The sequence below is a fragment of the Papio anubis genome, chromosome 20, assembly GCF_008728515.1.
Source record: "Papio anubis isolate 15944 chromosome 20, Panubis1.0, whole genome shotgun sequence".
NCBI classification, from domain to species: domain Eukaryota; kingdom Metazoa; phylum Chordata; class Mammalia; order Primates; family Cercopithecidae; genus Papio; species Papio anubis.
This window is the reverse complement of record NC_044995.1, coordinates 17,063,235-17,340,575: the sequence shown is the minus strand read 5'-3', so window position 1 is coordinate 17,340,575 and position 277,341 is coordinate 17,063,235. Positions and strand designations below refer to the sequence as shown.

At 51.0% G+C, this 277,341-nt stretch overlaps 13 protein-coding genes, 1 non-coding gene and 2 pseudogenes across 33 annotated transcripts in view; 8 read left to right on the top strand and 8 right to left on the bottom strand.

Annotated features, from left to right (window-relative positions):
• Positions 1-28,518: 28,518 nt before the first annotated feature.
• On the bottom strand, positions 28,519-30,076 carry LOC110741858 (annotated as a pseudogene).
• Positions 30,077-31,005: 929 nt separating this feature from the next.
• On the bottom strand, positions 31,006-35,107 carry LOC101003492 (interferon lambda-4). Its single transcript, XM_021931090.2, has 4 exons — positions 33,522-35,107; positions 32,802-33,089; positions 32,484-32,558; positions 31,006-32,331 (listed from the first exon to the last, which is right to left on the bottom strand). Exons 1-4 carry the CDS (start codon positions 33,669-33,671, stop codon positions 32,233-32,235), a joined length of 612 nt encoding a protein of 203 aa, XP_021786782.1. The 5' UTR covers positions 33,672-35,107; the 3' UTR covers positions 31,006-32,232.
• A 4,063-nt stretch (positions 35,108-39,170) lies between these two features.
• On the bottom strand, positions 39,171-40,722 carry LOC110741867 (annotated as a pseudogene).
• A 12,378-nt stretch (positions 40,723-53,100) lies between these two features.
• Positions 53,101-55,182, top strand: LOC101003144 (interferon lambda-2). Its single transcript, XM_031659037.1, has 4 exons — positions 53,101-53,952; positions 54,511-54,621; positions 54,727-54,810; positions 54,904-55,182. Exons 1-4 carry the CDS (start codon positions 53,710-53,712, stop codon positions 55,000-55,002), a joined length of 537 nt encoding a protein of 178 aa, XP_031514897.1. The 5' UTR covers positions 53,101-53,709; the 3' UTR covers positions 55,003-55,182.
• Positions 55,183-80,408: 25,226 nt separating this feature from the next.
• IFNL1 (interferon lambda 1) lies at positions 80,409-83,381 on the top strand. Its single transcript, XM_003915503.4, has 5 exons — positions 80,409-80,970; positions 81,186-81,263; positions 82,337-82,486; positions 82,592-82,675; positions 82,770-83,381. Exons 1-5 carry the CDS (start codon positions 80,800-80,802, stop codon positions 82,893-82,895), a joined length of 609 nt encoding a protein of 202 aa, XP_003915552.3. The 5' UTR covers positions 80,409-80,799; the 3' UTR covers positions 82,896-83,381.
• Positions 83,382-92,024: 8,643 nt separating this feature from the next.
• LRFN1 (leucine rich repeat and fibronectin type III domain containing 1) lies at positions 92,025-106,479 on the bottom strand. Of its 3 annotated transcripts, none has more exons than XM_017952426.1 (5): positions 106,414-106,479; positions 103,952-103,984; positions 101,721-101,775; positions 99,571-101,013; positions 92,025-93,973 (listed from the first exon to the last, which is right to left on the bottom strand). In XM_017952426.1, the coding sequence occupies exons 4-5, from the start codon at positions 100,974-100,976 to the stop codon at positions 93,076-93,078; spliced, it is 2,304 nt and encodes a 767-aa protein (XP_017807915.1). In that variant the 5' UTR covers positions 100,977-101,013; positions 101,721-101,775; positions 103,952-103,984; positions 106,414-106,479; the 3' UTR covers positions 92,025-93,075. The 3 variants fall into 3 exon arrangements, with proteins under 3 accessions (XP_017807915.1, XP_009192692.1, XP_017807916.1); XM_009194428.4 differs by lacking the exon at positions 106,414-106,479 and adding an exon at positions 106,111-106,341; XM_017952427.2 differs by lacking the exon at positions 106,414-106,479 and having other exon boundaries at positions 103,952-106,103.
• Positions 106,480-113,858: 7,379 nt separating this feature from the next.
• GMFG (glia maturation factor gamma) lies at positions 113,859-127,539 on the bottom strand. 2 transcript variants are annotated; one of them, XM_009194429.4, is made up of 7 exons: positions 127,317-127,539; positions 121,202-121,298; positions 121,029-121,078; positions 118,979-119,028; positions 115,076-115,158; positions 114,503-114,576; positions 113,859-114,053 (listed from the first exon to the last, which is right to left on the bottom strand). In XM_009194429.4, exons 1-7 carry the CDS (start codon positions 127,317-127,319, stop codon positions 113,982-113,984), a joined length of 429 nt encoding a protein of 142 aa, XP_009192693.1. In that variant the 5' UTR covers positions 127,320-127,539; the 3' UTR covers positions 113,859-113,981. The 2 variants fall into 2 exon arrangements, with proteins under 2 accessions (XP_009192693.1, XP_003915554.1); XM_003915505.2 differs by lacking the exon at positions 127,317-127,539 and adding an exon at positions 121,730-121,937.
• A 662-nt stretch (positions 127,540-128,201) lies between these two features.
• On the top strand, positions 128,202-170,245 carry SAMD4B (sterile alpha motif domain containing 4B). Of its 3 annotated transcripts, none has more exons than XM_017952428.2 (14): positions 128,202-128,382; positions 139,751-139,812; positions 142,772-143,172; positions 155,641-156,111; positions 159,837-160,076; positions 160,623-160,732; positions 160,891-160,977; positions 161,685-162,024; positions 162,700-162,785; positions 164,183-164,301; positions 164,805-165,003; positions 165,207-165,330; positions 167,756-167,839; positions 168,047-170,245. In XM_017952428.2, the coding sequence occupies exons 3-14, from the start codon at positions 142,977-142,979 to the stop codon at positions 168,073-168,075; spliced, it is 2,085 nt and encodes a 694-aa protein (XP_017807917.2). In that variant the 5' UTR covers positions 128,202-128,382; positions 139,751-139,812; positions 142,772-142,976; the 3' UTR covers positions 168,076-170,245. The 3 variants fall into 3 exon arrangements, with proteins under 3 accessions (XP_017807917.2, XP_009192699.2, XP_031515339.1); XM_031659479.1 differs by lacking the exon at positions 128,202-128,382 and adding an exon at positions 136,935-138,126; XM_009194435.2 differs by lacking the exon at positions 139,751-139,812 and having other exon boundaries at positions 128,229-128,382.
• A 145-nt stretch (positions 170,246-170,390) lies between these two features.
• PAF1 (PAF1 homolog, Paf1/RNA polymerase II complex component) lies at positions 170,391-176,512 on the bottom strand. The gene is made up of 14 exons (XM_003915507.5): positions 176,140-176,512; positions 175,589-175,618; positions 175,398-175,490; positions 174,963-175,084; positions 174,796-174,862; positions 174,598-174,699; positions 174,409-174,514; positions 174,263-174,331; positions 174,078-174,181; positions 173,876-173,992; positions 173,643-173,771; positions 171,230-171,335; positions 171,018-171,108; positions 170,391-170,939 (listed from the first exon to the last, which is right to left on the bottom strand). The coding sequence occupies exons 1-14, from the start codon at positions 176,184-176,186 to the stop codon at positions 170,530-170,532; spliced, it is 1,593 nt and encodes a 530-aa protein (XP_003915556.3). The 5' UTR covers positions 176,187-176,512; the 3' UTR covers positions 170,391-170,529.
• On the top strand, positions 175,618-186,118 carry MED29 (mediator complex subunit 29). 3 transcript variants are annotated; one of them, XM_021931091.2, is made up of 4 exons: positions 175,618-176,031; positions 177,775-177,833; positions 178,820-178,927; positions 183,014-186,118. In XM_021931091.2, the coding sequence occupies exons 2-4, from the start codon at positions 177,781-177,783 to the stop codon at positions 183,465-183,467; spliced, it is 615 nt and encodes a 204-aa protein (XP_021786783.1). In that variant the 5' UTR covers positions 175,618-176,031; positions 177,775-177,780; the 3' UTR covers positions 183,468-186,118. The 3 variants fall into 3 exon arrangements, with proteins under 3 accessions (XP_021786783.1, XP_003915559.1, XP_031515340.1); XM_003915510.5 differs by lacking the exon at positions 175,618-176,031 and adding an exon at positions 176,554-176,958 and having other exon boundaries at positions 178,820-178,904; XM_031659480.1 differs by lacking the exons at positions 175,618-176,031; positions 177,775-177,833 and adding an exon at positions 177,840-178,116.
• A 5,866-nt stretch (positions 186,119-191,984) lies between these two features.
• On the top strand, positions 191,985-194,609 carry ZFP36 (ZFP36 ring finger protein). The gene is made up of 2 exons (XM_009194430.3): positions 191,985-192,117; positions 192,929-194,609. Exons 1-2 carry the CDS (start codon positions 192,076-192,078, stop codon positions 193,883-193,885), a joined length of 999 nt encoding a protein of 332 aa, XP_009192694.1. The 5' UTR covers positions 191,985-192,075; the 3' UTR covers positions 193,886-194,609.
• A 3,102-nt stretch (positions 194,610-197,711) lies between these two features.
• On the bottom strand, positions 197,712-197,804 carry TRNAI-UAU. Its single transcript is given in 2 exon segments — positions 197,712-197,747; positions 197,767-197,804. It is a non-coding gene; the product is annotated as a tRNA-Ile (tRNA).
• A 210-nt stretch (positions 197,805-198,014) lies between these two features.
• PLEKHG2 (pleckstrin homology and RhoGEF domain containing G2) lies at positions 198,015-212,491 on the top strand. Of its 9 annotated transcripts, none has more exons than XM_009194441.4 (19): positions 198,015-198,953; positions 199,606-199,736; positions 200,533-200,801; positions 200,880-200,980; positions 201,785-201,851; positions 201,988-202,034; positions 202,282-202,432; positions 203,694-203,831; positions 204,042-204,242; positions 204,869-204,961; positions 205,052-205,138; positions 206,735-206,768; positions 206,859-206,960; positions 207,058-207,105; positions 207,184-207,222; positions 207,391-207,407; positions 208,958-209,131; positions 209,570-210,494; positions 210,574-212,491. In XM_009194441.4, exons 2-19 carry the CDS (start codon positions 199,628-199,630, stop codon positions 212,136-212,138), a joined length of 4,167 nt encoding a protein of 1,388 aa, XP_009192705.1. In that variant the 5' UTR covers positions 198,015-198,953; positions 199,606-199,627; the 3' UTR covers positions 212,139-212,491. The 9 variants fall into 9 exon arrangements, with proteins under 9 accessions (XP_009192705.1, XP_009192701.1, XP_031515333.1 ...); XM_009194437.4 differs by having other exon boundaries at positions 198,016-198,953; positions 200,530-200,801; XM_031659473.1 differs by lacking the exon at positions 198,015-198,953 and adding an exon at positions 199,132-199,432.
• An 8,572-nt stretch (positions 212,492-221,063) lies between these two features.
• Positions 221,064-223,943, bottom strand: RPS16 (ribosomal protein S16). Its single transcript, XM_003915511.4, has 5 exons — positions 223,776-223,943; positions 223,537-223,638; positions 221,517-221,613; positions 221,374-221,421; positions 221,064-221,274 (listed from the first exon to the last, which is right to left on the bottom strand). Exons 1-5 carry the CDS (start codon positions 223,821-223,823, stop codon positions 221,129-221,131), a joined length of 441 nt encoding a protein of 146 aa, XP_003915560.2. The 5' UTR covers positions 223,824-223,943; the 3' UTR covers positions 221,064-221,128.
• A 10,796-nt stretch (positions 223,944-234,739) lies between these two features.
• On the top strand, positions 234,740-268,331 carry SUPT5H (SPT5 homolog, DSIF elongation factor subunit). Of its 3 annotated transcripts, XM_009194452.3 has the most exons (30): positions 234,769-234,850; positions 235,105-235,188; positions 243,200-243,365; positions 248,571-248,636; positions 249,179-249,190; positions 249,705-249,774; positions 249,892-249,960; positions 250,074-250,139; positions 250,449-250,479; positions 250,781-250,849; positions 256,243-256,494; positions 257,897-257,986; positions 258,087-258,157; positions 260,180-260,285; positions 260,494-260,587; positions 260,677-260,813; positions 261,543-261,698; positions 261,801-261,947; positions 262,789-262,935; positions 263,037-263,162; positions 264,073-264,157; positions 264,467-264,586; positions 264,669-264,771; positions 264,860-264,987; positions 265,077-265,182; positions 265,620-265,778; positions 265,891-266,059; positions 266,172-266,375; positions 267,743-267,838; positions 267,917-268,331. In XM_009194452.3, exons 2-30 carry the CDS (start codon positions 235,114-235,116, stop codon positions 268,058-268,060), a joined length of 3,264 nt encoding a protein of 1,087 aa, XP_009192716.1. In that variant the 5' UTR covers positions 234,769-234,850; positions 235,105-235,113; the 3' UTR covers positions 268,061-268,331. The 3 variants fall into 3 exon arrangements, with proteins under 3 accessions (XP_009192717.1, XP_009192716.1, XP_009192718.1); XM_009194453.2 differs by lacking the exon at positions 249,179-249,190 and having other exon boundaries at positions 234,740-234,850; positions 235,027-235,188; XM_009194454.3 differs by lacking the exon at positions 249,179-249,190.
• A 3,042-nt stretch (positions 268,332-271,373) lies between these two features.
• TIMM50 (translocase of inner mitochondrial membrane 50) overlaps positions 271,374-277,341 on the top strand; it is a 9,830-nt gene continuing 3,862 nt past the window's right edge. Inside the window, exons 1-7 of one of the 3 annotated variants that reach the window (XM_003915515.5) lie at positions 271,374-271,891; positions 272,821-272,971; positions 273,511-273,542; positions 273,761-273,782; positions 276,521-276,579; positions 276,664-276,783; positions 277,165-277,269. In XM_003915515.5, coding sequence (XP_003915564.3) covers positions 271,622-271,891; positions 272,821-272,971; positions 273,511-273,542; positions 273,761-273,782; positions 276,521-276,579; positions 276,664-276,783; positions 277,165-277,269 — 759 coding nt within the window. In that variant the 5' untranslated portion in view covers positions 271,374-271,621. The other 2 variants (XM_017952432.3, XM_017952433.3) reach the window with 2 other exon arrangements.

The window sequence follows — 277,341 nt, the reverse complement described above, 5'->3', positions numbered from 1 at the left end:
TACATTTTGCTGCCAGAACTTAGCTAGAGATGGGCACTCAGTGCCTCAAAAAGATGAATCTGGGCCGGGCACAGTGGCTCACGCCTGTAATCCCAGCACTTTGGGAGGCCGAGACAGGCGGATCACGAGGTCAGGAGATCGAGACCATCCTGGCCAACATGGTGAAACCCCGTCTCTACTAAAAATACAAAAAATTAGCGGGGCGTGGTGGCAGGTGCCTGTAATCCCAGCTATTCAGGTGGCTGAGGCAAGAGAATTGCTTGAACCCGGGAGGCAGAAGTTGCAGTGAGCTGAGATCACGCCACTGCACTCCAGCCCGGGTGACAGGGCGAGACTCCATCTCAAAAAAAAAAAGATTTATCTGGTCTCGGGTTAACTGTATGCCTGGTCACAAATCAAATTTCCTGTTACTGAAGTAAAAACAGATATTGAGGCCATGTCACAGACTGAAGGAATAAGAGGCACATTGAATGGATGACAGATGACAGAGTCAGTCAGGACATAGATGTCCAGGAAAAAGTGGAATCCAGCCTTTCTACAGTCTGGGTACAGTAGAAAGAAGGGGGATGTGGTCACTGATAATGGCTTTCAAGATATCCCAGAATCTGTGGGTGACCTTATTTGGCAAAAGAAACTTCCCAGATGTGGTTGAGCTCAGGATCGTTCATTGAGAGGTTGTCCTGGAATATCTGGGTGGACCCTAAATGGAATCACTAGGCTCCCTAGAAGAGGGAGGCAGAGGAAGATTTAGCTACAGAGGAGGAGGCAAGGTGAGGATGGAAGCAGAGGTTGGAGAGATGTTATTTGAAGATAGAGGAGGAGGCCACAAGCCAAGGAATGCAGGCCAACACTGGAAGCTGAAAAGGTTGGCTGAGCAGGGTGGTTCACACCTGTAATCCCAGCACTTTGGGAAACCAAGGCAGGCAGATCACTTGAGGCCAGGAGTTCAAGACCAGCCTGTCCAACATGGCGAAACCCCATCTCTATTAAAAAATACAAAAATTAGCCGGGCATGGTGGCGCATGCCTGTAATCCCCTCTGCTCTGGAGGCTGAGGCAGGAGAATTGCTTGAACCCAGGAGGTAGAGGTTTCAGTGAGCTGAGATCATACCACTGCTCTCCAGCCTGGGCAACAGAACAAGACTCCATCTCAAAAAGAAAGAAAGAAAAAAAAAGAAACTGAAAAGGTCAAGAGTATGGATTCTCCCCTGGGGCCTCCATAAGGAACCAATCCTGCTGACATCTTAATTTTAGTCTTGTAAGACCCGAGTCAGACATCTGACCTCCACAACTGAAAGAACACATTTGTGGTGTTGTAAGTCACTAAGTGCACAGCCATTGGTTACCGCAGGCATAGGAAATGAAAACAGTGATTCTGCCCTAAAATCTCCCTTATTCCCTAACAGATATAACTGGGGGAGGAGATCCCCTGGGAAGATGGGTGTTGACTGAAGTCCTCCAGGGAATCAAAATGATTCTGGGGGGCTGGGAGAGAGGACTTCCAGTAGGCAAGGGGCAGATTTGAGTGACTGGTGTCACTTTGTTCAAAAGTAGTAGGAGGCTGGGTGTGGTGGTTCACACATATAATTCCAGCCAGGAGGATTGCTTGAGCCCAGGAATTTGAAACCAGCCTGGGCAACATAGTGAGACCCCATCTCTACTAAAAATTTAAAAAGTAGTCGGGCATGGTTGCTGTAGAAAGGGAACAGCCCCTGCTAATGGGGAGACTGAGGTGGGAGCGTCACTTGAGCCCAGGCAATCCAGGCTGCAGTGAGCTATAATTGCACCATTGCATTCCAGCCTGGGCAACAGAGCAAGACCCTGTCTCAAAAAAAAAAAAAGAAAAAAGAAGTAGTAGTAATAAAAAGAATGATAAAATAGCAGTAATAAAAAGCATACCAATAACAGCTACCGGCTTGTGCGTCTTTATTGCGTGCCGGACTCTCCGCTAATAGCCTTACACACGTTCTTTTATCTTCCTAGCTACCCAGCGGGACAATGAGTCCATCAAAATGGGCTGCATTTTCCTGCAGTAACAAATGACCTCAAGTCTCAGTGGCTTACGCCTGTGAAGGCTGACTTCCTGCTCACACCATGTGCTCATCCTAGGCCAGTTTGGGGCTGTGCCTGTCATTGTCCTCACCCAGGCTGAGAGAGCAGCTAATCCCTGGCTCATTGCCAGTCTCTGATCCCAGGGAAAAGCAGATGGGATAGGCACTGGCATTTAGTACTTAAAGCTTCATTCTCAGATGACACAGGTCACACCATTCTTTTTATTTTATTTTTTTCTTTCTGAGACAGAGTCTCGCTCTTTTACCCAGGCTGGAGTGCAGTGGTGCGATCTCGGCTCACTGCAACCTCCGCCTCCTGGGTCCAACCGATTCTCCTGCCTCAGCCTCCCAAGTTGCTGGGATCACAGGCACACGCCACCATGCCCTGCTTATTTTTGTATTTTTTTAGTAGAGACGGAGTTTCACCGTGTTGGCAAGGCTGGTCTCAAACTCCTGACCTTGTGATCCGCCTGCCTCAGCCTCCCAAAGTGCTGGGATTACAGGCGTGAGCCACCGCTCCTGGCCACATTTTAAAATTTTACAAGTGACTTCACAAAGTAGACAAAAACATTGCCCTTGTGGAGATTACACTCCAGTAGAGGGAGACAGGCAATAAACAATGTAAGATAAATGCAGTTGCCAGGCACAGTGGCTCACACCTGTAATCCTAGAAACTTGGGAGGCTGAGGCAGGCAGATTGCATGAGGCCAGGAGTTTAAGACCAGCCTGGTCAATATGGTGAAACCTCATCTCTACTAAAAGTACCAAAAATATTAGCTGGGTGTGGTGGTGTGTGCCTGTAGCCCCAGCTACGCAGGACACTGAGGCATGAGAATTGCTTGAACCCAGGAGGCGGAGGCTGCAGTGAGCCGAGAATGTGCCACTGCACTGTAGCCTGTGCAACAAGTAAGACCCTGTCTCATAATAATTAATAATAATAATAATAATTGCAGTGATTGAATGCCGTGCCCAGTAGGTGCTATGCAGACAAGTACAGCTGGGAGGGAGGATGGAGTGAGGCGGGTGCCCTTTTGAATAGCGTGATCAGGGGACCCTCATGCAGAAGCATTTGGTCGAAGACTCGAGGAGGGGAAGGAGGGAGCCATGGTGATACTGGGGGAAGAGCATTCGAGGTAGAGGGAACGGCCAGTGCAAAGGAATATTTGAGGAATAGCAAGGAGTTCGGGTGGCCGGAGTGGAAAGAGGTAGGCAGAGAAAGGGAGGAGATGAGGTCAGAGTAGTCACGGGGGCAGGTCATGGGGCCTCACGTAAGGTCTTTGTCACTAAATATATAAAGTGAATGATTCAGGTAACTAACTCCCTTTACCCTGAGTGACATGGAGCCATGGGCAGATTCTGAGCAGGGGAGGGACATGACCTGCCTCAGGTGTTCACCGGGTCCCTCTGGCTGCGTGTGGGGGACAGACTGTGGTAGTCAGGCAGTAGCAGGGCCCCTGCTGAGGAGGCTGCTGTGATGACCCGGCGGGAATGGGTGGGCAGGACCAGGATGGGGGCAGCGGAAGAATTTCTGACACGTGGTCAGATTCAGCGATACTTAAAAGCAGCATCCACTGGGCTTACTAACTGGATGTGGGAGGTGACAGAAAAGGGAGGAGTCAAGGATGACCCCAGGCCTGGGGTCTAACAGCTGGAGCTGCCCTTTATGGGACGAGAAAGGTCACAGAAAGAGCAGGTTCAGGCAGGTAAGAGGAGTTACTTGTTGGACATGGTAAGTTTGAGAAGCCCATTAGACATCTGCATTTGTCTGTTCTCACAGTGCTAATCAAGACATACCTGAGACTGGGTCATTTATAAAGGAAAGAAGTTTAATGGACTCACAGCTCCACATGGCTGGGGAGGCCTCACAATCATGGCGGAGGGACGACCAAAGGGGCGTCTTACATGGCAGCAGGCAAACAGAACTTATGATGGAGAACTACCATTTATAAAACCATCAGATCTCATGAGACTTACTCACCACCATGAGAACAGCAAAGACCCGCCCCCATGATTCAATCACCTTCCACTGGGTCCCTCTCACGACATGTGGGAATTACGGGAGCTACAATTCAAATGAGATTTGGGTGGGGACACAGCCAAACCATATTAACATCCACACGAAGGTGTTCGGCAGTCAGTTTGACATGTAGGCCTGAAGTTCAGGGGTGAGGGCTGAAGGTCTAAGTTCTGGATTTGTATCACTCAGCTTTTGCTGTGCAATAAACATTCACAAAAATCTCAAAAACAGAGCAATAGGCCAGGCTCAGGGGCTCACACCTGTAATCTCAGCACTTTGGGAGGCCAAGGCGGGTGGATCACTTGAGCCCAGGAGTTCCAGACCAGCCTAGGCAACATAGTGAGATCCCATCTCCACAAAAAAATTTGAAAATTAGCCAGGTGTGGTGGCATACACCTGTGATTCCAGCTACTCAAGAGGCTGAGATGGGAGGATCACCTGAGCCTGGGAGGTCGAGGCTGCCGTGAGTTGTGATGGCATCACTGTACTCCAGCCTGGGTGACAGAGCGAGGCCCTGCCTCTAAAAAAACAAAACAAAGCAAAGCAAAATTTTATTTTATTTATTTCACCCAGGCTGGAGTGCAATGGCACAATCTTGGCTCACTGCAACCTCCGCCTCCCGGCTTCAAGCAATTCTCCTGCCTCAGCCTCCTGAATAGCTGGGATTACAGGCGTGCACCACCATACCCAGCTGATTTTTGTATTTTTAGTAGAGACGGCATTTCACCATATGGCAGCAAGCAAACAGAACTTATGATGGAGAACTACCATTTATAAAACCATCAGATCTCGTGAGACTTATTCACCACCACGAGAACAGCACGGGAAAGATCTGCCCCCATGATTCAATTACCTTCCACTGGGTCCCTCTCACGACATGTGGGAATTATGGGAGCTACAATTCAAATGAGATTTGGGTGGGGACACAGCCTCTAAAAAAACAAACAAAACAAAACAAAGCAAAATTTTATTTTATTTATTTCACCCAGGCTGGAGTGCAATGTTGGCCAGGCTGGTATCGAACTCCTGACCTGAAATGATCCACCCGTCTTGGCCTCCCAAAGTGCTGGGATTACAGGGGTGAACCACCATGCCTGGCCCAAAACAAAATTTTAAAGCCATAATAAGCACTTAGTTGTCTCAGGCATCTGTGGGTCAGCTGACGGAGCTGAGATGGTCCTGCTGTCCCTGTGAGTGGCCGATTCAGGTTGGTTCAGCCGGCTGGCTCTGCATTACGTGGTAGGTCTGGCTGGCTCGGGTCTGAGGCCAGGCTGGAAGGGCAGGGTAGGGCAGGGAAGGGCAGCTCTTCTGATGACAATGGCAAAGGCACAGGAGGGCAAGTGGAAACCCAGGAGGCCACTTAAGGCCTAGACTGAGAACTGGCACATTGTCACTTCTGGACATCAGTGTCGTGGGCTTTAAACAGTCACATGGCCAGATCCAACATCAAAGGGCAGAGAAGTACACTCTGCCTGCGACAAGTCCGTGGCGAGGGTATAGATGGAGGGAGGGGTGAAGAATTTGCGTCAATTATTGGATCTTCCCCAGGAGTCATCACTGTAGCAGTGGGGTTGGCTTTAAACCATGACAATAGATAATTGCATCACAGACAGATGCGGGAGAAGGCAGGGGCTGGGCCCTGGAGTAGTCCAATGTTTTCGATTTTTTGTTCTTGTTTCTGTTTTTGAGATGGAGTCCCCCTCTGTCATCCAGGCTGGAGGGCAGTGGCACGATCTCGGCCCACTGCAACCTCTGCCTCCCAGGTTCAAGCAATTCTCCCTGTCTCAGCCTCCTGAGAAGCTGGGATTACAGGCACCTGTCACCGTGTCCAACTAATTTTTGAATGTTTTAGTAGAGATGGGGTTTTGCCAGGTTGGCCAGGCTGGTCTTGAACTCCTGGCCTCAGGTGATCCACCTGCCCCAGCCTCCCAAAGTGCTGGGATTACAGGCATGAGCCACCACTCCTGGCCTTTGTTTTTGTTTGTTAAAATAGGGTCTTGCTCTGTCATCCAGGCTGGAGTGCAGTGGTGCCATATCATAGTTCACTGCAGCCTCCGCCTCCTGGGCTCAAGAGACCCTCCCACTTCAGCCTCCCAAAGTGCTGGGATTACAGGTGTGAGCCACCGTGCCTGGCAGATGCTGATGTTTAGAAATGAGGAAGGAGAGGAAGAAAAAGCGAAGGAGGCCAAGGAGGAGCCGACAGAGAGGCAGGAGGGGACCTAGACAGCGGAAGGATGTGAAGAATGTGTCTCAGGAGCAGAGGGTCATCACCCATGTCGCCACTGCTGATGCATCTGGAAAGATGGGACTGAGAAGTGACTCCTGGATTTAGCAACATGGAGGTCATTGGTGGTCTTGACAAGAGCTGAATCTGTGCAGTGGTTGGGGCAAAAGCCTCATTGGGGCAAAAGCCTCATTGGAATGTGTGGAAAAGAGATACAGGGGAAGAGGAAGTAGAGACCCTGATGGAGACAATGCTTGATAATTGTTACTGATAAGACAAGCAGAGGAATGGAGTAGAAACTGGAGGGGGTAGAGGTGGAGATATAATTTATTTCCTTCCTTCCTTCCTTCCTTCTTTCCTCCCTCCCTCCCTCTTTCTTTCTCTTTCCTTCCTTCCTTTCCTTCTTTCCTTCTTTCCTTCTTTCCTTCTTTCCTTCTTTCCTTCTTTCTTTCTTTCTTTCTTTCTTTCTTTCTTTCTTTCTTTCTTTCTTTCTTTCTCACCCCTTTCCTGCCTTCCTTCTTTCTTCCCTCCCTCCCTCCTTTCTATCTTTTCCTTCCTTACTTACTCTTCTTCCCCTTCTTCTTCTCCTCCTCCGCCCCCTTCTTCTTTTCTTTTCTTTCTTTCCTTCTCCTTCCTTTCTTTCTCCTTCCTTCCTTCCTTCCTTCTTTCTTCTCTCCCTCCCTCCTTTCTCTCTCTCTTTCTTTTGTTCTTTCTTTCTTTCTTAATTACTTAATTTCTTAATTTTTTTCTTTCTTGAGTCTTGCTCTGCCACCCAGGCTGGAATGCATGATCATAGCTCACTGCAGCGTCCGAACTCCTGGGCTTAGGTGATCTTCCCACTTCAGCCTCCCAAAGTGCTGGGATTACAAGCATGAGCCACTGATCCTGTCCAGAATTTCATTAAATAAGGTGCAACTGGTGATGCAGGAATGTGGGGAGAACTGTGGAGTGTGTTCTTGAGAGAGAGGGTGGGACGCAGAGGCCGAGTGGAGAAGTTGGGCTTGGAAAGGAGGCTGGGGATCATATCCAGTTGGAACAGGAGGACACAGAGTATCTAAGCCCAGACGCTGGGAAGTAAGTAGAGGTACTGGTGGGAGCACAGGGGATGCCTCTTCTACGGCTTCTGTGTTTTCAGTGGAAGAAACAAAGTCATCCGTGAGCTTGGACATGTGGGCGGAAGAGTTGGAGGTTTATGAAGAGAGGACACAGCTGCGAGCAGTTGCCCACACCTGTAATCCTAGCACTCTGGGACGCCAAGGTGGGCAGATCACTTGAGGTCAGGAGTTCAAGACCAGCCTGACCAACATAGTATTTTTGTACTAAAAATATAAAAATTAGCTGAGTGTGGTGGTGCACACCTGTAATACCAGCTCCTCAGGAGGCTGAGGCCAGAGGATCGCTTGAGTCCAGGAGGCAGAGGTTGCAGTGAGCCAAGATTACACCACTGCACTCCAGACTGGGGGACACAGTGAAATTCCATCTCAAAAAAAAAAAAAGAAAAAAGAAAATCGGGCTGGGAGGACAAGGCGGGAATATTGCTTGAGCTCAGGAGTTCGAGACTATCCTGGGCAACATGGCAAGACCCCGTCTCTACTAAAAATAGGAAAAAATAGCCTGGCTTGGTGGTGGCTGCAGGTGCAAGCCACCATACCCAGCTAATTTTTTGTATTTTTTGTAGAGATGGGATCTCACTATGTTGCCCAGGCTGGCCTCAATCTCCTGAGCTCCAGGAACCCTCCCACTTTGGCCTCCCAAAGTGCTGGGATTTCAGGAATGAGCCACTGTGCTCGACCAAGTATGTATCATTTCTGAACAGAAACTCCAAGAACCAGTGCATTGTCCACCACAGGCTCTACCGTAAGACCAGCAATAAGATACTTAAGATGCTTTTGGCTGCAAGTAACAGGGCAAGACCCTGTTTTTTAAAAAAGGAAAGAAACAAAGAAAAGGAAGGAAGTTTTGAAAAATAAAGGAAAAGGGAGGGGCAATTTATGGAGGAATGAGACAGGAGGGGCCAGGACCAGATACCGGCCCAAGTTAGGAAGAAAGAGCACTCATCCCTCATGACAGGGAGCAGGCAAGTGTGGGGCCAGGTAGGAGATGAGGAAGGTCCACCCAGCAGCTTCTGTGAAGTAGATGGCAAAGTAATGCATTTGGAGAGGGGCGGGGTGACAGGTAGTGGATATGAGGAAGCAGAGAAGGGTTGAAAAAGTCAGAGTGAAACTTTGAAGAGACAAGTGTTTGAAAAAGTAGTGATGCCACAGAGAGGGGGCAGTTGAAAGATCCTGGTGCCCCAGATGATTCATCCCTTCCCCACCACCATGGATACCAAACACAAGAACGTTGACAGCTTCATACGATGGTAGCTTTGGGGAATGGTGATGGCAGAGCAGGCCCATGGAGCCAGAGTTCTTCAACTTCGAGGGAAACTCATCTTTCCTTTCCATGGGTTTCATCAAGGATGCTTTTGGCTGCAAGTAATAGAAAACCCTAACTCCTTTGGGAGGCCAATGCGGGAGGATCACGAGGTCTGGAGTTTTGAATCCAAAAACTTAGCCGGGTATGGTGGCGGATGCCTGTAGTCCCAGCTATTCAGGAGGCTGAAGCAGGAGAATGGCGTGAACCCAGGAGGTGGAGCTTGCAGTGAGCTGAGATCACGCCACTGCACTCCAGCCTGGGCGACAGAGCGAGATTCTGTCTCAAAAAAAAAAAAAAAAGAAAAGAAAAAGAAAACTCTAACACAATTGGCTTTTAAATTTGTATATATATATATATCCCAAGTAGCTGGGATTACACCACGAAGCCCAGCTAATTTTTTTTATTTTTAGTAGAGATGGGGTTTCTCCATGTTGGCCAGGCTGGTTTCGAACTCCTGACCTCAGGTGTTTTGCCTGCCTCGATCTCCCAAAGTGTTGAGATTACAGGCGTGAGCCACCGCACCTGACCGACACAGAAACTCTTAACAAAATATTTGCACATATAATTCATCAATATATCAAAAGAATTATGCACCATGACCCAGTGGGGCTCATTTCAGAGATGCAAGCCTGCTTCAATATTTGAAAATAATCAATATAATCCACCAAAACAGGTGGAAGAAGAAAAATCACATGATCATATCAAAGAATGCAGAAAACCATTTGCCATACTTCTTCACCCATCCACGATTAAAAAGAAAAACCCTCAGAAAAAGTGGAATGGAGGGGAACTGCCTCAACTTGATAAAGAACATCTATAAAAAGCCTACAGCTGTGGGGCCAGGCATGGCGGCTCATGCCTGTAATCTCAGCACTTTGGGAGGCCGAGATACGCAGATTGTTTGAGCTCATGAGTTCAACGCCAGCCTGTGCAACACAGTGAAACCCCATCTCTACAAAAAATGCATAACTTAACTGGGTGTGGTGGCAGGTGCCTGTAGTCCCAGCTACTCAGGAGGCTGAGGCGGGAGGATCACTTGAGCCCAGGAGGCGGAGGTTACAGTGAGCTGAGATCACGCCACTACACTCCAGCCTGGGCAACAGAGTGAGACCCTGTCTCAAAAAAAAAAAAGTAAAATAAAATAAAATAAGCCTACAGCTAAAATCATACTTAATGATGAAAGATTGAGTGCTTTCTCCCTAAGATGAGGAATAAGGCAAAGATGTCCTCTATCACCATTCTTATTCAACCACCGTACTGAAAGTTCCATCCAGTGCAATCAGGCAACAGAAGTAAATAAAAGACAACTGGGTCAAAAAAGAAGAAATAAAACTGTTTGCAGGCCAGGCACAGTGGCTCACACCTGTAATCCCAGCACTTTGGGAGGCCGAGGCGGGTGGATCACGAAGCCAAGAATTCGAGACCAGCCTGACCAACATGGTAGACCCATCTCTACTAAAAATATAAAATTTGGCCAGGCGGGGTAGCTCACGCCTGTAGTCCCAGCTACTCAGGAGGTGGAGGCAGGAGAATTGCGTGAACGCAGGAGGCAGAGGTTGCAGTGAGCCAAGATCGTGCCACTGCACTCCAACCTGGGCGACAGAGCGAGACTCCACCTCAAACACACACACACACACACAATCTGTTTGCAGATGACATAATTGTCAACATAGAAAATCCAAGTAATCTACAAAAATTCTCATAGCACTAATGAGTCCAGCAAGATGACAGTATATAAGAGAAATATACAAAGATCAACTGTATATATTAGCAACAAATGCACTCATTCTATCAACAAATACACCTACAGTGTGCCAGGCACTGTTCTGTGTGCTGGGGACATAAAAGTGAACAAAACAGACAGAAATCTCTTTTGATTGTTGGTTGTGTGGGGGTTTTTCGTTTGTTTTTGTTTTGTTTTGTTTTTTGGTGTTCTTTTGTTTTTGTTTGTTTGTTTGTTTGTTTGTTTTTGAGACTGAGTCTCTCTCTATTGCCCAGGCTGGAGTGCAGTAGCACAATCTCTGCTCACTGCAATCTCCGTCTCCTGGGTTCAAGCAATTCTCATGCCTCGGCCTCCCATGTAGCTGGGATTACAGATGCCTGCCACCACACCCGGCTAATTTTTTTGTATCTTTAGTAGAGACGGGGTTTCACCATGTTGGCCAGGCTGGTCTCAGACTCCTGACTTCAAGTGATCCTCCTGCCTCAGCCTCCCAAAGGACTGGGATTACAGGCGTGAGCCACTTGCCTAGCCCAGAAATCTCCTTTGAACACCAAAACAAAAAATACAGCTAGCCTCAGTGGTTCATGCCTGTAATCCCAGCACTTTGGGAGACTGAGGCAGGCTGATGGTTTGAGGGCAGGAGTTTGAGACCAGCCTGGGCAACATGGCAAAACCCCATTTTTATTAAAAAAAAAAAAACAACAACAAAACAAAAAACCTAGGCATGGTTGCACGTGCCTGAAGTCTCAGCAGCTTGGGAGGCTGAGGTGAGAGGATCGCCTGAGCCCAGGAGGCGGAGGCTGCACTGAGCTGTGATTCTACCACTGCACTCCAGCCTGGGCAACAGAGCAAGACTCTGTCCTCACCAACGCCCCCAAAATACCATTTATAATAACTTTTAAAATATGAATCGCTTAGGTGAAATCTTTAAGAAATGTGCAGGACTCATAGTGAAAGCTGTAAAACCCTGATGAAAGACATTAAAGGAGACCTAATTAAAAGGAGAGACACACTGTGTTTGTGGATTGGAAGACTGGACGGAGTAAAGACCTCAGTTCTCTTCATATTGATATGTAGACTTAATGCAATTCCTATTCAAAACTCCAGCAAGACTTGTCAGATATTGACAAGATTATTCTACAATTTACGTGGAACACTAAAGGAACTAGAATACGTAAACCAATTTTTAAAAGAATAGGCTGGGCGCAATAGCTCACGCCTGTAATCTCAGCACTTTGGGAGACCGAGGCGGGTGGATCACCTGAGGTCAGGAGTTTGAGACCAGCCTGGCCAACATAGTGAAACCCCACCTCTACTAAAAATATAAAAATCAGCCAGACGTGGTGGTGGGTTCCTGTAGTCCCAGCTACTCAGGAGGCTGAGGCAGGAGAATTGCTTGAACTCAGGAGGCAGAGGTTGCAGTGAGCCGAGATCGCGCCATTGCGCTCCGGCCTGGGTGACAGAGTGAGATTCTGTCTCCAAAAAAAAAAAATTAAAATTAGCAAGAGAATCTCTTGAACCCAGGGGGCAGAGGTTGTAGTGAGCCAAGATCGTGCCACTGCACTCCAGCCTGGGCAACAGAACGACACACCATCTCAAAATAAATAAATAAAATAAAATAATTTTAAAAATTAAAAGAAGAATAAAATAAGATGAATTAGCCTGCTGATTTCAAGACTTAGGATTCACTACAGTAGTTGACTGTTGTTTTGGTAGAAGGAGAGATACATAGACCAATGCAACACAATAGAAAACCCAGAAATAGACCCGCACAAATACGCCCAACTGATTTTTGGCAGAAGTGCAAAGCCAACTCAATTGAGGAAGAATAGCCTTTTCAACAAATGGTGTTTGGACAAATTGGACATCTATAGGCAGAAAAGTGGATCATAATATAAACCTCAGATCTTATGCTCAAAATGGATCAAAAATTTAAATTTAAAGTGTAAAACTAGGCCGGGCACATTGGCTCACGCCTGTAATTCCAACACTTTGGGAGGCCAAGGTGGGCGGACAACCCAAGCTCACAAGTTCGAGACCAGACTGGCCAGTATGGTGAAATACAAAAATTAGCCGGGCGCAGTGACATTTACCTGTAATCTCAGCTACTCGGGAGGCTGAGGCAGAAGAATCACTTGAGCCCAGGAGGCGGAGGTTGCAGTGAGCCAAGATCACACCACTGCACTCCAGCCTGGGCAACGGGAGTGAAACCCTGTCTCAAAAAAAAAAAAAAAGTAAAACTAGAATACATTTTTAAAAGAACATACGGGAAAATCTTTGGGATCTGGGGCTAGGGAAAGAGTTCTTACACTTGACACTCAAAGCACGATTCATAAAATGAAAAGTTGGTAAGTTGGACTTCATCAAACTTTAAATTTTAATCTGTGAAAGACCCCATTAAGAAGATAGAAAGAGTTGGCCGGTGCGGTGGCTCACACCTGTCATCCCAGCACTTTGGGAGGCCGAGGCAGGTGATCACTTGAGGTCAGGAGTTCGAGACCAGCCTGGGCAACATGGCAAGACTCCATTTCTACACAAAGTACAAAAATTAACCAGGCATGGTGGTGCATGCCTATGGTCCCAACTACTCAGGAGGCGGAGGTGAAAGGATCACTTGAGCCCAGGAAGTTGAGGCTACAGTGAGCCAAGATCATGCCACTGCACTCCAGCCTGGGCAACAAAGCAAGACCCAATCTTTAAAAAAAAAAAAAAAAAAAAAAAGAAGAAGAAGAAGAAGAAAGAAAGAAGATAGAAAGACAAGCTACAGACTTGGAGAAAATATTTGAAAACCACATATCTGACAAAAGACTAGTATCTAGAATATATATATTGTTTAAAGCCTCTCAAAACTAAAAAGTAAAAGAAAAACAGTAACTTAATTAGAAAATAGGCAAAAGGCCAGGCATGGTGGCTCACGCCTATAATCCCAGCCCTTTGGGAGGTCAAGGTGGGCAAATCACTTGAGCCCAGGAGTTTGAGACCAGCCTGGACAATATAGTGAGACTCCTGTCTTTACAAAAAATAAAGAATAAAAAAATTAGTTGGGCATGGTGGCACACACCTGTAGTCCCAGCTACCCAGGAGGCTGAGGTGGGAGAATCGCTTAAGCCAAGGAGGCTGAGGCTGCAGTGAGCAGTGATCCCACCACTGCACTGCAGCCTGGGCAACAGAGCAAGACTCTGTCTCAAATAAAAAAAATGAAAGGAAAGGAAAGGAAAGGAGATGAGAGGGGAGGGGAGGGGAGGGAGGAGAGGGGAGGAAAAGGTGGGAAGGGAAAGGGGGGAAGGGAAAGGGTGAAGGGAAACGGGGGAAGGGAAACGGGGGAAGGGAAAGGGGGGAAGGGGAAGGGGATGGGGGAGGGGAGAGGAGGGGAGGGGAGGGAAGGGGAGGGAAGGGGAGGGGAGGGGAGGGGAGGGAAAAGTTAAGTCTGGAGTTGGGGGATGCCAGACACAGAATGTTCATAATGAATTACGTCATCCTAACTCAGTCCCAAGCCCCTTCCAGCTCTCTCTCTCTGTGTGTGTGTGTGTGTGTGAGAGAGAGAGAGAGAGAGAGCAAGAGAGAGAGAAGACAGGGTTTCACTGTGTTGCCCAGGCTGGTCTTTAACTCTTGGCCTCAAATGATCCTCCCACCTTGGCTTTCCAAAGTGCTGGGATGACAGGCATGAGCCACTGTGCCCAGCCCCTTCCAGCTTTGTTCTGTCATTTCAGTATTTCAGTTTGTCAGCCTGAGCCACAGCCTGTCTCCCCTCATAGGCACAAGGTGGCTGCCACAGTTCCAGGCATCACAGGCAAAGAGGACAACACTAACAAGAGGAAACTACGTTCCCTTTGTCTTTCTTCAGAGCTGAGCTCTAAACCCAATGGGTTTTATTTCACAGCCTGTGCCCTCCGACATTTTGCTGTCCTGAAGAAAGGACAAGAGGCAGCACTCTAATCACCATTCCATTCCAGTCGCTTGTTCCAGGCCCTTCCTTGTGTCTTTGGGTATCTCCTTTTCTTTCCCTTCCTTTTTTTTTTTTTTTTTTTTATAAAGAGACAGAGTCGGCCGGGCGCGGTGGCTCAAGCCTGTAATCCCAGCACTTTGGGAGGCTGAGACGGGCGGATCACGAAGTCAGGAGATCGAGACCATCCTGGCTAACCCGGTGAAACCCCGTCTCTACTAAAAAATACAAAAAACTAGCCGGGCGAGGTGGAGGGCGCCTGTAGTCCCAGCTACTCAGGAGGCTGAGGCAGGAGAATGGCGTAAACCTGGGAGGCGGAGCTTGAAGTGAGCTGAGATCCGGCCACTGCACTCCAGCCTGGGTGACAGAGCGAGACTCCGTCTCAAAAAAATATTAATAATAAAAAAATAAATAAAGAGACAGAGTCTCACTCTGTCACTCAAGCTGGAGCACAGTGGCATGATCATAGCTCACTGCAGCCTCAAACTCCTGAGTTCAATAAATCGAGCCTCCCACCTCAGCCTCCTGAGTAGCTAGGACTACAGGTGTGTGCCATCGCACTTGGCTAATTTTTGAAGTTTTTCTGTAGAGGTGGGGTCATGCCATGTTGCCCAGACTGGTCTGAAACTCCTGGGCTTAAGCAATCCTCCTGCCTTGGCCCCCACAAAGTGCTGGGATTGCAGACATGAGCCTCTGCACCTGGCCTACCTTTGGGTGTTTTTATTTTCATTTTTAGTTTTGAATATAAAATATTTGAGACCCACAAAAGAATATTTGAAATGCACAAGTCATGCATCTTAATGATCAATGAATATTTATAAACCCATCACTCAACTTAAAACCCAGAACATCGTAATACTACTTCGGAGGCCGGGCGGGTGGCTCAAGCCTGTAATCCCAGCACTTGGGAGGCCGAGGCGGTGATCACAAGGTCAGAGATCGAGACAGGAAACTGCCTCTACTGTAACACAAAAACTAGCCGGGCCAGTCCCAGTACTTGGGATATGCAGAATTGGAAGTGAGCAGAGTAGCCTGAGACGCTACCACTGCACTCCAGCCTGCAGACACAGTGAGACTCCGCCTCAAAAATACTCACTGGAGAGCTACTTCTTATGTTTCCTTCCTGACTTTTTTTTTTTTTTTCTTTCTTTCTTTTTTTTTTTTTTTTTTTGAGATGGAATTTCACTCTTGTTGCCCGGGCTGGAATGCAATGGTGTGATCTCGGCTCACTGCAACCTCCACCTCCTGGGTTCAAGTGATTCTCCTGCTTCAGCCTCCATAGTAGCTGGGATTACAGGTATGCACCACCATGGCTGGCTAATTTTGTATTTTTAGTAGAGGCGGGGTTTCTCGATGTTGGTCGGGCTGGTTTCGAACTCCTGACCTCAGGTGATCCGCCTGCCTCAGCGTCCCGAAGTTCTGGGATTAGCCACCCCGCCCAGCCTCTGATTTTTTGTTTTGTGTTGTGTTATCCTTCCATCAATTTTTCCTTCTGTTTAACCACACTAGAGTGGGTCGTTTGGTTGTTGTTGAGCCTTACAAAAATGTTATCTCATTATATGTAGTCTTCTATAGGTTAGTGTTTGGACTCAACATTGTACGCCTGCGTCTGTTAGCATTAGATGCTGAGACAGAGCCAGGGGTGTGAGGTTTTTTGGTAGGTGATGTCTGAAGAAATACAAGGGGGAGGAAATAGAATCTGGCAGGAGGAGCCTGAGATGATGATGTTGATCTGATTCATCTGGGAGAGGAAAAAGGTGAGGTGGGATTGGGCAGGGAAAGGCTCAGAATGTGATGCTATTTTTTTCCCTGTAGACATGGGGTCTTGCTCTGTTATCCAGGCTGGTCTCAAACTCCTGGCCTCAAGTGATCCTCCCACCTGGGCCTCCCAAAGTGCAGGGATTACAGGTGTGAGCCACCATGTCCGGCCTGAATAAGAGGCATTTCTGGCAGTCTTGACTAATGCCATAGGGAGCTCAGAGAACAGGTCATTGATTAGAGGAGCCTCCCATTGGGTAGACATGGCCTGATCTGAGAAGCCGTGCTCAATAATCACTGCTGGTTTCTCAGGTCTTGGCTCAAAAGCTGACGCAGATCCTGAAGGCACCGCCCTGCTTGCAACAGAATGGCATAGTCTTTTTGGAAGGGATGGCTGGGCTCAGTGGCTCATACCTGTAATCAATCCCAGCACTTTGGGAGGCTGAGGGAGGCTGATCACTTGAGGTCAGGAGTTCGAGACCAGCCTGTCCAACATGAGGAAACCCCAACTCTATTAAAAATACACACATGACCAGGTGCGGTGGCTAATTCCTGTAATCCCAGCACTTTGGGAGGCCGAGGCGGGAGGATCACCTGAGGTCAGGAGTTCGAGACCAGCCTGGCTAACATGGTGAAACCCTGTTTCTACTAAAAATACAATAAATTTGCTGGGTGTGGTGGTGCATGCCTGTAATCCCAGCTACTTGGGAGGCTGAGGTAGGAGAATCGCTTGAACCCAGGAGGTGGAGGTTGCGGTGAGCCGAGATCATGCCATTGCACTCCACCCTGGATGACAGAGTGAGACTCTGTCTCAGAAAAGAAGAGATGGCTCACACCTGTAATCCCAGTACTTTGGAAGGCCAAGGTGGGAGGATCATTTGAGGCCAGCAGTTCAAGCCTGGCCAACATGGCAAGACCCCATCTCTATAAAAAAAAATATATATATACACATATATATAAACACACACACACAAAAATTAGCTGGGTGGGGTGGCACATGCCTGTAGTCCCAGGTACTCAGGAGGCTGATGTGGGAGGATCGCTTGGGCCCTGGGAGGTGGAGGTTACAGTAAGTCATCATCAAGCCACTGCACTCCAGCATGGATGACAGAGCAAGATCCTGTCTCAAAAGAAAGAATATTCTTTGCAGTGCTTGTTGTAATAGCAAAAAATTAGAAACAACCCAAATAGCTACTAACAAATGAATCACTGAAATGAGGGGTGTGGAATACCATGCAGCAGGAACATGAACTACCACACATTTCCACATGGGTAAATCTTAGCACTGTGGCAACCAAAGAGGAGTGCCACCAAGATGTCCCTTCTTTTTTTTTTTTTTTTTTTTTTTTTTGAGACGGAGTCTCGCTCTGTCTCCCAGGCTGGAATACAGTGGCCCGATCTTGGCTCACTACAACCTCCGCCTCCCAGGTTCAAGCAATTCTCCTGCCTCAGCCTCCCGAGTAGCTGGGACTACAGGCGTCTGCCACCACTCCTGGCTAATTTTTGTATTTTTAGTAGAGACGAGGTTTCACCATATTGGCCAGGCTGGTCTCGAACTCCTGACCTTGTGATCTGCCCACCTTGGCCTCCCAAAGTGCTGGGATTACAGGCTTGAGCCACCGCACCTGGCCTCTTTTTTTTTTTTTTTTTGAGACAGAGTCTCTCACTCCGTCACCCAGGCTGCAGTGCATTGGCATGATCTTGGCTCACTACAACCTTCACCTTCCGGGTTCAAGCGATTCTCGTGCCTCAGCCTCCCAAGTAGCTGGGATTACAGGCGTACGTATTTCTTTTTTGAGATGGAGTTTTGCTCTCGTTGCCCAAACTGGAGTTCAAGCGATTCTCCTGCCTCAGCCTCCCGAGTAGCTGGGATGAGAGGTGTGAGCCACCACGCCCGGCCAAGCCACCTTTGTCCTCAAAGAACATTCTTGTACCACATACGTCTCTATTGCAGGTGTACAAGAGTTTCTCTTGATATATCTTAGACTTGGAATTTCTGGCTCATACAATCTGCCTATATTCAACAAGATAATGCCAAAATGTTTCTATTCGATTCTTTAACACAGCCTTTAACCTTATACTACATCCCTCTTTTCATTTAAGCTAGCTTGAGTGGGTTTCTTTTTTTTTTTTTTTTTGAGACGGAGTCTTGCTCTGTGCCCCAGGCTGGAGTGCAGTGGCGCGATCTCGGCTCACTGCAAGCTCCGCCCCCCCGGGTTCATGCCATTCTCCTGCCTCAGCCTCCTGAGTAGCTGGGACTACAGGCGCCCACCACCTCGCCCGGCTAATTTTCTTGTATTTTTAGTAGAGACGGGGTTTCACCGTGTTAGCCAGGATGGTCTCGATCTCCTGACCTCATGATCCGCCCGTCTCGGCCTCCCAAAGTGCTGGGATTACAGGCTTGAGCCACCGCGCCCGGCCGAGTGGGTTTCTATTGCTTGCAATTCTAACCTACCTAACTCATCAAAAATGACTTTTTGATGACAACTCTGTGACATTCCTCCCAAGAGGTCCCCACCCTGACAATAGTCACCTCAGGATTAGAACTACAGGAGGTTATGGGTGAATGAGGCACAAACACAACATGTCATTAGTAATACGACACGTCGTTAGTAATACACTCACACTGGCTGGACACAGTGGCTCACGCCTGTAATTTCAGCACTCTGGGAGGCTGAGGCAGGAGGATCACTCGTGCAAAGGAATTCAAGACCAGCCTGGGCAACGTAAAAGTGTAAAACAATGTAAAAAAAATGTAAATGTAAAAAATAAAATGTAAAAAATAAATAGTCGGCCAGGCACAGTGACTCACACCTGTAATCCCAGCACTTTGGGAGGCCGAGATGGGCGGATCACAAGGTCAGGAGTTCAAGACCAGCCCAGCCAACATGGCAAAACCCTGTCTTCTCCACCAAAAATATAAAAATCAGCCTGGTGTGGTGGTGGGAGCCAGTCATCCCAGCTACTCAGGAGGCTGAGGCAGGAAAATTGCTTGAACCCGGGAGGCGGAGGTTGCAGTGAGCCAAGATCATGCCATTGCACTCCAGCCTGGGCGACAGAGTGAGATTCTGTCTCAAAAAAAAAAAAAAAGTAATAAAAAGACTTTTTTAAAACTAAGGTAAGACATACACTCACACGTGCAGATCCTCGGTCCATGATGATGCCATTTTCCTGCTGCTCTGACCCAGCCATAGCCTCCCTCTAGACATCTTATTAGTTGGCCTAATGACTGCTCGTGATGTTTAAGTCATTTGCAATTAGATATTCCACAACTTGTAACTGAAAGCATCCTTAGTGATTTTTTCACTCTTCATTCATTCTTTCATATTCTTACTCTCTCTCCCTCCCTCTTTCTCTCTCCCTTTTTTCTTTTTCTTTTCTTTTCTTTTCTTTTTTTTTAAAGAAGGGGTCAGCTGGATGTGGTGACTCACGCCTGTAATTCCAGCACCTTAGGAGGCCGAGGTGGGTGGATCACTTGAGGCCAGGAGTTCAAGACCAGCCTGAGCAACATGGCAAAACCCCATCTCTACCAAAAATACAAAAATTAGCCAGCATGGTGGCACACACCTGTAGTCCCAGCAACTCAGGAGGCTGAGGCAGGAGAATCGCTTGAACCCAGGAGGTGGAGTTTGCAGTGAGCTGAGATGGCACCACTACACTCCAGCCTGGGGGACAGAGTGAGACCCTGTCTCAAAAAAAAATAAAAATAAAAATAAAAATGACAAAAAGACAGGGTCTCACTCTGTCCCCCAGGCTGGAGCGCAGTAGTGGGATCATGGTCACCGCAGCCCTGACCTCCCTGGCTCAAGAGATCCCCCTGCCTCAGCCTCCTGAGTTGCTGGGACTACAAGTGCACACCACCATGCCAGGCTAAATTTTTTTATTCTTTATTTTTTGTAGAGATGGGAATCTTGCTATGTTGCTCAGGCTGCTCTCAAACTCCTGTGCTCAAGCAATCCTCCCAGGACGGCCTCCGAAAGTGCTGGGATTATAGGCATAAGCCATCATGCGCAGCTTTCTCCCTCCTTCTCTGTCTCTCTCTCACACACACAAACACACACAGCTACAGTCACATATGCAGACAGGAGACGTTCAGTCATTAATGAAGTCACGTATACAAGCAAGGTCAATGTCACAGACAAATTGTTTTTCTCATTGTTTGTTGTCACAAATTATATAAAAAGCACAAGAACCAACATTTTTGGCAGGCTTCACAAACAAATACGGATCTGGAGGTGGTGATCTAGGCAAGGTAGTTGGTGCATAAATACCTAAGGTAATGGATGGTGCCGTGGTTTGAATATTCATCTCCTCCAAAGCTCATGTGGGAACCAAATCCCCAGTTGGCAGAATTGAGAAGTGGGGCCTCTAAGAGGTGATTGGATTGTGGATTAGTGGACTAAGGGATTAGTAGGTTGATGTGTTACTATGAGGGTGGGACTGGTGGCTCTATTTATTTATTTATTTATTTAGACAGGGTCTCGCTCTGTCACCCAGGCTAGAGTGCAGTGGCATGATCTTGACTCGCTGCAACCTCCACCTCCATGGTTCAAACGATTCTCCTGCCTCAGCCTCCCGAGTAGCTGGGATTACAGACTCGAGCCACCACGCTCAGCTAATTTGTTTGTACTTTCAGTAGAGACGGGGTTTCACTCTGTTGGCCAAGCTGGTCTCAAACTCCTGACCTGAAGCAATCCACCCACCTCGGCCTCCCAAAATGCTGGGATTACAGGCATGAGCCAACTGGTGGCTTTATAAGAAGAGGAAGACAGACCTGAGTTGGCATGCTCGGTGTCCTCGCCCTGTGATGCTTTGCACCACCTTGGGACCCTGTAGAGTCCCCACCAGCAAGAAGGTCCTCAGCAGACGAAGCCCCTCAACCGTGGACTTCTCAGCCTCCAGAACTGTAAGGAATAAATTCCTTTTCTTGATCAATTATCCAGTTTCAGGTATTCTGTTGTAAGCAATAGAAAACAGACTGAAACAGACAGGTGGCATGTGGGTCTCAGGGGCAGACACACGGGTCTCCACTGACCACACATTTCAAGTCCCAAATAGAGAGGCAGAAAAGGCCAGCTGTGGTGGCTCCTGCCTGTAATTCCAGCGATGTGGGAGGGCAAGGAGGGAAGATTGTTTGAGCCTAGGAATTCCAGGCTGCGGTGAGCTGGGACCACACCACGGCACTCCAGCCTGGGTGACAGTGTGAGATCCTGTCTCTCTAAAACAAAAATAAAAAAAGGAGAAGGGAAGGGGAAAGGGAAGGTTCAAGATGGCAGAGGCACAAGCAGCCCCAGAACTCCTGTTGGGGAGATACTAACTCGTGCACCTGCCATTCTCCCCCAGGACCCAAATGACCCAGTCCCCCTCCCGGGTCTCTCATCTTCCTCACCCTGGGAGCCGTGCAGCCAGTTGGATGTGGTCTCAGTCTGGGTCTCCTGCCATCAGCTGGAGGCTGGACTAGGGCAGAGGAGGGAGGTAGGTTTGAAGAATTAGGGGAAGGGACAAGAGCCCATAGATTTGAAATGGAGGACGGGAGTGAAGGATATCTGGCTGGACAGGACAGAATGGAATGGAATGGAGGGGAATGGAATGGTGGAAGGGTGGGGAGCAGAGGAAGGTGTGAGCAGGTGGGGAGGAGCGAGACAAGGGAGGAGAAGGTGAAGGGGCCACTACAGAGCCAGGTGAGCGGGGTCAGGAGGGCAGGCGTGGGCCTGACTCCTCTTTCCCACCTGCAGCTGCCTGTGTCCTGTGTCCTGGGAAGAGGCGGGAGCGGCACTTGCAGTCCTTCAGCAGAAGCGACTCTTCCTAGACAGCAAAGGCACAGGTTAGCCCCAGCAGGAGGGTTGGAGGTTAGACCACTCTGGTGGGATTGGAAGATGGCTGACAACAGGATGTGGAGGTTACCTGCTGGGAGGATGGTAGAGGACCCTCTTCCACAGGAAAACGTAAGTCAGTCCCTGTAGTAGGAGCATGAGATAGCCCACTGCAGGGAGGGTGGAGGCTAGCCCAGTGAAGAAAGCTGGAGGTCTTCTTTCAACAGTCAGCATGGTGACCCATAGAGGGTGATGGAGGCTAGCCCATGGCAAGAGGGGCAGGAGGAGACTCACACAGGCCTTGTTCTGTCTATTAAAGCCTGAGCCACTCTCGCTGCCTGGTTCTGGGCGCCTTTTTCACTCAGGAGGATGCAGTGCCCTTGGCTCCACAGTGCTTGGGGCTCTCATTCACCTTTTGGCAGAGTCTCGGGCTCTGTCGCCAGGCTGGAGCAGTGGGATCTCAGCTCACTGCAAGCCCGGGCCCTGGTTCACGTACTTATTCTCCTGCCCTCAGCTCCCTCCCGAGTAGCTGGGACTACAGGCGTCACTTCACCTCAGCCTGGCTAGGATTTTTTTTTTTTTTTGTATTTTTTAGTAGAGATCTGTTTCACTTGTTAGCCAGGATGGTCTTGATCTCCTGATCTCAGATCCCGCCCCATCTCTCGGGCTCTCCCAAGTGCTGGAATTACAGGCTTGAGCCACCGCGCCCGGCCCATTCAGTCTTATTCAAAGTCTCTGGCTTCGGGCTCGACTCTTCCTCTGGATCTCCACCTGCAGCTCTGGGCTCAGCTGTTTCTGATTTCCAGCTCCATCTGGAATATCACTCCCGCCTGAGCTCCAGGTCACACTGTTTAGCCGGGACAGAGGCCAGTCCCACGGGTGCAGAGCGGCGTGAGGTACCGGAGGGGGCGGGGAGGCCCAGGCTGGAGAAGTCCAGAGCAGGGCGGGGCCAGGTGACGCAGCTGCCCCGGGGGAAAGAGAAAGTGACAGGAGCTCGCGCCGCGGGGATCTGCGTTTTCCTACAGGAAGGTGACTTCCTGAACCGCACATGCCTGGGGCTGTAGCAGCTTCAGTTCAGGAGGAGGATCCACAGGTGCTCCCAGTGCAGGAGTAGGGTTTCCGGGGGGGTGGGCAGGTGGGGGCTTGTGTGTCTGCAGACTGCTCAGATGTGGAGGGGGGTGGCTGAGGGGAACCCAGAAAGTATTTCCATGAGGGGTGCAAGGGGGGATTCTATAAGGAGGCTGCTTAGGAGAGGGGAGACCACCCAGGGAAAGGGACACTGTAGGGATGGGAGGACGGAATCAGTGAGGCCAAGATCACAGAGTATAAAGAAAAGGACAGGCCACTTTGGTACCCAAGGCGGGAGGATCTCTTGAAGTCAGGAGTTCGAGACCAGCCTGGGCAACATAGCAGGATCCCCGTCACTACCAAAAAAAATTTTTTTTTCAACTAGCCAGGCATGGTGATATGCCCCTATAGTCCCAGCTACTCAGGAAGCTGAGGCAGGAGGATCACTTGAGCCCAGGAGTTCAAGGTTGCAGTGAGCCATGATTGCACCACTGCACTACAGTCTAGGTGACAGAGCTAGACCTCGTCTCAAGGAAAAAAAGAAAAAAAAGGAGATCCCTCCCTGCACTCCCAACTCTACCCAACCTGCCATCCGCGGGGCGGGTGGGGGGCAGGAACAGGGGAATGCCAGTGTCTACTCAGGAATTCAGGTACAGCTGAGGGCTTCAAAGGAAGCAGGTTGATTGTAACCGACCAATTCCTTTATTCATTCATTGAATCTGTCATTGATTCGAAAAGTATTTATTGAGCAGGAACCATAGGCCAACACTGTCCTGAGCACTGAGGGCCCAGCAGATAACAAAATACACAAAATTCCCTGTCCCTCGAGGAGCTGACATACCCGCGTCTCTCCCAGGACCACAGCCCCCCAGTGCCCGCTCAGCACTTCTGTGGCTTTGGCGGCAGAGCCCGCGGCTCCCTGTCACTCTCCCAGCTGGCTGAAGGCACAGACCCTCAGCTTCCACAACCCACAACTCCAGGAGGGGATAATAAGTTAAAATAAGTTAAATATGTACAAAATAAGTTAAATATGTAACAAAATAAGTTAAATAAGCTAAATATGTACAATGTCACTGCAAGAAGTGCTTTTGAGAAAAATTATGCATCAGATGGAGTCGGCTGAACACAGAAGTTGCCTGCTCTAAGGCAGCCAGAGAAGGGGACATCTAGTTGAAAACCTAAAGGAGGAGGGAGGGAACAGCATTCTAGGCAACGGGAACAACCAGTGCAAAGTGAGAACAACAGCAAGTTCCTCTCACGGATGCCACCCTGTCCCGGAGGCTTTACACATGCAAGAGCAGTGAATCCTCCCAACACCTCTGAGGAAGGCACCATGCTTTCTTCTACCTTGAAAATGAAGAAGCGGCTGGGCGCGGTGGCTCACGCCTGTAATCCCAGCACTTTGGGAGGCCGAGGCAGGCGGATCACAAGGTCAGGAGTTCGAGACCAGCCTGGCCAATATGGTGAAACCCTGTCTCTACTAACCCCGAGTAGCTGAAAACCATGTGTATTCCTGGGCCTGTGGATTTGGAAGGACAGGGAAAACCATGTGTATTTTCATACAGGCATCTGCCACCACGCCTGGCTAATTTTTGTAGTTTTAGTAGAGATGTATTTTCCTGTAGGCAAACACAGAGCCCGGGCACGGACGCGTGTCACTTTCTCCTTCCCTGGGGGCAGCTGCGTCACCTGGCCCTGCCCTGCTCTGGACTTCAATTTACCATGTTGGCCATGCTGGTCTCAAACTCCTGACCTCAGGTGATCCTCCCACCTCAGCCTCACAAAGTGCTGGGATTACAGGCGTGAGCTACCGTGCTGATCAGAGGTATTGAGTTCCTTGAAGATACTTTTCTGAGTCCTTAGTCACCTGACTTCTGCCCATCCAAGAAGTCCCTTGAGGAAACCTGGGGCCGACCTTGCTGTGTGCATGTGTGCTCCGAAACTGTCTTGCCCGTCCATCCTCAGCATTATTAGACATGGAGACTAGTATTGGCACCAAACCCAAGACTACATTCTCTAGCATCCTGCGTGCTATGGGTGACCATGTGACTAACCCCTCACCAGGATCTAGGCCTTAAAACACAGGGTGAGTGGTCCCTGCTCTGTGTCCTATTGTCACCACTGGAAAACTGGACATGTCTGAGAGCCGAATCCTGCTGTGCAGGTGAGAACGATCTCCAGGGCAGGTCTTCTAACCTGTCAGAAGAATTCCTGGGCCTGTGGATTTGGAAGGGCAGAAAAACCATGTGTATTCTCACTAACCTCTGTCTGAAATTTGGTATTTCCTGAATGTATTAGTTTCTTACACCTGCTGTAACAAATGACCCCGAACTTAGTGGTGTAAAATAACTCACACTTTCCAGGGATGGATAAATGGATGCACAAAATATAGTTTACACATATGATGGATTATGATTCAGCCTTCAAAAGGAAGAAAATTCTGGCCGGGTGCGGTGGCTCCCACCTGTAATTCCAGCACTTTGCGAAGCTGGAGCAGGAGGATCGCTTGAATCCGGGAGTTCCAGATCAGCCTGGGCAGCATACTGAGGCCTCGTCTCTAAAAAAATTAAAAAATTAGCCAGACATGGTGGCACGCACTTGTAGTGCCGGCTACTCAGGAGGCTGAGGCAGCAGGATCACTTGAGCCAAGGAATTTGAGGCTGCAGTGAGCCGATTGCACGACAGTACCCTGGCCTGGGGGCAGAGCAGGACCCTGTCTCTAAACTTAAAGACAGAGAGATTGAGTCTGGGCACGGTGGCTCACGCCTATAATCCCAGCACTTTGGGAGGCCAAGGCCAGCGGATCACCTGAGATCAGGAGTTCGAGACCAGCCTGGCTAACATGGTGAAACCCTGTTTCTACTAAAAATACAAAAAATTAGCTGGGCATGGTGGTGGGCGCCTGTAATCCCAGGTACTTGGGAGGCTGAGGCGGGAGAATCACTTGAACCCCAGAGGTGGAGGTTGCAGCGAGTCGAGATCGCACCACTACACTCCAGCTTGGGCAACAAGAGCGAAACTCCGTCTCAAAAAAAAAAGAGAGAGAGTGAGAGGAAGGAAGGAAGTTTGAAAACATTATGTCAGTGAAATAAGCCAGTCTCAAAAGAACAAATGCTGTATGATTCCCCCTACATGAGGTACCAAGAGGAGTCAAATTCATAGAAACAGACGTGTCTAAATATTTGCCAGGGTAGCGGGAGGGGTTAATAGAGAGTTGTTGTTTAATGGGTATAGAGATTCAGTTTTGTAAGATGAAGAGAGTTCTGGAGATTGCTTGCAGAACAATATAGCAAACACTACTAGGGCCAGGTGAGGTGGCTCACACCTGTAATCCTAGTGCTTTGCGAGGCCAAGGTGGGGACAGATCACTTGAGGTCAGGAGTTTGAGACCAACCTGGCCAACATGGCAAAACCCCATCTCTACTAAAAATCGTACAATAATTTAGCCAGGCGTCTGGCTGGCTAATGGCACGCACCTATAGTCTCAGCTACTCAGGAGGCTGAGGTGGGAGGATCACTTGAGCCCAGGAGGTCGAGGCTGCAAAGAGCTATGATCATGCCAGTGCCCTCCAGCCTGGGTGACAGGGCAAGACCCTGTCTCAAAAAAATAATAAAAATAAAAATAGAATAAATAAATAATAAAATTACACTACTGAACAATGTTTTTTAAAAGGGATAAGATGGCACATTTTATGTGTTTCCCACTATTTAAAAAAATATTTAAATTCCCTGAACAAAAAGAACAAAACAAAACATAGGCACATTTCTATTTCTACAGTTCTGACGGTCAAGGTGAGAGCAGGGCTGGTTCCTTCTGGAAGCTGCAGGGGAGATCTCTTTCCTTGCCTTTCTCAGCTTCTGGGGGTGTCTGGCATCCCTTGACCCCGGTTCCCTTCCTGACATCACTCCAACCTTCTGCTTCTGTGGTCACATCTCCTGCTAATGATGCTGACCCCCTGGCTCCATCTTAGAAAGACTTTTGTGACGATATTGGGTCCAGGAGGTCAACCCAGGATAACATCGCCATCCAAAACTCTTAACTTACATCTGCAGAGGCCCTCGTGCCGTGGAACGTAACATATTCCCAGCTCCAGGGATCAGGAACACTCTGGGGACAGGCTTCCGTCTAGCACAAATCCATTACAAATGCAGGCAACACACCACAACAGTGTTAGCAGAACTTGTGACTTTGTCACCAAAAGAAATCACAGACATTTCCTATCACGTTATCTTCCAGCAGGCACCTTGAAATATCATTCATGCTCATCTCTGCTTCCAAGTCACAGTGGTTATTAAAGCTGCCACGGGTGATTTTTGACTTAATGCATTAATGAAGAAGCACATGAATTGCTATGTCACAGTGTGAAAAAATATTTTGATCACTGTATTACAATCAGAGTTGGATTCCTTTGTCCTGCGCGTGTTCTTTGATTCTGAGAAGGGTCCGTAGGCTTTTCAAGGCTGCTGTCAGGTCCGGTGGGTGAAGATGGTGAGGGAGCCCTGCCCCGGGGACTGTGGAGCACAGAACTGCCAGGAACCAGGGCCCCTGGATGACTGGGTGGGGCCATCCTACCAGGGGGAGCGCTCACCTTAGGAGGAGGAGCTCTTGGAGAATGACACTCTTTGGTTTGTAATCCACGGTCACTGTATTTGGGGGACTCTTTGTTCCAGCAGTTCAGCCAACTGTACTCAGCAGGGATCCCTGATCCAAGTTGTCCTCCTCATTTGTGGGGGCCAATCCAGGGTTAGTGAGACCTCATGTTTGCTTATACAATTCAGGGGCTTCTTGGAAAGAGAATGGGCTGGACCCAGTGGCTCAAGCCTGTAATCCCAGTTCCAGGAGGGGCTGGGGTGGGTGGAGGATGGTGCTGAAGAGAGAGAATCACTCGAGCCCAGGAGTTTGAGGCTGCAGTGAGATGTGATCACACAAGAGACAGAATCTTGCTATGTTGCTCAGGCTGGTCGGGAACTCCTGACCTCAAGCAATCCTCCCATCTCAGCTTCTGCAAGTAGCTGGGATTATGGACTTGCACCACCATGCCCAGCCAATTCTTTAATTTTTTGCACAGACAGAATCTTGCTATGTTGCCCAGGCTGGTCTGGGCTCAAGTAATCGTCCTACCTCAGCCACCCAAAGTGCTGCGATTACAGGCTTGAGCAACCGCATCCGGGCTCTAAATTAATTTTAAAGATGCTTAATTTCACCCAATACATCCAAAGTGCTATCATTTCAACATCTAATGAATATACAAATTATAATTAAGCTGTTTTACATTTTTTTCCCACAGTAAATCTTCAAATTCTGGGGTATGTATTACACTCACTGACAAAATGAGGTTGCACCACTTGCATTCCAGGTACTCGATGGTGACATGGGGCCTGGGGACCCCAGTGGCCAGCACAGCCTCAACGAACCTGCTGTTCTAGATGCTACTTTTAGGGTAATTTGTTATGGCAGCAACACAAAGGAAATACACACCAACACACACACAGTCCCACGTCATGGGTGTCTTTTCCTCATTGTTTATTTCAACAAGGGTTATAAAAAGTAGAAAAATAAACATTTGCCTGGAGGTGAGTTGGGTTTATACCCACAAATACATAAATAGCGATTGGGTGGCAATAAATTAAGACAAGCGGTTAATTTATAAATAAAATCTCAGATTGCATGACTGGTGGGAGAGTCAAACACACAGGTCCCCGCTGGCGACACATTTCAGGTCCCGCGTGAGGAGGCGGAAGAGGTTGAAGGTGACAGAGGCCTCGAGGCAGCCAGGAGACTCCTGTAGGGAGAAGGGGATGGGTCAGGGGCTGTCCAGGGTCTGGGCTCCTAGTGGCTCCCCAGACCTTAGTCCCTCTCTTCCCGGCTCACTCACCTTTTTTGGGGCCTCCTGGAGCCGGTGCAGCCAGTGGTGGAGGCGGCCCTGGGGCCTGGGCCCTGCCGTCGGCTGAGGCTGGATCTGTGGGCAGAGGAGAGCCGTGTGTGAGGTGGGGCCTGGGCCACCACAGGGGAAGGACGCTGCTCAGAGCCCACAGACCTGGGTGCCTGGGCCCCGAGGACTCACACAGGCCCGGAGCTGGGAGAGGATGTGGTGCAGGGTGTGAAGGGGCTGGTCCAAGATCCACCAGGACACGAGTCCCAGGCGTCAGCTGGCGGCCTCAGAACCTTAAAATCCAGAACCCAGCTCAGCCTCCCGAAGCCACCGAGGCTCCCCTCACCTGAGGAGAGGTGAGAAAGAACAGGTGAGGGGGCAGGTGAGGGAACAGGTGGGGGAGGAGGAGGGAAGGATAGAGGGGCTGGGAAGAGGTGGTAGGCAGGGGAGAGGGCACAGCCAGTGTGATGGGTGGGGAGCAGAGGAAGGGAACAGGTGTGGGGAGGGCGAGACCAGGGAGAAGGAGGGTGAGGAGCCAGGCCAGGTGGGGCGGGGTCGGGGAGGGGCGGGGCGTGGGCCGGCTGCCTCGGGTCAGGTCCGCAGGGGAGAGGCGGGGCTGTCAGCCGGCGGCGGCTGGGAACAAAGCCTGGGTGCGTGGAAGGGGTGGGCTCCGGTGGGATGGAAGGATGTGGACCGAGGGGATTGCTGGGACGATGGTAGAGGGGCCCTGCTTCTACAGGGAAAACATGAGGTCAGTCCCTGTAGTAGGAGCATGAGATAGCCCACTGCAGGGAGGGTGGAGGCTAGCCCAGTGAAGGAAGCTGGGACTAGGAAGCATGGTGACCCCTTGGAGTGGAGGTGGAGGCTAGCCCATGGCAGGAGGGCAGGGGGAGACTCACTAAGGCATCTTTGGCCCTCTTAAAGGCCTGCAGCTCCTGTGGAGACAGGGACTTGAACTGGGCTATGTGGCAACCCCTTGCATCTGGGAGAGCCCTGCGGAGCCTGGCGACAGGAACTGCTCCAGTCACGGTCAGCACTGCGGCCATCAGCACCAGCACTGGCATGCAGCCCCCGGTCATGTCTGTGTCACAGAGAGAAAGGGAGCTGAGGGGATGGCGAGGCTGCCCCCTGAGGGCAGGGGCTGCAGGAGCTGAGCACGGACAGAGATGTGGGACTCACCTAGTTTCATTCCTGATCTCTGGTCTTTGTCAGCAGAAGAAACACTCTGAGGCTGTCACCCGGGGTCCGTTTGGGTCTTGTTTGGAGTCTCTGTTCTTTTCTGTCCCCTCTTCTGGATCTCAGACTGTGTCCTGGCCTCGACTCTTTCTGTCAGTTTTGAGCTCTGTCTGAGATGTAACTCCTGCCTGAGCTCCATGGGGCGGCTTTTATCCCTGACAGAAGGGCAGTCCCAGCTGATGTGGGAAAAGTGAAAACACCACCTCAGGTAAGACACCGGCCACCAGGGGAGCCCCAGGCTGGGAAAGCCCAGAGCAGGGCAGGGCCAGTGAGCCAGGTGAGCAGCTGGAGGGAAAGAGAAACTGATGGAGACTCAGGGATGACCTACAGGAAGGTGTGTTCCCAAGAGGATTCCACCTGCTCTGCTTTTGTTGTTGTTGTTGTAGTTTAAGATAGGGTCTCACTCTGTCACTGGAGTGCAATGGCGTGATCATAGCTCACTGCAGCCTCAAACTCCTGGGCTCAAGCAATCCTCCTCATTCAGCCTATTAAAGTGCTGAGATTACAGGCCTGAGCCACCACTCCTGGCATTGGGTGCGTGCGCGTGTGTGTGTGTGTGTGTGTATGTGTGTATGTATGTGTGTGTATATATGTATTTATATATATTTGTGTATATATATATTTATATTTTAATATATTTATATATTTATTTATATATACATATATATATATATATTTTTTTATTTTAAACAGGATGTTGTTTGATCACCCAGGCTGTAGTGCAGTGCAAAATCTTGGCTAACTGCAACCTCCACCTCCTGGGTTCAAGCGATTCTCCTGCCTCAGCCTCCCAAGTAGCTGAGATTACAGATTTGTGCCAACATTTCCAGCTAATTTTTATATGTTTAGTAGAGATGGCGTTTCACCATGTTGGCAAGGCTGGTCTCGAATTCCTGATGTCAAGTGATCTCTCTGTCTATGCCTCCCAAATTGCTGGGATTTCAGTGGTAAGCCACCACACCCAGACGCCAATATTTCTTAATTGCCAGGCAAGGAAGTGATGAAGGACTTGAAGGACACCACATGGGTGCTGTTTTTCTTAGGGACGTTCAGGCAGTGGTCAAGAGCATGGGTCTTGGAGCTGAAGGGTCGGGGGTTCAAACCTGGTTCTGACCCTCACTAGCCGTGTGACCTTGGCAAGGAGGGGTGCTTTCAGCAACACAGAGTGCTAATGCACAGATTTGGAGAAAAAATTAACAACACAACTGCTTGTGTATTTATACGAGTGATTATTTAATGGAATCCACTCATTAAGGCCATACCAGGACTTCAGCTGGAGAGTTTAAAACGTGATCTCAATGTACACTACTCCTCCACAAGGCAAGTATACTAACCCATCCTACAGGTGAGGAAATACAGGCTCAGAAAAGTAATTTGCCCTGAATTACACTGTAATTAACTGGCAGGGTCAGAACTGAAACTCAGGCCACCTGAGTCCCTGGCTCAGCCTCTTTTTTTGCAGTAAGGCGCACCTCACAATCATCACACGGAAAACAACCAATGCAATCAAAACGCTCTTTAATAACTGCCAATAAATTTAAACCAGGAGACAGAAAAGCAAATACACAGGAATTTCACAAATACAAACAACACACGTTAGGGAATCCAAAGAACCACAGTCAGTTAAGGACTCTTGGGCCTTTCACTACCAAATCCCTCATGGATTGGTGTCCCTTAGATGCCTGATCCAAGAGTCACAGATTCACAGAATCTCAAAGCTGGCTGTGGGGCTACAAATCCGGGGTTAGGACCTGGTGTTGGGGGTGTCCTGGTAACCACACAAGGAGGAACTGGTCCCTGTTGCTTGGGGGTCAGCGACGGTTTCCAGAGCTCAAGTCTCTTTCTGTCATAGCAACCCTTGGAGGGTCGTACAATATACTCCGAGGAAATATCGCTGCTTCCTGGAGAACTGCACTCTCTTCCCTGTAGAAGGACCCACTCATCTTGTATCTGAGACAGTGGATCCAAGTCAGGCCCAAAGCTGCAAAGAAGTTCTCGTGCCTCAGCACCCATTGGCTGAGAGCCTTGTCTGGTCACTCCAATGGGCGAAAGGAGCCGCTTTCGGCAGCCAATGGCGTGGAGGTTTAGGTGTTGCCGGAGGGGGCGGGGTCAGAGGCAAGGCCCGGAGTGCGCAACCAGTCGGAGCTCCCACGTGAGCAGGCGCAGGAGGTTGAAGACCACGCTGACTTCGCGACACCGAGGCGAGTCCTAGAGCCCAGGAGGGAGCGCAGCGGGGCTAAGCCTGGCTCTTCCCTCCCGAGAAGCCCCCACCAGTCCCGCTCTCCCAGCCTCAGTCCCGTCCTTGTCAGCCTCGCCCGGTCCTCCCTGCAGGCTAACCCTGTATTGCCTGCTACACTCACAGCTCTCCGCGGTTTGTGACGCCTCCTCGGGGCCCCGGGGACCTTCCTGGAGGAGCCTGGTCGTGACAGCTCGAGCTGGAGGTGGGACATGAGGCAAATGGAGAAGGCGAAGGACGAAGCCCCCCTCTGCATCTGCCCGTGACCCTCCCAGCCGCAGACCCGAGCCCGGATTTGAGGACACCCAGAGGACCCGAATCGGGTCTGGATCGGTTTTTCCGCTAAGCGGGACAGATTCGCAAAGCGCTGGGGCACGCCGTGGGCCTGAGGATGCAGAGAAGCTGGCGAGGGCGAGGGGCGGCGGGCGCGGTCGTCACTCACGCAGGCCGCCACGTCCTTCCCCGCGGCCGCCAGCAGCTCCAGGATCGGGCCGGCGCCGGGGAGCAGCTCCGGGCGGTGCAGGCCGCTGAGCACGGCCTGGGCGTCCGCGATGCCCCGGGCCACGTGGCGGAGCTGAGCGCAGGACTGCGGGGACCAGAGGGCGTTAGAGGGGGCCGCGCCCGGTCCATGCCTTCCCCGCCCGCTCCCGGGCCTCACCGACGGCCGCGGAGGATCCCTCCTGGGGCGGAAGGAGCAGTTGCGCGGCTCCCATCTCAGCGCCTCTTCCTCCTGCGGGATAAGCGGCGCTTTTCGCGTATGCTGGGCCCCCTCGCCAGGGCCCCTAACCTCTGCACAGTCTGGGATTCCTGGACGTGGATGGGTACTGGCAGCGTACGGTCGTGCCTGTCGTATACTGAACCAGGGAGCTCCCCGAAGGCGTGAACCCGGGTTGAATTGCACCCCGCGCTCCTCCAGGAAAGCCCTGCGCTCTGACCTGAAGCCGAGTCCGCCCGTCAGGGCGCCCTTCTGTGACTGACCCTAAGCCTGCGTTCGCGCTGACGACGGGGACTGCGGGGGTCTCGTGGTGGGAATTGCGGTCGCTGGCATACGAGAGGCGCCTGCTGGGCGCTAGGACGCAGGACCCCTGGGGACAGGGACGGGTGTATGGGAACCCGGTGGGGCCAGAGTCCCAGGGGGCGCAGGGGCTGGGCGGTGACTTACGTAGCGGTCCCTCAGCGCCTTGGCCGCCGCCAGCGTCCGGGGCTCCAGCGAGCGGTAGTGCGAGAGCAGGCAGCGCCGGGGGGCCGCTGTGACCACCGCGCACAGGACCCACAGCCCGGCGGCCACCACGGCCCAGACACTCGGCCGCATCTCTGCTTCTGCAGCAGGCGAGAGACGTCAGGGAAGCCAAAGAGAGGGTCCCGCGCGTCCAGACCCCCGCCTTAGGTTAGGCTCGCAGGGGAGGCGATGCTCGGAGCCTGAAGGCGCAGCACACACAGGGGGAGAGAGCGGGAGCTGGCCCCCTCCTCGCCTTGGCCTCTGCCCTCACTCCTCTCTGCAGTGCACCCTCTGCGCCTCGTGCTGCAGCAGGTGCTGCCGTCCACTGTCCCCTGGGAGGTGTCCAGAGCAGTCTCCACTTGGGCAACAGTGCCTCGATGGTCCATGCTGGCTTTTATGTGCAGGGCTAAGAATGGGGTTTGCAGCCGGACTTTCCTGTCCAGGGCAAGCTTTCCCAACATCAGAGCTGGCCCCAGGCCTCTGGGATCCCAGTCGGGTGTGAGGACTTCAACCCAAGGTTGGCCTGTGCCCGGGATGGCTACCCTCCAACACTCGGTTTCCAAATTGTCTCTGTCCCTGTTTCTACTATCTGTTTCCTTTTTCTTTGCTTCACCCTGGTTGTCCTTATCTTCGTTCTGCAATCACAACCAGCCCTTGTGTAGTGTTGACTATACATCAGGCTCTCTTCTATGTAATTGACACAGACATATCATCTCATTTTTGTACCAGGGCAGCCCTGGAGGTGTAGCTGAGAAAGAACGCCTATTTTATTTATTTTATTTTAGAGATAGGGTCTTGCTTTGTTGCCCAGGCTGTAGTAGTGGTGCAGTCACAGCTCACTGCAGCCTCAACCTCCCAGGCTGGAGCAATCCTCCACCTCATTCTCCAAAGTAGCTAGGACTACCGGTGGGCGCCACCACCATTTTTTGTAGAAACCTGGTTTCACCATGTTGCCCAGGCTGGTCTCTAACTCCTGAGCTCAAGCCATCTGCCTGCCTCAGCCTCCCAAAATGCTTGGATTGCACCTGGCCTGCAGGTGTAATCCTGGATTGCACCTGGCCTCATTATTTTCTTAAACCGTTTTTTTTCTAGTCTCTTTATCTATAGGTGCATTGCTTAAAAGAACTGCAGATGGCCAAAAAGGCCACAGGATCTTCAGAATGCTTCCTTTGCTTATTACTGGAGGAAGATAAGGCTGAGGCAAAACAAGTGCAAACCACACACAGTGACCCATGGTTACCTTTAGATCATTAATATATAATTATCATGCTAAACTCCCTACCCATGGAGGAAAATATGCTCACCATTTGCTGAACATACATCATATGAAGAGGCATGCTTATGATCCGACCTGCGTCTGGAGTTGCTTCCTGCACAAGCTTACATACCATCCCACCCCATAGCTAACTCCTTAAAATTTCCCAGCTCCCTACCGCTGGGCGATCAGGTGTTTGTTTGTTTGTTTGTTTGTTTTGAGATGGAGTTTTACTCTTGTTGCCCAAGCTGGAGGGCAGTGGCACAATCTCGGTTCACTGCAACCTCCACCTCCCGGGTTCAAGGGATTCTCCTGTCTCAGCCCCCTGTGTAGCTGGGATTACAGGCACATGCCACCACGCCTTGTTAGTTTTTTGTAGTTTTAGCAGAGATGGGGTTTCACCATGTTGGCCAGGCTGGCCTCAAACTCCTGACTTCAGGTGATCCGCCCACCTTGACCTCCCAAAGTGATGTGAGTACAGGCATGAGCGCACCCAGGGATAAGGTGTCTTTAGAGCAAGAGTTCTCTCCTTCCCCATCCTAGCCAGGAATAAAATCTATTTGCCTTTTTGTTTCCAACTGGGTGTTCTTTCTTTGCAACCAATGCAGAGCAAGGAAACAATTCCGTTTACAGGTGACAGTTTCATTGTCAAAAATGACACAAAACTGGGCACAGTGGCTCAGGCCTGTAATCCCAGTAGTTTGGGAGGCTAAGGAAGGAGGATTGCTTGAGCCCAGGAGTTTGAGACCGGCCTGGGCAACATAGTGAGACCCTGTCTCTAAAAAAGGGATTAAAAAATTCACTGGGCATGGTGGTGTTACTGGAAAAGGGTCCCAATCCAGACCCCAAGAGAGGGTTCTTAGATCTTGTGCAAGAAAGAATTTGGGGCGAGTCCACAGTGCAAAGCAAAAGCAAGTTTACTTTAAAAAGTAAAGTGGTGCCTGGGTGCAGTGGCTCACACCTGTAATCCCAGCACTTTGGGAGGTCGACGCAGGTGAATCACTTGAGGTCAGGAGTTCAATACCAGCCTGACCAACATGGCAAAACTCTGTCTCTACTAGAAATTCAAAAAAATTAGCCAGGTGTGGTGGTGCACACCTGTAGTTCCAGCTACTCGGAAGGCTGAGGCAGGAGAATTGCTTGAACCCAGGAGGCGGAGGTTGCAGTGAGCCAAGATTGCAATGCCACTGCACTCCAGCCTGGGCAACAGAGTGAGGGAAAAAAAAGCAAAGTGGTGAAGGAATAGTTACTCCATAGACAAAGTAGGGTGTTCCTGAAAGTAAGAGGAATGGGCCCACCCTAGGTACAATGCTTGTTTATATGTTGAATAACAAAAAATATCATGGGGCGATGTGCTCTGCTGCAAGGGTTGGTGATAAGGGATTAAATTTCTTAATTACCATATTTTGCAAGAACCGATATTACTATCTTTAAAGCAAAATGAGGAATGCTTCTGTTCTCAAGATAACGGGATTTCAGGACATTCCTGAGTCTGGGTCTGTTAGTAAACGTTATCAATCTGTTCCCTTAACAGTAAACATCTAGAGGCTAGGAATGCCTAACTTCCTGGAAATGCAGCTCAGCAGGTCCCAGCCTCATTTTTCCTAGCCCTCACTCAAGATGGAGTCGCTCTGGTTCAAATGCCTCTGACAGTGGCATGCACCTGTAGTCCCAGCTACTCATGCAGCTGAGATGAAAGGATCTCTTGAGTCTGGGAGGTTGAGGCTGCAGTGAGCTATGACTGTGCCACCGCACTCCAGCCTGGGCAACAGAGTGAGAGACTGTCTCAAAAAAAAAAAAAAAGACACAAGCCAGGCACGGTTGCTCATGCCTGTAATCCCAGCACTTTGGGAGGCCGAGGCGGGCAGATCACCTGAGCTCGGGAGTTCAAGACCAGCCTGACCAACATGGAGAAATCCCATCTCTATTAAAAATACAAAATTAGCCGGGCATGATGGTGCATGCCTGTAATCCCAGCTACTCGGGAGGCTGAGGCAGGAGACTCACTTGAACCTGGGAGGCAGAGGTTGCAGTGAGCCGAGATCGTACCATCGCACTCCAGCCTGGGCAACAAGAGTGAAACGCCATCTCAAAAAATAAAAAAGACACAAAAGGGAGGTTCTATTACCTTATTTTACAGCTGGAACACTGAGGCCCAGTAAAGTAAAGGAACTGTTCCAAGATACACAGCTAATAAATGGCAGAGGTGGGGTTTGAACCCACACACTGCCCAGTTTCAAAGCTTATTCTCTATGCCATAACTGCCCTTACTTATCTTCTTCAGCGTATCCTCCTATGTCTTCCTCTCTCTCTCTCTCTCTCTCTCTCTCTCTCTCTCTCTCTCTCTCTCTCTCTTCCTGTCCCTGGCTTTGTGTGACTCCATCTTTCTTATTCATTTTTTCCAACAAGCATCCTGACCCGGGTCTCTCTGTCTGTCTCAATCAATCTCTTTTTGTTAGTTTAAACATAAAATCTACTTTTTCTGATAAAATTAGCCATGCATGTTCAGTGGATAAAGCTTGAAAAATACACAAAAGCATAAAAGAGAAAAAGCATCACCTATAACTTCACCATCCTCCTCTTATCCCTCATCCCACTTCTGGAACAATTCGTCCCAATACATAGGAATTTTCCATGTGTTTATTTGTGCATATGTTTTCTGACTGTCAAAGTAACACTTGTTCCTTGTAAAAAGATTCCATCAATACAAAACATACAACTTGGAGAGTTAAAGTAAGTCTTATATTTCACCTCCTGGAGGTAAATATTTTTTAACAATTTGTCACTGTTCCTCCTTTTGTTTTCCTTTCTGTGAGCAATTTCACCCAAATTGGAACCATGCTGTATACAGTTTGGTAGCTGGCTTTTTATGTCTTACCATTATCTCTCATTTGCATTCTCCCACATCTTTAATTATAGTGTATCAGTTAGGGCCCAGCAGGAAACAGATGGGCCCGTCAATTTAGGATAATTTGAGGTGGGGTTGATACCAGAAGCCTTTATAAAGCGATTGGATAGTAAAGGCAAATGACGAGAGCTAGTGCAAGCTCCTGGGGCCAGCACGGGTGAGGGGCCTCATTCACAGGCCTGAAGGAAGGGGAGAGGGTTGAGGGTGTGCATGTGGTTGCCTGACTTGGGGAGGAGAGAGTAACTTAGATTGACGGAGGAAACAGACGAATAGTGGTGGCCCAGCGCAGGGAGGAACCCTGGTGAACAAACACCTGACCTCCTCTCCCCTCTACCTGGGGCCCAGAGTAAGGTGGAGAAGCAGGGACAGTAGATAAGGAGGGGCAAATGGAAGACATCCCCCACCCCCACACCACTATTAGAGCTTCCATTCCAGCAGGACCATTTAATAACCAGTCCCCGATTGGTAGGGTGGTAGGTTTTTCATTCCCTCAACAGTGTCTTTTGCAGAACAGAGGTTGCGTTTTGTTTTTGTTTTTTTGGACATGGTCTCACTCTGTAGCCCAAGCTGGAGCATAGTAGTGGCACAATTGCCGCTCACTGCAGCCCCCATCTCCCAGGCTCAAGCCATCCTCCCACCCCAGCCTCCCAAGTAGCTGGGACACCAGCTACCTGTAGTAGGCGCGTGCCACCAGGCCCAGCTAATTTTCTTTTTCTCACCAGAGATGCAGTCTCACTTTGTTGGCCAGGCTGGTATGTTTCCATTCCAACATGCTTGAAATGACAAAATTAGAGAAATGGAGAGTGGATTAGTGGTTGCCAGAGGTTAAGGAAGGGGTCAGATGGGAGAAGAGTGGACGTGGCTATTGAAAGGGCAACACAAGGGATCTTGGAGTATGGAGTGTTTTGTATCTTGTCTGTATCAATGTGATATGGTTAGGCTTTGGGTGCCTACCTAAATCTCTCTTGAATTGTAATCCCCAGGTGTTGAGGGAGAGACCTGGTGGGAAGTGATTGGATCTGATCGTGCGGGTGGTTCCCCCATGCTGTTCTTGTGATAGTGAGTGAGTTCTCACAAGATCTGATGGTGTTTTAAGTATTTGGAAGTTCCTCCTTCTTTCACTGTCTCTCTCTCCTGCCACAATGTAAGAGGTGCCTGCTTTCCCTTCCATCATCATTGTAAATTTCCTGAGGCCTCCCCAACCATGCAGAACTTCGAGTCAATTAAACCTCTTTCCTTTACAAATTACGCAGTCTCATGTAGCATCTTTATAGCAGTATGAGAAAGGACTAATACACAATGTCAATATTCTGTATGTGATATAGTACCATGGTTTTTGCAAGATGTTACCATTAGGGGAAACTGGGTAAAGGGTACATAGTATCTCTTTGCATTTTTTTTTTTTTTTTTTTTTTTTTGCACATTTCATTTGTTTATTGATTTTCCCCGGATTACTCTAGAAAGTAATTACTTAAGATGGGCAGGGGGTTGATTTCAGCATTGCCCACCTTCCTCTATGGGAAGACCTCCAAATATGTACAGTAAGACACAGTTACATCTTGGGGACCTCTCTGCAGGTGAACTGCAGGCCCCCACCCCTATGCTGGGTAAAGTAATGAGGCGACTGTCACTTTCCTAAGCTCGAGTGAGCCAAGCTACTTCTGCACAGGTTGTGAAACAGGGTTAGGTTTCTCCCCTCTTGGACAAGAGGGTCTGTCCCATCAGCCTGCTTTCCTGGTGGGTCACGACCATCATCACCTGGCTGGCTTGGACACAGCGGATCATGTGGCGACCAGAGCCGGGGCAGCTGTCAGGGGCAGCCTCCATTTCCATTCTGTCTCGTAAGCAGCCTGGGAGATGTGGGCCTAAGCTTTGGTGAGGATGAGAGTCTGTCTTGGAATTGGGCCCCACAGGGGTGAGTCCAGAGGCAGGACCAGGAAGAAAAGGTCGAAGGTTGGGGCGTAACATCATTCAAAGACCAACTGCACCCAGACCACACCCCTGAGATGCCTTACCGAGTGAGCAGGAGGCTGAGTCAGCTGACAGTGTGGCCGCACAGCCCAGGAACCAGAAGGCAGAAACCATCAGCAAAGAAGTGACTTTTCCAAGAAACAAGATCTTGTTCAGAGCTGGGGCCTTGGGAGCCTTCTCGATGTTTCAGCCATGGTGCCCTGCCTTCCTGTCTCAATGTCCAGGGCTCTGATTCCGTGGTAGAATGGCCAGCGTGTCGCCTTAGTGCCGTGGCCATCTGGGGTGGATGTGGGCTGCCCGCCTAGTGCCCCTTGGAAGCAGAAGTTTCTTTGCCTTTAGGGACAAACTTCAGCGAGCTGCTGAATATTCATTCAGAATCGGCACTGCTACAGCTTGGGGCCACGGTTCAGGGACTCGTGGCTCAATGCATTGCCACACTTGCCACAGGACACCTTCAAGACTTCAGGACGATTACGCTCTGGGCGCTTGGCCATGCTGTGAGAGTGGATGGTCTTGGTGAACGCCAGTCAGGGGAATGAGTATGCGCACTTTGAGCAGCCGGGGAACAGCTCATAGCCACGCTTGGCACAGATATAGACGCCTGGCTCAAAGTGATTCTGGAAAACCTCGCCCCTGAAGAAGCTGCAGAACGACATGGCACTGCCAGGACCACCGTGCACTTGCCCCTCCAACAGACCCAAGGCCGCCGACCCCATGACCGCTGGGACCCGCGCCCACCTCCCCACGCCTCCCAAGAACCAATCTCTTTGTATTATTTCTTACAATTGCATGTGAATCCACAATTATGTCAAAGTAAAAACTCTAATTAAAACAATCACACAGACATATTTCCTAGGGAGCTATACATGCATTATGCAAATATATAAAATATGGATAATATATAAAATGTTTAAAAATGTATAAAAAAGTGTGCAAGGATATGTCCCAAACTGATTAATAGTGAGTTATTTTTCACTGGAGAGTGCATGGGAACTGAGGAGATGATCATTGAAATATTTAAATTTATCAATAATATTTTAATTTCTTTTTTTTTTTTGAGACGGAGTATCGCTCTGTTGCTCAGGCTGCTTTGCAGTGGCACGATCTTCACTCATTGTAACCTCTGCCTCCCAGGTTCAAGTGATTCTCCTGCCTCAGTCTCCCAAGTAGCTGGGATTACAGGTGTGCGCCACCACGCCTGGCTAATTTTTGTATTTTTAGTCCAGATGGGGTTTCGCCATGTTGGCCAGGCTGGTCTCGAACTCCTGACCTCAGGCAATCTGCTCACCTCAGCCTCCCAAAGTGCTGAGATTACAGGCATGAGTCACTGTGCCTGGCCATATTTTAATTTCTTACAAGGAGAATGAATTCTACGTAACTAAACAGTAAAACAAAACAAACTCACTGGATATGAAGGAAATGGGAGCTCACTGCTTCTTCAGTTGCTGGTTGGGTAGATCATTTGTGAGACTTTCTTAAGAAGTACATTAATCCAACCTCTAGAGCTTCTCTTTTTGTTTGTTTTTTTGAGACAGAGTCTCGCTGTGTCACCCAGGATGGAACTCAGTGGCGAAATCTCGGCTTACTGCATCCCGGGTACAAGCAATCCTGCTACCTCAGCCTCCCAAGTAGCTAGGATTACAGGCACCCACCATCACACCTAGCTAATTTTTGTGTTTTTAGTAGAGATGGGGTTTCGCCATGTTGGCCAGGCTGGTCTGGCACTCCTGACCTCAAGTGATCCACCCGCCTTGGCCTCCCAAAGTGCTGGGATTACAGGTGTGAGAGTCCCTGCACCGGGAGAAACTGTTCTCTAGAGCTTCTGATAATGGCTTTGTAAAACATTGTCCTTACCCTCTGCCACTTTGCTGCTGTGCTGGTGTTCACTGACCCCTCCAGATCTGTACCTCTGAGGCTTGCCTGCCCTCTGGCTTATGGTTGTGTGTAGCCAGTGGAGGTGCTGACAGGAGATTGAGGGAGGGCAGGGAGCAAGGTGGGGGTATTTATTCTTCTATTTGCTGGCTGCCCCCTGCAAGTCTGGAGTTTGACAGTGGCTGTGATCCTCTATCGACAGCCACAGTCTTTGTCCTGTCATGCCTAGGAGTGCTAACAGCTCCCCCTGATACTGGCCTCTGGGTGCACCGCTACCTCTTGTGTCTTCCTTAACCCTGCCCACTTTTCCCCTGCTTAAACGTTCAAGTAGGTCATCTGCTTCCTGAAGATTTCTATTTTTTCCCCCTGAGTTTTCTTAACAGAAATGTTTGAGACTGAGGTCATTAAAGACTCACATGCTGTTATAAGCAAAAATTCAGGCTAGGCTCAGTGGCTCATGCCGATGATCCCAACACTTTGGGAGGCCAAGGCAGGAGGATTGAGTCCAGGAGTTCAAGACCAGCCTGGGCAACATAGCAAGAGCCCATCTCCACACACAAGATACAAAAATTAGCTGGGTGTGGTGGCACCCACCTGTAGTTCCAACTACTTAGGGGGCTGAAGTGGGAGGATCACTTGAGCCTGGGAGGTGGAGGCTGCAGTGGGCTGTGATGGTGCCACTGCACTCCAGCATGGTGACAGAGCGAGACCCTGTTTCAAAAGGAAAAAGAAAGAAAGAAATAATAAAGAGAGATTCTGTGCACCCTTTATCCAGTTTCCGCCAGTGGTAATATCTTACAAAATGCTAGTCCAATACTACAACCAGATATTGACGTTAATACAGTCTACCCATCTTATTCAAATATCCCCAGCTTTATTTGCATTGAGTGTGTTTGTGTATTCTTGCATGTGTATTTAGTCATACAGTTCACTATATGCAATTTAGTTATATAATTTCATCACATGCATAGGTTTATGTATGCATCACCACAGCAAAGACAGAAGAGTTCCATCACTAAGAACGCCCTTGGGGCCATCTTTTTTTTTTTTTTTTTGCTCTGTCACCAGGCTGGAGTGCAGTGGCGCAATCTCAGCTCACTGCAAGCTCTGCCTTCCAGGTTCACACCATTCTTCTGCCTCAGCCTCCCAAGTAGCTGGGACTACAGATGCCCGCCACCACACCTGGCTAATTGTTTGCATTTTTTTTTTTTAAGTAGAGATGGGGTTTCACCATGTTAGCCAGGATGGTCTCAATCTCCTGACCTCGGGATCTGCCCGCCTTGGCCTCCCAAAGTGCTGGGATTACAGGTGTGAGCCACGTGCCTGACCCTTTTTTATAACCACACCCACCTTCCTCCCTCCACCATCTTTCCCTAACTCCTTGCAACAACTAATTTATCCTCCACTTTCAAATTTTTCTCATTTGAAAAATGTTATATAGCCCAGGTGCAGTGACTCATACCTGTCGTCCCAGCACTTTGGAAGGCTGAGGTGGGAGGATCACTTAGAGCTCAGGAATTCAAGACCAGCCTGGACAATATAGGGAGACCCTGTCTCTACAAAAAAATATAAAAATTAGCCAGGCACGGTGGCATGTTGTAGGGTCCAGCCCTACTGGGCCTGTGGGTTTTTTCTTTGTGTGCAGAGGCGAGAGATCATAGGAAAATAAAGACACGAGACAAAGAAATAGAAGGAAAGACAACTGGGCCCAGGGGACCACTGCCACCAATGAGCGGAGTCTGGTAGTGGCCTCAAATGCCTGGACACACTGCTATTTATTGTATACAAGGTAAGGGGGCAGGGTAAGGAGTATGAGTCATCTCAAGTGATTGATAAGGTCACGTGAGTCACATGTCCACGTGACAGGATGCCTTTTCCTTTTTGGTAGCCAAGGTGGAGAGGGAGGACAGCATACGTCAGCATTTTTTCTATGCACTTATCAGAAAGATCAAAGACTTTAATACTTTCACTAATTCTGTTACTGCCATCTTCTAAGAACTTAAAAAGAGGAGCCAGGTGTACAGGCGGAACATGAAAATGGACAAGGAGCATGACCACTGAAGCACAGCACCACAGGGAAACATTTAAGCCTCCAGATGACCGCAGGCAGGCCTGGCTAATGTCAGGCCCCCCACAAAAGCTGGCGGAGCAGAGTGTTCTCTAACTCCCCCAGGGAAAGGGAGACTCCCTCTCCTGGTCTGCTAAGTAACGGGTGCCTTCCCAGGCACTGGCGCTACTGCTAGACCAAGGAGCCCTCAAGTGGCCCTTATCCAGGTGTGACAGAGGGCTCACACTTGTCTTTTGGTCACCTCTCACAGTGTCCCTTTAGCTCCTGACTCTGTATGGTCTGGTTGCTCTTCGGTTATAATTATAAAACAAATTATTATAATAATAAAACGGAAATTATTATAACAATAAAACAGAGTAATACTACAAACTAATGATTGATAATATTCATATATAATCGTATCTATATCCTATTTCTAATATAACTTTTCTTATTGTAATTATCTCCTTTATTATACTGGAACAGCTTGTGCCTTCAGCCTCTTGCCTCGGCACCTGGCTGGCTTGCCGCTCACAGCATGTGCCTGTGGTCTCAGCTACTCTGGAGGCTGAAGTGAGAGGATTGCTTGAGTCCAGGAGGTCAAGACTGCAGTGAGCCATGATTTTGCAACTGTACTCCAGCCTAGGTGACAGGGTGAGACTCTCAATTAAAAAACATATATATATATATATAATTTTTGTATTATATATATAATTTTTGTATTATATATATTATATATAATTTTTTGTATTATATATACAATATATATGTAGTATGTAACCTTCTGGGATGGGCTTTTTTTTTTTTTTTTGAGACGGAGTCTTGCTCCGTCACCCAGGCTGGACTGCAGTGGCCAGATCTCGGCTCACTGCAAGCTCCGCCTCCCGGGTTCACGCCATTCTCCTGCCTCAGCCTCCCGAGTAGCTGGGACTACAGGCACCCGCCACCTCGCCCGGCTAGTTTTTTGTAATTTTTAGCAGAGACGGGGTTTCACCGTGTTAGCCAGGATGGTCTCGATCTCCTGACCTCGTGATCCGCCCGTCTCGGCCTCCCAAAGTGCTGGGATTACAGGCTTGAGCCACCGCGCCCGGCCGGGATGGGCTTTTTTCACTCAGCGTAATTCTCTGGATACTCATCCAACTTGTTGCATATATCAATAGTTCATTCCTATTTGATGATATATATTTACCAGAATCTGTGTAACCACACACCTTTTGGAGGACAACTGGGCTTTCTAGTTTGGGCTATTACAAATAAAGTTGCTATGAACATTTGCAAAGCAAATAACTATATTATTGCATGGACATAAGTTTCCATTTCTCTGGAATAAAAGTCCAGGCATACCGTTCTGGGCTGACTAGGAGTTGCATATTTACTTTTACAGGAAACTGCCGAACTGTTTCAGAATGGCTACACCAGTTTTCCATTCCCACCAGCAATGTATGAGTGATCCAGTTCCTAGATCATTTTTGAGTTATACTCACACATAAGTGTTCTCTAAAGCTTTTTGTTATTTCTTAAATTCCCGAAGTAGTGTTTGTAACAGAATAGGGGTCTCAAACAGTGGATCACAAGACACCTTTCTACTGGGACAGCATTAAATTTAATTTTTTATTGCAAATAACCTGCACTGTGGCGCTCAGAGCTGGATCACTGATTGCCAATACTTTGCACCTGGTACTTTCCTCCAGCCAATCCATGGCCCTCCATTCTTCCTGCCATTACTAATTTTCCTTCTAGTTCTTCAGTCTTTGGAGACATATATAATTTTATTACGGCCTCATGGTATCTATCCGTTAGGACACTTTGGGTGGTAAATAACCAAAAACTCAACTCATGCTGGCTTGAACAATGGAGAATTTATGAGCTTACAAAACTGAGAAGCCTAGGGTTAGTGGTGAGGCTTCAGGTTAAGTTTGATCTAGCAGCTTAAGACATCAGTAACCTCCCAGTTGGTTTTTTGTTTGTTTGAGATGGAGTCTCACTCTGTCACACAGGCTGGAGTGCAGTGACATGATCTCGGCTCACTGCAACCTCTGCTTCTAGGGTTCAAGCAACTCTCCTGTCTCAGCCCCCTGAGTGGCTGGGATTACAGGTGCCTATCACCGTGCCTGGCTAATTTTTGTATTTTTAGTAGAGATGGGGTTTCACCATGTTGGCCAGGCTGGTCTCGAACTCCTAACCTCAGGTGATCTGCCTGCCTCAGCCTCCCAAAGTGCTGGGATTACAGGTGTGAGCCACCGTGCCCAGCCTCAGTTTGTTTGCTTTTAAATATTTCAGGTCTCCCTTATGCTGATGAGAAGCCTGTTTACTCTTGTAAATCCAAGATGGGTCTAGCAGCCTCCCAGGCTTCAGGCTTCAGGTTTTATTTTTCTTCAGTAGATTAGAAAAAAAAAAAAAAAGCAGCATCTTTTTCCCAAGATGTTCAGAACTGAGGATCATTGTGATTGAACTGGATTAGGTCACAAGCCCACCACAAACTTAATCACTGCGGCCAGGAAGACAAACTGATATAAATGGCTATAGCCAGATCACATACCCCATCCCAGGGATGGGGAGGGGGTTAAATAATCTTCCCTAAACTATTTAGCTCCCCAACTGAAATGGGGGATCCCAGGAAAGATTGGGGAGAGGTGATAGAAGCTTGGAAAGTATACTCCATGGACACTTTGTGATTTTTTTTTTTTTTTTTTTTTTTTTTGAGACAGGGTCTCGCTCTGTCACCCAGGCTGGAGTGCAGTGGCACCATCTCAACTCACTGAAACCTCCCCCTCCCTGGTCCAGGCAGTTCTCCTGCCTCAGCTTCCTGAGTAGCTGGGATTACAGGCACGTGCCACCTGACTGGCTAATTTTTGTATTTTTAGTAGAGACGGGCTTTCACCACGTTGGCCAGGTTTTGCTGGCTCTTAAAACCTCTATGCCTTTGAATAGGAAAATACGCACTGGCAAACCATAAAACGCTTTTCTCATACCCATGCTGAGGAAGACATATAACCATGAGAAAGTCACTAGTTACCCTTCATTATCAATATTTATAAATAAACCTAATTAGAATTAATTAAAAGTGGTCTCAAGTAGGAAGCGTGCCTGACTTACTCAAAACATACCTAGGGCTGGGTGCAGTGGCTCACACCTGTAATCCCAACACTTTGGGAGGCTAAGGCAGGAGGATCGCTTGAGGCCAAGAGTTTGGACCAGCCTGGGCAACATACTGAGATCCCGTCTCTACAAAAAATTTAAAAACTAGCTGATGTGGTGGTGCACACCTGTAGTCCCAGCTACATGGGAGGATCGCTTGAGCCCAGGAGGTTGAGGGTGCAGCGAGCTGTGATCATACCACAGGCACTCCAGCCTGGGGACAGAGCAAGACTGTATCTCAAAACAAACAAAAAACATATGCAGGCTATTCTGTATGGGATACATCAGTCATACAGATGAGAGATGTCAGAGCATTGCCAACAATAACCCAGGGAGCCTGGGATCAAATCCCCATTTCACGCCTACAAGCTGTGTGAGCTCGTGTTTCATTCATAACCTCTCTGTGCCACATTCTTTCACTTATAAAATGTCAGCCAGTAACCAGTCAACTACCTAACAGTTGCTGGGGAAGGGAAAAAAACTAGATATTTACATGAGAAGAGCTTAGAATGGAACCAGGAAGTGCTGAGTATATATTAGCTATAAATTATATATATATATATATATTTATTTATTATTAACAGTAGTTGAGAAAAACATGTCTGTAATTCCGATTTTCAACGGCAAACTAACGATGCTTTATTAAGTCACAAATGAATAAATATTATATTCATATAATAATATGAAAGCCAAAGACAGCTCGTCTGAGACACAGATGAACAAAAATCAGAGAGAGGGGGCCAGGTGCAGTAGCCCACGCCTGTAATCCCAGTGCTTTGAGAGGCCAAGGTGGGATGACAGCTTGAGGCCAGGAATTTAAGACCAGACTGGGCAACACAGTGAGACCCCAATCTCTACAAAATAAAAAATAAAAAAGAGGAATTATCCGGGCATGGTGGTGGGTGCCAGCAGCCCCAGCTACTTAGGGACTACTCAAAGCTGAAGTAGGAAGGCCTTGGAGCCCACAGGATTGATGTAACAGTGAACGGTCATCTCACCACTACACTCCAGCCTGGGCCTGGAGACAGTGAGGCCCTGTCTCTAAAAAAGAAGAAAGAAAAGAAACAAAACAGAAAAGAAGGGGGAGTATTCAGGGTGTAAACCAAAAATAAAATTCTAAGGCCCCCTGCAACCATCTGAATGGACGCTGTCCTCTCCGCCAAGGGCATTCCAAAGTTAACCTGAAAAACCAGTTCGGGCCATAATTGTAAGGGGGTGTGGGACGTGCCTCATCATAGCCTCCTTCCTTTTGGAATTGCCAATAGAAGAGACCTTTAAGTCTGATTTTTTAGAAATTACAATCTATTTTCTCTGAAGCCTGCTATCTGGAGGCTTCATCTGAACACACACTCAATGCAAGTAAAACAGGATATCTGAATAAGATAGGTGGATTGTATCAATATCAGTATCCTGGTTGTGGTATTGGACTGGAGGTTTCTTACCATTGGGGGAAACTGGGTAAAGAGCTCACAAGATCTCTGCATTTTCTTCCCTTCCTTCCTTCCTTGGTCTCCACAACCCATTATGGTAATCCAGACATTCCTTTCTATTGATAATAACTCAACCAATTGCCCATCAGAAACTCTTTGAATCCCCCTATACTTAGAAGCACACCCCGGTTTCCACTTGTCCTGCCTTTCTGGATGGAACTAATGTACATCTTACGTGTATTGATTGATGCCTTATGTCTCCCTAAAGTGTATAAAACCAAGTTGTGGGCCAGGCGCGGTGGCTCACGCCTGCAATCCCAGCACTTTGTGAGGCCGAGGTGGGCAGATCACCTGAGGTCAGGAGCTTGACACCTGCCTGGCCAACATGGTGAAACCCCGTCTGTACTAAAAAGGCAAAAGTTAGCATGGTGGCACGTGCCTGTAGTTCCAACTACGCAGGAGGCTGAGGCAGGAGAATCACTTGAACCTGGGAGGTTGTGGTTGCGGTGAGCCAAGTTCGTGCCAATGCGCTCCAGCCTCCGCGATAGAGCCAGACTCCCTGTCAAGAAAAAAAAGAAAAAAAAAAAAAAGTTGTGGCCTGACAACTTTGGGCACATGGTTCTCAGAATCTCCTGGGGGCTGTGTCACAGGCCATTGGTCACTCATATTTGGCTCAGAATAAATCTCTTCAAGTGTTTTTTTACAGAGTGTGACTCTTCTCATTCATTGACAAGGAAAAGAAAGTTACAAAGACAGGGACAGACAAACAGAAATGTAATGAGAAAGCAGAGAAAGAGGAAGCAGACAGCAGTGGAAAGCCAGGTGTGAACACCTGAGGGCAGCCATTTAAATGATTTGGTAGCTCTGCCAAGCCTGTAGCTTCAAAGAGAAGGAAGAAGTGTCTCGGTTCATTCCCAGAGTACAGAAGAGAGATAAGACAGAGGCAAAGAAAGACAAACAGATGTCCAGAAAACAGACACAAGCAGTTGGCTCAGGATAGAGAGTTGGAGGCCAGCCATCCCTGGCATAGGCCCAACGCGGGTTAAAGTCCTCACACCCCGACTGAGATCCCAGAGGCCTGGGGCCAGCAATGAGGTCCCGAAATCTTGTCCAGGACAGGAACCGGCTGCAAACCCTTTCTCAGCCCTGCACATAAAAGCCACCATGAGATGGGCGGATCACGAGGTCAGGAGATCAAGACCATCCTGGCTAACACGGTGAAACCCCATCTCTACTAAAAAATACAAAAAAATAGCCGGGCGAGGTGGCGGGCGCCTGTAGTCCCAGCTACTCGGGAGGCTGAGGCAGGAGAATGGCATAAACCCGGGAGGCGGAGCTTGCAGTGAGCCGAGATTCGGTCACTGCACTGCAGTCTGGGCGACAGAGCGAGACTCCGTCTCAAAAAAAAAAAAAAAAAAAAAGCCACCATGGACCATCGAGGCACTGTTGCCCAGGTGGAGACTGCTCTGGACGCCTCCCAGGGGACAGTGGACGGCAGCACCTGCTGCAGCACGAGACACAGAGGGTGCACTGCAGGGAGGCGTGAGGGCAGAGGCCAAGCCGAGGAGGCGGCCGGCTCCCATTCTCTCGCTCCCCCTGTGTGTGCTGCGCCTTCCCTGTGAGCTTAACCCAAGGCGGGACACTGGACACGCGGGACCCTCTCTTTGGCTTCCCTGACATCCCTCAGGAGCAGAGATGCGGCCTGGAGCAGAGAGCAGAGAGTGTCTGGGCTGCAGTGGCCGCGGGACTGTGGGTCCTGTGCACGGTGGGCACGGCGACCCCCCCACCCCCACCGCTGCCTGCTCTCGCGCTACCGCTCGCTGGAGCCCTGGACCCTGGCGGCGGTCAAGGGGCTAAGGGTCTGCTACGTGAGTGACCGCCCAGCCTCTGCGCCCCCGGTACACTGGCCCCGCCGGGTTCCCACAAACCCGTCCCTGTCCGGAGGGGTCCTGCGTCCTAGCGCCCAGCAGGCGCCTCTCGCATGTCAGCGCCCACAATTCCCACCATGAGACCCCCCGCAGTCCCAGTCGTCAGCGCGAACGCAGGCTCAGGGTCAGTCACAGAAGGGCGCCCTGGTGGGCAGACTCAGCTCCAGGTCGGGGGCGCAGGGCTTTGCCAGGGGAGCGCGGGGTGCAATTCGGCCTCCGTTCACGCACTCGGGGAGCTCCCCGGTTCAGTATACGTCAGACATGACCTTACGCGGCCAGTCCCCAACCACGTCCAGGAATCCCAGACTGTGCAGGAGACTGTGCTCCTCCTAACCAGGAGCCCTGGCAAGGGGGCCCAGCCATACGCGATCAGCGCCGCTTGTTCCGCAGGAGGAAGAGGCGCTGAGCTGGGGGCCGCGCACCTGTTCCTTCCGCCCCTGGAGGGATCCTCCGCGGCCGTCGGTGAGGCCCGGAAGCGGGCGGGGGAGGCACGGCCCGGGAGCGACCCCTCTAACGCCCGCTCGGCTCCGCCATGTGGCCAGGAGCATCGCGGACACCCAGGCAGCGCCCCGCCGCCCCCCCCCCCTCGCCAGCTTCTCTGCATCCTCAGGCCCACGGCGAGTCCCAGCGCTGTGCGAATCTGTCCCGCTTAGCGGAAAAACCGATCCAGACCCGATTCGGGTCCTCTGGGTGTCCACAAATCCGGGCTCGGGTCTGCGGCTGGGAGGGCCACGGGCAGATGCAGAGGAGGGGCTCCGTTCTTCGCCTTCTCCATTTGCCTCGTGTCCCACCTCCAGCTCGAGCTGGCACGGCCAGGCTCGTCCAGGAAGGTCCCCGGGGCCCCGAGGAGGCGTCATAAACCGCGGAGAGCTGTGAGTGCAGCAGGCAATACAGGGTTAGCCTGCAGGGAGGATCGGGCGAGGTTGACACTGAGGCTGGGAGCAGCGGGACTGGATGGGTCTTCTTGGGAGGGAAGAGCCAGGCTTAGCCCCGCTGCGCTCCCTCCTGGGCTCCAGGACTCACCTCGGTGTCGCGAAGTCAGCGTGGTCTTCAACCTCCTGCGCTTGCTCACGTGGGAGCTTAGGCAGGCTGGGAGCTGGGGGACTTGCCTCTGACCCCGCCCCCTCCGGCAACACCTAAACCTCCACGCCATTGGCTGCCGAAAGCGGCTCCTGTCGCCCATTGGAGTGGCCAGACAAGGCTCTCAGCCAATGGGTGCTGAGGCACGAGAACTTCTTTGCGGCTTTAGGCCTGACTTGGGTCCACTGTCTCAGATACAAGATGAGTGGGTCCTTCTACAGGGTCAAGAAAGTGCAGTTCTCCAGGAAGCAGCGATATTTCCTCGGGGTATATTGTACGGCCCTCCAAGGATTGCTGGGACTGAAAGGGCAGGCTCTGGAAGCATTAAGCTGACCCCCAAGCAACAGGGACCAGTTCCTCCTTGTGTGGTTACCAGGACACCCCCAACACCAGGTCCTAACCCCGGATTTGTAGCCCCACAGCCAGCTTTGAGATGCTGTGAATCCGTGACTGTTGAATCAGGCATCTAAGGGACACCAATCCATGAGGGATTTGGTAGTGAAAGGCCCAAGAGTCCTTAACTGACTGTGGTTCTTTGGATTCCCTAACGTGTGTTGTTTGTATTTGTGAAATTCCTGTGTATTTGCTTTTCTTGTCTCCTGGTTTAAATTTATTGCCAATTATTAAAGAGCGTTTTGATTGCATTGGTTGTTTTCCGTGTGATGATTGTGAGGTGCGCCTTACTGCAAAAAAAAAGAGGCTCAGCCAGGGACTCAGGTGGCCTGAGTTTCAGTTCTGACCCTGCCAGTTAATTACAGTGTAATTCAGGGCAAATTACTTTTCTAAGCCTGTATTTCCTCACCTGTAGGATGGGTTAGTATACTTGCCTTGTGGAGGAGTAGTGTACATTGAGATCACGTTTTAAACTCTCCAGCTGAAGTCCTGGTATGGCCTTAATGAGTGGATTCCATTAAATAATCACTCGTATAAATATACAAGCAGTTGGTTGTTTTTTCTCCAAATCTGTGCATTAGCACTCTGTGTTGCTGAATGCACCCCTCCTTGCCAAGGTCACACGGCTAGTGAGGGTCAGAACCAGGTTTGAACCCCCGACCCTTCAGCTCCAAGACCCATGCTCTTGACCACTGCCTGAACGTCCCTAAGTAAAACAGCACCCATGTGGTGTCCTTCAAGTCCTTCATCACACCTCAATTCTTGAGCAGCGCCTCATATTCCTGAGTCCTTCCTTGCCTGGGCAATTAAGAAATATTGGCCTTGGCCGGGCTCGGTGGCTCATGCCTGTAATTCCAGCACTTTGGGAGGCCAAAGAAGGTGGATCATGAGGTCAGGAGTTCGAGACCAGCCTGGCCAGCATGGTGAAACCTTGTCTCTACTAAAAATGCAGAAATTAGCTAGGCAAGGTGGCACACGCTTGTAATGCCAGCTACTCAGGAGGCTGAGGCAGGAGAATCTCTTGAACCCAGGAGGTAGAGGTTGCAGTGAGCCGAGATGGTGCCATTGTACTCCAGCCTGGGCGACAGAGCAAGACTCCGTCTCAAAAAAGAAAGAAAGGCCACTGGGCACAGTGGCTCATGCCTGCAGCCCCAGCAATTTGGGAGGCCGAGACAGATCACTTGATGTCAGGAGTTCGAGACTAGCCTGGCCAGTTGGTGAGCTGCCATCTCTACTAAAAATATAAAATTAGCTCAGAATGGTGGCACGTGCCTGTAATCCCGGCTACTTGGGAGACTGAGGCAAGAGAATTGCTTGAACCAACGAGGTGGAGGTTGGAGTGAGCCTAGATTGCACCAGTGGACTCCAGCCTGGGTGACCGAACATGACCCTGTCTCAAAAAATATGTATGTATATATATTGACCAGGAGCGGTGGCTCAGGCCTGTAATCTCAGCACTTTAATAGGCTGAATGAGGAGGATTGCTTGAGCCCAGGAGTTTGAGGCTGCAGTGAGCTATGATCACGCCATTGCACTCCAGTGACAGAGTGAGACCCTATCTTAAACTACAACAACAACAACAAAAGCAGAGCAGGTGGAATCCTCTTGGGAACACACCTTCCTATAGGTAATCCCTGAGTCTCCATCAGTTTCTCTTTCCCTCCAGCTGCTCACCTGGCTCACTGGCCCTGCCCTGCTCTGGGCTTTCCCAGCCTGGGGCTCCCCTGGTGGCCGGTGTCTTACCTGAGGTGGTGTTTTCACTTTTCCCACATCAGCTGGGACTGCCCCTTCTGTCAGGGATAAAAGCCGCCCCATGGAGCTCAGGCAGGAGTTACATCTCAGACAGAGCTCAAAACTGACAGAAAGAGTCGAGGCCAGGACACAGTCTGAGATCCAGAAGAGGGGACGGAAAAGAACAGAGACTCCAAACAAGACCCAAACGGACCCCGGGTGACAGCCTCAGAGTGTTTCTTCTGCTGACAAAGACCAGAGATCAGGAATGAAACTAGGTGAGTCCCACATCTCTGTCCGTGCTCAGCTCCTGCAGCCCCTGCCCTCAGGGGGCAGCCTCTCCATCCCCTCAGCTCCCTTTCTCTCTGTGACACAGACATGACCGGGGGCTGCATGCCAGTGCTGGTGCTGATGGCCGCAGTGCTGACCGTGACTGGAGCAGTTCCTGTCGCCAGGCTCCGCAGGGCTCTCCCAGATGCAAGGGGCTGCCACATAGCCCAGTTCAAGTCCCTGTCTCCACAGGAGCTGCAGGCCTTTAAAAGGGCCAAAGATGCCTTAGTGAGTCTCCCCCTGCCCTCCTGCCATGGGCTAGCCTCCACCCCCACTCCAAGGGTCACCATGCTTTCCTAGTCCCAGCTTCCTTCACTGGGCTAGCCTCCACCCTCCCTGCAGTGGGCTATCTCATGCTCCTACTACAGGGACTGACTCATGTTTTCCTGTAGAAGAGGGTCCTCTACCATCGTCCCAGCAGTTAACCTCCCCTATCCTGTTGTCAGCCATCCTCCAATCCCATCAGAGTGGTCTAGCCTCCAACCCTCCTGCTGGGGCTAACCTGTGCCTTTGCTGTCTAGGAAGGGAGTAAAGCTTCTGCTGAAGGGACCTTAGGAGTGCCGCTCCGCCTCTTCCCAGGACCTGGGATGACTCAAGCAGAGGCAGCTGGGGTGAGAGGGAATTTTGCCTGCCCTCCTGACCCCGCTCACTGTGACTCTGTCCACTCCTTCTCCTGGTCTCCGCTCCTCTCCCCCTCCACCACAACCACTGCTTCCTTCTCCCCTATTACCTATCACCTTCCACCCATTCCTCTCCTCCCCCCAACCTATTTCCCCCTCCACTACCTACCCCCCTCACCTGTTCTTTCTCACCTCTCCTCAGGTGACCGGGCCCATTAACTTTGGGTAGTGGCCTGACACTGAAGGTGGAGTACACGCTGACCTTGACTCGGCCCTGGTGGATGTCTTGGACCAGCCCCTTCACACCCTGCACCACATCCTCTCCCAGCTCCGGGCCTGTGTGAGTCCTCGGGGCCCAGGCACCCAGGTCTCTGGGCTCTGAGCAGCATCCTTCCCCTGTGGTGGCCCAGGCCCCACCTCACACACGGCTCTCCTCTGCCCACAGATCCAGCCTCAGCCGACGGCAGGGCCCAGGCCCCAGGGCCGCCTCCACCACTGGCTGCACCGGCTCCAGGAGGCCCCAAAAAAGGTGAGTGAGCCGGGAAGAGAGGGACTAAGGTCTGGGGAGCCACTAGGAGCCCAGACCCTGGACAGCCCCTGACCCATCCCCTTCTCCCTACAGGAGTCTCCTGGCTGCCTCGAGGCCTCTGTCACCTTCAACCTCTTCCGCCTCCTCACGCGGGACCTGAAATGTGTCGCCAGCGGGGACCTGTGTGTTTGACTCTCCCACCAGTCATGCAATCTGAGATTTTATTTATAAATTAACCGCTTGTCTTAATTTATTGCCACCCAATCGCTATTTATGTATTTGTGGGTATAAACCCAACTCACCTCCAGGCAAATGTTTATTTTTCTACTTTTTATAACCCTTGTTGAAATAAACAATGAGGAAAAGACACCCATGACGTGGGACTGTGTGTGTGTTGGTGTGTATTTCCTTTGTGTTGCTGCCATAACAAATTACCCTAAAAGTAGCATCTAGAACAGCAGGTTCGTTGAGGCTGTGCTGGCCACTGGGGTCCCCAGGCCCCATGTCACCATCGAGTACCTGGAATGCAAGTGGTGCAACCTCATTTTGTCAGTGAGTGTAATACATACCCCAGAATTTGAAGATTTACTGTGGGAAAAAAATGTAAAACAGCTTAATTATAATTTGTATATTCATTAGATGTTGAAATGATAGCACTTTGGATGTATTGGGTGAAATTAAGCATCTTTAAAATTAATTTAGAGCCCGGATGCGGTTGCTCAAGCCTGTAATCGCAGCACTTTGGGTGGCTGAGGTAGGACGATTACTTGAGCCCAGACCAGCCTGGGCAACATAGCAAGATTCTGTCTGTGCAAAAAATTAAAGAATTGGCTGGGCATGGTGGTGCAAGTCCATAATCCCAGCTACTTGCAGAAGCTGAGATGGGAGGATTGCTTGAGGTCAGGAGTTCCCGACCAGCCTGAGCAACATAGCAAGATTCTGTCTCTTGTGTGATCACATCTCACTGCAGCCTCAAACTCCTTGGCTCGAGTGATTCTCTCTCTTCAGCACCATCCTCCACCCACCCCAGCCCCTCCTGGAACTGGGATTACAGGCTTGAGCCACTGGGTCCAGCCCATTCTCTTTCCAAGAAGCCCCTGAATTGTATAAGCAAACATGAGGTCTCAGTAACCCTGGATCGGCCCCCACAAATGAGGAGGACAACTTGGATCAGGGATCCCTGCTGAGTACAGTTGGCTGAACTGCTGGAACAAAGAGTCCCCCAAATACAGTGACCGTGGATTACAAACCAAAGAGTGTCATTCTCCAAGAGCTCCTCCTCCCAAGGTGAGCGCTCCCCCTGGTAGGATGGCCCCACCCAGTCATCCAGGGGCCCTGGTTCCTGGCAGTTCTGTGCTCCACAGTCCCCGGGGCAGGGCTCCCTCACCATCTTCACCCACCGGACCCGACGGCAGCCTTGAAAAGCCTACGGACCCTTCTCAGAATGAAAGAACACGCGCAGGACAAAGGAATCCAACTCTGATTGTAATACAGTGATCAAAATATTTTTTCACACTGTGACATAGCAATTCATGTGCTTCTTCATTAATGCATTAAGTAAAAAATCACCCGTGGCAGCTTTAATAACCACTGTGACTTGGAAGCAGAGATGAGCATGAATGATATTTCAAGGTGCCTGCTGGAAGATAACGTGATAGGAAATGTCTGTGATTTCTTTTGGTGACAAAGTCACAAGTTCTGCTAACACTGTGGTGGTGTGTTGCCTGCATTTGTAATGGATTTGTGCTAGACGGAAGCCTGTCCCCAGAGTGTTCCTGATCCCTGGACCTGGGAATATGTTATGTTCCACGGCACGAGGGCCTCTGCAGATGTAAGTTAAGAGTTTTGGATGGGGATGTTATCCTGGGTTGACCTCCTGGACCCAATATCGTCACAAAAGTCCTTCTAAGAAGGAGCCAGGGGGTCAGCATCATTAGCAGGAGATGTAATCGCAGAAGCAGGAGGCTGGAGAGATGTCAGGAAGGCAACAGGGGCCAATGGATGCCGGACACCTCCAGAAACTGAAAAAGGCAAGGAAAGAGATCTCCCCTGCAGCTTCCAGAAAGAACCAGGTCTGCTGACGCCTTAAGCCTCGTGAGTGGGATAGAAAACACCAGTGGAAGAACCACCTGGCCACCTGAGAATCTTGAGAAATTACAAATCACTGGCAATTGTGGGGTGGGGGGGCTGTTTTGTTCTTTTTGGGGTTTCTTTTGCTTTTTTTGAAACAAGGTCTCACTTCCATGTGCAGCTTGGGCCAAAGCAGCTCCAGGACAGGTATACGGGACAAAGCGTGGGTCATCGGTTCAATAAATAGACAGCCCAGCCAGGTGCGGTGGTTCAAACCTATAATCCTAGCACTTTGGGAGGCCAAGGCAGGCAGGCAAGGAGTTCAAGACCAGCCTGGTCAACATGGTGAAACCCCGTATCTACTAAAAATACAAAAATTAGCTTGGCGTGGTGGCAAGCACCTGTAATCCCGGCTACTTGGGAGGCTGAGGCAGGAGAATCACTTGAACCTGAGAAGCAGAGGTTGTAGTGAGCCAAGATAGTGCCACTGCATTCCAGCCTGGGTGACAGAGAGAGACTCTATCTAAAATAAAATAATAAAAATAAATAAATAAAACTTGTACAAGGCCAGGCACAGTGGCTCACACCTGTAATCTCAGCTATTTCCAAGGCTGAGGTGGGAGGATCACTTGAGTCCAAGAGTTCGAGACCAGCCTGTGCAACATAGTGAGACTCTGTCTCTACCAAAAATAAAAATTAGCCAGAGGTGGTGGTGCATGCCTGTCCCAGCTGCTCAAGAGACTGAAGCAAGAGGATCATTTGAGACCAGGAGTTCCGGGCCACAGTGAGCTATGATCGTGCCACTGACTCCAGCCTGGGTGACGGAATGAATCCCTGACTCCAAAATAAACAAAATACTAATGCATGCTACAACATAGGTGGACCTTGAAAACTCTATGCCTGACATCTGATTTGGGAGGAGAAAAAAAGAGCAAGAAAGGCTAGGTGCGGTGACTCACGCCTATAATAGCAGCACTTTGGGAGGCCGAGGCGGGAGGATCTCCTGAGGTCAGGAGTTCGAGACCAGCCTAGCCAACGTGGTGAAACCCCATCTCTACTAAAAATACAAAAATTAGCCAGATATGGTGACTCGTGCCTGCAATCTCAGCTACTCAGGAGGCTGAGGCAGGAGAATCACTGGAACCCAGGCGGCAGAGGCTGCAGTGAACTGAGATTGCAGCACTGCACTCCAGACTGGGTGACAGGGCAAGATTCCATCTCAAAAAAAAAAAAAAAAAAAGCAATGAAATAAGTCAATAAATAAAAGAAAAATAAAACACTATCCCAAATGAAAGAAGTCAGGCACAAAAGACCACACATTATGATTCAATTTTTATGAACTATTCAGAATAGGCAAATTTGTAGAAGAAATTCACAGAAAGCTGGCCAGGCAGTGGCTCACACCTATAATCCCAACACTTTGGGAGGCTGAGGCTGGCAGATCCCTTGAGGCCAGAAGTTCAAGACCAGCCTGGCTAACATGGTAAAACCCCATCTCTACTAAAAATACAAAAACTAGCCGGACGTGGTGGCGGGTGCCTGTAATCCCAAATGCTCGGGAGGCTGAGGCAGGAGAATCTCTTGTACCTGGGAGGTGGAGGCTGCAGTGAGCCAAGATTGTGCCACTAAACTCCAGCCTGGGTGACAGAGCAAGGCTCCATCTCAAATAATAATAATAATTAAAAAATAAAGAAAAAGTTCAGCCGAATTAAATTTAAAGAAGTTCAGGGCCGGGTGCAGTGGCTCAAGCCTGTAATCCCAGCACTTTGGGAGGCCGAGACGGGCGGATCACGAGGTTAGGAGATCGAGACCATCCTGGCTAACACGGTGAAACCCCGTCTCTACTAAAAACACAAGAAAATTAGCCGGGCGTGGTGGCAGGCGCCTGTAATCCCAGCTACTTGGGAGGCTGAGGCAGGAGAATGGCGTGAACCCGGGAGGCGGAGCTTGCAGTGAGCTGAGATAGCGCCACCGCACTCCAGCCTGGGGCACAGAACAAGACTCCGTCTCAAAAAAAAAAAAAAAAAAAAAAAAAGAAGTTCAATTGAGCAATGAATGATTTGTGAATTGGGCAGCCCCCAGAATCACAGAAGATTCAGACTCCAGCGCTGCCTCGTGATCAGAACAAATTCATAGACAGAAAAAGAGAAGTGATGTACAGAAATTGGAAGTTTGGTACAGAAACAGCTGGATTGGCTGCAGGTTGGCGTTTGCCTTATTTGAAAACAGTTCGAACACTTAACAATCTATGAGTGGTTGAAGTATGGCCGCTGGGATTGGCGAACCCTCAGCTATTGTTACAGGCACATATTCCTAAATTAGGTTTTCAATCTTGTCTGCCTATTAAGCTAGGTTACAGTTCATCCACAAGGACTCAGATATAGAAGTACGGAGTCTCCTTCTCAGGCCATGTTTAGTTTGCTTTAACAGCTTCATAATCTGCCTCTCTGCCCTCACTGATCACCTGTGAACTTCCCAATGCCCCTGACTGCTCAAATTAGCCAGTGTGGACTCTGCGCTAAGAGCCCTGACCTATGCAGCCAGGAATGGGTTCTTCATTCATGAAACAGCAATGCAGGTTAAGCACAGTGGCTCACACCTGCAGTCCCAGCACTTTGGGAGACAGAGGCAGGAGGATCACTTGAGCTCAGGAGTTTGACAGCAGCCTGGGCAACATACTGAGACCTCATCTCTATAAAAAATATAAATAAAAGTTTTTTAAAAATTAGCCAGGCATGGTGGCACCCACCTGTCATCCTAAGTACTCAGGATGCTGAAGTGTGGAGTCTCGCTTGAGCCCAGGAGATAAGGCTGCAGTGAGCCATGATCATGCCTCTACACTCCAGCCTTGGCAACAGAACGAGACTCTGTCTCAGAAAAAGAAAGAAAGGAACAGCAATGAGGCCAGTGTGGTGGAGCTGTGAGGGGGCGGGTCCAGACCTCCAAGAGCTTTGTAAGGGAAGGCAGGGGATTGGATATTTTTTTCGAAGCAGAATAGGAGCCACAAGAGGGTTTTGAATAGAGTGGGGATGTAATCTCTGACTGTAGGTGGGAAAGAGGGTGTGGGAGTGGGGGGTGACCAGGAGGAAGCTATTGTGATCATCCAGGCAGGAGGTGACAGTAGACAGGTAGACAAGATGTATGGGGAGGGTGAGAAGTGGGTGAATTTGGAAACGCTTTGAAAGTACAGCCAGCGGGACCTACTGATGAATTGAAAATGAAGTGGTATTGTGTATGCGTGTGTGCACATGTGCCTGCAGGCGTGAGAGAGAGAGAAGGATGGCCTGATGGTTACAATGAAGCCTCAATTTCATCAATGGAAAAGGAGAACAATACTCACTGCTGAGATTTGTTGTGGGGAATCTATATAATTGTGGGTATAAAGCACTTAGCACATTTCATGAAATATAGTCACTGTCAACATTATTCATTATGAGATGTGTTCTAAGGTGAGCAGGTCTGTGCAAACCTACCCCTAAAGACCAAGGGAGAAAGAGGCTGACAAATCCAGTTCCTTTTTTTTTCTTCTTCTTCATCTTTTTTGAGACAGAATCTCCTATTACCCAGGCTGGAGGGCAGTGGCGCGATCTCGGCTCACTCCGCCTCCCGGGTTCAAGCAATTCTCCTGCCTCAGCCTCCCGAGTAGCTGGGATTACAGGCGCCCACCACAACGCCCCACTAATTTTTGTATTTTTAGTAGGGATGGGGTTTTACCATGTTGGCCAGTCTGGTCTCAAACTCCTGACCTCAGGTGATCCGCCCGCCTTGGCCTCCCTAAGTGCCAGGATTAGAGGCATCGGCCACCACACCCGGCTGACAAATCCAATTTCTTAGAAGGAAACGTTTAAGAGGAATTCACAAAACGAAGCCCTGTCTCAGGTGGCCCTAGGAAGAGAGAGTGGAAACCCCACACTGTTACCCCACAAATGTAGGGCTCATACAATATAGGAAATTTGCCTTAAGGCAGGACTTATGGTAAGTATGTGTTTATGATAACATAAAGGTTATCTTGACCTAAGGGCAGGATTTTTGGTAAGTACATGAAAGTAGAAATCTTAGAGGCATTCCCAGAACTGGAGTTAATCAAAAGTCAACATGGGCCTGAATCTCAGCACTTTGAGAGACCGAGAATGGAGGATCGCTTGACCCCACAAGTACAAGACCAGTCTGGGCAACATAGTGAGACCCTGTCTCTACAAAAAAAATTTTAAATTAGCTGGGTGTGGTGGTGCATGCCTGTAGTCCCAGTTACTCAGGAGGCTAAGGTGGGAGGATTGCTGGACCTTGGGAGGTCAAGATGCAGTGAGCCACGATCGTGCCACTGCAACCCAACCTGGGCGACAGAGCAAGACCCTGTTGCAAAATAATAATAATAATAAGTTAAGATGGCAGATTAGCATCCAAGACGGAGTTATTTTAGTCTCCTCTGGGTGTGTTTGTTGTTATTGTCGTTGTTGTTGTTTTTGTTGTTGTTGTTGTTTAAGACGGAGTCTTGCTCTGTTGCCCAGGCTGGAGTGCAGTGGTACGATCTCAGCTCACTGCAACTTCCACCTCCTGGGTTCAAGCAATCTCCTGCCTCAGCTTCCTGAGTAGCTGGGATTACAGGCACGCGCCACCATGCCCAGCTAATTTTTGTATTTTTGGTAGAGACAGGGTTTCACCACGTTGGCCAGGCTGGTCTCGAACTCGTGGGCTCAAATGATCCACCTGCCTCGGCCATTCAAAGTGCTAGGATTGCAGGTGTGAGCCACCATGCCCAGCCCACTGGGTGTGTTTGAGACAAGTCAGCCAAACCCATCATCTTTCTTCTGGCAGCCCCTGCAAAACTGTACATGTGTCCCCTAAGATTCCAAGAAAGGCCCCTGCCATGCCCCAGTTGCTTCAGAAACATCTGCCCCTAACTCATTTGTGCTTTCACCACTGCTGGGAAATTGGGGTGACTCGGGGTGATGTCCTTTCCTTTCACCACTCTATGGGTTCTGAGGGTTTTCCAGGCAGGGATCTCTTTCTAGAAGAATCCCAAGCTCTCTGCTGTCTAGCCTCCTTTCTGTTTCTCTTTCGAGTTCAGTCTGTCATCTGTCATCTCCTGACCACAGCCTATCTGAGCTTCCCCAGCCCTGCCCTGGCGGCACATTCCAATTTCAGGAGGTGCGTTTGCTTTTCTTTCATCAGCTGGGATTGGCCAATCCAGTGGTTCATGACCCTTGCTTGCTTCATAATCACCTGGGGAACTCAAAAGATGTCTGGCCTGTAATCCCAGAGATGTGATTGGTCTTAATCATTACATTCTATCAGTGATTCCTAAACTTTAAAGCACATCGGTATCAGCTAGGGTCTTGCTAAACCATAGAACCAACCGCACTGGCGTGACCTTGGCAGAGTGTTGGAAATGCTGAATCCCAGGCCCTAGCCCAGACCCACTAAATCAGAAATGTGCAGGTTAGGCTGGCACAGTGGCTCACACCCGTAATCCCAGCACTTTGGGAGGTGGGGGCAGGGAGATTGCTTGAGCCCAGGAGTTTGAGACCAACCTGGGCAACATGGTAAAGCCCCATCTCAATAAATAAATAAACAAACAAACAAACAAACAAACCGTATGTGGTGGTGTGCACCTATGATCCTAGTTACTCGGGAGGCTGAGGTAGGAGGATCACCTGAGCCCAGGGAGGTCTAGTCTGCAGCAAGCAGTGATTGTGCCACTGCACTCCACCCTGGGTGACATAGTGAAACCCTGTCTCAAAAACAAAAAGAAAAAAGAAAAGAAATGTACACTTTAACAATATTTCCAGCCGGGCGTGGTGGCTCAAGCCTGTAATCCCAGCACTTTGGGAGGCCGAGACGGGTGGATCATGAGGTCAGGAGATCGAGACCATCCTGGCTAACAAGGTGAAACCCCATCTCTACTAAAAATACAAAAAATTAGCCAGGCGTGGTGGCAGGCGCCTGTAGTCCCAGCTACTCGGGAGGCTGAGGCAGGAGAATGGCGTGAACCTGGGAGCTGGAGCTTGCAGTGAGCTGAGATCGCGTCACTGCACTCCAGCCTGGGCCACAGAGCCAGACTCGGTCTCAAAAAAAAAAAAAAAACAATATTTCCAGGTAATTCTACACATGTGAAAGTTGAAGAAGCACTGGGTTCAACCCCTGATGCTGTGCAGCTGGGGGTAGGCCAGGTGGAGTGGGCCTGCCAGCTTGCCCTGCAAAACCTCAGATCCCACAGCCAGATCCCAACCCCACTGTAACCTCCATTTCCTACACAGCCTTCTCGACACGCCCCTCCCACGTCTGCCTATGGAGCATCATCATAATAATAAATAATATTATAATAACAAAATGGCAAAAGTTTATTTGGTGCATCTCCTATGCAAGGAATTAAATGAATTAAGTTAATCCATCTAATTCTTACTACCACCTTATGATGTAGGTCTCACAGTTAGTCCCACTTTACAGATGAGGACCCAGAGCATCAAGAAGATGCATCTGGCCAGGAGTGGTGGCTCATGCCTGTAATCCCAGCACTTTGGGAGGCCAAGGCGGGCAGATCACAGGATCAGGAGTTCAAGACCAGCCTGGCCAATATAGTGAAACCCCATCTCTACTAAAAATACAAAAATTAGCCAGGCATGGTGGCGTGCACCTGTAGTCCCAGCTACTCAGGAGACTGAGGCGGAAGAATTGCTTAAACCCAGGAGGCGGAGGTTGCAGTGAGCCTAGATGGTGTCACTGCACTCTAGTCTGGGCAACAGAGTGAGGCTCCATCTCAAAAAAAAAAAAAAAGAAGAAGAAGATGCAGCCAGCTGGGCTCAGTGGCTCATAGGCAACATAGCCAGACCCCTGTCTCTACAAAAATAATAATAATAATACTAGCCAGGCACACCTGTAGTCCCAACTACCTGAGAGGCTGAGGCAGGAGAATCACTTGAGCCCAGGAAGTGGAGGCTGCAGTGAGCTGTCATACCACTGCACTCCAGCCTGGGCAACAGAGCAAGACCCTGTCTCAAAAAAATAAATAAAATATTACAGACTTACAAGAAGTTGCAAAAATACCACAGAAGTGTTTCCCATATCCCTCACGAAGCTTTTCTTAATAGTAACATCTTGCATAACTATAGTAATTCTCAAAAGTAGGAAACTGACATTGTCACAATACTATTCACTCGACTACAGACTTTACTGGGATTTCACCAGTTTTTGCATGCACTCATTTCTTTCTGCATGTCTTTGTGTATAATTCAGTGACAGTTTATCACAGGTATAAATCCCACAATCAAAATACAGAACTGCTTCCTTACTACAAAGAAATGCACACGTCACACCTTTACAGTCATATCCTCCCTCTCCTTCTCTTACCCTTGACAACCACTAATCTGTTCTCCAGCTTTGTAATTTTGTCATTTCAAGGATGTTACATAAATGGAATCATATAGCATGTCACTTTTTTTTTTTTTTTGAGACCGAGCCTTGCTCTGTCGCCCAGGCTGGAGTGCAGTGGTGCAATCTTGGCTCACTGCAACCTCAGCCTCCTTCAGTTCAGCGATTCTCCTCCCCAGCCTCTCGAGGCCTGGAGTACAGGCATGCCACCACACGTTTTGTGTTTTTAGTAGAGACAGAGTTCCCACCATGTTGGCCAGGCTGATCTTGAACTACTGACCTCGTGATCTCCCTGCCTTAGCCTCCCAAAGTGTTGGGATTACAAGCGTGAGCCACCCTTGTTGGCTCCAACCTGTCACTTTTTACAGGATTGACATTTTTTTTTTTTTTTTCCTACTCAGCAAAAACAGCAGTTTGAAATCCATCAAGGTTGTGTGTATCAATAGTTGAATCCTATTAATTGCTGAAAGTAATTGTGGTTTTTGCATTGTCGAAATATGTCATTTGATATTGGAATACATTCTTAAATAAATGTGGTTATGGTATACATCATTTTAATGTCCATTTCTTGTTTTATGTTTTTTTTTTTGTTTTTTTTTTTGCTAATGACTTGTTATTTGCTGTTTATTTTATTTACTTTGGGCTATAGAGTGATATTAGGCAAAAAGCAAATTCGAGCACCTTCTTTTTTTTTTTTTTTTTTTTTTTTGAGACGGAGTCTTGCTCTGTCCCCTAGGCTGGAGTGCAGTGGCGGGATCTCCAATGCTGCAAACTCCGCCTCCTGGGTTCATGGCTCTCCTGCCTCAGCCTCCCGAGTAGCTGGGACTACAGGCCCGCTTCGCCGGCTACTTTTTGTGTTTTGAGGCGGACTCACCCCGTGTCCAACTTCAATGAAATCTCTCTCTGTTCTCTACCATACTCGGCCTCCCATCAGGATAGTGAGCTCCCTTCAATATTCTATTTAGTTCAAAATGGGTTGTAAAGCAGCGGAGACAAATCGCAATATCAACAACACATTTGGCTCAGGAACATGCTAATGAACGTAGAGTGCAGTGGTGGTTCAAGAAGTTTTGGAAAGGAGAAGTTTTGCCTTGAAGATGAGGAGGGTAGTGGCCAGCCATAGGAAACTGACAACAACCGAGAACAATCATCAAAGCTGATCCTCTTACAACTACACAAGAAGTTGCTGAAGAACTCAACGTCGACCATTCTATGGTTTTTCGGCATTTGAAGCAAATCGGAAAGGTGAAAAAGCTCCCTAATGGCCGGGCGCAGTGGCTCACACCTGTAATCCCAGCACTTTGGGAGGCCAAGGCGGGTGGATCACCCGAGGTCAGGAGTCCCAGACCAGCCTGGCCAACATGGCGAAACCCCGTCTCTACTAAAAATACAAAAATTAGCTGAGCGTTGTGGTGGGCGCCTGTAATCCCGGCTACTCCGGAGGCTGAGGCAGGAGAATCACTTCAACCTGGGAGGTGTAGGTTGAAGAACCTACACCTTGAACCTGGGAGGCGTAGGCAGGAGAATCGCTTGAACCTGGGGGACCAGCCTGGCCAACATGGTGAAACCCTGCCTCTACTAAAAATACAAAAATCAGCTGGCTGTGGTGGCAGGTGCCTGTAATCCCAGCTGCTCAGGAGACTGAGGCACAAGAGAATCACTTGAACCTGGGAGGTTGTAGTGAGCCAAGATGGCATCACTGCACCCCAGCCTGGGTGACAGAGTGAAACTCCATCTAAAAAAAAAAAAAAAAATCATGCTTTTGGTATCAAGTCTAGAAACTCTTTGCCTAACCCTAAGTTATAAAGATTTTCTCGGCCGGGCGCGGTGGCTCAAGCCTGTAATCCCAGCACTTTGGGAGGCCGAGACGGGCGGATCACGAGGTCGGGAGATCGAGACCATCCTGGCTAACACGGTGAAACCCCGTCTCTACTAAAAAAATACAAAAAACTAGCCGGGCGAGGTGGCGGGCGCCTGTAGTCCCAGCTACTCGGGAGGCTGAGGCAGGAGAATGGCGTAAACCCGGGAGGCGGAGCTTGCAGTGAGCTGAGATCCGGCCACTGCACTCCAGCCTGGGCGACAGAGCAAAAAAAAAAAGATTTTCTCCTATGTTCTGTTTTTAAAGTTTACAGTCTTACATTTTACATTAAGATCTATGATATATTCTGCGTTAATTTTTAAATTTTTTTAATTTAATTTAATTTAATTTTTGAGACAGAATATCACTCTGTTGCCCAGGCTGGAATGAAGTGGCACAATCTTGGCTCACTGCAACCTCTGCCTCTCAGGTTCAAGTGATTCTCATGCTTCAGCCTCCCAAGTAACTGGGACTGTAGACCTCTGCCACCATGCCAGGCTAATTTTTGTGTTTTTATTACAGATGGGGTTTCACCATGTTGGGCAGGCTGGTCTCAAACTCCTGACCTCAGGTGATCCACCTGCCTTGGCCTCCTCCCAAAGTACTGGGATTACAGGCATGAGCCACTGTGCCAGGCCCTGAGTTAATTCTTATATAAGATATGAGATTTAGGCTGACATTCATAGTTTTCACTATTGATGTCTCATTGTCCATTTGTTGAAAAGACTATCTTTTCTATATTGAGTTGCTTTTGTACCTTGGTCAAAATTCATTTGGGCATACTTATGTGGTTCAATTTCCGGGTTCTCTTCTGTTTCATTGACCAATGTGTCTGTGCTTCCACCAATATCATACTATCTTGATTATCACGGTTATATAATAATCTCAAAATTATCAAGTGTGATTCCTCCTACATTCTTCCTTTTAAATATTGTTTCAGCTATTCTAGTTCCTTTGCTTTTCCATATAAATTTTAAGATAAGCTTGTCTATACAAACCAAAACAACTTGGAATTTTTATGGGAATTGCATTGAATTATAGATTACTTTGAAGAGAATTGACATCTTTACTATGTTGAGCGTTCCAATCCATGAACATGGTATGTCTGTCCCTTAATTTAGATATGTTTGTATATCTTTCATCCAGGTGTTACAGTTTTTAGCATAGGAATCCTATTCATGTTTTGTTGGATTTATACCTAAGTATTTTTTAGTAATTGTAAATGGAATTGTATTTTTCATTTTAGTTTCCAAATATTTATTGCTGGTATAAATAAATATAATTGATTTGTGTATTCATGTTGTATCCTGTGGCTTTGATCAACTCACTTATTAGTTCTAGGAGTTTTTGTAGTTTCCTGGAGGTTTATATAATCATGCCATCTACCACTAAGGAGATTTTTATTTATTCCCTTCCAATCGCTGTGTATTTTTTTTTTATTTTTGCCTTATTGCACTGCCTGGGACTTGACACTATGCTAAATAAGAGTGATGAGACATCACACCTATTAGGATGGCTACAACAAAAACAGAAAATAACAAATGCTGACAAGGACATGGAGAAATTGGAACCCTTGTGCACTGTTGGTGAGATGTAAAATGATGAAGCCATTATGGAAAACAGTATGGCTTCCCCAAAAAATTAAAAACAGGATTACTATATGATCCAGCAATTCCACTTCTGTGTATATACCCAAAAGAATTGAAAGCAGGGACTCAAAGAGGTAATTGTACACCCATGTTCATAGCAGCATTATTTGCTATAACTAAAAGGTGAAAACAATCCCAGTGCCTATTGACTGATAAATGAATAAGACAAAAGTGATATATACATGCAACAGAACATTATTCAGCCTTAAAAAAAAAGAAAGAATTCTGACCCATGCTACAATATGAATGAACCTTAAGGCCATTGTGCTAAGTGAAATAAGCCAGTCACAAAAGGACAAATATATGATTCTGCCTATATGAGGCACGTAGAGTAGTGAAATTCTAGAGAGTGGAAATAGTAATATAGCAGTTACCAGGGGCTTGGAGGAGAGGGGAATGGGAGTTATTGTTTGATAAGTAAAGACTTCCAGTTTTGCAAGATGAAAAGAGTTCTGGAAATGGATGGTACTGATGGTAGCACAACAATGCGAATGTACTCTCACGCTACCGGAATTGTATACTTTAAAATGGTTGGCGATAGGTCGTGGGCACAGTGGCCTCTGGCTGCCTGTAAAATCCCAGCACTTTCTCGGAGGCCAAGGTGGGCAACTCACCTGAGGTCAGGGAGTTCTCGAGGCCAGGCCTCGGACCAAATCCTAGTAAAACCCAGTCTCAATAAAACTACAAAATCCAATAAGCATGCAGGCATCGCAGCCTGTAATCCCAGCTACTCAGGAGGCTGGAGACAGGAGAATCACTTGAACCCAGGAGGAGAGGCTGGTGAGTGAGCTGAGATCGCCATTGCACTCCAGCCCAGGGCAACAAGAGCAAAACTCTGTCTCAAAAAAAGGCCGGGCGCCGTGGCCAAGCCTGTAATCTCAGCAATTCCCTTTGGGAGGCCGACGGGCGGATCAATGGCGGTCAGGAGATCGAGACCATCCTGGCTTAACACGGTGAAACCCCTGCCTCTTTACTAAAAAATACAAAAAAACTAGCCGGGCGCAGGGGTGGCGGCGCCCTGTAGTCCCAGCTTACTCCGGAGGCTGGAGGCAGGAGGAATGGCGGGAACCCGGGAGGGCGGAGCTTGCAGTGAGCTTCGAGATCCCCGCCACCGGCACCCAGCCTGGCAGGATATGAGCAGACTATTCTCAAAAAAAAAAGGTTACGATAGTAAATTTTATAGTATGTGTATTTCATCCCTAAATGAAAAATAATGAAATAATGAGGGGTGAGAATGAATATCCTTGCCATGCTTGTGATTATGGAAAACTGCCATACTGTTTTCCATAATGGCTATATCATTTTACATCTCACCAACAGTGCACAAGGGTTCCAATTTCTCCAGGTCCCTTTGGTGCTCAGCATTTGTTATTTTCTGTTTTGGTTGTAGCCATCTTAATGGGTGTGATGTCTCATCACTCTTATTTAGCATAGTGTCAGAAGTCCTAGGCAGTGCAATAAGGCAAAAATAAAAAAAAATACACAGAGATTGGAAGGGAATAAACAAAACTCTCCTTATTGGTAGATGGCATGATTATATATGTAAAGCTCCGTGGAAAACTTATAAAACTCTATGAACTATTAAGAGTTGATCAGTTATTGATACAAATATGAATGCCACAAAATTTATTAAATTCGGTGCCAATAAATATTTGGAAACTAAAATTTTAGGAGGAAAAGCAACAAGTACTTCACCACTTTGAGACTAGCTGAAGGTTTTTCATAAATTGTGTTATCAGGCTGAGAAAGTTTCCTTCAATTTCTAGTTTTCTGAAAGTTTTTTTTTATCAGGAGTGGATGTTATGGTTTGTCAAATGCTTTTTATGCATGATTTTTCTTTTCTAGCCTGTTAATATGATGAATCCCATTGAGAAGTTTCAAAATATTTGGCTAACCTTGCATTCCTGGAATAAATCCCACTTAGTCATGATGTATAATTTTTCTTTGATGTGAAACATCTTTATTTACTTTGGACAGCCATTCGTCCAGTGAGATTGACTTTTCCACCTTTAAATGCAGTAAAATATGTAATAAGGTGGTGCAAAAGTAATTGCAGTTTTGCCATTACTTTTAATGACAAAATCCACAATTACTTTTGCATCAACCTAATATAACATAAAATTTGCCATTTTAACCATGTTTAAGTGTACAGTTTAGTGGTATTAATTACATTCACAATAGTGTGCAGCCATCACCACTATGTGTTTTCAAAATTTTTTCAACACCCCAAACAGAAAACCTGTATGTGTAAAGCAATAATATCCCTTCCTCACCCAGCCCTAAGTAATTTCTAATTTCCTTTCTGCCTCTGTGAATTTCCCGATTCTTGATATTTCCTATAAGTAGAATCATAAAATATTTGTCTTTTGTGTGTCTGGCTTACTTCATTTAGCCATAATGGTTTCAAGGACCATCCATATAGTAGCATGTATCAGAATTTCATTCTTTTTTACATGAATAATATTTCATTGTATGTACATACCACATTTTGTTTTTTCACTTATCTGTTCATGAACACGTGGGTTGTTTCCATCTTTGTGAATAATAGTGTTGTGAATATAGGTCTACAAGTGTCTGCATGAGTCCTTGTTCAGTTCTTTTTTTTTTTTTTTTTGAGATGGAGTCTCGCTCTGTTGCCCAGGCTGGAGTACAGTGACACAATCTTGACTCACTGCAGCCTCTGCTTCCCGGGTTCCAGCCATTCTCCTGCCTCAGCCTCCCGAGTAGCTGGGATTACAGGCATGAGCCACCACACCCAGCTAATTTTTGTATTTTTAGTAGAGATGGGATTTCTCCATGTTGGCCAGGCTGGTCTTGAACTTCTGACCTCAAATGATCTGCCCACCTTGGCCTCCTGAAGTCCTTGTTCAATTTTTATGGTAACATACTTATTTTTATGTATTTTTTATTGCTGTATAAGATCTGCTTTTTTCTGTATGTACATTCATAAAAAATATTGGTCTAAGCTGGACACAGTGGCTCACGCCTGTAACCCTAGCACTTTAGGAGGCCAAGGCGGGAGGATCGCTTGAGCCCAGGTGTTTAAGACTAGCCTGGGCAACATGGCGAAATTTCGTCTCTACAAAAAATCCAAAAATTATCTAGGCATGGTGGTGGGCACCTGTAGTCCCAGCTACTCAGGATGCTGAGGTGGGAGGACCACCTGAGCCCAGGAGGTTGAGGCTGCAGAGAGCTGTGATTATGCCACTGCACCCAGCCTGGGTAACAGAGTGAAACCTTGTCTCAGAAAAAAAAAAAAAAGAAAAGAAAAGGAAAATACTAGTCTATAGCTTCCTTTTTTCCTTATTTGTTTTCATTCTGTCTTTGTCTGGTTTTGGAATCAGGATAATGCTGACTTTATAAAATGAAATGAAAAGTATTGCTTCCTCTTCTGTTTTCTGGAATCGATACTAAAGAATTGGTATCAATTCTTCTTTAAATGTTTGCTAGATTTCTATAATGAAACCATCTGGACACAAAGATTTCATTCTTGGGAGCCTTTTAATTAGAGATCAAGTTTTTAAAATAGTTATAAGACTACTCATAATATCTATTTCATCTTAGGTGAGCTTCGGTAGTTTGTGGTTTTTGAGCAATTTGCCCATATTGTCTAAGTTGAGTTTATATGCATAGACTCATTCACAGTATTTCCTTATTATTCTTTTAATGTCCATGAGGTCTGTAGTAATAGTGGTCATTTGTGTCTTCTCTCTTTTCTCTTCTTCCATCTTGCTAAAAGTTTATCAATTTTATTCATCTTTTCAAAGAACCAGCTTTGATTTTGTCTTTATTGTTTTCTGTTTTCTGTGTAATTGATTTCTCCACCTCTTTATGATTTCTTTCCCTCTGCTTGACTTGAGTTTATTTAGCTTTTTCTAGTTTCTTGAGGAGAATGCTTAGTTTAGTAATTTGAGACTTTTCCTTCTTTTCTTTTTCTTTTTTTTTTTTTTTTTGAGACAGAATCTCGCTCTGTCATCCAGGCTAGAGTGGAGTGGCGCCATCTCGGCTCACTGCAACCTCTGTCTTCCAGGTTCAAACAATTTTCGTGCCTCAGTCTCCTGGGTAGCTAGGGTTACAAGTGTGCACTGCCACACCCGGCTAATGTTTGTATTTTTAGTAGAGACAAGGTTTCACCATGTTGGCCAGGCTGGTCTTGAAATCCTGGCCTCAAGTGGTTCACCCACCTCAGCTCCCTAAAAGTGCTGGGATTACAGGCGTGAGCCACCACATCCATCCAGCCCTTTCTTCATTTTTAATATAAGCATTTAGTGCTATAAACTTCTCTCTAAGACTGCTTTAGTTATATCCCACAAGTTTTGGGGGTTTTTTCTTCCTGTTTTTTTGTTTTTTTGGTTTTTTGGTTTTTTTCTTTTGAGACAGTGTCTCATTCTGTCACCCAGGTCAGAGTGCAGTGGTGCTATCACTGCTCACTGCAGCCTTGACCTCCTGGGCTCAAGTGATTCTCCCTCCTCAGCCTCCCAAGTAGCTGGGATTACAGACTCCTGCCACCACACCCAGCTAATTTTTTGTGCTTTTAGTAGAGATAGGGTTTTACCATGTTGGCCTGGGTGGTCTGGAACCCCTGACCTCAGGTGATCAGCCCTCCCCAGGCCTCCCAAAGTGCTGGGATTACAGGCATGAGCCACCCTGCACAGTCTAATTTTTGTATTTTTGATAGAAATGGGGTTTCGCCATGTTGGCCAGGCTGGTCTTGAACTCCTAACCTCGAGTAAGCCACCCACCTCAGCCTCCCAAGTGCTGGGATTACAGATGTGACCCACCATGCCTGGCTTCCATCATTGCTTTTAACCTACCTATGTCATTATATTTGAAATGAGTTTCCTGTAGACAGTATACAGTTTTTAAAAATATATTCTGCTAATCTCTGTATATAAACCATTTGCATTCAATTACAGATTTATTAGAACTTAAGTCTCCCATCTTATTTTTCTTCAGTTCCTTTTGTTTTTTATTCTTGTTTCCTTTTCCTTGCCCTCCTGTGGATTACTAAGCATTTTTTTAGTGTTTCATTTACCTTTATCTGTAGTTTTTTTTTTTTTTTTTTAGCATATCTCTTTACATAGTTTTTTAGTGGTTGCTCTGGAATTACAATATATATATATAACATCACCATACAATAGTATTAATATTTTATCACTTCAAATAAAATGAAGGAAACATTACAATTTAGGTCCCTTTATCCTCCCTGATTTATAAAAATATAGCTATCTTTATTTTGTGAGGGGGAATAGAGTCTCGCTCCATCACGCCAGCTGTAGTGCAGTCATGGCTCACCGCAGCCTCACCTCCCTAGCTCAGGTGATCCTCCCACCTCAGCCTCCCAAGTAGCTGGCACCATGAGACCACAGGCACGTGCCACCATGCCTGGCTAATTTTTGTAGTTTTGGTAGAGATGGGGTTTCGCCATGTTGCCCAGACTGGTCTCAAATTCCTGAGCTCAAGTAATACACCCACCTTGGCCTCCCCAAGTGCTGGAATTACAGGCGTGAGCCACCATGCCCATCCCCACCTTCCTTCTGTTCTTCTGGAACTTCAGTGATGTGAGTGTTAAAACCTAATGTGCCAAAGGTCCCTGGAGCTCTTTTCTTTTCTCTTTTTTTAGAGACAGGGTCTCACATTGTCCCCCAGGCTGGAGTGCGGTGGCATGATCTCGGCTCGCTGCAACCTCCACCTCCCTGGAGCTCTTTTCATTTTTAAAAATCTACTTTCTATCTTTTGTTCATACTTCAATCTATTTACTACTTACTCTCTGTTGTTCAGAATGAGTAATTGCTATCAACCTATCTTCAAGTTTACCGATTCTTTCTTCTGTCATCTCCATTCTGCTCTTTGGCCCTTTCAGTGAGTTTTACTTCAGTTCTTATATTTTTCAGTCCTTATATTTTTCTCTTCTAAAATTTCCACCCAATTCTTAATATCTACTATTTATTTGATGAAACTTTCCATTAAAAATTTTTGTGTCAGCCGGGTGCAGTGGTTTATGCCTGTAATCCCAGCACTTTGGGAAGCCGAGGTGGGCAGATCACGAGGTCAGGAGATTGAGACCATCCTGGCTAACACAGTGAAACCCCATCCCTACTCAAAGTATAAAAAATTAGCCGGGCATGATGGCGGGCGCCTGTAGCCCCAGCTGCTCGGGAGGCTGAGGCAGGGGAATGACATGAACCCGGGAGGTGGAGCTTGCAGTGAGCTGAGATCGTGCCACTGTACTCCAGCCTGGGCAACAGAGCAAGACTCCGTCTCAAAAAAAAAAAAAAAAAAAAAAAGATTGTGTCAAAAGTATTCATGTTTGTTTGTTGAAGCATTTTTATGACAATTACTTTAAAATTATTATCAGAGAGCCAGGCATGGTGGCTCACACCTGTAATCCCAGCTACTCAGAAAGCCAGAGAGGGAAGATTAGTTGAGGCCAGGAGTTTGAGGCCAGCCTGAGCAACAGAGTGAGATTTCACCCATATCTTAAAAAGCCAATAAGTAATTTTTTAAAATATATATTGTCCAATAATTTCAATATTTGTATCATTTTAGTGTTGGCATCTATTGATTGGCTTTTCCCATTCCATTTGAGATTTTCCTGGTTCTTGAGATGAGGAGTATAACAAGTTATTTTCTCTTGTATCCTGGACATTTGAGACATTGCATTATGAAATGCTGGTTTCTTTTTTAATCTTGTCATTGCTGAGGCAATAATCAGAGCTCTGTTCATACATTTCTGGTGCTAATCACCTTACACAGTGACCAAATCATAAGTTTTGGGTAATTTGTTACATAGTAATTGTAACGAGACACACACACACACACACACACACAAAGCCCATTTGTACATAAAAGAAGAAATTATCTACGTGTGCAGGTATAATTCCTTTGCTCCTTAGGCCCTAGGACAGAAGCAGAGTAAAAATGGCTGTGTAGGGTCCTTGGTGGGGTGTGAATCAGAGGTGATAGAGCCCCCACCATAGTTTAGGTGACCTGGAAGCTGGGCTGTGTATCTGTTTTAGGGCATTTGTGTTGCTATAAAGGAATACCTGAGGCTTATAATGAAAAGAGACTTATTTGACTCACAGTTCTGCAGGTTGTACAAGATGCATGGCACGGGCATCTGCTCCTGGTGAGGGCATCAGTCTCCTTCCACTCAGGATGGAAGGCAAAGGGGAGCTGCATACGTGGAGACCGTGTGGCAAGATAGGAAGCAAGAGAGATGAGAGGTGCCAGGCTCTTTTGAACAAGCAGCTCTTGAGAAATCTAATAAAGTGAGGACTCACACATTACCTCAAGGATGGCACCAAACCATTCACAAGGGATCTGCCGCCATGACCCAGACACCTCCGACTAAGCTCCACCTCCCAACATTGCCATACTGGGGATTAAACTTTTTTTTTTTTAAAACAGAGTCTCATTCTGTTACCCAGGCTGGAGTGCAGTGGCATGATCCCAGCTCATTGCAGCTTCCACCTCCCGGGTTCAAGTGATTGTCTGCCTCAGCTTCCCAAGTAGCTTGGACTACAGGCATGTGCCACCACGCCTGGCTAATTTTTTTGTATTTTTAGTAGAGACAGGATTTCACCATGTTGACCAGGCTGGTCTTGAACTCCTGATCTCAAGTGATCTGTCCGCCTTGGTCTCCCAAAGTGCTGGGATTACAGGCGTGAGTCACTGCACCCGGCCAGGATTAAACTTCAACATGAGATTTGGAGGGGACAAACATCCAAAGTTTAGTAACATCCAAGAAGGCTAAGTCACATGGTTGGCAGTTGATGCCAAGTGAAAGTGGAAGCATAGTTTTCTCAGAGCCCTCTAGCATGGTCCCCAGCCTTCCCAGAATGATAGTCTCAAAAGAACCAAGCGAAAGATTCTTACCCTTTTCTAACTTCACCTTGGAGGTCATGCAGCACCTATGGTTACACATGAGCCACTAGGGCCAGCCCAGACTCAAGGGAAGGGGTCAAACTCACTTCTCAATGGGGAAAGGGCCAAAGACTTTGAAAACATATTTTTTTTGGTTTGGGTTTTTTTTTTGTTGCTCTGTCACCCAGGCTGAGTGCATGATCTCAGCTCACTGCAACCTCCACCTCCCGGGTTCAAGCGATTCTCATGTCTCAGCCTCCCAAGTAGCCTCACCATGCCTGGCTAATTTTTTGTATTTTTAGTAGAGACAGGGTTTCACCCTGTTGGCCAGGCTGGTCTTGAACTCCTGACCTCAGGTGATCCACCCGCCTCAGCCTCCCAAAGTGCTGGGATTACAGGTGTGAGCCACCACGCCCAGCCCCTTTTTTTTTTTTTTAATTTGTAGAGATGAGGTCTTGCTGTGTTGCCCAGGCTGGGCTCAAACTCCCGGGCTCAAGCAATCCTCCCTTCTCGGCCTCTCAGAGTGCTGGGATTATAGGCACAAACAGTCATGCCAGGCCAAAGACATGTTTTAACAGTCGGCCAGCTGGCCACAAATTATTTATATTCCTTCCACATGCAAAATAGACTCATGTCTTTCCTCAGCCTCAAAAATCTCATCTACTATGGCAGGCTCAGATGCAAGCCCCAGGATCTCATCATCTAAATCAGACCCAAGTGTTGGGGAGGCTACAGTATTGCCAGGATATAGGACCCTCGAGTACTTCTGGAGAGAGGAATGCAGGTGCAGCTATTTGGGATAGCCAAGGATGAATATGTAGAGCTGTGCTGCCCATCATGATAGCTACTAGCCACACAGAGTAATTCAATTTAAATAAAATGACATAAAATGAAAATTCAGTTCCTGCATTGCACTTGCCAAATGTTAAATACCCAACAGCCACATTGGACAGTAAAGATGCAGAATATTTCTGTCATTGCAGAAAGTTCTAATGAACAGTACTGATTAGACCATACAAGCACAGGTATGCCCTGTGACCCAGCAATCCTCAGTTTGGGTTCTCCCAAAAGCATACCCTGAGGCCAAAGGTGCAGGTGGCTTATTTGGGAGCTGTTTCCCAGAAGCACAAGCGAGTGGGGAAACAGAGCCAGGAAGAGCAAAAAGCCAACAAATGGTGCAGAGTCTGGAGTACAGGGAGGCACCTAAAGCACTTCCCTGACTCAGAATGAGCACCTCCTTAATGTTTGTTTGTTTGTTTGTTTGTTTGTTTGTTTGTTTGTTGAGACAGAGTCTCGCTCTGTCACGTAGGCTGGAGTGCAGTGGCACGATCTCGGCTCACTGCAGCCTCCCAGGCTCAAGTGATTCCTGTGCCTCAGCCTCCTGAATAGCTGGGATTACAGGCACGTGCCACCACGCCCAGTTAATTTTTGTATTTTTAGTAGATACAAAAATACATGTTGGCCAGGTTGGTCTCGAACTCCTGGGCTCAGGTGATCTGTCCACCTCGGCCTCCCAAAGTGCTGGGATTACAGGTGCGAGCCACCACGCCTGACCCTCTGCTTAAATTTTGACTCTGGTTCCCTAATTTGACCCACCGTACTTCCAACCCCCAAAAAGGCTACTCCTATGAGCAGCTAGAGGTCATTTGTTCTGGGGACCCTCAGAAGATCAAGGAATCACGTAGAAGTCACCTGAGAATGGACCCTCCGAGGAAAAGGGAAGCCGCAGTATTTATTCCATTGTTTTCAGCCCTCACTGTTTGAGGATTGCTACTGGAGGACTCAATCCTGCTACTTCCAGTCCATTCTGCATGCAGACAGTAGAAAGGCCTCAGTCTCCAGCAGAGAAGCAGAAAGATCCAAGCACGTGAGCAGGAAACTGTCAGCCTGTGTGGAAACTGACCACTGTATCCACAAGCCGAGGGGATACAGTAGAGGACATCAGCTGGTGTGCTACTGTATATTCCAGAAAGCCTCCCATCCAGAGGACAGGTGTGAGCCTATGGTAATGGGGAGCTAGAGGCAATCTAAGTGTCCATCACTGGGAGAATAGATAAGTAAAAGTGCTGTGGTTGTGTACACCATGAAACACAGTGCACAGGAAACTTGATGTACACAGCTTGTGAAGAGATCTCAGAACCAGTGTTAGGGTTAAAGAAAGAAAGAAAGAAAGAAGTAGAAGATTTATAGCACAATTCCACTTATGTAAATTGGAAACACATACTCACACAAAATCACAAATTATAAAGATACATCTTTGCAGCTATTTATCAAGTGCATTGTAGTAGGTGTCTGTGGGGGTGCGGTGGGAATGGGAATTGGCAATGGAGGAGTAAAAGCCTTGGAGGGTCTTTCGTGGGCCAATTGTGATCTTGTGTTAAGATCTGAAGAGTATGATTAATAACTTTCTGCACCAAAGGGCTAAGAAAAAAAAAAAAAAGGAGTGGAAAATAGGAAACATCTGCACATCAGAGCAGTTTCTTACCCGCTACACAATTATTATTACTGCAGGGATGATGATAGCAAGGCAACCAGACACACCGCCCACCTTCTCTCCAGGGAGCCCCTCCAGTCCCCAGGAAATGCGCTTGCCCCCAGCGAATAAGGAGTTCCTTACCCCTTCCATGCGCCCCAGAGGGACAGAAAGGAGAAGTGGGCCTGCTACCCCCAGAGGTTCTCATCTTCTACCTGGACTGCATATGGAATAGGGAGCAAGCGCATAGGACTCTGATCATACCCCTTCTCTGCCTCTAACCCTCTGTGGGACCTTAGGCAAGTCACTTTGCCTTCCTATGCCTCAGTTGTCTCCCCAGTAAAATGGGCATGATTATTGTATTAGGGTTCTCCAGAGAGACAGAACAAATAGGATGGTTGGATAAATAGATGATAGACAGATAAATAGACAGATAGATAGATAGATAGAGACTAGATAGATGATAGAGATAGAGAGTTACATACATACATACATACATACATACATACATAGAGAGAGAGAGAGAGATAAATAGATAGATAGAGACTAGATAGATGAGAGAGAGAAAGAGAGAGGAGGCGATTTATTAGGGGAATTGGCTCAGACAATTAGGAAGGCTAATACGTTCCATGACAAGCCATCTGCAAGCTGGAGAACCAGGGAAGCTTGTAGTTCAGCTCAGTTCAAGAACAAAAGCCTCAGGACTTGGGGGGCAGCTAGTGTAAGTCCCAGCAACTTTTTTCTGAGATAGAATCTCGCTCTGTTGCCCAGGCTGGAGTGCAATGGCATGAACTCAGCTCACTGCAGCCTCCGCTTCCAGAGTTCAAGCAATTCTCCTGCCTCAGCCTCCCGAGTAGCTGGGACTACAGGCCTGTGCCACCACACCTGGCTAATTTTTGTATTTTTAGTAGACATGGGGCTTCACCATGTTGGCCAGGCTGGTCTCGAACTCCTGACCTTAAGTGATCCACCTGCCTCAGCCTCCCAAACTGCTGGGATTACTGGCGTGAGCCACCATGCCCAACTGCACATCCCAGCGTTCAAAGGCCAAAGAGCCTGGAATTCTGATGTTTAAGGGCAGATGCAGGGTGTCCCAGCTCATAAGAGAGAGCAAATTCACCTTTCCTCTGCCTTTTTGTTCTACTCAGGCCCTCGGCCAATTGGATGGTGCCCACCACATTGGGTAACAACGGGTCTTCCTTACTCAGTCCATTGATTCAAATGCTAATCTCTTCTGGAAATACCCCAGAGTCATGCCCAGAATTAACGCATCACCAGCTATCTGGTAAACTTTACCAGTCAAGGTGACACCTAAAATTAATCATCACAATTATAAAAATAACTACTGAGAGAAACATTAGGAGCATGAACTGAGTTAGTTAATAGAACATTCTCTTTTTTTTTTTTTTGAGACGGAGTCTCGCTCTGTCGCCCAGGCTGGAGTGCAGTGGCCAGATCTCAACTCACTACAAGCTCCGCCTCCCGGGTTTATGCCATTCTCCTGCCTCAGCCTCCCGAGTAGCTGGGACTACAGGCGCCTGCCACCTCGCCTGGCTAGTTTTTTTTTTTATTTTTTAGTAGAGACGGTGTTTCACCATGTTAGCCAGGATGGTCTCGATCTCCTGACCTCGTGATCCGCCCTCCTCGGCCTCCCAAAGTGCTGGGATTACAGGCTTGAGCCACCGTGCCCGGCTGTTAATGGGACACTCTTAAATCAATGGCAGAAGCTCCTTCTTGGCCGGGAGCAGTGGCTTATGCCTATAATCCTAGCACTTTGGGAGGCTGAAGCAGAAGGATGGCTTAAGGCCAGGAGTTCAAGACTGGCCTGGGCAAAATAGTGAGATCCCTATCTCTACAAATATAAATAAATAATAAAATAAGGCGGTGGCTCATGCCTATAATCCCAGCACTTTGGGAGGCCAAGGTAGGCAGATCACCTGAGGTCAGAGGTTCGAGGCCAGCCTGACCAACACGGTAAAACCCAGTCTCTACTAAAAATACAAAAATTAGCCAGGCGTGATGGTGCGCACCTGTATTCCCAGCTACTTAGGAGGCTGAGGCAGGAGAATCGCTTGAACCTGGGAGGCAGAAGTTGCAGTGAGCCAAGGTTGCACCATTGCACTCCAGCCTGGGCAACAAGAGCAAAACTCCATCTCAAAAAAAAATAATAATAATAAAATAAAAAACTAGTTTTTTTTGGTTTTTTTGGAAACAGAATCTCACTCTGTCGCCTAGGCTGGAGTGCAGTGGCATGATCTTTGCTCACTGCAACCTCGCCTCCCAGATTCAAGCGATTCTCATGCCTCGGCCTCCTGAGTAGCTGAGACCACAGGTGCCTGCCCCCACTCCTGGCTAATTTAGAATAAAAAAGAAGCTTTCTCCCTGCCATTCAGGTAGCCTTCTCCCTAATCTCAGCCTCCATCAGGGACTTCTCGAGGCCATTTGACTGAAAGCTGCCCAGAGATTTCTAAGGATTTCAGTTTCTCTTTCCTTCTTGATGCAGCTCCCAGCTCACTTGGCCCCGCCCACACCTGTTCCCTCACCAGGCTCCCAGGCTGGCCCCACCCACTCATGCCTCTGAAGTCAAAGTGGAAATTCTCATTTCCAATTACCTTTTCACTTTACACACATCATCGTGGATTGCTCATTTTGCCCGGCTAAAAAGCAGAGAGCCATGCCGCTGGGGAAGCAGTTGCGATTTAGCCATGGCTGCAGCTTGGATCGTGGTGCTGGTGACTTTGGTGCTAGGCTTGGCCGTGGCAGGCCCTGTCCCCACTTCCAAGCCCACCACAACTGGGAAGGGCTGCGACATTGGCAGGTTCAAATCTCTGTCACCGCAGGAGTTGGCAAGCTTCAAGAAGGCCAGGGACGCCTTGGTGAGTTCCTGTTGCTAGGGGCTAACTTCCACTTCTACAGGTGTCCCAGTTACTGCCCTGCTACCGTGGGCTAGCCTCTAGCCTTCCAACTATGGCGAACCTCTATCCTTTCTGCACTGGGTTAAACCTATGCTGTCAGGCTAACTTCATCCTTGCTGCTAGAAGCTAGCTTCCAGCCATCCTGCTGTGGGCTAACCCCTGCCCTTACTCTCTAGGAAGAGTCACTCAAGTTGAAAAACTGGAGTTGCAGCTCTCCTGTCTTCCCCGGGAATTGGGACCTAAGGCTTCTCCAGGTGAGTTGGAAGTCAGGCCCCCTTCACCCTTCCCTTGACCCTTTCCCCTCTCTCCTTAAGTGGCCCCTTAGCTTTCTTTGTCTCCCTTGTCCTTCACTGTCTTGGACCTCTCCTCACCTGTCCTGTGCCCTTGCCACTTCTCAACAGCTCTCTTGACTCTGTCCTTCCCCTGGGTCCCTTCTATCATCTCCCGTTGGCCCCACTGCCCTAGCTCACTCACCTGTCCCTGTCACTTCCACTCTCACTCTTCATTTCTCTCCCAAATGTCCCCAGTCTGTCCCCCGCCTGTGCCATTCATCCTGCTCCACTTCCCCCTGTCTGTTCCCAACACTGACTCCCTCTCCCTCTCACCCGCCCCTGTCACCTGTTCCTCATCATCTTTCACTGACATTCATCCAGCTCATGCTCCCCTCCATCCACCCTTCTTTTTTTTTTTTTTTTTTTTTTTGAGACAGAGTCTTGCTCTGTCGCCCAGGCTGGAGTGCAGTGGCATGATCTTGGCTCACTGCAACCTCCTCCTTCCGGGTTCAAGCGATTCTCCTGCCTCAGCCTCCTGAGTAGCTGCGATTATAGGCATGTGCCATGATGCCCAGCTAATTTTTGTATTTTTAGTAGAAACAGGGTTTCACCATGTTGGCCAGGCTGGTCTCGAACTCCTGACCTCAGGTGACCCACCTGCCTCGGCCTCCCAAAGTGCTGGGATTACAGGTGTGAGCCACCACACCTGTCCGCACCCTTCTTCTCTGTGCATGCAACTGTCCCTCTCTCACTGCGCCCCAACCTGCTTTCTCCTCACCCGTCCCCACCCTGTCCCAGGGAACCTCTGTGACCCCCGTAAGTCCCCTTTCATTTGTCTCCATTTCACTTATCCCCTCACCTGCCTCCTTGACCATCCTGCCTCCCCTGTATCCTTCCTCAAGTCTTCCCCCTCCTGCCTCCTTCTCCCCAGACCCCTCACCTGTCCCCACCACATGCACTGTGTCACCGTCCTTCCCCAGGATTGCCTACCTGTCCCCACTAACTGGGTCTTCTTGCCTGTTCTCCCTCACATGCTCTTTTTCACCTCTCCTCAGGTGAGGGAGCGCCCCGGGGCCTTGGAGGCTGAGCTGGCCCTGACGCTGAAAGTCCTGGAGGCTGCCGCTGACACTGACTCGGCCCTAGAGGTCGTCCTAGACCAGCCCCTTCACACCCTGCAGCACATCCTTTCCCAGCTCCAGGCCTGTGTGAGTCATCGGGGCCTGGGCACTCAGGTCTGTGAGTTCTGAGCAGCATCCTTCCCCTGTGGTGGCTCAGGCTCCGCCTCACACACCGCCCTCCTCTGCCCACAGATCCAGGCTCAGCCCACAGCAGGGCCCAGGACCCGGGGCCGCCTCCACCACTGGCTACACCGGCTCCAGGAGGCCCCCGAAAAGGTGAGCAACCCAGGAAGAGAAGGACCAGGGTCTGAGGAGCCAATAGGAGCCCAGACCCTGGACAGCCCGTGACCCATCCCCTCCTCCCCTACAGGAGTCCCCTGGCTGCCTTGAGGCGTCTGTCACCTTCAACCTCTTCCGCCTACTCATACGGGACCTGACATGTGTCGCCAATGGGGACCTGTGTCTGAGAACGTCAACCCACCCCGAATCCACCTGACACCCCACACCTTATTTATGCACTGAGCCCTACTCCTTCCTTAAATTATTTCCTCTCACCCTTTATTTATGAAGCTACAGCCCTGACTGAGACATAGGACTGAGTTTATTGTTTTACTTTTATACATTATGCACAAATAAACAACAAGGAATTGGAACCTTCTGTGATAGGTGAATCCTTGAGTGTGTGTGGGATTGTGGGTCTGTGACTGGGTGTGGATGTCTGTGTGATGCAGGCAAAATTTGTGACTGATTGTGTATATTTGTGTGTGCCTGACTTCTGTGACTGTGTGTATATTTGTATGTAAATGAGTGTCTACCCAAACTTGAATCTAACCAAAGATGCGTAACTGTGCATGTTCATGCCCACATGTGTGCAAGTATGTGTGTGCACTGCCAGGCATGGTGGCTCACACCTGTAATCCCAGCACTTTGGGAGGCTGAGGCAGGCAGATCACTTGAAGTCAGGAGTTTGAGACCAGCTTAGCTAACATGGTGAAATCCTGTTTCTACTAAAAATACAAAAATTAGCCAGGAGTTGTGGCATGCCCCTGTAATCCCAGCTACTTGGGAGGCTGAGGCAGGAGAAATGCTTGAACCCGGGAGGTGGAGGCTGTGGTGAGCTGAGATCACACCACTGCATTCCAGCCTGACTGACAAGAGCGAAACTCCGTCTCAAAAAAAAAAAAAGGCCAGGCGCAGTGGCTCAGGCCTGTAATCCCAGCGCTTTGGGAGCCCAAGGCGGGAGGATCACTTGAGGTCGGGAGTTTGAGACCAGCCTGACCAACATGGAGAAACCTCATCTCTACCAAAAATACAAAAATTAGCCAGGCGTGGTGGCACATACCTGTAATCCCAGCTACTTGGGAAGCTGAGTCAGGAGAATCACTTAAACCTGGGAGGTGGAGGTTGCGGTGAGCCAAGATCACACCATTGCCTTCCAGCCTGGGCAACAAGAGTGAAACTCCGTCTCAAGAAAGAAAAAAAAAGAAAGAAAGAAAGAAAGGAAAGGAAAGGAAAAGCTCTCAGGGTGCTACATCCTGGAACCTAACAGCAATGCTGTGGGAAGCCCAGACATACAGAGAGGCCACATATAGGTACTCCATATGATAATCCCAGCGCAGCTTTTGATTCACCCCAGCTCAGGAACCAGACATGCGAGTGAAGAAGCGTTTAGATGACTCTAGGTCCCAGCTGGAGCAGAGACAAGCCATCCTCACTGGGCCCTGATTAAGTTCCTGACCCACAGAAACTGTGAGCATAATAATATTTGTTTTATGCCAGTAAGTTTGGTTTGTTATAAGGCAATAAATCATTGGAACGGTGAGACAGCCACCAGCCCATCACAATTCACTGTGAGGTGTGTCACGAGAAATTTATTACCAAAATGACCCATCAGAGTTTTTTTGGGGGGGTTGGGGAGAGGGGGACAGCGTCTGGCTCCGTCACCCAGGCTGAAGTGCAGTGGTACGATCTATCTCAGATCACTGCAACCTCCACCTCCCAGTTTCAAACCGTCCTCCCACCTCAACTTCCCGAGCAGCTGGGACTACAGGTGTGTGCCTCCACCCCCACCTAATTTTTGTATTTTTTGTAGAAACGGGGTGTCGCTATGTTGCCCAGACTGGTGTCGAGCTCCTGGACTCAAGCAGTCCTCCTGCCTCAGCCTACCAAAGTGCTAGGACTACAGGCGTGAGCCACCGCCCCAGCCCCAACAAAGTTTCTGAATGGTTGACTTTTTGTTACATTACAGGGTTTCAGAACAAAATTCCATTCTTATCATCCTATAACTCTCACTTCTTTGTATTGTTTGTTTGTTTGAGACGGAGTCTGGCTCTGTCGCCCAGGCTGGAGTGCAGTGACAAGATCTCAGCTCACTGCAACCTTCGTCTCCTGGGTTCAAGCGATTCTCCTGCCTCAGCCTCCCGAGTAGCAGGGACTACAGGCACGTGCCACCACTCCCAGCTAATTTTTGTATTTTTAGTAGATACGGGGTTTCACCATGTTGGCCAGACCGGTGTCGAACTCCTGGCCTCAAGTGATCCTCCCGCCTCGGCCTCCCAAAGTGCTGGAATTACAGGCATGAGCCACCGCGCCCGGCCTCCTTTGCATTCTTGAGGATTTTCTTGATTAGGAGTCAGAGGACAGAAGTACAGGCATACGCAGAAATTACATACAACCAACGGGCAAAAGTTGAAGCATTCTCCTTGATAACCAAAAGCAAGTTAAATGTGGCCAGGTGTGGTGGCTCACGCCTGTAATCCCTGCACTTTAGGAGGCCTAGGTGGGAGGATTGCTTGAGCGCAGGAGTTAGAGACCAGCCTGAGCAACATAGCGACCACATCTTTACAAAAAAACTCAAAAATTAGGTAGGCATGGTAGCACGTGCCTGTAATCCCAGTCCCAGGAAGATGGCTCGAGTCCAGGAGGTTGAGGCTGTAGTGAGCCATGATCATGCCACCGTACTCCAGCCCGGTGACAAAGTAAGACTGTCTCAAAAAAAGAAAGAAAGAGAGAGAGAGGAGGGAAGGGAAGGGAGAGGAAGGGTAGGGAAGGGAAGGGAAGAGGAGGGGAGGGGGGAAAGGAAGGGGGGGGGGGGGGGGAGGGGGAGGGGGGAAGGGAGGGGGGGGGGGGAAGGGAAGCTGAGGGAGAAAGAAAGAGGAGTTAAACATAAAAAAGTTATTTGTAAATTTTTTTAAAATTTACACACAACCTCACAACCATTCCCACTACATTATAAAGTCTGTGACTAGCAGAACCTCAGTTTGGGTAGGGGGCAGCATGGTGCCCCGCCCAGGACACGAATTCTGTCTCTTTTGCCTGATACCTGCTTTCCCAGGTTCCCTCGCAGCTCAGAGTGACCATGAAATTAAGGGCTTCTTAAATAAATTAATTTATGCTGGGCGCAGTGGCTCACTCCTGTAATCCCAGCACTTTGGGAGGCTGAGGCAGGCAGATCACTTGAGGTCAGGAGTTTCAGACCAGCCTGCCCAACATCGCGAAACTCCATCTCTACTAAAAATACAAAAATTAGCCGGATGGTCAAGGGCTGCGGCTCACGCCTGTAATCCCAGCACTTTGGGAGGCTTCAGGCGGTGATCACGCAGGTGAGATCGAGACTATCCTGGTTAACACGGTGAAACCCGCCTCTACTAAAAATACAAAAATTAGTCATGCGGTGGCGATGCCTGTAGTCCCAGCTACTGGGAGAATGGGCGTGAACCCGGGAGGCGGAGCTTGCAGTGAGCCGAGATCGCCACCGCGACTCCAGCCTGGGGAGACAAAGTGAGAACTGGTCTCAAAATTAGCCGGCATGGTGCTGCCTGTAATCCCAGCTACCGGGTATGCTGAGGGTGGAGAATCGCTGAACTCAGGAGTATGGAGGTTGCAGTGAGTCGGATGGTGCCACTGTACTCCAGCCTGGTGACAGATGCAGACTGCCTCAAAAAAAGAAAAAGGTAATTTATGTAAAAACTGTAACACAGCTTGGCAAAGGGTGAGCCCCATACATGTGTTTGTTGCTGTTAACTCTCATTATTTTAACATATTTTTCTTCCTTGATACAAACAGAACTCTTTCCCAGTTGTTCTCTTCCTTCCGGCTTAGTTCATTGGTATAAGGATGTGAGGCCCAGAGCTATGGCAACCATTTTGTGACCACAAGGCAACAAGTTTAGGGTGTGAAGCTATCATTCTGAGGAAGGTAGACCAAAAGAGTAGAAAACGGGGTCCTTGCTGATATTAATAAGCCATTGCACCAAACCTCAGAATCCCCTAACTCCACACTTACTTAGATGACATAACTGAATGTCTTTATTGCTTAGGTCATGTTAATTGGATTTTTCTGTGTCTTGCAGCCAAATGTATCCCCACGAATTCATCTCTGCATGGCCAGCACTGAACCCAGAGAAGGTGGTCAATTAATATTTCATAAAAATTTTAGTCATATAGGACATGTCCGAGCCCAGGCATACGAGTCTCTTCAATTATGAATGTTGCAATGGAAGAAAACGAGGTTGCAGATCTCTGCTTGGAGATGCCAAGGCTTTACGGAAGAGATTTTGAACTGGATATATTTTAGTTTTGCCTGACCAGCATCCATTACTCCTGGTAACAGCTCTTCAGTTTTCCTTTGGAAATGACCTCCTTTCCCACTCCCTCATTTGGCTGGACACATGACTCCAATTTGATCAATCAGAGCAAGCACTCCATCTCCAGAGCACAGTAACAAGCTTTTCCTTGTCCTCTCTCATGGTGGCCTTTGCTTCAGTGGTTCCCTCTACTTTGGACACTCTCCGACGACCAAGTCTTCACCTGGTTCATTTCCACAATATCACCTCCTCCTCCAAAAATCTTTCAGCATAGTACACCCGGGTTTCTATTGCTATATATATATTTTTTTATTTTTTTATTTTATTTATTTTTTTTGAGACAGAGTCTCGCTCTGTCACCCAGGCTGGAGTGCAGTGGCATGATCTTGGCTCACTGTAACCTCCGCCTCCCGGGTTCAAGTGATTCTCGTGCCTCATCCTCCTGAGTAGCTGGGATTATAGGCGCACGCCATCATGCATGGCTAATTTTTGTATTTTAGTAGAGACAGGGTTTCACCATGTTGGCTAATGCTTGATCTCGGAATCCTCCTGACCTCAGGTGATCCACCTGCCTCAGCCTCCCAAAGTGCTGGGATTACAGGCATGAGCCCCCGTGCTCCAGCCTCCTATTGCTTTTATATGCTCACAATGTTTTCTTAATTTTGTTTCTTTTTTTTGAGATGGAAGCCCTGCCTGTCACCCAGGCTGGAGGGCTGTGGCTGTAGATCTAGGCTCACTGCAAGCTCCACCTCCTGGGTTGACGCCATTCTCCTGCCTCAGCCTCCCGGGTAGCTGGGACTACAGGCGCCTGCCACCACGCCCGGCTAATTTTTCATATTTTTAGTAGAGACAGGCTCACCCGTGTTAGCCAGGATGGTCTTTGATCTCCTGACTTGATCCACCCGCCTCGGCCTCCCAAAGTGCTGGGATTACAGGCGTGAGCCACCACGCTCGGCCAATTTTGTTTTCTTTTTTGAGACTAGCATATAACAGCAACAAGCTTTCTTTGTTTTCTTTTTTTTTTTAAGATCTTGCTCTGTCATCCAGGCTGGAGTTCAGTGGCTCAATCATAGCTCACTGCTGCCTCAAACTCCTGGGCTCGAGACCACCTCCTGAGTAACTGGGACTACAGGTGCACACCACCATGCTTGGCTAATGTTTTATTTTTATCTTTATAGAGACAGAGTCTCGCCATGTTGCCCAGGCTGGTCTCAAGCTCCTAGCCTCAAGTGATCCTCCCACCTTGGCCTCGAAAAGTGCTGGAATTACAGGTATGAGCCACCACACCCAGCCAACAAGATTTCTTATCCTACTTTATCTGGTGAGTATTTAGCTTCAACCACATAAAATTGCCAATACTCTACAATGTTTCACCTACAAAAACGGCAAGTTCATGTGGTTCGACCTAATATTTAGCAATCCCCCCTTCCCGGGACACACAACCTGGACATAGGACCCACCCATCCCCAACCTGGCCAATCAAAGCATTCCATTCATTCCCTTGGATGCTGCAATCAGTGTCGGGGTTGCCATGTGACCTCAGCCAGACCAATAAGAGCCCTTCCCTGAGATTGCTCTTAGGACTAGAGATTCTGCCATTTTATCTCTGGGCTCTGGAAAGATTGAGTGTGTGTCTGTAAATAAATGACCATTTTCCCCACCACATGCAGTTGAAAGGGATGAATCTGAGCTGAGACAAGCAAAGAAGAGAGATGCATAGGAAGAGTGTCTCGGTGGGGTTGAGTCTGAGCTCTTTTCTGTAAGCCCCTGTTCCTTGTAGCTTTGCAATCCCCCACAACTTTTTTTGAGACAGAGCCACACTCTGTCACCCAGGCTGGAGTGCAGTGATGTAATCTCGACTCACTGCAAACTCCGCCTCCTGGGTTCACTGCAACCTCCACCTCCCGGGTTCAAGCGATTCTCCTGCCTCAGCCTTTCAAGCAGCTGAAATCACAGGAACCTACCATGCCCAGCTAATTTTTGTATTTTTAGTAGAGATGGGGTTTCACCATGTTGGCCAGCCTGGTCTCGAACTCCTGACCTCAGGCAATCCGCCCACCTCGGCCTCCCAAAGTGCTGGGATTACAGGCATGAGCCACCCCTCCCGGCCTTTAATTTTTTTTTTTTTTTTAATAGAGACAGGATCTCACTATGTTTCCCAGGCTGGTCTTGAACTCCTGGACTCAAGTGATCCTCCCAACTTAGCCTCCCAGAGTGCTGGGATTATGTGTCAATCACTGCGTCCGGCGCCCAATTCTGTTTTGAAGGTAGGCATACCTCACCCCAAAGCCGGGGTCTCCATGGAAATCAGACCACATACCATCCCTGGTGAAGACCCTTCATTGGCTTCCCACGGCTCCAAAGAATAAAATGTTAACTCTTGACCACACCTCATAAGGTTATGTAGAACCTGCTTGCTTCTCCCACCTACTCTCCTCTCACTCTCCTCACTTCAGTCCAGACACACTGCCTCCAACACATCAAGCACACTACTTCCTAAGGGCCTTTGCACATGCTATTCCCTTTGCCTGGAATGCTTTTCCCTGCTTTTCTCACAATGAATTTATTTAGCTCCAACATCACCCTTCTTGACCCTTCCATCTAAAGTAGGCCTCAAAGTCATTCTCTATGCCATCATCCTGTTTTCATTCTTTGCATAGCATTTATTTACCACTGGACATGCATTATTTACTTGTGTTTGTTTTGTTTGTTTGTTTGTTGGATCTCACTCTGCCGCGCAGGCTGGAGTACAGTGGCGCGATCAGGGCTCATTGCAACCTCAACCTCCTGGACTCATTTAATTGCTTATTTGTTTATTTCTCCTCCCTCTGGAATATAGGCACCACGGAGCAGGGCTTTCTTGTTTTGTTTCATCTATTGTTCACTGCAATAGCCTCTACGTAGGACCAGTTACATAATACATGCTCAATAAGGCTTTATCAAGTGAATCAGAGACAAGATTCCTGATGGTTCTGTGTGCAGGTTGGAGGCAGTCAGCTTTCCAATCATGGCTCTGCTGTTAACTGGCTGTGTGATCTTGGACATGCTTCTTAACCTCTCTGAGCTTCAGTTTCCTCATCTTGAAAATTGTGTGCACACACTGCATATACCTGTGCAGACTTTAAATGCAGTCACGCTTATTATTGGAGTAACTCCATTTCCTGAGCATTATGTGCCATGCACTGGGTTGCATGCTCTTTATCTGTGCATCAGCAAGGGTTTGGGAGCGCTGTGCCTGGCTTGTGAAAAGCCCTCAGTACCTGGGAGTCTTCATGACTGACACAGATGAGGGTGGTTGGGCCCCTGAGTGAGGAAGCCTCCTGGCCTGTGATTCTCTGGTGCCTCTGTCCTAGCTGCCTCCCACCTTGTCTGCCTAGATCCATCCCCCTCCCTCCTGCTCCGTTTCTATTTCTGTCTTTCTCTCCTCCTCCCCTGGCCTCAGGGGGCCCCTGACTGGCAAGAAGCCTTCCTCCTTCTTCCCCAGGATCAGGAAGGCGTTTGCACTGCAAGGCCCCTGCAAGGGCTGGGATGTCTGTCCCTCTCCTCTCCCCAACCAGCTTTCCTTCCGCAGCCACAGCCCTCAGCCTCACCTGAGAAACTCCTCTCCCCACGCCGTCCTCCATGCCCTCTGCCAGGGTCCCTCAGATTCCAGGCGGAGCAACACAAGACCTCTTGTACCTGCGCCCACCAGGCTGGCTGTGGATATCCAAGTTCAGCTAAGGTCGTGGGGGCCATACCCCAGCCTCGGGACACAGACCCCAGAGGCAGCATAGTGTAGGGGTACAATCAAACTTCCACCTCTGCTATTTATTCATGGGGGGGATGGAGGGACTTGGGCAGGTGACTTCATCTCTCTGTGGTTCAGGTTCTTGTCTGTAAAATGGGACGAAGGATCGATCTACCCTACCCCACTGAGTTGTGAGGTCTCAGCGGGTGGAATGAATATTCAATAACTGCTCAGCAGTAGAGTGCTCTACTTAAGGGTATTGAAGGATGGCCGGGCGCGGAGGCTCACGCCTGTAATCCCAGCACTTTGGGAGGCCAAGGTGGGCAGATCACAAGGTCAGGAGATCGAGACCATCCTGGCTAACACAGTGAAACCCCATCTCTACCAAAAATACAAAAAATTAGCCAGGTGAGGTGGCGGGCACCTGTAGTCCCAGCTACTCGGGAGGCTGAGGCTGGAGAATGGCGTGAACCTGGGAGTCAGAGTTTGCAGTGAGCTGAGGTCACGCCACTGCACTCCAGCCTGGGCGACAGAGCGAGATTCTGTCTCAAAAAAAAAAAAAAAAAAAAAAAAGGTATTTAAGGAGTTCAGGGAATGTCACCCCAAAATATGGCACCCTGGTATGCTGATTATTTTAAAGGCACTCAGAGATCCACAGATGCTGGAAGAGGCTTTCCTCTGATGTCTTCCTATCTGCCTAAAGACCATAACCCACCAAAAAGAACACAAGTGCCTTCTGTCCTCTCCCTGACATTTCATTATCTTTAACAGGAAAAAAAGAGAAACGTAACTACATCTGGATGGACTTTGTCACAAGAAATTATCTGTCTGTCAGGCTCAAATTCCAGAGACATTTACAATTTAATTTCTATCTCCTGGATCCATTTCTTTTCCCCAAAATCATTTATTACCCCTCAAAATTGCCTACCTTTCCCCATCTCCCCTTTCCCTGTGAAGAAAGGTATATAAGCATCTAAACCTCACTGGGTTATTGGGTAATCACTTCCCTGTGATTTTCCCAGTGCATGTTAAATACCCTCCATATACCTTTTCTCTTGTAAAGTCTATTGTCAGCCCATTCCAGTGACATTTCAGAGTGAAAGGGAAGCTGTCTTTTCACCCCTACAGTAGAGACTCAGAAGTTGGCCTGCCTGCCTTTTTAAATCCCAGTTTTGCCACCTTGGTCCAGTTATTTAACTTTTCTGGGCTGAAATTCCCTCATCTGGAAAACAGGATAATAATACCGATGTCCTAGTGTTGTTGTGAGAATTAAATGACTTAAGTGCTTGGCACATAGTAAGTATTCAGTTAAGTGTTTGCTATTATGATCATTTTATTTTTGTGATTATTCCCCACCTCTAAGTCTCTCAGAGGATAGAAACCTGTCTGCCAGTCTCCCTTGGCCCCAGTTAGTCATCTTCCTTCATTCTCACTTAGAGTCCTTATGCTGCAATCTAGGTCACCCTTCCCAACACATACACACACACACACACACACACACACACACAGACACACACACACACACAGACACACACACAGGTCAGCAGGGCCTCAGACACAGAAAAAAGTTTAATTCTGCTGCGGCGGAGGGTCCCGGCTCTGGTAGGGAGGAGGATTTGGTTTTGGATTTTGTTCATGTGGGGATTTATTTGGGAGAGTCTGGTCCTTCCAGTGGGACCTGCCCGGGAGAATGAGTAGATAGAAGAAATCAGGAGAGACAGGGAGACTAGACAAAACCAGGGAGGGCCGAGGGAGAAGAGACGACAGGACAGAGAAAGGAGAGGCAAATAGGGAAAGACAGGCACGACAGACAGACGACAAGAGGGCAGGATAGAGACAAACGAGGGAAACAGAGAAAGGGGGACCCCAAGCCAGACCCGACGGGACCAGGGATGTGAGTGCGATGGGGTGGGGGGCTTTGGAGGCCGCCGCGGGACAGAATAGGATCTAGTCCAGCCAGATACAAGAAATGGGCCCCTCGCCCCGGCCCCGGGTGCCGGGCTGGGAGAGGGGGCTCGTGTCTCAGTGCTGCAGTGTCGGGGGGCCCTGCCCCTCCCCGCGCTTCGCTGTGTAAGGCACCGGCTCCTGCGAGGTCCGCGAGCGCGCGGGGGGAGGGGTAGGAGGGGGGTCGAGGAGTCCGTAGGGGAGGGGAGGCCGGCAGCCGGTCCCCGAACCCCTCCCTGGGCACGGGGGCGTGGCCTCGGGCCGCAGCCCGAGGCCGCCCCGCCCCTTCCCGGGGGCAAGGGCGCGTCTCCACTCCGGTCCAATGTCTTGGCGCTGCGATTTCTCCCAGTCCCGCCCCAGCGTCCGTGCGGCTGGGCGTTTGGTCTGTGGCACCCAGGCGTCCCGGCACCCACCCGCCGCTCACACGGTACTCTCCAGCATCCACTCGGTGCTGGTGAAGGCCAGGCGCGCCCTGGCGGAGCCCAGCCCCAGGTCTCCATCCTCCCCGGCCGCGCCCCCTCCAGCCCCGTCCAGGTGCGGCGTGGACCGGTGGCGCTTTGTCCGCCGGGCGCGGCGCGGGTAACTGTGGCTCTGGAATAGTGCCCCGTAGTCCCCGTCGAACGAATAGCGCTGCTGTGACCTCTGCCGGGCCGCGGCGCCCCCAGGAACCAGAGCTAGGGTAGGGGGCGCCGAGGTTGGTGGCCCCAGGGCGCCGGATCGGCTCCTTCGAGGGCCCCCCGCAGCCCAAGACTCCTCCCCGGAAGTTTCCTCGGATGGCAGCAGGCACAGCGAGGTGGCCGAGCCGCCCAGAGAACGTCCAAGGACCGCCTCCGGCTCTGCGGATGCCGCCTCCGCCGCCAGGGCCTTGGCCTCGACGGCGGGGGTGGCCTGGGACTCCACCTCGCGCAGCGCCTCGTAGCGGTCCTGGACCGGCAGGGCAGGGGCCTGCGCCGCGCCTGCGCCGTTGGTCTGCGAGCACACGTGGCTGACCCGCGGGGGCGACCTGGAACCCTTGACACGGCGGCTGTCCCCGTCGCCGTACACCTTGTAGCGGATCATGAGCAGAACGATGAAGACAAGGACCGAGGCGACGATGACGCCCCCGATGGCGATGATCATGGTGCCGCCCAAGAAATGGGCCCTCAGCGGGCGGCAGGGCGCCGGATCACCAGCCGTGGTGAACTGCACACAGCCCACTACTCGCGTTGCCGGCAGCGCGGTGGCCCCGTCGTCGTAGACCGCCAGCACGCACAAGTCGTAGGCGCGGCCCGCCGCCAGGTCATTCACCAGGAAGGTCTGACTGGTGGACGGGATCATCCTGCAGGAGGGGGCGGGGTCAGGGCGGGGTTAGTCCCACCCCCCCGAACCACGCCCCTTCGCTTTATGCCCCGCCCATGGTGAACAGTGGGGACTAAACCCTGCTACTGAAGTCTCACCCGCTACTGAGACAACAGCAGCAATTCAAGCCCCGCCGCCATCAACATATTCCCACCCTTTCAGGACCCCTCATCTGCATGCCCCGCCCTCAGACCCACCTCCTGGTTGTGTCCCATCAGCCACTGGGACAATATATCTATCATTCATATTACCTCCTCTGCATATCCGGGTTCCTGCAGGGGAGAAGTGCTATGGCTTTCAAGCCCTGCCCTCAAGGGACATGCTCCCTAGCTATGTCTCACTCTTGCTAGGACAACTACCATCCAAGGTCCTTCATCTAGGCATTTTACCCCAAAACTGGGCCAGCGACACTGGCCACCTCCCCTTTTCTGCATGCCCCATCCCCCACTCAGGTGGACACTAAGGTCAACTCACAGCGCCTGTCATATTCCTACTAGAACAATGGATGCTCTTCTAGTTCCTCTTTTATAGATATTCATGCCTTTCAGGGAAAACCATGATGCAGGTCACTCCCCCTCATCTGCATGCAGCACCTTTGGGTAAAACAGCTAGCTTTGGCCGGCTGCAGTGGCTCACGCCTATAATGCCGCACTTTGGGAGGCTAGGGAGGGTGGATCACCTGAGGTTAGGAGTTCAAGACCGGCCTGGCCAACATGGTAAAACCCTGTCTCTACTAAAAATACAAAAATTAGCCAGGCGTGGTGGCAGGTGCCTGTAATCCTAGCTACTCGGGAGGCTGAGGCAGGAGAATCACTTGAACCCGGGAGGTAGAGGTTGCAGTGAGCCAAGACCAAGCCATTGCACTCTAGCCTGGGCAACAAGACTGAGACTCCGTCTCAAAAAACAAAAACAGACAAACCAAAAAACAAAACAAAACAAAAAAACATCTAACTTTGTCTATGTCCTGGGCACAGTTTCCAAGTCCCTCAACTACATGTTCTCCAACATTGCTACAGGCCATTCCCCAACCAATGAACCGTGGCTTCCCAAGGGCGTGCCCAACAGAAGAGGGCCAAGGCCTAGTAGGAACGGCCCTCCAGAGGGGTAGATCTTATAGATGGGAGGAATGCAATGGGCTGGACAGTGTGAGCCACAGCAACGGTTACTGGCCAACACAAGCTGGGATGCAAGCTAATGATGATATCATTAGGTGCCAGGTCCTGGCTATGGTAACTTATTCATTCCTCATGCCATCTCTATGATGTAGGAATTATTATCATCCCCATTTGGGGAAAATGAGGCACAGGGAGGTTAAGAAACTTGGCAAAGTTTGCCAGGCATGGCGGTACACCCCACAATGGCCCACTAGGGATGGTTCCCCTACTGTGTGTAGGCCACATCCAGACTGCAGGCCCTGCTCCTTGTCCAGATATTAAAGGCAACCACCTCATATGTTCATGTGCCACCAGAAGTCACCAAATCACACTACCAGGTAAGTTTCTTCCATAAAGGGGTCAAACGTAGCCAAGCACACACCATACTCCTTTCTTGCTGTAGGCCCCTCCCCTTGAATGAAGGCTAGTGTAGAGAAGTGGTTAAGATGATGACAGAGTCTGGGGGCCAGACTGCCCGTGTTTGAGTCTCTCCTCTGCCACTTGCTAGCTCTGTGACCTTAGGCAAGTTTCTCTTTTGTTTCGTTTTTGTTTGAGACAGAATCTCCCTGTGTCACCCAGGCTGGAGTGCAATGATGCACTCTCTGCCTCCTGGGTTCACTGCAACCTCTGCCTCCTGGGTTCAAGCGATTCTCCTGCCTTAGCCTCCCAGGTAGCTGGGATTACAGGCACCCACCACCACCACACTTTTGTATTTTTGCATCTGGTTTCTCACCATGCACAAACTGGTCTCAAACTCCTGACCTCAGGCGATCCATCCACCTCAATCTCCCAAAGTGCTGGGATTGCGGTCATGAACCACCATGCCTGGCGAACTTCGCCAAGTTTCTTAACCTCCCTGTGCCTCATTTTCCCCAAATGGGGATGATAATAATTCCTACATCATAGAGATGGCATGAGGAATGAATAAGTTACCAGTAGCCAGGACCTGGCACCCACGATATCACATTGCATCCCAGCTTCTGTGTCACGCAACCTGTTGCTGTGGCTCACACGGTCCAGCCCATTGCATTCCTCCCATCTATAAGATCTACCCCTCTGGAGGGCCATTCCTACTAGGCCTTGGCCATCTTCTGTTGGGCATACCCTTTCGACACTGTGGGCCATGTCCAGCCTCAGCTAAACCTGGACTGCCCGGTCCACATTGATTTGCACGGCCAGGATGCAACCTCACAAGCTCTCCTCTCAGGCAAAGACTCTTGGTGGGTCCCGGGAGACAAGGACCACCCCTTCCTCCCCATGGGACCATGCAGAACAAGTTCCACCCCCTCTGACAGGCCACGCCCCCACCTCCAAAGGCCTGCTTATCTCTCTGATGCTTCGCCTTCCCCTCCAGCAGGGCCACCTTCTGGCCCTGAAGCTCCACCTCTGTCATCCCACCTCCAGGATGTTCTCCCACTACCAACAGCCGTTCTCCCACTACCAACATCCACCCTCCCACCAAAAGACTTCCAATCAGGGCCCCGCCCCTTCATAAAGGTCCACCCACTTCTCCAACTCCACTCTACCCACCCCTGACTGCCATTTCAGAGACCACTGCCACCCACCCCAGCCACCCTCGGCCACTCTGGCTTTAAGCCTTCCTCCTCCTCTCTTCATCTCTCCTCTCCAGAGCTCTGGATTCCACTTGCTCCTTCCCCTAAATAGCCAGTTGCTAGGGGCTTCCCCCACCCCTTTTCAAGGACAGAGGCTGGCTCCTTAAGAAAGCTTGAGCCCAAGTGTCTCTAATTGGCTGCAACATCGAAGCAAGCAGCTAAGCAGGCTTCTGGTTGGCTGTCACTTCCGCCCATGACAGCGTGAGGAAGTTAACCCCTGTGGCACCATAGCATAGGAATCTGCAGTGGGAGTTAGAGAACCGGAACTGGGGGCCCTACGGGGCAGAGAAGAGTCCCAGGGTCTGTTGCCCAGCTGGAGACAGGGGGCCATCAACACCTGCATCCATGCAGGGTCTGGGGGCTTGTGAACCTCCCTCACCCCACCATGTGGTGGCCATGGGTCAGAGCAAAGGAAAGAGGGACAGAGAAGTGGAGAGTCACAGAAGCTAAGAATTATTTACAGAAATATATTATCCATCTCCCCTCCAAGCAGTGGGTGCCCAACAAGTGTGTGTCAGAGTAAAAAGGACAGCTTTGCTACTTTCTGTGTGACCTTGGGCAAGTGACATCCCCCACTGAACCTCAGTTTTTCTGTCTGCAAAATGGAGAGGGGGTCATCGCGCCTTCATAGTGGAGTTGGGAAGAGCAAATCCCAGGGCCCAGCACAAGATGGGCACACAGTAGGCATCTACTCAGTGTTTGGGACCAGAATCAAGAAGAGAGGGAAATTAGGAAGACAGAGACAAAGGAAAAGGGAGGCTTTTTTTTGTTTTTCCAGAGGGAATCTTGCTCTGTCGCCCAGGCTGGAGTCCAATGGCACGATCTCCGCTCACTTCAACCTCCACCTCCCAGGTTCAAGCGATTCTTCTGCCTCAGCCTCCTGTGTAGCTGGGATTACAGACACGTGCCATCACATCTGCCTAATTTTTGTATTTTCAGTAGAGACAGGGTTTCACCATGTTGGCCAGGCTGGTCTCGAACTCTTGACCTCAAGTGATCCGCCCGCCTTGGCCTCCCAAAGTGCTGAGATTACAGGCATGAGCCATCGCGCCTGGCCAAGAGGCATTTTTTTCATTCAACCAAAACTGGGAAAGCACCTACTATGTGCCAGGCTTATGGCCAAGAAAACACTGGAAAGGTAGAGATGGAGGCCAAGAGGCAGTTTTCTCAGGGAAGATCTGACAGCCAGGAGCTGGGGCTCTCCACAGGTAGGGAAACAGCTCCAGCCCCTCTGGCATCTCCATGTGAAGCCAGGCACAGGACTGAAGCATTTAACTGGTGGTCTACAATGTGCATGAGGGAGGCAGAGCTAGAAGGAGAGACATCCATGTGGCAAACAACCATTTATCAAGTGCCCACTGTGTGCCAGTTCTGTGGCAGAGAGCCATACCAAAAAACTACCAAGATGGGCCAGGTGCAGCGGCTCACACCTGTAATCCCAGCACTTTGGGAGGCCAAGGCAGGAGGATCCCTTTAGCCCAGGAGTTCAAGACCTGGCTGTACAATATAGCAAGACCTTGTCTCTACTAAAAATTTTTTTTAATTAGCCCAGTGTGGTGGTGCATGCCTATAGTCTCAGCTACTCTCAGGAGTTAGGAGGATTGCTTGGAGCCCAAAAGTTTGAGGCTGCAGTGAGCTAGGATCATACCACTGCACTCCAGCCTGGGGTGACAAAGCAAGACCCTGCCTCCAAAACAAAAAAAACTACTGAGATGGAGAGACATAGCAAGGCCAGGGCTGTAACTCATAATGTACTACGGGCCACCACCTGTTGGGTTATGAGCTCCCTGAGGACAGGGACTGGGTGGTTTCCCTGTGTCCCCAGCACCCAGCTCACGACAGCTTTGCACAAAGCAGGGGCTCTGTGCCTAATGAGGGCAGAGAAGGTAGAGAACAGAGAGGTGAAAGCCAGAGAATAAGGAGGTGATGGGAGAAAATAATTCTTTTTTCAAAATGTCTGTTGACACCATACGGTTTGTCCACACGAGGGCAATGGCTTCAAACCCAAGGGAGGGTGGAAATAACGTATTTTTCTCATATGTTTTGTTTTCTGTTTCTGTAATGTACCCAATGTGTTGGTACAGTAGTACTGGTATATAATTTATAAATATAAATGTCACTGTAGGCCGGGTGCGGTGGCTCACACCTGTAATCCCAGCACTTTAGGAGGCCAAGGCAGGCGGATCACTTGAGGTCAGGAGTTCGAGACCAGCCTGCCCAAAATGGTGAAATCCTGTCTCTACTAAAAATTCAAAACTTAGCTGGGTGTGTTGGTGGGTGCCTGTAATCCCAGCTACTTGGGAGGCTGAGGGATGAGAATCGCTGGAACTCGGGAGGCGGAGGGTTGCAGTGAGCTGAGTTCCTGCCACTGCACTCCAGCCTGGGCAACAGAGTAAGGCTCAGTCTCAAAACAAACAAACAAATAAATAAATGTCACTGTAAATGTGTGTGTGTATTTCACGCTCCAAAATGCTTAACTGAAGAGGTGCACAATCAGATTGCTTTGGGGAGCAGTGATATTGACCATGAGCCCCATGAGGCCAGGGTTCATGCTAAGCTCAGTCATTGTTAGGACTCCAGTGCCCAGCCCTGGTCGGGTTCATGTAGCTGCTCAGCGAATATTTTCTATAAGCATGAAAAATAGAGACAGTAAGAAATAGAGAGAGGAGACAGGGCACAGGAGGGCAGGGACAAGTCTCTCAGCCATCTAGAACCCTGGCTGAGCAAGAAGGCCAAGGGAATGGGCAGGTGGGAGAGAGGGTCCCCCTGGGCTTGGGAGGAGGCCCTGGGACTGCAGCACCCGCACCCACCTGTAGACGAGGGAGTCATCAACGGAGCTGTTGTACTGAACCTGGTACATGCGTATTCCGGGCACCGGCCTCTGGGCTGGCCAGCGGATGAGCACGGAGTTCGAGGTGAGCTCGGCTGCCACGAGCCGACGCTCAGCCGCAGAATCATTGGCACCTGGTCGACCCGGCGTGGCGATGTCAGAGGAGCCGGGCTCGGTGAGAGGCGGCGGGGCAGCCGGCGGGGGTGCCATCAGAGGCAGAGGTACCACGCACACCTCCACGGGCGCCGTCGCTTCCCCAGCGGCATTGGAGGCGATGCAAGTGAAGGTGCCACTGTCCCTCAAGGTGGTGATGGTCACATCCAGCGTCCCGTCCCACCGGACCCGGGTCCGGCTGGAGTTCCCCAGCAGCCGCCCATCAGGTGCCACCCAGTGCACCACCGGCTCGGGGTCACCCACCGCTCGGCAGCGCAGGCTCACCGCCTGGCCTTCCACCACCAGGGCCCGGCCCCCCGCCTGCCGTGTGATCAGCGGGGGCTCACACAGGAACTCCTCCTCCGGGATGGACCAGAAGTAGCGGTCGGTGAGGTGTTCAGGCGTGGCGCAGGTCTCTAGGTCGTCCTCGCGCGTCAGCCGCCGCAGCCAGAGCAGCTCGCAGTTGCAGTGCAGGGGGTTACCGCCGAAGCTGACGGTCAGCGGCGTGGGCGGCTTGGGCCCGGTGCCCTGCGACCTCAGGAAGAGCCCGTCGGGCGGGAGTTTATGCAGGCGGTTGGAGGTCATGTCCAGGCGGACCAGCTTGTGAAGCTGCACGAAGGTCCCCTCCGCGATGTGGTCGATGAGGTTGTGGTCCAGCGTGAGAGTGTTTAGGTTCACCATCTGGCCCACCGCCTCCCACGGCAGGGCCTCCAGGTTGTTGTAGGACAGGTCCAGGTCCTCCACGGTGGACAGGAAGGCGTCAAAGGCCGCCGACTCCACCCGGCGGATCTGGTTGTTTCCCAGGATCAGGTGGCGGAGATTGCCCAGGCCGCGGAGCTGGTCTCCGCGCACCTCCGCCAGGCGGTTGCTGTCCAGGTGCAGGGCCCGGAGGGCACGCAGGTCGGCGAAGGCGCCAGCCGCCACCTGGCCGATGGTGTTCCGGGAGAGGGTGAGGTGCACCAGGCTGGTCATGTTGGCGAAGTCTCGGCGGCGCACCGCCGCGATGAAGTTGTCCGTGAGCCGCAGCTCCACCACGCGCCGGTCGATGGCGGGAGGCACAAAGAGCAAGCCGGTCTTAGCACACAGCATGGTCAGTGTGGGCGCCACGTTCTGGCAGATGCAGCGGCCGGGGCAGGGCTGGCCACGAGATGCCCCCGCCCAGAGCAGCAGTAGAAAGGGCAGGGCAGCGGGCGGCGGCGAAAGGAGGGCCGAGGAGAAGGGTCCTGGAGCCATGGTGCAGTGGGAAGGCAGGAGGGGTGGGAGGTGAGACCTGCCGGGGAAGGAGCCAGTTACCTTAGGCATGGGACTTGGCCGCCAAGGGATGTCCTGCTACGAGTCAGACCTGGATCCCTCCCCTACCCCTACAGCTGGGTTCCATAAGATGGTGAGAGGACCCATTATCAGCTATTAACAACAGATTACAACATTTCCATGCTGGGCACGGTGGCTCATGCCTGTAATCCCAGAACTTTGGGAGGCCGAGGCAGGCGGATCACCTGAGGTCAGGATTTCAAGACCAGCCTGGCCAACATGGTGAAACCCCGTCTCTACTAAAAATACAAAAATTAGCCGGGCGTGGTGGCAGGCGCCTGTAATCCCAGCTACTTGGGAGGCTGAGGCTAGAGAATCGCTTGAACCGGGGAGGTGGGGGTTGCAGTGAGCGGAGATTGTGCCATTGCACTCCAGTCTGGGCGACAGAGCAAGACTCCATCTTAAAAAACAAATAAAAATAAAAATATTTCTATACTGGTTGATAGATTACCCCTGCCCCTACCTTGCTGTCCCACCCTCACCTCTGCCCCTCCTATAGTAGCTCCCAAACCTCTCATGATCTCCCAACCAGAGGGGTGACACCTGGCCCAGCCTGGGCCCTCCAGTACCCACTAAATATTCTAAAAAATCACTGTTAACTATGGTTTAAGGCCCTGGCTGTCCAAGCCATACTCCCTAGCTCCAAATCCCAGCTCTGATACTTACTAGCTGTGTGACCTCCAGCAAGTGTCTGAACCTCTCTGATTCTCGGTTTCTTCATCTGTAAAAGGGAGATAGAAACAGGCCTTACTTCTGTGAGGATTAAATGGATTGATGAACATAGCATACTTAGAATAGTGCCAGGCACATAAAATATGCTTATTACATGTCAGCAATCATCATCATGATCATGAAGTGCTTAATATGTACCAGGCAGAGAACAGTGCCCTATTATTGAGAATAAGTACTTTGAAATCAAACGGACTCAGGTTCAAATCCTGGTTCCCCTTTTGCTAGCTCTGTGACCCCCAAGCCAACAATTTCCCCTAGCTAGGCTGTAATTTCTTAATCTGTAAATTGGGATGATAACTGTACCATCTTCATTCATGTACCACCGAACATGCCTAGCATACAGTAAGTACTCAATAAATGTTAAGGGTTTCCCCCCTCCCACCTCTGGCATTGGCAGGGAGAGTGTGAAAGTGGGAGGGACTGAGAAAAACACATCTGAGTCTTCCAGTTCAGCCTCAGGAAGTCCTTCTCTGAGGTCTGGTTTCATCCTGGGCTCAGCTGAGCTCCCAAGCAGGGCAGACTTTCATGCTCACATCTTTGGGTACACACAACACACACACACACTCACACACTCGCACACTCACGCTATGTCTCTGCTCCAGGCAAAACCTTCCGGCAGGGATTCCCCCTGCGGCGGCTGCAGCCCACGACATGTCAGTTCCCATCACAACACAGGGTGGGTGGGGGGTGAAGAGGAAAGGATGGGAAGGGGGCGTCCCTGAAACTGTTTTCACCCCACCCTGCCCTGTGTCCTAGCCCCTGCTGGCCTACCTCCTGGGAATCTGTGTTTGGGGCTATGGCCTTAGGTGGCTTTGATCTTCCTGGCCTTGGGGAGGGGGCCTGGGACTGAGACCAGGAAAGTCAGAGAGAGAGGTGAAGAGAGACAGGGAGAGACGAGGGGAGGGAGAAGTGGACTGGCAAAGAGAGAGAGACAGATTCGGAGAGAAACAGAGAGACAAAAAGACAATGAGTCTGAAAGGAAGGTGAACAGACAGAAAACTGAGAGCAAAGAATGAGACACAGAAAAGAGAGACACAGAGATGGAGAGAAAAACAGAGACAGTATTAGAGAGACACAGACAGAGGAGGAAAGAGACAGCGACTAAGGGAGACAATGACCAGGCTGAAGGTGGAAAAAGAGGCTGGATCGGGGTGTCCTACCATCTCTGAGTTCACCCCAAACCTGTCCTTCGCTCCCTATAGATCACTACTCTATAATGTACTGGAAACTCTGGCCTAGAAAGGGGGACTCCAGAATTAGGAGCCCGAGTCTGCACCTGCTTGGCTGCGGGGTCTCCAGGGCTCAGAACCCCAGTCTATGAAACAGAAGTCCAGAGCCTCGCCTCCAACAGCTGGGGTGGGACTCAAATGGAGGGAATAATAATAGCAATGGAAATAGCTAACATTTATGGAGAGCAGTGCAGCACTGCAGGACAGAATCCACCCTACTGCCTGGGTTCAGACCTCACCTCCCCACTGTGTGACTTTAATAAAGGGACTTCCCCTCTCTGTGCCTCAGTGTGCTCATCTGTCAAATGGGAATAACAATGGCACCTACTTCATAAGGTTGCTATGAGGATTCAATGAGATAATATTTTATGACATGCTTAGAATAGTTCCTGACAAAGTAAACACTACATACATGGGAGCTGCTGCTATTATCATTATTATTATTATTACTATTATTATTATTAATTTATTATTTTCTCCAGCTTTCTCAGCCACCAGCAGGCCAGGCTATCAGGAGATCTTCCCGCACCCATGCACACGCACACACAAAATGCAAAAACATATTCATTCAACCCTCTAAATGCAGGGATCATTTCATATCCTGATATATTCTTGTATCCTTTACTGACATCATGAGGAAACCCTGCTTTCCCAACCACCTTAACCATCCTAAGAATGAATGTCTCTTGGCGTAAAACCCCTGCCTGCTCCCCAGAGCCACCTGGCCACCGCAAGCCCTCACCCAACTTTGATGTTCCTGACCTTGTCATCACTCCCCAGCCTTGGGCAGAGTGGTGGGCACCTGGTCCTTCAGGAAACTGTCATCCCCTGAACTGAAATCCATGCAAGGCAGGGTTCCAGACCCCCAGCTGGCTGACAGCGAGCCCCATCACCCCATCTCTCTCTCTCTCTCTGAAGCCTTACGGCTCTACTCACCTCTCTTCAGGGAGTCAGGGCCTGGGCCAGCACCTGCAAAGGAACACAACCACCTTGTTAGCATCGTTCTGGCTCTTCTCTGGGCACCAGATCCTGCCTTGGAGACCATCCTAGTCAAGGAAGTCCCTGGTGTGATCACTCTGTCAGTCCTCCTGTGGCAGGGTTTGCATAGTCTCACAGGAACCCGGAAGTCCTCTCTGGAATCCTAGGAGATCAGGCCTCAGGGCTATTCACCCTCAAAAGCCCAGGAGTCGAGGACTTTAGCCCTTTGTCCTCTGGGGTTTCAGGAGCCAAGAACCCTAGCTCCCTCCTCTCTCTGACCCAAGAGTCCAGACCAGACCCCTGGCCCTCCTTTAAAACCCAAGAGTTTACATCCCAGCCCCTCAACTACAAAGTCCTGAAAGGTACCAAGAGCTGGAGAAGGGCCAAAGTTTCCCATCCTTGCCATGATACCGTTGCCCACACCAACATGTGTGGCCATGTCAGAACCCACACAAGCCCACAACCCCAGTCTCTACATCCGGATTTCTATGAATACAGCAACATGATCTGTGTGCCCGCCGCCCTCTATGGGCATTTGGCCTGGCACATGGACACACTGTATCCAGGGACCCCAGCATACCAGAGGTCATGCCACATGGGCCTCAAACCCACTGAGCCCAGAAGTAGGGACAGCCTTGTGCCAGGGCACAGACACACGTGTCCTTCACATACATGTCTGAACACACACAACCCCACTCCCCAGAGACCAACACCAAAACACAAACAGACAACATAGATGGATACATACCCTCAAGGTTGACACATCTGCATGCAACAACACATGTACAAGACTGACTCTGCCATGCACGTTCACACACACAAATGCACAAATACAACAGAGAAACTCATGTGCCCCCAACAGACAACCAGGTACATGCATTTACAACAGATATACCTTGCACACTCACCAGCACACAGGGGCACACACACCTAACAAATACACACACACCTGCACAAAGACACACAAGTACACACTCTTAAATGCCCACACTCATACAACTTCACACATCTCCATGTTGCAAAGTTGATACAGCACCACGCCAACAGATAGACACCTCACACACACACACACACACACACACACACACACACAGAACCACAAGCATACAGATAGGAGGTTGATCCACACTGGAACATGCACACAGGCACAAAAAGATCCACCTTTGCAGACACACCAAGGTGTTCACTCATAACAGACACATGCTCATACAACAGTCCTGTGATTTACACACTTAAAAATGCACAGAAAATACTGAACCACAGTAGCATAGTCAGTAGACAGGCCCAGATTCACACTCACACAGTCTTGGACACACATCCCTCTCAGCCCTGAGGCACCCCCCCACCACCCCACCTACTTACTTCCCAGGCCCAAGAAATCCCAACATCCCTCCAGCACATTCAGCATCCTCCCCCTCACACCCCCAAAAAACCAGGGCACAAGCCAGGCCAGAGGTCAGAGTTCAGCAGGTGGAAACTCAGGATTTGGGGGCTTGAGTCCTAGATCACCGTTTCAAGGAGATCCTCCCACCAGCAGCCCCAAAGGTCCCCCAGCCTGGCCATCAGGATGGAGGTAACTCTGGCTCCATCTGCAGATGTCTGGACGGTGGGGGAATTAGGGTGGAGTGGGTGCGGAAGGGCCGGGTCTTCGCCCCCCAACCCCCCCCCCCGGGCCCCTCTGGCCATTTCTCCGCCCCCCCCCCCCCCCCCCCCCGTCCACCCCCCGGCCCCCCCACCCCCCCCCCAACCACCAGGAAGGGGAAGACATGGCCGCTTCCCCGAGGACCGCTAAGGACCCCCCAGCTGACATGGACCGAGGGAGCGGTGAACTCCCCTCCCCCAAATCCACACCGAGGCCTGGACCCACAAGGCGCCGAGCCTCAGCCACCAAGCCGGCAACCTGCCGTGGACTCACAGATACACACCCTCAGAGACATACAACCCGCAGACACACACACACACACACACACAAATGGACACCCGAGCGGGCACACCCGGCTCCACAGACCCGGGGATGGACATCCAACCCGGACACAAACACCCAGCGCAGCTAGCCGCGCACGCACACGGGCTTGGGGGGACCCACACCTGGGCACACAACCCACGCACACACACACCTGCACACAGCCCCTCCGATGGGCGCGCGACAGCCCCCAGACACACAGCCGGAGGGGCGGCCGCTCGGGGGGACACGAGTGCACAGCCGGACACGCCGGCCCGGCTCGACACCCCGCGCACACCCGATGGCCACACGGGCAGGGAGCCGCACACGCCGGCGCCGGGCACACACAGGGCCGCGCGGGCGCACGCCGGGCCCGCCGCAGCGCCGCGGACACACACTCGCACGCTCGCACGCTCACACCCGCGCACACACCCGCGCCCCCGCCCGCCGCTCCCCGGCCGCTGCGGGCCGCGCTCACCCAGCCCGGGGGGGCCCCGGGCCCGGCCCCGCCGCCGCCGCCTCGCTCCGCGCCATGGTGGGGGGAGGGCCGGGGGAGGGGGCGCGGTGCCGCGGGGCCGCCTCCCTCCCGCCCCCCCCCCCCCCCCCCCCGCCCCCCCCGCCCCCCCGCCCCCCCTGGAGACCCCCCCCAGACCACGCCCCAACTGGCCTGGGGACCCCAGATCTCCCCACAGAGACCTCCGATCACGTCCTAATACCCAGGGGACCTCGGATCAGGCCTCACCTCTTTTGAGAACCCAGGCGATGTCCTAGGGCCACCCAGGACCACAAATCATGCCCTGCTCTCCCGCTTGATCTCAGACTATGACCCACACACTGTCAGGAACCCCAGACCATGCCCCGGAACCCAGAAGAATCCCAGCATCCGAGGGGATCCAGACCACCGCACCAGCAACCCTAAATCATATCCCAACATTCAGACGGACCCCCAGACCACACCCCTTCCCTCAGAGACCCCAAATCATACCAACATCCAGGGAAACTTCAGACCATATGTCAGCCAAATCCCAGATGGTGCCTGACTCCCTTTGGGGACCCAAACCACATTCTACAGCCACCAGAACCACAAACCATATTCCACTCCTTCTTGGGGACCCCCAGCCATGTCCTTCTACCCTCAAGGATCCTAACCCATTCCCTTACCACCAGTATGAACTCCAAACCATGCCTAACTTCTAGGAGGCCCTAAAATGTCTCTTACGCCCATGGGAGACCCTTAAACTTTCCCCATTAACCCCATTAGACCCCAAGCCATCCTCAACCCCTTTGGTGAACTTAGACCTTTCTCTCTCCTTCCCCTCCAAGACATCGTTTGGTTCCCAAAACCCCCCAGTTAGCCCCATTTTTTCCCACCCCCCCTACTAGTCCTGTCCCCTTGAGGACCCACCTCCTTCCTGCTCCAATTCTTTCTCTCGGACCCTGAAAGTTCTGCCTCCCTGTGACTTTCATGGAGCCCAGAATGCCTTGCTCCTTCCTAGTTCAGAACCCTTTGCACATCCCCTGTCCCATAGCTGAACCCCATCCCTTCCCTCAAACCCCACTGAGTATCTCAGGCCACCCTCCTTCTCTTTCTGAGATATTCACAGGGTCCCTAAACCCAGCAACTTCTCCCCTAAAAATCTGTGTTGTTGCATGCAATGCCCCAGATTCCTGGGGTCTCAAACCCTTCTCACTTTGGATCCCACTGTACAGAGGTCCTCCCCTAAACCCCTTTCCCAATTTTTTTTTTTTTTTAGACAAAGTCTCACTCTGTTGCGCAGGCTGGAGCAGAGTGGCATGATCTCGGCTCACTGCAATCTCCACCTCCCAGGTTCAAGCGATTCTCCTGCCTCGGCCTCCCTAGTAGCTGGGATTGCAGGTGTGTAATACCACACCTGGCTAATTTTTCTTTTCTTTTTCTTTCTTTCTTTCTTTCTTTTTTTTTTTTTTTTTTTTTTTTTTTTGAGACAGAGTCTTGCTCTGTTACCCAGGCTGGAATGCACTGGCATGGTCTCCGCTCACGGAAACCTCTGCCTCCCAGGTTCGAGCAATTCTCCTGCCTCAGCCTCCCAAGTAGCTGGGACTACAGGCATGTCCCACCATTCCTGGCTACTTTTTGTATTTTTAGTGGAGGTGGGGTTTTACCATGTTCGCCAGGCTGGTCTCGAACTCTTGGCCTCAAGTGATCTGCCTGCCTCAGCCTCCCAAAGTGCTGGGATTACAGGCATGAGTCACCGCACCCAGTCTAATTTTTCTTTTTGTTTGTTTGTTTGTTTGTTTGTTTTTGAGTCAGAGTCTCGCTCCATCACCCAGGCAGGAGTGCACTGGCGTGATCACAGCTCACTGCAGCCTTGACCTCCTGGGCTCAAGTGATCCTCCCATCTCAGCCTCCTTAGTAGCTGTTTAGTTTTTGGTTTTGGTTTTTTATAAATGGAGTCTCACTATGTCCCCATGCTGGTCTTGAACTCCTGAACATGGTGGTCATGAGCCACTGTGCCTGGCCTATTTACATGAAGCCTGCCCTATCCCCCAGATCAAGCTCAGCTCTGCAGATAACTCCTTCCAGTGAACCTTAACCCCACATGCAACTCTGAGATGCCCCTGGGGACACTCACAATTCCCCTAGTCTCCAGACTCCACCCTTCATCGCCACCACCCAGGCAGCATCCCCACCTCCCACCATGGTTGCTAGTGCTCCCTGCTGGAGCGTGGGGGTAGGAATAACAACAACAACACAAGTGAACACATATACAGCACTATTTATGTGCCAGAAATGATTCTAAGGGTTTCACATCTATCACTTCATTCAATCTTCACAACAGCCAGATGAAGAGGTCCTATTACCATCTCCCTTTTATGGATAAGAGAAATAGAGGCACAGAGAGGTTCGGTCACTTGCCCAAGGTCGCACAGATAGCACGTGGCAGAACAGGGTAGGGGTGAAGGGGAAAGAGGGTGAGGGCAGGCCTGGGCTGGACAGGAGTAGAAAAGAGAGGGAGAGAAAAAAAAGATAATAATAAGAGAGACAGAGATGGAAGAAGAAAGAAGTTGAAACCAAGGGAGATATGCCTCATTCATACAGCCAATTTGACCCTATGAGCTCTGGCCCCAGCTGATCCCATTGCCTCAGACTCCCAAAGTGCTGGGTTTACAGGCGTGCACCACCACTCCTGGCCCCTCTTTCAGTTTTAACCATGGCTTTTCTTTGCTTTTTCGAGACAGGGCCTCACTCTGTCACCTAGGCTGGAGTGCAGTGGCATGATCTCGGCTCACTGCAACCTCTGCCTCCTGGGCTCAAGCAATTCTCCCACCTCAGCCTGAGTAGCTGGAACTACAGGCGCCCACCACCACGCCTGGCTAATTTTTGTACTTTTAGTAGAGATGGGGTTTTGCCATGTTAACCAGGCTGGTCTCGAACTCCTGATCTCAAGTGATCCACCCACCTCAGACTCCCAAAGTGCTGGGATTACAGGTGTGAGCCACCACACCTGACCACTTGTTCAGTTTCTACGATGACTTTCCTATTCCTCCAACACACCAGCCCACAGCAGCAGCCCCTGAGCATATGCATTCTTCTCCCCTTTCCATGGTTGCCGGTTCGTTCTTTTCATGATGGTCTTAAATGTAATCCCTTCAGAGAGACCTTCCTTTTGCATCCCCAATTTACAGACACCATACCTACCTGGGCCCCCAACCAGCGTTCTGATGTTACTTTGAAATACGAAGAAGAAGAAGGAGAAGGAGAAGGAGAAGGAGGAGGAGGAGGAGGAGGAGGAGGAGGAGGAGGAGGAGGAGGAGAAGGAGAAGGAGAAGGAGAAGGAGAAGAGGAGGAAGAAGAGTTGCTGGATGGATATATGATGAAGTAATACAGTGACATGTCTGTGGTGGTATCTAGGTGATCAGTATATAAGTGTTCACTATAAAATTATTTCAACTCAGTCTGGGTGTGGTGGCTCACATCTGTAATCTCAGCATTTTGGAAGGTCGAGGAGAGAGGATCACTTGAGCCCAGGAGTTCGAGACCAGCCGGGCAACATAGCGAGACCCTATCTCTAATAAACTTCTATATATATGTATGTATGTATGTATATATACACACACATATATATGTATGTATATATATGTGTGTATTATATATGTGTGTGTATATGTACATATATATTATATATGTGTGTATATATGAAATAATTATGTGTGTGTGTATATATACATACACACACACACACACACATATATAATTATTTCAACTTGGCTGCATGTTTGAAATGTTTCATAGTAAATGTTAGGGAATGTTCTCTGGCGGCAACAAACAGCCCCACCAGGTGCCACCATTTCTATCACCTTATTTCCCTTATAGTACTATCAGTCTCTTTATTTTTATTTTAAAAGGAAAAAAAGAGATGAGGTCCTGCTATGTTGCCCAGGTTGGTCTCGAACTCCTGGGCTCAAGCCATTCTCCTGCCTTGGCCTCCCAAAGTGTTGGGATTACAGGTGTGAACCACTGAGCCTGGCTCTTGTCACCCTCTTATTTTATTTGTTTACTTGTTTACTTGTTATTTATTGACTGTCTAGTCATTGAAATGTAAGCCTCCCAACAGAAGTGGCATGGCCACCCACATCCTCCAGTGCCCAGAATAGTGATTGCCAGGAACTCAGTAAAGATGTGCTCTTTTTAAAGACAGGGTCTCCCTCTGTCACCCAGGCTGGAGTGCAGTGGCATGACCATGGCTCACTGCAGCCCTGACCTCCCCAGGCTCAGGTGATCCTCCCACTTCAGCCTCCCAACTACAGGAACGCACCCCCACACCAAGCTAATTTTTTCATTTTTGTAGAGAAGCGGTCTCATTCTGTTGTCCAGGCTGATTGCACACGCCTGGGCTCTAAGATTTCCAGCCTCGGCCCCCTAAAATGTAGGGATTACAAGGCGTGAGCCACTGCACCCAGACAACATGTGTTTTTTTTATTTATTTATTTATTTATTTATTTATTTATTTATTTATTTTGAGACGGAGTTTTGCTCTTGTTGCCCAGGCTGGAGCGCAATGGCGCGATCTAGGCTCATTGCAACCTGTGCCTCCCCGGCTCAAGTGAATTCTCCTGCCTCAACTTCTCGAGTAGCTGGGATTACAGGCACGTACCACCACGCCCAGCTATTTTTTTGTATTTTTAGTAGAGATGGGGTTTCACCATGTTGACCAGGCTGGTCTCAAACTCCTGACCTTAGGTGATCCTCTGGGATTACAGGCATGAGCCACCGTGCCTGGCCCAACATGTGTTCTTGAATGCGTCTTGGGAGAGGACTGGGGAGCTAGTCTGGCTCCAGACTCAGTTCAGGGACCACAGGAAGGAATAAATACGACCTCCTAGCCCAGGTTCCCTAGAATGGTATACCCAGCAGCTGGAGAATGTCCCATAAGGTAAGGGAATGTGCGAGTTGGCCTGAAAAACGGGCAACAGGTTGAAGTAGGTATCTTAATTGTTTCCGTAGAGCCCTAATTCCCGCCCCAAACCTAACACAGACCCTCTACCAATACCATTATTCTGGCCCCGCTCCAAGCCTAGGCCCCACCCCCCAGACTCTTAGGCCCTGCCCCAAAGCAAAAACTCCAGCCCTTTTAAAGCTAAGCAAGGCCCATTCCGGTCCGAGCCCTATCCCTCTGTCTTAGAGACCACTCCCAAGTATAAAATATTCAGAACTCCTCAGCCTAGCCCCGCCCCCTCAGTCCAAGCCACACCCCCCACCTTGCTCCTCCCTGATAGCATCCTAGCTCTCCGCCTAAACTTGGTCCCTGATGCCTAAGCTAGGCCCGGCACTCTCAGCTCTGTCCTAAAGACCAGCCTCCGCCTCTCCAACATGAGCCCTGCTCACATTCAAGGTTAGGAAGTCCCCCAAGTCTAGGCCACCGACTCAAAAATTAGGGAGCTTGGATCTGTGGGCGTTTAGAGGATAGGTTGGTGGAACTAGAGGAGATGGTCCCCAGTTTGTACTGCCTCTCCAGGGAGTCTCCCCAAACCCGAAGACACGCCCCATTGTGCTAACTCCTCATTGGATGGTGCAGTCTGTTCTGGCCTCTCTGATTGGTCCTTCCACAATCCCTAGCCATACTCCCTCTGCATCAGACTGCACCTGTGAGCCACCCTTTCTGACCGACCCCTGCTTTCGCAGGATTTGCTCCTGAACGGGCAAGTCCTTGCGTATGGCTTTTTCTGATTGGACCGTTTGTAATCACAAGCCTGGATGGAACAGAAGTTCCACTATGGAGGGTGGGAGTACCAAGGAGGAGGAGAAGGAGGAGAAGGAGGAGGAGGAGGAGGAGGTGGTTCCCTAAATCTCTTGCCTAAGAGAGGGTGTGGCCATTGACCCCAAGATAGCCTGGGGTTAGTGTTCTAACTGTACAGACCACAGGTGTCTTTGTCTTCTATGCCTCAGTTTTGTTGTGTTTTGTTTTGTTTTTTCATCTTTAAGTTGGGGAAAATAATAGTACCTTTTTCATGAGGTGTTGCAAGAATTAAATGAGCTAATGCCTATAAAATGCTTCTAGAAGTACCTGGTACATAGGAAGCCCTCAAGAAGAGGGTCAGCTATTAGTATTCATTTGATCATGTAAGTGCATGACCTTGGATGAGTCCCTCTGCCTCTCTGACCTCTGCAGGCCAGGAGTTCCTTGTCCATTTAATTGAATGACCCTTCTTGTCTCCAGTCCTCCTCCTCCTCCTCCATCTTCTGCCTTCAGGGACTGGGCCTGTGATCAGAGGGAGGGACAAGAGAGATAGCGAAAAGGGCACTAGTGGAGAGCAGAAAAGCTCAACCCAACCCTGCAGAGAATTTAGGGCAGGGTGAATTTTCTCTATGGACCAGTGTAGAGTGATTGTATCCCGAATCCCTCATGCAAAGGACTTGCCCTGATTGGGGGTGAGTGGGCATGAGGTAGGGTAGAGTGGGGTGGTAAGGGGATGGTGTTTTAAAGCTGGGAGGGCTTGGAGCTGGGCTTTTTGGACCCTACCCCCGGGAACGCCATGGGTGGGGGACGGGCGGCCCAGGCCCAAGGTCACTATGTCTTTGTTACCATGACAACAGCCACCTCTCTACCGGGAACCTGAAAAGGGGTGGGAGGAGGGAGTTCCCACGTCCCTGAAACCGGGGACAGAGAGGGGAACAATTAGAAACATGGAAGAGAAGCAGAGGGACAGAAGGGGTGTGATTCATCTCTGTGAAGACCTGCCCATCTCGGAATTCTCAGAGCCTGGTCTACCATGGGTGCTTAATCAATGTCCCTCAGAGACAGACACAGAAAGCCTGAGAAAGTTCGATGTCCACAGATGCCAGGAGAAGGAAAAGAAGAATCTTCACATGGGGGCAGGTGTCCCTTCCCTGTCTCCTCAATCTCACACCCCTGGGGGTCCACTGAGGGCCCAGGATCGACTTCACTTTCCCCAGCCCTGGGTCCTCAGGCCTACCTGACCGTACAAACCATTCACCCGCCAGCAGCTCCTGAGATCCTGAAGCAATTACGTTCAAACCTCTTTGGCCTTTAAATTCTTCCTACCTAAGGGCTCAGCTGAGAAAAGTCGCATTCAGTGATGCCTCCTATCCCCAAGAGGTCGGGAGTCACGGGGGGGGGGGGAAACGGGCACTTTGCCTCCTTTATTCTCAGGGGTCCTTGTTCCCTTTGGAAGTGACCGCTCCGTAGATCCAGATATTCCCCCAATACCTCCAGGAGACCCAGGCCTCGCCCATCCGTCCCCCAACCCCCAAGGAAATCCTTCAGGCCCTTCCCTTTCTTTCTAAGAAACAGGTATCCTCCTTCCCTTCCGGGACCCAGCTCGCATTCCCCTAGGTCAGCCCGCCCCCTGCTGGCCCAAGTCTGGTACTGCAGGAACCGTCGGCTAGAGCCCAGATGAAAGGCAGATACTGAGTCCGAACTGAGGATCTCTGAGTTTTTGCATTTTTAAATTTATTTAAAGTCTTGGTTGTTCAGGTCCTAGGGGTCCAAGTCCCCAATCACCTTGAGGACTCAGACATCAGGAATTCAGGCCCAAGCCCAGAAATCAACGAAAGAAAGACAACTTCTCTTGGAGCCAGGCCTCCGTGAGGTCATCGGTGGTGCGGATTTCAAACACCTGGGCAGAGAGAGGTCTCGGCATTATGATCTACTCAAGAACTGAGACAGTGGCCGGGCGCGGTGGCTTACGCCTGTAAGAGAGCACTTTGGGAGGCTGAGGTGGGTGGATCACTTAAGGTCAGGAGTTCGAGACCAGGCTGGCCAATATGGTGAAACCCTGACTCTACTAAAAATACAAAAATTAGCTGGGCGTGGTGGTGGGCGCCTATAGTTCTAGCTACTTGGGAGGCTGCGGCAGGAGAATCGCTTGAACCCAGGAGGAGGAGGCTGCAGTGAGCCGAGGTTGCGCCACTGCACTCCAGCCTGGGTGACAGAGCCAGACCCAGTTCTTTAAAAAAAAAAAAAAAAAAAAAAACTGAGACAGTGAGGACTCTAGTCCCTCTTCCCTCAGACCCAGGACCCACACCACCTCTCCCTAACACTCTGGAGCCCCGCCCCAGCCTGAACCTTTGTGAGCTCTGCTGTCTGCACCAGCCTGTTCTTACTCCCTGCATACATCATCTGTTGTTCCGGCTTGCAGCCTGCGTGAAAAAGAGGAGAAAGGCACATCAGTGGGGACCCAGGCATGTTCTCTTGTAATGTCCTGAAGGCCCTGCAGTTTTCCAAGAGTCCTAGGAGCTCTTCTAAGGAGGTCCCCTCACTGTAGTCAGTTTCTAGGTTGGCTTTGGGGGCTTCAAGTTATTCTGAGGGTCTCTGGACATGATTTAGGGGCCAGACGGGGCTTTGTAGGTAAAAGGAAAAGGTGGGTTGGCTTAGGCCCCAGGACTGAGAACGGGTGGGCTCTTGGTGAATCTGAGCCCCCACCTCCACTTCACTGCCCTCCCACATCACGCATGCGACACACACACATCCTTACCCGGTCACACACAGGCTGTCACATGCTCACACACTAACACAGGTGCCTGCACACATTCGCACAGCCACACACACACCCACATGCACACACCTGCACTCACGCATTTACACACACACACACACACACACACACACTCTCCTGAGGAGAGTAGAGTTCTGTCTCACCCACAGGACTGGAGAAGATGAAACACAAAGGGTAGGACACTCGGCCATCGTCATGCACGTACTTGTAGCTGTAAACCACGAACCTACCATGAAAGGGAATTGAAAATCAGGACTCTGGCCTGCAGCCCAGGCTCAACAGCCATTACCTGAGTCCACAGCCTTGAAATGTTGGCTGAGTCTGAGAACCAGGGTTGATGTCTGGAACTCAGGGTACTGACCTCAAACACAACAAATGATTAAAAAATAATCATAGGGCCAGGCGCAGGGCTCACGCCTATAATCCCAGCACTTTGGGAGGCCGAGGCAGGTGGATACCCTGAGGTCAGGAGTTCGAGACCAGCCTGGCCAACATGTTGAAACCCCATCTCTACTAAAAATACAAAAATTAGCTGGGAGCGGTGGCATGCACCTGTAATCCCAGCTAGTCAGGAGGCTGAGGCAAGAGAATCGTTTGAACTCAGGAAGCAGAGGTTGTAGTGAGCCGAGATCACACCACTGCACTCCAGCGTGGGTGACAACAGCGGAACTACGTCTCAAATAATAATAATAATAATAGTGCTTATTTGACTCACAATAACTTTATAATATAGGTGCTATTAATATCCCCATCATACAGATGGAAAACCTGAGGCCCAAACTCACTTGCCCAAGGTTCTATGGATAGGGGAGAGATTTGAACCTGGGAAAGTGAATGCCAGCATGTAAGTGCTCACCCCCTATTCAATACTGTCCAGTGCACTCGAACCCCAGTGCACTGTGACCAGGGATGGCTACAGAATCGGCCAAGCCTGGTGTAAAATGAAAATGCGGGGCTTCTTGTTCAAGAAGCAGGAAAATTGTTTTCCTTTCTTTTTTTTTTTTTTTTTTTTTTTTTTTTTTTTGAGACGGAGTCTTGCTCTGTGCCCCAGGCTGGAGTGCAGTGGCGCGATCTCGGCTCACTGCAAGCTCCGCCCCCCCGGGTTCACGCCATTCTCCTGCCTCAGCCTCCTGAGTAGCTGGGACTACAGGCGCCCGCCACCTCGCCCGGCTAATTTTCTTGTATTTTTAGTAGAGACAGGGTTTCACCGTGTTAGCCAGGATGGTCTCGATCTCCTGACCTCGTGATCCGCCCGTCTCGGCCTCCCAAAGTGCTGGGATTACAGGCGTTTTCCTTTCTTTTGTAGTCCCTCCTTCGACTGACCTGGTCTTTTTTTACTATTATTAGAGACAGGGCCTCACTCTGTCCCAGGCTGGAGTGCGGTGGTGCAATCCTAGCTCACTGCAGTCTTGAACTCCTGGGCTCAAGTGATCCTCCTGTCTCAGCCTCCAGAGTAGTTGGGACTATAGGTGCACACCACCATGCCCAGCTAATTTTTTTTTTTTTGAGACAGGGTCTCACTTTGTCACCCAGGATGGAGTACAGCGACGTGGTCTCAGCTCACTGCAGCCTCAACCTCCCAGGTTCAAGCGATCCTCCTGCCTCATCCTCCCAAGTAGCTGGGACTACAGGCATGTGCCACCATGTCCAGCTAATGTTTTTCTGTATTTTTTGCAGAGACAGAGTTTCACCATGTTGCCCAGGCTGGTCTCAAACTCCTGAGCTCAAGTGATCTGCCCACCTCAGTCTCCCGAAGTGCTAGGATTCCAGGCATGAGCTACTGTGCCTGCCCTTTTATTTAAAAAATTTTAGTAGAAATGGGGGTCTTGTTATGTTGCCCAGGCTGGTCTCGAACTCCTAGTCACAAGCAGTACTCCCACCTCAGACTCCCAAAGTGCTGAGATTACAGGGGCGAGCCACTGCGCTCAGCCGGTCTTTTTTAATTTGCTATTTAAAGTCTTGCTCCCTCAGGCATGAGGATATGCGCAGGCAGAGCACAGATGCTCACAGGAACACCCTGTAACTTGTCAGGCAAGGGGTGCGTACTGGACCCCGACCCTCCCCACACCAGCAGGAAGCCCAAGGACAGCAGTGGTCACTGGGTGGGTGCAGAGAGTGGGTGGCTGAGAACCTGTTCCGGGAGGCGGCCCGGTGGTGGACTGCCTGTGAACCTAGCTCCAAACCCCAGCACATTTGTGTGAAGTCCATTGTCCCATCTGACTTCATACAAAACAGAAATTCAAAGATAAAACTATAAAGAAGGTGACCATTAACCCCCATGTGTGAGGCCCCCTCCTAGGTGCGGGGCCCTGTGCAATTATCATATGCCCATGAAGCTGATCCTGGTTGAGTCCTACAGCCTGGGATTGAGGATCAAAATCCTAGAGACCCAAAATGAATTCAGTCAAGATGAAAAATCTTAACAGACCAGTTTTCACAGAAATAGTCAAAGAGCTCTTCCACCAAAAAAAGCACCAGGCTCATGTGACTTCACCCAGGATTATACTTAATCATTAAAAGTCAAGTCATTCCTTTAGCAGGGTGCAGTGGCGGTGCCTGCAGTCCCAGTTGCTTGGGAGGCTGAGGCAGGAGGATGGCTTGAGCCCAGGAGTTGGAGGCTACAGTGAGCTAGGATCACAGCACTGCCCAATAGTCTGGGTGACACAGCGAGATCCTGTCTCTAAAAATTTTTTAAATAAAATAATAATGATATTGCTACCTAATGATATTGCTACAATAATTCATTTGCTACCTAAAGTGTTCCCAAACATTGAAAAAGAAGGAAAATTTCTCTTTTTTTGTTTTTTTGAGACAGGGTCTTGCTCTGTCACCCAGGCTGGAGTGCAGGAGTGCTATCTTGGCTCACTTGTAGCCTCAACTTCCTGAACTCAAGTGATCCTCAACTTCAGTTTCCCAAGTAGCCAGAACCACAGGCACACACCACCATGCCTGGCTAATGTTTTTCTCTCTTTTTTTTTTTTTTTTTTTTAACAAAGACAAGGTCCTCCACCAGGTGTGGTGGCTCACGCCTGTAATCCCAGCACTTTGGGAGGCCGAGGCAGGTGGATCACCTGAGGTTAGAAGTTCAAGACCAGCCTGGCCAACATGGTGAAACCCTGTCTCCACTAAAAATACAAAAATTAGCTGGGCATGGTGGTGTGCGCCTGTAATCCCAGCTACTCGGGAGGCTGAGGCCAGAGAATCGCTTGAACCTGGGAGGCAGAGTTTGCAGTGAGCCAAGATCACGCCACTGCACTCCAGCCTGGGCGACAGAGTGAGACTCTGTCTCTAACAACAACAACAAAAAAATAGAGACAAAGTCTTGCTATGTTGCCCAGGATAGTCTTGAACTCCTGACCTCAGGTGATCCTCCCACTCACTTCGGGTTCCCAAAGTGCTGGGATTACAGGTGGGGGCCACAGTGCCTGGCCAAAATTTCATTTTTTAAAAATGATGTCAGCGTAATGTTGAAACAAAAACCCAAAAAAGTTTGTACAAAAAAAAAAAAAAAGGAGACTCTAAACCAGTATCATATAAATTATCGGTGTAAAATTCTGCAATAAAATATTGCTATGCAAACAAAAAGTTCTAGAGTATGAACTCTTGGCCTCAAACACAGAGATTCTTTTTTTTTTTTTTTTTTTTTGAGATGGAGTCTTGCTGTGTCAGCCAGGCTGGAGTGCAGTGGGGTGATCTCAGCTCACTGCAACCTCTGCCTCCCAAGTTCAAGTGATTCTCGTGCCACAGCCTCCTGAGTAGCTGGGATTACAGTCGCATGCCACCACACCCACCTAATTTTTAGATTTTTAGTAGAGACAGGGTTTCACCGTGTTGGCCAGGCTGGTCTTGAACTCCCGACTTCAAGTGATCTGCCCTCCTCGATCTCCCAAAGTGCTGGGATTACAGGGATGAGCTACCTTGCCAGGCCAGACACAGAGATTCTAAATCCATGAATAGGGCTAGAATTCAAGAAGTCTCTTAGCCTGTACTTCCAACATCACCCCTCCCCTCATGGCCTGATCCAACCCTTTCTTCCCCCAGGATACCTGGGCTGTCTCTCAGGCAATTCCATTTTGAGCTCCTCTGGGGAAATGTTCTGAGGCAAGAAAACAGAAGAAAAGACAAAGAATGAGGCTGGGCGCAGTGGCTCACGCCTGTAAATCTCAGCACTTTGGGAGGCTGAGGCAGGTAGATTACCTGAGGCCAAGAGTTAGAGACCAGACTGGCCAACATGGTGAAACCCCATCTCTACTAAAAATACAAAATTAGCCAGGCGTGGCTGGGCGAGGTGGCTCATGCCTGTAATCCCAGCACTTTGGGAGGCCGAGGCGGGTGGATCACAAGGTCAGGAAATCATTGAGACCATCCTGGCTAAAAGAGTGAAACCCATTTCCACTAAAAATACAGAAAATTAGCCAGGTGTGGTGGCATGCACTTGTAGTCCCAGCTACTCGGGAAGCTGAGGCAGGAGAATTGCTTGAATTTGGGATGCGGAGGTTGCAATGAGCCGAGATCGCGCCACTGTACTCCAGCCTGGGAGACAGAGTGAGACTCCATCTCAAAAAAAAAAATTAGCCAGGCATGGTGGCGTGCACCTGTAATCCCAGCTACCTGGGAGGCTGAGGCAGGAGAATTGCATGAACCCAGGAGGCGGAGGTTGCAGTGAGTCAAGATTGTGCCATTGCACTCTAGCCTGGGCAAAAAAGATCGAAACTCCATGTCAAAAGAAAAAAAAAATGACTGCCTTTAGGTAAGCACTTACCATGTGCCAAGGCACTGTTCTACGAAACACACATGGATTAATTCATAGAACTATCCCATAAGTCTGTGGGGTAGGTCCTATCATTATGCCCATTATACAGCTGAGAAAACTGAGGCCCAGAGGTGTTAAGCCATTTGCCCAAGATTGCACAGATAGAAAGTAGCAGAGTTGAGATTTGAATCTGTGTTCAAATCATAACTGCTTCACTATACTGCTTTTCAGAGGGCCTGAGAGAGCCCCAGCCCTCAGTCTCCATGGATTCCCTTATAAATCCGCATCACAACTCTAGGGAAATAAGCCTTATTATCGTTCTTGTTATTGATAAAGACAGTGAGGCCACCAGAGGGTGAAGTCTACCTCTTTTTTGTTTGTTGTTGTTGTTATTGTTATTTGTAGAGATGGGGTCTTGCTTTGTTGCCCAGGTTGGTCTCAAACTCCCGGCCTCGAGCAACCCTCCAACCTCAGCCTCCTAAATAGCTGGGATCACAGGTGCACACCACTGTGCTTGGCTAATTTTTGTATTTTTAGTAGAGTCAGGGTGTTACCATGTTGCCCAGGCTGGTCTCAAACTCCTGGGCTCAAGTGATCCTCCTGCCTCAGCCTCCCAAAGTGCTGGCATCACAGGCATGAGCCACCACGCCCGGCTAGCTCTTTAACTTTCTGTGGAAACTCTTTCATCTGAATGCCAATAAAGCATTATTATCATCATTATTAAGATCATCATCACCTTATTGAGCATATAGTAAGTGCCAGGCCTTGTTCTAAACCCATTACAAGAATTAAATCACTGGATGTAAAAACAAGCCTATGAGGTAAGTACTATTCTCCCCATTTCACAGATGAGAAAATAGAGACACATACAGGCAAACTCTCTTGCTGGGGGTCATGAGTGAGCTAGAACTTGATCTCCAGGTTTGGTTTTGTTTTTGTTTTTGTTTTCTGAGACAGAGTCTTGCTCTGTGGCTCAGACTGAAGTGTAGTGGCACGATCTCGACTCACTACGGCCTCCACTTCCTGGGTTCCAGTGATTCTCCTGCCTCGGCCTCCCAAGTAGCTGTGATTACAGGTGCACGCCACAACGCCCAGCAAACTTTTTATATTTTTAGTACAGATGGGGTTTCACCGTGTTGGCCAGGCCGGTCTTGAACTCCTGACCTCAAGTGATTTGCCCGCCTCGGCCTCCCAAAGTGCTGGGATTACAGGCGTTAGCCACCGTGCTCAGCCGATCTCCAGGTCTTTCTACCCCCATGCCAGGCTCTTCATATCAGTTCCAACCACTTGGGTCTCCCAGTCCCAGCCCGTACCTCCCAGTCCCAACCACCCCAGCCCCTCACCTGAAATTCTTCCTCCAGTACCACCATCTGCCGGTCTTTGTCCACCTTCACTGGGGAGGTGTGGCACACACGGATTAGACACTCCCCCGATCCACAGGGTACACGAGCCCAGCCCTCCTTATTTGCCCCCACCAGCGCCCTCCCATCCTTTCATGGGGGAAGATGCCACTCACTTATGATGGCTGCATTGTCTGTCTCTTTCCGGAAGCGGAATTTCCTCAGCTTTTCTGTTAGCTCTGGGTCTACCTCGCACACCACCAGGGAGTCAGACTGCCAGAAGGACCCAGGAAGAGCTGAGATGGTCTGGCCTCAGCCCTCACCCCTTCCCCAAACCTCAGTTTCTCCATCCGCTCATGAAGAGGTGCATTGCACCGGCCCATCTGATGCCTTTGTGAACACTGAGAAAAGGCACCCTTCCTGCAGGGCAGGTACCCCTCACCAGGTCGCTCAGCTTGGGGCGCGGAGCAGGGGCTGGATTCCTGCCTTCTCCACGGGGACCCTTGGGGGACACTCAAGGAGATGCAGAGATCCACTTCCTGGGCCTAAACCCAGAGCCGCTGTCTCTCTGTCCTCCCAGCCAGGCTGTTCGCCACAGTGGTGTCCCCTTCCCGGCCCGTGACCTCCATCCCGTAGCCTGACCTTCGCCCAGGTGTCCTCCGACCCCAGCCCCAGCTCTTCCCATAGGACCCCTGTCCCCTGACCATGGTTGTTCTGTCCACAGGCCTCTTCTTTTCTCAGTTCCGCTGTCTTCTAGGGGTGGGGACCGGGGTTGCAGAGGGGGCAGGCTATGCAGTAGGAGGAAGGTTTCATGCAACACCACATCCTGTTTATGCCCTTTCTGGGACAACTGTCACAGAGGGCTCCTCCCCCTCCTTCCTTCCCCTCATCTGCCAGGACCTGTCAGGAAATTGCTCAGACCAGGGTTCAAAAGCTTCCTTGCTGTGTGACCCTAGCTAAGTAACTTCACCCCTCTGATTTGAGATTGTGGTGAGGATAGAAATAGCTTCACATGGGCCGGGCACGGTGGCTCACACCTGTAATGCCAGCACTTTGGGAGGCCAAGGCGGGCAGATCACCTGAGGTCAGGAGCTGGAGACCAGCCTGGCCAACATGGCGAAACCTTGTCTCTACTAAAAATACAAAATATTAGCTAGACTTGGGGGTGCATGCCTGTAATCCCAGCTACTCAGGAGGCTGAGGCACAAGAATCGCTTGAATCCAAGCAGCAGAGGTTGCAGTGAGTCAAGATCACGTCATTGCACTCTAGCCTGGGCAACAGAGTGAGACTCTGTCTCAATAAATATAAATAAAAATAAATAAATAGCTTCACATAGCTGCCAGCATGGCAGATACAATAGATACTAAAAACGGGCTGGGCACAGTAGCTCACACCTGTAATCCTAGCACTTTGGGAGGCCAAGGTGGGCAGATCACGAGGTCAGGAGATCGAGACCATCCTGGCTAACATGGTGAAACCCCGTCTCTACTAAAAATACAAAAAAAATTAGCCGGGCGTGGTGGCGGGTGCTTGTAGTCCCAGCTACTGGGGAGGATGAGGCAAGAGAATGGCGTGAACCCAGGAGGCAGAGCTTGCAGTGAGCTGAGATCATGCCACTGCACTCCAGCCTGGGTGACAGAGCATGACACCATCTCAAAAAATATATATATATACACACACTAAAACGAACTATTTTGCTCCTCCCCTCCTTCAGGCAGCCTTCCTGGATTGACCCCCATCTGGGATATTTGAATTGCAGGGCTGGAAAAGGGGAGTTCAGTCTTTTGCTGGTCAGACTGATGCCCATTATGTCAATGGCAAAATGGGGACCAGAGGGGCCACCCCACACTGCCTGGGTAATGGTGACTTTTTTCCTGCACTTTTTCAAACTCACTAGCCTTGCAATGACCTATGAGGCCCTGCAACAAGGGAGCTCAATCAGACCAGTACCCACTTTTTTTTTTTTTTTTTTTTTGAGACAGGGTCTCACTCTGTCACCCAGGATGGAGTGCAGTGGTGCGATCTCAGTTCACTGCAACCTCCGCCTCCCAGGTTCAAGCCATTCTCTGGCCTCAGCCTCCCAAGTAGCTGGGACTACAGGCACGTGCCACTATGCCCGGCTAATTTCTGTATTTTTAGTAGAAATGGGGTTTCACCATGTTGACCAGGTTGTCTCGAACTCCTGACCTCAAATGATCCACCTGCCTCGGCTTCCCAAAGTGCTGGGACTCCAGTTGTGAGCCACCGTGAGCCACCATGCCCGGCCATTTTTTTTATTGAGTATTTTTGCACTGCCCCCTTTTCCCATCCCGAAATAAAATTCCTAGATAATATAACCTACTTACACACATAAATTCAAAAAAATCAATATAATGTCCTGACTGTCATATAAAGAAGAAATAAAAGGAAAGTAGTTCACACGAAAACCATATGTATTTCAGTGAGAAAATAAAAGCAAACAAAAGAGAATTTTCACAGGTTCCTAGGCCCACTGTGACTGGCCCACTTCCCTCCAGTGGGCAAACCCCAGACCCTGCACTGGACTCTACCCCTTTACCTACATCTCTGCAGCTATCCTCCCTTTCTCTCTTGTCTCACCAATATCCCCATGCCTCCTGGATCTTTCTGCTTAGTCTCCATGTAGTGTTACTTCTTCCATCTTATTTTTTTTTTCTTTTCTTTTTTTCTTTTGAGACAGGGTCTCATTCTGTCACCCAGGCTGGAGTACAGTGGTGCAATCATAGCTCACTGTAACCTCCAACTTCTCGGCTCAAGCCACCTTCCCACCTTGGCCTCCTAGGTAGCTGGGACTATAGGCACGCAGCACCATGCCTAGCCAATTTTGTTTTTTCTTTTTATAGAGACAGGATCTCACTATGTGGCCCGCACTGGCCTCAAACTCCTGGCCTCAAGCGATCCTCCTGCCTCAGCCTCTCAATGTGCAGGGATTACAGGCATGAGCCACCGAGTCTGGCCTCTTCCACTTTTAAAAACATAAAACCTTATCTCCTGTCCAGCTGCTGCTCACTCATTTCCTTCCCTTTTCCGCAAGATTTCTCAAAAGAATCATCTACATTGCTGCCTCCAATTTCTCCTCCCAGTTTCCTCTTGTGCCTCCTCCAACCAGCCTTTCCCCCATACTCCTCTCGGCTGACATGCCCTTGTCAAGGTCACCCACGCACTCCACGGTGCTGGATCTAATGGTCACACCTCAGTCCTCCTTAGCCACATCTGACACAGCCCATCACTCCCTGTTCCCTGAAACATCATCTTCACGACACCACACTGGTTCTCTTTTCTTTTCTTTCTTTCTTTTTTTTTTTTTTTGAGACAGGGGTCTCGCTCTGTCACCCAGGCTGGAGTACAGTGGCACCATTTCAGCTCACTGCAACCTCCACCTCCTGGGTTCAACCGATTCTCTCACCTCAGCCTCCCAAGTAGCTGGGATTACAGGCATGAGCCACCGCAGCCAGCTTTTTTTTTTTTTTTTTTTCTTGAGATGGAGTCTCTCTCTGTCGCCCAGGCTGGAGTGCAGTGGCACAATCTTGGCTCACTGCAACCTCTGCCTCCTGGGTTCAAGCAGTTCTCCTGCCTCAGCCTCATGAGTAGCTGGGATTACAGGTGCATGCCACCACAACCAGCTAATTTTTGTATTTCTAGTAGAGATGGGGTTTCACCATGTTGGTCAGGCTAGTCTTGAACTCCTGACCTCGTGATCTGCCTGCCTCAGCTTCCCAAAGTGCTGGGATTACAGGCATGAGCTACGGCGCCTAGCCATATTTTTGTATTTTTAGTAGAGACATGGTTTTACCATGTTGGCCAGGCTGGTCTGGAACCCTCCCATGGGCCAGACACAGTGGCTCATGCCTGTAATCCCAGCACTTTGGGAGGCCAAGGCAAGAGAATTGCTTGAGACCAGGAGTTCAAGACCAGCCTGGGCAACATAGCAAGACCCTGTCTCTAAAAAAAAATTTAAAAGTAGCCGGGCATGGTGGCATGTGTCTGTAATCCCAAGTACCAGCTACTTGCGAGGCTAAGGTTGGGAAGATCACTTGAGTCCAGGAGTTTGAGGCTGCAGTGAGCTAGATTGCACCACTGCACTCCAGCCCAGATGACAGAGTGAGATCCTGTCTCTAAAAAACAAACAGCAGGCCGGGCGTGTTGGCTCATGCCTGTAATCGCAACAATTTGGGAGGCTGAGGTGGGCAGATCACTTGAGTCCAGGAGTTCGAGACCAGCCTGGGCAACATGGTGAAACTCCATTACTACTGAAAATACAAAACCTAGCCAGGGGTGATGGCATATGGCTGTAGTTCCAGCTACTCCAGAGGCTGAGGCAGGAGAATCGCTTGAACCCAGGAGGCAGGGGTTGCAGTGAGCTGAGGTTGTAGTTAGCCACGATCACACCACTATAGTCCAGCCTGGGCAACAGAGTGAGACCCTGCCACACACACACACACACACACACACATACACACACACACCCCCCCCAACAATGACAAAAATACTAAGTTACCTGTCACCACCCCTACCCCATTGCCTCTTGGACCTTGCCCTTCATTGGCCCTCTTTTTGCTCACTCCACTCCAGCAATGCTGGCCTCTTTGTGGTTCTGTGAATGATCCTACCACATGGCCTTTGCACTTGCTGTTTTCTTTTTCTGGAACCCCCTCTTTCTCCTTCATTCCTTCAGATTTCTGTTTCAGTCTCACCTAATGAAAGACGCCTTTCCCCATGTAAATTAACTCTGGCTGCATCACTCCATTCTCTTAGCTGCTTTCTTGTTGTTTATTTATTTGTTTGTTTATTTACAGACATAGTCTGTCACCTGGGCTACAGTGCAATGGCAAATCTCTGCTTATTGCAACCTCCGCCTCCTGGGTTCAAGTGATTCTCCTGCCTCACCCTCCTGAGTAGCTGGGACTACAGGCATGTGCCACTATGCCCAGTTAATTTTTGGCATTTTTAGTAGAGACAGGGTTTTGCCACTTTGGCCAGGCTGGTCTCAAACTCCTGGCCTCAAGTGATCCACCGGCCTCAGCCTCCCAAAGTGCTGGGATTACAGGTGTGAGTCACCATGCCCGGCCACTGCTTTCTTTTTCTCCTTGGAAAGTAACACAAAGTAACACTGTATTTCCTTATTGTTTGTGTCCCCAGGAACTAGAGTGTAAGTTTTTTTTTTGGTTTTTTGTTTTTTGTTTTTTTTGAGATGGAGTTTCACTGCTGTTGCCCAGGCTGGAGTGCAATGGCATGATCTTGGCTCACTACAACCTCTGCCACTCGGGGTTCAAGCAATTCTCCTGCCTCAGCCTCCCAAGTAGCTGGGACTACAGGCATGCGCCACCACGCTCCGCTGATTTTGTATTTTTAGTAGAGACGGGGTTTCACGTCATGTTGGTCAGGCTGGTCTCGAACTCCTGACCTCAAGTGATCCACCTTCCTTGGCCTCCCATAATGTTGGAATTACAGGTATGAGTCACCGCACTCATCCTACTGTTGTATTTTTAGCACCTTAAGCAGAGCCTGGCACATATTGGATACTCAAGAAATATTATTGAATGAATTAATGAACCAGCAGTTATCAAGCACAATCATTTTATACAGTGTGAAGGCTGTTGCTTAAATGCAGGAGGTAGTGGATGGGGTTTGTGACATGGCCCCACCTTGGTGAAATGGCCTTTCCTCAAAGCGTCTATAATGCCACACTGTCCTGGTCTTCCTCTCTCTGGCTGCCCTTTTCAATATTCATCGACAGTGTCAATTCCTTTGCTCAAATCCTCCCTCTCCGTTTCAGAGTTCTGTTCATTCCCTGTCTCCAGTGATCCTTCACACCCTCCCCGCGCTAGACCCCTAACTCCCACAGCCTCAATTACCATCTTTGACGATCCTTATATCTTGGTCTCCAGCCTCAATTTCTCTCTTAAGCTCCAGACCCGGGGTTTGTGTACCTCCTGGACCTCGCTGCTAGGCATCCACATTGGGCTTAGTATCTTCCCAACCTGCTTCTCCTCTGGGGCCCAATCTCCCGGCCAGAGGGCCTGGTTCTAAACTTTTCTCCCCCTTCCACTCCATGGCCAGCCAGTTTCAGGGCCCGTATGCTCTGCCTCCAGGGCGTCCCTCCCACCTGCACCTCCTTCCCTCCCCACAGTCCCTCCCTTGTGCAAACCCCCCTCTTTCTTCCCCAACTCCTCCCCCCGCTGTCTCCCCGGACTCCCGACCCCGTTTCATTCCCTCCAATCCGCCCTCCATGTATAAGCCAGAGAGACATCTCTCCAAAACCCCCGACTCACCATGATCCTCCCCGGCTTGAAGCCCTTCAGGGCTCCCTAGTGCCCTCGGGACAAGTCCAAACTCTCTCAAGTGGCCAAACAACTGGCCTCTGCTCGTTCCTCACCCCTCCCTGTCTTCAACTCGACCCTCGACCCCGACTGGCTCTCTGAGTGCCTGTAACAAGCCAGATCTCTGTCACCGAGAGCCTTCTGAACACAGATCCCTCTGATTAGTTCACCCAGACCCAAGACAGTTTGTGGAACGCCCAGATCACAACGAAAGTCATAGCAACAACTCCCGTTTATTGGCGGCCTCCTTGATCCCGAGCGCTTTCCGTGCATTCTCTTCCCACCCTAACGGCTAGATCTCGCCTCGCCATTCCCATCGGAGAGAGCAAGCGGCAGGCTCAGAACAGCGCGATGAGAAAGCCGAGCCCCCCAAAGCCCGAGTGCAGACGGCTACCGGGGACAGCGTTGGGTGGGGCGGGCCACCCAAGGGGCGGGGAAGAGGAGGCCCGGAACGCCTGAATCGGGAACTGCGACTTCGCTCCGGGCAGCTGGGGTGGACGCGCGCGAGCCTGCCCCCTGCGGGCCTGGAGGCCCAATCCCAGGCTCCGCCGGGCCCGTTACCCTAGGCAACGCCGCGCGCGCCCCGCCCCTTCCCCGCCCCCCAGCCCCAAACCCCAGGCCTGACCGACTGCCCGTCACCCCCACGTCCGACCAATCCCGCCGAGGAGGGGGCGGGCCTCTTGGGTCCCGTTCCACCACCGTCGCTCCTCTCCTCGCCGGGACCCCGCCTTACTCGGCTCACACCTCCCGCCCTTCGGGCTGCCCTCGTCGCCCGTTGGCTGGCGCGCCGTTCGTCACCCGGGCGAGAGCTAATGCCCGCGCGCGGCGGCCCCCATCGGGGCGGGGCCAGGGGCGGTGACGCACGGCGCGGTGACGCAGCGCGACGGCGGCGGCGGCGGCGGCGGCGGTGGTCGGTGCGGGAGGAGGGAGGGGAGCTTGCGGGCCCGAGAGGGGGCGACGGCGGCGGCGGTGGCCTGAGGAGGCCCGAGCGGCGGCGGTGGTGGCGAAGGCCGAGGCGGTGAGTCTCGGGCCGGGCCGGCGCGGGGCGGCGGCGGGTCAGGGCGCGCGGGGCTCCCCTCAGGGCGACCCAGGCCGCGCGGGCGGCCCCGCCCCCTCAGGGACCCCGAACCGCGGGCGGCGGCGGCGGCGGGCGGGTGCGGAGCGCGGGCTTCGGGGGTCGGGCCCACGGGAGAAGCCCCGCGCCCGTCCCCAGTCTCCCTCCTGGGCCCTGGCAGAAGCTTCTCTCCGAAATCCTCCCCATGCCCTCGGGATTGCCGAAGGGCCGGGCCGGGGGCCCCTCCTCAGGACCCCATGCACATCCTCCTCGGAGAGCCCCGGAAACCCTGCCGAGCCCCCGTGTGCGCCCCGAAAGGTCCCTGCAGAACCCACCCCTCCCGTGGAGCCGCCTCCCCGAGCCCTTCGTGGGTCTCGGCAGCCTTCCTTGCAGACCCCCACTCTTTGGCCCCGAAGCCCCCGTCGTCCTCCTGTCTCCAGAAATAGTCCTCGGAGGCCATTCCTCGTCCATTCCACAGCGTGGCTCTCATAGCTGCTCCTGGAGCCTTCCTCACGAGCTCTGCACACCTCCCCAAGGCTCCCTCCGGACCCCTGTCCGTTCCAGAACTCTCCCCCAGAGCCCTGCCTCTCACAGCCCAACAGGCTCACCCGACTTCCCCCTCCCAGATCCTAAGAATTTTCCCTCCTACTTACCCCATTCCAGAAACCTCCTTGGAGATTTTCCGCTCATACCCCCTGCATTTCTGAGTCCCCCTCCCAGAAGTCCTTCAGAATGCCCCCGAAGAACCCTGATCATCTTCCCTGAAGATCTCCTTCCCATATCCCCAAAATAAATCTTCCTCACAGACTTTCTGAAATGCCCCCAGATCCCAAAAACTCACCTGGAAGACCCCATCCCACTCCCCACCATATTGCAACCTTCTGTAATACACACTCCCCCTTCACGTATCCCTCTGGATCTTTCCACAGATCCCAAAAGTCTCCCCCAGAGGCCTCCTGTCTCCCCCTGGTCTCACCACCCTGAAATGCCCTAGAGATCACCCTCAGGTAGCCCAGCGATCTTCCCCGGGACCCCCTTCCTCACCCCCACTCATTCTTAAAGTCTCCAGCGATTGCCTGAAATCTCCAGAGGACTCTCAATTTCATATTTCAAAAGCTTCTTCCAAAACCCCTTTTACATACTCCACATATTTTCCAGTCCCCCACATCACACGCTGCAAAAATGGTTTAAGGATCCTGAAAACTTTCCTTATGGTTTATCTCTCAGATCCCCTAGAACTCCCCTTCACTTACACTTCAGAATCCCTCCTTGCAGACCGGTTTTAGAGGAATTTTCTAAAGATCCTCCTCACAACCCCTGTAAGACCGTAAGATTCTCTTGGTGACCCCTCTGAGATGCAGGTTTTCAGGACCCCCCACACACACACAGCTTAGAGACCCCAGCAAACCCCTGGAACCCTCCTGATGTTCTTGAAATCCCTCCAAGACCTTCCTGACACCCCCAGAACCCCTTGACTCAATACTTCTGCCTTACTAAGGGACTTTTCTGGAGATGTCACTCCCTGAACTTGCTTACGCAGGTCCCCTAAATCCTCTAGAATCCCCTGAAGACCCTCACACACACCTAATTTCCCCCCAAAATAACCCTCTGAGCTCCTGCTCTGAGAAAGTCCTAGAATTCTTTCTGAAAAACCCACTCCTCTGACACTCAGAAGACCCCGCCTTCCCCATGTACTCTTTTGGAGACTTTACTCAGGTTTCTCCTCAACTGAGATCTCTGAAGAGTTTTTCCTAAAAAGATCACTCTGTCATCCCACTCCAGGACCAGTCTCAGAAGACCACACCTTCCTCAGACACTCTTTAGATGATTTTCTCACAAATTGCCCTCCATCAACCACCCACTCCTAGCGCTTCCTGAGACTTCCTCAGAACTTCCCCTCAGATTCCACTTCTGACATCCCCAAGAAACGTTATTCAGTACCCTATCAAATTTACCCCCTCGCTTTAGAATTCCTATTTACACCATCTCATTTCCCCATTCTCTTTCCTCTGAAGTCAACTCAGAGACCTTTCTCAGGGGGCCCCTTTTTCCTAGTATCCCTTCAGAGGCCCCCAACATTCTCCAGACTCATCACTCAAGAGCCTCTATGTTTCCTTGTAAAGATTCTTGAGAGACACCTTTCCCCACCCCCTTGAAATCCCAATGCTCCAAGACCTTTCTTTCAGACCATTTTTCTCAGGTCCCATCCTCATAGACCCCTCTTCCCTTTCAAGATCAAGAGACACTTAACACCCTCCTTAGAGACAGGATTTTCCCCATTTCCCTTTGAGAAGCCTTCTTCCTTCTCCCCTTTGAGGGCCTCCTCACCAAAGAATCCCTTCCACTATAGCAGTGGTTCTCAAAGTGTGGTTCCTGGCCCAGCAGCAACCACACTTGTTAGAAATACACATTCTTGAGTCCTACTCAGATCTACTGAATCAGAAAACCTGGGAGCAGGGCCCAGCAATCAGAGTTTTTAACAAACAATCCTGGTCATTTTGATGCACACACAAGTTTAAGAACCTGTGCCCTTTAAGAGGATTTCCTTTTCCCCACAAAAACCCCCTGAAAGATGCCTCAGGGTGTGCCTCTGTGCCCTGCTGCTCACTGCTATTTTCCTGTTTCCCAGGAATCCCCTTTACAAAGTACTCATCCTCCAGAAAGATTTCTTACCTACCTTGAAAGGATCTTGGCTTCTCCACAAGGTTACTCCATCCTCTGAGCAGTTATTTCCCATTCTACTTTTGAATGGTTTCTTTTCAGATCTTCCTTGGTGCTTTCTCTTTCTGGCTATCCCTGCAGCCCACTCCCAGCCTTTGGTGCTTCTTTAAATTGCTGCTTCTTTGAACACACATATCCATCTCTTCTTGTCCATCCGTTTCTCCACATAGGCATCCTCCCCTTGAGGCACCCTCAGGAGGTCTTTTCATTCTGTGTCTTACTGCCCAGACCCCTCCACCCCCATTGTACCTCTTAGAACACCGCTCACCTTCAACCTTGTAGTTTTTAATGTACTTGCCCACTCACCCTTACTGGACTAGGAACTCTGAAAGTACGCGACGTGTCTTGTTCTTTGAATCCCACAAGGTGGGATCTACCCTTTATAAGTTACTGGAAATCACTAGAGAATAAGCAGCTCTTCCTTCTGCATTGGGCCAGAAATCTCCAAGTTTCTCAGATCTCACTCCTCATTCAGGTTTAGCACACTCTCCCTGCCCGCTCCTCTCCTCTCACCTCCCTTTTTATCTCCACACAGCACCCTTTGCCTTTCCCCCTGCCATACTTGCTCCTGTTTTTGGGACTTTCTTTGTGTTGTTTCCTGATTCTGAGCTACCCCAAGTCCTTTGCCTGGTGACCTGCCTCACCCCGTCCTGGTTGACTTCTCTTAACAGCCCCTATCAGCTGCTAAGCCTGGGGCCTCCACAGAGCTCTGAACTTTTTTCAAGGGATTCTGTTTCTCTCTAGGGCCCAGAAGGGGAAACAGAGACCCCAGGGTAAATACTGGGGCCTGCCTTCAGGGAGCTCATAATACCAGTAGGGGGCTTGGGCATGTACAGAGCAGAAAATGAGGTACAAACTATATGCTATAGAAATTCAGCAGTGAGAGGGAGCCCTTTATTTGGAAACTTCACAGAAAAGGTGGTATTTGGGCTGGATAGTGTTCCCTGGGAGTTGGGACAATCATGGTGCGTTAGAGGCAGAAGAAACAGCTTAAGCAATGGATCAAAGACAAGAAACCCTCCTGATCTGTCACGCATGGTATCTCTTCTCTTCACCGAAAAGATAGAGATGAAAGAAGACAGATTTCCTCTATTTGCATTGTATTTGCCAACTGCACTTTAGTGACCTACAGAGTAGTAATAATAATGACCACTGGTTTTTGAATGCTTGCTAACTGCCAGGCACTGTTTAAGCACTTTACAGGTATTCATAGGAACCCTATGAGGTTGGTAAACTACCATTATCCTCATTTTGCATATGATGAGATTAAGGACAGGTGGGACTAATAGAAGGTCTGTGGGCACTGTCCATCCCAAGATGGTAGTGCCTTGGGTCAAAAAGTTGAATTTTTAGTTAAGATAGGTTTGGCTGCAATGGGGTTGTAGTTGTTAGGTATGCAGACCCTGGGTCTGGACAGGATTTGCGTCCCAAGTTACAACTCACCAGTTTTGTGCCCTAGGACACGTTACTTCTCTGGTCTTTTAGTTTCCACAGCTAAAAAAAAAAAAAAAAAAAAAAAAGGAAATAATGATACTCTACTTCATAGAATTGTTATGAGGATTAAATAAGTTAATACATGTAAAGTACTTAGAACAATGCCTTGCCCGTAATTGCAATGTTAGAAGAAAAAAAAAAAAAGAAAAAAAAAACTCGTAGCCAGAACTCTAAAAACATGAAGTGATAGAACCTTAACTCAAAGTAGTTTAAGGAAAAAAGCGGGGGATTAATTGGCTCTTGTTACTGGAAAGTCCAGAGCTAGGTTGGCTTCAGGCCTACTGCATCCAGGTGTTCAAATAATTTTCTCAGACATCTCCTCCCATTTCTCCACTGAGTTAGCTTCATCTTCAACAAGCTTCTGCTTTGGGTAACAAAGATGGTCCTCAGCAGCCCCAGGTTTTAACCCTACCTCCTTGGAAAGCCTTAGTGGAAAGAGAACTCTTTCTTGAGAGTCCCAGTTTGAAAATAGTTTCTTCCTTGAATAGATGTGAGATTATGCCAGAAGATCCTTAGAAACATATTTTGGGTTCTGTACCCTGCAACTCAGTCTCTGGCTTGCTGAGTCAAATAGACCTGTGATTCCATCCCATGAACTTTCTGAGCATTGATGGCAGTCTGCCTCCCCAATGTCCCCCAGCCCCGGTCATCATCTGCTCTGTGATGGTTTGGGTCTAGAGAGAGCTTATGGCTGGTCCGACTCAACCACACTTTGCTTTGGGATATCACGGGTGATATGAGGTGATCAGCCTGGCTTGATGGTGGCCTCGGGGAAGCAGAATCCAGGAGTACTGACAATACCCTCACCACCGTTTTAGGTTTCCAAGACACAGAACTTTGGAAGAGAGTTAAGTAGGGTTGCTGTGAGTGGAGTTTTGTTTGTTTTAGTGTAAACTTGTTGAATAGAAGCAGGTTCAGGGCAAGTTACAGAACAGCAGTGTATGGAGTATGCAAGTCTCAAATATCTCCAGCCTGCACTCATTCATTAAACAATGCTTGGAGGCACTGTTCTAGGTACTGGAGACAGAGCAGTGAATAAAACATTCAAGGTCCTGAAATTCATGGAATTTATATTCTGATGGGGGGAGTGAAACACAAAGAAATCAGAGTGTGATTCATGCTATGAAGGAAATAAAACAGTGTGAAAGAGAGGGTGGGAGTGGCCACTGTAGACAGGGGGATCAGAAGAGGCCTCTTTTGGGAGGTGACAGTTGAGCCTGATAACCAGAAAGATGAGAAGGCACCAGTTGTAGGAAGATCTGGGAGTGGAACATTCTAATCTAAGCATTGCTACATGCAGAAAAAGGACCTCTGCAAGGTGGGGAAATTTATTACAGATATTTATTGAGGGCCTGCTATGTACCACGTTCTATGGTAGAATTGGAGATGTGGCAATGAATGATATAGCTATAATCTTCCCTTCTCTCATGGGTCTTATAGTCTAGGTGTTTTTGGAAGAGCTGCAGCCTTTGAAGAAACTTCTCTTAATGATGATATCATAGACTCGTTCCTACTGGGGAGATGAGGCAGAATGGGGCACAGGTGAGCCCAGATCTGATTGATGAGAGGAAACCAACCTTGTGACGGTCTGGGGAATAGCATTTCAGGCAGAGGGGTCAGCAGGTGCAAAAGCCCTGCGATGTGTTCAGGGAATAACAAGGACCAGTATGGCTAAAGCCTAAGTGAGGGAGAGGGGCGAGGGGTTGGAAAGGCTGACAGAAGCCAGATCACTTGGGGCCTAAGGGCCACAGTGAGGAGTTTCTGTTTTCATTTAAGGTGATTGGGAAACTATTAGAAGGAAGTTTTTGAAAGCAAGACAGTGACATGATCTGATTAATTTTTTTTAGAAAGCTCACTTTGGTTTCTAGGAGGAAAACAGAGGGTCAGGACAGAATCAGGAAGGAAAGTTGGGAGACAATCCATTTGTCCAGATGAGAAATGGTGACATAAATGTGGTGGTGGTAGTGAAGATGGAGAGAAGCAGATATATTTTGGGTGTACAGAAAACAGGACTTGATGATAGGATTAGAGAAAGAGAGGAATCTAGGATAGTAATAATAGCCAAGTCATTTATGCCTCACAACTCTATGAGAGTAGGCACTATTATTATTTTCTGTCTTCCTCCTCAATAGGTACTATTATTACACCCACATTACAGATGACAAAACAGGCACAGCAAGGTGAAATCACTTGCCCAAAATTACACAGGTAGTAAGTGGCAGGCTTATATTTCCAACCCGGCAGTCTGGTTCTAGAGCCACATAGGTTTGGGGAAAGGTAAGGAAGGCATGTGTAGCTGACATTAAGAAAAAGGAAATATCAAGACCTAATGACTGGGTCTTTGGGAAATGGAAGAAGTCAAAGATGACTCAAAAAATGTCTCAGTTGTCCACAGAGAGGTGATAATTGAATCTACAGGAGTTGATTACATTCCTAAGTGAGAGAAAACAAGCGTTAAGAAGGGAAAGGAAGCACAGGATAAACTTTTCAGGGGAAGGGGTGTCAAGACATTTAGGAGTGGGAGGAAGAACACTAGCTTCCTCTCTATTGCAGAGTTTCCCAGAGCTCCCCATACTGTGCTTATCTTCCAGGAGGCCCTGCCTGGCTTCTCCTCTCCTCTCCCTCCCTTCCCCAGCACCATTCATACAAAAAGCTCATTCTCTGCTAATGCAGTGGTATACATATTTTGTGTACATATTTCAGGAGTTTCTGGAAGTAATGGTTGGTTCTTAGAAGTTGGGCTCCCTTGGCTTCTGATAGTCTCTTCTCAGGTTATGAAAGTGAGTTAACCCTAGGTAACTAGCCTGTTACCTTGTTCATGAAGTGTCAGTTCCTCAAAGGCCTAGGTCGTGCTGTAAAAAGAAGTAGGAATGGGTAAAAAGGCAGATAGGATCCCCTTATTTATCCAGAGATGTTGATATTAAAGGGCCCTTAGGCCCAACTTTTACCATGTTGCCCAGGCTGGTCTCACTGGTCCCAAGCGATCTGCCCACTTCAGCCTCCCAAAGTGCTGGGATTACAGGTGTGAGCCACCATGCCCAGCTTCGTTGCATTGTTAAGAGCAAGCAAGAACTCTGAAGCCAGACTGCCTGGCCTTGAAAATCTCAGCTTAGTGTGCAGTCTTGGGCAAAGTGACTGCTCTGTGCCTCAGTTTCTCCATCTGTAAAATGACAATATATTCGTATATGTATGTAATATATTTTTAAAATACAGTTTTGGGAATCAAATGTGCTTATCTATGGAAAGCTGTTAGCAAAGGGCCTGACAATGTATGATGTATGAAGACATGCTAAACATCATGATTGCTGTTGAAATGCAGTATAGCGGAGGGAAAAAGCATCATGCTAGTTATTTTTAAATACATTGTTTCATTTAATTCTTCTAACAAGCTGCATTGAGGAAGAAACAGAGTTACTTGCCATAGTCAATACAACAAGTAAGTATAACAGAGAACCAGGATTTAAGCCAGGTCTGACTCCACATTCTGCTTCTGAATGAAGAGAGCTGGCCTCCAGAGGCGCTGTTTATGGGCATATGGGCCTTTTCTCACTGGGGCAGAGAAGCCCAGAGGGCAGTTTGCCCTGGAACATCCTAACTTTTTTTTTTTTTTTTTTTGAGACAAAGTCTCACTCTTGTCACCCAGGCTGGAGTGCAGTGGCGCGATCTCAGCCCACTGCAACCTCCACCTCCTGGGTTGAAGCAATTCTCCTGCCTAAGCCTCCTGAGGAGCTGGGATTACAGGCGCCTGCCACCATGCCCAGCTAATTTTTTGTGTTTTTAGTAGAGACAGGGTTTCACCGTGTTGGCCAGACTGGTCTCGAACTCCTGACCTCAGGAGATCCGCCCGCCTCGGCCTCCCAAAGTGCTGGGATTACAGGTGTGAGCCACCTCACCTGGCCTTTCTCCAGGTGGGAGTACAGTGGCACAATCTCAGCTCACTGCAGCCTTGACCTCCAGAACTCAAGTGATCCTCCCACCTCAGCCTCCTGAGTAGCTGGGACTGCAGGTGCATGCCACCATGCCTAGCTAATTTTTGTAGAGACAGGGTTTTGCCATGTTGCCCGGGCTGGTCTGGAGCTTTTAGCTTTTTGTTTGTTTGTTTGTTTGTTTTGAGACAGGGTCTCACTCTGTTGCCCAGGCTGGACTGGAGTGCAGTGGCACGATCTTGGCTCACTGCAACCTCTGCCTCCTGGGCTCAAGTGATTCTCCTGCCTCAGGCTCCCAAGTAGCTGGGATTACAAGTGCACTCCACCACACCCGGCTAATTTTTTTGTAATTTTTGTAGAGACAAGGTTTCACTAGGTTGCCCAGGCTGGTCTCGAACTCCTGAGCTCAAGCGATCCACCTGCCCAGGCCTCCCAAAGTGCTGGGATTATAGGCGTGAGCCACTGCGCCCAGCCTTCTTAGCCATTTTGTTAACTTCGTTTGCCACCTCTGGAGGGTGGTAGGGGCTTCCCAAGAAGATCACTTGGACCTCTTCAAGTATGGCAGCAATATTGCTGGGCTGTTGGAGAGACTTTTGTTATAGAGGTCCCCCTCTTGTGTCTTTCCTCAAAGGCAGGGAGTCATTTTTGGTAACATGAGGACAAAGAGACCAGACCAGTGGTGAATTCTGTTTTGCATGGGAATTGTCAAGGCTCTTTCAGTTTTAACTGAAACCCAACTCAAACTGGCCTAAGTCAAAAAGGAATTTATTCATCTATGTAACTGAAAAGAGTGGGCCACAAGGGGGAGGCTTCAGGCTAGCTGCATCTAGGTTTTAAATCATGTGAACAGACCTCCCTTTCCCCCTCCCTCATCTCTTGACTCTACTGTTACCTGTGTTAGTTTCATTCTGAAGCAGGCTTCCACCATGAAATAGAAGAGGTGGCAACTGATGACATCATGAGACGATGTATAATCTGAGCAACCCTAACCAGTGACTTATTTTCCTTAGTAGTTCCAGCAAAAATCCAGAGAGGACTATCCTTGGCCAGGCTTTACCCCATATCCACTTCTGGAGCCAAGAAAGACAGTTCCTTCTCCAAGGGGAACCCAGGGTGTTGATACTAGAAGATGGAAGTGGATACAGTAAGATGCTGCCACAGTGAGATGCCTCACACAGATCTCCCTCTGTCACTCCAGCCAAGCACATGGGATAGAAAGTAGCAGGCGGCCTCTGGCCCTTCAGTAGAAGAGGGCCATCCAGTCCTCTCCAGTTAACATCTAGACCAAACACAAAACATCCTTCTCTCATCCAGAAGACATAGGAACCCTTCCTTCAGGGATGATTTTTTTTAACAGTGAAATCTTAGAAGTAACTGTTTCACTAAAGCCTTCAGTGTTTACTGAAGACTGTCAGAATCATCCTCCATCACTAGATCTTCTCCACCAGTCATATTCCCTGAGCAGTGGGGTGGCTTGAAGGTATAAACCAGAGAGGCCCAAGGGAGGGGTAGTTAGCAGACTTCTGGTCTTTTTCTAGTTTGTGCTCATCTGTTCCAAGGACCACAGGTATGTTTTCTTCTGTGTAGTCATTCACTGTTGTTCTAATGTGATTCGTTTCCCACATTTGAAAATAGGGGGATTTTACTTTAAAATCCAGACATCTAGCTCCTCTTTAGCGGGGAAAAAAAAAACAAGTAAGACGTAACAATACTGGACCCACATTCCTTCATGGTAACAGTTGATAAGAGGTGGATAGTGACTTCTCCCTTTAGACCGGGTGTGGACATTCCAACTCACCATAGTCCCAGTTGGCCTGCTTTGTTCAAAGCCTGGCCTTCTAAGCGTCATGTTTGAGACCCCATTATGTCCCAAAGCTTTGCTTCTATCATTTGGCCTGGGGGGAAAAGCTGGATTAATGTTTAGTCAGCAGCTTATTGGGTGGATGGAAGTAGGGGAACAGTGCTATTGCTTAGGAAAAGTAACAACCCAGTAAAAGAATTTATGGGAAAGAGTGTGCACAACTTTGGTCTGTTTGTGGATTTGGTCGTTTTTTTGCTGTAAATGCTGTTGGCATATCAAACCTCCCGTCACAAATGTTCCCTCTGAAATAGTAACATGTCCTTCTATCTTATGAGTTGCCACCCAGTGAAGGAATCCCTCCCACTCCCAAGGGATGTTCATCCAGCCTCCGCTTGACCACTTCCAGCAGCCAGGGAGCTTATTACCTCCTCACATGGCAGCCAGTTCCATTCTTGGACAGATGCGTTATTTTAAAATTCTTCCTTATGTTAAGGCAGCTGCTGCCTCCTTGGGACTGAAAGCCACAAAATGCTTGAGCTGGGAAGGAAAACCGATTTTTTTTAGGCGCGTGAGCTACCACTCATCCACCCTGCATCCAGGGCAAACATTGATAATTAATCACAGCACTCTTTCTCACTGAGTCAGGAAGTATGCTGCCTTAAAATTGTTTTTCATTAAATTCTTTTTTAAAAATTACAAAAGCAAGATGTATTCACTTGCAGCTAGTGAAATAGTACAAAGTTATATAAAAATAGTGTTAATAATCCCCCTGTTTCTCCAAGATAGTGTTGGCAGCTGAGGGTGTATTCTTCTATACATTTATACACATACAGACATAGATATTCATATATAAGATATATAAGGGGTTTTGTATGTGGCTTCTTTTAATTTAAAAAATGGCATTATATTGTACATATTACTGTGTAGCTTGTGGACACCCCTCCAAGTAATTACAGATCAAACATTGTATATAGGTTTGTTTTTTGTTTCCTTTTGTTCTTTTTGAGATGGAGTCTCGCTCTGTCACCCAGGCTGGAGTGCAATGGCATAATCTCGACTCACTGCACCCTCCACCTCCCGGGTTCAAGTGTTTCTCCTGCCTCAGCTTCCCAAGTAGCTGGGACTACAGGCGCCCGCCACCACACCCGGCTAATTTTTGTATTTTTAGCAGAGATGGAGTTTCGCCACATTGGCCAGGCTGGTCTCGAACTCCTGACCTCAAGTGATCTGCCTGCCTCAGCGTCCCAAAGTGCTAGAATTACAGGAGTGAGCCACCGCGCCTGGCCAGATTAGGCGTGTTTTTAATAGATATGTTATATCATACAATGTGGGATCTGCCCCAATTTATTAATCATTCCCCGTTAATGGATATTCCCATTCATTTCTTCAGGATTCTTCTCATCGCAGTGCTCCAGGCAGCCAACTACCAATCGATTGGAGTTAGCCTGTGAGGTAAAACCTATTTGTCATGTCTCACCCAGTCCAGCTCCTTGTCATACATTATAGAGAAGAGAACAGACTAGCTCCGTGATCAAAGTGAATCGGTAGCTTGGGGCAGGACTAGAACTGAATTTTCTTGACTTTCAACATTTCCCATATCCCATGTTGTCACTCCCTTAGAGTCATCTACCCTGCTTTTCTCCTCTAGAGTAAAAGAACAAATATAATTTATCTTCTGTGTGCTACCTCTTCAGATATCCAAAGTCAGTTATGCCATTCCCCTTAAGTCTTCTCTTCCCTAGAGGAAATCTCAGTGCCTTCAATTTTTTTTTTCTTAAAACAAGGTTTTCAAATTCTTTTGCCATGCTATGAGCTGTTCCTTCTATCTTCTTTCCCCCCAGGGCTGTAGAAATCCCAAGTGTGGCTTCCACATTCACTTTCTATAGCTATTTATTTATTCAATAAATATATATTGGGCACCTTCTGCATGCCAGGCACTGTTGTAGGCACTGGCTGACTGTATGGCTTGCATTTTGGTCAGTAGAGAGAAACATAAATAAGGTGATACCTGAGAGTGCCAAATTATATAGGAATGAAATAGTGTTAATATAATTGGAGGAGAAACTCCTGAGATTGGATGGTCAGGGAAGCTGTCTTTGAAGAAATGGCAGTGAGCTGAGACCTGAATAACAAGTAGGAGTCAGCCTCTAGGGGAAGACAATTCCACTGAATAAGAAATAATTTGGTACAAGATGAGGTTGGAGTGGCCACAGGAGTCCTATAGGGCTCTGTAGGCCAAGATAAGAAGTTTGGAATTTGTTTAGATTTTTTTTTTTTTCTTTTTTCTGAGACAGAGTTTTGCCCTGTCACCCAGGTTGGAGTGCAATAGCGTGATCTTGGCTGACTGCAACATCCACCTCCCAGCTTCAAGTGATTCTCGTGCCTCAGCACCCCAAGTCACTGGGATTACAGGTGTGCACTAGCACGCCTGGCTAATTTTTGTATTTTTAGTAGAGATGGGGTTTCGCCACTTCGGCCAATCTGGTCTTGAACTCCTGACCTCAAGTGATCCACCCGCCTTAGCCTCCCAAAGTGCTGGGATTACAGGCAAGAGCCACCACTCCTGACCTTGTTTAGATTTAATTTAAGTGCAATGGGAAGTCACTGGAGAATTTTAGGCCAGGGAGGTGACATCTGATTTCCCTTTAAAAAAAAAAAATTGCTGGATGCTTGTTTAACTTGGAGCAAGGTTTCATTTTCCCTCATACCTTTCTTGCTTCTTACATCCAAAGGGATTGGCAACCAGGCCAGTTCCATCTGTTTAGGGGCCCCACAGGGGATCTGTGAGGCAAGTCACAGCTGTTGCCTAATGCACCCCACAGCCCTCCTCAGCAAGCACAGGGAAGTTCAGAGAGATTTGAGTAGCTCCCTTAGACCTGAGCCCAGTAGGTTCAATGGGTCTTTGTATGAAGTTCTCAGTCCAGGGAACCTTAGTCCTTTGGCAGCCAGAGGGGAATGGAGCTGAATGTGGTTTGAGGATAGCGCCAAGGGCACTGGTTGCAAGAGAGACAGATGGAAGAAATGTTGAGTGGAGATATGGAGCTCAAGACACTTAGAAAAAGGCTTCGGAGTAGTGTCCAGAAACCAGCCAACTGAAAAATAGAGCTGTTGTTTGCCTAGTTGGAATAACTTTTCTGTAGTTCCTGCCTAAGGGGGATTTGGACACTTTGCAGCTTGTGAGTTTTTGACTTTTGATCTGTCCACTTCCCCTCAGGTTGGCATTTTCTTGGCTTCCAAGAGGAGCCTGAGACAAGCTGGCATCTCTGGAAGTCAGGGGGACTTCCCAACCAGAGAGTTTAGGTTTGGAGCAGCCTTCAGGTGAATTAAGAGGACAGGGAGCGATTCACCTCAGAATAGAGATGAGTAAAATCTGATAAATCAGAGCTATATCTTTTCCAGAGTCAGGGAGCTGTGTTAGAGGGGGCAAGATTCCCTCAGCCTGTTGGTGATCTTTGAAAAGCCCTTTGTCCGTGCCCACACCTGATAGATACCCAGCCAGTTACTGATCAGATGACTGGCTGCATACCTGAGATCTCCACCAGGGTCACTACCCCACCATCCATCCTCTGCCAGCATTGCGGGACTAGCTTGAAGTAATTTAGAGAGCCCTTGGAGTCCTATCAGTAGGTTAGCAGATACACTGTCTAGCTCTCAGAAAAGGTAGCCAGAAACCAGCAAGGTCAGAGATGTGCTGTGCTTAGTCATGTCACCTTGGGCCAGATCGCCATCAATTCATATCTTTTCTCATAATTTGCAGCCTTCTTTTTTTTTTTTTTTTTTTTTTTTGGGGCGGGAGTCTCGCTCTGCCGCCCAGGCTGGAGTGCAGTGGCCGGATCTCTGCTCACTGCAAGCTCCGCCTCCCGGGTTCACGCCATTCTCCTGCCTCAGCCTTCCGAGTAGCTGGGACTACAGGCGCCCGCCACCGCGCCCGGCTAGTTTTTTGTATTTTTTAGTAGAGACGGGGTTTCACCATGTTAGCCAGGATGGTCTCGATCTCCTGACCTCGTGATCCGCCCGTCTCGGCCTCCCAAAGTGCTGGGATTACAGGCTTGAGCCACCGCGCCCGGCCTAATTTGCAGCCTTCTATTTCCCACTTCTGAAAAATCTTTCCAGTGTATTTTCTGTATTAAATCCGCTTCCTTTGACACTATAACAGCCAGGTGTGGGGGCCAACATCTTCTTGGTCTCTGGGATAAGCATCTGAGTCCCAGTCACGCCTTTTCTCTGGATCTGGAGATTTGGGTGAAAGTTGCTTTAATATCTGGTGTTGGCTTCATCTTTCTTCCAGGAGCTCAGCAGAGCAAGTACCCTGAAAGAGAAAGGAATGAGGCCTTCATGCCCCCTCAACCCACACTCACCAGGCAAGTTTCAGCCCCTTCTTTCTGTTTGACCCCTTTGCTTCCTTTTTCAGGAGACTGGAGAGGCGTGGCTGGACCAAGACCTCCCCCCATGTGAGCAGGCTTCCTCCTCCCCTCACAATCGTTGCCACCACGCCCAGAAACGTCCTTAAGCCCTGGCCCTCAGGGGAAAGGTAACAGGAGGCCAGAGCCGGGACCATGTGACGGCGCTGGCCCTCGCCACCGCCGTCCCCCCACCCTGGCCCCAGGCCCGGCACCATGATGTTCCGAGACCAGGTGGGCATCCTCGCTGGCTGGTTCAAGGGCTGGAATGAGTGTGAGCAGACAGTGGCCCTGCTGTCACTTCTGAAACGGGTCACCCGTACCCAGGCCCGCTTCCTGCAGCTCTGCCTGGAGCACTCACTGGCGGACTGCAATGACATCCACCTGCTGGAGTCGGAGGCCAACAGTGCTGGTGAGTCTCCACCCTTAGAGATGGGAGCACAGCAGGAGGGAGACCTGGAATAGATGTCGCATGGCTAGGGAGGTCAACTCAACAATGGGGCTAAAATGGGTTGTAGGCTTGGTGGGTGGGGAGTTCCTTACTTCCTAAGTTGTCATCATGGGTCTTCTGGGACTGTGTTGCCATAAATCCTCAGGCATGGCATGGTGGACTTATGGGAGAAGGCAGTGCAAACTGGAAACTCCCCATAACAGGAAGATCATGTAGAGTAGCTTATGTGGGCTGCTGAAAGGAACAGACTAAATTAGTCATTATGAAAGGGGTATAGAAGGTGAGCAGTAATTAATTTCTTAAGCTTCAGGATATCAGGGCTAGGAGGTAATTTGAGAACTCTTCCAAAATTCATGTCATCCTATACTATTCTTTACCCTCAAAGTTAGGTTGGACTTAAAGCATAAGCAGCTTCCAGTTCCAGAGAGTTTTGAATTTAGATAGAGTTCATCCTGTCAGTTCCCTAAGTACTTATTAGAGAGGCAGTCTGTGTCCTGTGAGATTGGCATTGGGATGGGTGAGCCAGGCTTCTCTAAGACCTGTCTCTTAGGCCCCAGTTGTAGACAGGAGTCAGGCTAGAATCAGGGGCTACTGCTGAAGCTGTTCTGGCTGTGTGGGCCTCCACAGAGCTGGATGGAGAACTGTTGGCCCCAGTGCCAAGGGGCTCCATGCAGTTTGTCCAGATTAGTCACCCTAACTCTTTGCACCTTCTTCAGAATAATAGTTCATATTGAGCCCTTACAACAAGCCAAGTACTGTCTTTACTTGTATATTAACTTTAAAAGCAGTGTTCTTGGCCAGGTGCCGTGGCTTTTGCCTGTAATCCCAGCACTTTAGGAGGCCAAGGCTGGCAAATCACCTGAGGTCAGGAGTTCGAGACCAGCCTGGCTAATGTGGCAAAACCCCATCTCTATTAAAAGTATAAAAATTAGCTGGGCGTGGTAGCAGGCGCCTGTAATCCCAGCTACTCAGGAGGCTGAGGTGAGAGAATCGCTTGAACCCGGGAGGTGGAGGTTTCAGTGAGCCAAGATCGTGCCATTGCACTCCAACCTGGGCTATGAGAGCAAAACTTTGTCTCAAAAAAAAAAAAAGCAGTGTTCTTGTGTGCCTCTCAAGTCAGACTAAGTTTAAATCCCAGTTCTGTTACTTGCCATATAACCAAGTAATTTAACCTCTCTGTGCCTCAGTTTCCTGCGCGCCACCACACTTGGCTAATTTTTGTATTTTTAGTAGAAACAGGGTTTCACCATGTTGGTAAGGCTGGTCTCGAACTCCTGACCTCGTGATCTGCCCACGTCAGGCTCCCAAAGTGCTGGGATTATAGGCGTGAGCCATCGCACCCAGCCAGTTTCCTCATCTTAAATTCAAGATGATATCCTGAGAAGTATGTGTAACCTCAGTAAAAAGAAAAGGAAAGAAAAAATCAAGATGATAATTATATCTGCTTTCTAGGGTAGTTGTGAGGATTCAATGAATTAACACATGTGGCCGGGCACGGTGGCTCACGCCTGTAATCCCAGCACTTTGGGAGGCCGAGGCGGGTGGATCACGAGGTCAGGAGATCAAGACCATCCTGGCTGACACAGTGAAAACCCGTTTCTACTAAAAATTACAAAAAATTAGCTGGGCGTGGGGGCGGGCGCCTATAGTCCCAGCTACTCTGGAGGCTGAGGCAGGAGAATGGCGTGAATCCGGGAGGTGGAGCTTGCGGTGAGCCGAGATCGTGCCTGGGTGACAGAGCCAGACTCTGTCTCAAAAAAAAAAAAAAAAAAAAACGAGTAGCTTCCTACATGCCTGACATGTAGTAAACACTTAATAACTGCTAGTTGTTATTTTTAATGTCAATGATTCATTTAGTCCTCACAACAACCCCACGAGGTAGGTCCTGTCATTAGCCCCATTTTACAGGTGAGGAAACAAGCATGGGCTGCTAGGATTGGGATTTGGTGAGCCACACAGCTGCCTGGCCTCCCTCGTCTCCCCAGGCCCACCTGCCTTAGCATCAGTCACCTTTATTTTACTGTGTTTTTATGTGGAAGTCACAGAAGCAGCATGATCGTAGCGGGAGACGGTTACTCAGGCCAGGTGTCACATCAGCTTAGTTCCTAGTCTGGCAGTAAGTTCTTAGTCCTAGACAAAGAGCAATAAGAACCCAGCTCAGCTGCAGCAGGCTCAGAGCTCAGCCATTTCTTACCCCTGCCACACTCTCCACTACTCTAATACTAAAGGCAGGAGTTATGTTTGTGGTATAACTCTGCCTTCAGAGTAGGGGCTCCTGTGGGGCAGGCCAGTGTTTTACATAGCTTCGTCACACATCCCCACTGCCTCTTCCTGAGCAGGCAGTTGGATTCCCACTGGGTGCCACTCTTGGCTGTATATCAGAATCACCAGTAGTACTTGGTAATTTGAGTATTTTTAGTTTTTGCTTTTGTTTTCAGAACTTGTAGTAAAATCAGATAGTACAAAATGTGAAAGTGAGGTTTTTCTTCCAGACTTCACGTTCTCGTTTCCTTATGTTTTATGAGATAAATTCCCTGCATATATGAATGTATACATATTCTCCTTCCAACTTTGTCATTGTTTTGTCTTAATACGTATGGCCAAACATGCATATTAGCCGGTTTGGTTTTTTTCACTTACCAATTGATTTGAAGATCATTCCATATTCAGCACATACGTCTATATCTTCTTGTTAAGTATTTATTTACACCTCACAGCAACTCTGTAGGGTGGGCCCTGTTACTCCCCTATTTTACAGAGGAGACTGAGGTCTGGAGATATTCAGTGACTTGCCGTGGGTCACACAATTGGTAAGACGTAGAATTCAAATTTGACTTCAGAATTCTTTAGAGGTCTTGACCAATAGACTCCTCCACATGGTACATGTGGTCTTCCTCTTACAAATAGTGATGTAATAAGTACCCTTGAAACATCTCTAGGATGAACTCTTCAGATTCTGCAGAACTGCTAGTTTAGAGGTATATGCAATTAAAATATTTTTTCTCACTACATTGTGCTTGAAAGACATGCTGCATTTTATACAAATAACCTGAGGACCATTCCCAGACAGTTTGCAATGGGATATTGGTGGTAATGCCTAGCCAGGGTTGAGAAGTGCTGTGAAATGAATTGAATGATGAATGAATATATGAATCAAGGTTTTTATCCATAGCCCCATGTCAGATGGTGAGAATATAACAAGCTGGTACTTAAATAGGTGGAGAGGAAAGGAGAACTTAGAATGAGGGAGAGCCGTGGTGTGTTCCAGAGTCAGCAGGAAGCCTGCCGGGACTGGGGCAAAGCATGAGTTGAAAGAGAAGTGATCACAGAGGTAAATTCTGGTAGAGTCTTGAATGCCTGTTTTCTAGTAGATCTACGGGCTCTAAGACTAAGAAGGCAGGTGCCTCCTGTCTCACTCCTACCCTCAAGTAGAACCCCACCTGCCTTATTTGTAAGGAAGGTGCTACTTTCTGGGCCTGGAGACCTGCCTCAAAGAAGGAGCTGTTCATACTCTTGTTTCTCCTCTGGTTATTATGGCCTTCCCATTCCCTGGTGTTTCTCAGACTTGCATCATCATCAGAATCACTGGGGACAGGTGACTGTTAAAATCCAGATTTCTGCCCCCTGTAGACCTACTAAATCAGAATCCTGAGGGGATGGGCCTGGGAATGAGTACCCAGGTTCTTCTGCTCACCAGGTAGTGTGAGAGGTGATGCCCTGCTGGATGATTCATTTGTTGTGAGACATGAGACACCCAAGAGTTGTAGATCCAGCTCTCCACTAACACCTCTTGTGACCTGGGTCAATCCTGCCTGACCTTCTTGGGCCTCAGGATCCCTATTTGGACAGTGAGGGGGTTGTTCTGGTACTTTCCAGGTACTTCTTGGGCTCTGAAATAATGTGTCAAAGAAGACAGAGCCTTGGGAGAGACCCAGCACATTCTTCTAGGGCAAGAGTTCTTAATATTTAGCGGGGTAGACCACTCAGAAAATCTTCCCCTCCTCCCCACTGTCCCCAAAAAGATGCATAGCTATTCCACAAACCAAATCTTGAGTTCAGTTGGTTCACTAGTCCCCAGTTAAGAGTTGCCTGTCTCCCTGGCCGGGTGTGGTGGCTCACGCCTGTAATCCCAACACTTTGGGAGGCCAAGGTAGGCAGATCACGAGGTCAGGAGATCGAGACCATTCCGGCTAACACAGTGAAACCCCATCTCTACTAAAATACAAAAAAAAAATTGGCAGGCGTGGTGGCGGGCACCTGTAGTTCCAGCTACCTGGGAGGCTGAGGGCAGAGGAGAATGGGTGTGAACCCGGGGAGGTGGAGCTTGCAGTGAGCGAGATCGTGCCACACACTCTAGCCTGGGTGGCAGGGGAGCCAAACTCTGTCTCAAAAAAAAATAAAGAAAGAAAAGAAAAGAAAAAGAGTTGCCTGTCTCCAAGCCCTTCTCTTTTTTTTTTTTTTTTTGAGAGGCAGTCTCACTCTGTCGCTGGAGTGCAGTGGTCGGGATCTCAGCTCGCAGCTCGCCTCAGGTTCCTGTCTCCTGCCTCAGTAGCTGGGACTTCTGAAACACCACCTCGCCGGCCTATTTGTATTTTTAGTAGAGCAGGTTTCACCGTGTTGCTCAGGATGGTCTCGATCTCCTGACCTCATGATCCACCGTCGGCCTCCCAAAGTGCGGGATTACGGAGAAAGCGAGCCACGGCGCCCAGCCTCCAAGCCCTTCTTTTTTTTTTTTTTTTTTTTTTTTGAGGCGGAGTCGCTGTGCTCCCAGGCTGGAGTGCAGTGGCGTGATCTCGGCTCACTGCAAGCTCCGCCTCCCAGGTTCACGCCATTCTCCCGCCTCAGCCTCCCAAGTAGCTGAGACTACAGGCGCCCGCCACCACGCTCGGCTAGTTTTTTTTTTTTTGTATTTTTTTTAGTAGAGACGGGGTTTCACCGTGTTAGCCAGGATAGTCTCGATCTCCTGACCTCGTGATCCACCCGCCTCGGCCTCCCAAAGTGCTGGGATTACAGGCTTGAGCCACCGCGCCCGGCCCAAGCCCTTCTTTAGCTTGGTCCCTTCAAACCCGGAGAGCTGACCAGTGAGGCAGATCCCTTGCTTTTTTCTGGGTTGTATCTCCATGTCCCACAAAACCAACCTTACTACTTCCTCCAGTTCTCCAGGAAAATCTTGGGTGTGGGTCAGAGCTGCCCAGTTGCCTGCTCCCTGCTCAGATAGGTCAGGTAGCACAGAGTTCACCTAGGGGAGTATGTCCCTAGCTTTGTGTTAGAATCCCCCAGGGCCTTTCTAAAAATAGTGTGAAGCCCAGGTCCTATCCCTGGAGATTTAAAGCTCCCTGGTTGACTCTTCTGTGCACCCAGTGGAGAACCACTTGTCTTGATGCTGACACTGATTCTGAGTAGGCCCAGGAAGGCGGTGAGGATACTGTTGTGTGACCTACTAGAAGTGGGGAGCTGGGGCTTATAGCTGTGGAAAGCCTGGCCTAGGTCATTGCTTCCTCTCAGGCAGCTGGGAAGGTATAGGGAATTCCTCCAGCCCGGGCAGCCAGCATCAGTTTCATGGAAGTAGGACCTGAGGCAACACCTAGAAACAGAAAAGCAATATTCAAAGGGTTCCTGGAACAGGGAAGAAGAGGTCCCGGGTTGCCCCTTGTTGTAATCCCTGTTAGTTCTCCAAGTGCTGTCTTCCCTGCCTCTTTGGAGCTAGAACAATAACTATTCCTGGCCCTCTCCTTTGCCCTGATGCTGACTTGGACCAGAAGGCTGTTCCTATGGACAGGAGGGAGGAGACTGGGTTTAGGGGAGCTGAATTCCACTTCCCTCCATTGTCCTGTAACTTCCTGGGAGACATTTCCTACATTTTCTTCCTCCTATCTTCTGAGTCAGTCCCCATATCTAGCAGGTTTAAACTCCTCCCTCTCTGGCTCATTCAGTCTGGGTGGGGAAACTGAGGTCAGGAGGGGGCAATGGCAAGTGAGTCACCAGAGCTCAGTCCTGGCCTCCACCCTCCACTTTCAGGCTCTGCTTGACAGTTCATCAAACAAATTGTGAGCCCCCTGGTCCTCCCCCGTGTCGTGTCGTGTGAGCTGGGGTGAGGCAGAGAAGGTCATGTTTAGAGCCAAACCCTAGCCCCTCTGACTGGTGCCTGAGGCTACTACAATTGTTGTACCAGGCCAGTACATAAAAATGGGTTTGCTCTTAGGGCAGTCTCATTTGGTCCCTGTAATTTGCCAGCACCCAGGGTCATGACCTGCTTAGCTCGAGTCACCTGGCCAGCTCTGCCCTGCTGCCACTATAGCCAAGGAGGACATTTATACGCACAGTCTTCCTCGACCTCTCCATGTTTGCAGAGGCCAGGTTTGCAGCTTGGTGAGAAGCAGCCATTGGTGTCATAGCATTCCCCAGCCTCTTCCCCCATCCGCCCACCTCCAGAATTTCATCATTGCTTCTTGTACATCTAGCTCCAAGGAACCAGAGATGTGTCTGTTTTTGGTAAATAACTGTGTGAAATTCCCCACCCCTGTTGGGAATCTTAACGGGAAGGCCCAGATGTTCTCTTGTACATGAACTGTTCCCACCAGCCCTGAAACAGCATGGGCTTTAGATTCAACCAGGAGCAACAACGGTAATAGTTAAAATGTACTTGAGCACTTACCACATGCCAGACACTTTGCATGATTGTCTCATTGACTCTTTACAGCAACCCTGTGAGTTAGAGGCTTTGCAGTCCCCATTGCACAGAAGAGGAGACCAAGGATCAGAGAGGTTAAAGGACTGGCCCTCAATTATATTGAGTTAGGTCGTACAGGCAGAGCTAGATTTTGAACCCAGCAAGTTTGCCTATTGAACTTGTGCTCTTACTTAGATATACTTTGCTAGGACCTGAGACAGAGTACACCACTACCTTCCAGGGGACCATCTGGGTTCGATTGAGCAGGTATTTGTTGGGCATCTGCTGTGCCTCCACTCTGGGCCAGACTTTTTCTGATCTGGGCAAGAAACTAGAAGTTCCATCCCCACCCATTATTTGTGGCCCCAGCTGGGCTCACCCCAAGGGGTCTGAGGCTGCACAAATTCCTTGGACCAGTTCCAGTACTCACTGATGCTTCTCAGTCATGGGAGGCCCGCCCTCCCCACCACCACCACACAGACACATGAACACACATTTCCCCAGAGCCAGCCTCCATTTGTCCAAAACCACTCTCTGCTTTCTCGGCGGCAGAACAAGGTCCTGCATTGAGCCCAACCCTTGGGGCTGTTCTGTCATGTCCCCTGGCAGTACCAGAGAAGAAGCTGTATCCCTTAGCCCTGGAGTCCTGGCAGTACTCTGAAGTGGGGAAAGGACTAGACAAGGCTTCTCTCTGTCCCAGATGCCTCTGGCTACGCTGCAAGGGCTAAACAACAGCGATTGAGAATGTCAGGGTAGGGCTGGAGGGGCAGGCTGACTCGACTCTACTGGAGAAGAGAGGAAAACACCCGTCATTGAGCCACAGACTGAATACTTACTGTGGGTACGCTCTGTCAGATGCTTTACATGCATCATCTCCCTACATTTTCTCAGCAGCTTTATAATGTTACTTTACAGAGGAGGAAGCATATTGCCCAGACAACTATGTGTGTGTGTTTTTGACTGGGATGCATATCGTTGACTTATTTTTATTTTTATTTATTTTCATTCTTGACTTTCTGTCCCTAATGGGAATCACTATCTTTCTTCTTTCTCATCAAGAACTGAAAACTGTAGGACTAAGTTATCAAACAGGGGTACCACAGAGTTCTTACTGTTTGATCCAGTACCAGGTGGAGTTGGGAGGGCAAGAATGACAAAAGTTCTGTGACTTCAGGAAGGCCTATTGTGCCTTGGAAAATGATCTTTAGATGTGGAGATGGCCTGAAGGACAGTTGCATAATCTTGGCAGCCGGTTCAAGTGAAGACAGACAAGGGAGTGAAGTTTCCTAGCTTTGAGTGGCAGATGCTGAAGGGGATCTGGAAAGCCAGGGAAGAAGAGAGACTTGGGACTGGAGAGATAAAAGGTTGTGAGTAAAAAGTTCCTCCCTAGCTGGGCATGGTGGCTCACGCCTGTAATCCCAGCACTTTGGGAGGCCGAGTCGAGTGGATTACAAGGTCAGGAGATCGAGACCATCCTGGCTAACACGGTGAAACCTCATCTCTACTAAAAATACAAAAAAAAAAAAAAAGCCAGGCATAGTGGCGGGTGCCTATAGTGCCAGCTACTCGGGAGGCTGAGGCAGAAGAATGGCGTGAACCCAGGAGGCGGAGCTTGCACTGAGCTGAGATTGCACCACTGCACTCCAGCCTGGGCAACAGAGCGAGACTCTGTCTCAAAAAAAAAAAAAAAGTTCCTCCCTGCTGGGCACCATGGCTCACACCTATAATCCCAGCACTTTGGGAGGCTGAAGCAGGTGGATCACCTGAGGTTAGGAGTTTGAGACCAGCCTGACCAATATGGCAAAACCCCGTCTCTACTCAAAATACAAAAATTAGCCAGGAGTGGTGGTGCGTGCCTGTAATCCCAGCTACTGATGGGGGCTGAGGCAGGAGAATCGCTTGAACCCAGGAGGTGGAGGTTGCAGTGAACTGAGATCATGCCACTGCACTCCCAACTTGAACAACAGAGCAAGACTCCATCTCAGGAAAAAAAAAAAAAAATGTACAGGCACACAGAGCCTGGGTTCAGATCTTAGCTGTGTCGCTTATGGGCTCTGTCACTTGGGGTATGTGACCTCACCTTCCCAAATCTGTTTTCTCATCTGCAAGATGAGCACGCTAAAACAAGATTAAAACAGGGATGAAAAGCAATCATATTTTTAGCCATAGTGTCTGGCACATAGTCAGTACTCAATAAACAGTATCCTTCATTCTGAATGAAAGTGTTGTATGTTATTGCTATTGTTAGTAATAGCAACAACAATAGTGGTATTGGTTCTACTATTAATTTTAACCAATACTCTAGGCATAGTATGAGTTGATGACTTTGAATGAATGGATTTAGCAGATGTTCTCTTGGCTGGGCACGGTGGCTCATGCCTGTAATCCTAGCACTTTGGGAGGCCGAGGTGGGTAAATCATTTGAAATCAGGAATTCAAGACCAGCTTGGCCAAGATAGTGAAAAAAGTAACAGGCAGGACGCGGTGGCTTACGTCTGTAATCCCAGCACTTTGGGAGGCCAAGGTGGGCGGATCACCTGAGGTCAGGAGTTCCAGACCAGTCTGGCCAACGTGGTTAAATGCCCCCTCCACTAAAAATATAAAAATTAGCCAGCTGTCATGATGCATGCCTGTAATCACAGCTACTCAGGAGACTGAGGCAGGAGAATCGCTTGAACCCCAGAGGCAGAGGTTGCAGTGAGCCGAGATCATGCCACTGCACTCCAGCCTGGGCAACAAAGTGAGACTCCGTCAAAAAAAAAAAAAAAAAAAATTAGCCAGGCATGGTGGTGCATGCCTGTAATCCCAGCTACTTGGGAGGCCAAGGCAGGAGAATCACTTGAACCTGGAGGCAGAGGTTGCAGTGAGCTGAGATCACTGCACTCCAGCCTGTGCAAAACAAAAAACAAAAACTAACAAACAGGTGTTGTCTCCAGGAAGCTTAGAGCAGCAAGCCCCAGGCCAAGAAGATGCACAGTCTTTATAGCCAGGAGTTAGGAGTTGTGTGAGATTCATTTTCCTAAGGCTACAAACAAGCAGAATTAGGAGTGTCTGTGAATTCTAGGCCACAGATTTCTAAGGGGATCATTAAGAGAAATAGGGCTACAGAAAGGGCATTTCTGAGTTTGTATGCAAGGCCAGGTGTCCATCCTTCAGGGTGGGCAGAGGAGACCAGAAGTCCATGGAACTTTTTTTTTTTTTTTAAGTCAATCCTGAAGCATGCTAGATGTCCTTGAAATCTTCAAGGCCTAAGGAACTTGGGTCGAAAGACCCTCAGATGTCTAGGTTTCCAAGACTTTCCGTATAGGTTCTTATTCCCAGCCTCTTGGTTTGCTGGGCCTGGAGATTTGGCTTGTGCCTTTAGAATATCTGTGTGTATTTGAAACGAGGGAGACACAGTGAGATACAATAACCACCATACTAGTAAAAGCAGCTAGTGTTTACTGGGGACTTACTATATGCTGTGGCCTGACATAATTCATGGCAGCCATGCCAGGTAGAAATGATTCTGGGCTCTACTTTACAGATAGAGAAAATAGAGCTCAGTGAAGTGATCACACTTGCCTAGAGTCACATGGCCAGTAAGTGGTGGTGAAGGGACATATGCCACATCTCTGCCTATTCCTTTTCATCACCCATTCCTTTGGAGTCCTAGCTCTGTCTGGTTAGAACCAGCTCCTGTGCCCATTTCCAAGACTTCACCATTAGCACATCTCTCAGAACTCCTTTGTGAGATATTTGTAAATCATCACCTTGGCTGCAGGTGTGAGCTCAGTTGCCCAAGGGTGACAGCATAGTTGGCCTCAGACCTAAATCTTTGTCTCTTTTCCCAAGTATTGGTATTCTTTGTCTTTCTCCTTGTCCTGTCAGCATTATCTCCATCTTCCACCCTGTTTAGCTAGTCACAGAAGTGCTAATGAGGTTTTTTCTTTTCCTTTTTTTTTGAGATAGAGTCTCACTTTGCCCCCAGGCTGAAGTGCAGTGGTGCAATCTCGGCTCACTGCAGACTCCACCTCCCAAGTTCAAGCAATTCTCCTGCCTCAGCCTCCCAAGTAGCTGGGATTACAGGCATCTACCACCATGCCTGGCTAATTTTTGTATTTTTAGTAGAGACAGGCTTTCACCATGTCAGCCAGGCTGGTCTCCAACTCCTGACCTCTGGTGATCCACCCACCTCAGCCTCCCAAAGCACTGGGATTACAGGCGTGAGCCACCGCGCCCGGTGCTAATAAGGTCTTTGAGGGGGAGAGTCAGACTTATAACAATTCCTACCCAAGCCTTCCTTGATGTGGCCAGCCTGGGGCCATATTCTTAGGGACCTCCCTTGTGGGTTGAAAAGGGAAACCTGGCTTATCTCCACAGGTCCTCACACAGTGGGATAGAAAGGAGAGGTCGAGATGACCATGGCATGGAACAGCCAGGGGATGCTTCCTGGAGGAAGGCAGTAAGTTAGGCCATCTACAAAAGAGAATTTGTATAGGAGGAAGGAGGTTGTTGTGGGCCAAATCCTTGAATCTCAGCCAAGGTGTGGAACTTGGATAAATACATACTGTGGAGAGAACCCCAGGAAGATGGGGAGATATCCTGAGCTGAGTCTTTATCTGGAGGAATGGGAGATGGATGGTTCCCTGGAAATGAAGGTGATGTTAGGCTAGGAGTTGTTGGACTTGAGTCTGTTGGTGCTTGCTGGTTGCCATTATAAACTCCTGGTCAGGAACATGACATCCTGTTGTGATTTAGGAAGATAAATGCATCTGGATGTATGGGATCGACTGGAAGGGGAAAATCTAGAAGCAGAGAGACCAGTTAAAAAACAATAGCAAGCATTTATTATGTTGCCAAACCACTTTCCGTTCTTTGCTAGCTCATTGAATCTCAAAGCAACACTGTGAATTGGGTACTGTAATTATCTCCAAAATTTCACAGATAATTTGGTGCCCAGTGAGGTTCAAGGTAACCTACCAAGATCCAACTAGTAAGCTGGGGTGTCTAGACCATCTGATTCCAGAGCCCAAGCTTTTAACTACCATATAGCACTGCCTTCTCCATTCAGAAAGGAGGAGACTGCTTTTTGACAGGGAAAATGGCATAGAGACCATGAAGAATGGAGAAGGGGTCATGGAGATAAAGCATGAGAGCAGGCCTGGGGGCAGGAGGAGTTCAGATTCCAGAGTAGCAAGTTTGGCTGATTGGGAGGCACTGCAGGTTTTTGAGAACAGGAGTGATAGAACGAAGAAAAATTACTGTACACCAGGTATGGTGGGCGCGTGACTGTAGTACCAGCTACTTGGGAGGCTGAGGCAAGAGGATTGCCTGAGTCCAGGAGTTCTGGGCTGTAATGTGCTATGCTGATTGGGTGTCTGCACTAAGTGTGGCCCCAATATGGTGACCTCCTAGGAGCAGGGGACCAGCAGGTTGCCTAAGGAGGGGTGAACTGGCCCAGTTCAGAAATGGAGCAGGTCAAAAGTCCTATGCTGATCAATAGTGGGACTGCACTTGTGAATAGCCACTGCACTGCAGCCTGGGCAACATAGCGAGACCCCATCTCTTAAAAAAAAACAATAAGACAAAAATTACACCAGAGGCAGGGTCAGTGTGTTTGATCTCACCTATATGAGGGATAAGGTTGGGAGTTATGAAAAGAAGATCGTTATGAAAAGGAGATTGGAGCTGAGGGAGTAGGCCATAGGCAGTGCTCTCAGGTGAACAGGAGTACCCCACCCTGGCTCTCCTAACATTTCTTCTTATCCCTTCTGTAGCCATCGTCAGCCAGTGGCAGCAGGAGTCCAAAGAGAAGGTGGTGTCCCTCCTGCTGTCCCACCTTCCCCTGCTTCAGCCAGGCAACACAGAGGCCAAGTCGGAGTACATGAGGCTACTGCAAAAAGTGCTGGCCTACTCAATCGAGAGCAATGCCTTCATCGAGGAGAGCCGCCAGCTGCTTTCCTATGCCCTCATCCACCCAGCCACCACACTGGAGGACCGCAACGCACTGGCCCTCTGGCTGAGCCACCTGGAAGAGCGGTTGGCTAGTGGCTTCCGCTCCCGGCCAGAGCCCTCCTACCATTCACGCCAAGGCTCAGATGAGTGGGGAAGCCCTGCAGAGCTGGGCCCTGGGGAGGCAGGGCCAGGCTGGCAAGACAAGCCACCCCGGGAAAATGGACATGTGCCCTTCCACCCGTCCAGCTCAGTGCCGCCAGCCATCAACAGTATTGGGAGCAATGCAAACACAGGTAAGTAGTCCTTACTAGGAGCTATTTTAAGAACATTATACATATAAACTCAAGATTCAAAGCGAGGCAGTCTGGCTGTAGAGCTCATACTCTGAACTACTATGCTACACTACCTCCACCAAAAAGTATCCCTCCTGGAGATGCTCAGCCCTCACGAAGGGGAGGGGCCACCCATGCAGGGTGCCTATAAATTTCTGTCTCTTAATACCTTCTGTGCTCCCCATCGTGGGGACCTCAGCAGCCATTAAAGGACCAAGATTGAACAGTGTTGATAGAAGTTTGGACCAAAAGAGGAAAAGGAATTGGACATTCCAAGTAGAAGGCACAGCATGAAATAAGCACAGGGGTGGAACATTAGAGAGGACAGTATACAGACGGATCTGACTGGGGCGGATTTGAATGAGTAATAAGAGTAGCAGAGACTTGTGCTTACTGTGTGCCTATCCCTCTGCTAAGGACTTCATGCGGAAAGGGAGGCAGAGAGGCAAAAGAAGTGACTTGCCCAAGATCACACAGAGGCGACAGAGTCAGCATCAGGATTTGAACTCAGGCCTGTCTTTACCCTCAGACCTCAGTGTGTGAAGGCCACATTCTGGGGGGCATTGAAGGACAGGAGAAGCTTTTGGATTCCAGGCAGTTGCAGGAAACAGGAAATCATTAAAATATTTTTGAGTGGGGAGCAAGGATTGGCCTTTGAGGGCAGGCAGCTTGGGTTTGGGGTGCTGCCAAAAACAGATCAGGATTTCTTGGAGAGTGCAAGGCCTTGGAACTCCGGCTGGCATTCTTGTTTTTGTCATTCTCATGCTGTGGCCAGCCTCCACCCCAGTGCAGAGCCAAGCAGGGCTCCTCAGGAACTGCACGATCATTCCAGTCAGGGTAATTTCCTGCCTCTCAGCCTCGCCTGCCCACTTCTTGGCTGAGAAGGGAGAAAGAAGGAGGCCAGAGACACCAAAACAGGCAAAAAGGCCTGTCTTGAGGATTCCCCAGTCCCCCAGGGCCCAGAGTGTGCCATGTTCCCCAGGAGTGCTGAGTGGGGACAGAAGCCAGGGCTGAGGGAGTCTAGAGGCTGAAGAACTCCTGGAAAGAGGGCCCCGATACTCTGGGGTAGGGCAGAAACTTATTAGGGGTGGGCCACTGCCTTGCCCTGTCCCTCAGGTGACTTCCTAGCCAGGAGCATCAGTGTTGTCACAGCTGAGGGAAGATGCTCTGGGGCCTGCAGCAGGCTAGACCTCCTTCCTGTGCTGGGTGTCACTGTAGCACTGGCAGGAACCCCAGCCTTTCCATCAGAAACAAGGCTTGGGCTCTGTCTCAGCCTGTCAACTCCCGTGGGAACTGGAGCAAAGGGCTTCAGCTCCCTGGGCCTTGGTGTCCTCACCTACCCAGGGTGAGGCTCGTTGGCTTTGTTTCATTTCTTTTGGCTAGGCTGACTTGGGGTACTTCTGGATGTCATAGGTGGAGCTCACAGGCCCTCTTAGCACCCTTTTGTCCTTTATCAAATCATCAAACTTCATTGGAAGGACTTGTGTATGTCATGCTCTGTGCCTGATCATGGGATTGCAGAAGTAATTGGGCTGGGCTGCCATTCTCCATGGACCCACAGTCCAGTGCAAGAGGGAGGCTAGCGAGAAGGGCAGCAAGCGCCAGGCCTGTGGCAGCAGCAGAGGGGTACGTGACCAAGGCATGAAGGGAGAAGTGGCTGATGGAGAAGAGTTGGAGAGGTGAGCAAGGCAGAGGGAAAAGCACAGATAAAGGTCTGGGAGCTCATGGGAACCTGCCCTGTCTTGGGAGTGGTTAAAAATCATGTTGGAGGCCGGGAGTGGTGGTTCACACATGTAATCTCAGCACTGGGAGGCCAAGGCGGGTGGATCACCTGAGGTCAGGAGTTCAAGACCAGCCTGAGCAACATGGAGAAACCCCCGTCTCTACTAAAAAAATACAAAATTAGCCAGGCGTGGTGGTGGGTGCCTGTAATCCCAGCTACTTGGGAGGCTGAGGCAGGAGAATCGCTTGAATCCGGGAGGCAGAGGTTGCAGTGAGTCGAGATCACGCCACTGCACTCCAGCCTGGCGACAGAGCGAGACTCTATCTCAAAAAAATTAAAAAAATATATATATACACACACACACACATATATGTACATATACACACACGCACATATATAAAAACACACACACACACATATATATATATATTAGCCAAGCGTGGTGGTGGGCACCTGTAGTCCCAGCCACTCGGGAGGCTGAGGCAGGGAGAATTGCTTGAACCTGGGAGGCAGAGGTTGCAGTGGGCCAAGATCACACTGTTGTACTCCAGCCTGGGCGACAGAGCAAAACTCCATCTCAAAAAAAAAGATCAAGTTGGATTCCTTTGCCAACCTCAGACTTGGGATGCACAGAGGGTGTGGAGCATCCTGCAGAAGAGGACCTGGGATCACTCTGAGTCTCCAGGCCTCATGAGGGGCCAGTTTGGGCTCACTGCAGAAAAAAAATGGGAGGTAGTGAGGCCCCATAACGGGGTTGTTGAGGAAGCAGCTTACGTGCTTCCTTCGTTACAAGATATAATGATGTTTAAGATGGGACAGGTTCCTGCTATCATAGGTCTTCTATTCTAGCAGGGGGTACAGTTAATAAGGAAACAAACCAGCTCATGCCTGTAATCCTAGCACTTTGGGAGGCCGAGGTGGGCGGATCACGAGGTCAGGAGATGGAGACCGTCCTGGCCAACATGGTGAAACCCTGCCTCTACTAAAATACAAAAAAATTAGCTGAGCGTGGTGGCAGGCATCTGTAGTCCCAGCTACTCGGGAGGCTAAGGCAGGGGAATTGCTTGAACCTGGGAGGCGGAGGTTGCAGTGAGCCAAGATCGCACCACTGCGCTCCAGCCTAGTGACAAGAGCGAGACTCCATCTCAAAAAAGTAAATAAATAAATTTTGTAGAAAGTAAACAAATAACTTGATAATTTCAGGTTGTGATAGGTGCTGTGAGAAAGACAAGACAGTAATGTGATAGAGTGACTGAAATTGGGGCAGCAGAGGTGGGCAGTGACTTCAGATTAAGGGTTTAGGGTAGGCTTCAGAGGAGGTGAGACTTGAGGGAGCCACCTGCTAAGATCAAGAAAGTAAGAAGAAAGAGCGAGTCTAGAAGTCCTGAGGCTGGAATAGCCTTGAGTGTTTCAGGAACAAAGGGGAGTTTGGGAGGAGTTGAAGGCTAGAGAGGCATGAACCAGGTGGTGGGTTGTGGGAGGGGAGAGTTAGAGAGGAGCAGGGACCAGGTCCTGCATGGCCTTTTAGGCATGTGAAAGCATTTGTATTTTGTTCCCCCTATGAAAGGAAGTCACAGGGAGTTGAGCAGGAGTCAAGCTCGGTCACATTTGCATTTTTAGAAGGATCTTTATGGCTGCTGTGAGGGGCGTGGACTATAGGAGGCAAGAATGAAGGCAGGAAACCAGTAAGGAGGCTATGGCAGTAATTCCTGCCAGGGGCACTGGTGGCTTGAGCCAGTGGAACTGGAGAATTTCAGGAAAGTGGCTGACAGCTTGCTGATGGGTTGGGTGTTGGAGGTAAGAGAATGAGGTATATCTGGTAGGTAGCTCCCCTTGGACCCCAGGTCCCTTCCTCTTGGCAGATTACGGGGCCAAACTGCCATCCTGGCACTGACGGCAGGGGGATGGTCTCCTGTGGTTGGGTCTCCAGCCTAATTTTTTGCTTTTCTCCCACTCTGGCCAGGTCTCCCCTGCCAAATCCACCCTAGCCCGCTGAAGCGCTCCATGTCACTCATCCCTACAAGCCCCCAGGTCCCTGGTGAGTGGCCGAGTCCAGAGGAGCTTGGGGCCCGGGCTGCTTTTACCACGCCCGATCACGCACCCCTCTCGCCCCAGAGCAGCGTGGCCTCCTCTGGCAGTGAGCAGACAGAGGAGCAGGGCTCCAGCCGGAACACTTTCCAGGAGGATGGCAGTGGCATGAAAGGTACACCGGGGACAGCAGCACCAAGACCCTTTTCCAGGGGCTTCTGCAGAGCTTAGAGGACAGAAAGGAGCTGTAGCAGACGCCTGCCTACCCCTCTGAGGAGGGGACATGTCTGAAGGGAGTAGATAGTCCCTGCTTTTAGGGCTCAAGACTAGGCAGAGAGACCCCACATCTACCCTAACAAGTTCTGCTCTGACTGGGGAGGAGCCCCGTCTTCGCACACCCCAGTCTGACAAGGAAGTCAGGACACAGCTAACTGATGGAACAGAGGTTCCAGGAAGAGTTTTGGAGCAATCAGTGAGGTCATCGTGGTATACATCCAGCCGAGCAGCTCAGAACGGTCAGGTGTCCTTCCTAGGGAAGGCTGCCTCAGAGGGTCTGGCTAGGCAGATGAAGAAGGAGCTGATGGAATCTTAGCTCCCCGCAACCCCCTCCCAATTTTTTCCATCTTTTGAGGCTTCCTGTGGGTTTAGCCCCACAACTTTTCCTTTACCCTAGTAATCAGGGCCAAACTCCTGACCTTTCACTCTCCCTCCTTTTCCAAAGATGTGCCCTCATGGCTCAAGAGCCTCCGCTTGCACAAGTATGCAGCCCTCTTCTCACAGATGAGCTACGAGGAGATGATGACACTGACTGAGCAGCACCTGGAGTCTCAGGTGAAGCCAAGGGGACCATCAGGGAGGTGTTGGGGGCAGCGCTATTTTGCATTCCTTGCAGCCCAAGCCTCCTCTATCTCCTTGATCTCTATTTGGGTACCTGCAAATATCTCAGCCTCCCATCTCTAGCTTCCTGTCCCCTTCTGCCCTTGTCACAGAATGTCACCAAAGGTGCCCGCCACAAGATAGCCCTGAGTATCCAGAAGCTGCGTGAGAGACAGAGCGTCCTCAAGTCCCTAGAGAAGGTGAGAACTTGGTATCTGCATCTTCAAGGCCAGCCAGCCACTTGGCGGTACCAGTAGACCACAGGCCCTGAGTTGGCCTCCCGACTCCTCGGGTCTGGCCTCTAATAGCCCCAGCCCTAGGGACCCAGACTCCAGGGACCACATGCAAGCTGGCATCAAAAGGCTCACTTGCTGGTAGCTAAGAGGCTCCCCTCCCTGTCTGTCTTGGTGGTTCTAGAATCTGTCTTTTGACTCTACACCTTCTCTCCACTTTTGCTTTTCCATTTCTTGCTGGTCTTTCTGGTAGAGCAGAGTGTCTCTGTCTATACAATCTCTCTTTCCATTTGATTGTTTCTAAACTCATTTTCCTTCCACATCTGATTTGATTTGATCTGATTGATTTGTGTTCCTCATTCCCTTTCCTTGCCACTGCCTTCTGTTTGTATTTTTCCCTGCTCAGTATCTAGATCTGAATCTCTGATTCTATCCTTGGTGGGTTCCGAAGACTCCAACATTAGACTGGCTTTTCGTGAGTTTTGTAGGACTTCACCTTCATGGGAAAGAGGAAATGTTTGTGAGCTTGCAATACCCTTACATGCCTTCTCTATGTGCTGGAACCCAGGGTCCTACCCAGTCTTCTGCAAGCCGTGTCTGACTTTCTGTGTAGATACTCTTTGTCTCTCATTATAGGGTCTGCATGTGACCCCAGCCTGTGTCCTCCCATGCAGGATGTACTGGAAGGCGGGAACCTGAGAAACGCTCTGCAGGAGCTGCAGCAGATCATCATCACTCCCATCAAGGCCTACAGTGTCCTCCAGGCCACCGTGGCTGCTGCCGCCACCACCCCTACTGCCAAGGATGGGGCCCCGGGGGAGCCATCACTGCCAGGTGCTGAGCCTCCCCTAGCCCACCCCGGCACTGACAAGGGCACTGAGGCCAAGGACCCTCCAGCTGCGGAGAACTACCCACCTCCACCAGCTCCCGCTCCCACCGATGGCAGTGAGCCTGCCCCGGCTCCCGTCGCTGACGGAGACATCCCCAGCCAGTTTACACGGGTGATGGGCAAAGGTGAGACCAGCCACAGCCTAGCAGGAAATCCTGAGGCAGAAAGCCAAGTGAACTCAAGCACCAGGGATCAAATCCAAGTTAGATGTTGGGAGCAGGGCTTTATAAAGCCTGCTGGAGACTGGAACACTACAGAGAGTAGCCGAGACAGGGTGACAAGGCCCCTTGCCCTTGGGCATGTCCAGGCTAATGGTGGATAACAGCTCTTCCCCTCAAAGTGTCTCCAGGCTGAGCAGAAATGGGGCAGTGTGTCAAAAGAAATTCCATGTAGTAAAGGGTGAGCAGTTGAGGGGAGTCCATTGATTTCTCTCAGAGGAGACCGAAGTCCAGGGGATGGGGATGGTGAAATTTATCACAGCTTCAGCCTTTCCTAAAGCAACATGACGTAGCAGACTTTACGCTTGGATCCAGATTGATCTGGATCTGAATCTGGACCTGGGGCAAGTGACTCAACTCTGAGCTTTAGGTTTCTCAGGCTAAAAATGTCTGTAGTGACAAGATTGTATAAGGCACTATGTTGTATATCCTCATGATAACCTAAATACCATGGCTAGCACTTAATAGTTGGTACTTACCCAGCCTGAGTCTCCTGTTCCTTCTTGTGCACGAGCCAGCTGGAGGCTGGAACATGGCAGAGGGCATACTAGGGGCTAACCTGCCCTTTCTCATGTCCCCCAGTGTGCACCCAGCTGCTGGTGTCCCGACCAGACGAGGAGAACATCACCAGTTACCTCCAGCTCATCGAAAAGTGCCTGACTCATGAGGTAAGGCCTTCCGTAGCATGCTCAAAAAGGGAAAGGTGGCCAGGTGTGGTGGCTCACGCCTGTAATCCCAGCACTTTGGGAGGCCGAGGCGGGCGGATCATGAGGTCAGGAGATCGAGACCATCCTGGCCAACACGGTGAAACCCGGTCTTTACTAAAAATACGAAAAATTAACCAGGCGTGGTGGCGGGTGCCTGTAGTCCCAGCTACTCGGGAGGCTGAGGCAGGAGGATGGCGTGAACCCGGGAGGCATAGCTTACCGAGATGGTGCCACTGCACTCCAGCCTGGGCGACAGAGTGAGACTCCGTCTCAAAAAAAAAAGAAAAAAGGAAAGGCTGCCCCATCATTCTCAAGACCATTGTGTTGTATGTGGCCCACAGGGCCTTGCCTGACCTGGTACATATATGCCAGCCCTTCCAGTCTTGTATCTTTCCAGTGTTGGCTTTAGAGGCTTCTTCTCAGAACCCTTGTACACACTCTTCCTCTTTTTTTTTTTTTTTTTTTTGTTGTTAATGGAGACGAGGTCTCACACTGTTGGCCTGGCTGGTTTTGAACTGACCTCAAGTGATCCTCCCACCTCAACCTCCCAAAGTGCTGAGATTACAGGTGTGACAATTTTCTTTTTTAGAGATGGAGTATTGCTTTATTGCCTAGGCTGGTGTCGAACTCCTGGCCTCAAGTGATCCCCCTGCCCTGGCCTCCCAAAGTACTGGGATTATAGGCATGAGCAACCATGCCCAGCCCGTACATACTCTTTATCAGGAACAGTGTTCCTTCCTCCTCTAGCTATCAGTTCAAAACGTTTATACCTCAGGGACACCTTTACCAACCCCTCATTTTTATTTAGGTTTCTTTTGCTTCCTGTTCTTCTCCCTCAGGGAGGGATAATTTGTCATAGTTATCGTTATGTATGTATCTTTCCCTCACAGCCAGACTGTAAGCTCTCTGGGCATGGTCACCTCTGCATCCCAGAATTGCTTGGCACAGGCACAGAGTAGATGAGCAATAAATCTTTTTTTTTTTTTGAAACAGAGTCTCACTCTGTTGCCCAGGCTGGAGTGCAGTGGCACGATCTTGGCTCACTGCAACCTCCGCCTCCCAGGTTCAAGTGATTCTCCTGCCTCAGCCTCCCAAGTAGCTGGGATTACGGGCATGCACTACCATGCCCGGCTAATTTTTGTACTTTTAGTAGAGGTGGGGTTTCACCATGTTGTCCAGGCTGGTCTCGAACTCCTGACCTCAAGTGATCCACCCGCCTCGGCCTCCCAAAGTGCTGGGGTTACTGCATGAGCCACTATGACCGGCCAGGCAGTATAAATTTGAACAAATGAAGACCGGAAGGGAGGTCTGAAAGAAACATCACCCTCTCTGCTTCACCCGTGCCCTGCCAATTCTAGGCTTTCACGGAGACGCAGAAGAAACGGCTGCTATCCTGGAAACAGCAAGTGCTGAAGCTCCTCCGGACATTCCCACGCAAAGCCGCACTAGAGATGCAGAACTACCGGCAGCAGAAAGGGTAGGCAGGTGGCCAGGGTACAGGGTCCTGGCCTCCACAGGCCTTTGCTGGCTAGCAGATCGTGCTTAGAGGGGTGATTGTGTTCTGGGCTGGGAATCCAGTTTTATTCAGTCACTGAGTGACTTTCCCAGAAGAAAATTTCCCACTAGAATAGGATGCCGAGCTGGAAAACAACACATGCCCCATGAGCAGGCCCCTCATATGTACCTTGCTCCTCACCTGTATACAGAGGGCCTGGAAGTCCCGTCTTAGACCAGACAGATAACAGAAATGTCTCCCTTGAGAATTGAAGTTTGGAGAACTGTTTTGAGTGGACAGTGAGGAAACCCTTGTATACTTCCCATCTCCTTCCGGGGGGTACTCTTGGGACAGATGGGGACAGAATGTGTGATGGAGGTTTATGTTCTCTCCTACCACTTGGGGTTGTTGGGGAAGGTGAGGAAGAGGTAGACAGATGGGCCCCATCTACATAAATTAACACCCTGCCTTCTGCTCTCTCACAGCTGGGCGTTCGGCTCCAACTCGCTCCCCATAGCTGGTTCTGTGGGGATGGGAGTGGCCCGGCGTACCCAGCGGCAGTTCCCAATGCCTCCCCGGGCCCTCCCACCCGGCCGGATGGGCCTCCTGAGCCCCTCGGGCATTGGAGGTGTCTCCCCTCGACATGCCCTCACCAGCCCCAGCCTTGGAGGCCAGGGCCGACAGGTAAGCTGACCGGAAGCAGGGGCCATGGCCTCCTGGGGTTGGGGTGGCAGTACCTGGGATGTGTATGTCTGTATACTCTGTGTCTGGACCCAGCTTAGAGGTGGCAGGGGTGGGAGTGGGAGAAGGCCTGTACCACCTCCACCACTCTTGGGTCTGGGCCTCTTCCCCACTCACTACTTTCTCTCTTCCTGGGAACTGTGTAGAACCTGTGGTTTGCCAACCCTGGAGGCAGCAACAGCATGCCCAGTCAGAGCCGCAGCTCTGTGCAGCGCACCCACTCGCTCCCGGTCCACTCGTCACCCCAGGCCATTCTCATGTTCCCTCCAGGTGAGGTGCCCCACCCTTGGGACTCTGCCTGGCCAACACCCTGAGCTGACCTCTCTCTCCTCTCCTGGGTCTCCTGTCCACTGTTCCTTCCAGACTACTTGGGCACCTCTCCCCATACCTTGCAACACTCTACACCCATCTCGCCCAATTGTGGGGGATTGTTTTCCTCCTCTGCTTCAATTCATCTCTCAGGTTTTGCCCCTACCCCTCTGAATCATCATCTCTCACCCCTTACTCCCACCCCATCTCATGTTTCCCCCCCTCCATGTCATAATCTTAGTGTCTGTGTTGGTCTCTGTCATCATCTCTTTCTTTACAAGATCATTGAATACTCAATTTAGAAGGGGTTGAGGGGATGGGACAGTTAAAAGTATGAGATTTCTGTGGAAGGGAGTCCTGCCCATCAGCCTACCAGCATTCTTTCACATGCCAGGTGACCACACAGGAACCAGTGGACTTCACCTCTTAGAACAGGTGTTTGAAGTGAGAGGGCTGTTTGACCTCTGCTTACAGACCATCCTGGAGATGGGAGAGCAGAAGTTGGGCCAAGTGCAGGCACAGTAACTCACATCTGTAATTTCAGCACTTTTGGGAAGCTGAGACAAGGAGATCGGTTTCAGACCAGCCTGAACAACACGGCGAAACCCCATCTCTACAAAAAAAAATACAGAAATTATCTGGGCATGGTGGTGCACACCTGTAGTCCCAGCTACCCGGGAGGCTGAGGCAGGAGGATCATTTGAGCCCAGGAGGTCAAGGCTGTAGTGAGCAGAGATCGTGCCACTGCACTGCAGCCAGGGCAACGGTGAGACCCTATCTCAAAAAGACGTTGGGCCAAGTTGGTGAAAGGAAGATTAGAGATTTGCTAGCCACAGGTCCCTGCCCTGCTCAACAAGTGAGGGGTTGACTCCTCCACATGGTGCTGGGCACTGGGACTGCAGAGACAGATAAGGCTGGTCTGGAATGGGCTGACTAGAGAGAGCATGGATTTGCAGAATTCATGTCATAAACTGCCAAGTCAGCCAGGAGTCTTACTTGATGAGGTTGTGTGGACAACCATCTGTTGAGGCCATGGGAACCCATTCATCATGTTCATCCTAGCAGAGGGCTTGACACACATCTGTAAATGATCTTAAACAAGCAGGTGGATGAACCGCAGGAATGAACAAGAACCATTCTCTTTACCAGTAAGCTATGTCCCAGGCTTTGTCAGACAGCTCTCCTGCACTGATTGACTCCTCCCAACTGTATGTGTAAGGACTCTGATGTTATTCATCAGTCAGCAATCTGAGACAGAAAGGTTTTGCCCAAGTTTAAAAAAAAAAAATTTTTTTTTTTTTTTTTGAGACAGAGTCTCGTTCTGTCGCCCAGGCTGGAGTGCAGTGGCCAGATTTCAGCTCACTGCAAGCTCCGCCTCCCGGGTTTACGCCATTCTCCTGCCTCAGCCTCCCAAGTAGCTGGGACTACGGGCGCCCACCACCGCGCCCAGCTAGTTTTTTGTATTTTTTTTTTTTAGTAGAGACGGGGTTTCACCATGTTAGCCAGAATGGTCTCGATCTCCTGACCTTGTGAGCCACCCGTCTCGGCCTCCCAAAGTGCTGGGATTACAGGCTTGAGCCACCGCGCCCGGCCAAAAAAAATTTTTTTTTTTTTTTAGGAGAGACAGTTGGGTGATCTGATGCGACATGAGCTCAGGGTTCGGAGGGAACAGTGATGAGAGAGGTGAGGGTGGAGATGGGAGCTGGGTCATCTAAACCCAGGTAAACAGCTCGGACTTTGTGCTGATGGTAGTGAGGAGTCAGGGAAGGGTTTAAGCAGTGTGGGGTGGGGTCAGGTCTGCCCAGGGAGGTGGGTGGTTTCCCAGATGCCAGAATAGGAGGCCCTTTTGAGAAGTGTGGTTTGAGGACAAGTCCCATGGTTGTTGTCCTACTTTGCCCCCACCTGCCCAGCCTGCCTGGATCGAATCCTGCCCGGATCGAATCCTGCCCAGAGGAGCAGGTCCAAGTGGGGACAGGAAGGGTTTTGATTTAGCTTTTGCACGAAGTACAGAGCAGGTCTTCAATCAGGGAGCCTTGGGGGCTGCCCAGTGTCCAGGGCAGATGCCCAGACTGCTCAAGACAGTATGCAGTCTGTGTCCAAAGTAGTCACAGCAGGCTGTGTGTGGCCTCCAGGAGCTCCTTCAGTTTCACTTCCACTGTCTGCAAGTCAGGCATTTTCTGTATCACCAAGCCTCTGCCATTGCCATTGTCTCCTCTGCCTGTTGTGTGACATGCTCGCCTCTCTCCCTGTCAACCTCCTCCCCTTCCTCCCTCTCCCCCTCCATCTCTCTTGCTCCCTTCCCATACCAGCATCCTTTGTCATCCCAGCTTTCTTCACCCAAGTCCAGTCGGTCCTTACCACCCCCATTCTCCTCTCTCCCAACCAGACTGCCCGGTTCCTGGGCCTGACCTGGAGATCAATCCCACTCTGGAGTCTCTGTGTCTGAGCATGACAGAACACGCCTTGGGTGGTGAGCATTTCCTCTTTCCCTGACCCAGCTCCCACCTACCCAGCGTCTCTTCCTCTGAACTGAGCAACTCAGAGTCATCCTGAGGGGTCCCCAGGGGAGGCCAGACTCCAGGGAGGGCCTGACCGGGATGACAGGCTACCTGAGTGCCTTTTCTTGGGCCTCCCTCCAGCTCCTGATCTTCCTCCCTTCCTCCCTTTCTTACCACAGATGGGACAGACAAAACCTCCACCATCTGACGGGACCCACAGCCCAGCGCACCCATAGGCTCCCTGGGCGGCGGGCGGGGGCCAACCCCCAACAGGCTTCTCCGCGACAGCGAGAGGGTGGGCTGGCTCAGCTATATATTCTAATATTTTTCTACTCTCTCACCCTTTTAACTTTTGTTTAACATTGGCACATGCCTTGCTCACTCCCAGGCCCGTCGAGGGATCTCTGCTGAGGCCCGGGGAGTTGGGGGCAGCCAGGATAAAGGGGGCAGGGACTGGCCAGACTGCCTGCCTCTCTCCTTTCCTTCTTCATCCCCACCTGGTCCCATCCCACCCCTGCCTCCTCCAGACCGCTGACCACCTGCCTCTCCCCAAGGGAGCAGACTCCCCAGAGACAAACTGACCACTACCTTGTGGAGCCTGCTCAGAAACATTTGATATTTGGGGTGACATGAGCAGGGCAGAGAACCTGCCCTCCAGAATGTTATTGAGAGGAGCTGGGGAGAAGGGAGGGGAGCAAGGAGAGGAAGCCCTCTCTTCTCTCCCTCCTTCCCCTTTTCCATTCCCCACATTCTCCAAGGACAGGAGCCACCTTCTTCTCTCTCACCTCCTTTGGCCCTGTTCACCAGAGGTTCTCTATGATTAATTTCTTAGGCCTATTTAAGATACATATTTATATAGTTCTTAACGGTTTTTCTCTGATCATTTCCTCTCATTTTTAGAATCCCCAGGCCTCTCTCTGAGCCAAGACAGTGGCAGGGGGAGCCTGAACTTTATGAGGGGAGAGGGCAGAGCCCCCTCCTCCAGACCCCCAAGCTCTAACCCATTTTCCTCCAGCCCTGGCTCCCCAGATGAAGAGGTTGGAGGTGGGCAGCCAGGGTGGCCAGTGAGGTCAGGAAGTCTGTTGCCTTAACGTCCCCTTCCCTATGAACACACACCCTTCTCCGCTCCCAGGTCTGGTTGGTGATACTTGGGAGTCAGGAATAAGGGAAAGGGGATTGTTTGGTTTTTGGGTTTTTCCCTAAGCCCCTCCCTTTTCTTTTAGCCTTTCCCCTTCCCCCATTATGTCATGACCTCACTTAAGTGGAACACTATATCATAACCCAGAGATTTGTCCCAGTCCCAGAGTCTGACAGACTGTCTGGTCCCTATTCCTAATGAGGGGTTGTGTTGGGGCCCAGGTGGAGGGAGGGGATTTGGGGGTTCAGACTGCGGGGAAGCCAGGGTCTCCCTCTTCAACGCCCTCCTCCCCCTCAGCCCACCCTCCCCACTGGGACATTCTCAAGCTTTTCACACCGAAAAGGAAAAAAAATGTTATTTTTAGATACATTTTATGAATAACTTTTGTTATGAATATGGCTGGTAACCATTGTGTATGTTATTAAAGATACAAAATGTTGGGAAAAAAACAAAAAACCAAAAAAAAAAATTTTAAAACCACCACCCTCCCTGCACTATCACCCCATTCCCCAGACCTTCTTGCCCCCACCCTCCTGGTCTGTGGACCTCCCTCTGCTCTGAGCCCAGGGAGGGGGAAGAAGCCAGGGGGTAAGGGTGGCCCTGGGAACCTGGCTCTGGGTCCCCACTTCCTCTCCCAGTGCCGGGCTGGGTGGGGTGTCAGGTTTATTTATGTACCTCTTGCACACTCATCAACCTATGCAAGTCCCCCACCCCGGCCCTCCATGTTTCTGTGCCTTTGCTCATCCCCTCAATCTCCCAGGGCTTCTCCAGTCCCCCTCCCACTAGCTGCAGGAAGTGGGATGGACGGGCCACCTCGTTTGGAATCAGCAGGGTGTCCCTCTTATGGGACCCTCCCCTCTCCCCAGCCTGTCCTGTCTAGTTCACTCTCCATCAGGGTGAGCTGACTGTGCCTGGCACTGGGAGATGGTGAGGGACACCGTCTCACACACACAGGGAGGCAAGAGCTGCCCCCCACCCCACCTGACAGCAGAGTGTGCAGGACGCAGGCGGCCCCACTCTGATGGGCAGGACCCTGACCCTCTCCCGCTCCAGCCCCCTCCCCAGGCCCTCCATGATTTCGCCCTCCCTACCCACTTCTGTCCCCAGCCCCACTGGCAGAATCAGCTTTGAGTAACTGTACAGTTTTTCTCGCTGTTGGAGAAGACTTATTTGTTGGAGTTTCACTTGTTTAATGGTCTGGGCTTATTTTGGAAAAAAAAAAAAAAAAAAAAAATTCTGACCTTCGTTGTGCTACATTTTGTGGGAAGCCATTGGCCCTGCCTCTGGCCTGTGTTTCTAAGCCTCAAGCCAAGATCCTTGAGCACCTCGGGGTGGGGGGAGGTGTGTGCTGGACTGAATGACATCATAGGGGCTGGGAGGGGAAGTAAAGAGAAGTTGACTTTATTAACAGCAAAGGTTTGGGGGTGGGGAACAAACAAGTGAAAGGCTCACAAACAGACCACTAGAAAAGTGCCATCCTGCTCACAATAATGGTGTCTGAACCAGCCCTGAATGCCCTGGGACTCAGTCACTGTCACTATCAGCTTCACTGGAATCAGAAGCTGCAGCTTCACTGCCATCCTCCTGGGCCGAGTGCTCGCTGCCACTGGGGAAGGGACTGGCGCTGCGGCTGCGGCTGCGGCTCCGCTGGCCACCCCCATTGCTGCCGCTGTCCGAATCATTGTCACTGCCACCTTGGGCTGGTCCTCTGTCCTCATCATCAGAGTCAGCATCATCCTCTGAATCAGCATCACTGCCAAAGATCTCCTCTTTGTCACGGGCAGCCCGGGCCTCATCCTCGCTGCTCTCGTCCTCACCACTGCCACTCTTGTCACTGGCCTCGTCCCTGTCAACTTCCTCCCGTTCACTCTCGCTGCCCGAACGCTCATCTTCACTGCCCTCCTTCTCACTGCTGCTGCCTTTCTCCTCCTCATCTGGAAGGGAGTGGAGAGAGGTGAGACCCACTTTTCCACCTTCGCAGGGCTCCCAGAGTCTGGCCTGTCCAGATTTACCTGAGCCCCCAGCTTCTTTCTCTTCTGTCTCCATCTCCTCTTCCTCTTCCTCCTCTGGTTCGTGGTTTTCTAGCTGGGCCTTCCGTGCCTCCTGGAAGCAGCAAGATTGGAATGAGGGGAAGGAGGGTGTTCTGTTGGGTTTTTGTCCTCCTCCTCACCTGCAACCACCACCCTCCCTGCCGTGGGTACTCTGGGCCAGTGGTGCTTGTTACCTGAGCTTCCAGTTCCTTCTCATTCATGTCCCGATGTTTGACCACAAGCAGGGCGTTGGTGCCTGACTGAACCCCAGCCTTGGCCCGGCGCTTACTAAGGCGGACCCTACAGGGGGTAAGTTTGGAGGAGAGAAGTAGAAGATACAGTTAAAGACACACCTCCCACTCCCCCGCCCCCCAGTGAGGGGTCTGGTCTGACTTGGTTCCCCATCAATACTTAGAGTAAATGGGAATAAATACAGATTGAATAAGGGCAACTAAGCTCAAGGTATTGAGGGCAGGGGAAAGGAAAGATGGCTCCCATGGCACCAATTTGGTTGCCCTACACTGTGTGCGTTATATGGTGTATTTACATAAATATGAGCATGGGCCACTTAACAGGGACACATTCTGAGAAATACATCATGTGAACATCATACAGTGCACTTACACAAATGTACACAGTATAGCCTACTACATACCTAGGCTGTAATGGTGTAGCTTATTGCTCCTAGGCTACAAAGCTGTACAGCATGGGACTGTACTGAATACTGCAGGCAATTGTAACACAATAGTAAGTATTTGTATATCTAAACATAGAAAAAGTACAGTCAAGACACGGTATTCTATCTTAAGGGACCATCATAAGCAGTCCATTGTTGACTGAAATACATGCAGTGCATTACTGTATACGTGAATTAATTACCAACACTTTGAGAAACCAGGAGAATCATCTGAATTTGGGGCTTTTGGAAGATAGGAATTTTTGGCTCCACGGCATAGCAACAGTGGGCTGAAGTGACATCGTGCCCTCCATGGTTGCCCAGAACTCCAGGTCACTCAGATGCTACCACGCCACTGCTCTTTTACATTTCCTGCCTGGCCTATGGGATCAGTTCTTGTAATCTCTGCTTTAAACAGAAACTTAAGACTTCCCAACTCTACACCAGAGGTGCTGGCATAGCAGTAAACTTTCAGCCATCAGGGAAGAGTTTTGGGGTCACATTTTTGAATGTGGGTATTAAGCATTTCATTTAAAACATTCATGCTGGCCGGGTGCGGTGGCTCACGCCTGTAATTCCAACACTTTGGGAGGCCGAGGTGGGTGGATCACAAGATCAGGAGTTCAAGACCAGCCTGGCCAAGATGATGAAACCCCATCTCTACTAAAAATACAAAAATTAGCTGGGTGCAGTGGCTCATGCCTGTAATCCCAGCGCTTTGGGAGGCTGAGGCAGGTGGATCACCTGAGGTCTGAAGTTTGAGACCAGCCTGACCAACATGGAGAAACCCCGTCTCTACTAAAAATACAGAATTAGCCGGGTGTGGTGGCGATGCCTGTAATCCCATCTACTGCGGAGGCTGAGGCAGGAGAATGGTTTGAACCTAGGAGGCAGAGGTTGCTGTGAGCAGAGATCGCGCCATTGCACTCTGGGCAACAAAAGCGAAACTCCGTCTGAAAAAAAAAAACAAAGCCGGGCGTGATGGCAGGCGCCTGTAGTCCCAGCTACTCGGGAGGCTGAGGCAGGAGAATGGCGTGAACCCGGGAGGCAGAGCTTGCAGTGAGCGGAGATCGCGCCACTGCACTCCAGCCTGGGTAACAGAGCGAGACTCCATCTCAAAAAAAAAAAAAAAAGCTGGGTGTGGTGGCAGGCACCTGTAATCCTAGCTACTCAGGTACTCAGGAGACTGAGGCAGGGGAATCTCTTGAACACGGGAGGCAGAGGTTGCAGTGAGCCAAGATGGCACCACTACACTGTAGCCTAGGCGACAGAGCAAGACTCTGTCTCAAAAAAAAAAAAAAAAAAATCATGCTAATTTTATATATTACTCCATACTTTGGCAATGTTTACTTTCACATGAAGTCTGTTACTAATACTAGGAAACTTGGCCCTCTACCCTGCACAAAAGCTCTAAATGTCTTCTGCATTAAGATTTTCTTTCTGGCTGGGCGCGGTAGCTCACACCTGTAATCCCAGCACTTTGGGAGGCCGAGGCAGGCAGATCACCTGAGGTCAGGAGTTCAAGATCAGCCTGGCCAACATGGTGAAACTCCATCTCTACTAAAAATGCAAAAAAAAATTAGCTGGCCATCCTGGCACACGCTTGTGATCCCAGCTACTCAGGAGGCTGAGGCAGGAGAATCACTTGAACCCAGGAGGCGGAGGTTGCAGTGAGCTGAGATCACACCACTGCACTCTGGCCTGGGCAACAGAGTGACACTCCATCTCAAAAAAAAAAAAAGATTTTCTTTTCTGGCTTCTCCTATTAGAACCAAGTCCAGCTCATGTGCATGATCAAACATCTGCTGTTCTTGTTTACCAATGCGTATGACAAATTATTAGGTACAAAGGACCTCCAGCGTGGCTCTTGCATGCCCCAGGGTCTTAAGAAGCACAGATCCAGGCTAGTCAGATAGGAGTGTGCTGAGTACCTGGTTTCCAACTCATTGTAGTAAACCCCGTCACCCTCTCGGAAGATGAAGAAGTAGTTTTCCTCATAGCCCTTGCTAGCTTTGTTCTTCACGTTCCAGTTGTACTCCCGAGCAATTTTGTAGTCATACCTGAGGATGAGGGCACAGGTTCAGTCCCATTTCCTCCCTATCCCTATCCCAATCCCAATCTCCAAAACTTCCCATTCCCCAAAACTTAACCCCAACCCACGCACACATCATCTGGTGCATAGTCCATCTCCTCCTCCTGGTCCCGCTTTCGTTTCTTCAACGTCTCTTCTACAGGCAGGAAATAGGCCACAAACTGGTTCCCTTCCTCATCCATCATGCCCCTGGTTGGGGGAAAAGGAGTGGCAATGAAGTGTGAGGCCAAAAGGCAGCAAGGAGCAGGCCAAGGTGGGCAGCAGGACCAACTACCTAATCATGGCCTGAGACATCATCTCCAACGCAGCTGCGCCACTTGTGTCCTTGGGGGCTGGGTCTGAGTCAAAGATCACCTGAGCACATGGATTGATCCACATCTAGGGAGATGGAGGCACTGGGGTTAGATGGGAACAGGCACAAATAGGCTGTCCCTTTCTACCTCCCACCTTGGGCCTGACCTTAAAGTCTGGGAAGACAGGCATGACCTCCACCGGTGTGACTCGGGGTTTGCTGTAGTGCTGGGAGATCTGGTGGGACAAAAACAGGGTGAGGAGGAGCTCTGCAGCCATACCCTTACCTCTCCCCATCCCAGTCCCTCAATTACTGATTTCTGGGCATCCTCAAAAGTCTTCTCAATGGCTGTGATCTGGCTATCCCTGTCTTTGTATATTTCTTCCTCGGTAAACTGCTGCTTCACAGAAACCCCAATCCTAGGAATGAAGAAAAAGGCCTTTAGGGGCCACTGGACACATCTGGCATCTCCACCTTCCCTCTCTTCCTGTTTGCAACTTACTTGACCTCAGGCTTCTCATTGGAGATGCCGTAACGGTTAAACTCAGTGGAGATGTACTCTGTCTTTCGCATCCATGGCACCACCTTCGCGTGCTGCTGGGATCTGGGGTAGGAAATCAGGTGCCTCAGAACCCCACCGCCCTCCTGCTTGTAGGGCCCACCGGAGCCAGTCCCCAGCACCCATTTGCTACCTGCTCACCTCTTGGAGCTGGTGGGGGCCTGAATCTCCTCTTCCAAAAGTTTCTCATCAGCTGGATCTAGAAGAACTAGAGGAGAGCGGGGCGGGGGGAGGGGGGAAGGAGGACCATGAAGGAGGCCCAGGTCCTTTGCTGCCCTAGAGCAGACCCTCCCTGTCTCCCCACACACCATTGGGGTCGATGCGGTAGGTGTCAGGATTGATGAGATCGATGGTGACCCCCAGGTCTGGCTCAGTCAGGAGGTCATGTTTGTGCTGTTTCTCCAAGGAAGTGGCTTTGTACTGGACGAACCTGGGTGGGGAAACACCTCTTGTGGTGTCTGGATTCCAGCTTCACCCCTCACAGCCCTGCTTCTCAGCGGCGAAGCTTCTTTGGGGAGGAACTCAGAATGAAGTGTCCCCCATGGCGGAGTCTGAAAGCTGGCTCCCCAGTGGGAAGGGACTTGGACACTGCTTGCTCCATTCATTAACAAACAATTGAGCAGCTACTACTATGTGCTAGGCAGGTACTGTGCTAGGCCCTGAGCAAACAGCAGCCGACGAGACAAGCAGTCCCTGCCTTCAAATAACTGATACCTGAATAGTTTTCCCATCCTCAGTCTCACCTGTTCTGGTCGAAGGGGTAGGTGATGAACTTGGGGTCGAAGGGGATATCAGGGAGGCTATTGCAGTATTTGACTCGGCAGACCACTCCAGACCTAGGAACGTTAGTGGCTCAAAAGTGGGTCCCCGCTGCCCCACCTCTGCTCCCAGCCCCACTGCCCCACCGCTCCTGGGAAAGCACAGTGAGGCTCACCTCTCAGGCAGAGTCCGGTGGGAATTGGGCCTAGTGGAGAAGAAAGACAGTGATAGGTGGAGAGGACGGGATTGACAGAAGAATGAAAAAGGCTTCCCCAACCTTTCAAAAAGTAGGAGGAGTGACAAATGCTGGTTTCTTTTGGTGGTGGGGGGTGTCCAAATGCTTTAATGGAGGGAAACAAATGTTCAACTTATTTAGGAAGAAGAGCCCCCAAAAGCTTTAATGAACAAGGCCAAGTGCTCAATCCCTTTTGCAGGGGATGGCTTCAAGTGCTTTAATAAAGAACCGTGTACTCAATCGTCTTTGGAAGAGGGGTCTCCAAACGCTTGACTGGAAGGATCCCTTCTGGAGAGAGTCTCCAAAAGCTTAATCCCTGAAGTGCACGGCGGGGAGGAGGGGAACACCTGAATCTCAGAAGGAACCCGCCCCCTTCGTCAAAGGTGAGCGCTCCATGACGTCACGGGCAGACCTGGGGGCTGGTGACGTTGTCCAGCAGAAACCCTATCCCGATCCCCCACCTTGCTGAAACAGAAAACCGTGGCGCCTACCTGTGGCCATCCTCCCGCTGGGCCTGGGTCTGGATGGTGGGCGCCATAGCGACGAGGCGACGGCAGCCCGGACGGGGTCCTAGCGGGGCCGAAGGGGGACGCGGAGGGGCGTGCCGACTTCAGGGGACGCCTGATCCGAGGCAGGCCCAGGTTGGCGCCGCTCCCCGCGGAAAGTGGGTTGAGATGAGGTGGGCGGGCAAGAAGTGCTCCAGCGAGACTCAGGTGAACGCGCAGGCAGCACCAGGGACGGACTCGAAGCTCCTGTTCCACCAACTGCCGCCAAGACGCTGAGGACCCAACGGGGCTCCTCACGGCGCGACGCCTTCGGGGAAATGAAGTCCGGAACGGAACCACACACGGATTGGCGAGCGTCTGGGTGAAGGGCGGAGCGAGGGAGAGAGGTGCTTCTGTGATTGGTGAAAAGATCTCAGTCTGGACCTCGGATTTGAGAGTAACGTAACGTAGGAGCACCTCCTTCCCTTCCATTGGCTTAATTGCCTGGGAGGTGGGATAACTAGCAAACGGGGACTAGAAATAGGGATGTCGAACAGCAACGCGGGGAGACGCAGTTGTGACGCACTTCCGGCGGTGTACGCGAGAAAGATGGCTGCATCCCAGCAGCAAGCTTCAGCGGCTTCCTCAGCTGCTGGTGTATCGGGTCCTAGTTCGGCTGGCGGCCCGGGTCCCCAGCAGCAGCCGCAACCGCCAGCACAACTGGTGGGCCCTGCCCAGAGCGGCCTGCTGCAGCAACAGCAACAGGACTTCGATCCTGTGCAGCGTTATAAGATGCTCATCCCGCAGCTGAAGGAGAGTCTACAGGTGATTGGCCTTAAGCAGCGAGAAGCAAACTGCATTTGGTAGTCTAACTTCAGAGGGGCGGGCCGAGGGCCAGGTTAGTCGGAGAGAGTGCTAGGCAGAAAGAGAAGTAGAACCTGCTGTTTTGGCCTGGCGCGGCGGCGCACGCCTGTGTTCCCATGCCCGTCATCCCAGCACTTTGGGAGGCTGAGGCGGGCGGATAACTTGAGGTCAGGAGCTCTAGACCAGCCTAGTGAAACCCCCTCTCTACTAAAAATACAAAAATTAGCCAGGCATGGTGGCGCGCGCCTGTAATTACAGCTACTCGGGAGGCTGACGCAGGAGAATCGTTTGAACCCAGGAGGCGGAGGTTGCAGTGAACCGAGATCGTGCCATTGCACTCCAGCCTGGGCAACACAGCGAGACTCCGTCAAAAAAAAAAAAAAAAAAACCTGTTTTATGCGAGACCTAAGCGAAGCTCGGCAGAGATGATAGAATCAGCGCTGATGTTGAGGCTGGGACTGGCCGGAGGAGTGAGGGGTTGTTTAAAGGAGAACTGAGCTCTGGTCGTTAAAGCCTGAGGAGAGGACTAGCTTATACGGAGATTCTGCCCTTGATTGATAGGTGAGGGAGGACGCTTAGATTATTGGCGAGAAGCTCAGGTGAGAGCGGGCCTCTGGGAGGATGGAGTGGTGACAGCTATAGGAATGGAAACAAGTATTTGGAAAGTCAGGAGGGAAGGTGCCAGTTGAAAAGAAGACGTGAGATTGAGTGATCTTAAGGAAGAGTGTTCCCTTTTGTTTTTCCATTTCCCACATGTTTTGTTTTTGTTTTGACTAGACCTTGATGAAGGTTGCAGCACAAAACTTGATTCAGAACACTAACATCGACAATGGACAGTGAGTGCAACCCCCTTTCCCAGGATATTCCGTTGCCTCCCCAGTCTTTGAAATTCATCTTTCTTTCTCCTCCCTGCCCACCTCACCTCCTATATTTACTTTTTGTTTGTTTGTTTGTTTGTTTGAGACAGGGTCTCCCTCTGTCACCCAGGCTGGAATACAGTGGCACGATCTTGGCTTATTGCAGCCTTGAACACCTGAGCTCAGGTGATCCTCTTGCCTCCGCCTCCCAAGTAGCCAGGACTGCAGACATGGCTACAGACTACAGATGCCTGGCTAAGTTGTAAGATTTTTTATAGAAACAGAGTCTTGCTATGTTGCCCAGGCTGGTCTCAAACTCCTGGCCTCTAGCGATCCCCTCAGCCTCACGAATCACTCCTCCTATTTTATTTTATTTTGTTTTTGTTGTTTTGTAGAGACAGGGTCTTGCCATGTTGCCCAGGCTGGTCTCAAACTCCTGGGTTCGAACAGTCCTTCCACCTTGGCCTCCCAGAGTGCTGGGATGACAGTCATGAACCATCACAACCAATCTTTTTTTTTTTTTTTTTTGGAGATAAGAGTCTTGCTCTGTCGCCCAGGCTGGAGTGCAGTGGCACAGTCTCGGCTCACTGCAACCTCTGCCTCCCGGGTTCAAACGATTCTTCTGCCTCAGCCTGCCAAGTAGCTGGGACTACAGGCATGTGCCAGCACATCTGGCTAATTTTTTGTATTTTTAGTAGAGATGGGGTTTCACCATGTTGTCCAGGCTGGTCTCGAACTCCTGACCTCAGGTGATCTGCTCAACTCGGCCTCCCAAAGTGCTGGGATTACAGGCATGAGCTACCGCGCCCAGTCTCCTTTTTTTTTAAACCCCGCCAGTTTTCAACCACTACTTCAGATCCCCTGGGCCTGTACCTGGTTTCCTGTTGGACACTTGGTTGGGTAGATACTGGTGTCCCAGAGATTAGAAATCAATTCTTCAGACATCCTTTTTTTCTGGTCTGTAGAAAGAGCAGTGATGGACCCATACAGCGCTTTGACAAGTGCCTGGAGGAGTTCTACGCACTCTGTGACCAGCTGGAGCTCTGCCTGGTGAGAAGCCTTCTGGACATGGGGTAACGACAGCCCTGTCCCAGTCTCCGGGGTCTTCAGAAACCCTCAGTCAGTCAGTCAACTCACACTCAACTGGGGACCTCCTGTGGGCCAGACCTGTGCTTCCACCAACCCTGAGGACCCAGGGTTGCTCTGATCCTTGCCCTCACAGAGCTTTCAGTTGAGTGGAATAATAAGCACACCCCTAAACAGTGACAGCTCAGAGTGGTCAGTGCTGTGATAGGAGAAGCTTAGGCCAGAGTGGTTAGGGTTATGATTGGGGAGGCACAGGCAGAGGGATCAGGGCTGGGATGCAGAAATCTCAGCTGTGGAAGCACTGGGTGGGGATAGGAAGAGAGTGGCTTAGGGAAGGCTGCTGCTAGAGAGCACATCTGAGCAAGTCTGAAACAAAGGAGGGAAGAGGGGCAGGAGTTGAGAGGAGGGCAAGTGACTAAGAATACAACCTCCGGAGTCAGATGCACCATCAATCTCTACCTCTGACCTCTGGGTTCCTCCTTAGGAAAATGGAGTTTCCAGGAAGACTTAGATTATGCATGTAAACTACTTAACATGATACTAGGCATATGGCAAATGTGTGCTGTGGTATCATCATTATTTTGGACTGGTTTTTTTTGTCGGGGGGACGAGGCGGGGACAGTCTCATTCTGTCACCCAGGCTGGAGTATAGTGGCACGATTTCAGCTCACTGCAGCCTCCTCCTCCTGGTTTCAAGTGATTCTGGTGCCTCAGCCTCCCAAGTAGTTAGGACTATAGGCGCACACTACCACGCCTGGCTCATTTTTGTATTTTTAGTAGACACGGGGTTTCACCATTTTGGCCAGGCTAGTCTTGAACTCCTGGCCCCAAGTGATTCGCCCGCCTCAGTCTCCTAAAGTGCTGGGATTACAGGCATGAGCCACTGCACCCAGCCTTTTCTTTTTTTGAGAGAGTCTCACTCTGTCGCCAGGCTGGAGTGCAGTGGCGCAATTTCGCTCACTGCAACCTCGGCCTCCCAGGTTCAAGCGATTCTCTTGCCTCAGCCTCCTGAGTAACTGGGACTACAGGCACGCACCACCAAGCCCAGCAAATTTTTGTATTTTTAGTAGAGATGGGGTTTCACCATGTTGGCCAGGATGGTCTTGATTTCTTGACCTTGTGATCCGCCCGTCTCAGCCTCCCAAAGTGCTGGGATTACAGGTGTGAGCTACCTGCACCCGGCCTTTTTTTTTTTTTTGAGTCAGAGTCTCTGTCGCCTAGGCTGGACTGCAGTGGCACAGTCTCAGCTCACTGCAGCCTCTACTTCTGGGCTAAAGTGATCCTCCCACCTCAACCTTCCAAGTAGCTGGGACTACAGGCATGCGCCGCCATGCCTGGCTAATTTTTGTATTTTTTGTGGAGATAAGGTTTTGCCATGTTGACCAGGCTAGTCTTGAATGCCTGGGGTCAAGCAATTTACCCACCTCAGCCTCCCAAAGTGGGATTACAGACCACTGTGCCTGGCCTGTCCTGGGTTTTGAAGGAAAAGTGAGAGGTTGAGAAGCTTAGTAGTGTCAGAACCATGTTCCAACCGGAGGGAATAATATTTGCTTTAAATTTGTTTTAGGAACATCAAGTAATTCAGTCTGGCTGAGGTGTGGTAGGCATAGGAGCTTGTTGGATTTTGAATATAATCCTACGGGCACTGGGGAGGCATGGAGGGTTTCAAGCAGGGAAGAACATGGACCTGTCTGCTTTTTTTTTTTTTTTTGAGACAGAGTCTTGCTCTATCGCGCAGACTGGAGTGCAGTGGCGCGAGCTCGGCTCACTGCAAGCTCCGCCTCCTGGGTTCAGGCCATTCTCCTGCCTCAGCCTCCCGAGGAGCTGGGACCACAGGCGCCCACCACCACTCCCGGCTAATTTTTTGTATTTTTAGTGGAGACGGGGTTTCACCATGTTAACCAGGATGGTCTCGATCTCCTGACCTCATGATCCGCCTGCCTTGGCCTCCCAAGGTGCTGGGATTACAGGCGTGAGCCACCGCGCCCGGCCGGACCTGTCTGCTTTTTAGGACTATGCCTCTGGCTGGCAAATGAGGGGTGGGTTCAAGGGGCTGAGACTGGAGGCAGGAGCCCGAGGCAGGAGCCCAAGGACGCAGCCATGGCATGATCCAAGTATGCCTGGACTGGGCTTCACGAGGGCGGGGCCATGAGGAAATGGGGAAGACTGGGGAACTTGAGAGGCTTCACGTGCAGGGCTTTGTATGTGGGCCACAGGACTGGTGTGCTGGAAGGAGCTAAAATTTCTGGGATGAGGCCCAGGGCTCTGGTTTAGAATGGAGGACTGTCCCTGAAACAGGGACCTAGGAGAAGCAGTTTTGGGGGCATAAGGGCCCTACGAATGTCAGGGGGAGGCTGGCGACAGTGTGGGCGCCATCGGTGCAGAGGGGGAAACTGAGTGGTGTGTGTGGCTGTGACAGCCCTGGGAGGGCTTGAACAGTGAGAGAAGACGGGGCCTAGGAATGGCTGCCCTTAGGTAATGTAAGAAGTATCTAGAGCTGGCCAGGCGCGCTGGTTCATGCCTGTAACCCCAGCACTTTGGGAGGCTGAGGCGGGCAGATCACAAGGTCAGGAGTTCGAGACCAGCCTGGCCAACATGGCGAAACCCTGTATCTACTAAAAATAAAAAATTAGCCAGGCGTGATGGCGTGCGCCTGTAATCCCAGCTACTTGAATGAGACAGGAGAATCTCTTGAACCCGGGAGGTGGAGGTTGGAATGAGCCAAGATGGCGCCACGGCACTCCAGCCTGGGTAACAGAGCAGGACTCTGTCTCCAAAAAGAAAAAGGGCCGGGCACAGTGGCTCACGCCTGTAATCCCAGTACTTTGGGAGGCTGAGGCGGGTGGATCACCTGAGGTCATGAGTTTGAGACCAGCGTGGCCAATGTGATGAAACCCCGTCTCGGCGGATCACAAGGTCAGGAGATCGAGACCATCCTAACTAACGGGCTAACACAGTGAAACCCCGTCTCTACTAAAAATACAAAAAATTAGCTGGGCGTGGTAGCGGGCACCTGTAGTCCCAGCTACTCGGGAGGCTGAGGCAGGAGAAGGGCGTGAACCCATGAGGTGGAGCTTGCAGGGAGCCGAGATCGCGCCACTGCACTCCAGCCTGGGCGACAGAGCAAAGACTCCGTCTCAAAAAAAAAAAAAAAAAAAATAAAAAAAAATTAGCCGGGCTTGGTGGCGGGCGCCTGTAATCCCAGCTACTTGGGAGGCTAAGGCAGGAGAATCACTTGAGCCCAGGGAGCAGAGGTTGCAGTGACCTGAGATCGCGCCATTGCACTCCAGCCTGGGCGACAAGACTGAAACTCCATCTCGAAAGAAAAAAAAAGAAAAGAAAGTAGTACCTAGAGCAGCCAGAGAAGCAGGCGGCCAACCAGGGGCGGGCGCCATCCGAGATGCCACTGCCAACACCAGGCCTGGAGCTGGGGCAGTAACAATGATAGTAGCTAACATTTCTTGGCACTTTAAACGGTGTGCCAGGATCTGTGCCTGTGTTTCACACACCTGCTCTCACTGTTCTCACCTTATGAGGTAGAAGAGGTGGTTATTAAACCCGTTTTCCAAAGAGGAAACTGAGGCTCAGAAAAGAGTAGCCGGCCGGGTGCAGTGGCTCAAGCCTGTAATCCCAGCACTTTGGGAGGCCGAGGCGGGTGGATCATGAGGTCAGGAGATTGAGACCATCCTGGCTAACATGGTGAAACCCCGTCTCTACTAAAAATACAAAAAACTAGCCGGGCGTGGTGGCGGGCACCTGTAGTCCCAGCTACTCGGAGGCTGAGGCAGGAGAATGGCGTGAACCTGGGAGGCGGAGCTTGCAGTGAGCCGAGATCGCGCCACTGCACTCCAGCCTGGGTGACACCGCGCGAGACTCCGTCTCAAAAAAAAAAAAAAAAAAAAGAGTAGCCGCCATGCCCCCATGTTCCCCAGCAAGTGATTGGCAGGGCCAACCTCTGACTCTAAGACCTGGGAAATCCAGAGGCCAAGCCAACAACCCCCAGCTAGCCCTTGGGGTGGGGTAGAATGACCTGGGGTGGAGCTGATGCTGTCCCCTTGCCTGCCTGTCCACAGCGCCTGGCGCATGAGTGCCTGTCACAGAGCTGTGACAGTGCCAAGCACTCTCCCACGCTGGTGCCCACAGCCACCAAGCCCGACGCGGTGCAGCCTGACAGTCTCCCCTACCCACAGTACCTGGCGGTCATCAAAGCCCAGATTTCCTGTGCCAAGGACATTCACACCGCCCTGCTGGACTGTGCCAACAAGGTCACGGGCAAGACACCCGCCCCACCTGCTGGCCCTGGGGGCACCCTGTGAAGTGGGGGGGCAGGGAGTGGGGCAGGCAGTGGTTGGAGGGTGGTGTACAAAGGGAATGAAAAGCGTCCTGGGCCTAAACACAGAAGCCTCCTGTCTTTTCCTGCCTGAGCACCGCGGCGGGAGCCAGCAGGGGGCAGCAGAGGCCAACAGGGAGCTCGCTGGCCGGTCCCTGCCTCCCTGCCCCTTCTTCCTGCTCCCCCTCCTAGCCTAGGGTAGACTTTGGACTGTGTGTGTTGATGACCTCTCTGTTCCACAGGCCCTCCCTCAACCTGGCCTGGGTGTGGAACCCTGGCTGTCCCCTCTCCCTCAGTCCTTCCTGACTGTCTCCAGCTGGGAGGTGGTCTCTGTGTGCCACTCTTCTGTCTCTATTACAGTTGTCTCTCTCTCATCCTGTCTCTTTTTGTCCTTGTTTATGTGTTCCTCTTAATGTGTTTCTCCCCATAGTCCTATGTCTCTCTCTGACTAGTCCCCTTTAGCTGTCTTCTATCCCCAGCTCCTAACTGGGAATCTGTGTCTATGTAGGGAACCAGCACCCCGGGTTATCTGGGGCTAAGGGAAGGGACTTAATTTCCAGGGGCCACAGCCAAGCCCAGAGTCCCCCAGCAGCTCACATGTCAGCGCAGACCCCAGGGTCTTGGCCTAGGAGAGGAGCAGTGGAGGGGCCCAGGCTCTGAGCTCCACAGGTCTGAGCAGGGAGCAACTCAGGCCCCCACCCAAGCCTGCGTCAGCGGAACTTGAGTGAGGGGCGTTGTGCAATCTGTGGCAAGGCTGGCCCAGCTGGATGCCTGGGTCCCAGTATTTTTAGCCCCAAAGGAGAAGTGAAAAGGCCCCAGCCGCGGTGAGTCATCAGTCCTGGGGAAGAACCCAGGCGCCTGAGCCCCAGCTCCGGGAAGCAGGCACTGGGGAGGGGGCTTCAAGGAGGGAGTGCCCCCTCAGACTGCCTCCTTCCCTGGGAGCTTCAGGAAGTTCAGCCTTGGCCTTCAGGCCTGAGCAAGTGCAGGGCGGAGCTACCAGCCCAGGCTCAGATGTTGGGGTGTGAAAGCCTCAAGTGACTCAGCCTGGTTGGAGAACTGCCCCACCCAGTATCTTCTGTGCCATGGTTCCCACATTCCCACTCAGTGGCCTCCTGTCCTGGACCCCATGCCTGCAAGGAAACCCCAGGATCACGGATACCTCTGTGATTCATGCTGAGCCCAAGTCCCCACACTGGAAAACTGGGAAATGGCCAGCCATGTGTGTCCCAGGAAATTCCTCCCCTTGTTCTTCCTTGAAGTGCCCAAGCATGTAGGTCAGGAAGGAAGGCTGAAGCACTGTCCCTAAGAGGAATTTCTCCTTCAGGGAAGCCTCAGTTTTGCCCGTTTATCTAATTGAATCAGTTTTCTACCCAATCCCCCGATTTTGTAGGATAATCTTCCTTATCTAAAGTCAACTGATTATGGACTTTAATCACATCTACAAAAACACTTCCATGGTAACAGCTAGATGAGTGTTTGATTGAATAACTGGGACTGTAGCCCGTCCAAGTTGACACACAAAACTGACCATCGGACTGGGCGCGGTGGCTCACACCTGTAATCCCAACACTTTGGGAGCCTGAGGTGGGCGGATCACAAGGTCAGGAGTTCAAGACCAGCCTGGCCAACATGGTGAAACCCCATCTTTACTAAAAATACAAAAAATTAGCCAGGCGTGGTGGCATGCGCCTGTAATCCCAGCTACTCAGGAAGCTGAGGCAGGAGAATCGCTTGAACCTGGGAGGCAGAGGTTGCAGTGAGCCAAGATCGCACCATTGCACTCCAGCCTGGGTGACAAGGCAAGACTGTGTCTCAAAAAAATAAAAACCTGACCATCTAGTCATTGTCATCTGGGCACCTTCACACATCTCCTTAACCACACTTAACCTCCAAATAAGTACGATAGCATAGTCATAGTCCCACCCAACATGATACACTTATCTTGCATACAACTGAAAACCACTAACCCTTTCCCCAACAGAGCCCACCAGCAGTGGTGGAGATGTCAGTCCATGAGCACACACACAAGACAGGGACTGCTGGCCCTCTCAGCTGGTGTCAACACAACATCACACACAGGTGGGGGCCTGATAGCCCAGCACCCATGATACAGGGGCTACCAATGCTTAAAACCACACCCAGGGAGGCCACAGAGGCACTCAGTGGGTGGTGGGGTGGTGGATGCACATTTACCAGGCACAGGGCGGAGGTGGGCACCACAAAGTTGCATTCACTCAGCAAACGTACTGGGTATCTTGTGCCCAAGCCCTGTATTAGTGGAGCTGATATTCTAGTGAGAGACAGTAAATGTGATAAAAGTAAAACATAACAGATGGTGAAAAATTAAAGCAGAAAAGTGAGATCAGAAGTGGAGATGTTGGGGCCAGGCACAGTGGCCCAGGCCCATAATCCCATCACTTTGGGAGATGCAGGCAGTTGGATGGCTTGAGCCCAGGATTTCAAGACCAGTCTGGGCAACATAGCAAAAGCCTGTATCTGCAAAAAAAATTCAAAAATCAGCTAGGTGTGGTGGTGCGTGCCCAGATTCCCAGGTACTCGGAGGCTGAGAGTTGGGAAGATGCCTTGAGCTTGAAAGGTCGAGGCTGCAGTGAGCTGTGATTGCACCACTGCACTCCAGCTTAGTTGACGGAGACCCTGTTTTTTTAACAAAGAAGCGGAGGTGTTTACACAAGCAAAATACTCCTTTTTTTAAGTGTAATTAAGTTGATCCAAAAAAAGTGGAAATGTATAATTAAAAAACAGGAGCAAATCTAACATGAAATGTAATATCTGCATGTGGAGAATTGTGTTACTTTATTGAAAAACATTAAAAGTTTGAGAAAAGTTGGACAGTGGTTTCGTGAGCATTCATTACGGCTTATATATGTTCCATGTATTTATTATTAAATAGATGACAAGGGTTTTCTTGTTTATATATTTTTGAGATGAGTCTCACTCTGTTGCCCAGGCTGGAGTGCAATGACGCCATCTTGGCTCACTGCAACCTCCGCCTCCTGGGTTCAAGTGATTCTCCTGCCTCAGCCTTCCGACTAGCTGGGATTACAGGGGTGCATCACCACGCCCGGCTAATTTTTTTATTTTTAGTAGAGATGGGTTTTCACCATGTTGGCTAGGCTGGTCTTGAGCTTCTGACCTCAAGTGATCTGCCTGCCTCGGTCTCCCAAAATTCTGGGATTACAGGCACCAGCCACCAGCCACCGCGCCGGGCCTTTTGTTTATTATTATTTTTTTAAATTCTTGACAAAGGTCAAGGAAGGCCTCACTGAGAAGGCGGTATTAGAGCAGCCCCAAAGGAAAGGGAATAAGCTTGGGGACATCCACACATCCAGGCAAGAGTGCTCCAGACAGAGGGAACTGCAAGTGCCAGGGACCTGGGACAGGAATGTGCTGGGGTTTATGGAACACATGAAAAGGAGGCTTGGGCACAATGAGGGAGCAGGGATAGGAGAGGAAATCCAGACAGGTCACAGAGGGCCTTGGTGAGGACTTGGCTTTGCTAGATAACTAAACCCAGAGGGAGATTACACAGTCTGGTGCACACTGCACGCTCCAGGGAGGGGGTGTATGTGAGGTGCACAGCCACCACAAAACAGACAGTGGGGACTCGAGCACACAGCATGCTTGCCCCCCTGCAGAGCTAACCCACTATCCTACAATCATGGTGCCCCCAGGGACCCCATCCCATTGACAGTCCCACAAACAGATACCTTCAGGGAGCGACCCAGCCACATGAATACATAAACAACCCTCTAACCACCACTTAACCCGATAAGCTATCTCTCACCCCATCGCAGACTTTGCCCATCACAGGCTGACTCAGCCCTGTCCTTAGCCCAGCACTATCAGAAGCAGCCTCATCAGCCCTGCCCCAGCTTCTCAGGTGCTCGTGTCTGCATGTCTGCTCTGCCCACGGAGGCCGACACAAGAACGGTGACATGGAGTGGGGGAGCTCGCCAGCTACTCTTCCCATCACGCGGGCTGTAGACGTCAGAAACCAAAGTTCATCGGTTTCACTGCCTTGTGACTGGGGCCACAGGAACTGCATTCAGACGCTGGCCTACTGTGATCTGCACATGCAGTCTTAGACACCCACGACAAAGGACGTGGACATACGTGAACACTATTCACACACCTGGGGACTAGACACACTGAGCCACAAAGGCCTTGCGCACGGCCACAGCTGCAGAGTCACGGATGCTCACACAGCTTCAAATGTGTGTGCCAGGTGTGGTGGCACATGCCTGTAGTCCCAGCTACCTGGGAGGCTGAAGTGGGAGGATCGATTCAGCCCAGGAGGTCGAGGCTGCAGTGAGCTGAGATTGTGCGGCTGCACTCCAGCCTGGGCAACAGAGCGAGACCCTGTCTCAAAGCAACACACACACACAAAGTTGTGTGTGCACAGAGCCTCAGACACAGGGGAGGGCAGAGTCATTCCCTCACCCAGGCACCTGCGCTGAGTTACACACACTTAGTCACTGCAGATCCCACAGTGGCTCAGAGCGACACACACATATACAGGTGGGGATGAAAACCTCATGTTCTTAATGCCGCCTCAAAGACAAATTGCAGTACAGTTACAACAGAGCATCCACCCCACACCCAGAGATGGCCAAAGCACACACGGTACAGTCGATCACACAGGCGGTTTCACAGATTGATTCACACAGCCAAGTCATGCGGGATTGTATGCACACAGCCTTCTCACAGGAAACTGGGCACACTTGTGCCCCTCGACGTCCCCCACTGCATACCCAGGCACACCGGATCTCGCACCCCCAGATGCCAAGGCGCACCTTTGCACCCGCAAGCACACACACTGTTCACACAACGGGGTACACATGCCGGCTAGCCCGGCCCGCCGCCCACGCAGTCGCAGGCCGGGGTACACTTGGCCAGCCCCGCCCTTGGCCACGCCCAATCAGGCCCAGGCAATCACGCCAGACGCACACACGGCGCGGGCACACGTGCCGCGGGTACACGGTCCCCAGCTCGCCCGCGCACTCGGCCGGCTCTCACACCCCCGCGTTTCCCGTCCCCGCTTGTTTTTCTGGAAACTCTGCTCCCCGCTCCCCTCCCCCTAGGCAGGAAGTGTTGGCTGTATTTTTAGCCTCTCTGGTTTCCGCCCCTTTCCTTCTCTTCTCGCCCGCCCAGGACTGGCCCCAGCGCCCCGCGGGGGACCCCGGCCATCCCCTTCCCCACCGTCATTCCAGAGGGGATTCCCGGCCGCCGCTGGGGCCGCGGATTTTCCCGCTGGCTACGTGGGGAGCAGGGAGGAGTCCTGCCATGAACTTCCTCCTGGCCTGGGACGCCCGAGACCTGCGGGGAGGGCTGAAGGCCTGGTCTCCTGGATCTGAGGGCGGACGGGCTGGGGGTCTCCCGAGTCTGAGGGGGTCTGAGGGGGGGTTAGGGGCCTGGACCGCTGGATCTGAGGGAGGAGGAGCTGGGGGCCTGGACCCCTGGGTCTGAGGGAGAAGGGGCTGGGGTCTGGGGGGGCCTGAGGATCTGAGGGAGGAGGGACTCGCGGCCTGGATCCCTGGGTCTGAGGGCGGAGGGGTTAGGGGCCTGGACCCCTGGATCCGAAGGAGGAGGGGCTGGGGGCCTGGACTCTTGAGTCTGAGGGAGGAGGGGCTGGGGATTCAGGCCCCTGGGTTACTGCGAGGGAGGAGGGACTGAGGCCTTGGTCTCCTGGGTCCCCAGGTCTGTGGGTTTGGGGAGGTGGAGGACCAGTCCTTCTGCGAGCAAAGCATCCCCCTCCTTTGAGAATGGCCCTATCCCAAAAGTCCTGACTCGGGGCGATGACTCAGCAGATGGAGAGAGGAGGGGGACAGGCTGACTCAGGGATGGGAAATGCTCCCAGTATCCAGGGAGTAGAAACTGGAATCCCTCCTCCAGGATCGATCGCAGCCCGAGCTGAGCCGGGCTCCGCAGACCCAAGGGTGCCCCCCACTCCCCTTTCCCCGCCTCAGTCCTATAAGCTGTGTAAGGATTTGGAGCTCGGCCGAGAGGCGGGTCCCAGGTCCCCCTCCTCCCCCCTTTTTCCCCGTTATCCTCGGGGCTCTGTTTACAGGAGACGGGAGCCCTGGTTACAGGAGAGGAACCCGAGTGTCCGGGCTGAACCTCCTCGTCACGGCTTACAGGAAGCCCCCACTCCCCCGCCCCTTGCGAGTGAGTCACAGGCGAGCAGGAGGCCACAACCGTGCCAGAGCCGCCCGCGGCCCGCCCAGCTCACGAGACCGGCCCGGGAAGGCCCCTCAGCAAGCGCCGCATCAGGGATTCCCCCCCGCCGCTCTCAGACGAAGCAGGTCGACGTGGAGCCTGGCAGAATCTCCCCACCTTAATACAAGCCCGCAGCCTGCAAGAATGAACTTTCCACCATTATAACTGCGCACTGTGGCAATGATTTCTACCCCCGCATTTTCACTCAGGGCAGCCAGCTCTCCAACACCCCTTAAAAAATAAATTGTCCTTCCAGATCTTAAGAGGGTTTTCACTTAGGGCAACCCTTTGATAACAAAAGATGTGCCAGTGTGGGGAATGATCCTTGAAAATGTAGTCTGGGCCGGGAGCGGTGGCTCACACCTGTAATCCCAGCACTTTGGGAGGCCAAGGCGGGTGGATCACGAGGTCAGGAAATCGAGACCATCCTGGCTAACACAGTGAAATCCCGTCTCTACTAAAAATACAAAAAATTAGCCAGGCATGGTGGCGGGCGCCTGTAGTCCCAGCTACTCGGGAGGCTGAGGCGGGAGAATGGCGTGAACCCGGGAGGCGGAGCTTGCAGTGAGCCGAGATCTCCCCACTGCACTCCAGCCTGGGCGACCGAGCGACACTCCGTCTCAAAATTTAAAAAAAAAAAAAAAAGGAAAATGTAGTCTGAAGGCACACCCCACTATAAGAGGCCCATCCAGCCATCAACTGAGGATGACCCATTTTTTTTTTCTTTTTGAAAGCTTAAAACAGCTTTCAATCAATGCAACCATCCATTATAGTGAAAGACCTCCACCTTGCCAATCTTGAGTTTTCTTAGAGGGCAAACCTCAACATAATTTCAGGCCCTGGTAGGAGGCCTCTGCCGTTTGCTAGCTCGAACTAGAAGAGTAACGTTTATTACCCCCTTGAGAGGGAGTCTCACTCTGTGGCCCAGGCTGGAGTGCAGTGGCGGGATCTCAGCTCATGCAACCTCCGCCTCCTGGGTTCAAGCGACTCTCCCACCACAGCCTGCTCCCTCCCCGCCCCCCAATAGCGGGACCACAGGCGTGTGACACCGCACCCAGCTAATTTTTGTATTTTTGGTAGAAACGGGGATTCACCATGTTGCCCAGACTGGTCTCCAACTCCTGAGCTCTCGAGATCCGCCCGCCTTGGGTGCCCAAAGTGCTAGGGCTACAGGTGTGAGTCGGGCAGGAGAGTAACTTCACTTTGGTTTCCTCCTGCCTTAAATAGGCATACCACCTACCATTAGGATTAATGTGCGTAAAGCATTTAGAACTCAGCCTAGGTGAGTTCTCCTTAACTCAGCCTAGAAGAGATCATCTGCCTGAGGATGAGGGGCTAGAGCCGCCCTGTGACTTGGGAAAGGAGGCCCCTTTTCAGCCTTGCTAGGTATCCTGGAGCCCAACCCATTCACTCACCCACCCAACCCCAGCAAGTGGGGAGAGGGAGAGCAGTCCAGGTCTCATCTGTCTGGGCTGTTTAGGAGTGAGACAACACAAGGCAGGCAGTTCTCAGAGAATTCCCCTCCAAGGCCTGCCGGCTCTTTCTTGGCACTTTGCTCGGCAGATTTCTTTCTGTAAGTGCTTGTTTCTCACAGTCTTTCTCCTTTTTGTCCAGTTTTTCTTTTTAATTTTTTTAAATAGTATTTTTTGTAGAGATGGGATCTCACTGTTGCCCAGGCTGATCTTGAACTCCTGATCTCAGGTACTCCACCTGCCTCACCCTCTCAAAGTACTGGGATTGGCCGGGCTTGGTGGTTCGCACCTGTAATTCCAGCTCTTTGGGAGGCCGAGGTGGGAGGATCCCTTCAGTCCCGGAGGCGAAGATCACCCTGGGCAACATAGGGAAACCCCGTCTCTCAAAAAAATAATAATGAAGAAAAGAAAGAAAGAAAGAAAAACACAAAAAGTGCTGGGATCACAGGCGTAAACCACTTGCGCTCAGCCCCTTTCTGTTTCTTTTTGTGATCCTCCCAACCCTCTTCTCCCTCTGAATCTGTCTCTGGGACTGTCTCTGTCTTCCCACCGTCCCTCCCCTCCTCACCCTATCTCTCCCTGTATGTGTCTCTCCGTGTGTGTGTGTCTCTCTCTGTTTTTCTCTCTGCCTCTCTCCCTGTCTGTCTGTACCCCTCTGCGTGTCTCTCCCCGCCCCCGTCCGTCTGTGTCGCACGCGCACCCCCATCGGGCCTCTGCCCTTGTCAATTGCCCCTGAAGCCCTGTCCCCACCTCCGCCCCAGTTTCCTTCTACACGCCTCAGTCTCCAGCTTTGAAAACTGGGCAGGCGCCCCCCCGATCCGCACCCCCACCCCGACCCCCACCCTTTCCCCACGCACTCCCCCGCCCGGTCGCGGCTGTCCACCGGCCAAGCTCAGGCGCGTCCTGGCCCAGGGCCGGGCGGAAGGGAACCAGTCCAGGGCCCGCCGGGCTGCGCCGGGGGCGCGCGTCCGGGAAGCGCCCCTCCTGCCCCGCCCCTGGCCCAGGCCCCGCCCCGTGCTTGCTGTTTAAGTAGCCGGCTCTCCCTGCCAGCCTCAGCCTGACTTCAGCGCTCCGACTCTCGGCCGACTCCCCTCTAATGGCCAACCGCTACACCATGGATCTCACTGCCATCTACGAGGTGAGTCCCCACCGCACGGCACCGCCGGTACCTGCACACTTGACTCCCCAGCTCTCTAGCGCTGCAAACTGCATCCCGGGACGCTTGCCTCTCTTCTCCAACTGGGGCTTCCTAGCGCCGCGCCCTCCAGCCTGGGGCCCCTGCCTCCCGCTCAGACCAGCTTGGTGATTTGGAGGTGAAAATGGAGCCCACGACTCCCGGCTCTTGGCCCAAACATGGGTGGGGCGGCCCGTGCGAGTGGAAAGTCGGAGAACTTTTCTCAGACCTAGGCTGCCTGGAGGCGGAAGTGGCCCCCACACCTGGCTCACCCCTAGTCGTTGCTGAAGGCGTGGTTTTGCGCGGAGGCGTCTCTGGGGCTGAAGTCTCAGGGTGGGGGGGATCCGACTTCTGTTTCTCTCCAGTCCCTGACCGTAGTTCTCTGAGAACCCTAAAACCGAAGCCATCCGGACTCCTGGGTCAACTTTTCCCGGTTCCTCCAGTTGTGAAACTGGAGATCCTGACGCGTGGGTCATATCTGGGGAGGGCAAGAGACCCAAAATTGGGAAAAAGTGGTGTGCCCTGACTTCGGGGCCCCCTCTTGGTCCAGCCGGGAAAGCCGGGATTCCTGGGTCCCTCGGGATAAGGCCTCGGTCGTGGGTAAACTCAGAACCTCCAAATCTGGGTTCCTGGCATCCGGAACCCAGGGGGTTTTGCAGGCGGGTGGGGCTCAGGCCAGGAGCCCACAAACCGGCCTGGCAAGCTCTAGTTCCCTGCAGCTGGGGTGGGGCGTCGCCCTGCATTTTCGGGTACCTTAACCGACCCATTTCCGCAGAGCCTCCTGTCGCTGAGCCCTGACGTGCCGGTGCCATCCGACCATGGAGGGACTGAGTCCAGCCCAGGCTGGGGCTCCTCGGGACTCTGGAGCCTGAGCCCCTCCGACTCCAGCCCGTCTGGGGTCACCTCCCGCCTGCCTGGCCGCTCCACCAGCCTGGTAGAAGGCCGCAGCTGTGGCTGGGTGCCCCCACCCCCTGGCTTCGCACCGCTGGCTCCCCGCCTGGGCCCCGAGCTGTCACCCTCACCCACTTCGCCCACTGCGACCTCCACCACCCCCTCGCGCTACAAGACAGAGCTATGTCGGACCTTCTCAGAGAGTGGACGCTGCCGCTACGGGGCCAAGTGCCAGTTTGCCCATGGCCTGGGCGAGCTGCGCCAGGCCAATCGCCACCCCAAGTACAAGACAGAACTCTGCCACAAGTTCTACCTCCAGGGCCGCTGCCCCTATGGCTCTCGCTGCCACTTCATCCACAACCCCAGCGAAGACCTGGCGGCCCCGGGCCACCCTCCTGTGCTTCGCCAGAGCATCAGCTTCTCCGGCCTGCCCTCTGGCCGCCGGACCTCACCACCACCACCAGGCCTGGTCGGCCCTTCCCTGTCCTCCAGCTCCTTCTCGCCCTCCAGCTCCCCGCCACCACCTGGGGACCTTCCACTGTCACCCTCTGCCTTCTCTGCTGCCCCTGGTACCCCCGTAGCTCGAAGAGACCCCAGCCCACTCTGTTGCCCTTCCTGCCGAAGGGCCACTCCTGTCAGCGTCTGGGGGCCCTTGGGTGGCCTGGTTCGGACCCCCTCTGTACAGTCCCTGGGATCCGACCCTGATGAATATGCCAGCAGCGGCAGCAGCCTGGGGGGCTCTGACTCTCCTGTCTTCGAGGCGGGGGTTTTTGCACCACCCCAGCCCGCGGCAGCCCCCCGGCGACTCCCCATCTTCAATCGCATCTCTGTGTCTGAGTGACAAGTGACTGCCCGGTCAGATCAGCTGGATCTCAGCGGGGAGCCACGTCTGTTGCACTGTGGTCTCTGCATGTACCCCAGGGCTATGGGGACTTGAGGGACAGTAATCAAGTAATCAAGTAACCCCCTTTTCCAGAATGCATTAACCCACTCCCCTGACCTCACACTGGGGCAGGTCCCCAAGTGTGCAAGCTCAGTATTCATGGTGGTGGGGGATGGAGTGTCTTCTGAGGTTTTTGACAAAAAAAAAAAAAAAAAAAAATGTAGCATATTTAAGGGAGGCAGTGAGCCCTCTCCCCACCTCTTCCCTGCCCAAATCTGTCTCATAGAATCTTACGTGCTGTGAATAATAGGCCTTCATTGCCCCTCCAGTGTTTATAGACCTGAGGTTCCAGTGTCTCCTGGTAACTGGAACCTCTCCTGAGGGGGAATCCTGGTGCTCAAATTACCCTCCAAAAGCAAGTAGCCAAAGCCGTTGCCAAACCCCACCCATAAATCAATGGACCCTTTATTTATGACGACTTTATTTATTCTAATATGATTTTATAGTATTTATATATATTGGGTCGTCTGCTTCCCTTGTATTTTTCTTTCTCTTTTTTTGTAATATTGGAAACGACGGTATAATTATAAGTAGACTATAATATATTTAGTAATATATATTGTTACCTTAAAAGTCTATTTTTGTGTTTTGGGGCATTTTTAAATAAACAATCTGAGTGTAAGCTGGGATCCTGGCTTCTTCGCGGTCTAGAGACAGGAATGGGGAGGGAGAGGGTGACTTTTTGGAAGCTGGGTGCAGTCAACTCTGCTTCTCCGAGCCCCGCGGCGCTTACCTGGCAGGAAGTGACGTCACCGGGCCTGGCAGTTCACCTGAAAGGGTGGGACCAGGTGAGGTCACCAGATGGGAACCGGGGGAGCCAGTTCCCGGGCGTCGGGGGCGCTGCGCTCCCGTCCTGCCGGGCTCCTTGACCCAGCTCTCGGGCGGGCGCGGGCGGGGACTGAATGTTTCCGTCCCCACGGGGCCGCGGGAGGCGGGAGGCGGGAGGGGCCGGGTGGGGAGGACGGAATGTGCCGGGGCGCGCGCCCAGAGCGAGCGGGGGCGGGCGCGGGGCGGGGCAGCCTGGGGTAGCGGAACCCGTTTCGGGACTAGGGGTTCCGGGGGGGCTTCGACACCTTCTGGATGTTGGGGAAGCGGGTTTTAGGGTCTCAAGAGTTTAGGGTCTCAACATTTGGGAGTCTCAGATTGTGTCCCCTAGCGCTTTAGACTCTAGACCCCTGGTGGCTCGGAGTAGCAGATTTCTGGCCACCGGGACCCTGGAGCCCGGGAATGACTGGGTCTTGGCATTTCCGAACCTTGGAAGCCCGAGGCCTCGGACACCAACCAGGGTCGGCCCCGCGAGGCCAGGGCGTGTGGGTAGGGGCCGCGCGTCTAGGAGGGGCCCCGGGGGAACAGCGTCTTCAGACCATACAAGGCCAGCGGCGTCAGGACCAGCCCCGGGGCCCCGCGCCCGGAAGCCGCCCTGCGTCAGCGCCTGCGGCTCGGCCCTGCCGCCCAGCCTTCGCCCCCCGCGACCCCTCTTCTTTCTCCTTGCCCCGCTCTCCCTCGTCTTCCCTCCCACTTCCCTCTTTTCTCCTTTCCCTACCCTCACCCTTCCTCCTCCTTTTCACTTCCTCTTCTGCACCCTGCTGCCCCGCCCTACGCCCTTTGCCTTCTGTTCTTCTCTCCCCCCTCCAATTTGTCCCCTCCCTCATTATTCCTCTCCCCCCACTTTCAGCCTCCCCATCCTGCCGTCTCTTACCCCCTTTCTCCTCCTTCCCGTCTCCTTTCTCTCTCTTTTTCCGTCCTTCCTTCCCTCTCCACCCTTTCCTTGCCCTCCCACTCCCCATTGTCCTCTTCCCCTCTTCCCCCAAGACTTACTCCTCCTCCTCTTCTCTCTCCCTCTCTTTCCCTCCTCTCCCTTCTTTCTACCCTCCTCAAGCCTCCCTCCAGCTCTCAGGCCTCCTTGGCCCTCTCCCTTGCTCACTGACCTTTGGTCTCCTCTTCCAGGAAACTGCCTCCTTTATGGGAAAGGGCTCAGGCCCTGATAAGTAGAAGAGGGTCAGGCGAGAGGGAGTCAGAACCCCTGAGATGCAAAGGCAGCGGAGGGGCAGACACCAAGAGCAAGCGGTGAAGAGACATTTGCTGAAACAGAGCCTTGGAGACTGAAAGAACAACATCCCTGGTCCTTCCTTTAGCCAGATCAGATTCTCTGCCCCTTCCTCAAAGAATCCCTCATGTAAGAAAATGGCACCTCCCACCATCTGCCAGGGCTTAAGCCAGAGACCCAGGAGTATCCCTTGACACTTTGCTCTCAAACCCACACCCCAGGCCAACAGCGATCCTGTCTGATCCACCTGCAAAATAGATCCACAATCCACCTGCCCCCACCATGACCCCCACCCCGGTCCTAGCCAACATCGTCTCCCATTTGCATCTTCATAGCAGCCCCTGTCCCAGTCTCTGCTCTAGCCCGTGCCTTCAGTCTCTCCTTTCCCCACTCCCCCACGAGACAACCAAACAAAGCCTGTTATGAGACCTGAGTCAGATCACATACAAGTTAAAGTCCTAAGTCCTCCCCACAGCCCACACAGTCGCGCCCATCGCTTACCCCTCCCCCTTGGTCACTCTGCTCCAGCCATACTGGCCTCCTAGCTGCTCTGCCAAGTCTGGTCTGCTTCATCCATAGGAGCTTTGCACTAGCTGTTCCCTCTGCCTGAACACTCCCCAGGTGTCCCCATGGCTAACTCCCCTCCTTCAGGTCTCTGCTCAAAAGTTGCCTTCTCTGAGATCCTCCCTGACCACTGCTGTTGCAATCCACACCCCACCTCCAACTACTCCATCCTCCCTACCTTGCTCGACTTTTTCCATGACATTATCATCACCACCTAACATTAAAATGTACTTCATTCTTATGTTGACAGCAATCTGCCTCCCCACTAAAATGTCACGTCCTCAGGGGCAGGGACTACTTGTTTACTGCCGTATTACACACAGCTAAAGGAAGCCAGGCGCATAGTGAATGTTCAATACATGTTAAAAAAACAAGTGGACTCAAAAACGGAAAGGAAACATAGTTTTCCTTTTCAACAGAGGTTGAAAACTCCAAGATAGATAAATATGTTCATCTGTAAAAGAGGCATTAAAAAGAGAGAGAAATACGGAGGAGGCAGTCATATACAGTTTGCCCAGGACACACATCTCTACAAAAGTCAAACTGCACTCAAGTCCATGCCCAGAGCATCCAATAAGAGACGATACCCCCACCTGGTGGCTGAGACGGAAACGGCACCTTCCTATAATACAGAACACCCAAAGGACCGTCGCCTAAGCCCTAGGAGTCTTTTGAGCCCAATAATTCAAAAGATAGACACGTTCATTCATCTAAGTGATGTAGATGTTTTGGTTGGTTTATAAGATGTATAAGTTTATAAAAACTGATGAGAAGCCAGGCGCGGTGGCTCACGCCTGTAATCCCAGCATTTTGGGAGGCGGAGGCTGGTGGATCACCTGAGGTCAGGAGTTCTAGACCAGCCTGACCAACATGGAGAAATCCCCTCTCTACTAAAAATACAAAATTGGCGGGGCGTGGTGGCACATGCCTATAATCCTAGCTAATAGGGAGGCTGAGGCAGGAGAATCGCTTGAATCTGGGAGGCGTAAGTTGCGGTGAGCCGTGATCGTGCCATTGCACTCCAGCCTGGGCAAACAAGAGTGAAACTACGTCTAAAATAAATAAATAAATAAAAACAAAATAAAAGAGAACTGATGAGAAAAATATTAAAAGTGCTCCAGGTGAGGATCGAACTCACAACCTCGGCATTGCTCCGCTCGCACTGTCATATAAGTACCGCGCGCTAACCGATTGCGCCACTGGAGCTCCGGCCGCACCCCTCCGCCGGGGACTTCTTCAGTGGTTCGTAGCCACGTGACCTCACCGGAGGGCCCCGCCCTGTATTACACATGCAAATTAAAAACTTTGGATTGACCAATAGGAGACAGTGCATCGCCAGTTCCTGATTCTCACGCCTCACGGCCCTTGCTGTAAAAGGGAAAAGTCAGCGAGGCGTTTGGAATGTAGGGGTGTCGCCTACCAGAAGGACGCGCCTCCTCATGAATATTCAAAATCAGGGGTGGAGTCTTAACCCTTCGCTGGCCGGCCGGCCGGAAGGCAGCCCCTCCCCCCCACAGGCGGGAACAGGATGTAAGCCCCGGCGACAGCGGGGGAGGGGAAACCCCGGGCGACCGCCCCCCGCCTCACAGCTGGACCGGACTCTCCCGCCCCAGATGTGGCGCCGCCGCCGTCACACGAGCCCCGTGTCACCCAGCCGGGAGCTCGAGAGGTCCAGAGGCTCGGACCCGGGCGTCCGGAATTTCTGCACCGCATCCTGAGAGACCCCGAGGTCCAGGCCCCGGCGCTCAGGCTGAAGGACTTGAACCATCCAGGTGCGCAGCGCCCCCTCCTGGAGCAGCCGGGAGCCCGGACGTCACGCCGGGGGACCCTGGAGGCCGAGCGCCCCGTATTCCCGGTTTCAAGAACTCAGGATCCAGGACCGTAGACTCCCTCCAGGGCTCCTATCCCAAGACCCCGCGTTGGAGGAACTTGAGATCCGGACTTCTAAGCGCCCCAACCAGTTTTGAGCTGCAGCGTCCATCACTTCAAGGGGACCCAGGACTTTGGGACCCCCCTGTGCTCCTACCTGGAGGGAGTTTCATTCCTGCCCCTGGAATTAGGGGAACTCAGAAATCCACCCCCCACCCACGGCCCTACCTAGAAGACTCAGGAATGTGGGTCCCCAGCGCCCCCATCTGAGGCTCCAGAGTCGAGGCTCCTAGCATCCCCTACTTAGAACACCGATAAATTCCGACTGCGGGACCCCAGTCTCCGAGAGACCCCAGATTCTATTCCTGGAGCCTGAGAGCCCGAAGTTCACGCCCCTGAGTCTGGGCTCCGCACCTCCCCGGGGACCGCGTCGGGGTCGCGCAGGAGCCGGGCTGCCTCGGGCCGGGGCTTGAGGCTCCCCGGGAGGTGAGGGGGGAGGCGAGGGGCCCAGGCAGACTGGGGGAGGGGGCGGCGCCACTGCTGAACAATGAGGGGGCGTGCCGGCGGGGGGCGAGCCGAGACGCCGGCGGGAGTTGGGGGCTGGAGGGGTGTGGGAAGGCGCTGGGGAGGCTGCGGCTGTGGGGACCGCGATCGGGGTTCGGAGAGACAGGCCGGAGGGGGTGCGAGGGCTCGGGGCCAGCGCCCCAGCGCGCAGCTCTCGGCGGGGGAGGGAGCCGTCTGCAGGACCCTGGCATCCGGTCCCCCAGCCTCCGCCCTCCCCTGGGACCTCGCGGCCTCCCGCCCACGGCTTTTCCCAGCCCTGCCCCTCGCCCTCCGCTCCAGCCGGAGCCCAAACGTTCCCAGGATCCCTAAGCCTCCGGCCCCAGACAAACGGGACTCGCAGTTTCTGCGCCTCCCGCTCCGCTCACTCTTCTTTGTCTCAGCCTTTCCATCTTTTTCCCCAGGTTCTCTCTCCTTGTCCCCTTCTTTCTGTCACTTTGTGCCTCCCCCATTAGTTACTCCCAGGGGCCCCTCCCTGGATTTACACCACGTTGCTAATTCTCAGCCCCCATCTGTGAGTTTGGGCGACGGAGAGGCCCATGGGGTCCTGATATCCAAGAAGGGGCTCTTTCTGCAGGACTCTGCTGGGCCGCTCAGCCATGCCAGAGGGAGCCCAAGGACTGAGCCTCTCCAAACCTAGCCCAAGCCTCGGGTGTGGCCGAAGAGGTGAAGTGTGTGACTGTGGCACCGTGTGTGAGACTCGGACAGGTGAGCCCAGAGGCAGGGGCGGAGCCTGTGGGGCATTTATTCCTGGGCGATGCTGGCAAGGCAGGGTGATGGAGACAGCCCAAGGCCAACTCGCACAAAGCTCCGAGTCTGGTGGGGGAGGCGGGCCCATCCCCAGGCAATGACAGGCCAGAGGGGGCAGCGCTGGGCAGAGTGGTCAGGGATGTGATCAGGCTGTGATCGTGGATCCTCGGAGCTCGGAAGGTCAGGGGAAGGTTCCTGGAAGTGGGAACATCTCAACTGAGAAGTGGAAGATTAGGGGGAAGGAGTTGGGCAAAGACAAGGAAGAGTATTCTACATGCAAGGAACAGCATGTGCAAAGGCCCAGAGGTGAGAAAAGCCTGCATGTAAGTGACTGAAAGAAGTTGAGTGAATGCAGAGTGTAAGAAGGGGTGGCCCTGGGAAGAGAACTGGCTGGAGGGATCTGTGTCGGCCACATTGCCCTGTGCCCTGTGGATCTGAGAATTTTGGACTTTATCCCCAGGGGCAGGAAGGGGTTATACTCACTGGAGTGACACAGTCAGATGGGCAAACTAATAAAGGTCTACCTAGCTGATTCATGAAGGTGAATTAGAGAAAGGGAAGCCAGAAGTCCAGAGAGGACCGTGATGGGAGAGGATGGGACTGGACCAAGGCAGGGCAGTGGAGAGAGGAGGAAAGAACTTGTGGGAAAGCTGTTGGACAGGCGTGGGTGAGGGTGTGGGCTGAATGCATGAAAGCCTGTGGAAGTCTGGTGCATGGGGAGATTTCTCTGACCACCTGTTCCACACCCCAGCAGCTCCTGCAGCCCCCACCATGACCTCCCCCCGAGGTTCTGGGAGCTCCACATCCCTGAGCACAGTGGGCTCTGAGGGGGATCCAGCCCCGGGACCCACTCCAGCCTGCTCAGTCTCCAGGCCAGAGCCCCTTCCAGGGCCCCCCATCCGCCTACATCTCTCTCCGGTGGGGATCCCAGGTTCAGCCAAACCCTCAAGGCTGGAGCGTGTGGCCCGGGAGATCGTGGAGACAGAGCGGGCCTATGTCAGAGACCTCCGCAGCATCGTGGAAGTAAGCCGGGCAGATACGCTAGGGCAGTGGGTACCCAGGCCAGCCCCTTGGCTCCCGTAATCCCAGTCATCCCCACAGGACTACCTGAGCCCTCTGCTGGACGGCGGGGTCCTAGGGCTGAGCGTGGAGCAGGTGGGCACGCTGTTTGCCAACATTGAGGACATCTACGAGTTCAGCAGGTCAGGGGCAGGGGGGACAGGCAGGGGGCATTGATTGGTTGGAGGGTCTATTTCCTAACCCAAACTTCGGAGCTTCGTAGTGTCCTGTCCAGGCTGGTATGTGGGGTTGTGACATTGGGCAAGGATCCGGGGTCATGACTGGGAGTGAGGACCCAGAGTAAGGGAGGGGCATAGGGGATGGGAGTCAGAGGACCTGGATGAAGCCCAAATACCGGGACAGGGTCCCGGCATCAGGACGAGGCCTTGGGGCTGTGTCAGCTCTGGGCTCACAATGAATCCAAGAATCACGTGGGGCCTGAAGGCCGGGACAGCGTGAGCATGCGTGTGACCCTCTAAGCCTGATTTGCCTGGGACTTTTCCAGTTTTAGCACTGAAAGCCCTCGTCCTAGGAAACTACTCAGTCCCGGACAAACCAGGATGGTTGGTCGCTGTGGTAAGGAGGACGCTGGGATCCAAGGATTGTGACACGGAAAAGTGCCTTGACGAGGTCTCCGAATTACAGCAGGATCTTAAGATCATCCTAGCTCTTTAGGTCATGACATGACACCCCTAGGCTCATGCCAACAGTGACACAAGTTCAAGCTGAGGAATGAGAAGCTGTCCAGGGACAAAGTCTAAGCAGGTTACCATGTCCCGTGTAGCCCTCAGAGGACCCTTCCTCCGGACGTGACATCCCCTTAGGAGATGCTGGCAGTCAGCAAGCCCTGAGCCTCAGCAGACCACTGGGGCCTCAGCCTCCCAGAGGCCTCCCATGGAGGGGTTCGTGGAGGCAGGCGGGTCCTCACCCTCCCCTCTCCCCCGTAGCGAGCTCCTGGAGGACTTGGAGAACAGCAGCAGCGCCGGGGGCATTGCCGAGTGCTTCGTGCAGAGGGTGAGTGGAGGGTTGGGGGGCTCTCGGTCCTAGATGGGGCCTTTGTAGAGGGGGGAGAACAGGCTTGGGCTAGGATGGAAGGGGGGTCGTGGGAAGCCAGGACCTGGGGTCTCCCTGACTCCCATGTCACCCGCAGAGCGAGGATTTTGACATCTACACATTGTACTGCATGAACTACCCGAGGTGAGGGGCAGGAGCCCCTGCCGGGCCTCAGGCCGTGCCCACAAGCCGATGTGCCAGTCACCCTCCCTCTACCCCCGACCCATCCAGCACCGACCCCTGCCAGGCTGTGACAGTAACTGAACCTCTCCCTCACTGCCCCACCCCCTGTCAGACCCTGACCCTTCCCAAACCCTGGCCCCTCCCTAACCCCTCTTGTCCCCGCCCACTGGAACTGACTATCCCCCACTGACCTGTGCTGTGCCCCCAGCTCCCTGGCCCTGCTCCGGGAGCTGTCGTTGTCTCCACCAGCAGCGCTGTGGCTGCAGGAGCGCCAGGCCCAGCTTCGCCACTCACTGCCCCTGCAGAGCTTCCTGCTGAAACCTGTCCAGCGCATCCTCAAGTACCATCTGCTGCTGCAGGTCAGCTAGGGCCCCTGGAGCCAGGCTGGGGAGGGCGAGGTCCTGTCCCTTGACCACTGTTGATGCATCTGGAGGGTGGACAACAGGCTGTGCCACCTGGGGAGGGATCCAGTCCCTAGAAACTGAGCCAGTGGGCCGGGTGCAGTGGCTCACACCTATAATCCCAGCATTTTGGGAGGCCGAGGTGAGAAGATCACTTGAGCCCAGAATTTCAAGACCAGGCTGGGCAACACAGCAAAACCTCACCTCTATAAAAATTTTTTTAAAATTAGCCGGGCACAGTGGCTTACAACTGCAGTCCCAGCTACTTGGAGGCTGAGGTGGGAGGATTATTTGAGCCCGGGAGTTCGAGGCTGTGGTGAGATGTGACTGTGCCACTGCACTCCAGCCTGGGTGATGGAGCAAGACCCTGTCTCAAAAAAGAGAAGAAAGAAAGAAACTGGGCCAGCATTTGGTGTAGGGTCTTGCTGGCAGTGACGCCTGGCACCAGCTCATTCCACTTCCTGTCTCTGCCTGTTTGTCTTCCTCCATCTCTGCCCCTACCTTTTTTTTTTTTTTTTTGAGACGGAGTTTTGCTCTTGTTGCCCAGGCTGGAGTGCAATGGCGCGACTGCAACCTCTGCCTCCTGGGTTCAAGCGATTCTCCTGCCTCAGCCTCCCGAGTAACTGGGATTGCAGTCATGTGCCATCATCCCTGACTAATTTTATTTTCTTTTTTTTTTTTTTTTTTTGTATTTTTAGTAGAGACAGGGTTTCACTACGTTGGCCAGGCTGGTCTCGAACTCCTAACCTCAGATGATCCACCTGCCTCGGCCTCCCAAAGTGCTGGGATTACAGGCGTGAGCCACAGCGCCCAGTCCTACCTTTTTTTTCCCTTTGAGATAGAGTTTCGCTCTTGTCGACCAGGCTGGAGTGCAGTGGTGCGTTCTTGGCTCGCTGCAACCTCCATCTCCTGGGTTCAAGTGATTCTCCTGGCTCAGCCTCCTGAGTAGCTAGGATTACAGGCGCACACCACCATGCTCGGCTAATTTTTGTATTTTTAATAGGGACGGGGTTTCACTATGTTGGCCAGGTTAGTCTTGAACTCCTGGCCTCAGGTGATTTGCCCACCTCAGCCTCCCAAAATGCTGGGATTACAGATGTGAGTCACTGCGCCTGGCCTCTGCCCCATCTTTATATTTCTCCATCTCCTGTTGCTCTCATTCTCTTTCGCCTTCTCTGTTTTTCTCCCCATCCCTGTGTGCCTGGTGGCTGCCTGACAGGAACTAGGGAAGCACTGGGCGGAGGGCCCAGGCGCTGGGGGCCGCGAGATGGTGGAGGAAGCTATTGTGTCCATGACAGCAGTTGCCTGGTACATCAACGACATGAAGCGCAAGCAGGAGCATGCGGCGCGCCTCCAGGTGGCCCCAGGGTGGGCTGGGGCTTGCTGGATGAGGGAGTACGAGGGGGCTTTGGGGGCGGGTGGGGGCATATCAGTGCCTCAGAGGTTGCCTTGGAGGGTTTGCTGGGACAGCACGGCCCTGTTGCTAACCCCCCGTTTTGGTGTGTATGTGTGTGCTACCTACCTCTGCTTGTCTCTGTGCCCGGCTCACCTGGCGGTGTCCCAGCAGGAAGTGCAGCGGCGGCTGGGTGGCTGGACTGGCCCGGAACTCAGTGCTTTTGGGGAGCTGGTGCTGGAGGGCGCGTTCCGAGGAGGTGGAGGGGGCGGCCCCCGGTTACGAGGGGGTGAGCGTCTGCTCTTCCTGTTCTCTCGGATGCTCCTGGTGGCCAAGCGCAGGGGGCTGGAGTACACCTACAAAGGCCACATCTTCGTGAGTTTGGGATGGGGTGGGGCTAGAATACTACCTACAAAGTATACCCCAAATACTTGTATCTGTGTGCCCAACAGTGTGGGCCAGGGGACCCTGCCACATTTTCTTGAGTTAGAGAATGGAGGTCAAGGGAAGGTTTCTTTCTAGTGTATAGAATAAGAGCTGCCCCAATTAAGAGAAAAAGGAAGAAGGCTGGGTGTGGTGGCTCATTCCTGTAATCCCAGCACTTTGGGAGGTCGAGACCTGCAGATCACTTGAAGTCAGGAGTTCGAGGCCAGCCTAGCTAACAGGGTGAAACCCCGTCTCTACTAAAAATACAAAAATTAGCTGGGTGTGGTGGCGAGTGCCTGTAATCCCAGCTACTGGGGAGGCTGAGGCAGGAGAATTACTTGAACCCAGGAGGCGGAGGTTGCAAGGAACCAGGATTGCACCGCTGCACTCCAGCCTGGGTGACAGAGTGAGACTCCGCCTCAAAAAAAAAAAAAAGGGGAGAGGAAACCATACAGCCTTATGGGGTACATCTTCTTAGGGAGTAGGACCCGGATACACCTCCAAGGGTGTCTCCGTACAAGGGGCATCACGGAGCCCAAGGACTCTGAGCTTGCTGCCCCTCTCTTTCCTTCCAGTGCTGCAACCTGAGCGTGAGCGAGAGTCCCCGAGACCCTCTAGGGTTCAAGGTGTCTGATCTGACCATTCCCAAGCACAGACACCTGCTCCAGGTGAGCATGTAGTGGGGTCAGACTGGCAGGGATCCCCCAACCTCGAGACCTCACACCTGGCCCCCTGACTGTACTGCAACCCACTCCCAGGCCAAGAACCAAGAAGAGAAGAGGCTGTGGATTCACTGTCTCCAGCGCCTCTTCTTTGAGAACCACCCCGCCTCCATCCCTGCCAAGGTACAGCTCCCGCCACAGCCAGGGGCCCTCTGAGTGCTGGAGACACCGTCCCTCAGTAGTACCTCACCGTACTAGGAGACGCCCCTGCCCGATGCCGGAGCAGTCTCTTACCATGTGATTGCTAAAAGTGCAGAATTCCGCTACTGGGGTTTGAATCTTAGCTCTACCATGTCCCTGCTTTGTGATCTCGGGCAAGTAACTTAACCTCTCTGAGTCTTAACCTCCTTACCTAGAGGAATGATAGCACCTTCATCCTAGGGTTGTGGTGACGATTAATGGTCACCAGCCACGTCGTCATGGGCTTGACCAATAGAAGCACCCATCAGCTGGTTGTGGCAGCTCATGCCTTATAATCCCAGCACTTCAAGGGGGTGATGTGGGAGGATGACCTGAGCCCAGGAGCTCGATACCAGCTTGGGCAACATAGTGGGACCCTGTCTCTAAAAAACATTTTTTAATTAGCTGGGGCTGGCCGGGCACGGTGGCTCACGCCTGTAATACCAGCATTTTGGGAGGCCAAGGCGGGCGGATCACCTGAGGTCGGGAGTTCGAGACCAGCCTTACCAACATGGAGAAACCCCGTCTTTACTAAAAAAAATACAAAATGGGGCCAGGCACGGTGGCTCACGCCTGTAATCCCAGCACTTTGGGAGGCCGAGGCGGGTGTATCACGAGGTCAGGAGATTGAGACCATCCTGCCTAACACGGTAAAACCCCGTCTCTACCAAAAATACAAAAAATTAGCCAGGCGTGGTGCTGGGCGCCTATAGTCCCAGCTACTTGGGAGGCAGGAGAATGGTGTGAACCCAGGAGGCGGAGGTTGCAGTGAGCCGAGATCGCGCCACTGCACTCCAGACTGGGCGACAGCGTGAGACTCCATCTCAAAAGAAAAAAATACAAAATCAGCCAGGCATGGTGGTGCATGCCTGTAATCCCAGCTACTTGGGAGGCTAAGGCAGGAGAATCGCTTGAACCCGGGAGGCGGAAGTTGCGGTGAGCCGAGATCACGCCATTGCACTCCAGCCTGGGCAATAAGAGCAAAACTCCATCTCAAAAAAAAAAAATTAAAATTAAATAGCTGGGCTGGGCGTGGTGGCTCACGCCTGTAATCCTAGCACTTCGGGAGGCCAAGGCAGGTGGATCACCTGAGGTTAGGAGTTCGAAACCAACTTGGCCAACATGTTGAAACCCCGTCTCTACTAAAAACACAAAAATTACCGGGCGTGGTAGCGGGCACCTGTACTCCCAGCAACTCAAGAGGCTGAGGCAGGAGAATCGCTCAAATCGGGAGGCAGAGGTTGCAGTGAGCCGAGATCACACCTTTGCACTCCAACCTTAGCTGGCTGTGGTGCACATCTGAAATCCCAGCTACTCAAGAGGGTGAGGAGGGAGGATCACTTGATCCCAGGAAGTAGAGGCTGGAGTGAGCTATGATTGCACCACTGTACTCCAACCTGGTGGATAGAGCAAGATCATTAAAAAAAAAAAAAAAAAAAGAACAGCACCCGTTAATGGGCATGACTATGGTGCTTAAAGCATCCTCCCTGTGGTACTCCAAAATCGACCCACCTCAGCCCTTATCCTCCTGTCTTTCAGGCAAAGCAAGTTCTCCTTGAAAACAGCCTGCATTGTGAGTTGGGGCCTTGGGCTGGGAGGGTGTGGAAGTAGAGGAATTACTTCCAAGAAAAGTTGGCTCTTAGCCCCAAAACTCTCCCCACAGGTGCCCCCAAAAGTAAGCCTGTCCCAGAGCCCCTGACACCCCCACTTGGGTCTCCTCGACCTCGAGATGCTAGAAGTTTTACCCCTGGGCGAAGGAACACAGGTAAAGGCGGTGGATCCCTGAGTCCCGGCCCTCAGCCCTCACTTCCCTAGGACCCGGGAGCTGGGCTCACGCAGGGCTCTGGCCCTCCCTCCCACAGCTCCATCTCCTGGGCCCTCTGTGATTCGCCGAGGCCGCAGGCAGTCTGGTGAGCGCTCACCCCTAAGGGTGATCCAGGCATCGGGGTGGGAGCTGGGCTCCTGACATCACTGTGTCCTCCCCGCAGAGCCGGTGAAGGACCCTTATGTCATGTTCCCACAGAACGGTCAGTGACTGCCCTGGCTTAGCCTGGTCCATCCCTGTCTGTCTCCTGGCGGGATGTCTGTGGTGGGTTGGGGAGGGGTGGTCGCTTCAGCTCATCAGTTATGGGGGATCACTCTTTTTCCCTTACATCTCACTAATGTTTTTCTCTCTCTCATCTCTCCATCCTCAGCTAAGCATGGATTCAAGGTAAGAGATATCTTGAGATAGGGTCTGGGCACCTTGACTTCTGGGTCTGATAGAGAAGGGAGCTTGAGTTCCAAAACCCTGGGTCTGAATGGGAAGGGGATTGGAGCCAGACAGAATAGCTCATGCCTGTAATCTCAGTACTTTGGGAGGTCAAGGTAGGAGGATTGCTTGAGCCCAGGAGTTTGAGACCAGCCTGGGCAACATGGCAAAACCCATCCCTACAAAAAGTACAAAAAAATTAGCCGGGCACACCAGTGCATACCCATAGTCCCAGCTACTCCAGAGGCTGAGGTAGGAGGATTGCTTGAGCCTGAGAGGCAGAGGTTGCAATGAGCTGAGGTCGAGCTACTGCACTCTAGCCTGGGTGACAGTGAGACTCTGTCTCCAATAAATAAATACAAATTTTAAAAGAAAAATAAAAAAAAATTTTTTTGATTGAGCCAGCCACAGTGGCTCACACCTGTAATCCCAGCACTTTGGGAGGTCGAGGCTGGTGGATCACCTGAGGTCAGGAATTTGAGACCAACCCGGCCAACAAGGAGAAACCCCGTCTCTACTAAAAATACAAAAATTTAGCTGGGCATGGTGGCAGCCACCTGTAATCCCAGCTACTCAGAAGGCTGAGGCAGAGAATTGCTTGAAGCTGGGAGGTAGAGGTTGCGGTGAGCCGAGATCGAGCCACTGCACTCCAGCCTGGGTGACAGAGCGAGACTCTGTCTCAAAAAAAAATAAAAAATAAAAAATAAATTAGCCGGGCGTGGTGGCAGGTGCCTGTAGTCCCAGCTACTTGGAGGCTGAGGCAGGAGAATGGCGTGGACCTGGGAGGCGGAGCTTGCAGTGAGCCAAGTTCTCGCCACTGCACTCCAGCCTGGGCAACAGAGAGAGACTCTGTCTCAAAAAGAAAAAAAAAATTTAAAAAATTGTCCAGCCTGGGTGACAGAGCAAGACCCTGTCTCAAATAAATAAATAAACAAAACTTAAAAACAAAAGAAAAAAAAATTGGCCAGGTATGATGGCACACACCTGTAGTCCCAGCTACTCAGGAGGCTGAGGTGGGAGGATTGCTTGGACCCAGGAGGTCGAAGCTGCAGTGAGCTATGATCGCACCATTGCACTTCAGCCTGGGCAACAGAGTAAGACCCTGTCTAAAAAAAAAAAAAAAAAGCAAAATCCGGGCATGGTGGCTCACGCCTGTAATCCTAGCACTTTGGGAGGCTGAGGCAGATGGATCACTTGAGGTCAAGAGTTTGCAACCAGCCTGGCCAACATGGTGAAACCCCATCTCTACTAAAAATACAAATACTAGCCAGACATGGTGGCGGGCGCCTGTAATCCCAGCTACTCAGGAGGCTGAGGCGGGGGAATCGCTTGAAGCTGGGAGGCGGAGGTTGCAGTGAGCAGAGACGGCACCATGGCACTCCAGGCTGGGGGACAGAGCGAGCCTCCATCTCAAAGCAAACACACACAAATGGAGGGGATTGGGGCTTGGGGTCCTCTTTGTGAGGGAGGAGTCTCGGCTTTTGCCTTCCATTGCTCTCCCTCCTTCACAGCATGCTGGCAGCGAAGGTGAACTCTACCCCTCAGAATCTCAGCCCGCAGTTTCAGGCTCTGGACCGCCTGAGGACCTAGAGGATGCTGGACCTCCAACACTGGACCCCTCTGGGACCTCAATCACTGAAGAAATCCTGGAACTGCTGAATCAGCGAGGCCTTCGAGATCCAGGGGTGAGCTGGCTGTCCCATCATGGTGTCCTTGGGCCTCTGGGTGTGGGCACACAGACCAGGGACCAGGTAGGCCAGCCTATGCGCACACCTTTTTTTTTTTTTTGAGATGGAGTCTTGCTGTGTTGCCCAGGCTGGAGTGCAGTGGCGCGATCTCGGCTCACTGCAAGCTCTGCCTCCCAGGTTCAAACGATTCTCCTGCCTCAACCTCCTGAGTAGCTGGGACTACAGGTGCCTGCCACCATGCCCGGCTAATTTTTTTTTTTTTCTGTATTTTTAGTAGAGACAGGGTTTCACTGTGTTGGCCAGGCTGGTCTTGAACTCCTGACCTCAAGTAACCCGCCCACCTTGGCCTCCAAAAATGCTGAGATTACAGGCATGAGCCACCGTGCCCGGCCACCATGCTGATATCTTTGGCTTCTTCTCCTGTGCCCACTGTAGCCATCCACACATGACATTCCCAAGTTTTCCGGAGACTCCCAGGTGCCTGGCGACAGCGAAACCCTCACATTCCAAGCCCTGCCCAGCCGGGACTCTTCTGAAGAGGAGGAGGAGGAGGAAGAGGAAGGACTGGAGATGGATGAACGGGGGCCTTCCCCACTCCATGTCCTGGAGGGGCTTGAAAGTTCCAGTGCAGCTGAAATGCCCAACATTCCCTGCCTTACCAAAATTCCTGACGTGCCCAACCTTCCTGAAATTCCCAGCCACTGTGAAATTCCCGAAGGTCCCCTCCTTCCTAGTCTCTCTGACATTTCTGGTGTTTTTGAGATGCCCTGCCTTCCAGCCATGCCTAGTGTCCCTGACACCCCCAGTCTTTCTAGCACTCCCACCCTCCCCTGTGACTCCTGGCTCCAGGGGCCTCTGCAGGAACCAGTTGAGGCTCCAGCCACCAGGAGAGAACTGTTCTCTGGAAGCAATCCTGGGAAACTGGGAGAGTCACCCTCAGGAGGCAAGGCAGGGCCAGAGGAGGATGAAGAAGGGGTATCATTCCCAGACTTCCAGCCCCAGGATGTCACCCAACATCAGGGATTCCCAGATGAGCTGGCATTCCGCTCTTGCTCAGAAATCCGGAGTGCCTGGCAGGCATTGGAGCAGGGGCAGCTGGCCCGGCCGGGCTTCCCAGAGCCACTGCTGATCCTGGAGGATTCAGATCTGGGTGGAGACAGCGGGAGTGGGAAGGCTGGAGCCCCGAGTTCGGAAAGGACAGCATCCCGAGTGCGAGAGCTGGCCCGGCTTTACAGTGAGCGGATCCAGCAGATGCAGCGGGCGGAGACTCGGGCATCAGCCAATGCCCCCCGCCGCCGGCCTCGGGTTCTGGCCCAACCCCAGCCGTCCCCCTGTCTGCCCCAGGAGCAGGTGGAGCCAGGTGAGGTCCGGGTACGTGGTTGGCAGAGGTGGTCCCCGCTGGGGTAGTGGTCCTGACTTGATCCTCTTTTTGCATTCAGGGCTCCTGCCTGCCTTTGGACACGTGCTGGTGTGTGAGTTGGCCTTCCCGCTGACATGTGCCCAGGAGTCTGTCCCCCTGGGTCCTGCTGCCTGGGTTCAAGCTGCCATACCTTTGTCGAAGCAGGGAGGCAGCCCAGATAGCCAGGGTCTACATGTTTCAAATTTGCCTAAGCAAGACCATCCAGGAATCCACGTTTCAGCTGCTACCCTTCTGCCTGAACAAGGAGGTTCCCAGCATGTCCAGGCTCCAGCCGCTACACCTTTGCCCAAGCAGGAATGCTCCCTACACTTCCAGGTGCCAGCTCTTACAACTTTCCCTGATCCAGGCCACCCGGAAACCCAAGTTCCAGCTACCACTCCTTTGCCCGAGCATAGAAGTCACGTGGCTATACCAGCTCCATCCACCGCCTTTTGTCCTGAGCAGGGACACTGTGTGGACATCCACGTTCCCACCACTCCAGCTTTGCCCAAGGAGATTTGTTCTGATTTCACAGTTTCAGCCACCACTCCTGTGCCCAAGCAAGAAGGTCACCTAGACAGCGAGAGCTCAACCAATATCCCACTAACAAAGCAAGGAGGTTCCAGGGATGTTCCGGGCCCAGACCCTGTCTGCAGTCAACCCATGCCGCCTTTGTCTTTGCATGGAAGCAGCCTGGACCCCCAGGGCCCAGGCGACACCCCACCGCCCTTGCCATGTCATCTCCCAGACCTTCAGATTCCAGGCACCTCACCTTTGCCTGCACACGGAAGCCACCTGGACCATCGGATCCCAGCCCACGCCCCACTGTCTCTGTCCCAGGACCTCCCAGACACTCGGGTTCCAGCTACCACACCTTTGCCCCTGCCACAAGGCCTCACAGACATCTGGGTCCAAGCCCTCCCAACTTCACCCAAGCAGGGAAGCCTCCCAGACATCCAGGGTCCAGCGGCTACACCTCCACTTCAGGAGCCAAGCCTTACAGATACACAGGTCCAAAAACTCACACCTTTGTTGGAGCAGAAGAGCCTCACAGATGCCCATGATCCAGCTGCCACACCTTTACCTGAGAGAGGAGGCTCTCTAGACATTCCGGGCCTCTTACCCACCCCATTTCAGACCACCATGGTTTTGTCCAACCCAGGAGGCTCCTTAGCTTCTCATGTTGCCAGGTTGGAGTCTTCAGACTTGACCCCACCTCATAGTCCCCCACCTTCCAGCCGTCAGCTCCTGGGCCCCAATGCAGCTGCCCTCTCCAGATACCTGGCAGCCTCATATATCAGCCAGAGCCTGGCTCGGCGGCAGGGGCCTGGGGGAGGGGCCCCCACAGCCTCCCGGGGCTCCTGGTCCGCCTCTGCTCCCACGTCACGGGCATCTTCACCGCCTCCCCAGCCCCAGCCACCACCTCCCCCAGCCAGGCGGCTCAGCTATGCCACGACGGTTAATATCCACGTGGGTGGGGGTGGGCGGCTGCGGCCAGCCAAGGCCCAGGTCCGGTTGAACCACCCTGCTCTCTTGGCCTCCACACAGGAATCTATGGGCCTTCGCAGGGCCCAGGGGGCTCCTGATGCCCGCTTCCATATGTGAGCCAGGACATGAGACTTCCCCAAAGCAAGGACTTCAGCCAGATGCCACAGACCCTCAGAACTTGACCCGGAAGTCCAGACACTGAACGCAGGCCTCAAAACTGCTGCGGCTTTCCAGCTCCTGGTTTCTGCGTCGGCGAATGGCCCTTCTTGCCTTGATCCACAGGGATGGGGAAGTGAATGTCATCAATGTTTTGTTAATACTGATTGTTTCATGCGATGATGTGTATTTTCCCATTCTGGAGGCTGTGGGGGATGACAAGACAATGAATGGGAAGGTCTAACACAGAACAAATCAGTGGTTCTGAACACTTGGGGAATCTCAGACTCCTTTGAGAATTATTGGAAAATGGATCCACTATAATTTGGAGTGTGATTTCAGCAGGTGTGTGAACTGCTTGACGCCCATTCAGGAAAGCCAAGTTAAGAAGCTCTGCTTCAAGTAGATCCTAGAAATCCATTCCCTTGGCAATTTATACAGTTAATGTCTCCCACCATCCGTTCATCTCACCCACCCTGCCATCTCCACCTGTCCATCCAGCTGTTGCTCCATCTAACGTTCCCTCTCCATCTACCCATCTTCCAGTCCCTCATCTCACCTATCTACCTTGCTTATCCAACTGTCTGCCCTCTTCACCCACCCATCCCTTTATCATTCTACCCCCATCTGGCATTCCATCCCTCCATCCATTTATCCATCATCCCACTTACCCATCTTCCCCATCCAGCACTCCATCCATCCATCTCTCCCTCCATATTTCCATCTGTGTCCATTCACCCACTCATTTTGCCATCCATACATATTCACCCAGCCATCTCCCAGTCCATCGACATACCCATTCCTCCATCACTAGACTCTTCTGGGTCTTAGTACTATGACACTTCAGAGACAATTCCATGCTGATACAGGGGAGATCAATTTTGGGGTTCTGGAATAAGTCTGTCCCACATCTGTCTTGATTTCCCTTGGCATCCTCACCACCAGTTCCTCATGAATATCCCGGTTCTTGTGCCCACTCACATACCTCAGATCCCTTCACTCCTCCCCACCGTTGGCAGCCTCTACAATTCATCCACATGCTCCCTCCCCCAGCAAAATAATTCAGGTCGTGGACACAAAAGGCTTTTATGTTAGGTTCTGTCTGCTCCCTTGTTCCAGCAGTGGTATGCCCAGTGAGAGGCACAATTTAAGCAGTGTCTTTGGTGCTGATATTAGCTGCTTTCATCAAATACTTAGCATCTTGTGCTTTAGCACATTATTTATGTAAGCTCCCCTGGGATTCTCTAACGCACCCTGGTGTCCTGGCTATGAATTCAAGTCCCATCTTTACTGATTTGGTGTGGGTCCTGCCTCTAAGCCGGTTTTCTCATCTACAAAATGAACACAACGGTACTTCCCTCCTGGGATCATTGAAAGATTTAGGGAGCGTATCCTCCCACTTCCCAAATATGTTTGAACCTCTGACTTGCTTAGGAGCATCATTCAGATCACAGATCTAGTCCTGACTGACTGAATCAGGGCCCCCAGGGCAGGAGGAGCTTGGGAATCTGATTTTTTTTTTTTTTTTTTTTTTGAGATAGAGTCTCACTCTGTCACCCGGGCTTGAGTGCAATAGCACAATCTTGGCTCATTGCAACCTCCACCTGCTGGGTTCAAGCAATTCTCATGCCTCGGCTTCCCGATTACAGGCATGCACCACCATGCTCAGATAATTTTTGTAATTTTAGTAAAGACAGGGTTTCGCCATGTTGGCCCAGGCTGGTCTCAAACTCCTGACCTCAAGTGATCCGCCCACCTTGGCCTCCCAAAGTGCTGGCATTACAGGCATGAGCTATCATGCCTGGCTGGGAATCTGAATTTTTTTTTTTTTTTAAACGGAGTTTCCCTCTTGTTGCCCAGGCTGGAGTGCAATAGCATGATCTCAGCTCACTGCAACCTCTGCCTCCCGGGTTCAAGTGATTCTCCTGCCTCAGCTTCTCAAGTAGCTGGGATTACAGGCGGCCACCACTACGCCCAGCTAATTTTTATATTTTGTAGTAGAGACAGGGTTTCGCCATATTGGCCAGGCCATAGTGGTCTTGAACATAGTGGTCTTGAACTCGACCTCAGATGACCCGCCTGCCTCGGCCTCCCAAAGTGCTGGGATTACAGGCATGAGCCACCACACTCTGCTCAGGAATCTGAATTTTCAGCAATCAGTTAACAGCAAATAAGCTGTGATTTACTGGGTACTAAGCACATACTATGAGCATTACAGCCACTTTATATAAGCTCGTTCACTGTCCTCATAACATCCCTAATATGCAAGTAAGCATGTTTTTTTTTTTTTTTTTGGTTTTTTTTTTGGTTTTTTTTTGTTTTTTTTTCTTTTGAGGCCGGGTCTCACTGTCTCAGGCTGGAGTGCAGTGGTGATCTCGGCTCACTGCAAGCTCCGCCTCCCGGGTTCACGCCATTCTCCGCCTCAGCCTCCCAAGTAGCTGGGACTGCGTCGCCGCCACCGTGTGACTAATTTTTTTGTATTTTTTAGTAGAGGCGGGGTTTCACCATGTTAGCCAGGATAGTCTCGATCTCTGACCTCGTGATCCACCCGCCTCGGCCTCCCAAAGTGCTGGGATTACAGGCTTGAGCCACCGCGCCCGGCCTAAGCATGTTTTTTAATCCTTAGTCTGTGCCTGCCTCAGTGAGGAAATTGAGGCAGGCACAGAGAGGCTAAGGGATTTGCCTAGTCACACAGCTAGGAAGGTGCAGCACTGAAACTCGAATCCACACAGCTTCGCTCAAGTCTACCATTAAATTTGCTTGTCCTGGCCAGGTGCGGTGGCTTATGCCTGTAATCCCAACAGTTTGTGAGGCCGAGGCAGGTGGATCACTTGAGGTGAGGAGTTTGAGACCACACCAGCCTGGCCAACATAGTGAAATCCCGTCTTTACTAAAATGCAAAAGCCAGGCGTGTGGCCGCAATCCCAGCTACTCATGGTAGGCTTGAACCTGGGAGGTGGAGGTACAGTGAACTGAATTAGCCACTAGACCTGAAGATGCTGCCTCTGTCTCAAAAAAATAAAACAGGCTGGCTTGTGGCTCAAGCCTGTAATCCCAGCACTTTGGGAGGCGAGACAGGCGGATCGAGGTCAGGAGGGTCGAGACCATCCTGGCTAACTGCGGTGAAACCCGTCTCTACTAAAAAAAAATACAAAAAACTAGCAGGAAGGTGGCGGCCTGTAGTCCCAGCTACTCGGAGGCTGAGGCAGAATGGCATAAACCGGAGAGGCTTGCAGTGAGCTGGGATCGGCCACTGCGCAGCCCTGGGCAACAGGCAAGACTCTGCATACTCCAAAAAATAAATAAATAAAAATAAAAAAATAAAATATCCATAAATGTGCCTGTCCTGTGCCAGGTGCTGTTCTTGCCAGTGAGGATACAAGAGAACACTGCCTTGCCAGCATGAGGCATGTGGCCTGGTGCTGTGCACGCCTCAGGGGATTCTGATAATTAGCTGAGTACAGTTGCCAGCACAGGGCCTGGCTCAATAAATATTAGCTGCTGGCTTCTGCTCACTTACTGTTTATTGACTGGCTACTGTGCGCCAGGGCCGGGGCTGTGTCCTGGGGGCCCCGGGGCGACAGAGGTGAACTCCTTAGCCTGGAATGATCCACTCCACTGCAGCCTCCCCAAGGTCAGGACCGCAGCAGCCGATGCTCCCCTCCTCCGCCCCAGCTGCACATTCCCGGCTGAAGGAAGTTCTCAGCCTGGCTTGGGCTTCCAGCGGCGTCGGAATTCCCGGTATTCGAGGAGGCAGGGAGGGAGAAGGGGCCTGTCTACTCCAAGGCCTGGAGCTGGGAAGGAGAGGCAAGCCCCTTTCCAGTCCAGATGTGTCCCAGCTGTGCCTCTGGGAAAGAGCCAGGAGCCTCAATAAGGGGGTCTCTGGACCCCCCGGGAAAACCATGGGCGCCAGGCTTGCCTCCGCCCCTCCTCCTGGTGTCTGTGAATTCCATTCCTCCCTCCCGCCCAACTCCTACTGCTGCTTCTCGGCCCCAGCTCCGTCACCTCCTCAGGAATACCTTTCCTGCTGGCCTACCTTGGTTCCGAGGCCAGTCCGCATCAGAGCTACAGCTAAATCAGGCTCCGAAAGGATAAGAATGGTGCCCGCTGTCCTCTCCGGGACATTTAGGTCAATGCCAGCTAAACCTAGTTAACCTGAGTTAACTCTGGCTGCAATGCAAAACTTGGCGAGCTGCAAAACATTTTGCCCCTAGGGTAGCTTTCTCATCCTGTATCACCAATCTCTCAGGGATGTGGACACCTCCAACAACCCGATGCTCCATGAACCCCACTCCTTTCCTTTCCTTTTTTTTTTTTTTTGTGGGGGGGAGGAGTCTTACTCTGTCACCCAGAGCTGGACTGCAGTGGCGCAATGTCGGCTCACTGCAACATCTACCTCCTGGGTTCAAGCGATTCTCCTGCCTCAGCCTCCAGAGTAGCTGGGACTACAGGCACCCGCCACCACGCCCGGCTTTTTTTTCTTTGTAATTTTTAGTAGAGACCAGGTTTCGCCATGTTGGCAAGGCTGATCTCGAACTCCTGACCTCAGGTAATCCACCTGCCTTGGCCTCCCAAAGTGCTGGAATTACAGACGTGAGCGACCGGGCCCGGCCCCCCACTCCTTTTACGTATCCTGTGTCAGTGCTGTCCCATACAACCTTCCTCGATGATGGAAATGTTCTAATTTGTGCAGCCCCCCTTAGTAGCCATACATAGCTTCTGAGTACTGGCTACTGTATCGACTAGGGCAGATACATAGAAAATGAGCAACAGGACAAAAAATCTCCAGTTGTTAAAAGTTCCCCCTGAGCATTTAAGTGCGGGACCTCCCTATTGCCTGCAGAGGCTGGAACTAGGAAGTAGAGATTGCTGCGCTCCCCAAACAATGAAGTTCACTAGCTTCCTATGAGTCATTAGCCACTCAACTAAGCTCTCACTTAACGTCATCAATAGATTCTTGGAAACTGTGACCTTAAGCGAAAGGACGTATAAGGAAACCAATTTGTTTAAAGGACTGTTATTACAGGATCTGCTTTGTTTTGCTTGAGTCCATTTCCGAGCACCTATCCAAGACGCTGAGGATGCACTGTGCTTTGAAGCCCAACTCCTCTTCCAGCACCGGCAGCAACCCTTGCGTCATCTGTGACTCCTTGGGAGGGGGAAGAGGGCTGTGGTCCCTCAGTGGCCCATGATGAGCACATGGCCCACCACAGGTGTTCAAGGGAAGCGAATGAACAAGTTGAGGTGATAGGCACCCGAAAATAACTCACCACACTGTAATCCCAGGACTTTGGGAGGCCGAGACGGGCGGATCACGAGGTCAGGAGATTGAGACCATCCTGGATAACACAGTGAAACCCCGTCTCTACTAAAAATTACCAAAAAAACTAGCTGGGCGAGGCTGCGGGCGCCTGTAGTCCCAGCTACTCGGGAGGCTGAGGCAGAATGGCGTAAATCAGGGAGGCGGAGCTTGCAGTGAGCTGACATCCGGCCACTGCACTCCAGCCTGGGCGACTGAGAGAGGCTCCGTCTCAAAAAATAAAAAAATAACTCACCACAGACATGGTCTCCCCGACTACTCTTCCTATCGGCCAGCAGCCCCTGGTTCCCATGTTCTCTCCCTCAAGGAGCCCACGTGACTCCTCCAGGCTGTCAGGCACCACCTGAGTCCCACAGCCTTCTGTGCTTTTCCCACAAGCGACCACCCTGACTCCTTAGCTCCTCATATTGAGGGGCCACAGGGTAGAGATGGGGCCTCTTGAGCAGATTTGTGACAACCTAAACTGGTAGTCAAGAACCTGGGCTCCGGAGATCGAGACCATCCTGGCTAGCACGGTGAAACCCCGTCTCTACTAAAAAATACAAAAAACTAGCCGGGCGAGGTGGCGGGCGCCTGTAGTCCCAGCTACTCGGGAGGCTGAGGCAGGAGAATGGCGTAAACCTGGGAGGCGGAGCTTGCAGTGAGCTGAGATCCGGCCACTGCACTCCAGCCTGGGCGACAGAGCGAGACTCCGTCTCAAAAAAAAAAAAAAAAAAAGAACCTGGGCTCCAGGTCGGGCGTGGTGGCTCATGCCTGTTAATCCCAGCACTTTGAGAGGCCAAGGCAGGAGGATCACCTGAGGTCAGGAGTTCAAGACCAGCCTGGATACCATAGTGAAACCCTTGTCTCTACTAAAAATACAAAAATCAGTCAGGTGTGGTGGTGCTCGCTTGTAGTCCCGGCTACACGGGAGGCTGAGGCAGGAGAATTGCTTGAACCTGGGAGGCGGAGGTTGCAGTGAGCTGAGATCACGCCATTATACTCCGGCCTGGGCGACAAGAGCAAAACTCCATCTCAAAAAAATAAAGAAAAAAATAAAGAAAAAAAGAACCTGGGCTCTTCTACAGCCCAGTTGCCTGTCCAAAATGCCACTTTGGACCTGGCATGGTAGCTCATGCCTGTATTCCCAGCACTTTGGGAGGCTGAGGCGGAGCTGAGGCGGGAGGATCACTTGAAGATAGGAGTTTGAGACCAGCCTTACCAACATAGTGAAACCCCATCTCTACTAAAAATACAAAAATTAGGCCGGGCGCGGTGGCTGACACCTGTAATCCCAGCACTTCAGGAGGCCAAGGCGGTCAGATCCCAAGGTCAGGAGTTAGAGATCAGCCTAGCCAACATGGAGAAAACAACATAGTGAAACCTCATCTCTACTAAAAATACAAAAATTAGGCTGGGCGCAGTGGCTGACACCTGTAATCCCAGCATTTTGGGAGGCCAAGGCGGTCAGATCCCAAGGTCAGGAGTTAGAGACCAGCCTAGCCAACATGGATAAACCAACATAGTGAAACTCCATCTCTACTAAAAATACAAAAATTAGCCGGGTGCGGTGGCATGTGCCTGTAGTCCCCGCTACTCGGGAGGTTGAGGCAGGAGAGTCACTTGAACCCAGGAGGCAGAGGTTGCAGTGAGCCAAGATGGCATCACTGCATCCCAACGTGGGCAGTCTTGGTGACGGAGAGTGTCTCAAAAAAAACAAAAACAAAACACAAAAACTGGCCTGCACAGTGGTTCATGTCTGTAATCCCAACACTTTGGGGAAGCCGAGGTGGGCAGATCACAAGGTCAAGAGATTGAGACCATCCTGGCCAACATGGTGGAACCCCGTCTCTACTAAAAATACAAAAATTCGCTGGGCATGGTGGCCCATGCCTGTTGTCCCACAGCTACTCGGGAGGCTGAGGGAGAATCGCTTGAACCAGGGAGGTGGAGGTTGCAGTAAGCCAAGATCTCACTACTCCAGCCTGGCAACAGAGCGAGACTCCGTTTCAAAAAAAAAAAAAAAGCCACTTTGACTTTTTACTGTGTCCTTGGGCAAGCAACTTCCTGGTTCTACCTTCCTGTTCTACAAAATGAGAAAACCTAAAGGTGACTTTGTCTACAAGCAACTTTTTACTTCTATATGTTCCCTGTTTACCAGTGCTGTTCCCCAGAACTTTCTGCAGTGACAGAAATGTTCTATGATCCCTGTAGCCTGGTACAGTGGACTCGTGGTAGCAGCTGAGAACTCACTGTATGCTGCCTCTTATTACACAGCAGTCATCAACAGACCAAGTCCCTAGATCCCCATAGAGAAAGCTGCCAGCCCAGCACGGTGGCTCATGCCTGTAATCCCACTACATTCGGGAGGCCGAGGCGGGCGGATCACCTGAGGTCAGGAATTTGAGACCAGCCTTGCCAACATGGTGAAACCCTGACTCTACTAAAAAAATACAAAAAAATTAGCTGGGCATGGTGGCAGGCACCTGTTTAAGCAATTCTCTGAATCAGCCTCCCAAGTAGCTGGATTACAGGCATCCACCACCACACCCAGCGAATCTTTGTATTTCTTTTTTTTTTTTTTTTTTGAGACGGACTCTCGCTGTGTCTCCCAGGCTGGAGTGCAGTGGCGTGATCTCGGCTCACTGCAAGCTCCGCCTCCCGGGTTCACGCCATTCTCCCGCCTCAGCCTCCCAAGTAGCTGAGACTACAGGCGCCCGCCACCACGCCCGGCTAGTTTTTTGTATTTTTAGTAGAGACGGGGTTTCACCATGTTAGCCAGGATAGTCTCGATCTCCTGACCTCGTGATCCACCCGCCTCGGCCTCCCAAAGTGCTGGGATTACAGGCTTGAGCCACCGCGCCCGGCCGAATCTTTGTATTTCTAACAGAGATGGGGTTTTACCACCTTGGCCAGGCTGGTCTCAAACTCCTGACCTTGTGGTGATCCACCAGCCTTGGCCTCTCAGAGGGATTACAGTTGTGAGCCACCCCACTGGGCTCTCCTTGTTTCCTTTGTATTAAAGATCATTGGCTAGGCATGGTAGCTTGTACCTGTAACTTGGGGATACATTGGGAAGCTGAGGCAGCAGGACTGCCTGAGCTCAGATGACCAGGCCTGAGCAACACAGTGAGACCTGTCTACAAAAACAAAAATTCAGCTGGGCATGGTGGCTCTTGCCTATAATTCCAGCACTTTGGGAGGCCCAGGAAGGTGGATCACTTGAGGTCAGGAGTTTGAGACCAGCCTGACCAAATATAGTGAAACCCATGGATACCTGTAATCCAAGATATTTGGGAGGCTGGGATTGAAAAAATAGACACTCACAAGGATGAGCCATATATCCACCAAGGTCTGCAGCCACCAATGGCCCAAACCACTCCCATCTCAGTTGTGCCTGCACACTGGACTCTACGGGAGGTATAGAGACAGAGACCCCCTGCCTTCTGCCTCCACCCATCCACACCAAGCCCAGTGTGACCACTTCCGGGGAGGGCTAAAATCCAGACTGGCAAAAGGTCGAGGATGTTCACTGATTTCTGTCTGGTTAAACATCCGATACCAACACATAAGGCCACGCACAGTTCTTGAAACTTTAAAATCCCTCAAAAACTGTTTATTATACAGATGAATTTTGATAGTCATGATGGGCTTATCGGTAGGATTTCTGGTAGCGAGCACGGGCACCAGGGCCTCCAAACTTTTTGGACTCGCAGCGACGGGGATCAGCTACCAGCAGGGTCCGGTCATACTGGATGAGGATGTCTTTGATCTCCTTCTTGGAAGCCTCATCCACATCTGGCAAGAAGAGTAGGGACGAAGATTTAGATAATCAGAGTCCTTGACGTGATCCCCACACACCCACCTACCTCATGGGAATGACCCATGCTCACTCACATTTCTGGTAATAGGCCACCAGGGCTTTGGAGATGGACTGACGGATAGCTGTGAGGAAGACACACATATAAAGGATACAGGAGTTCTGTGAAGGCCTCCCTCCCAGAGCCACCTCCCCTATGCGCCCAGTTCCTGGGACTCACCATAAATCTGGGCCACGTGACCACCACCCTTTACACGGACACGGATGTCCACACCAGCAAATCGCTCCTTGCCGAGAAGCAGAACTGGCTCCAGCAGCTAAAGGAACAGGGGGATTGAACAGGGATTTCAGTTACATGCTGGGCAGCTTGGTCATCTCACTGGGCTTCTCCTTGTCTCTGTGGCTTCTGCCACCACTGGCCTCAAAGTACTAATGGATGGGGGTCAGGGTGTCACTCCGAGCCCCCCTACAGAGAAAAGTAAAAGAAGCCAGATTATGAGACTGCTGAAGTGGCAAGAAATATAGGCAAGGTAAAGGGAACAAGATCTGGGCTCCCTCCTACTTGTGTACCTCACCGGACCTCAAACACTCTGTCTCTAAGACTGGTTCTTAGAAGGCTGAACAGTAAGCAGCATACCAGTGGCTTCTGAAACTCCCAAGGGTGTTGCAAACAGTCAAAAGCCATCCCCTGGACTGTTCAGGTGCCTTTTCTGTTTCCCACCTGAGCTCTCCGCCTTTTCTTTGAGCCTCACGGATTTCCAGAATTACAATACAATACAACCTGTCCCTGTCCCTAGACCTTTCCCAGCTAGCTCTAGGTCTTTTACCAGTGCCTCTGTCTGGATACTTTCTCTACCTGCTTTCAGCTCACAGGTCTCCTTCCCCAGTTCTGACCACTTTGGATCAGCTTCTGGTATTAGGTCCAGTCCTTCTCCCCAGCTAGGCTGGCAGGTCCATGAAGGTAAGACCTGAAGTCATCTGGATTACTGCTATGTCCCCAAAACTCAACAGAGGGTACACATACAAATCCTTCAAATAAAGTGACAGCCAATAATAACATTCAACATCTGCTATACAAAGGAATTTCAGAATTTTTATTAAATTCAAGGCCAGGCATGGTGATCACATCTGTAATCCCAGTCCAGGCAGAAGGATCACCTGAGATCAAGGACCAGCCTGGGCAACAAACTGAGACACCATGTCTACAAAAAAAAATTTCTGAAATGAGCCAGGCATGGTGATGTGCCTGTAGTCTTGGCAACCGAGAGCCTGAGATGGAAGGATCTTCAACTCAGGAATTCAAGGCTGAAGTTCATTAGGATTGTGCTACTGCATTCCAGGGAGAATGACAGCAAGATACTGTTCTTAAAAAAAGAACCTCATATCTAAAAACAAAAGTTTTTTTTAACTGACCCTGCAATGTACATATTCTTCCTTTTAAAAGTAGTAAACTTCAGAAGGGGCAGAAATCAGACTCTGGTTTCTTTCCATTCTGAGCCAAAGAAACTGAGAGTCCCAAACAGGGAACAGAAGAACCCCTTTCACAAGCAAGCATTTAAACAGACCCAAATTCGGCCGCGCGGCTCACCAGGCTGGTCAGGAGTTCTAGACCAGCCTGGCCGACATGGTGAAACCACGTCTCTCCTGAAAATACAAAAATTAGCCGGCCGTGGTGGTGTGCGCCTATAGTCCCAGCCACCCGGGAGGCTGAGGCAAGAGAACTGCTTGAACCCGGAGGGTGGAGGTTGCAGCGATCCGAGATCGTGCCACTGCACTCTCCAGCCTGGGCGACAGAGCGAGACTCCCTCTCAAAACAAATAAATAAATAGAATAAAAAATAAACAGACCCAAATTCAAGCTATTTCAATACTTACTCAGCACTTACAATGTCTAAACGCTGCTTTAGACGCTTGGGGTTTATCAGGATCAAAACATTGATCTTCGTGAAAATAAAGCTATAAAACTGGTGTTCCTCCACCCTTTGGGTCCCCCCGCATCCCAGTGAGATGAACTTCCTAACATTCCAGTTTTCAAAGCAACCCCTTCATCCTCAACACCCCCATCTCAGCTTTTACATCTTCTGAACCTCAAGTCCGGCTCTATTGCCAAATACCCCACTTTTCTACAACCAATACAACTTCTAAACATCCCGCTGCTGATACCAGCCCCCTCAGCTTTCACGGGCTACTATATCTCCAAGAGTCCTCCATCCACCCAACGCCGGTGCCCGATGCCAGCACCTTGTATTGTAGCGTGCGCGGCTCAATCATCTCCAGGGGCCGCCCGTTCACCTTGATGAGACCATTGCCGCGTTTGCAGTGCGCCACAGCGGTGGCTGTCTTCTGTGGGATACAAGACAGAGTGGCCCCGTGAGCTCGGGCTCCAGCTCCCATGTTGCCCCCTGTATTCCTGCCCACCGTCCTCTCCCAGACCCTGACCTTCTCCTTCCCCTCCCCTTCCCATCCAGCGTCTAGCTCACCTTGCGTCCGAAGACCTGCACCGACTGCAGCGGGCCCTTGGACGGCATGGCTGCGAGCGTGAACGAGAGAACCTAACCGCGCGGCGCTGCAACCGGAAAAGGAAAGCTCGGGGTTACCCTGGCCGCTTTTCAGGGTCTGCGCAGGCGCCTTGAGCGCTGCGTCGCGACGGGAGAGAGCTTTACGGCTTCTGTTGCGGCTAAGGGGCGGGGCGTCTGATCAGCCGCGGGAAGGCCCTTAGGAGCACAGAGCGGGCGTGCCCTGTGAGGCGGAAGTGGCGGGCTCTGTGGGCGGAAGGGGCGGGTCGTGGGAGTGTAGTGTGCGCATTGAAGGGAACGCTTCGTGAATGTGCTTCGCGTCTTCCGTAGTTGTAGATTGCCGCAGCTCTCCTTTGCGTTCTGGCTCTTTAATAATCTCCCTTCGTCCCTTCTTTAAATCTGTTCCCACCCTCCCACTAACTGTTAGCTTTCTCCCCTCTGGACTCTTCCCCGAATCCCCCGCATCAGAATCTTCCCTCTGGAATCTACTGGAAGAAATCTGGCTGGATTCTCAGATTCAGGACTTCCAGAATCCTGTCCTCCCTAGAATCCCCCTCCTTGGGGATCCTCTCCAGAATCCTTTCCCCCTCAGAGCCCCCTCCCCTCAGAATCTCCTTTTCACCAGAATTTTCTTCCTTTTTCCGTCTCCTCATCCCAGAATGTTTCCCATCCTTCTCTCAGAAGGCCACTCTTAAGAGCGCTCAACTTAGACCCCCCTTTTCACTGAATCTCCCTCCATTCGGTCCTCGTCCCCTCAGTCACCCTTGCCAGAATCTTCCTTTTGTCAGGACCCAGTACCTCTGGAATCTCCCTCCTCCAGAATCTCCCTTTCCCGGCAAATCCCCCTTTCCCAGAAAATCACCCTTTCCCAGAACACCCCGCCCCGCAAATCCACAAAAACCTCTCTCTCAGAGACCCGTCCCTCAAAATCTACCTTTCTCCTGAATTTATTTCCCTTCCGAGACTCCTCTTCCCCTTCTTCAACTACCTGGGTTTTACTCCCTTAATTCCCTGCTGAGACCATCCTGGCCTAACATGGGTGAAACCCGTCTCTGCTGCAAAAAACTAGCCGGGCGTGGTGGCGGGCGCCTGTAGTCCCAGCTACTCCCGGGAGGCGGGAGAATGGCGTGAACCCGGGAGGCGGAGCTTGCAGGTAGGCAGGTCGCCACTGCACGCCAGCCTGGGCGACAGAGCGAGACTCCGTCTCAAAAAAAAAAAAAAAAAAAAAAGGAGTCCCTCACTCAGAGACCCTCCCCAGTAATTCCACCTCTTCCTGCGTCCCGACACAGAAATCTCCCCCCCCTTTTTTTTTTTTTTTAATAGAGTTCCTTGTTGCCCAGGGTGAAGTCACGGTCAACGTGATCTGTCCTCTGCTCCGGGTTCAGAATTCTCCTGCGCCCAGCCTCCTGAGGCTGGAACAGGCATGCACCACCACACCTGGCTAATTTTTGTTACCCGAAATAGGGCAATTTCCTGAATAACTTCCAGACAGTCTCGAACTCCAGTATCAAGTGATCCACTCATCTCAGCCTCCCAGAGTGTTGGGATTACGAGGCGTGAGCCACAAGCCACCGTCCATTAAAATCTTTTTTTTTTTTTTTTTTTTTTGAGGCGGAGTCCTGGCACATCCCCCAGGCTGGAGTGCAGTGGCGATCTCTGTTGCTCACGGCCTCCTGCCTTCCACGAGGGTTAAAGTGATTCTCCACCTCAGCCTCTCTTGGAGTAGCTGAGATTACAGGCTTTATGTACCACCACGCCTGGCTAATTTTGTGTTTAGTAGGGGCAGGTTTCACCATATTGGCCAGACTGGTGCCAAGAACTCCTGACCTCAAGTGATCCACTCATCTCAGCCCCAGCTTCCCAGTGGCAGGTTGCAGGCATGAACCCACCCGGCGCCCGGCCCCTAGAATCTCTTTCTCCCAGGAATCTCCCAGTCATCTTTTCCTCTCCCCCCCATCACGCACCCTCCATAGGCCTCCTCCCACAGAATTCTCATCCCCAGCCCCCAACCCACCTGAGGAACCCAGGTTGGGTTGTCCTCGCTTGCAGCAGACCCTGCCTATAAAGATTCTCCCAGCCCAGGAGGATTCTCTCTCAGGGCTACAGGGAGCCCGGTTCTCCAGTTTTCTGGCAGTACAGGTCTGGGATCAAAGGTTCAAAGGGCTGATGGTGGCACCCAAGAGGGTGGGAGACAGGGAACTGCTGGAGAGCAGGTCTGGGGCCAGAAGGAAAATCCAGCCTGGAGTCCAGCTTTAAAAGGGGTGAAGAGGCAGGAGGCGGGCTGTGAGGAGGGAAGGAAGTCCCTAGAGTCTGACTTGAGGGACAGAGACAGCAGAAGCGTGAGCACAGTGGAGAAGGAGAAAGGTGAAGGGCCAGGAGAAGAGGAAGAAAGGGAGGTGGGACAGTTAAAGGGTGACCAAGCCAGTGACAGAGTTACAGGCAGAGGCCAACCCTCAGACAAAAGAGATAAAGGCAGGCATGGTTTCCAAATACTTGAGACAGGCCAGGTGCAGTGACTCACATCTACCATAATCCCAGGACTTTGGGAGGCCAAAACAGGGAGGATCACTCAAGCCCAGGATTCAAGACCAGACTGGTCAACATGGTGAAACAGCCTCTACTAAAATACAAAAAAATCAATAGGCATGGTGGTGGCAATTTTTCCTTATCCCAGCTACAAGGGAAGACTGAGGCAGGAGAACCACTTGAACCCAGGAGGTGGAGGAGGTTGCAGTGAGAGCTGAGATGGCACCACTGCACCCCAGTCTGGAGCAGAGCAGACTCTGTCTCAAAAATTAAATAAATGAAAAAGGAGAGCTGAGACCTCAAATATTCACCTAGACATAGATAAAGGCTAGCACAGGTGTTTTCCAATGAAGACAGAGGCAGGCGAGGATGCACCTCTAACTGTACTGTCTTTTTTTTTTTTTTTTTTTTTCCTGAGATAGAGTCTGGCTGTGTCACCCAGGCTGGAGTGCAGTGGTGCAATCTGGTCACTGCAACCTCAGCCTCCTGGTTTAGCCCGATTCTCCTGCTTCAGGTCTGGAGTAGCTGGGATTACAGATTCTTCTGCTTCAGCCTCCTGAGTAGCCCAATTCACCCAGACCTGCTACTACACTTGACAATAATTTTTCCTTTGGGAGACAGAGTCTCGCTCTGTCATGAGCTGGAGTGCAGTGGCGATCTCGGCTCACTGCAAGCTCTGCCTCCTGGGTTCACGCTATTCTCCTGCCCCTCAGCCTCCGGATAGCTTCTGGGACTACAGGCACCCACCACATGCCCAAAGCTAATTTTTTGTGTTTTTAGTAGAGATGAGTTGCACTGTTTTTAGCCAGGATGGTCTTGATCTCCTGACCTCATGATCCACCCACCTGGGCACCAAGGTGCTGGGATTATAAGCGTGAGCCACTGTGCCTGGCCAATTTTTTTTTTTTTTTTTTTTGGGGCGGAGTCTCGCTCTGTCACTGCCAGGCTGGAGTACAGTGGCGGATCTCAGCTCACTGCAAGCTCTGTCTCCCCAGGTTGCTGCCATTCTCCTGCCTCAAGCGCCTCCCGAGTAGCTGGGACTACGAGCCCGCCACCTCCACCCGGCTAGTTTTTTTGTATTTTAGTAGAGGCAGGGGTTTCCACCGTGTTACGCCAGGATGGTCTCGATCTCCTGACCGTGATCCGCCCGTCGGCCTCCCAAAGTGCTGGGATTACAGGCTTGAGCCCACGGCAGCCCGGCCTGTTTTGAGATGGAGTCTCACTCTGTTGCCCAGACTGGAGGGCAGTGGCTGATCTCAGCTCACTGCTGTCTGTTTCCTGAGTTCAAGCAGTTCTCCTGTGTCAGCCTCCCGAGTAGCTGGGATTACAGGCATGCACCACCATGCCGAGCTAATTTTTGTATTTTTTAGTAGAGACAGGGTTTCACCATGCTGGGCAGGCTGGTCTTGAACTCCTGACCTCAGGTGATCCACTTGCCTCGGCCTCCCAAAGTGCTGGGATTACAGGTGTGAGCCACTGTGTCTGGCCTCTAATTTTTGTATTTTTTAGTAGAGACAGGGTTTCACCATGCTGGGCAGGCTGCTCTTGAACTCCTGACCTCAAGCTCACCTCAGCCTCACAAGGTTCTGGGATTACAGGTGTGAGCCAAGGCTATTGGCCTAGCCTGCACTGTCTTAAGGGCCTGTTGGGCAGGGGAGTTCAGGTTCTCTGGTCTCTCCAGATTGATCTTCACACTCTTGCTAAGTCTTGTATCGTCCCTGAGCTTGGGAGTCAGGGAACGCTGTGACCTAGGCCCTCCCGACTTTGGGGTCACCGTCTTTCCCCAGCCTCTATGGGCACACTCCCTGAATTATCTGTGGCTTGGGTGGAACAATCGGGATAGGACGGCGGGGGGAGGTGGAGGGGGAGTTCCCCTCACCCACTTCAGTCCTCCAGTCTGCTCCACCTTCCTGTACCTCTGTCTTCCAGAACCCCAGGTCAAGCACCAGAGAATGTCTGGGAGTGAGCAAGGTGCCGGTGTTGCTTCTGTGGATCATCCTCCTGCTTGTACAGCCCTGGGGGGACCTAGGAATGCCCCTCTGCTGGAGGGAGCCTTTTTACTTCCTTGCAGCCCTCTGAAGATACTAGTGAGTGGGGAGTGGAGCCAGCAGACAGGGGTGGGCCAATTGATGGGGCGTGGTAGGGGGTGTGTTTGAGGAAGGGTCAGCCTCTTTCCTCCAAGATCTGATTCTCCTCCTTACCCCTGAATTGTAGGGAAACAAAAATGATGACACCCTCTACACCCCAGATGATCTCCGGTGAGTACTGTATTTGCTTCTTTCTGCAGTTGGAGGTTTTGAGAGAATTCAGTGGTCTCCATGTGTGAGGGTAGCTGTGTGACCATATGAATATGTTGCAGGGAGGAGGTAGTGGGACTGTCTCCTGACCCAGCCCCTAGTCTCGACAGATATATTTTGGTCACCGCTGTCTCCAATACCTAGAATAGGGAGGCATATAATAACAAATGATGACTACAGCTACATGTAAATAGTGCTTACTCTGTGCCAGATATTGGTTTAAATGCTTTAAGTATGTTAGCTTATTTACTCTTTTTTTTTTTTTTTTGAGACGGAGTCTCGCGCTGTCGCCCAGGCTGGAGTGCAGTGGCCGGATCTCAGCTCACTGCAAGCTCCGCCTCCCGGGTTCACGCCATTCTCCGGCCTCAGCCTCCCGAGTAGCTGGGACTACAGGCGCTGCCACCTCGCCCGGCTATTTTTTGTATTTCTTAGTAGAGACGGGGTTTCACCGTGTTAGCCAGGATGGTCTCGATCTCCTGACCTCGTGATCCGCCCATCTCGGCCTCCCAAAGTGCCGGGATTACAGGCTTGAGCCACCGCGCCCGGCCAGCTTATTTACTCTTTACACCAATCCTATAAAATAGACACGACCGCCATGTATGGATGTGAACGTTGTACACTGCATAAGGATCCCACATCTACAAAGACGGTACTGTATTCACAGCCTGGACATTGTAGATTTGCATATTTGTCAGTTTCCAGCAGATGGCAGTAAAGTATCTTGTTCTGATAAAATCAAGCCTTAGAAGGTAGAAGGAACTTAAGGAAGGTCTTTTTCTTTTCTGTTTTTTTGAGACAGGGTCTTGCTCTGTCCCCCAGGCTGGAGTGCAGTGGCACAATCACAGCTCACTGCAGTCTCGACCTTTTAGACTCAACCAGTCCTCCCACCTCAGCCTCGAGAGTAGCTGGGACCACATGTACGTGACATTATGAATGGCTAATTTTTTTTTTTTTCTTTTTTTTTTGAGACGGAGTCTTGCTCTGTCACCAAGCTGGAGTGCAGTGGCGCAATCTCTGCTCACTGCTACCTCTGCGTCCTGGGTTCAAGCGATTCTCCTGCCTCAGCCTCCCGAGTAGCTGGGACTACAGGCATGCGCCACCATGCCCAGCTAATTTTTGTATTTTTAGTAGAGACGGGTTTTCACCATGTTGGTCAGGATGATCTCAATCTCTTGATCTCATGATCCGCCTGCCTCGACCTCCCAAAGTGCTGGGATTACAAGTGTGAGCCACCATGCCCGACCTTTTTTTTTTTAGATATAGGGTGTCACTATGTTGCCCAGGCTGGTCTGGACACCTGAGCTTAAGTGATCCTCCTGCCTTGGCCTCTCAAAGAACTGGGATTACAGGCAGGAGCCACTGTGCCCAGCTGAGTGTCTTTTTCTAACTTGCACATAAGTACAGTATGGGATAGTGTCAGCCCTTAAGGTTGGGATTATCCAGAGCCCTACTTACAAATGAGGAAACTGAGGCCCAGAGAAGTGAAGGGTTTGTTCCAGGCCACAGATAAGAAACCTTGGGAGTGGGGACTTGGACTTATGCCCTTACCCATAGATACCAGGTCACTTTGTCCCCACTGTGTGTCCTGCTGAGACTCTAGGCTGCTTCAGGTTGGAGCTATCTGTGATTGGGTCTGAGTAGGGACCATCTGTGGGAACTGCTGTGTTGCAGCTACAGTACCTGCTGGATCCTCTGGGGTCCCAGCTGTGAGTGGCCAGCCAGGGCTGTTGCCAGCCCTATGAAGGACATCCCCAGAGACCTGTCCCCCTCTTTCTGGCCAAACTCCTGGAGTTACTACAGGGAGCTTGTGCTCAGCACCCTACCACAGCCTGAGCCTTGGAGGACATGGGCTCCCAGGTGCACCCAGAGAGGCTGGGTAGAGAGAGGGAGGGAATAGTCTTCAGCTCCAACTCCCAAACCCTAAGCCTTTTCTTCCCTCTAGGCCAGAGGACCCCACCTGGAGCCCTATGAGCCAAGGGGAAGAGGTAAGGAGGAGGAAAGTAAGGTAAGATCTGAAGTCTCTGAGCTCTTGGGCAGGGAGTTGGCTAAATTGCCCCACCTGCCCCCATTCTCACTGTCCTTTAGATACTCCCTCTTCTCTCTTCTTCCAGGAAGGGACAGAGAAGTACACAGGTATTCTCTAACCTCATCCCTATCCCTTGAGGACAGGGAGGGTCCTGTGGCTCACATCCCTACATCCCTGGCTACAGATAATTACCACTTGAAGAACTTTGCTTTTTTTTTTTTTTTCTTTTTGAGGCAGAGTCTTACTCTGTTGTCCAGGCTACAGTGCAGTGGCGCGGTCCTGAGTAACTGGGATTACTGGCGTGCGCCACTACACCTGGCTAATTTTTGTATTTTTAGTAGAGATGGGGTTTCACAGTGTTGGTCAGTTTGGTCTCGAATGCCTGACCCTGTGATCTGCCCGCCTCAGCCTCCCAAAGTGCTGGGATTACAGATGTGAGCAACCGCGCCCAGACCACCACTTGGAAAACTTTCAACTAATACTGATGGCCAGACCCCAGCCCAGATAATTTGATAACTGGTCTCTGGTGGAGCCCGAGCATCTATATTATTATTGTTATTTAGAGACAGGGTTTCGCTATGCCGCACAGGCTGGACTCAGCATCTATCCATATATGTTTTTGAGACAGGGTCACACTCTGTCGCCCAGGCTGGAGTGCAGTGGCATGATCAAAACTCATTGCAGGCTTGATCTCTCAGGCTCAAGTGACTCTCCCACCTCAACTCCCCAAGTAGCTAGGGCTATAGGTGCATGCCACCATACTCAGCTAATTTTTGTATTTTTTTGTAGAGATGGGGTTACCCTTTATTGCCCAGGCTAATCTTTTTTTTTTTTTTTTTTTTTTGAGGCGGAGTCTCGCTCTGTCTGTCGCCTAGGCTGGAGTGCAGCGGCCCCATCTCGGTTCACTGCAAGCTCCGCCTCCCGGGTTCACGCCATTCTCCTGCCTCAGCCTCCCAAGTAGCTGGGACTACAGGCACCCGCCAACACGCCTGGCTAATTTCTTGTATTTTTAGTAGAGACGGGGTTTCACCGTATTAACCAGGATGGTCTCTATCTCCTGACCTCGTGATCCGCCCGCCTTGGCCTCCCAAAGTGCTGGGATTACAGGCGTGAGCCACCACGCCCAGCCACACCAAGCTAATGTTAAACTCCTGGGCTCAAGTGATCCTCCCCCCTCAGCCTCCCAAAGTGCTGGCATTATAGGCATGAGCCACCACACCTGACCTTTTTTTGTTTTTTTGTTTTTTTGAGACAGCGTCTCCTCTGTTACCCGGGCTGGAGTCCACTGGCTAGCGGACTGGATGGCCACATTTCCATCACCCCAAAGCATTCCTTATCTCCCTTCCCAGTCAATTTCCATCTCCCTCTCCAGCCCCAGACATCCACTAATCTGCATTGTCTGCATTGGTTTTGCTTGCTCTGGAGTTTCATATGAATGGAATCATGCTGGACATCTCCTTTCACTCAGCTTCTTTTTAGTAGAGATGGGGTTTCACCGTGTTGGCCAGGCTGGTCTTGAACTCCTGACTTTGTGATCCACCCGCCTTGGCCTCTCAAAGTGCTGGGATTACTGGCGTGAGCCACCGCTCCCGGCCCTAATTTTTGTATGTTTCCAGTTTAGGGCTAATTATGCAACTCTTTCTTTCTAAAATCTTCTGAAGTATTGTGATGTGCTACCAGAGTTGAGTTCAGAACCGTGGAGCCACCAAGGAAGAAACTTCCATAGGGGGGAAATGACTGTACCCTCTCTTTTCTGCAGGGAATGCCTTTCTGCAGCAGTGTCAGCAGTGATTTTATTGTAGAATCCTATTTTCTTTTCTTTTCTTTTTTATTTTTTTGAGATGGAGTCTTGCTCTGTTGCCCAGGCTGGAGCCATCTTTGTTCACGGCAACCTCCACCTACCGGGTTCAAGAGATTCTCCTGCCTCAGCCTCCTGAGTAGCTGGGATTACAGGTGTGTGCCACCACATCACCTGGCTACTATTTGTATTTTTTTAGTAGAGACAGGGTTTTACCATGTTGGCCAGGCTGGTCTTGAACTCCTGACCTCAGGTGATCTGCCTGCCTTGGTCTCCCAAAGTGCTGGGATTACAGGCGTGAGCCACCAGGCCTGGCCGAGAATCCTATTTTCAAGAACTGCTATTTAAAAGAACCAAGCTTAAGGAAGAGGAAACACCTTTCTATAGAGTGCTCAGCCCCTCCGCAATCTATCTGGGACTCAATTTGGTTTTGCTGGATTGGGGTGTGTGTGCTTTTGGGGAGAAACACGCACCTGCAGGTATATTCACTGCCTGCTTCCATCATAACTGCACCCCAATCCCCAGTAACTAAGTAGGTATATATTAAGCTTAGGTAAATTGAATCCAGGTGTGTCATACTTACGTGAGAAATTTTACCAGTATGTCCTGAGGCTTCTATTTTTTTTTTTTGAGACAGAGTCTTGCTTTGTCACCCAGGCTGGAGTGCAGTGGCACGGTCTCGACTCACTATAACCTCCACCTCCCTGGTTCAAGCAATTCCCCTGCTTCAGCCTCCCGAGTAGTTAGAATTACAGGCACATGCCACCACGCACGGCTTTTTTGTATTTTTAGTAGAGACGGAGTTTCACCATGTTGGCCAGACTGGTTTTGAACTCTTGACCTCAGGCAATCCGCCCGCCTCGGCCTCCCAACATGCTGAGATTACAGGCATGAGCCACCGCGCCCAACATAGGCTTCTGATTTTTAAAATTTCCCCTATCAGGTTAATTTTTTAATATTTGTTTTAATTTTTGTTTTTTTTTTTGTTTTTGTTTTTGTTTTTTTTTTAAGAGACAGGGTCTCTATCACCCAGTCTGGAGTGCAGTGGTGCAGTCATAGCTCACTGAAGCCTCAACCTGGGTTCAAGTGATCCTCCTACCTTAGCCTTTGGAGTAGCAGGGACCACAGGTACAAGCCACCACACCACATTAAAAAAAAAACCCACACAAAAATTGGATACATGGGGTCTCAATTTGTTGCCCAGGCTGGTCTCAAATTCCTGGCTTCACGTGATCCTCCCGCCTCAGCCTCCCAAAGCGCTGGGATTACAGGGGAAGGTTCATTTTTCATCTCTCCATTACACCTGTCCACTCTGCCACCACTCGTCAGCTGTCATTACTAATAGATAAATTAGGCTTTAAATGAACTTAGGAAGCCTGGAAAGAGAAATAGGGACTTGGGCCGGGCGCGGCAGGTCACGCCTGTGATCTCAGCACTTTGGAAGGACTTGGCCAGAGGATGGCTTTTGAGTTTGAGTTTGAGGAGTTTGAGACCAGGCCGGGCAACAGCCCGACTCCACAAAAAAAAAAAAAAAAAAGAAAAGAAAAACAAGGGCTTTCACGGTCACTCAGACTTGGCGAGGACGCTTGGGTCTGACGCTTTCCACTGAGTTTATTTTTCTGAGCTTCAGCGTTCTCTCCAACATGGGGATACGTATCTCCTGGGGATGCTTTAGAGGGCCTAGGAGATTAAGCCTGGTTTCTTTTTTTTTTTTTTTTTTTTGAGGCGGACTCTCGCTCTGTCGCCCAGGCTGGAGTGCAGTGGCGCGATCTCGGCTCACTGCAAGCTCCACCTCCCGGGCTCACGCCATTCTCCCGCCTCAGCCTCCGAGTAGCTGGGACTACAGGCGCCCGCCACCACGCCCGGCTAGTTTTTTTTTTTTGTATTTTTAGTAGAGACGGGGTTTCACCATGTTAGCCAGGATGGTCTCGATCTCCTGACCTCGTGATCCACCCGCCTCGGCCTCCCAAAGTGCTGGGATTACAGGCTTGAGCCACCGCGCCCGGCCAAGCCTGGTTTCTTTAATAGTTTGCTATTCGCTGATTCCCGGCCTCCTCGCGGCTTGGCCTACCGCGCTAGTATTCTGGACTAACGAACAAACAAACGGCTCACTCAATTCAAACACCAGTCCCAGCCTGGAAAAGGCCGAGTCGGCGGTTAAAAAAAAAAACCTTTCCCCTCCCGACCCTCCGCAGATGTCGCCCCCTCACTCCGCCTAGGCTAGCCCTGCCTCTCTCAAGATGGCGACCTGGAAGTGCGTCGCCCGGGCCAGCCCCGGAAATCTCGTGTTAGGCGAGGCCAACGGATAGGTTCTCGCGAGAGGACCCGTCAGCCCCAGCCGGGCGTCGTGCGAACAGCAGCTGGTACCAAAGGCGGAGGTGGAGCCCGAGCGGTAAGTGCGTGTGCAGAGGTGGCAGTTCCGGAGGCCGCCGGAGGCCGAGGAGGTGTAGAGAACAGATTTGGAAACTGGGGAGGTCTAGCATGTGGCGTAGGAGGGGGTCCGCACTCCAGTTCGCGATTGCCAAAACAAGCCTGCCGGAAGCGCGCTAAGGGGTTTTCTTCTCCCAGGGAACCAGCGGGGAAACTGAGGCTCGGGGTGGCGAGCAGGACTGTGGGACGCGCTGAGGCTGCTGTCTTTCCCAGCAGCAGCGGAAGATGTCGGACAGCGAGGACAGCAACTTTTCCGAGGAGGAGGACAGCGAGCGCAGCAGTGACGGCGAGGAGGCCGAGGTCTGTGGCTGGGGCGCCGGGGGAGACATTGCACCTGGGGGCAGGACTCCGGGTAGAAAGCCCACTGTGGGAGGCTCGAGGGGTTCACAGCGGACTCTGGCTTCAGGGAACTCCCAGATTATCGCAAGAGATAGAGAATTAGGCAAGTCGAAGACAAGTAAGGGGACAGGTTCTGGAGGCGAGAAATGTGTTAGGTCCTGTGAGATAAGAGGTGATGTTTTTAAAGTTTACTCTGTATGCATATAGTAAGCACTTAGCATTAGTTGTTTTTTTTTTTGGTTACGTCTAGTCATTCCAGAAATTTATTTGTAGTGCCCACTACGTACCAGGTGCAATTCTTTGTCTTTGGGGTACACCAGTAAACAAAGCAGATTTTAAAAATGTCTGCCTTCGAGAATGTAAATAAATATAGCCAAGGAATGGACTATATAGTAAGCTAGAAGGTACTCTGGAGAAAAGGAGAACAGAAAAGGGGAATGGAGAGTCCTGGTTGCACTTGCAATAGGGTCATCAGCATGACTTGTTGGAGGTGAGGGAGTGAGTCGTGGTTAGCTGGAAGTGGAGTATTCCAGTGAGGGGGACCAGCAGGTACAAAGATGGAAGTGTGTCTGCCGTGTTCAAGGATTAACGAGGATTTGAGAGGCCAAGCTGGGAGGTTCACTTGAGCCCAGAAGTTCGAGGGCAATCTGGGCAACGTAGTGGGGCCCTGTCTCTACAAAAATATAAAAAAATTAGCTGAGGCCGGTCTTGGTGGCTCACACCTGTAATCTCAGCACTTTGGGAGGCCAAGGCAGTGGATCACATGAGGTCAGGAGTTCAAGACCAGTCTGGCCAACATGGTGAAACCCTGTCTCTACTAAAAATACAAAAAAATTAGCTGGGCTTGGTGCCGCCCACCTGTAATCCCAGCTACTCAGGAGGCTGAGGCTGAGAATCGCTTGAACCAGGGAGACGGAGATTGTGGTGAGCTGAGATCGCGCCACTGCACTGCTGCCTGGGCGACAGAGCAAGACTCTGTCTTACAAAAATATTAGCTGAGCTTGGTGGCACTCTCCTGTAGTCCCAGTTACTTGGGAGGGCGAGGTTGGAAGATCACTTGAGCCATAAGGTGAAGGTGCAGTGAGCTGTGATGGTACCACTGCACTGCAGCCTGAGTGACAGAGTGAGATTTTGTCTCCCCACCACCGCCTAATAAAAGGGGGTCCAGTTTGGTTGGATCAGAGTGAGTGCAACAAAGAATTTATGGGAGCCAGGTCATATAGGATCTTGAAAGCTGTGGTAAGGAATTTGGTTTTAACTGAGTAAAATGAAACCTCGAAAAAGTTTGAGCAAGTGAAGATATGATCTAATGTTTTGAAAGGATCACTCTGGCTTTGGGTCTCTTGAGTACCTCTGTTCCGGGAACCAAAAAACCAACATTTCCTGGGGCATTTCTGATTTCAAATGTTCTTTTATTTGCCATTATTCTCTTTTTTTTTTTTTTTTTTTTTTTGAGACAGCATCTCCATAGGTTGGCACAGGCTGGAGTGCATCGTCATGATCTCGGCCCACTGCAACCTCAGCCTCCCGAGTAGCTGGGATTACAGGCATCCACCACCACATCAGGCTAATTTTTGTATTTTTAGTAGAAACAAAGTTTCCCCATGTTGGCCAGGCTGGTTTTGAACTCCTGACCTCAGGTGATCCACCCTCCTTGGCCTCCCAGAGTGCTAGATTACAGGCGTGAGCCACTGCACTAAGCCCAGTATCCTCCTTTTAAACTTATTTTCGTTTTATTCGTTCGTTGAATAGATCAGTATTTCCATCTACTACTGTGTTCCACTTACTTCCCAGGTGTCTGGTAGGAAATCTTTACTTTTTTGGAGTTGACATTTAGTAGGCAGCAATCATAAACTAGTAAATAGGTGATAGGGTGATTATAGATCTCTTGTTTGATGCACAGAAACTTCAATTGGCTTTTTAAATAAGTTGCCAATGCTTGTGAGGGAGATTTATCATAAAGATTAAGATTTCTTGCTTTTTCTGGGAAAGTGGAAGGAGCTGGCACGCTGGGACCCAGGGTTGTTCTGCAGAGCAGCCGTTTGCTTGATGAGTGGCTGTCCTACTTACAGCTGGGAATTTTCTCCAGTTCCCAGGATATGTTAGTTGCCATTTATCATCTTGCTTGCCTCGTGGCAGAGTGAAGAAAAGGAAGAGATTTCACGTGGCTGTGTTCTGGAAATTGTTTGGTAGATGGAGAGTGCCATGTGTTTTGAGTGATTTGTCCCACTCATTTATGTTGTCTGCTTATCCTATGTGGACATTTGATTGCCAGTCTTTGTTGTGCCCTTTGGGGAGGTGCCTGGTAGTGAATAGTTGGAGAAATTGGGATGCTGTGGTGGGGGAGGGATGAGTGGGAGAGTGACAGGGAGGGCCTTTTCTCTAAGCTGTAGCACTGGATTCTTGGTCTCTGATTCATGGCTTGGAGACACTGCTTGTTGGTTAAAGTCTGGTGGAAATGAGACCAAGATCCCCAGTTCCATTTCCTGTCTGGGACATTCTCGTTTGTGCTGTACTAGTCTCATTTCCCCAGCACTACACCATACTTGACTCCTCCCTGCTGGCTCCTCTTCAGTTACCAGGTGAGGCAGGAGGGCAGTGTGAGGCCTGTCCCCACCGCCAGGGACAGGATTGGATGACCTTTTCAGACAGCCAAATGGTGACATAGTCCTTGCAGGACAGGGTTCTGTGGCTAGACAGGTAGGGATGGATGGCAAATAATGAGCTACTTTTGAAGGGAGCTGCTGGTTCACCCATCACAGCTACAGTAACTTGTTCATTTATTTCAACAAATGTTCTTTGACTTGTCATGTTGGGGTCATAGCCTCCCTTACGGAGATCTCAGTCTCAGGGCAGAGAGAGTTTTATAGATACACAGTTACTGCAGGGGATGTTGAGGATAGTAAGAGCACATCCAAGCCCTGAGGTGATGCAGAGAGTGGCGGGGACTCTCTCCACTGGGAGGGAGGAGCCAGGTTTGTAAAGAGGCTTCTCTGGGACCTGGCAGAGGGGGACTGATGACAAGGTTCCTAGAAATCAGCCTGTGGTCCTGTCATAGTTTGGGTTGTTAAAACGCGCTTCATTGTGGGCTAGTCAAGATTATGTGTTAAGCAAATATTTCTGAAGTCTTCTGTGCTTGGCCCTGGGCTGGGTGATGTTGGGGGACCCAGCGGTGCCTGAGATGAACTGGACCCTACTATTGGGAGGTTCACGGTGGTCAGGGCTGTGATGGAGGGAGCACAGAGAATTGTGAGCGTAGAGGATGTGCCTGACTCTGCTCGGGGGAGAGGGGGCGGGGGTGGCTGCCTGCAGGAGGAAGGTTGGTTTTTTGTTTTTTTTTTTGAGACGGTGTCTTACTCTGTCACCCAGGCTGGAGTGCAGTGGCGTGATCTCGGCTCACTGTAGCCTCTACCTCATGGTTAAGCAATTCTCCTCTCTCAGCTTCCTGAGTAGCTGGGATTACAGGGGTACGCCACCACACCTGGCTAATTTTTATATTTTTGGTAGAGATGGAGTTTCACCATGTTGGCCAAGCTGGTCTTGGAACTCCTGACCTCAAGTGATTGCCTGCCTCAGCTTCCCAAAGTGCTGGGATTACAGGCATGAGCCATCTTGCTCAGCCTTTTTTTTTTTTTTTTTTTTGAGACAGGGTCTCACTTTGCACCCATGCTGGGGTGCAGTGGTATGATCTTGACTCACTGCAGCCTCAACCTCCTGAGGAACAAGCAGTCCTCCTACTTCAGCCTCCCAATGAGCTGGGACAACAAGAATCTGCCACCATGCCTGGTTAAGTTTTGTATTTTTGGTAGAGACAGGGCTTTGTCAGATTGTCCAGGCTGGTCTCAAACTCCTGGGCTCAAGTGATCCTCCTACCTTGGCCTCCCAAAGTGTTGGGATTACAGGTGTGAGCCACCATGCCCAGCTAGGGAGGAAATATTTTAGTTGAAGTGTTAATGGGGGGCACACTTTTTTTTTTTTTGGAGATGAAGTCTCGCTCTGTCTCCCACGCTGGAGTGTAGTGGCACAGTCTCGGCTCACTGCAACCTCTGCCTTCCGGGTTTAAGTGATTCTCCTGCCTCAGCCTCCTGAGTAGCTGGGATTACAGGCACGTGCCACTGCACCCAGCCCCAGAGGAGACTTTTTATACAAAGAACCAGCATGGATGATGGCCAGCACTGAGAGAGCATGGTCCAAGTAGTTGAGTGCAGCTGAGGCCTGGTGATGGGGAGGCAGTCCTGAAGGGTGGGAAATGGGGAGAGGCAGCAGGCAGAGCATGTGCTTCTAGTCCAGGCTGGCTGAAGCTGGGCAGGGGACCAAATGGTCAGGTTCATGTTGTTGGTGGTGGTGGTGGTGGTGTTCTTGAGATGGAGTCTTGCTCTGTCGCCCAGGCTGGAGTGCAGTGGCGCGATCTCGGCTCACTGCAAGCTCCGCCTCCTGGGTTCACGCCATTCTTCTGCTTCGGCCTCCCAAGTAGCTGGGACTACAGGAGCCCGCCACCATGCCCGGCTAATGTTTTTGTATTTTTAGTAGAGACGGGTTTCATCGTGTTAGCCAGGTTGGTCTCAATCTCCTGACGTCGTGATCCGCCCGCCTTGGCCTCCCAAAGTGCTGGGATTACAGGCTTGAGCCACCGTGCCTGGCAGGTTCATGTTTTAGATCACAGTTTTCCAAGACTGTACCGTATATTCTAGGTTGGGGATGATGAGAGGTGCTTTTAGGTGGAATAAAGACAAGACCTTAAGCTACATTGAATCATTTAGTGAGAATATTTCCTTTTCAGTTGTGTGTCTTGTCTTGATTGGGTCATGAGAAAATTTCATTTTAGTGCTTCTGGGTCTTGAACGCCTCTGGGTGGGAGAATAGGCCTTAGGCTTAGAGCTTAGAGCCTGCAGCAGGCAACAGTATCATGCTGGGTCTTAATAACATTGTTTTGCTTTTATCTTTATAGTTACCTTGTGTTTATGACAAACCTTCAAAAAGTTTTAAAATTTGAAACATTGCATAACATAGAAATGTTAAGAACGTGAATGGATTTGAAGAAAATACACATTGAATGTTATCCAAAATGCTTGGGACAAGAAGTGTTTCAGATTTTGGATTTTTTTTTTTTTTTTTTTTTTGATTTTGTAATATTTACACTGGAGCATTCCCTAATCTGAAAATCCAGAATGCTCCAGTGAACATTTACTTTGAACATGACCTTTTTTTTTTTTGAGACAGAGTCTTACTGTGTCACCCAGGTTGGAGTGCAGTGGTGTGATCTTGGCTCACTGCAACCTGTGCCTCCCAGATTCAAACAATTCTTCTGCCTTAGCCTCCCAAGTAGTTGGGACTACAGATGTGCCACCATGCCCGGCTAATTTTTTTTTTTTTTTTATTGTTAGTAGAGATGGGGCTTCACTACGTTAGCCAGGCTGATCTTGAACTCCTGACCTCAAGTGAGCCGCGTGAGCCACCGCATGCGGCCTGAGCATGACCTTTGAGCATTATGTCAGTGCTGAAAAAGTTTCAGATTTTGAAGTCTCTCAGATTTCAGTTTTTTTGTTTGTTTTTTTGACAGCGTCTCGGTCCATTGACCAGGCTGGAGTGCAGTGGCACAATCTCGGCTCAGTGCAACTTTCACCTCCCAGTTTCAAGTGATTCTCCTGCCTCAGCCTCCTGAGTAGCTGGGATTACAGGTGCCCACCGCCACGCAGGGCTAGCTTTTGTATTTTTAGTAGAGACGGGGTTTCACCATGTTGACTAAGCTGGTCCTGAACTCCTGATGCCAGGTGATCCACCCGCCTCAGCGTCCTAAAGTGCTGGGATTACAGGCGTGAGCCACTGTGCCTGACCAGATTTCAGATTTTTGGATTAGAAATACTCAACCTGGTTGGGCGCGGTAGCTTACTCCCGAAATCCCAGCACTTTGGAAGGCTGAGGCGGGCAGATCATGAGGTCAGGAGATCGAGACCATACTGGCTAACATGATGGAGCCCTGTCTCTACTAAAAAATACAACAGAAATTAGCCGGGCCTGGTGGTGTGTTCCTGTCGTCCCAGCTACTGGGGAGGCTGAGGCAGGAGAATGGCATGAACCCTGGAGGTGGAGATTGTAGTGGGACGAGATCGCGCCACTGCACTCCAGCCAGGGCAACAGAGCGAGACACCATCACACACACACAAAAAGAAATGCTCAGCCGGGCACGGTGGCTCAAGCCTGTAATCCCAGCACTTTGGGAGGCTGAGACGGGTGGATCACAAGGTCAGGAGATCGAGACCATCCTGCCTAACACGGTGAAATCCCGTCTCTACTAAAAAATACAGAAAACTAGCCGGGCGAGGTGGCGGGCGCCTGTAGTCCCAGCTACTCGGGAGGCTGAGGCAGGAGGATGGAGTAAACCTGGGAGGCGGAGCTTGCAGTGAGCTGAGATCCAGCCACTGCACTCCAGCCTGGGCGACAGAGCGAGACTCTGTCTCAAAAAAAAAAAAAAAAAAAAAGAAATGCTCAACCTGTATTAGGTAAATAGATTGTAGTAATGACATGGAAGAAGTTGTGAAGTTAATGAGTTAAAGATTGAAGTTCGGTATGCATCCATTAATGTTATTGCTGGTATGGAAAGAGGGATTAGAGGCCAGGAGAGTAGGGAGGAGGCTGGGGTAAGGATCCAGGTGTTAGAGGGCAGTGTCGTGGCCTAGGCTCAGATGTATGGGGCTGGGGGGAAAGGATGGGTTGGAGAAATGATGTTCACAGGCAGAAAGGATGAGGATTTGGTGCCTGTCGGTAATTGGAGGAGGCCAGCACAGGTCTAGGGGAAGACGATGAGGTCAGTTTGGGACACAGTGGGTATGAAAGAGCTCAGAGGACCTCTGGGGGAGGCATCCAGGATGCTGCTGGTGCATGGAGGTCTTGAATTCTGGAAAAAGGTGGGAGTCTAGAGACAGATGAGGGTGTCGTCTGTAGAGTCAGGAACTGGGGTCATGGAAGGTAAAATGTCCTGGGAGAGAGTGCATGGAGGGAGAACAAAGTGGCCCTGGACTGAGCCCTGGTAATTGATGTCAGACTTGAAGGGGTTAATAGTAAGAGGAGCTTGAAGAGGAGCCGTTGGAGTTTTGAGAAAAACCAGGAGAGCATGGTACAGCAGAAGCCAAGAGAGGAACATTTCTCCAGGGAGGGCATGGTTGGAGTGCCAGACGCTGCTGGGATGGTAGGGAATACAGAATGGCCACAGAATTAGCAACAGGGCTGGCCAGTGATCTTGGTGAGCAGTGTGGACTAGAAACAGAGATGGGAGTCACTGTCACAGAGATGTCCCCCACCACCAAGGGAGAGGACAAGTTGGCCTTGGGGAGTTGTCGAATGGGAAGAGATGGGCTGGTTGCTGTGGCTAACACCTGTAATCCCAGCACTTTGGGAGGCAGAGACGAGTGGATCACCTGAGGTCAGGAGTTCAGGACCAGCCTGGCCAACATGGTGAAGCCCTGTCTCTACTAAAAAAATACAAAAATTAGCCAGGTGTGGTGGTGCATGCCTGTAATCCCAGCTACGCAGGAGGCTGAGGCAGGAGGATTGCTTGAATCCAGGAGGTGGAGGTTGCAGTGAGCTGAGATTGTGCCACGGCACTCTAGCCTGGGAGACAGAGTGGGCCTCCATCTCAAAAAAAAAAAAAAGAAAGGAAAAGAAATGAGGCCCAAGGACCAAGCTTCATCGAGCTATTATAGTTAAAGACCCGCTGGAAAGTGAGCAAGAAATCTAGTGCAGGGAGAAGCCCAGGTCAACTCCCAGGGTTGGTTGAGTGCCTGGGGAGATGGCAGTGCTGTTGCTGAGATAGAATGGTAACCAGAGAGCAGGCTAGAGTGAAAGGGGTGTAGGCAGGGCAAAGGGGGCTGTGATTGGCCAGGCCGATCTGAGGTCAGATTTAGGGTGGGGAACTTGGTTTTCGGATTTTGGGGTAGTAGAATTCTGGTGCTACAACCCTGCCTGACACCTGTAGGTAGAGGAAGAACGGCGGAGTGCGGCGGGCAGTGAGAAGGAAGAAGAGCCTGAGGAAGAAGAAGAGGAGGAAGAGGAGGAGGAATATGATGAGGAAGAGGAGGAAGAAGATGATGACCGGCCCCCCAAGAAACCCCGCCATGGAGGCTTCATTCTGGATGAGGCTGGTATGTCACAGTGCTGGGCCAGTGCTGAGCAGAGGCTGAGCTTCCACTTCTAGTTCCATTTCTTTTTTTTGAGACAGAGTTTTGCTCTTGTCACCCAGGCTGGAGTCCAATGGTGCGATCTCGGGTCACTGCAACCTCCACCTCCCAGGTTCAAGCGAGTCTCCTGCCTCGACCTCTCAAGTAGCTGGGATTATAGGCATGTGCCTTCACACCCAGCTAATTTTTTGTAGTTTTTGTAGAGACGGGGTTTCATCGTGTTAGCCAGGATGGTCTCGATATCCTGACTCATGATCCACCCGCCTCAGCCTCCCAGAGTGCTGGGATTACAGGCGTGAGCCACCGCACCCGGCCATATATCCATATATATTTTTTTTTTCTTTTTTTTTTTTTTTTTTTTTTGAGACGGAGTCTTGCTCTGTCGCCCAGGCTGGAGTGCAGTGGCGCGATCTCAGCTCACTGCAAGCTCCGCCTCCCGGGTTCACGCCATTCTCCTGCCTCAGCCTCCCGAGTAGCTGGGACTACAGGCGCCTGCCACCTCGCCCGGCTAGTTTTTTGTATTTTTAGTGGAGACGAGGTTTCACCGTGTTAGCCAGGATGGTCTCGATCTCCTGATCTTGTGGTCCGCCCGCCTCGGCCTCCCAAAGTGCTGGATTACAGGCTTGAGCCACCGCGCCCGGCCCATATATTTTTTTTGAGACAGAGTCTCGCTCTTGTCGCCCAGGCTGGAGTGCAATGGTGCGATCTTGGTTAACTGCAACCTCCGCCCCCTGGGTTCAAGCGATTCTCCTGCCTCAGCCTCCTGAGTACCTGGGATTACAGGCGGCTGCCACCATGCCCAGATAATTTTTGTGCTTTTAGTAGAGACGGGATTTCACCATGTTGGCTAGGCTCGTCTCGAACCAAAAAACAAAACAAAAAAACACACACAATCACAGGATCATTATGATCTTTTTTTCTTTTGAGATGGAGTCTCACTCTGTTGCCCAGGCCAGAGTGCAGTGGTGCGATCTCAGCTCACTGCAACTTCTACCTCCTGGGTTTAAGCGATTCTCCTTCCTCTGCCTCCTGAGTAGTTGGGATTACAGGCGTGTGCTACCACGCCTGGCTAATTTTTGTATTTTTAGTAGAGGCAGGGTTTCACCATGTCGGTCAGGCTGGTCTGAACTCGTGACCTCGTGATCTGCCTGCCTCGGCCTCCCAAAGTTCTGGGATTACAGGCGTGAGCCACTGCGCCTGGCACCATTATGATCTTTTAAAATCTGACAGTGGTTTGTACTTGTCATGGAAAGCCCAAATGACTTGAAATTAGGTAACCTGAAAAGGTAGTCTGACAGATTTGGGGCCCTTCTAGCCTCGCTCCACTGTTTTCTCCATGTAGCCCTGGACAGCGTCCTATGTGTCACTGAGTCTCCTCCTCTCTCAGTGCAAGGGGGAAATAGTTCTTTCTGTTACAGCAGGGATATGGCGAGGATTTGGGGGACCATGCATATAAAGCTCGTTAAGTTGATGGCGACCTAGAATGTAATGCCTAACCTAGGAAAAGCCCTCAGAAAACAGGGTTGTTATTTGTTAAGGTTACGTAGGTCCACGTTATAACTACTTTTCTGTAAACTGCTTTTTATCGTTCCACAGTTGCAAAAGTAGAGAAACAGAGACAGCTTAGGTTAAATGACTCAAGGTGTATAAGGAAAGTTTCTGGGCGGGTGCAGTGGCTCACGCTTGTAATCCCAGCACTTTGGGAGGCCAAGGTGGAGGATTGTTTTAGCTCAGGAATTTGCATATCGCAAGACCCCATGTCTGACAACAACAACAACAAAAAATTAGCCGGGCTTGGTGGCTTGCGCCTGCAGTCCCAGCTACTCAGAAGGCTGAGGTAGGAGGCTCGCTTGAGCCCAGGCGGTCGAGATTGCTGTAGGCTGTGATTGAGCCACTGCACTCCAGCCTGGCCAACAGAATGAGACCCTGTCTCAAAAAAGAAAATTTTCTGGATGTCTTCTGACGCCTAAGTGCTCAATAAACATTAGCTGCTGTCAGTATTATCATCAATAGTATTAAAATATTTGTTTTTTTCCAATGACTGCACAGTGTTTCATTGTGTAATGTGTTTTATTTAACCAGGCTCTTGTTGTATATTGAAGTTTGTTTGTGTCACAGCACATGCAGTAATGCTGTGAACATCTTCATACATACTTAAACACATGCATACAATTTATTATCTAGACCAAAGTTCTTAACCTTTCTTGTGCTGTGGCCCCTTTTGTGGTCTGGTGAAACCCTGTTCCCTTCTCAGAACCATCTTCTGAAATGCATAAAACAAAATACATAGGATTCCATAGAGGACAATTTATTGAAATACAGTCATCAGAATATTTAAAAAGAACATTTTGGTGCATATGTTTCTTTGTTAACATATTTAGATAATAAGAATCTAATTTTCGAGTAGCAGTGAATGTAAATGCTGCCTTGAGATACCTACAGCTGTAATGTGCTGTGAAAGAGCCAGTGACACAGCTAACATTGTGTGGTTTGTTGCCATTGTATGTAGCTGATGTAAATGCTAAATTTCAGTTCCAGATTACTGAAAATAGGAGCTGTAGTTTTTTCATCTAACATAGACCACCCCAGATGAAAAATCTCTGTTCTACCTGTTGAATCCCTATCAGTCAAATTCCTAGGCAAAGGTGGTGCAATTTTTTTTTTTTTTTTTTTTTGAGACAGAGTCTCACTCTGTCCCCCAGGCTGGAGTGCAGTGGCGCGATGGCTCACTGCAGCCTCTCCCTCCCGGGTTCAACTGATTTTCCTGCCTCAGCCTCCTGAGTAGCTGGGACTACAGGCACATGCCACCACGCCCGTCTGATTTTTTGTATTTTTAGTAGAGACGGGGTTTCACTGTGTTAGCCAGGATGGTTTCGAACTCCTGACCTTGTGATCTGCCCGCCTTGGCCTCCCAAAGTGCTGGGATTACGGGCATGAGCCACCATGCCCGGCCGCATTTTTTTAAAAAAAGATTTTTGATATTTATGGCCAAATGTCAGTTCCTGAAAAGATAAGACTAGTTCATACGTCCGTGATGATAATAAATGTGCTTGTTTTCCCTTACCTATGGGAAGAGAGATTACTTAGAACACATCCTGTGTTTTCCTGGGACTCTTTTACCTGAGAAGAAAACTAGTTTATTGTCAAAGGGACAGGAGGTGCTCTGGATGTTCCTGGAGAGCAAGAGAATGGATGCCATGCTGGGTGACAGCTGTGGGCTCCCAGAGACACCCATATGTTGGTGGTGGAAGTGTTGGTGGGCACTGCCTGTGTGGAAGGCTATGTTAGCATTTAACATGCAGGAACCCTTTGACCCAGCAGTTCCTCTTTAGAATTTACTTTATGGTGAAACTTGCATGAGTGCATGAAGACATGAGAACAAAGATGCATGTTGTAGTCCTGTTCGCAGTTGTAAAATTTGGTGACCTAAATGTTTATTGATGATCAGGGCCTGGTTAAACAAATTATGGGCCATATAGCATATGAAGCTTGTGCTCCTGTGGGAGAGCTCTGAGTTTGTAGTAGTGTTGAGAAAAAAAGAAAGGTACAGAATAGTGTGTTAAAGAATTACATGTGGCTGGGTGTGGTGGCTTATGCCTGTAATCCCTGCTCTTTGGGAGGCTGAGGCGGGTGGATCATCTGAGGCCAGGAGTTCGAGACCAATCTGGCCAAGATGGGGAAACCCTGTCTCTACTAAAAATACAAAAATTAACCAGGCACAATGGTGGGCACCTGTAGTCCCAGTTGCTTGGGAGACTGAGGCAGGAGAATTGCTTGAACCTGGGAGGTGGAGGTTGCTGTGAGTTGAGATCTCTGCACTCTAGCCTGGGCGACAGAGCAAGACTTGGTCTCAAAAAAACAAACAAAAATTACATGCAGGGAACAGTGGCAACAGGATGGATTACATGCATTTCTTTTCTTTTCTTCTTTTTTTTTTTGAGATGGAGTTTTGCTTTTTCACCCAGGCTGGAGTGTAGTGGTGCAATCTCAGCTCACTGCAACCTCCACCTTCTGGTTTCAAGTGATTCTTCTGCATCAGCCTCCCGAGTAGCTGGGATTACAGGTGCCCACCACCACACCCAACTAATTTTTTGTATTTTTAGTAGAGACGCGGTTTCACCATCTTGGCCAGGCTGATCATGAGCTCCTGACCTTGTGATCCACCCGCCTCGGCCTCCCAAAGCTCTGGGGTTACAGGCGTGAGCCACTATCCGCAACCCTAACTGATTTTTTAAGTTTTTGGATTTAGGGGGTTTCACTATGTTGTCCAGGCCGGTTTCAAACTCTTGGGCTCAAGTGATCTTCCCACTTCAGCCTCCCAAAGTGTTGAGATTACAGATGTGAGCCACCACGTCCAGCCTTACATGGATGTCATATATGTACACAGATCATCTCTAGGCAAGCAACTAGTCAGGGAGTTGCCTTTGAGAAAGGTTACTGAGATACTAGGGGTTAGAAATGGGAGGGAGACTTAATTGATACTACATCCTCTATAACATTGGAGTTTTTCATTATGTGCATGTATTAAGTTTTTAGTGTAATGTTTGATACCTACAAAGCAGTACATGCAACATAGTGAAGAGATTAAGTACATGGACCATGGAGCCAGACTGCCTCTCAGATCCCAGCTGAGTCTGTGGGCAGGTTCCTTCATCTCTCTGGGTCTCGGAGCCCTTGCTATAAAATAGGAACAGCGACAATGCCTCCCTCGGGTTTGCCAGGAAGATCAGTGAGGAACCTGTGTCAGGTACTCAGAACAGGGTAGGGTGTATAGTATGCTCTCAGCATTAGCTGTTATAAATGTACGAGAATCATAAAACCAACAGACCACGAACCATCTTTTAAAAAAGGTGGTGTCTACCGATCATTTTTGATAGTTGGGAGGGAACTTTCCTTCTTGCTTACGTTGATCTTAGTTTTTTAAAAGGGATTTGGGAGTGGAGTAAGGAGAGGGGATGACTTACAGAGCTAGTTAGAGCTGTATGTCCCCCTCGACCCTGCTGCGTGCACCAGCTCTGTGGCATGGCCCCGGACGAGTGCCTCCCTGTCGGAGCCTCAGTGTCCTCCTCTGTGCAGTGGGGATTTGTAGTGCACATATTCCAGAGGAGATGCTTCGTGTCCTGGGAGCTGTTCACCTTTGCCCCTTACCACTTGGCCTTTCCATTTCAGATGTCGACGATGAGTATGAGGACGAGGACCAGTGGGAGGATGGAGCAGAGGACATCCTAGAGAAAGGTGTGTGTGGGTCCTGCCTCCACAAGACTACTGGGAAGAGGGTGGCTGACAGGTCTTCAGAGCCCATTCCCCCCACCCCCCATCCCCTGTACACCCCAACCCCCACCGTCCTCACCTTGCTTCTTTCTGTCCTTCCCAGAGAGACCAGCTCCCTGCTTTTTCCTTTTAGGCCCATGAGTGGGGGGTGGGGCTGTGGGGTGGGGATGTTGTAGGGAGAGGACTCTGGGATCCCAGGGCCCAGTGAATCCCTTCTGGGGTTGTAGGGTGGGCAAGCTCTGTCCCAAGATACCCCCCACTTCCTGGGCCAGTGCCCCCCTTTCCCCGTTATTTTCCGTTCTGTGCGCCTCATACATTTCGGCTTCTCCCCAACCACCTGGTGCCTGGCCTTTACTTTTGATTTTCAACCTTTCTGTGTCCCTCCCTTCCCCTCCCCCAACCCATTGGTTGATTTTGCTGCTATAATTTGGCTCATCCTTTGTCTGCCCTCGCCCACCACCACCACCACCACAACCACCACCACCACCTCCTCTTCCTCCAAGTAGAAGAGATTGAAGGTAAGAATCTGAAAAGTGTGATTCCCTAACCTTCCTCCCATATCCTGACATTTCCTCCTTCCTGAGGCACCTGCCCTCACCGCCTCCCCACCAGCCCTGGTCTGGCCCTGGAGGCTCTGACCCATGTAGGCTCCAGAGTCAGGGAGTTCTGGGGCCAGGTCTATCCCAGTTGTTGACCTGGAAAAGCATGGATGTGTCTGTCTGGGACTGTGCATTTGTGGGTGGTAGCTATGTGTAGGGTGGGGTGCAGTCCAGGGTGTGCCTGGACAGTGACTTTGAGATGGGAACAGCTGGAAACCCCCCAGCTTGCTGGGCCCGATCCCCAGTCTTTTTGACAAGAAGCAGGATGCTGAGTAGGACAGAGTAGGGGATGAGGGGTTGGAATTTCCTCTGTGAGATGTCATCCTCCTGCCCCAGGGCCAAACCCTGACCCTCTTAGCTGCACGCCCCTACTTTCTCCAGGCCCCTGCCCTCCACCTGCCATTGCTCACACCCTCTGCCCATTTGTTTTCAGCCTCCAATATTGATAATGTTGTCCTGGATGAAGATCGTTCTGGGGCTCGCCGCCTGCAAAACCTCTGGAGGTGGGCAAGGAAGGGAAACGTGGTGGGATTGGCTCCTGTGGGGAGATTTGGGGGTAGGTCAGCCCACCTGCTCTCCTCAACCTTCAGTTCGTGTTTGCTTCCCCATTCACGCTCCAGGGACCAGCGAGAAGAAGAACTGGGCGAGTATTACATGAAGAAATATGCCAAGTCATCTGTGGGAGAGACGTAAGGGCATGGCGGGGGCAGGTGGGGTGGGGAGCAGGTGGTCCCTAAGCAGGAAGGGGCAGGGGTCTGACAGAGCTTCATCCCTTCCTTCCTGACTGCCCTCCTCCCTTCAGGGTATACGGAGGATCTGATGAGCTCTCAGACGACATCACCCAGCAGCAGCTACTCCCAGGAGTCAAGTAAGGGGGTTGGGATGGTGGGGGCCGTGCTGGGGTGCGAATCTTGTATGGGGTGATGGTGCCCAAACAGGTGGCTCCCTGAAACAAGTCGGGGCAGAGTCACACAGACAGTGTGGTGGATGGCGGGGGTAGGGAGGGGAAGGTGGCACTTTCTCTTTCCTCTTGCTCATGGGGAGAAGCGTGGGGAAGCCACTGAGTATGGGGGAACCTGGGTGTGAAAACAGAGGAAGAGGGTGGCCCTGGGAGTTCATCTGTTTGTTGCTGAAGATCCAGCTTCACTGAAGGGCTTCCTTTTCCTCTGCTGCTTAGGGATCCCAATCTGTGGACTGTCAAATGTAAGGTACGTGCTCTGACCTTGGAGCTTGGAGGAGGCAGGAGAATGAGGGAGGCTGCTTTGTGGGGAAGAAGTGTCTATCTGTCCCAGGTCTCTGTGGCCTGCCAGTCACTTGGTCCTTCTGTCTCCGTCCCCCACTCCACGTTACTGACTCGCTATCTCCCATCCCATCTTCCTGGCTGTCCATCCTTCTTTCTCTCTCCTCTCTTGGTCCTACTTTATCTTTCTTGCTGCTGTCTCCTGCCCCCTTTCCTGTGTCCTTTTCTCCATCCTGTCACCTCTCTCAAATCTGTCTCTCATCTTCCAGATCGGGGAGGAACGGGCCACGGCCATTTCCTTGATGCGCAAGTTCATTGCCTACCAGTTCACAGACACGGTAAGTTGGGTAGGCAGGCGGCTTGGTGGGGAGACATGGCAACACCCAGAGGGAAGGAGATTGTCTTTTTTTTTTTTTTTTTTTGAGACGGAGTCTTGCTCTGTTGCCCAGGCTGGAGTGCAGTGGCCGGATCTCAGCTCACTGCAAGCTCCGCCTCCTGGGTTCACGCCATTCTCCTGCCTCAGCCTCCCGAGTAGCTGGGACTACAGGCGCCCGCCACCTCGCCCGGCTAGATTTTTGTAGTTTTTAGTAGAGACGGAGTTTCACCGTGTTAGCCAGGATGGTCTCGATCTCCTGACCTCGTGATCCGCCCACCTCGGCCTCCCAAAGTGCTGGGATTACAGGCTTGAGCCACCGCGCCCGGCCAGGAGATTGTCAACTTCAGGGGCACCAGGTGCCCCTGTGCTGAGCAGAGCTGCCTGCTAAGTGAGCTGCTTGAGCTAGAACAAGACCACTGCCTCGATGGAAGGGCTTCTCTGGGGCTTGACAGATATGTTGTCTTTGTTCTCTGCATTTCTGGCAGGGTCCTGCCACCCCTGTAGCTCTTTGGAAGTCCGCCAGCTAGCTTCCTGCACCTTTTCTTTGTGAGAGTGGGTTTGCCTGTTCACCAGCCCTGTTGGGCTGGGGTCACCGTCTTCACCACATGCCAGGCAGCAAATGCTGCATCCAAGGCCCAGGTTTTCTTTAGACTGACAGAATTTGAGTCCTGCTCTTGCCACTTTGTAGCTGTGTGACTCTGATGCACCTCCTTCCCCTCTCTGGGCCCCTGGGTTGCCTCTCAGCATCATTAGGATTAGGTGGCTTTTAGCTGGGCACAGTGGCTTACACCTGTGATACCAGCACTCTGGGAGGCTGAGGTGGGCGGATCACTTGAGGTCAGGAGTTCGAGACCAACCTGGCCAACATGATAAAACCCTGTCTCTACTAAAAATACAAAAATCAACCGGACATCGTGGTGCACACCTATAGTCTCAGCTACTTGGGAAGCTGAGGCAGGAGAATCACTTGAACCCAGGAGGCAGAGGCTACAGTGAGCCGAGATGGCGCCACTGTACTCCAGCGTGGAAAAAAAAAAAAAAAAAAGATTAGGTGGCTTTATGTCCAGCTGTCAGCTAGGACTTGTTCTGCAGCTTGCATTTACTTAGCAGAGCTGTTGTCAAAGGCTTAATTGGCAGTTTGGGAACCAGGGCAAACGCTCTAAAGGGTGCTGGCTGGTAGCTTTCTCAGTTAACAGGGATCATGCTTTTACCTGTTGAACCACTGGGTGTGACCCAGTGGGACCAAGTAGACAGTTGCAGGGTTTGCAAACTATGATTTTAAATGTGCTGAAATGTCCTCCTCAAAGGCTGGCCGCAGTGGCTCATGCCTATAATTCCCAGCACTTTGGGAGGCTGAGGCGGGTGGGTCGCCAGGTCAGGAGTTTGAAACCAGCCAGTTTGAGATCAGCCTGGCCAACATGGTGAAATCCTGTCCCGACTAAAAATACAAAAATTAGGCCGGGCGCGGTGGCTCAAGCCTGTAATCCCAGCACTTTGGGAGGCCGAGACGGGCGGATCATGAGGTCAGGAGATCGAGACCATCCTGGCTAACACGGTGAAACCCCGTCTCTACTAAAAAATACAAAAAACTAGCCGGGCGAAGTGGCGGGCGCCTGTAGTCCCAGCTACTTGGGAGGCTGAGGCAGGAGAATGGCGTGAACCCGAGAGGAGGAGCTTGCAGTGAGCTGAGATCCGGCCACTGCACTCCAGCCTGGGTGACAGAGCAAGACTCCGTCTCAAAAAAAAAAAAAAAAAAACAAAAATTAGCCGGGCATGGTGGCTCTTGACTGTAATCCCAGCTACTCTGGAGGCTGAGGCAGGAGAATCACTTGAACCTGGGAGGCAGAGGTTATAGTGAGCCAAGACCGCGCCATTGCACTCCAGCCTGGGTGACAGTGAGACTCTGTCTTGGGTGGGGCGGGGAAGAAATGTCTTCCTGATTATTATAGTGGTAAGTGTCCCTGCCTGTCATGGGGGAGACTGGGGTTTGTGGGGTGCGATTCCCCAACAGGGAGGCTGAAAAGGTACCTTTTGGCCAGGTATGGTGGCTAGTCGTAATACCAGTATTTTGGGAGGCTGAGGCAAAAGGATAGCTCGAGCCCAGGAGTTCGAGGCCATCCTGGACATCGTAGTGACATAGTGACACCTGGTCTCTACCAAAAAAAAATAATAATAGTAATTAAAAGAAATGTGCTCAAATCCACCTACATGGTGCCCTGGGGTAAAATTCTAGTCACTTCATTTGCGTTATGACTCTGATTATTCTTTTTTTTTGAGACGGAGTTTCACTCTTGTTGACCAGGCTGGAGTGAAATGGTGCGGTCTCAGCTCACTGCAACCTCTGCCTCAGCCTTCTGAGTAGCTGTGATTACAGGCACCTGCCACCATGCCTGGCTGATTTTTTTGTATTTTTAGTAGAGACAGGGTTTCACTATGTTGGCCAGCCCAGTCTTGAACTCCTGGCTCAAGTGATCCGCCCGCCTTGGCCTCCCAAAGTGCGGGGATTGCAGTTCTGAGCCACTGTGCCCGGCCTAAAATTTAATTTTTTAAAGTGTAAACTGTGGTGGGTTTTATATATTGTAGTATATTCATAACCATCATCACCATCTAATTCCACGACATTTTCATTATCACAAAAAGAAACCGATACCTATTAGCCATCACTCCCCATTCCTCCCTCCTCCCAGCTCCTGGTAACTACAAATCTACTTTCTTTCTCTGTGGATTTGACTATGTGAACTCTGGACGGTTCATACAAATGGCATCATTAACCTTTTGTGACTGACTTCCTTCACTTAATGTTTTCAAGTCTCATCCATGTTGTAGCATATATCAAGACTTCGTGTTTTTTTTTTTTTTTTTTTTTTTTTTTTTTTTTTTTTTGAGATGGAGTTTTACTCTTCTTACCCAGGCTAAAGTGTAATGGTGCAGTCTTGGTCCACTGCAACCGCTGCCTCCCAGGTTCAACCAGTTCTCCTGTCTCAGTCTCCCAAGTAGCTGGGAATATAGGCGCCTGCCACCACGCCCAGCTGATTTTTGTTTTTTTAGTAGAGATGGGGTTTCAGCCCACCTTGGCCTCCCGAAGTGCTGGAATTACAGGCGTGAGCCACTGCGCGCAGCCTGAATTTTTTTTTTTTGAGACAGTCTCACACCGTTGTCCAGGCTGGAGTGCAATGGCGCGATCTTGGCTCACTGCAACCTGCACCTACTGGGTTCAAGTGATTCTCCTGCCTCAGCCTCCCAAGTAGCTGGGATTATAGACACCCTCCACCATGCCCAGCTGATTTTTTTTTTTTTTTTTTTTTTTTATTTTTAGTAGAGACGGGGTTTCACCATGTTGACCAGGCTGATCTTGAACTCCTGACCTCAGGTAATCCACCTCTCAGCCTCCTAAAGTGCTGGGATTACAGGCATGGGCCACTGCGCCTGGCCAACCAGCCTTAAGTTTTGTATTTTTAGTAGAGACAAGGCTTCACTATGTTGGCCAGGCTGGTATTGAACTCCTGACCTCAAGTGATCTACCCGCCTTGGCCTCCCAAAGTGCTGGGATTACAGGCGTGAGCCACTGCTCCTGGCCTGTTTTTTTTCTTTTAGTTGGTATTTACAGCTATACATTTACTTCTAAGCATGGCTTTTTCCATATCTCATAAGTTTTGGTATCTAGGAGTGTGTTTCCATATATTTGTGAATTCCTAAGTATCTTTTTGTTGGTGTTTAACTTCATTACGTATGAGTGAAGGATATACTTTATATGATTTCCGTTCTTTTATGTTTACTGAGATGTGTTTTATGGCCTAACCTGTGGTTTATTCTGGAAAGTTCAGTATGCCCTTGAGAAGAAAGTGCATTCTGTTGTTGTTAGATGGATTGTTCTTTTTTCCCATTTCCGCTTAATAGGTGGAAATTGAAGATGGAATGCTCTGTCAGTAGCTGGCTGTTAGGTTTAGTTGGCTTTCATTGTTGCTCAAGTGCTCTCTTTTCTTGTTGATCTTGGATCTAGCTCTGTCCATTATTGAAAACAGAGTATTGCAGTCGAGTTGTCGGTTTCTTCCTTCATTTCTGTTAGTTGCTGCTTCATATATTTTGAGGCTGTGTTAGTTTCATATACATTTGTAATTCTATCTTCTTGATGGATTGACCTTTTTATTGTTATAAAACGTTCTTTGTTTTCTCTGGTAGCAATTTTTGTCTTAAAGTATATTTTGTCTGATGTAACCACTCCTTTCTTGGTTCTTCTAGTTGCCTTTTTTTTTTTTTGAGACGGAGTTTCACTCTTACCGCCCAGGCTGGAGTGCAATGGCACGATCTCAGCTCACGGCAACCTCCGCCTCCTGGGTTCAAGCAATTCTCCTGCCTCAGCCTCCTGTGTAGCTGGGATGACAGGCATGCGCCACCACGCCCGGCTAATTTTGTATTTTTAGTAGAGATGGGCTTTCTCCATGTTGGTCAGGCTGGTCTTGAACTTCTGACCAAAAGTGATCCACCTGCCTCAGCCTCCCAAAGTGCTGAGATTATAAGTGTGAGCCACCATGGCTGGCTGTAATTGGTTTTTTTACACAGAACATATGTTGGATATCTTTCTATATTAGTACATACAGGTTAATCTAATTTTTGTTTATTTTTTTATTTTTAAGAGACAGGGTTTCACTCTGTTGCCCAAGCTGGAGTGCAGTGGTGTGATCTCAGCTCACTGCAGCCTCAACCTCCTGGGCTAAGCAATCCCCCCTGCTCAGCCACCTGAGTAGCTGGCACTACAGGCATGTGCCATCACACCCAGATAGTTTTTTTTTTTTTTTTTTTTGAGACGGTGTTTCACTCTTTTTGCCCAGGCTGGAGTGCAGTGGCGCGATCTCGGCTCACCGCAACCTCCGCCTCCCGGGTTCAAGCCATTTTCCTGCCTCACCCTCCGGAGTAGCTGGGATTACAGGCGTGTGCCAGCACACCCACCTAATTTTGTATTTTTAGTAGAGATGGGGTTTCTCCATGTTGGTCAGGCTAGTCTCGAACTCCGGACCTCAGGTGATCCACCCCCCCTAGGCCTCCCAAAGTGCTGGGATTACAGGCATGAGCCACCACGCTGGCCAGTTTTTGTCTTTTTTAACTGCAACATTGTATTTCATGGTACATTAAGCCATCAATTAACTAGTTACTGTTCCTGGATATTTTTAAATTTCCAGTCTGGTTTGTTTGCTGTAATAAATAATTCTGTAAGGAACACCTTTGTATCCATGTCATTGTGCCAGTGTGTTTCTGTGGAATAAATTCCTAGAAGAGGGATTGCTGATGAGTGGCAGTCATTTCTGTTATTAGCCTTTGTGTCTCACTGTTTCCTCCTTCCACCGGCTCACCCTGCAGCCCCTGCAGATCAAGTCAGTAGTGGCACCAGAGCACGTGAAGGGCTACATCTACGTGGAGGCCTACAAGCAGACCCACGTGAAGCAGGCCATCGAGGGGGTGGGCAACCTGCGTCTTGGCTACTGGAACCAGCAGATGGTGCCCATCAAGGAGATGACAGACGTGCTCAAAGTGGTGAAGGAGGTGGCCAACCTGAAACCAAAGTCCTGGGTCCGCCTCAAGCGGGGCATCTACAAGGATGACATTGCTCAGGTGCCAGGGGGCGGGGCAGCATGGGGGTCAGGGTCCCTGCATTCTGTTCTCCTTTCCTTTCCTTTTGTCATTCCCACTCTGTGTGCTACGGAGAATAGAACCCCACTCAGATGAGGTGAAGCAGAGCCTGGGTTTTGTGAGCACACAGGAAATGGATGGCTGTCTTCTGTACACATTCCCAGGCGTGTTGAGTAAAGGTCTGAAGGAGCGGAGGGCGTGAGGCATGTGGAGCTCTTGGGGAGGAGTGTTGTAGGCAGCAGGAGCGGCCTGTGAGATAGGATGGCACAGTCACTGGCTGTAGCAGGGATGGCGTGAGATGAGTCAGGGAGCTCACAAGGGTTTTGGTATTTACTGGCGTAGGTTGGGAGGTCTCTAAGGGACACAGGCTGACTTCAGTGTTAATAAGATTTCTCTGGTGACTGTGTTGAGACTAGACCACTAGTTCTCAAGCCAGGGCGAGGTTTCCCCAGGGGACATTTGGTAATGTCTGGAGACATTTTTGGTTATGTCAGCTGGGGAGGATTTTGATGATTATGGCGTCTAGTGGGTTAAAGCCAGAAATGCTGGACACACACATCCTCCAATGCACAGGATGGCTGCCCACAACAAAAAATTACTTGGCCCAAAAAGTCAATAGTGCCAAGACTGAGAAACCCTGGAATAGCCTGGAGGGGACCATTGGGCAAGAGCGTGGAGACCAGGGAGGAGGCTGCTGCCGTAGCCCAGGTGGCAGTACTGGTGGGATGGGATCAAGACCCTAATACAAACTGAGTGTCCCTAACCTGAATGCTTGAGACCAGAGGTGTTTTTCAGATTTCAGATTTTTTCAGCTTTTGGAATATTTGCATTATACTTACCAGTTGAGCATCCCAAATCTGAAAATCCGAGAGTGAGCATTTCCTTCGAGCATCATGTTGATGCTCACAAGGTTTCCTATTTTTGAGCATTCTGGGCTTTTGGATTTGGAATGCTGACACTACAGCGGAGGAGGGGAAGAGGTCAGGTATTTTGAAGGCAGAGCCGATGGAATTTGCCAATGGATCGGGTGTGGGTGTGAGAGAAAGAAAGGAGTCAAGCATGGCTCCCAGGTTGTGTGCCTGAGCAGAAGGAAGAATGGAGTGGGAGGCGGCAGGTTTGGGGGAGTCAGCGGTTTGCCTGCGGTTGTCCTGGATTGGAGGGACCTTTAGATATCCAGGTGGAGATATCAGGCAGGCAGTGGCTACTCAGTGCCAGAGCTGAGGGGAGAGACAAGCTAGAGTGGGACTTTTGGGAGTTGTCAGCAGCCTGGCTTCTTCCCCACCATCCTGTGTCCCTTCTCCTTCCTAGCATCTCCTGACCCTTCTTGTGTCTGGGGTCAGGGAGGAGGGTGCGACCCTGCTGACCTCCTGCTCGCCCTGCTCAGGTGGACTACGTGGAGCCCAGCCAGAACACCATCTCCCTGAAGATGATCCCGCGCATTGACTACGATCGCATCAAAGCCCGCATGAGCTTGGTACTCGGGGAATCTGGCCTGGGGGAGGGGGTGCACTCGATCCCGCTGGTGGCCAAGCCCCCTCCCTCACCCTTCCCACCCATACGCCTTTCCTCCATAGAAAGACTGGTTTGCCAAAAGGAAGAAGTTTAAGCGGCCTCCACAGAGGCTGTTTGACGCTGAGAAGATCAGGTGCGTGTCCTTGGGGACTGGCTGGGCTGGGTCCCCAGGGCCGGTATGCAGAATGTGCCTTTTGCAGGTTCCTCCACAGGGGTGGCCCCACCACAGGTTTAGCCTGTGAATTGGTTAGCTTGGCAGTATAGCCTCAGGCAAGTCACTTCACATCCCTGTGCCTCAGTTGCCTCTGCTATAAAGATTGATGAGGCTGGGCACAGTGGGAGGGAGCACTTTGGAAGGCTAAGGCAGGAGGCTTGCTTGAGGCCAGGAGTTCGAGACCAGCCTGGGGAACATAATGAGATTCCCATCTTTTAAAATAATAATAATAAGAAGAAAAAAGTTTTAAAAATATATTTAAAAAGATTGATGCGTCTGGGCACGGTGGCTTACGCCTATAATCGCAGCACTTTGGGAGGCCGAGGTGGGCGGATCACTTGAGGTCGGGAGTTTAAGACCATCCTGGCCAACATGGTGAAACCTTGTCTCTACTAAAAATACAAAAATTAGCCAAGGGTGGTGGTGGGCGCCTGTAATCCAAGCTACACGGGAGGCTGAGGCAGGAGAATCGCTTAAACCCACAAGGCAGAAGTTGCAGTGAGCCGAGATCGTGCCACTGCACTTGAGCCTGGGTAACACAGCGAGACTCCGTCTCAAAAAAAAAAAAAAAAAGATTGATGAAAACAACCTCTGCTTCCTCAGATTATAGATGATTAGTGAGAATTAAATAAATTAGTATGTGTATGTACTCAGAATGCACTTGGCATATAAAGTGTGATCCGTGGTATGATACATTGAAAGGGATTGACTGTGTCGGGTTTTAGAAAGTCTCCTTTCCTGATCTGCTTATGCCCACTTGAGATGTGGGGGGTATGGAGCCCCTTTCCCTCAGGATGCCCCCCAGCTGGGTAGAGAATTGTAGCAGCCCAGGAATTTCAACATCCCAGGGTCAATTGGGGGCTCCGGCAGGGAGGACAGAGAGGAGGACATGGAGAAATGAGAGGTGCTGGTAACACTCTTCCCTCTGGCCCTGTTCTAGAACTAATTGTGTGTGATTCAGCCAGTCAGGTTTTCCTTCAGATAAAGGAAGAGCTGTGGAATGCACCTTTCAGTCTGCGCCCAGGGGCCTTGCTAATACTTCACCTGCCTGAGTTTGGACCCATTTATACCACTGGTCTCGACTCAACCTCTCTCTGCAAAGAGCAAACCCTAGTGCTCCCCTTCCCACCCCACAGCAAGCCAGCTCAGCAAGTACCCCAACATGCCCAGCCGAGCATGCTGGCCTCTCCCAGGTTCACCATGGGAGAAGGCGATTGCATGAGTGCAGAAGGAACTTGACCTGCTCCTCCCATGCGTTTCCCTTTTGGAGAGTGAAGGAGGTTCCTTTCCCACCACGGAGACATGGAACAGGACTAAGCCTAAGCGGCCCCCACTCCATATTCAGGGCCAGGGGCTACAGGTTTGGGAGTCCCACCTGCCTGCTTTTGAATCCTGTCGAGACTCTGGCTTGGCAACCTTGGGTGTGTGGTGTGACCTTCCTGAGCCTGCATTCCCTCACCTGGAATGATGAGCAGTTACTGATGTCACAGATTTGGGGAAGAGTCTGTGAGGTCATGAATGTGCAGGCCAGGCTGAGTGCTCTGTGAATATTAACTGATATCATTGTCCGATACTGTTACTTTGTTCAGCTAATGTTTACTGCACACTTCCTGTGTCCTGGGCACTATTCTTGGTGAAATTTAGTGAATGTTACATCCCTGACCTTTTGGAGCTGACATGCTAGTTACGGGGACAGGTCAAACACTAGCTTGTCAGATGGTGATCAGTGCTCTGTTGACAGATAAATCAGGGAGTGGGTGGAGGAGTGCAGGGAGGTGGGAGGCGGGCCTTTGGGGTTTGTGAGAAGTCACTGCTGCCAAGAGGGTGTGTGCTGGGATGGGATGGGTCCTTTCTCCCTGTAGCCAGCTGAGAAGACTGAGGTACAACAAGACTCTCTCCTTGACTCTCCCTTCTAATTTTCTCTCCCCCATAAAATCCCAGGTCCCTGGGGGGCGATGTTGCCTCTGATGGTGACTTCCTCATCTTTGAGGGGAACCGTTACAGCCGGAAGGGCTTTCTGTTCAAGAGCTTTGCCATGTCTGCTGTGGTGAGGGTCCCAGAGGGGCGTTGGTAATGGGGGTGGGGTGAGTGTTCTCCTGCAGGCCAGGCCTTGGGCTGTGGGTTATCTGGGTCTGTCCCACTCCTCAAGTTAGGAGTGTTCCCTAGGAGAATTATTCCCCTAGAGCCCACTGAGCTGGGCTGTCACACTGACCTTGGTCCATTTTCTTCTCTTCCCCTCACACCTTGGGGCTTAGATCACGGAGGGTGTGAAGCCCACACTCTCTGAGCTAGAGAAGTTTGAGGACCAGCCAGAGGGCATCGACCTGGAGGTGGTGACTGAGAGCACAGGTATTTGATCCCCCTCTGTAACCTGCGCCAAGGAGCAGGGGCGGCCCACGGCAGCAGCCCCTGAGTCAGCCCTATGACTGCCCCTGCAGGGAAGGAGCGGGAGCACAACTTCCAACCTGGAGACAATGTGGAGGTCTGTGAGGGCGAGCTCATCAACCTGCAGGGCAAGATCCTCAGCGTGGATGGCAACAAGATCACCATCATGCCCAAGCATGAGGACCTCAAGGTGGGTGCCCGGTGTTCCCAGGTGCAGGGGTTGGTGCGTTCAGGCACATCTGACTGTATGTGGCTATATGACATGGTGGTGTGCCTGGTGACACCTGGTTTCCCGGAGGGTAAATTGAGGCCCTTCTAGTGTTCTCAGGTGCCTGAGAGGCTCTAAGTATAGCGCAGAGTCGGCGGGCAGCAGGCCTGCCTGGTGGTGTCTGTCTCTGGAGAGTGGGTTGGTCTGTCTTTTGTTTCTGAAAAGCAAGATATCTGGGTAGTACTGGGTTGAGAGTGTGATTAACCATGGAGTAGTCCGAGGTGGGGGCTTGATTTTATTTGCTTAGATTGGGGTGTGTGTGTGTCTGTGTCTGGTGTGTGTCTGAGGGGTTGTGCAGGCCTAATGTGATGTGTGGGGTGAGGCTGTCTCTGGGTGGGGCTGAGGAGCTTTCCAGTCGGGGGTCCTGTGTCTGAGGGGCAGGCTGTCTGTGTGGGTATAGGTAGGCATCGTGTGTCTTGAGGGCGGGCTGGGGTAAAGGTTGTCCAGGTTGGTGTCCTGTGTCTGGGGTCAGCTGTTTCTGGGGCAGTCTGAGGGATCGTCCAGGTAGACTAAGGTAGTCTGGGGTGGGTGGTATGAGCCTTAAGTGGGGTTTTTGAGAACATGAGTGGATTCTGAAGACAGGAGGGGCAGGCAGGTTGTGGTGGTCTCCCCTCACCTGCTCGTCGATGGTCCCCACACCCAATCCCCCAGGACATGTTGGAGTTCCCAGCCCAGGAACTTCGGAAATACTTCAAGATGGGGGACCACGTGAAGGTGATTGCTGGCCGATTCGAGGGCGACACAGGCCTCATTGTGCGGGTAGAGGAGAATTTTGTTATCCTGTTCTCTGACCTCACCATGCATGAGGTAGGTGGATGGAAGGGTTGGGGAAGGGTGCACGTTCCAAGAGGAGACCCAGGTAGGCAAGCCAGCTGGATTGGGCCTCACCCCTTTCACCATCCCTGGCAGCTGAAGGTGCTCCCCCGGGACCTGCAGCTCTGCTCAGAGACAGCATCAGGTGTGGATGTTGGGGGCCAGCATGAATGGGGCGAGCTGGTGCAGCTGGATCCCCAGACTGTGGGTGTCATCGTGCGACTAGAACGGGAGACCTTCCAGGTGTGTGTGTAGTGCTCTGTGGCGGGGACTTGATTTTAAGAGGCTTCCTGTCCCTCAACCCCTCATCCTGGGAGGTGGCAGAGCCCCCAGACTGCTCTGGGTTGTAGACCTGGCTCTGTCACTCACCTCTGACTGGCTGATAGTGGGCACGTGGCAAGTCATTGATCCCTCCCCGTGCCTGTTTCACACCCTGTAAAATGGAAACCAGAGCAGTGTCTACTCTGTTGGTAGTGAATGATTCCCCGAGGTTAGATCTGTACCCTGGTGGCTGTTCCTCGCTCAAGGATGGAGTGTCACATGTGCCCTCCTGCCTTTGCCCCTTCCTCATGGATGTGGGAGTCACGGAGCACAGTACTTAGGACCCTGGACTCTACATCCACATCTTGGCTTTGTTGCTTCTGTGCTGTGTGACCCTGGGCTAGCGACTCACCCTCTCTGAGCCTGAGTTTCCCTCTGTAAAATGGAAATCATAATAGAATCCACCTCAGAGGAAGTTTTGAGGCTTCAGTGAAATCTTACAGGGCCTGACACAGAGTGATAGATGAACAATTAGCTGTTATGTTGCTATCAGCGCCCCCTTCCATCTCTCAGGTCCCTGTTGCCCAATCAGGGGGTGGAGTCTCCTCCCAAAGGGTGTGTTAGAATGACTGGGAACATTTTTGGTTGACCTAGTACCTAAAGGGTGGCACTCTGCCGGCCTGCCCTGCAGCCAGGGAGTTGATGTCCTGTGGAGCTTGGAACCATCTTCCGCAAGGAAGGATTATCCCACTTTAGGGAACCCCTGCCCCGTGTCTCCCCTTCCCATTCCCTCCCCCACAGCCTCCCTGCTCTCCCTCTGTAGGTGCTGAACATGTACGGGAAGGTGGTGACTGTCAGACATCAGGCCGTGACTCGTAAGAAAGACAACCGCTTTGCTGTGGCCTTGGACTCAGAGCAGAACAACATCCATGTGAAAGACATCGTTAAGGTCATTGATGGCCCCCACTCAGTGAGTACAAGTTCCTGCTTTTGAACTCCATCTGAAGGAATTTGGTTGGTTGGGGGTGAGCGGGCCATGGCCAAGAGAGTGACCCTTCTCTCCCTGGCTAGGGCCGAGAGGGGGAGATTCGCCATCTCTTCCGAAGCTTCGCCTTCCTGCATTGCAAGAAACTGGTGGAGAACGGGGGCATGTTTGTCTGCAAGACCCGCCACCTGGTGCTGGCTGGGGGCTCAAAGGTGAGGTGGGCATGGCAGGACCCTGTGCGCTGGGTACCTGGCTCAGCTCTCCAGCCTCCTCTGGCCCCAGAAGTGACAAGATTGGGTTTTTGAGGGATTAGGAGAGCAGTGTCATTGTCAGGTCCTTGCCAAAGAGTGAAAAGGTTTATTTGGGATTCTGAGCTGTTCACCAAGTTATTTATTCATTTCATTTTACTGAGCACCTGTTAGGTGCCAGACACTGGAGAACCAGTGGTGAACAAGACAAAAAAATCCTCTGCTCTCCCCGAGCCGATACTCCAGAGATGGACGGACAGATAAACCCATCGTACAGTGTGAGGCAAGCGCTGTGAAGAAAACAGAACGGGCTCAGGAGACAGGGAGTGACCAGGGCTGCTGTTTTAGGCAGAGGAGGGTAAAGAAAGGCCTCCGTGGGAGGCGACATTGCAGCAGAGACCTGAATGAAGGGATGGAGAGTGAGCATTTTGGGGGAACAACAAGTGCAAAGGCCCTGAGATGGGGCTTGTAGGGAAGTGTGCAGGAGCAGGTAGCACAGAGGAATTCAGGCCTCTGGTGTGGGTGGCTGGGTGGCCTCCTCAGGGCCCTGCACCTGGAATGATGACTTCCTGTGGTTTGTGGTTTTTGTGTCTCTAGGGGTTTAAATTCCTAACTAGCCATATTTTAGTCCCACTCCTTGGCCAGTGGAAGCCCAGGCCCCTTGACAGGCTTACAATGGCAGAGGGCTGGGAGTTTCCCCAGAGGAAATTGAGGCATTGTCACCAGGAGGAGGGAGGGGTGGCAGCAGGGCAGATCCTAGCAGGAGCTGTTCCCACCTGGATGCATTCAGGGTGGTGTGGGGGCTGGGGGACTGTCCCCAGACCCTGCCACCCCCATCCCCTGCCTGCCAGTTCACTCCTTGCTTCTCTCCTAGCCCCGTGATGTGACCAACTTCACCGTGGGTGGCTTTGCGCCTATGAGTCCCCGGATCAGCAGCCCCATGCACCCCAGTGCTGGAGGTGAGGGGTTCAGGCTCGGGATGTGGTGGGTAGAAGCAGCTGGAAGGAACTTGGTTGTTCAGCCCACACTCAGTGCCTGTGCTGGGCTAGGCCCTGCTATTAGGGGGCTCACCACCCAAAGGAGGGTAGACGCCGCAGTGACAGCCCGGAATGGTCAGGGTTTCCATAGGAAAGCCAAGGGGCGGGGGGTGGGCAGAGGAGGCTCTAACCCAAGTAGGGAGGAGTCAAGCAAGGGAAGGGGGCATTCTGATGGTGCCCTCTCTGTGGGCACAGCAGTGGGGGACCAGTGACATTCTCCCCCATCCCCAGGTCAGCGTGGCGGCTTTGGTAGTCCAGGTGGCGGCAGTGGTGGCATGAGCAGGGGCCGGGGCCGGAGGGACAACGAACTCATCGGCCAGACCGTGCGCATCTCCCAGGGGCCCTACAAAGGTGACCTGCGAGGCCTGTGGAGGCCTGGGGAGGGGCGTGGTGAAGGAGAGCCTGCCCAGCCTGACCTCCTGCCCCCCCGCAGGCTACATCGGTGTGGTGAAGGATGCCACAGAGTCCACAGCCCGTGTGGAGCTGCACTCTACCTGCCAGACCATCTCTGTGGACCGTCAGCGGCTCACCACGGTGTACGGGTGGGGCCTGGGGAGGACCAGGCTGGGGCTTGCTGTGCAGTGAGAGGGCCCTGCTCACCCCATTTGTTCTCCACGTCCACAGGGGCTCACGGCGCCCGGGTGGGATGACCTCGACGTATGGGCGGACGCCCATGTATGGCTCCCAGACGCCCATGTATGGCTCTGGCTCCCGAACACCCATGTATGGCTCACAGACGCCCCTCCAGGATGGTGAGTGCCCGCAGGGGACAGGGAAGAGGGGCTGGGGGAACCTAGAGGAGGGACAGGACTGACAGACACACTCATCTCCCCCATTCCAGGCAGCCGCACCCCACACTATGGCTCGCAGACGCCCCTGCATGATGGCAGCCGCACTCCTGCCCAGAGTGGGGCCTGGGACCCCAACAACCCCAACACGCCATCACGGTGAGTCCAGGGTTCCCCAGGTTCCGGTGTGTGCTGGTGCGTTTGAGGGTGATGCTGGCTGGCTGGGCATGGAGGGGTTTGTGGGGCCACCCAGCATTCTCTGCTCCCAGCCTCAGGCTGGTCCCTTTGAAGGAGGAGGCATAGCATGGCGGGGCGGGGGCAAAGCGGCCTCCTCTCCAGCCCCAACCTCAGTAGTGATTGTGGTTACCCCTGGGCCTAGAGAAAGATTGCCTGGGTGGGGTGACCTTGGGAGGGCACCCTCATTTCTCTCCACCACAGTGTCAGCTGTGGAAGGGAAGTAACATCAGGAGTGCCTCTGGATGCGGCTCCCGTGAGAATGAAATTGCCTCAGTTCGGGGTCTGGTGTAGGGTGCTGTTCTGGAAGCATCCTCCGCATTATCACCACAGTTGCTCTCAACAGACTTTTCTCCCAACAGGGCTGAGGAAGAATATGAGTATGCCTTCGACGATGAGCCCACCCCGTCCCCGCAGGCCTATGGGGGAACCCCCAATCCTCAAACACCTGGCTACCCAGACCCCTCGTCCCCACAGGTCAACCCACAGTACAACCCGCAGACACCAGGGACGCCGGCCATGTGAGTCCACTGGGGCCCGCCCTCCTCTGCCCCTGCCCAAACCCTCCTACAGCCACCGCCTCCTTTCCCCTCCCTGCTCCAACAAATGCCCCCTTCTTTCCTGTTTCTGCAGGTACAACACAGACCAGTTCTCTCCCTATGCTGCCCCCTCCCCACAAGGTTCCTACCAGCCCAGCCCCAGTCCCCAGAGCTACCACCAGGTGGCGCCAAGCCCAGCAGGCTACCAGAATACCCACTCCCCAGCCAGCTACCACCCTACACCCTCACCCATGGCCTATCAGGTAATGGTCTGCCTGCCTGCGCTTGAGGGTGGTGGGCTAGGGTGGCCTTGGGCCTGTAGGGTTGGCCAAGCCAGATGACTATTCCCAATGACACTTCCTCTTTCCCCTGCAGGCTAGCCCCAGCCCGAGCCCTGTTGGCTACAGTCCTATGACACCTGGAGCTCCCTCCCCTGGTGGCTACAACCCACACACGCCAGGCTCAGGCATCGAGCAGAACTCCAGCGACTGGGTAACCACTGACATTCAGGTGAAGGTGCGGGACACCTACCTGGATACACAGGTGGTGGGACAGACAGGTGTCATCCGCAGTGTCACGGTACGTGGGGCCCAGGGTGGTGGGTGAGCAGGCATCCTCTCCTTTGTACCCCCTAAACTGGGGACAGACCTGTCCCCAGATGGTGATAGCCCAGAGTGGGCAGAACTGGAATGGAGAAAGCCTAGAGGGCAAGGGGAGCTATGTGAACCCGAAGGAGGCATCTTACCCGATTTAGTGGGGAATCAGAGAGGGCTACCTGGGGAAGGAGACATCTGAGCCAAGACCTGAAGAATGAATAGGAGTAAGCTAAGGAAAATGACTGGGTTGAGTGTGTTCCAAATGGCGGGAACTGCATGTGCAGAAGCCTGGAGGTGAGGAGAACTTGGGCACGTCCGGGAGCTGAAGGGTTTGTTGTGGCTGGAACATAAAGAGCCAAAGTGGGCTGGGCAGTAGTTCACACCTACAATCCCAGCACTCTGGGAGATTGAGGTGGGCAGATCACCTGAGGTCAGGAGTTCAAGACCAGCCTGGCCAATATGGTGAAACCCTGTCTCTACTAAAAATACAAAAAAAAAAAAAATCCATTAGCTGGGCGTAGTGGCGCACGCCTGTAATCCCAGCTACTCAGGAGGCTGAGGCAGGAGAATCACTTGAACCCAGGAGGTGGAGGTTGTGGTGAGCCGAGATCATGCCACTGCACTCCAGTCTGGGCGACAGAGCAAGACTCCTCTCAAAAAAAAAAACAAAAACACACACACACAAAAGTGAGTGATGAGACCAGAGAGTTGGCTGCACCAGCTTGGAGGACCTAGACTGTCCAGAGGGCGCCGGAGAGCCAAGGAGGAATCTCAGCAGGAGAGGGGTGGGGGCAGATCTGTGGTGTGGAATTCTCCATCCATCAGTGATGGATTGGGGGTGGGGAGACTGGCTGGGAGCCCAGGGGGAGGTTGGGCTGCACTAGTGCAGGGCTGTGGGGATGAGGCAGGAGGCAGGTGGGAGAGGCCTTCACGGGCTGAATGGCCAGGCCTCAGAGCTAGGGGCTTATTGGTAAGGGAGGTGACCAAGATGAAGTCCAGAGCTCTGGTGGGGCCTGCAGACCATGGGGTGGTCCCTGAGACCAGGTCCAGGAAAAGGAGCAGGTGTGGGGAAGATGCTGAGGCAAGTTTGGGACCTGAAGAGTCAAGAAGCAGTCTTTTTGCCTGTTAGCTTCATTCTGATGCTTCCCTTGCTGATTGGGTCACCTTGTCCACCTACCCTGACATGCACCACAGGCCCCAGGCTTTGGAACCAGCCCCAGCCTTGGCCTTTCCTGCCCCCATTTCACCTTGAGTTCTCAGAATGAGCCCTGAGCCTGTGTCCCCTGGAGTGTGGGCCTCAGTCCCATGTTGGGAGCAGGACAGGCTGACCAAGCTGTCCCCATCCTCCAGGGGGGCATGTGCTCCGTGTACCTGAAGGACAGTGAGAAGGTCGTCAGCATTTCCAGTGAGCACCTGGAGCCCATCACCCCCACCAAGAACAACAAGGTAAGGGCAGGGGCAAGGAGATAAGATGGGGGTGTTGGGTGCTGACACAGACCCTGACCACGTTACCCCCACCCCCAGGTGAAAGTGATCCTGGGCGAGGATCGGGAAGCCACGGGCGTCCTGCTGAGCATTGATGGTGAGGATGGCATTGTCCGTATGGACCTTGATGAGCAGCTCAAGATCCTCAACCTCCGCTTCCTGGGGAAGCTCCTGGAAGCCTGAAGCAGGCAGGGCGGGTGGACTTCGGCAGGTGAAGAGTGGTCATCCTTCCTTCCCTGGCCCTTGGCTGTGACACAAGATCCTGCTGCAGGGCTAGGCCGATCGTTCTGGATTTCCTTTTATTTTTCTTTTTAGTTTTCCATCTTCTCCCTCCCTGGTGCTCATTGGAATCTGAGTAGAGTTTGGGGGAGGGTCCCTACCTTCTTGTACCTCCTCCCCACAGCTTGCTTTTGTTGTACCGTCTTTCAATAAAAAGAAGCTGTTTGGTCTAAAAGTGTGTGTGTGTGTGTGTGTGTGTGTGTGTGTGTGTGTGTGTGTGTGCGCGCGCGCGCGCGCCGTAGGAATGAGGTGTCTTTAAGTGGGGTCATTTGCAGACCCCACTTCCTTGCTTTGTGGTTGGGGCAAATAACAGGACGCTATCTGAATCTGTTTTCCCATCTAGATAATAGTGATAGCACCTGCCCCAGAGGGCTCTTGAGGGGAATGTGTATGAGAAGACATAGGAAGGAGATGATCAGAGTAGAGCTTGTCATGTGATTGAAGACATTATATCTTATTCAGGCATGAATTATGCAAAGTGAAAATCACAGTATCCTCCAGGAAACCTAAATTCCTCCTGTGGTGCAGGATACAGTGCTTGATGGTCTTTTTTGTTTTTTCTTTCTTTCTTTTTTTTTTTTTTTTTTGAGACAGTGTTGCTCTGTCACCAGGCTGGAGTGCAGTGGCACGATCTTGGCTCACTGTAACCTCCGCCTCCCAGGTTCAAGTGATTCTCCCGTATCAGCCTCCCCAGTAGCACGTGCCACCACACCCAGTGAATTTTTTTGTATTTTTAGTAGAGATGGGTTTCACCATGTTGGCCAGGATGGTCTTGAATTCCTGACCTCATGATTCTCCCGCCTCGGCCTCCCAAAGTGCTGGGATTACAGGCGTGAGCCACTGCGCCTGGCCAATGGTCCTTTATTTTTTCTTTTCTGTTTGAGATGGGGGTCTCACTCTATTGCCCAGGCTGGAGTTCAGTGGCACAGTCATTGCTCACTGCAGCTTCAACCTCCTGCGCTCAAGCGATCCTCTTGCCTCAGCCTCCTAAGTAGCTGGGACTACAGGCGTGCACCACCACGTCTGGATAATTTTTTTATTTTTAAATTTTTTATAGAGACGGGTCTCACTATATTGCTCAGGCTGGTCTCGATCTCCTAGCTTCAAGTGATCCTCCTGCCTCGGCCTCCCACAGTGCTGCAGTTACAGGCGTGAGCCACAGTGCCCGGTGGTCCTTTTCCTTGAACCCTGATAGCAGTGACACCAGGATTGCTGTAGCTTATCCAGTGGGTGCAATCTTAGAGACTGGGGCTTAGTACCCAGAACCTGTTTCCCTTCCTCGTTAGATATTCCCGTCTTTTTACAAATGTAAATGTATTATAAAACATTTCAGGCAGGGCACGATAGCTCATGCCTGTAATCCCAGCACTTTGGGAGTCCAAGGGGGGCGGATCATTTGAGGTCTGGAGTTAAAGACCAGCCTGACCCAACATGGTGAAACTCTGTCTCTACTAAAAATACAAAAAAAGTTAGCCAGGCATGGTGGTGGGCGCCTGTATTCTCAGCTACTTGGAAGGCTGAGGCATGAGAATCACTTGAACCTGGCAGGTGGAGGTTGCAGTGAACCGAGATTGCGCCAACGGCACTCCAGCCTGGGTGACAGAGCAAAACTCTGTCTCAAAAACAAAAAACATTTCAGATGTTCAAGGTTATATAACAAGAACACCCATGTCCCCACCACCCAGCAGAGGAAACAGGAAACAATATGTACTAGATAGGACCCACTTCAGCAGCACCCCAATCCATTCCCCCAGAAGTAACCAGGAGTGCCGAGTTCCTTGTGTCTTTCCCTTGCTTGAATTCGTATTTTTACTACCTTGGTATTTGGTTTTAAAGTTTACATAAACAGGATCTGATTTTTCTTCCACTCAATTTAGGGGAGGTTTGTAGTGTCTGTCTATAGCCTCTAATTCGTTTCTCAGTCAAGCCCTCTACAGCCAGATACTGCTGTTCTTTGGCTGAGCCTCAGGTAAAATGGTTGGCTCTCCAGTCCTTTATAGAAAATCATGGTAGGGGCCGGGCGCGGTGGCTCAAGCCTGTAATCCCAGCACTTTGGGAGGCCGAGATGGGCGGATCACAAGGTCAGGAGATCAAGACCATCCTGGCTAACACGGTGAAACCCCGTCTCTACTAAAAAATACAAAAAAAAATCTAGCCGGGCGAGGTGGCGGGCGCCTGTAGTCCCAGCTACTCGGGAGGCTGAGGCAGAAGAATGGCGTAAACCTGGGAGGCGGAGCTTGCAGTGAGCTGAGATCCGGCCACTGCACTCCAGCCTGGGCGACAGAGGGAGACTCCGCCTCAAAAAAAAAAAAAAAGAAAGAAAATCATGGTAGGAAGGGGCCGGGCGCGGTGGCTCACGCCTGTAATCCCAGCACTTTGGGAGGCCGAGGCGGGCGGATCACAAGGTCAGGAGATCGAGACCATCCTGGCTAACACAGTGAAACCCGGTCTCTACTAAAAATACAAAAAAAGTAGTAGGGCATAGTGGCGGGCACCTGTAGTCCCAGCTACTCGGGAGGCTGAGGCAGGAGAATGGCGTGAACCCTGGAGGCGGAGCTTGCAGTGAGCCGAGATCGCGCCACTGCACTCCAGCCCTGGTGACAGAGCAAGACTCTGTCTAAAAAAAAAAAAAAAAAAGTAAGAAGGAATGGGAGAGAAAACAGATTTCTCCTCCCAGCTCCATGTGAGGAAGAGTTTTATTATTAATTTTTATTTTTTTGAGACGGAGTGTCCCTCTGTCTCCCAGGCTGGAGTGCAGTGGCACCATCTAGGTTCACTGCAACCTCCGCCTCCCGGGTTCAAGCGATTATCCTGCCTCAGCCTCCCCAGCAGGTGGGACTACAGGCGTGCGCCATCATGCCTGACTAATTTTTTTTTTTTTTTTTTTTTAAATTTTTAGTAGAGAGGGGGTTTTGCCATATTGGCCAGGCTGGTCTCAAACTCCTGACCTCAGGTGATCTGCCTGCCTCAGCCTCCCAAAGTCCTGGGATTATAGGCGTGAGCCACCGCGCCTGGCCTATTATTATTAATTTTAAAAATAGAGATGGCAGTCTTGCTGTGTTATCCAGGGTGGTCTCAAACTCCCGGCCTCAAGCGATCCTCCTGCCTCGGCCTCCCAAAGCGCAGGGATTACAGGTGTGAGCCACCGTGCCTGGCCAAAAGAGTTTTCGAGGACTGGCTTTTCAGGTCGCTTTCAGGGCCTCAATGTATATTTCTGACAATTGGGAGGTGAGGGCCGATGCCCTTACACGGTGAGACAAGCGACCTGACTCGTGACTATTTTTTTGGACAAATCAGGCAGCCACTGACTCCATTATGGCCTCAGCTTTACCTCTGGGCAATGAGTGTGATCCCTTCCCTCGCTGCGTCCTTTGCAGGGGCGGTGGCGCTCTGCAAGGCCCAAGCGGGGCGTGGTCCAGATGACTTTGGATCCCAGTTGGCGCCCCCCCAGAGGCAGCCAGGAGAATGGTTAGAGGCAAGCGCGCCTGCAGCAATCCGCCCGATGACTTTGGTCTCGCTCGGGCTTCCGTCCACCCGCCCCGCCTCCGCGCTTCCATTGGCTGTAGCTCCGGCCCGGGGCGGGTGAAAAGGGAGCGAGTGGGCGGGGCCGCGTGGCGTCAGCGCAAGATGGCGGCCTCGGCAGCGCTGTTCTCGCGCTTGCGGAGCGGGCTCCGGCTCGGCTCGCGGGGACTGTGCACGAGGTTGGCGACGCCGCCCCCCCGGGCCCCAGATCAGGTGAGCGGAACGAGGGTGGCGCTCTGAATGTGGGGTCCCTTCCCTGGAGTTCCGGACATATCGCCGCCCCTTGGGGGTTCCGGGACGCCTCACCTCAGGGTGCTGAATGAAACGCCGCTTGCGTTTTGGGGCCCTTCCCAGCCTCCTGGGTGGACAACACTTGCTCCCCTAGGCTGGAGGCTGGGAACCCAGATGTGTCCTCTAGACCCCACCTCCCACCCACGTGGGTGCCGGAGGAGGAGAAGGTTACCGGTTCCCCATCTCAGTGACCACTCAGGTGATACTTGAGCAGGAGGGGCCTGGTATGCTGGAGTCCCAGTCTGGCCGTGGGAGTTATTTTCTCTGTGGCGTTGGTGGTGATGAGGTAGACGTTTGGGTTTCCAATTCGACCTGCCTCCATGTTGACAGAGACCCAGCCATTCTGACCTCCAACTCTATCACTTCTGTACCCGAGTTCCCCAAGCCCCAGACAAGTGATTGCCCCTCCAACCCTCCGCTCCCATCCCTTACCCTGTAACTCTGCTACCTTTAACCCCAAGCAGCCGGATGTCGTAACTCCCCGTCCTGTCTGTCCCCCTTCCCCCACCACTTGTGACCTCCGTTTCCTCTCATCCCAGTGTTTAGGCCCTCCCATCCCTTATTCTCCGTGCTCTGCTTTTCTGGACTGCAGACCCTCCAGTCCTGTTGCCTTCAGGATCCTGTGCACCTGGCCTGTTAGCTCTTAAAACTCCTGGCATCCTGGTGCGGGACAGTCTGCTTTTGACCCTCTGAGCGCCCCACTTCCTGACTGCGCCTCCAGGGACACAGATGTCCAGGGCTCTGTGGGTGTCTGCCTCTTGGCTCCTGAACTTGATTCTTCTTGCACTGGAAGGTTGGAACCATCCTGACCTCTCTTCTCTCTTAGCTGACCTCCCCTTTCTCAATCGCAGGCCGCAGAGATCGGGAGCCGCGGGGGCACTAAGGCACAAGGGCCACAGCAGCAGCCGGGTTCAGAGGGTCCCAGCTATGCCAAAAAAGTTGCGCTCTGGCTTGCTGGGCTGCTTGGAGCTGGTGGGACCGTGAGCGTCGTCTATATCTTTGGTGAGGGACATATCCCTGCCCTCCAGTTTTGTTCCTTGGCCTCCCTAGTCCACTGTGAAATCTCCCACTCTTACCCCCTACCAACGTGTCTCATCTTCATTCCCTGGCTCCTTCCTCAATAGGGCAGCCAAATAGGACACCTACCTTGAAAACCAGGGAAGTCTTCTTTCTTCTCCCTTCTGCTCCTTAAGGTTCTAGTCTTTCTAGTTGGTTCCTGTACCAGGATACAGGAAAGAGGGAAAGATGGGGAAGGATAGGCCTGAATCAGCTTCCTAAACTTTGTCTTTACTCAGCACCCAAAAATCCAGCCTTCCACTAGTTCCTTTATCCCACAGACCCAAGAGTCCCAGCCCCCGCCCCCTTTCTCTCAAAGACCCAGGAATCTTGGCTCCCAGCCCCCTCCTGGCTTGAATCCAGGAGGCTGTGCCTCTAACTCTCTTTCCTCAGATCCAGGAGTCCAGGCCCTTTATCCCACTCCTCCCTCAGGACCCAGGGGACTGGGCCCTAATTCCTCATATTCATCCTGGTCTCCCTTGCAGGAAACAACCCAGTGGACGAAAATGGTGCCAAGGTGAGGGGGAAAGAGACCGAGGCCTTGCCAGGAGTCCTAGCCTGTGGGTGAGAGGGGTCCTCTTTGGTCTGTTTAGGCACATTGCTTGTCTGGAGTGAGCCTGTCTTTCCCAGTGACCTTTGCCTATTCCTGTTGGGGTCCTGGAGATTCCTTTTCTGTATGTGATGGGGTTCTGCCTCTGACATCCTAAACCTTCCATTTTTCTCTCCACCTCCCAGATTCCTGATGAGTTTGACAATGGTGAGTAAACAAGCACAGATTCTGGAGTCCCTGACCCTCTCAACTCTGTCATTTGTAAGGATGTCTCTCTCTCCCCATCTGGTGTCTCCGGCCCCTCCTCCTTCCACTGGGGAGGTGGGGGAGCCAGCAGCTGGATGGCGTTGTGGGGAGGGACATTACAAAGCCCAAGCCTGCTTCCCTGGCCCCTCAGCCCCGAGCAGATGGTCAGAGACAGATGGGGGAGGGGAGCCTTGGGTGGGAGGGCTTGGGGACACAGCGTGGCCTATCTCCAGACACATGGGTTCCTGTGTCTTAGACCAAGCATCTGCAGCTCCCAACTCCTTCCCCATCCCCCTCAAGCCCCTACCCCATTAGGCTCATTTTCAAAACAATGCCTCCTTCCTCCCTCTCCATCTGGTTAACCAGCTTTTGGTGGTGAAGTTTATGACAAATTGGATAGTAGAGATTAGTTGTCAATCGTGTCATACCTGGCTCTTCCCAGGAGAAAAATGAAATTGGTGGGTCCAGAAAGCCACCTGTTTATGTTGGGGGACGTTTGCAAACAGTCATGTTAATACATTGATTGTTTCAAACTGGGCAGGTGGGTGAGTGCCATTTTAACCGGGCAGTTGTAGAATCATGCTGTCTTCAACAAATAATATGCTGATTTAAATTGGGCAGGTAAATCTGAAGTTTTAAAGTGTATATGTTTACTAGCCTAACTGGTTTCAATATTGTGTTTTTTTGTTTTTATTTTTTATTTTTTTGAGACATAGTCTTGCTCTGTTGCCCAGGCTGGAGTGCAGTAGTGCAATTTTGGCTCACTGCAACCTCCACCTCCCAGGTTCAAATATTTCTCGTGTCTCAGCCTCCCAAGTAGCTGGGAGTACAGGTGCACACCACCACACTCAGCTAATTTTTATTTATTTATTTATTTATTTATTTATTTTTTTTGAGACGGAGTCTCGCTCTGTCGCCCAGGCTGGAGTGCAGTGGCCGGATCTCAGCTCACTGCAAGCTCCGCCTCCCGGGTTCACACCATTCTCCTGCCTCAGCCTCCAGAGTAGCTGGGACTACAGGCGCCCGCCACCTCGCCCGGCTAGTTTTTTTTGTATTTTTTAGTAGAGACGGGGTTTCACCGGGTTAGCCAGGATGGTCTCGATCTCCTGACCTTGTGATCCGCCCGTCTTGGCCTCCCAAAGTGCTGGGATTACAGGCTTGAGCCACCGCGCCTGGCCTAATTTTTATATTTTTAATAGAGGTAGAGTTTTGCCATGTTGGTCAGGCTGGTCTCAAACTCCTGACCTCAGGTGGTCCACTCTCCTCGGCCTCCCAAAGTACTGGGATTATAGGCATGAGCCACCACTCCTGGCCCAATATATTGTGTTTTTTTAAGAGGAACGCCCATGTATTGCCCTAAAAATACTGTATTAAAGTAGGCAGCCATGTAAGTTTACTGTTTATACTGGATTCATTAGCCGGGAGTGGTGGCCTGTGCCTGTGGTCCCAGCTACTCAGTGGCTGAGTTGGGAGGATCACTTGAGCCTGGGAGTTACAGGCTGCAGTGAGCTGTGATCCCGCCACTGCACTCTAGCCTGGACGACAGAGTGAGTCTCCACCTCTAAAAATAAGTTAAAATGAGAAAGTAAACTGGAGTCAGTATATTCACTTAAACCAGGGTTTTTCACCCTTGGCTCTATTGACACTTTGGACCAGATAATTCTTATAGAGGACTGCCCTGTGCATTGAAGGATTTTTGTAGCATCCTGGGCATCTGCCTACTAGATGCCAGTATTGCGACAATCAATTACATCTCCCAGCATTGCCAAATTTCCCAGGGGTAGGCGTGCAGACAAAATTGTTCCTAGTTCTGAACCACTGTTTTACAGTGTACAGATGTGTTTATATATTCATTGTGGTTTAGATTCAGCACACTGGCTTAAAGTGGGCAGATCTAGAAGCCTAGTGATTCAAAGTGGGCAAAATACACTGGCATAAATTAGGTGCAGTGGCTCACGCCTGTAATCCCAACACTTTGGGAGGCCAAGGCGGGAGGATCACTTGAGCCCAGGAGTTCAAGACCAGCCTGGTCAATGGAGCAAGACTCTGTCTCTGTCTCTATAAAAAAAAAGTATGTATACACTGGCATAATGTCAGCAGATTTATGTGTATGTGGGTTATTTATTTTTTTAAGACAGTCTCACTCTGTTGCCAGGCTGGAGTGCAGTGGCGTGATCTCGGCTTGCTGCAACCTCCACCTTCCAGGTTCAAGTGATTCTCTTGCCTCAGCCTCCCGAGTAGCTGGGACTACAGGCACGTGCCACCACGCCCGGCTAATTTTTTTTTTTTTTTTGTATTTTAGTAGAGACGGGGTTTCACCATGTTGGCCAGGATGGTCTTGATCTCCTGCCCTCGTGATCCATCTGCCTCGGCTTCCCAAAGTGCTGGGATTACAGGCACGAGCCACCGTGCCCGGCCTTCTATGTGGGTTTTAAGTGGGCCAATGTATAAGCATTCTGTTTCATACCTGTGGTAGTATGTGGATATAAGTATCAGCTTAAAACGGGGCAGGTAAATGAATCTCTGTTCCTATCTGGCGGTATGTCATTGCCTTCTATCTTTGGACCTAGAAGTGAGTTAGTTCAAACCAGGTGGGTATGCAGACCTGTTTGTATCTGGTAGAGAAGAAACCCCTGGTTTGTCTGGGAGGTTGAGCAGCGGCTTATTGTGGAATCTCTTTGTGCCTGGTGTTCTCCTAGATCCAATTCTGGTACAGCAGTTGCGCCGGACATACAAATATTTCAAAGATTATAGACAGGTGAGCAGAAGTCCTGGGCTCAGTCCCCATGTCTCCAGCCCTGGCCTCCTTGTCTGAGCGCCCCCATCCATCCCTCTCCCACAGATGATCATCGAGCCCACCAGCCCTTGCCTTCTCCCAGACCCTCTGCAGGAGCCGTACTACCAGCCACCCTACACACTCGTTTTGGAGCTCACTGGCGTCCTCTTGCATCCTGAGTGGTCGGTGTGTCCCGGGAAAGGCAGTGGGTGGGGGATAGACCTGGGCAGCGGGGTTGTGATGAGGTGGACTTTCAGCCCTAACTGTGCTGTGTGATCTTGGGGAGGAGATGTTACCTGTCATTGCCTCGCTTTCTTCAGCTGGGGGAAGGCAGTCATGCTGACACCCACTCTGTAGGGTGGCGTAGGTGTGCCCAGGCATGTTGTAAGCGCCACAAAGGAGCCAGACCCTTAGTCACACCCATGTTGTCCTTCTTAACCTCCGAGAGCCACAAAGACAGAGGGAGAGAGCTCTGTTCTGAGAATCCCCTAGGCTGGATCTTTGTCCTCTTGGGGACTCTGAGGGCCTCTGGGTCTTGGGGTTTCACTGTCCTCACTGTCTTCCCAGCTGGCCACTGGCTGGAGGTTTAAGAAGCGCCCAGGCATCGAGACCTTGTTCCAGCAGCTCGCCCCTTTATATGAAATTGTCATCTTTACGTCAGAGACTGGCATGGTGAGGCTCTGGGGCAGGGGAGGGAAAGGTCAGTGTGGCGGGAGGCGTAGAGATCTGGAGGACCAGGGCTCA

What these genes read in the sequence shown, in the direction of transcription:
- LRFN1 (XM_017952426.1), bottom strand. Translation starts at nt 100,976, where the DNA reads ATGGCTCCAGGACCCTTCTCCTCGGCCCTCCTTTCGCCGCCGCCCGCT. An exon ending in GATGACTCCCTCGTCTACAG is followed by an intron (nt 93,974 to 99,570) that starts GTGGGTGCGGGT and finishes CCCCTCCTGCAG; the next exon opens with GATGATCCCGTCCACCAGTC.
- LOC101003144 (XM_031659037.1), top strand. Translation starts at nt 53,710, where the DNA reads ATGACCGGGGGCTGCATGCCAGTGCTGGTGCTGATGGCCGCAGTGCTG. An exon ending in CCACTCCAAGGGTCACCATG is followed by an intron (nt 53,953 to 54,510) that starts CTTTCCTAGTCC and finishes AACTTTGGGTAG; the next exon opens with TGGCCTGACACTGAAGGTGG. An exon ending in TCTCCCAGCTCCGGGCCTGT is followed by an intron (nt 54,622 to 54,726) that starts GTGAGTCCTCGG and finishes CTCTGCCCACAG; the next exon opens with ATCCAGCCTCAGCCGACGGC.
- GMFG (XM_009194429.4), bottom strand. An exon ending in TTGCCTGAGAGACAGCCCAG is followed by an intron (nt 115,159 to 118,978) that starts GTATCCTGGGGG and finishes CTTTCATGGTAG; the next exon opens with GTTCGTGGTTTACAGCTACA. An exon ending in AGACAGCAGAGCTCACAAAG is followed by an intron (nt 114,054 to 114,502) that starts GTTCAGGCTGGG and finishes CTCTCTGCCCAG; the next exon opens with GTGTTTGAAATCCGCACCAC.
- ZFP36 (XM_009194430.3), top strand. Translation starts at nt 192,076, where the DNA reads ATGGCCAACCGCTACACCATGGATCTCACTGCCATCTACGAG. An exon ending in ATCTCACTGCCATCTACGAG is followed by an intron (nt 192,118 to 192,928) that starts GTGAGTCCCCAC and finishes CCATTTCCGCAG; the next exon opens with AGCCTCCTGTCGCTGAGCCC.
- SUPT5H (XM_009194452.3), top strand. Translation starts at nt 235,114, where the DNA reads ATGTCGGACAGCGAGGACAGCAACTTTTCCGAGGAGGAGGACAGCGAG. An exon ending in CAGCTACTCCCAGGAGTCAA is followed by an intron (nt 250,140 to 250,448) that starts GTAAGGGGGTTG and finishes TCTGCTGCTTAG; the next exon opens with GGATCCCAATCTGTGGACTG. An exon ending in GCTTTGCCATGTCTGCTGTG is followed by an intron (nt 260,286 to 260,493) that starts GTGAGGGTCCCA and finishes CTTGGGGCTTAG; the next exon opens with ATCACGGAGGGTGTGAAGCC.
- PAF1 (XM_003915507.5), bottom strand. Translation starts at nt 176,186, where the DNA reads ATGGCGCCCACCATCCAGACCCAGGCCCAGCGGGAGGATGGCCACAG. An exon ending in TACCCCTTCGACCAGAACAG is followed by an intron (nt 175,085 to 175,397) that starts GTGAGACTGAGG and finishes TTCCCCACCCAG; the next exon opens with GTTCGTCCAGTACAAAGCCA. An exon ending in CTACCGCATCGACCCCAATG is followed by an intron (nt 174,863 to 174,962) that starts GTGTGTGGGGAG and finishes GCTCTCCTCTAG; the next exon opens with TTCTTCTAGATCCAGCTGAT.
- PLEKHG2 (XM_009194437.4), top strand. Translation starts at nt 199,628, where the DNA reads ATGCCAGAGGGAGCCCAAGGACTGAGCCTCTCCAAACCTAGCCCAAGC. An exon ending in CCCTGGGCGAAGGAACACAG is followed by an intron (nt 206,961 to 207,057) that starts GTAAAGGCGGTG and finishes TCCCTCCCACAG; the next exon opens with CTCCATCTCCTGGGCCCTCT. An exon ending in CCGAGGCCGCAGGCAGTCTG is followed by an intron (nt 207,106 to 207,183) that starts GTGAGCGCTCAC and finishes TCCTCCCCGCAG; the next exon opens with AGCCGGTGAAGGACCCTTAT.
- IFNL1 (XM_003915503.4), top strand. Translation starts at nt 80,800, where the DNA reads ATGGCTGCAGCTTGGATCGTGGTGCTGGTGACTTTGGTGCTAGGCTTG. An exon ending in TTTCCCAGCTCCAGGCCTGT is followed by an intron (nt 82,487 to 82,591) that starts GTGAGTCATCGG and finishes CTCTGCCCACAG; the next exon opens with ATCCAGGCTCAGCCCACAGC. An exon ending in TCCAGGAGGCCCCCGAAAAG is followed by an intron (nt 82,676 to 82,769) that starts GTGAGCAACCCA and finishes CCTCCCCTACAG; the next exon opens with GAGTCCCCTGGCTGCCTTGA.
- RPS16 (XM_003915511.4), bottom strand. Translation starts at nt 223,823, where the DNA reads ATGCCGTCCAAGGGCCCGCTGCAGTCGGTGCAGGTCTTCGGACGCAAG. An exon ending in TGCAGGTCTTCGGACGCAAG is followed by an intron (nt 223,639 to 223,775) that starts GTGAGCTAGACG and finishes TGTATCCCACAG; the next exon opens with AAGACAGCCACCGCTGTGGC. An exon ending in CGCGCACGCTACAATACAAG is followed by an intron (nt 221,614 to 223,536) that starts GTGCTGGCATCG and finishes CTGTTCCTTTAG; the next exon opens with CTGCTGGAGCCAGTTCTGCT.
- SAMD4B (XM_017952428.2), top strand. Translation starts at nt 142,977, where the DNA reads ATGATGTTCCGAGACCAGGTGGGCATCCTCGCTGGCTGGTTCAAGGGC. An exon ending in GGATGGCAGTGGCATGAAAG is followed by an intron (nt 160,077 to 160,622) that starts GTACACCGGGGA and finishes CCTTTTCCAAAG; the next exon opens with ATGTGCCCTCATGGCTCAAG. An exon ending in AAAAGTGCCTGACTCATGAG is followed by an intron (nt 162,786 to 164,182) that starts GTAAGGCCTTCC and finishes TGCCAATTCTAG; the next exon opens with GCTTTCACGGAGACGCAGAA.
- MED29 (XM_003915510.5), top strand. Translation starts at nt 176,680, where the DNA reads ATGTCGAACAGCAACGCGGGGAGACGCAGTTGTGACGCACTTCCGGCG. An exon ending in ACTAACATCGACAATGGACA is followed by an intron (nt 177,834 to 178,819) that starts GTGAGTGCAACC and finishes TCTGGTCTGTAG; the next exon opens with AAAGAGCAGTGATGGACCCA. An exon ending in ACCAGCTGGAGCTCTGCCTG is followed by an intron (nt 178,905 to 183,013) that starts GTGAGAAGCCTT and finishes GCCTGTCCACAG; the next exon opens with CGCCTGGCGCATGAGTGCCT.
- LOC101003492 (XM_021931090.2), bottom strand. Translation starts at nt 33,671, where the DNA reads ATGCGGCCGAGTGTCTGGGCCGTGGTGGCCGCCGGGCTGTGGGTCCTG. An exon ending in AGGCGCTGAGGGACCGCTAC is followed by an intron (nt 33,090 to 33,521) that starts GTAAGTCACCGC and finishes CTTATCCCGCAG; the next exon opens with GAGGAAGAGGCGCTGAGATG. An exon ending in GTCACAAACCGCGGAGAGCT is followed by an intron (nt 32,332 to 32,483) that starts GTGAGTGTAGCA and finishes CCTGGGCTCTAG; the next exon opens with GACTCGCCTCGGTGTCGCGA.